Source organism: Pipra filicauda, unplaced genomic scaffold (genome assembly GCF_003945595.2).
Source record: "Pipra filicauda isolate LSUMZ 115617 unplaced genomic scaffold, ASM394559v2 scaffold435_size564288_pilon, whole genome shotgun sequence".
Taxonomy (NCBI): Eukaryota; Metazoa; Chordata; class Aves; order Passeriformes; family Pipridae; genus Pipra; species Pipra filicauda.
This window is the reverse complement of record NW_024104571.1, coordinates 76,115-319,907: the sequence shown is the minus strand read 5'-3', so window position 1 is coordinate 319,907 and position 243,793 is coordinate 76,115. Positions and strand designations below refer to the sequence as shown.

General features: G+C 47.4%; 4 protein-coding genes across 9 annotated transcripts; 2 read left to right on the top strand and 2 right to left on the bottom strand.

Moving 5' to 3' along the window:
* Nucleotides 1–322: 322 nt before the first annotated feature.
* On the bottom strand, nucleotides 323–10,627 carry CRNKL1 (crooked neck pre-mRNA splicing factor 1). The gene is made up of 14 exons (XM_027724213.2): nucleotides 10,236–10,627; nucleotides 9,871–10,023; nucleotides 9,205–9,296; nucleotides 8,936–9,094; nucleotides 8,411–8,577; nucleotides 7,776–7,954; nucleotides 6,978–7,148; nucleotides 6,115–6,306; nucleotides 5,297–5,356; nucleotides 4,115–4,195; nucleotides 2,318–2,557; nucleotides 1,874–1,975; nucleotides 723–971; nucleotides 323–578 (listed from the first exon to the last, which is right to left on the bottom strand). The coding sequence occupies exons 1-14, from the start codon at nucleotides 10,281–10,283 to the stop codon at nucleotides 411–413; spliced, it is 2,061 nt and encodes a 686-aa protein (XP_027580014.1). The 5' UTR covers nucleotides 10,284–10,627; the 3' UTR covers nucleotides 323–410.
* Nucleotides 10,628–10,779: 152 nt separating this feature from the next.
* CFAP61 (cilia and flagella associated protein 61) lies at nucleotides 10,780–116,907 on the top strand. The gene is made up of 28 exons (XM_039385790.1): nucleotides 10,780–10,933; nucleotides 12,493–12,643; nucleotides 13,729–13,879; nucleotides 15,964–16,040; nucleotides 16,928–16,995; nucleotides 18,013–18,139; nucleotides 23,252–23,384; nucleotides 25,340–25,493; nucleotides 30,887–30,978; nucleotides 31,299–31,486; nucleotides 34,567–34,606; nucleotides 36,078–36,217; nucleotides 39,694–39,820; nucleotides 40,120–40,197; nucleotides 41,222–41,428; nucleotides 43,281–43,415; nucleotides 54,918–55,045; nucleotides 66,558–66,656; nucleotides 69,180–69,348; nucleotides 71,241–71,412; nucleotides 75,307–75,599; nucleotides 79,400–79,727; nucleotides 79,932–80,023; nucleotides 82,535–82,740; nucleotides 95,616–95,706; nucleotides 98,114–98,264; nucleotides 105,802–111,019; nucleotides 111,226–116,907. The coding sequence occupies exons 2-27, from the start codon at nucleotides 12,501–12,503 to the stop codon at nucleotides 105,912–105,914; spliced, it is 3,702 nt and encodes a 1,233-aa protein (XP_039241724.1). The 5' UTR covers nucleotides 10,780–10,933; nucleotides 12,493–12,500; the 3' UTR covers nucleotides 105,915–111,019; nucleotides 111,226–116,907.
* On the top strand, nucleotides 99,859–101,440 carry INSM1 (INSM transcriptional repressor 1). The gene is given in 2 exon segments (XM_027724220.2): nucleotides 99,859–99,913; nucleotides 99,916–101,440. Coding segments are annotated over 2 exon segments (1,443 nt in total). The 3' UTR covers nucleotides 101,304–101,440.
* RALGAPA2 (Ral GTPase activating protein catalytic subunit alpha 2) lies at nucleotides 109,115–206,414 on the bottom strand. Of its 6 annotated transcripts, XM_039385784.1 has the most exons (42): nucleotides 206,208–206,414; nucleotides 199,767–199,877; nucleotides 199,216–199,265; nucleotides 190,398–190,455; nucleotides 188,940–188,983; nucleotides 188,327–188,501; nucleotides 187,749–187,864; nucleotides 187,584–187,664; nucleotides 185,726–185,864; nucleotides 184,287–184,486; nucleotides 183,340–183,561; nucleotides 182,634–182,807; nucleotides 181,618–181,755; nucleotides 181,084–181,232; nucleotides 180,572–180,683; nucleotides 180,134–180,371; nucleotides 179,433–179,597; nucleotides 178,143–178,283; nucleotides 177,056–177,193; nucleotides 176,446–176,540; nucleotides 175,543–175,633; nucleotides 175,218–175,400; nucleotides 174,582–174,775; nucleotides 173,976–174,074; nucleotides 173,583–173,738; nucleotides 165,387–165,515; nucleotides 164,384–164,512; nucleotides 163,473–163,531; nucleotides 163,063–163,171; nucleotides 162,591–162,701; nucleotides 162,183–162,251; nucleotides 161,879–162,016; nucleotides 161,201–161,384; nucleotides 160,198–160,969; nucleotides 159,909–159,980; nucleotides 158,805–158,928; nucleotides 157,858–158,013; nucleotides 151,744–151,902; nucleotides 147,616–147,743; nucleotides 121,406–121,527; nucleotides 113,606–113,640; nucleotides 110,703–110,786 (listed from the first exon to the last, which is right to left on the bottom strand). In XM_039385784.1, the coding sequence occupies exons 1-41, from the start codon at nucleotides 206,311–206,313 to the stop codon at nucleotides 113,636–113,638; spliced, it is 5,841 nt and encodes a 1,946-aa protein (XP_039241718.1). In that variant the 5' UTR covers nucleotides 206,314–206,414; the 3' UTR covers nucleotides 110,703–110,786; nucleotides 113,606–113,635. The 6 variants fall into 6 exon arrangements, with proteins under 6 accessions (XP_039241715.1, XP_039241716.1, XP_027580000.1 ...); XM_039385781.1 differs by lacking the exon at nucleotides 113,606–113,640 and having other exon boundaries at nucleotides 109,115–110,786; XM_039385783.1 differs by having other exon boundaries at nucleotides 110,699–113,640.
* Between the last annotated feature and the right edge of the window lie 37,379 nt (nucleotides 206,415–243,793).

Sequence of the window (243,793 nt, the reverse complement as noted above, 5' to 3'; positions counted from 1 at the left end):
CCACCAGCAGTGCAGTTTTTAATGGCCAGCCCAGTTCTCAGGATGAATAAACCTGGGACAGACCCAGGCAGGGAGGACTCACCGGCTGGAGCAGAGCCTTGCACAGATGTGGCTGATCCTGGCACCCCAGACACACTGGGGACAGGGGGCCTTGTGCTCCAAGTGAGAACTGCCACCCAGTTCTCAGGTCACTGGTGAGGGCTGCAGACCCCTGCACTGGTCCCAGGACCTCTCCTTTAACTGCTGGAAACCAACAAGTGTATTAAAGGGAATCGGCTCCAATACAACGTTTGTTTTCCACACAAAACCCATCTCAAGTCAGTAACAGTAAAAGTCTCTAAATACATTTATTTATCACCAATGAAAATACTGTACAATGCCCCAGGGAAGGGGTGGGGACAGGCAAGGTGTTAAGTCTGGCTTTCATCGATGTCCTTGTCAGGATCCACAGCTGCAGCTTCGCTCTCCTGTTGCTGCTTCTTCCAGAGCTTTGCCATCGCCAAGAGTTTGAGGTTAGGCTGATTGGCAGTATCTTCTGGGAAAATATAGTCATAGTATTCCTCCCAGCCAGCATCAGACTAGGGAAAAAAATACCACAAAGCAAAGTTTAATTCGCATGTTAACGCTGGCTTTAGGAGGCACTTCTAATAAGAAAGAGAAATAAGAGAAAACGACTCCACAAAGGCACCAAGGACCCACAGCTGGCATCGCTTTTTCCTTACCCCATCCTCAGCCTGCAGTTTTCTCCTCTTCTTTATTTTCTCAGGCATGAGTTTATCTATCCTCTCCTTGGTGCTGTCAGAGCCGAACTCCTCCTCGAAGCTCCTCCAGGACTCCAGCAGCATGACCCTCTCCTCCTTCTCCTCGCAGCTGCGCATGGCCTTGTTGGCCTCCTCGTAGACCTGCCGGCAGCGCTGCAGCCGCTCCTCCCTGCCCGCCGACAGCTCGAACTGCGCGAAGCTGATCCACACCTGGGGGCACAGCACAGACACCCCACCTGAAACACCCACCCAAAGCTGATCCACACCTGGGGGCACAGCACGGACACCCCGCTGAAACACCCACCCAAAGCTGATCCACACCTGGGGGCACAGCACAGACACCCCGCTGAAACACCCACCCAAAGCTGATCCACACCTGGGGGCACAGCACGGACACCCCGCTGAAACACCCACCCAAAGCTGATCCACACCTGGGGGCACAGCATGGACACCCCGCTGAAACACCCACCCAAAGCTGATCCACACCTGGGGGCACAGCACGGACACCCCGCTGAAACACCCACCCAAAGCTGATCCACACCTGACACCCCGCTGAAACACCCACCCAAAGCTGATCCACACCTGGGGGCACAGCATGGACACCCCACCTGAAACAACCCTAAAAAATAACAAAGCAGCCCAAAAAAACCCCAACCCAACACCAAGGCAAGTCTAAAGCACTTTTTTCCCCACCAGCCTAGAAAATCCCTGCTTGTTTCACACACGTGAGATGCGCCTTGTTTCAGCAAGACAGAATGTGCACGTGAGCCACGTGCATACATTTCTTGGGGCTGTTTCAGGCCATGAGAAATCCGTGTGAATTTAGTCAGTGAGAGCACCGAGCAACACCAGAAAAATCACAGCTATTTTTTCCTTCCAAAGATTTTTCAACTAAAATCCCAAGGTGGTTCAGCAGGAAGAGGGCTGCTTGGAAAAGCTGCTTTCACCTGAGATACACCTGCTGCTGTACGGAATTCAGAAACTTCTTTCCCCCCTTCCCAGCACAGGCACGGGACTGAACTTGGGTTGATTTGAACCCAGGCAGCCCAGGCTTCCTCTGCCCCGTGGGCCACGTTCAGGACCAGCTCTGTGTCCTGGGTGCCCACACACACCTTGACGTGTTGTGTCCGCTGAAGCAACCGGCGGTAGAGGTTCCTGGTCTTCTCATACTCCTCTTGCTCAATCTCAAAGTCAATGTAGGATTTCCAAAGAACCTGCAACAGAGAAGCCTTTCATCACGTTCATTCAGAGCACACCGAGATAACGAGGGAGCAGGGGGAAGAGCACGGATAAAGGTGAAATTTCCCTGAGAAAAGTTTGAGATCAGAGCATTAACTGAGAGCACAGGCTGGGATCAGGGCTGAGCAGCACGACACCCTGTGCACACAACCCATTTAGCTTTGTCGGGGGGTTTATGGCCCTGCCAAGAAACAGATGCTGAATTAACGAGTGCCAGGCCGTGGTTGTGTCTGAGCTGGTGGGTCATTTACATGTTCATCAGCCACTCTGCAGCAAACACTTCACACCTGGCCCGGGTGCTGAGCCCTCCCCCTCACCTCGGGCATGTCCAGCCGGGGCTGCCCGATGGCCAGCTCGTAGATGGCCCGGGCCCGGTCGATGTCCCCCAGGATGGTCTCCAGCTCAGCAAACTTAATCCACGAGGTGCAGTTCTCCGGGGCGAACTCCAGGAATTTTTCATACAGCTTCCGGCAGCGGTCGAATTCTCGCAGCTGCAGCTCCAGCTCGATGTAACCTTTGAACAGTTTGTTTTTTGGGCATTTACCTATGGACGTCCCCTGTTAAGGAAAAAGACCCTTAATGATATTGCAGGCAAATAAACCCCACTGTATTTTCTAAATGCTTCTTTACTTTTCAATATTAGAACTACAACTCGTTTTTTGCACAGCCTGTTTCCTCAGACTCCGTTCAGGGCCAGCAGGAAATCCAACCAGCGTTTGCTGAACGAATGTGCATCCACAGACACCAAGAACTCAGGAAGTAGATAATGTCCTCAGTTGTTACACTTTCACAGAACATGGATCCCCCATGGAGTGTGAGTTGGAACTTATCCTGGCTCAGCTGAGCACTTCATCCTGCACCAACAGCTGAAGGAAGCACAGTACCAGTCTGTACCAGTCTGTACCAGTCTGTCAGGTAAACTGTTCCCAAGTATCTTACAAAACAAATGATACCAAACCAAACTGTCTCCTGGCCCCACACTGCTCCCCCTCACACAGAGAACGGTTCCCCCTCCCTGCCTGCTGGCTGATAGCAATGGACAGGTAGAAAATAATGTCTTTAAAACATTTAACAGTTTTCCTTCTGATACGCCTCAGACTCTGGAGAAAACTGTCTGTCCTAAGGCAAGCTGTGAGAAAGGAGTTTCTGGTTCTTAGTTTGGGAATCTTTTAAAACAAGAGTTAAGAACAGGCACACCTGAGACAAGCTGTAGCAAACTTCACCTTGGAGCCACTTGCAGGCATTATTTATTAAGCAGCATAGCCTCTGTTCCCTCAGGCCAACGTGAGTGAAGCAACTGGAGATCAAACTCTCCTACTACAGCTCTCCTATACAATGTTCCTACACATTTATTACCTTGGAACTTATTAAAAACAGAGGGATCCACCACTTGGGAGTATCACTTCGGTCCCTGTTATGGCCCTCCAGCTCTGCAAATGCCATTGCTGTTTCAAAATATGCCCAGTTCTTCTCCATGTACCCTCCATCACTGTTTCGGTTGAAACCCCATTAGTCTGCTCTTTAAAGTCAAATCACCTCGACTGTTATCAACGATGGCTTTCTCCCCAAATCCCTGAGTTTAAGAATATCTGAGCTGAAATGAAAGGAAGTTTATTTCAAAAGGTCTTGGTGCCAAAACACACCCCGCAGTCCCCTGACTTGCTGACATTCACACAGTGAACCTGCTCAGCAGCTCCTGAGCCTGCCCAAAATCCCTGTGACTGCTTCTCTCAGCAGCCTGAGACTCACACACTCTGTTCGACAGGTCCTAATTTCTAAGAGTCAAACCTTTTCTTTATCTAAAAAGCTTTTTAGAATGTATCACTGTACCGAATCGGCAGCAGTTAGCAACTTGTAATGGCACTAAGCTGATGGGGGTGCTCTGCATTCAGAGGAGTGCTTTGTCATTTCTGCCCGCGGCTAATTCATCATAGCAAGCTGCCTTTCTTTTTAAATCATACACGACAGTAAATGCTGGTCCCTGCAGACTCCTCGGATGCTTTATTTAAGTGGATTAAACCAGCAATTTATAAAGGACAATTTAAGATCTCCTAATGCTATTCCTGTGTCACTGTTAGTTAGCAAAGTCAATTAGGGCACTAACAAAAGCTTACCAAAGCCCTTCTGGCAAGGGGGAGGTTCTTCTGGCGTATTTCAAACTGTGCATAAAGCAGCCACATTTTGGCAAATGTAAACTGGAAGAAAAAGAAGAATGTAATATTTAGGCTAGAAGTTCAGTAAAACATACTGCATATACCCTTTAAAAAACCCCAAACACTCCATCTATACAAAAATGTTATTATTACTACATTTAGTCTCGTTTGAGCTCAGTGTTTTTCTGCTAAAATGTTGAGAGTCCATTACCCAAAACAACCTCTCTAGGACAGGGCAACATCCTCCATCCCTGCTGAAAGCAAAAATAGCAAGGGGGAAGTCTTTATAAAGAGAGAAAAGAGTTCGTTAACCAATCATCAACTGGTAACATATCAGCCATCAACGAATCACTTAACAGCTGTTAATGATTACAGATTAATCCTAATCTACACACCTGACACTCAGGTGACACAAATAATGACAAACTGGAAAAGAAAGAACACGAACTAAGATTTTCTGGTGTTCCAAGGCAATGCAGATCGATAGTTGTAAGGGTTTGGCCCCGTGGATATTTTAGTTAAAGCTCACTAGCAAAGAAAACCCCACAAAACCCCTCGAAAATCAGCTCTGCAGGCCAATTGTAACGGGGAGGACACACCTGAAAGATGTTTTACCAAATGCAGCTCCTCGGGTGGGACCGTGCAGGCCGTTAGGTGCAGCTGCTATAAAAGGTGGTAACCCCAGCAAAGCAGAGCACCCAGTATTCTGTAGAGGCTGCAAGTGACTCAGCTTGGAGCAGCCTGAGGAGGAAGCCACGTAAGTAAAGACCAACTAAGTGGTTTTCTCTGTCTTTTGACTGTGTGCAATTTTAGCTTCTTAGAAACTATTTAATAATAATTTTAAAATAGTGTAGAAGCCCCTTTGTTTCATCTGTATGGGGGAATCTGACATTGTGCTTGTGCTGCTGTTTCCCACTGTGATACAAGTTAACAGTTATCTTAGATCTTAGCTTGAAAAAAACCCTATTCGCTTTGGAAACTGGAAGGGGTACTTAAAGCTCTGAGTGAAGCCTTAGTGAATGTGTTAGCAGATATTTGGAGCTGTTTACACACTTGAATCTAGGGGCAGGGAAAGAGAACTAAAAAATATTATCTGGGAAACTTTAACCCAAAACTGACCCCGAAGTGCTGGAGGAGCCATACCTTTTTGTGGGGAAGGAGCTCGAGGCAAGCCTGGTACACCTGTCTGGTTCGCTCTGCATCCTGTAAGAACAGGCACCATTAAATGCTTTGTTTACTGCTAGGATTACACAGTATTTTGAATCCTACAATGATTGTAAAACTGCAGAACAGTATTTTTTAAGTCAAACTGGTTAGAATCATGAATACTTAAGATATAAATATACTTTTCTACTTGGTATGCACAATGCAAAGGTAATAATCAGCAAGACTCGCCTTCTGAAAGCAAGATTCACTGCTAAGAAGCAGACAACAAAACCAGGAGTGTCCCCATTCTAAGAGGGAAAACAATTAGTCTCTTTTCCTTTAATAGACACCAAATAGTGTTCTCCACTTAAAGTAGCTCTAATGCTGCATGATCGGCAACAGAAGAAATATTTGCATAGCCTGGAAGGCCGCTATAGCAGCACTGTGGGTGCTTCACAAATGTTTTGCTAAATATAGAACTATTTCACAAGTTCGGGTAACAGTGCAGTTCAGATGGGGCTAGAAATACCCACTTCTGCATTTATTATCAGCATCCTCCTGGATGAATTGGGGTGAAACAAGTTTGGGTTTGTTTTTTCTTTTATCCCCTATGCATAAGAGGGAAAACTGAAAGGGGAAAAATCCCATATACTTAAATAGTAAATCATGTAGCTTACTGCACAAAAGTAGTGAAACACAGCATATTTAATTCTCAGCTTTCCTATTAAAATATCAGTAGCTGTTTAATATACGGAAAATACTCGTGAAAGAAAGAAAAAAAACAAAACAACAAAACCTGAGTTCTTACTACTTGCCTTTGCCTCCAGCTCTTCGTACAAGGCGTAGTTGATCCAGAGGTAGATGTACCTCTTCCAGTGCCTCTTCTCCTGGATGGGGGGCACGTTGGCGATGGCTCTCTCGTACACCTCCCGCACGGTCTCGGCGTCCGCGTCGCTCTCCACCAGCCTCAGGTAGTCGAACCACGCGTCGTAATTGTGGGGGTTTGCCTTCCAGGAGGGTGGGAGCAGGGAAACAGGGAAGAAGCTTCAGTCACCACAAATAACAGACCCCGCTCCTTTGCTTAAGTTTTACTCGGAATTTCTGCTTTAAAATAGGTCATTGGAGCATTAATGAACCGCTGTCAGTCTTGGGGATGCCCACATTAGAGCTTTTGGGTTAAAGTGAGTTTTGTTTTTATTGTGCCTACAAATATTTTCTAAATGAAGTGTGAGAAGGGATGAGGGTGTGGTGAAATGTGCAGTGTTCAGTGAACAGCAGACAGGAGTGGTATAGCTGTTTCCTCCCAAAAAGCAACCTGGACACAGGTGAGGTGTCCTGGAATGGTTACCCCATAACTGGAGTAGTAAGTTACAAGCTAAACTGCATTATGCCCTCAGGTCGCTTCAAAGGGTACCAAGCTCTGAGTTCAATCAGAAACTTTGCCTGCACAGTCTAGATTAGAAAGCAGAAACAAAAAAGCAGTGAGTGCAAATATCATTCTCTTCTCCACAGATAGAATTCTGCCTCCAAAATGAACATTGTCTTGGTATTCTCTTGGTGGTTTTTTTTACTATCAAGGATAATGTAAAACTCATCAGCCTTCACATCACAAGACACTGCTGTACCTGAAGCAGCAGCTGGATGCACAATGAGCCTGAGGGGTACCTGTAACACATACCTTCACCTCCTCTTCATACTGGAATCTCCTCTTGCTGACAATGATGTCTTCAATTCCCCTCCTGTCTCCAAACTTCTTCTCAAAAATGGTGTAATTCTTGAAGAGATTCTGGGCATCCTGCTTTGGAATTCTATCCAGGGCATACTTGTAGATCACCCGTACTCTTTCAAACTGAAAACATTAAATATCATTTGAATAATATTTACAAGGCACTTTCAGTCCTACCCCACAGTATCTTAACAAGCTTTTGGCAATATTTAATAGACTACAGAATCATGGAACATCTCTATGTAAGTGACTATTTTAGAACAGGACTAATGCAGATCTCCCTAAAGAGTAAACTTTGAGGGGGAGGGAAAGCTGTAAATGTCAGCCCCCACCATCTCTTTTTCATTTACAGGTTTAGAATATTTAAACCATATTTAAGAGGTGTGGGTTTGGGGTTCACAGAACCTTTTCAATTCCTTACTGGCCTGGGAACTTAACAGAGGCTGTCAGTGGAAAAACATTCAGGCCAGTTCAGTTTTTTATCATGCAGGCTACAACCTCTCAGAACCTCACAGATCTGAGGATACATGCTTGGTCTGACGCTGCTGCTCTCAGGCTTGGCAGATTTGATGCCCACCTTGCTTAGAACACACCTTCCTGATGTCACCAAAAGGCAACTAGAGGCAGGCAAAAAACTCAGACTAACAGTTTATCATAAGGTGATGAAAAACTGTGGTGAAATGGCTTTGGGGTTTGACATTCAAGGAAAAGCCTTGTCATTAGTCTGATGTGTTACCAAGAAGACCTTACTTCTTTCTGGTTCTCCTCGAACTTGGCGAAAGCCACGTAGAGGTGCTCGTCCATGTGCTCCTCCCCGAAGAACTCGACGGCCCTCTCGTACACCTTCCTGGCGTGGGCGAAGTAGCTGTGCTTCTCCTCGAAGCGCGCGTACTTGATCCAGTTCTTCACGTCGGGGTGCACGATCACGAGTGCCGCTCGGTTAAGGAAACGCTGCTGCCTGAACGGGGCCCCTCCAGCTGTGTTCCCCCCGCTGACTACGGGCTCAAGGGCTGCACCAAACCGCTCCCAAGGTGGGGTTATGCAAGGACATGCCTTACTGAGAACTTGAAAAGGGATAAAAACCGGATAAAGGGCAGGGAGAAGTTTGAGGAGAAGTCTGAAACAAATGACTGCGAAAAAGCTGGGTGCATGAGCAAAATTAAATATAGATGTTGTGGCAGGGCCTACAGCCACTTCACTGAATTCGATGGCTTTCCCTAAACACTTACAAGAGCCACCTACTGCTGGCTCTTGGTGTGGTGGCTTGTTCTCAGCACCCCACAGTGAAGAGGAGCACAGAGATATTGCCAGAGATGGAATAATTAAGGAAAGGAAGAATGCAGGTCTGAACTTGAGTGGGTGTTCCAAGGCACAGAAAAGGATATATCTCTCATAAATGCTTCGTGCCCTGTCCACCTCCTTGTATCTCAGCTCGAAGTTGATGTAGGAATGCCAGGCTTGCTCCTCTGGCTGCCACTCCATCCAACGTTCGAACACCTGACGTGACCCAGCAACATTGCCCAGCATCTCCTCCATGTAAGTGTACTTGTACCTTGGGAAAGAAGATTGAGTTTCTACAATTGTATAGTGAACACAGCAACTCAAGGAGTTTTGGAGTGCTTTGCAACAGCATCCCTGAGGTTTCTTCTTCTATCCCCCTCCACCCCAGAAATGCCTGTAGACACAGTTGTGACTGGCAGCATGCAAGCACACAAACATCCTTCTCTCCCAATGCTCTGGCCACTTAAAAAAATACAAAACCACTCCAAAACTTTCGCCTTCCTCTGTTTTCAGACTAGCCTGAGGACTTGAAGAAACAGGAAACAAGGCACTCTGGCACGATCCCAGAGCAGACAAATGACGTGCAGTCTCTGGGGGCAGAAGAGCTGCTCTGGGCTCTGCCAACGTACCAGAACTGGTTGACCCTGGGCAGGGTGGTGATGGCCCGGTCCCAGATGTTGCGGGCGTGGTTCACCTGGCGGTTCTTCATCTCCATCTCGGCGTACTTGAGCCATAGCGTGACGTTCCTGTAGTCCACGTCCAGGGCGCGCTCGTAGATGGACCGGGCTCTGCAAAACACAAGTATGCTGCAGGTATAACGTGCCTCCAGGACCCTGATGTTTGGCAACGTGTGCCTCAAAAGGTTTATAGGAGCTGCCTGCAGCTGCATCCTGGTTACCTCTGGATCTCCTTCAGGCTCTCCTCCCATTGCGCGTACTTGATCCAGTTACTGATAACAGTCCTGTTCTTTCTTATGTTGTCTTCAAAAGTCTGGGGAGAGAATTATATCAGTGAGTAAGAAATCCTTCTGCAGACCAGTACTATAAATGCCTTATGGGGTATTATTATTACAGGAATGAATGCCCAATGTCTTACACCTATGCAGAAGTGGTAACGAATCATACTTAAAACAGCACGGTAAAAACTGTTGGGCAAAGCAGCTAGAAGTGTAGAATAGTCCTACAGGACTAAACTTGAGTTCCTGCAACCCGATACCTGAAATATCTTACTCAAGCAACAAACTGAACCATGATTGTCTTATGCTGCCTGGCCAGATGCTGGTGGTAATGCAGGAAGTGCCTGTAACCCATAGATGTAACAACCGTTTAAGTGTTCCAAACATGGGCACGGGGGAGATGTCTGCTACCGAATTCCACGTTAAACAACACAGGTTTAACTTGCAGGTTTTGCACAAAAGTAGCATGAAGCAGTTACGGTTTCTAAAGAATGGGTGCTTGCCTGGAAAGTCCACAAGGAATATAAACTACATCTTGTCTAAGTTGAAAATAGTAGAGTTTTAGTGCTTTACCTAAGGGTCGAGATTAGCTTTGTTATTTTACTGTACCTTTCTTTTCCTGAGTTTATAGTCATTTAGCTCTTCAACATCTGTGATCTTCTGCTGCGGAGGCGGCGGGAGAAGCTCGAGTTCCCTCTCCTTGGCCTCTCTCAGAAGCTGCTCCGCTGTGATCTGAACCTCGGCGGGTGCTTTATTTTTCACCTGCAAGGTAAGCGGAAGGGGCGCTCGGTTCACATTTCCCTACGCGAACCCGCCAAGCTCCCCGCTGCCGGTTTCCTCCGGTGCCTCGCCAGGCGCGGTGTTCGCCGAATGCGGCGCCGGGGACCCCGTGACCCGCATGGCCCGGTCCCGGGCGGCTCCGTGCCGGGGTCCGCGGGCCCCGGGGGGCTGCGGGGGTGCCGCCGCCCACCCACCTTCGCCACTTTGGGGATGCGCTGCTTCCCGGCCGCCGTAGACGCCATCTTGCCGCCGCGCCGCGGGCCGGCCCCGCCCCGCCACCCCTGACCTCACGCAGCACCGCCCGAGCGTCGTTGCCGCGGCAACCGGCGGCGCGTCCCGGGGCGGCGGTGGGCGGTCCCCGGGTCCGTCCGTGGGTGCGTCTGTTCCAGGGCTCGGTCGGTCCGTCCCTCGCGCCAGTCCGCGTGTCCGCCCGTGGCCGCTCCGCTCCGGGCACGGGGCAGGTGAGTGCACGGGGGTGAAGGTGTCGCGCGTGGTGTCCGTGCCCCGCGGGGCGCCCCCTGGCGGCTCGGCAGGCGCTGGGGGGAGACACGCGCCCGGGGAGCGGAGCGCTCGCGCCCGGGGGGTCTCGCGCGCCTGAGGGGGAGCGCTCGCGCCTGAGGGGTCTCGCGCCTGAGGGGTCTGGCTCCTGAGGGGGCTGCCTGGTCCCTCCCGCCCGGGTCCCCGGAACGGCGCCGTGCCGGTGTCCGTCCAGCGCCCGCGGTACCGCCCGGGTGCTCGCCCCGCCCGCTGCTGGGCGTGTGCCGGGGGGCGGGCCCGCTCCGCCCCGGAGGCGGGGCCGGGCGCCCCATCCCGCCCTAAGGCCGCCGGGTGTCCCGCAGGAGCCGCCGCAGGTCCTGTGTCCCGCAGGAGCATCCCTGCTCGCCCAGCCGAGGTACGTGCGCGTTCCGTGCGTTTTGAGCCAGAAGGAGCAGGAACGGGGCGCGGGGATGTCCCCGGTGCTCGGGCGGTGTCTGAGCGGGGCGGGCGGGCGGTTCTTCGCCGCCGGGTCTCTCTGAGGTGCCGCTCGGGGGGGGCAATGCAGGAGCTGCTGTAGGAACAGCGCGTTTCCTCGTGAAAATGGTACGGTTTTTACTGTGTAAATGCTGCTTTCCCTCACTCAGGGCTTGCGTGAGTGTTCGGGGGAGCTCGCGTTGAAGCGCGTGGTGTTTTTTTCAATGCATTGAGTTCAACGACTTCATCTGCGAACGCGGCGAACTGTTTTCCTGAGTTGAGATGATCTTAGTGCTATATTTCAATGACAGTTAAAAAAACCCCTCCTGTGTGTTTTTATATATGGAATTGGCACCATATCTGCAGAGGATATCTTGCTTCAGGTTGGTCCCAGGACCTCTTTGCAAATGCATATTGGTGTGGCTGAGACCTGTGCTGGCACCTAAATGTCTTGTTTGTCTGTGGAAGATGTAGCAGTGCATGTGACTTTCTCTGTACTTAAAAAGTATGAAATTCGGGGTTTCTTTTGTTCCTCCGTTTCGGTTGGGATCTGTGGTGCCTAAAAATTGGGCATCATGCCTGGGTTTGGAGCCACTGTTAGAAGTGGCTCTTGTGTTTGGCAGGTTGGTGAAAATGCTCTGCTGGTCTTGGTGCGTTGCTCATTTAAACTTTTTTTTGAGTTAGTGATGCTATATTTTACGTGTATATTTTAGAAACTGCAGTAAGCTATTGTTTGATCACTTTATTTCACGTGCCTAATTATTAATTGTATCGCAGTGGGCTGCAGTATTGAGCAGTCCCAGCTGAAAGGTGTTAGAACTGAGGGGATGCTCACACGTGGTTTGAGTATCTGCTTTGAGTATCTGCTACCCGCTCACAGGTGGTTTGAGTATCTGCTGCCCAATTACAAGTTGCTTGAGTATCTGCTGCCCCTGTGTGTTCTGAAGTTGCCGGGCAGATCAATAAATCTCTTACACCTGGCACCTGTGAACGTGGAACCACAAACGGTTTTCTTCTGGGCAGAAAGGTCATAGAGCTTTCAATTCCTTTTGAAATTTAAGCACTGGTGTTGACTTTAAAAGAAATTTGAGGTGCACTTTTGGACAATTAAGTCACCTGAAGCTGTTTAATTGTTACCCTGATTGTCCCCAGCTGATTGTCCCAGCCTGCAGGCTGAAGGCACTGTTCTGATGGCTACCCTGCAAATGCCCATAAGTGATAAATGTAAAAGCAACTGTAACCTACTAAAGCCGTTTATTTCCTGTGTAGGATCCAGGCAGTAGGGATGATTGCCTGCTGCATTTCCATGTGTGCAGTGCCTGCATGCTGTGTGTATGTGCAGGCAGTATATATCTGTGTGCTGTACAGGAACCAGGCACCTAAATCCATAGGAATTGCACCACTTAGGAGTTCTTAGAGGAATCCATCTGAAGTGACTCTGGTCAGTGGATTGCAGCGGGATCCCCAGAGCAGCAATGTTGGTGTTTGCTCTTGTTGCAGCCTGTAAGATGGATACAATAACTTCCTCAAGGAGAAACACGGGAGGGGTCAGTGTCCGAAGAACAGAATCACACGATATTCTGGACATCATCAGCCTCTTCAGCACTGGTACAGAAGGTGTCTTTGGAAGGGTTGATGTCATGTTCCTTTTGTAAGTAATGGTATTCTAGGACATTACCTTTCTTGCAGGATACTTCAGGCAATTAAGTCACATTTAAAATGGCAAGAAAACATTCTGAACCTATGTTGGGTGGTATCATGATTTTTTTTTTTTTTCTGCTGTTCCTGGAAAGTGAAAGAAAATCTACTTCCATCTGTCACACACATGACTGGGCAAACCTGGGTCACTGCTGTCAGTGTGCTGGACATGATTTATCTGTACTAATCTCTTATAAAAATTCAGAGGAAATACTGTTGGCTAACTCCTGGTGAAACCCTCAGATTCCAGTGTCTGCTGCCTGCTCCATCTCCCAGAATGCTTTTGCCTGTTGGGGATGAACAGAAGTGGAGGAGTTTTAATTGCTACGAGGCCATAACTCTTCTAATTTCTGTTCCTGTGTATGTCAATCACTTTTCCTTCTCTTCCATTTTCCCGTTAGCCAAGGGAGTGGGTTATCTTTTGCCCCTCTGTATTCTGCTGTGGGAGGCAGCATCTGCCTGCTGTAAAATGTTTGTGTGCCACCTCTTTTTGTGTCCCTGATACCCAGTGTTCTGGGAGGTTTGGTCTCTGTCTCCTGGCTGCTTGCACAGCAATGTCCTCAGAGGAGATGGGGATTGTAGTCGTATTCTCTTACCCCACCTCCATCCCTGGAGCTCGTGATGAACCTTGTGTGCTTCCTCTTTCTGTGCAGGGATGAACAGCAGAGAGTCTGTGGGAAATGCTTATGGGTCACTTGAGGTTTTTCCTACTTAATGGCAAAAATCTTGGGTAACAGCTATTTGGGGAACAAGTCAATGTTTGAGAAAACATAGAGAAGAGGGAGCATTTAAGTCTTGCATCTCAAATTCATGATGATTGAGGATCTGAAAAATCACGTCAAGTGTTATGTCGAAACATTCTGTCTGGAACTGAAGCAATAATGTCAAGTTAAGATGTGGGTGATGAGGTTTTGAGGCCTGATTCTGGGAACCCTTTTGAACATGGCATAATTTTACTGTTCTAGCAGGCTGAATTCTGTCAGATGCTTTTCTATGTGGAGTTTCTTCAACTTCTGCACAATTCAATTGTTTTCATAGAGAAAAATCAAATCTTGCTTTGACCCTCTGCAATGAGAAGAATGAGGTTATAGCCCATGCTGCCTTTCTGGACTATCCAAATTGGAATATCACTGATCAGGCTAACTGGGAACCATTCCTGCATAAAAACTACACTAACCATAAGTGCACTGTAAGTAAATTGTGTGACTTATAGTTTTCATTTAAGGCTTAGGTATGAAAAATATACATGGGCATTTAAGATGTGTTTTTGGTAGACCTGACACCTTTAGGCTGCAAGAAGTGATGATCTGATTCCATAAGAAACTCTCGTGCTGATGTAGGCATCTTGGTGCTGGTTTGGAGACTGCTGCTCTCTGCTCTGTGATGGCAGCTTTCACACAGGCTCCTCGGGCAAGTGGATGAATTTCTCTTAACACTTATGGGCTGGAAACAGGCCCTTAGAAGTTTAGGATTCAAATGCTGCCCATCGTTCAGTCTAGCTGGGAACTAGATCCTGAGAAAATATGGAAAATGTTAACCCCAAGCACTTAAAAGGTAGGCAGCACATGGCATAACAAGGTGTTAGCAGTACTGCAGTAATGTCTAGGACACTCATCAGTTCTCCAGTGTGTTGATGTTAAGCAATGGCTTGCAGATAAAGTGACAGATACAGCAGTTGTATTTGAAAATGCTGTCTGCTCTTAAAAGAAACAGTCATTGCAGCCCAGGGGAGTGTAGCAAAAAGATGTCAAATTTCCTTGTAGTGGGCTTTCTTTGTCTCTTGAGCAGCACTTTGTGCCCAGGCAAGGTGCAGGCGCAGCCACTTCACTGAGGTGCAGCTGTGCCGGGGTTCTGTGCTGCCGGCTCTGCCTCAGGCAGCCTGTTCCACACGGTCTGAGGCAGCAGAGCCGCAGCTGACTGCTAGTGCAGGGGCAAACAGAGAAAAGACAGGAAAATAAATTGATACTCCTAAGTAAATAGGAGCAAAAGGTTCTTTGAAACACTGACAGGGAGCAGGGATCTTACTTTGCTAGAATGGAGATTGTTTTCCAAAACAGGTACAGAAGATTCAGTCTGTTTTTTATGCTTCTGCACTGGCAGAACAACTGAACCTTTTCTAGGGTATAACTTGGTGAGATTGTCGGTTTAACTGCAGGTTAAATCCTTGCAGGTGTGCTTTACAAAACTGAGGTCATCTGAACATAAGATTTCTGCAAAGTCTAGGTGGCAAGTCTTTTTCCTCAAGCACAGAAATAAGATAGATCAAAGGTCTAATCTGGGAACTGACTTGTGCAGAATTGGATTAGTGGAGATGCTTTACAGGACTGTCTGGTTACCAGTGCTCTTCAGAAACAGTGACAGTCCAAGCCTGGCTTCCTGGGCCTCCTCTTAGACCTCAACAACAAAATATTTTTTCTTCCTTTTGCTTTTGAGAAACAAACAAAAAACCTGATGTTTAGAGATGGCTTTAGGTGTTTGTTACAATAGCCTGTTGTCTTTGTGCTGGTCTGTGTACTGCAGCTTCTGTTGATATCTTTCTTGCTCTGAAGTTGCTGAAGTTGATTGGTGACTCTAGCCATGACATTTTAGTTGAATAGTAAACTATTCAGAAGACCTCAGGTTTTCCCACTTAAAATATTCTTTGCAGAAATATTTTTTCTGCAGGTGGACCTTCACTGACCCAGCACACTAGTATGCAGGAGAACAGCTGAATTAATAGCCCTTGCCACTCCAGCACAGGGGTTTTCCAGGTTAACTGGAGGCATATAGGATAAAAGTGTCTGCTAGTCTGCCCTGTTTCTGCCTGAGTATTTAAATGTGTCTAATGATATAGTCTTAAAATCTGTAATTTTTCTTACTACCTTAAAAAATATTTTAGAATTATGGGAAGTGAGCTTTGTGTTTGTTTTTTTTTTAAACCTAAAAAGAATGTCTTTATCAGCCAAATGTTAAATGTTAAGACTTAATTGCTAATTATTGTGGTTAAATGTTTTCAGTCTATAATTAATACTGCTTATTATGAAATGTCCAGTGTATATTGCAGTCCAACAATAGCAAACTGAGTGTAAAGTAAAAATGTTGCAGAATCACAAAATTATTAAAAGTATTTTCAATATCACATAAATTTATCCACACATGCTTTGAAGTTATTTCATGAAGCTGCTCACTTTGAGTGCAGATCATATACACTGGAAATAAAAATGTGTATTAATGCTTGGGTTGATGTACTGACTGTTAGCTGCATGGTGTAGACTTCCATTCCTTGTCTTGTAGCCCTTGAACACACTGTTCATGCATCTCTTTGTGGCCAAGGAAGGACACGCAGCTGGCTGTTCCCGGGAAACTGTGAGGTGAGTTCCCGGGTAACTGGTGAAGCAGGTGCACTCCTGCCATCGCTTGGAGAGGCTGTGGGATTTACCAGTGCCTTCAGGTTTGCAGTGCATCAGAACGGAACGTCTCTGAAGGCTCGGAAGCTGTAACACATCACCTTGTGTTACTCAGTGCACAGTGGCTCAGGAACCAAGCTGTGGCAGTTCCGAGCACACTTCTCACGCCCTGGGCAGGTTTAGCTGTAGCTTTGCTGTCATCTCCCACAGAAATAGTACTGCACTTGCAAGGCAGAGTGATTTTTCTTTTTCCTACGTTTCCACTAGTAGAAACCAAAGCATGGGAGTGAGCAGGAAACTTAGAAAGTCATAGATGTTCATGGGATACACCTGTTCCCAGGTAACTTATGGATAGTTTGTTAGCCACAGATTACATGGTAAGGCTGCAGACTACAGTACAGGCAGCACAATGTGTTGCTGTGTTTGCTCAGGTTATTTGGTGTAGCCCAGAGTTTGCTGCATAAACAGGGAGCTGCACTTGGTGCTGCTGTTGAATTGACAGTTTGTCACATCAAGTCATCTCATCCAGATGCCAGGTCAGATCTGCCAGCAGAGGTCTGGCATCTTTAATAGTTCACCATTGGGGAACTGATATAAAAAGGAAGATATTTGAAATCTAAGGATTAGGAAATTAGAGAGAAATAAGGTAGGAAAAAACAGTAAAAAATGCCCAGATGAATTTTATTTGATCTAATTTGTCAGAAATGTTTTAATTTTTGAGCCACATGGACTCATGGAGGAAGATTAGAGACACTGGAGAGAAAAAAAGATGTATATTAAAAGACTAGCTGCTGTCTGTCATTGATGGGTGCAATGATGAAAGATTGAATAAATTTGTGTCATTTGTCCAGGAGAGCTTTCATCTTACTACCAGAACTGCAGTTTATACTTCTCTTCATACCAGCTGAGGAAAATTTAGGTAGGAATTTAATACAATTTCAATCTCATTAATAGGCACTGTGAGTTTTATGGTGGGTTTTTTAATATTGAGAACATTTATCAGTTTCTAACCATGTGGAAAACACAATCTGAAAGTATCCTCCTGTGAGGATCCCTTGTGCAGGAGGTGTCTGTGGTTCTGTGCTCACTCCAGCAGCCATTCAGCAGTGTGTCCATTTCCTGCAGTCTTTAAATTTGCCAGAAACGGGACATCAAACAGGATTAAGATCAATTCCGGCAAGTTTTGTGAAGATTTCTGGTTGAACAGAGCCAAGAGATTGAAATTGGGCACTTTGTCTTGCTTAGCCAAGCAAGTACAGATGGGGAGAGGACACTAGTGAGGCTCAGAGGGGCTGTTGGAGGCATGGAAGGAAACTCAGATTATTTCTTTTAAAACAGAGGTGCAAAGATAAAAGCACATCTTAATCAAAGAACAGCACCTGGCTTGGAGTTTCAGTCCTGAATTCAGACTAATAAACCAAGCATGCACTTAATGACTGATTTCTTGCTTGGACTTCTCCAGAAGTGAGCTGGAACCTTTTCTGATATGCCAGTTTCTAGGCATGTAGTTCCAAGTCATGCTAAAAGACTCTGCAGTGGTACCTCAACTATGGAAAACAGGAGCTGAATGAAGGGCTTTGTCAAGCCCAACCAGCAACAAATATCAGCTTCCCTTCAGCGTCACAAGTCCTGACAGATTCTCCAGTGGCATAGAGAATTGGCTGCAGTATTTTCATAGGGATTTAATTCTACCAATTTCTGATTGCTCTGAAGGTTATTCAGGTTTGGAATGCTGGATTAATTAGATGACTCCATTGACAATTCTCTCATGTTTATAGTGCTATCATTTTAGCTCCATTGCTTGGCTTAAACCACAGATGGCAAAGTGCTCCCGATCTCAAGTTTGAAACTGTTTTCCTCAAACAGTTCTGCTGATCACTGTTAAAGCTTGCATAATGAATTTTCCCTGTCTCTGATGGGTTTTTGTCCTTCACAGAGCCAGGCCTGAGGGGTGTCTTTGCAGTGATGCCGCCTGCTGTAGGATCAGCCGTGGGTAAGAAGTTCACCCTGCTCGTGTGCCCCCGGCACCGGTGTCACCCCCGGCTGCACGTGCGCCAGGCCAGGTACTGCGGCTTCTGCTGCTGGGGGCACGGCCTGGGGGAGTGGCAGGAGTGTTCTCTTCTGCTTTGCAGCACCCATACCCTAGTTCTACTGCTATAACCTAAGTAGTTCTAGGATTATGCTGGTTTCGTTCTACTTCATGGCAAGATCAATTGTATTTCTTGTAAAACTAGTTTGCTGTGTAGAAAGAACACTTTCGTTGGTGATGTTTATTCTGTGATCTGCTGGAGATGTAGTGTGTGCAGTTTCCAGGTTTCTTGAAGCCTCTTCCAACTTATTTTTAATTTTAATTTTCTCTTATGTCATATGCTGAACAATTGAGCAAAGCCTGATAGGAAGGCCTGTTATCTGAAGGAGTTAAATAAGAGCTGAAAATCCCTAGTTCCAGTAGTCATTCAGACATGAAGAGTGATTCTCTTCCATGTTTTTTTTCTGTGGAAGTGCTCCAAACCTTTGTCTGGGTATGTTTCAGGGGAGCAGCCTCCTCAGCCTTGCTGAGGGAGCTTAAGAAAATCGTGGGGTAACACTTTTCTCCCTCCATTACATCATCTGTTTTGATGGCCACAGACTGGAGCAGAGACTTGTTATGCCCGCGCAGTGTGCCTTTAACAGCTCCTTGCTCCTGAGGTGGGATCCCAGTCATAAATACCATTACAGCAGTGAGACTGGGTTACTTTCTCCTTTCCTCTCAGCCTGCAGCTCACCAAGCAGAGACATGCCTTTCCCAGCAGCCTTGCCTGTTATCTCTACCTGTGTATTGACCGTTGCCAGGCTTGGTTTTTCCTGCCATGTGAATCCTGCTGTCTGTGCTGAAACACTGCTCTGCCTGTGCCAGCCTTGTGTCCGGGACGTGGGAAATGCTGGGTTTCTGGCCCAGGGGCTTGGGGGTTCTCTGTGTGGGTACTGTGGGAATGCTTCCCTGTGGTGTGGTTGAAATAGAACCTGTATCTATCACATTGAGTCACTTGTTTTTCTCTTCACAGTGAGGAGAGTGCAGCTAGGGTAATGTATTATGGAGCAATGATTTTATTTGATTGATTTATTCTGGAGTTGCTTTTTCGTGTTCTGAATGTAAGTGTTGCTTTGTGGCTATGTAGCAGAGTTGTGATTAAATTAGCATTTCTGGTACCTGTAGTGGAAAATGAAGCTTAGGGATATGTGCATTCCTGGAGCACTATCACACATGGGTGGGGGGGGCTCTGTACTGGTAATTCCACACTGGGCATAGCTCATATCTCTGCCTGGTAAAGCCACACCTTTTTGTTTATGGGCTGGTTCATGCTGCCAGCTCAGGCTGGATTCTGACAAACACGTCAGATGTTTTATTGCACATATTTAACTCTACAAAATGGTTCTGAGGAAACCTGCAGCTTGTGCTCCTCTAGTTTATATATGCCATAGCTGTAGTCTATGCTCATGGTATCCTGTTACTTGAGTTCTGAGCAGTTTAAGAAAAAAGCCTGAGGCCTGACCTTTGACACTTCACACCATTCTGCTGTAGCTCTGGACATTTCAGTGTTACAAAGCTTTTCATGCTATCTCAATGGTTAATTAATTCCAAGGTGTTTAAAATCTTTCTGTATGTCTTGATTCCAACTATATTTGTTTAAATTGTATTTTCTTTTGGTGGCCATTGGATATTGTCAATGGAATGTGACTTTTATGTGACTGGAGCTGTTACTTAGGCTATACCAGTATTCCTGATAAGAGATACCATCTTTTCTGGGATTTCCGTGGTTTGGTACAAATACTGAACTACTTTAGTTCTTTTATTATTAGAAAACTATCTAGAAAACTGTTTTTCCTCTTAAATTACACAGTACCTGGTGATATTCATACTTGAGTGTTGTCCATCAGTAGATTCTGGGTCAGCTAATTTCTGTTTGCAGAATATGCTTTGCCTTTCCCTCTGCGTTCACCTCTGTGCCTGGCTGGCATCCATAGTAACGGCCAGTGGAGCCCTTAGAGACTCATCTGTGAGAGTTGTCCCCAGCCACCTGCCTAGCAACATGTTCTGGGGGAGGGAGAGGAGATTAGGGTAATCTCTATTCCCTCTTCTCTTGCTTATAGAGGGGGGGAAAGCAGCTGTCAACTGATACTTTGCTTAACCATCAGTTTTGGAGTTCCTCTCTCCATCTGGCTTTTAGAATGTGAGATGTATCGGTTGTGTGCACCAGAACTCAGCGCACTAAGCTTTGATATTTAGGGGCCTTGCTGATAACTTGTCTAGATCTGTCATTCTTGGGTTTGTAGCATGTGCGAGTCACAGATTTGCAGCTCATTGCGTGTGCTTGCAGTAGGGGAGTTTTTCTGTGTTTTATGTTGGTAAGCTACTGGTTTTCGGAGGGTTTCTTTAGCTTTTTTAAGACTATGGTACTGGTGAAAGATATTAAAAAATAGAAAAAAAAATGAAAAGAGTTGTGTTCCTACAGTTAATGTGCAGGGAGATGAGTGGGTTTATGTGGAGCCCCACTGACTGTCATGGGGTCAGTCTGTAGGAATTGCCATCTGCACCTTGGAGCGTAGCCTCGTGCTGTGTCCCCCGTGGAGCAGAATGCCATGTGGGGACTTGGAGCACTCGGCGCAGTGTTCCCTTTACAGGAGGTGTGTGTCCATTATCCACCCCACAAATAGAATACAGTCACATTCTGTTACCCCTTTGTTAGTTTAGTTTTTTTGAGGTTTGATAGCTCAGTAGCAGATTTGCTCTACTAGTTAATTGTGTTGCAGTAGTGAAGTTCTGATAATAGAAAACCCCACCCCAGCTTTTCCCTTGGGATACTGCTTGTGAAGGAAGAGGAAGATTGTAAACTACTCAAGTTTTTACAGGGTTTTATTGCTCTTGGAATTTCATTTTAGTTGCATGTTTTGAGTTAATTCTATAGGTAAGTAATTGATGGTGTGCTATATTTTCTGTACTTTGGAGAGCCTTGGCTGGCCAGGTGCTTGTGGTGCTGCCCAGCCTGGGTTGTGCAGCAGTTCTGTCACTGTCCATCCCATCCCAGCCCCCCCCAGACCTGCCTCGGGCGTCCCAGGCCTTGCCCAGCAGTGGGGACAAGAGTTATAGGATTGTTTAGGCTGGAGCAGACTCTAAAGATCAAGTGTAACTGGAGTAAAAAGAGAGCCTTGACAGATGGCCTGAGGAGGAGAAGGGAGGAACAAGGTCAAAATCCAAGAGGTCCCTGGCCCCAGGTAGAAAGGTGATCTTATTCAGAGGTCACTTCCATTCTGGTGCGTAGGAGCAGCAAAACCATCTGGAGATCACGTGGATTATCCTTGTATCCTGCACTGGAGCCAGTGCCTGGGAATTCAGACCATGTTTGATACAGTGAGAAATAGAATCTTTTTTGCCCATTTATGTGAACTTTAAGGCTCCTTCCAAATCCATAAATGTATAAAGAGTGGCAGTGAGAATCTGTTTATTCTGCGTTTCTGGATTCCTGTGTGGAACGATGATCTCCAAGTTACAGGTGTTTGGATACAGGCACTTCCTTACGTGGGCGCTGGGAGCCCGGAGCAAAACACGAGTTCCCTGGTCCTCCCTGCAGGAGGAGGTCTGTGCTCCCCTCGCAGCCGAGGGAAGCGCCGGTAGCCGTTCCCGGCGGTCCCTGCAGGCGGTGTGCGCACCCCAGCCCCGTTCCCGAGTGCCGGCCGAGGGAAGCGCCGGTAGCCGTTCCCGGCGGTCCCTGCAGGCGGTGTGCGCATCCCAGCCCCGTTCCCGAGTGCCGGCCGGGGCCGCGCGGGGGCGGCAGAGACCGCGCGGGGCCGCGGAGCGGGGACGGGCCGTGCGGAGGGTCCGGCGGGAGCGCTCCCGCTGCGCTCCCGGGACGGGTTTCCCCGGCGCCTGCGGCTCCGGCTGGTCCCGAGCGGGACGGCAGCGCTGCTGGGTCTCTTCCAGTAAACATAAACGTGTTCCCGGGCCTGAAGTGACTCTTCCTGATGCAATTCCTTTGTCCCTGGGCCCGCCTGTCTCCAGCTGTGTTGGTGTCATAGCCGAGGTACCCTCCTGCTCCCTGCTCGGAGCTGGGATGGTTTCCTGGCACTGCAGTTTGTTCCTTCTGGCAGCCCAGAACAGCCCTGCTTTCTCTCTGCTGCTTTTGGTGCAGAACTGTTGGTTTCACCACTCAATTCCAGCGTTTTTCTGAGAGGTAAATACAAGTGGCTTCATGTCATTGACAGCAGTTCTGTGTTGGAGCTGATTTGCCATCAGCCTTCAAGCCATGGTCCCAGGGTGTGTGACGGATGAATTGCCACTGCTTTGGTAAAAGCACTGGGACTTCTTCAGACTTATACTGCTCTTAGCTAGGAACAGCAGTTTAGTGGGAAAGAGTCTGACTGTTTAAATAAAAATCCATGCCGTTTGGGGGTCTGTGTGAGGGCACCACCACCCCTTGTAGCAGCCAGATGCTGTCAGGGAGAGCAGGGTGGAGCAGCAGAACAGATAAAGCCTGGCTGGCAGGTGCCCACCTCTTCAGAGCCTTTCCTGAGGCAGAGGGATGTGGGAATGGCACCTTCTATCTCTTTTAGTGGTGGAGCTTTAACTTGACTTTACAAAGCACAATGGCTCTGTGTGCTGGGTGACTTGGCACTGCTGTGGGTAATAAGTCACGAAGCCAGTGCTCAGCACTGTGTTCCTGTACAGCAAGGCACTGTGTTCTTCCTTAGTGTTTTTGAGAATTGATTTTCTAAATTGCACTGATGTAGCTTTTGGAGATTTCTGCCAACTCTAACCACCTGATGATTGGGCTCAGTGAATATAATTATTTTAAATGAGGCCTAAAGCCCTGGGCCACCTGGCCTGAGATGCCTTAGACAGGAGAACTTGGAACTGAGCTTCCCTTGTATTTTGTTAGGGAAAGAAAAGTATGTGCATTGGGCAATCCAAGTCTTGGTTGGGTTGTGCTGCCTCTTGAGAGTGGTTCTGTTTCTCCTCTGGTGCTGAAACTCTCACTGTAGTGTGCTCTGGGGATGTGTTCTAGGTGAAATTACTTGTGGGTGCAGACTTTGGAACAGATATTTGTAATATTTCTCCATATGCTAATGGAGTAGAAGAGAAGCATCAGAACCTCTTAATGGCAGAGCTGTAGGACATTACCTAATCTCTTTTTTTGTAGGCTGGAAGATTATGATGATCTCATGCCAATCTGGACACCCCAAAGTAAGACTCTGAGAAAAACCTTTGGTGAACATCTCCTTGTTGATCTCATGGAACATCAAGATGAAGAAAATAAGGCAGCTGTTTGTGAGGTCAGTCTGCCACGAGCTCTGGTTTTCTCTGATGTTGGTGATGTCCTGAGTGGCAGCTCACTCTAGCTCAGGGAATGAAATGAGCAGCTCACCTGTGAAAGGGTAGAGCTCATGATCTGCACCCACTTGGTGCCCTTCACAGTGTGGTTTGTGTCTGTCTTTAGAAGTGATACCTCCAGTTCAGAAATGAAGTAGCAATTCCTTGTTCTTATGTGGATTCTTTTAAAGCAGTTGGGACCACTTCACCATCGTGAAGAAACCATGTTGCCACATGGGTGGCGTGCATCATAGGTGACCTGTTTTCATTCCCAGAGAAAATGAGTAGCCAGTAATCCTTTCACAGTTTAAAATGCTGTAGATTTTTTCCATCTCCTGGCTCAGACAGTCAGATTTTTTGCTGAATTGGAGACAGAAACCCAGGAATTAATTTAAATAAGACAGAGGTGGTAATAATTATCCTACTGAAAATTCCTGTTAAGATTTTCCAGTGTTAGTAATTGTGCATGGTATTGCAAGGTGATAGGCAACATAACCTCTTTAATTCCTGAAGTCTGTTTTCTGTGGCAAATGGTTTTATAAAGCTGCAACATGTAATCACTGCCATTGGGAGCCAAATGGGAAACAATACACCATTAGTGTAATGGCACATTGCAGAGGGCTGTTGCTATAAATAATACATTTCAGTTGCATGTTCAGAGCTCCATGTGAGACCAGCAAAAGGTGTTTCAGGCCCTCAGAGTTTGTCCTCGCTGCTGCCACGGATCGGGAAGGCGCCTCCACGCAAACCACGATGGATGCCAATTTTCCCTGCGGAGAATGAAGCTGGCAGCCTCTTTTTGCACATATGGTAGATGGATTGGTTAATCAGCCTCTGCTGAGCCTTGGGCCTGAAATTACATAGCAGCCAGGCAACTGTGGTGCCCCAGCTTTGTCGGTTACACAAACAAGGCAAACAAACAATCACTTGTTTGAGGGCAGAAAAATTAAAGTCATACTTTTTGGGGTCTTTATTGGAGCGCTGATGGCCTGATAAAACAGCTGTACAAAAGCAGCCTTTGAGTTTTCATTAGGTTTATAAAGGCTTTCATTATGTGCATTAAGGTGGAAAGAAAATACATTTTGATTATGTGTGTTTCACCAGATAGTTGTGTACAGTACTAAAATTGAAGAACTTCCTTCTAGACTCGTGTTAACTTAGACCCAGAAACCCTCCAGCAGGCCAGTTCTCCGTGCTCAGAGGGCCTTGCTGAGGACTGCAGCCTGCTGGGAGCTCCAGCAGCAGTCAGACACCCGGGGCACTGTGGGTTTCAGCATTGCAGGGGTGCTGCCCCTTTCACATTTTGCCAGAGCAGTTTGTTTTGAAGACCAGCTCTTGGAGTTCTTCAGAACTCAAAAGTATTTAGCACTTGTAATTGCTGCAAATAATACTCACCAAGTACTGTGTTAGGTACCATGTATATAATATAGAATTGCTTTCTTGAGTGAATAATCTTAAAGGATAATAAAATGCACTTTTTAGTTTGTGCACAATTTTAGCTAGAAAGCAGTGTCCAAAAATGAGTCAACAATTACAGCTAGCTGCATCCAGGTTTTAGTTCAGCTGTGCTGTAACTTAAAGCCAAATGATGCCTTTTTGGAGGTATATTTTTTATTTACTGTAACAAATGTTTTACTAAAATAGTAGGTCACTATTTGGTCCATATATATAAACTTAATGCCCTTGCAAGTCATAGCTAACAGGAGACTTAGAAATCCTCAGAGGTCCTAATACACACATTACAAGGAAAAAAATAAAAAAGCTTCTTTAGGTTTTGCCGAAATAGTTCCTTTTTACTGTTCCATTATGCACAGTCAGAGATGGAATGCTAGCTTTTGTTTCAGAAGTTTTTTGTTCATTTTTTTTTGTCCTGACCTAAAATCATGGGCTCTTCTGTGACGAGGCTTTTACATTTCAGGTTGATGGCACTGCAGTAGGATTCATGAGCTTATGTTCTCAAGTGAATGTTTCCTTGTTTCAAGAGTGTTTTGACTTAGGACCTTTCCATGGACTCTGTAAACAACATGCTGAAGATGTTCTCCGAGTGCCACGGAAGCCAAGTGTTCAAGAAGGTATCCATATTCTAAAGTGCTAGATAGATTCAAGGTGTGTTAGTGTCTAGCTTCTGAGTAGGCTGTACAGAAGGTTAGAAAAGGATATAGGTTTACTAGCAAGAAAACACAAATTCACCTATCTGTCTTGCAGCAGGTTGCCTGGGGTTTTTTAATTCAGGAGGGGAATTTTGATAACTGATCTTGGACTCAGAAGCCACTGTTGTTTGTGTGGAGCTAGCCTGTGCCAGCTGTGGGATAAACATGGGCTTCAAGTTTGAGAAAGCTGGAGCATGGGGTGTATTTTCTGTCAGTTAGATACAGTTGTGCTGTTCAGTGAAGATCCAATTTTGAAGTCTGCTGGTGTGTTGTCTGTCAGTAGCCGAGCAGCTGGTTACCCATGTCTGGTGTGTTGTCCTCTTGACTCACGTTGTCTTATTGCCTTGCGGTTCAGCTTCTGCTGTCTGTGCTTATTGTTTGCAGTCTCCTGGGTTACAAGATTTTGGGAGATCAGGGACTGTCTCTTGATTCTACTCTTGTCCTGGGCATGATACAGCAACACGTCTACAGCCACCTTACCACAAGTGATAAAACCCATGAGTATGGCACCTGTTTGTACAACAGAAGTGTCACGTAAATGATTTACAGTTGTCGTCTTTATTTTTCAGTGTCAAAGGGCTTTTTGTGCAGAAGGGCAACATTTTGCTGTCTACTAATTATCAGTAATGGAATAAAAAACCCCCACCATTAGGTTACGTGTCTGCTTGTCTGAACACAAAGCAGCAGGCAAAAAAGGCAACCAGGGAGCTGCAGGGCCATTGCCAGCTGATGTCTCAGAGCTGGCAGTCATGGAACAGAAAAGGGAGAGGAGAAGGTCTTGGAGCTGCTTCTGTGGACTTCCCCTCCCCTGCAAAGAAGCATCTTGCACACAGAGGATGGAGGAAGCTGCCTGTCTCCTGTACTATCCTGCAGCTCCTGCAGTATCAGCTCAGAAGAGGTGACAGACATAGGTAGGAACAGAAATGAGACTGAGGAGGAACAGAGATCACTCATGAGCTGGGGCCCCATCCTGGGCCGTCTGCTCTGGGTGACCCTGCTCGAGCAGGGGGCTTGGGCAAGGTGACCTCCAGGGCTCTCTCCCAGCCTTACCCATCCTGTGGCTGTTCCTGGTGTCTGCTTTCCTTCTCCAGGGACTGCAAGCTGTAGGCTGTGTTCTGCAGCAAATTCTGTGCTGCTGAGCTTTTCCCTGAGTATGTGGTTACCAGTTCAACAATACAGCTGTTACACACTTTTTACTTAGGGAATCTATGAGACATGTTCTAACTGCAAAAACTTAGCACGAGCAGTTGTTGTGTTCAGGTTCTTGTGAATCTGGCATCTGAGTGATTTTTCAGGAATTTCTTAAGCAGCATGCTTAGCATCCTGTGTGTTTATCTCTTTTCCCCTCTCCATTTAAAAACTATGTTAGTTTTGATGGTTGATGCTAGTTTACAATGCTGTGGGTCGCCTTCAGGTGAGACCCCTTATTTGGAATGACAAGAGCAGCTGTGGGGAAAAAGAACTATTTGTAGACTTTCAAGTAGCTTGAGTTCAAATCGTTAATGATCTGACACCTGGGAAAAAACTTGAATATCATAAGCTGAGAACCTGGCTCTGGTGCTATTTCTGGAGAGAGAGCAACTAGAAATTTAATGGTAAAATTTGCTGTATACGGCTCAGGAACATTAACTGTTATCACTGAATAGTAATAGTAATAGTATTATTATTGTAGCTTTGCACACTTCAGAATATAAACAATTATAAGATGAATATGTGTTGGTGTCCTGTAACAGTGTAAGTTGCTGTTTATACCTGCCAAACAGTGTGGCCAAAAAGGAGAGATGAAACTAAAGGCTGTGGTAGTGGAATTTCAGAGAAAGGAAAGAGGAGACAAATCAAATATGCACTACCATTACTTGGATTTCTGATACCTGTTCAATAAGGCAGGAGCTTGTCACAAGAAATCTCTTAGGGCTTATTGAGAATATATGCTTTATAGGATGGCTATTTGATAAGCAGCTTTTGTTTTTGCTGCTTGTTACCTATTTGACTTATGGCCCTAAACTAAGTCTGCATTTTTCAAGCAGTTTGAATGAAAAGCTCTTTGCCTCTGATTTGGGTTTCATTACTACATGACCTGTGACTTAAAATTCACTTCAGTATTCATTCATGAAAACTTTCTGGAAAAATGGTAATGTTTCATTTTTTTTTTTCTTTTAAATTAAGAAGAGAAAGAAAAAAGCCCACTATTTTAAGAACTAAGTTTACTGTAAAAAAAATTACTGACCAACTAATAAGCACCATTCCCTTCCTCTGACTTCTTAATTCTCTTTTCAAATTACATCTTCAATAAAATTGTCTTGTTTGGAGTGGGTTGGGTTTTTCTGTAAATGTAGGGAATTGCATCCCAGTAGTTCATTGTCAAGCCTTTCCAACATAAGGGCTGGCTTGTATCTTTGAAATCTATTCTGGTGTCAGTTCTGTCCAGGCTGTTGTTGCAAACCCATGGCTGATCACACGAAGCTGTTTTGGTGAGTGCAGGATTTCTGCAGGCCCCTGCATTGGACACTTGCCAGATTGTCCCCTGCTGTGAAGGCAGTGGAGGTTCACTGACCTGACATCTGTAGAGGATCTGGACTTTACTTTATTGAATCCAAAGGCTGGGAATTTAAAATGCAAGCTGCATTCCTTTGTACAGTAATTTTTATGTTTCCACATTTAAAAAGGATGCTTTCTCAAGCTCTTTAGCTTTTAAGTAGAGACCGCGGGTTGGTATTATTTTTCCTTTCAAAATGTAATACTGAATAATAATGGAAGAGTATACAACAGTCTGTACTGATATGCCACTTGGGTTTCAGGGTAATTACAGTAATTTGGTCGTTACTCTATATGGCATCACGAATTAGTTGCTAGAAAACATGATGCAGTGGGAATGATTCAAGGGCTTTTCATCAGGCCTCATGGTGAACTGACTTCTTGATCCTGCTGACTGTACCTCAGCTAACAGCCCAGCAATCACAGAATTATTTTAATTTTCTCTTTGTTTGTGGTCCTTACTTGATTTAGTGTGACAGTATTGCTGCTCTTCCCAGTCACTCGTGTGCAGCGTGTGTGCAAACAGCGATGCAGCCGTGTCTGACAGGAGTGGATGGGGGAGCCATTAAAGATTTGCATTTTACTATAAAGTCAGAAACAACATATCAATATTTACATGACAACAAGAGACTTGTATTAATTAACTTCTGACACCTGCAAGGCTGTTTGTAATGAGAAATGGAGCTGGTTAATCAAGATGACATTTGATAATTTCTGTGAAGGCTCACATCTGTGGTACCCCAGAGAATCCAGGGCTTCTACCCCCCAGTGTTTCTCCTTGCCTTGCATGTCGTGTCTGCACTCCTTTTATTGACAGAGAAACAGATTTTCAGATAAAAGATGGGGTTTTTTCTAAATACTTTTCGCTAAATTATTTTAAACCTTTGAGGTACTTATAAAAAAAAAAAGATGCCCGTTACTGTATGAAGAAATGCTTCTGTCTGTGAATGTAGCCCAGGGGGGTGTCCCAAGGCAAGGTTCAGAGAGAGGAGGGAAGAATTCTGTGTTCTGAAGACTTTGTTTTTTGTTCTTCCCGGAGCACAGAAACCGACTTCCTTGTGTTCTTGGAGCTTTCAAATGCAAGGATGTCCTTGCCTGGTGTGTTTTCTGCAGCAGTGATACCTACACCTCAAGAGCTTATTAGTTAAAATTTATTAACAGGCTTTAGCTTTAAATATAAAACCAAACTGTGAATGTATCAGCAAAACTAGTGAGGTGGCACTTAAGGAATGGCAGAACTGCTACCTGTAGGTTCAGGGGCTAAAAAGACAACAGCTGACTCTTGGCTTTGGTAACTTTGGTGGGTATTTGGAGCAATATGTAGGGTTCCCTTCTATTTCAATATTTCTTTTCCAAGTTGATGATTAAAATAATTTTGGTCCATAACATTAAATGTGGCCTTTGCATTATCAGATGATTTTTTGTTCTGAATACTGTCCTCTCACATTTACTTTAGAGGCATAATCCTTCACCACATGGACTTGGGAACTGCCTTCTCTGGAGTGTGTAACATTTGCTGGAATGGCAGTTCCTGCTGTCTAGCAAGCAAGACATTTTTATTAGGGTTTCTTAATATTTTAAATACTCACTCTAGATTTAGCCTTGACCAGGGGAGTGAATAGCAAACCCCAGTGTATAGTGATATTTACATAATATCCCTAAGATGTGCTTGTGTTGATTGGCTTAAGCACTTGCCCAGGAATGCTGTATGAATGCTGTGTATGTGTGTATATATATCTGTAGCATTGTGTATGTGTGTCTCAGCAGTTGTGTTTAAATATTGAGTCATGACAACTACGGCTAACTTCATCCTTTCACCTTAGTTGTCTGTTTGCCCACAAAAACATCCTTGCTCAGGTGGGAGTGACTTAGCCTGCAATGTTACTGCAGTGTTACTGAGGATGGTGGGAAGGTTTGTCAGCAGATTTCAACCTGGTTTCCATTGCTTTGGTTGTCAAGTGCCTTGTGGATTGCTTTTATTCCTTTTCACAGTGCTGGTGTCTAAAAGCTTACCAAAGCCTGGGGTCACTACTGCTGTGGGAGTTCCTCATGTGTCTCAAGCAAGTGTCTGTTTTTGGCCCAAAAATCATACCCGTACACAAAGTTGCAATGGCTGACCAAGTGCTTTCAAGCAGTTCCTTCAGCATGGAAGGAGAGTGGCACAGGAGAGAAGTTCTGAGAGGAAAAGGAGGAAATAGACAAAGAGCAGCAACTTCTACACAAAGTAAAACAGCATTCAAAGGACTGACTAGGTTTAGCAATTGAGAAGCAAGTTTAAGTCCCTGTATCTTGTCCCTCTTTGCACCAGTAAGAGTTCTGACTCAACTAGGGAGTTGATCTTAATCTCAATTTCAGTTCTTTTAGAAGAACTAATCTGAGAATGAAGAGCCTTTGCTTGTCCTTGTGATCACGAGAAAATGAGTTAGTGACAGGTGTGGGGTTTAAGAACCAATCAATACGCTGACTCCTGTTTTTTCAGCTCAGATGGGGTAAAAATTTGACATATAATACATGATTTAAGAATTACTTCCAAACTGTCTTGTTCAGGTTTTATTTTACAACTAATTCCTGGGGGTATTTTTGCTTAGAAATTGAATGGTCTAATGAAGTTCTAGACAAGCAGCTATAGGAGGGTCTATATTAACTGTGGTTATTAAAAATATATCTCTTGATAGAGGTAGCCTTGCCTGTTCTAACTATTGCTGTGGTTCTGAAGGTTAAACTCACTTTATTAAGCCTTATGCACTTAGTCTCTCTTTTTTTTTTTTTTTTTTACTCAGGTGAAGATGAAAGCAACCAAACAAATCAAAAACCAGCACCTGTTTCACGTGGGGACTTGGAACGTGTTCCTGGTCCAGATGCAGCTGTGCAGGTAATGCTGCCGTGCCCAGCAGTGCTAATCCCTCCAGGAGCTGCCAAGGAGCAAGGCTGGCAGAGATGAGGACAGGCAGTACTGCTGATTTCCTGTCCCCTGCACGGGCCCACATGTGCCTGCTGTGGTGCACGGATCAGAACCTGCTCTGGCTGGGGTCTGGAGGGAGGTGGGCACAGTTAGTGCTTGGGTGAACTTGCCCATCCAGTTCCTCTTGGGCAACCAGGCACCACAGGGAATAGAGGGTCCCTGAGAGGAGAGACCTTAAATAATGAAAATACCTTCTGAAAAGTTGTAATTCTGCTTTGCTCCTGTTGCAGGAAGACGAGGCTACCACTGTTTCCCAGACTGAGCTGCCATTGGATGATGGCAGCACCAGAGATTTGAAAGCCTCAGAGACACGTCCCTTTGAAACTGAGGAGGAAGGAGCTTTTTGTCCAGTGTACAGAGGAGCTTCCAATGCCTTCTGTATCCGTCTGTTATGTATTGATGAGGCCTATGAAACCAGGTGAGCATGAACAGCCTGTTATCCTGCTGATGACCACTTGCCAGGTTCCATCTTTAGAGCAAACCAGAAAGCGACAGCACCTGCTGCAGTTGGGTGGGAGTTCTGACCGCTGTTTCAGTCTGGGTCTTTCACCTTCAGTAAGAACTTCTCAGCCTCCAGCTGCAGCTTCTCGTCTCTGATAGGCCTGTGGGGACAAAAAGTGAGGGCATGCATTTTTTGTTGGAAAAAAATGTTTGTTGAAGTTATGGAAGAAGGCGTCTCCCTCCCTGAAGAAACACTAATCCAAAGCTGACTAGCTGGGAGAGGAGCCAAATGTCACAGTACTAGACATCTCCCTGGATGGGACAATAAAGCTGGTTTTTGCTCTGCAAGTCATTCTAAACACTCAGTCTCCCATCACTGAGAGGAATTGATTCCATATTCTAGGATCTGCTACAGTGGGGAACAAAGGGTTTTTCCTTTAAGGTCATTGATGCTGACCTTGGACTCTTAGATCCTGGTGGATTAGAACAAGGCTGCAAATGGGGTATAGACACTTATTTCCCAAATTTCTCTGTACACTTGGAAAGCAAACCTATATTCAATCACATCAGCAGAAGCTTCTTCAGGAACTTTGTCCCTTTCTGATCATAAACGAGCCCTGCTCTTTTTAGAGATCATATAAAGGCAGATAAAACATACTTACAAAAAGTAGACAAAAGAGTTGAGCACACCCAGGATCTTCCATGCTTTCAGATCCATGTCATGTCTGCAGACACCAGGTATCAGGAGTATCAGGTGTAAAGATTTCATAGAAGATGAGTTGGGCATCTCTAGTGCTGTCTGAAAAACTTCTTTCTGCTTATAGTAGTAGTCATTGGTGACTGACAACTTCTGAACTTCTCTGGCTTAAAGCAAGTTTAGGAGTAAACTTGTTTAAGAATAAAAAGGAGAATTCCTTGAAAACTAATTCTATTTATTAAGCTCTTTTTTTACTAAGGAGGGGACCTACCCAAGGGGATTGAACTCTGAGTCTGCTGCAAATGCAAACATCTGAAGTTACCAAAGCAAACACATGGCCTTGGTGTAATATAGCTTGAGTTGATTAGGAACTAGTTTAGAGAGAAATGCAGTACTTAAAAAAACACTGATCAATGAATGTGCAATAGAACAATTACACTGCAGAAAGGCTGTTCCAGAACAGTTAATTTATGGACAATCTAGTGTAAAATAAAATTCAAGCAGGATAATTATTGAAAAATAAAATAGCTATATTCTAATATAATACACTGAGGTGAGGTATTTGCTCTGGAATGGCTCCATTATACTGAAATAGCAGTTCAAAGCTGTGATGGAGACCTGTGTCAGGACATAATCTCTGTAGACTTCTCAAGTTCTCTGCCCATAGTATCCTGCTTAGGATAAGGATCTGTCCCTTTTTTTTGCTCCCTTCTGGCACTCTGTACTTTGTGTCTACCATTGTTTCTGTTCAAGACCTTTCTCGCTGCATTTATCATTCAATGCTGTGATCCCAGTCTCTTTTCCCTGGAGACATCTCTGGAACAGTGTGGATTCCAAGATGGGTATCTAGAGAAGATAACATTCCTGTCTGAGCACTTCTCCTAAGATTAAGTCAGGCACGATCCTCTCCTCACAGCTGAGGAATCTGTAGATCTGTTTTCAGATGTTTTGCTTGTATGCTTCCCTGGCTTGCCTTTGCTTGGTCCACCTGTTTGTACAAGAAGCATTAGCAAAGCAAGTATGTGTAAAGGAGGGCAGGAAGTCATCCTGACTGCAACTTGGAATCTTGTCCCAAGGGAGCTCCTGCTGGCCCTGCAGAGCACGGGCCCAGAAATAGCAGTTGAGTTGAAGTGTAGGTGTGATTGCATCTTAGCCCTGAGGGAAGTTTGCTCCTGGGGAATTGTTACCCAGCAAAGCTGCTGAGTGTTTCCATCTCCTAAATGCAGAGCTGTTATGTGGTTTGTTAGTGCACTGACAGTGAAATGTGAAGGAACTGAACTGCTGGTTTATCTGCAGATATTTAATACCTTTCTAAGCCCCCTGAAAAGTCTTACACCTCCATTCTTGTGGTCCTTGCTCCCAAGAAGGTACTGGGTACCAGAGAGAGAAAACTACATTGCAGTGGCATTTTTCCTTTCCCCTGCTTAGCTATTCTATTAACTAGTTTTAAAGATGTATTATATGGGTGAATATAGAATACCCCCATCCTGATCTGTCCTTACAGCTTTGTTTTAAGTTTTCATTCAAACATATATATTGTAATTAGAAATTTTCTCTTTTCAGTTAGATTATTGAGGTAATTAAAGGGAACTTAGAGGTCTTGGGGAAGGGATTTACCAGTGGTTTTAGGTAATGTATCTATAGTGAACTTTTTCAAAAGATAGATTTTTACAATGGAAAACTGTTTTATAAAGCTTCATCTTAACTTTGGGCTTAGAGCTGTTTGATATCCTTATACATGGGAGAAACAGGAAGGATTTGCTAGTTTCTCACTCTCATGTAGTTTTAAACTGAAATGTCACAATTTGCTGTTACCATGGAGAAGAGAGTGGGATTACTCTAAGTCAGTAGGTGAGAAGTGGAAAGAAGTGTTCAAAAACAATTCAAAGTATTGATGTTCCTGTTAGTCTGCTAAAGCACATCTGACAGGTTTTCCTGAGTGGAAAGTCACAGAGCTCTTGCTACTCTGACTATTATGGAATAGAACAGCTACTGTTGTAACCTCGGTGTTTGCTATATACCAGTGCTGCTGTGACAGTCCAGGAATGGCTTCTGAAAAGCTTGGAGTCAACAGGATGAGAGCCAGTGTTTGCTTTTTTTTTTCCCCTTTCAGTGAAGAGCCTCTTGTTTTGGTATGATGTCAGACCTTGTGGTTATTCTCGTTAATAGTGGTGCTTTAAGTACTAGAAGTCACAAATTGCTGTGCAGCATGCACGTCAGTAGTTGCTTATTGATGATCACTCAGGACTCTCTGATTAGCTGTGAATAAATGTTCCTGCACTTACAGGGCGGTAAATATCACAATGTATAGGCTCTGACTGATCTGTGCTTTATTGACCAATGTCTGCTCTTGGTTGCAGGTCACTGGATTTTTTGCATTATGCTTTTGAGGTTTTCCCAGTGAGTATAATCGAGGTTCTAAGGCTTGTGTGCGTGGGTGGTGGGACAGCAGTGCAGTTGGCAGCCAGAGGGTTTGGGAGTCAGTGCCTGTGGGAGTGTGCTGTGCCTGGTTACCCTGGGCTGAGTTACTCCTCTCCTTGGCTACTTCTGGACTCTATGGATTGCATACCAAAGTCCTTTGTCTATCACAGAATCCCAAAACGGTTTGGTTTGCAAAGGACTTTAAAGACCATCTCTTTCCACACCCCTGCCATGGGCAGGGACACCTTCTGCTATCCCAGGTTGCTCCAAGCCCTGTCCAATGTGGCCTTGGACTCTTCCAGGGATGGGGCAGCCACAGCTTCTCTGGGCAGCCTGTGCCAGGGCCTCCACACCCTCACAGCTGAGAATTTTTTCTTAATATCTGATTTAAACCTACTCTTGTCTGTTTGAAGCCATTCACCCTTGTTCTGTCTCTCCATGTCCTTGTAAATAGTTTTTCTAGTTTGTTCTGTAGGACCTCTCAGAGATGCCAGTTTAGAAAAGAAATGCTTCAAACTCCTTTAAAAACATGTATAGATCCAGACTGTACCTAAATTAAAAATAAAGTCAGGGAAAATTATATTAGGTGGAGTTAAAGCCTATAAAAGCAGTATTAGGGAGCTCCATAGTATTTGCCTGTGGACTGAACAGCATTGCTGTGAATTCAGACACTGGTGGAAGGGAGCACTTGAACAGTAATGGACAGTTATTTGTGGCAGGCAGATTTATCTCCTGAGGATACTTTTCTTCCTCAGAGAGCATTTGATGGAGACTCCTGCATTGGTTTGCACCTCTGCAGCCTTTACAGCACAGCTCTCTGGACAATTGCATGGACTGCCAATGCAGTGTCTGTATGGACACCAGCAGTGACAGCTTTGGGACAGGCTGGCCGTGGCTGTGCCCATACGGACTGGTGTTCCTAGTCTGCTCTGCCTGCAGTGCAAACCAAGCTGTGCCTGCACACTGGCTGTGCAGGACTGTGGCATGTGCTGCACTTGTGCACCAAGGGATCCCAGGCAGACACATTGTCCTGAGGTTGTGCTGCAGAGGGAAAGTAAGGTAGAAAAAAGGATCTTTTAAGAGAAAAGATAGATGTGGGCAGGGAGATAATGTTCCTGCTAGGCAGTTGGACCAGAGGGTCATTGTAAGTCCCTTGCAGCTGAAATACTCTACTGAGGAAGAAAAGAGTGGGGGAAGGAGGGGAAATGGAAAAAGGGGACTGCTAGGGAATATCAGAATATCAGTTAATGAGTCTTTACTATAGGGGCTAAAAGACCCACTTCTGTGAGGCCGTCAGTTCCTTTGTGCTGTCCAGGCAGAGCAGTGCTGGGGGAGTGTGCAGTGTAAGCCCCATGGTCAGTGTTGTCCGTCTGCTCTAGTCAGGGGGGTTTGTGCAAAGCTTACGCAGATCACCAAGAGCCTTTCTTTACTGCCTGCAAATCTTTTTCAGGACAGAGACTTCTGTGTCATCCTGGTGCCACATCACGTGCTGGAGTTCCCCCTGCTGCAGAGTTTTGCTCGAGCTGTCCCTTTCTGTACGTCCAGCCTGGGCCGTGAGCTGTACGTGTTGCACCGGGCGGGATTGCTCACGTGAGTGTGTGCCTGGGGACAGCACTGCTGGGCTCTGAATGCTGGGGGATAGACTTGCACCAGGCAGCCTGACACCACAGGGGTGTGCCTTTGCTATCCCAGCCCAACCTGGTGGTTCTGCAAGGTATGACAGAACATCTTGTAAAAATGGAAGCTTCTTGAATGGCACAGAACTGTGCCTGAAGCAATGGGGAGCAGAGCTAAATACCTCAGTCTGCAGTAGCAGTACTGCAGCTGTCTTTGCTGCCTGTCCTGGGGTGCATGCCAGGCCCAGTCAGCTGCATGTCCACAGCACTATATGAGATAGCACATGAACATATTATATTTGTTTGTAGTGAAATGAAGTAGTAACTGACGTGACTTTTTTAATGAAACAAAACTGAGGGAATTACAAGTGTGAAAACAATCAGTCTTCTGATGCCAGCACTGTATATAGTTTCCTTTAAGTAAAACCAAAGTTCAGCAAGAGGATTCCTTTAAAATTTGTATGTACAGTGCTCAGGTCAGTAAGAGGAATGCTGTTGCAGACCAGCAGCTCCTTGGAGTTCCTGTGTTGTGGGCCAAGGCCAGTAGAGGAACACAGTGTTTGGCCTCTGGGATATGGGTCAGGCTGTGTGGCATTGATACCTGATAGCCTGGCATAGATTTAATTCTTGGAAACATGCTATGGCTCTTAAGGGAACTGCAGTGCATGTTTCTGGAACATGCAGAACACAGCAGTAACCTCATTGAGTACCTGTTTTATAACACTTCTCTCTTATTTTTAGTGTTGCATCGCTTATTTCATGCCTTCAGTGTCTGTGACTCTCTGAATGCTTCTGTAGGCAGAGATACTGGTGAACTGGGGCAGCAAACCTTTCTTGCTGTGACTTCTGTTATGTGGAGTGAGTTTTCCAAAGCTTTGTTTGTATATCACAGGTATCCTGGCCCAAACACCAAGCTTAAATTGTGGCACAGTTGGAGACTTTCTCTTTCTTTGTGCCTTAATGTAGCTAAATACTGTGTGGTTTCAGAGAAATACTCCTGGTTTAATTGCATACTTGATCATCTTCGGTGGTACACAAATAGCTCATGCAGGACCTGGCCAGCTACTCTTGGACCCGTGCAGAAGCTTTTTACCCTGGGATGAAATTGGGCTTCTGGGTCCTGTGTAAGAATCCAGCTGGCTGGAGAGAAAGCCACTGGAGTAATTCCTGGTAGTCTCAGGCACAGCTGCTCAGTAATACACCAGTAGGGTTGGGAGTCATATGTCCTCCTGTGATTTTGATCAAAATTAAACTGGTTATGGAGGTTTTTCCAAAAACCCTCACAATTCCGATTAAACTGTGCATATTCCAAATGACACCAACCCTTCCATGAAAACAAAATAGGATCATTAGTAGCATTTTCCAAATCCCCCTGCGGCTGTGCAGGATAGTAAGGAAAAATAACTGTTCATTGAGGTTCAGGATCAGAAGAGCTTTGGAAGAGCCCAGAATGATGCTTTTGGAAAGTTTCTGGAGAACAAAACCCACAGGGTTCAGCAGCACATACTCTCTTGGAAATAAGTGAAATCTGAGAAAGTAAAAGATGAATATATTGTACTTGCACCAATGGCTTTCAAAAGCATGTGAGTGAAAAGAAAGTCCCAGAAAATGGATTAAAAGAAAAACAGGGGTAAGAAGATGGGAATATGAAGACCTGAAAGGGCAAAGTCACAAGAGGCACAGACACAAAATGAGCTCCTGATTAGTACAGATTGTAAAAGGAATAAAAAAAAGTGTTAAGTACACAAAAAGCAAGAGTGGAGCAAATGGAAGTGTGAGTCTGCTACTTAACAGTGAAGGAGAAAAAAATAACAGATGACAAGGTATAGGCTGAGATGCCTAATGGATACTTTCCCTCAATTTTCACTAAAAAGCATAATAGTGCCCTGGTCTCTGAGCAGTCAAAGGACTTGGGCATGTAGAATGAGTTAATTCATTGCTGGGAGAGAAATGAGTACAGATCTTGGGTAGCCCTTCCTCCTGTTTCGTGCTCACAGTGGAGCAGTGTTTATTTAAAAAGAAAGAAAGAATGGTTTCACCTTTTTGCATGTTTTTGTCACTTTAAAGATATGTAGTTCCTTATTGGCACAACTGCCTTCCCTGGGCATGGGTGGGGAGCAAAGCTTGTGGGCTGGGCTGGGGAGGGGCCTGCTCAGGGGCTGCAGGGTGAGCTGTGGTGCTGGTCCTGCTGCCCATCATCCTCCTCACGTGTTTGGGCTTGCAGTTAATGGTGGGCATGCGTTAGAAACTGGGGAAGCTAAGCTGATGCTTGCTTAGTTCAGGATTAGTTTGCAATTTAGTAATCAAGCGTATGTTTTTGAGCACTCAGAAATGGTCAATGGATTGAGCTGTGAAACTTCCCATAACACACCAGATACTTGGTAGGTTTGGGTTTTTTGAAGTACCAGTGCTGTTCATTAAACCCATTCCAGAGGATCCATCTCCATGTGCGTGGGACTGAGGCTGAAGAATGGCACACCTGCTTTTAATTGGAGGCAGAGAGAACGGGAATGAAAATTATACTGCGTGAATTTCAAGTTTTTAACTGTTGGTGAAAGAACTTCAGTTTTGGAAGTGAAGCTGTAGTTCAGCCCCTTGAACAGCACTCTACAAGTGTTTATTACATAAGCTCTGTGTAACCAGGAAGGGTCACTGCCTTTAACAGGCAGTGGGAGAGTTTCTCAACTGCTGTGGACTGCCACTGTGAAGGGAATTTCGCTGCTCATTAGTGGGTGGGAAGATGTTTCCTCACAGTGTATAAAGGAGCTAAGTGCCAGGCCATTGCTGTCTGTGGCTAACGTGCACACATTGCATAGGCATTCTGATACTGTGTCACTGCTCTGTGATTACTAATTGGCACTCTGTGCTTCTCAGAGGCGTTCCAGTCATGGAAATTTATCCTTGTGCTACTGTTTGGAGAACCAGGGCCGAACACAAATGTTAGTAATTTGTTCTTGGGGAAATTCATGTTCCTGCCTTGTGTACCATTTCCAAGGATGACAGCTGACTGTTTTATCTTTCTCTTCCCTTTTTTCTTTTACTTGCCTTTCTCTGTTGTTCTCCTTTCCCCATGTGCAGCAGTGTGTAGTTACAGATTCCACATTGACTTTAAGGTTCTCTGCCTCCCTTTTCTGCCAACTCTTACTCACATGAAGGCAGGTGATACCTGTGGTTATAGGTCATCATTTGCCATGTGACATAGGGCTGTAGGTGCATGAAAACTGAGTGTTTAGTAGCAGATAAAGCAGGATTCTGGAGCTGTCTCAAGCAGATGCTCTGTGATATCTTCTCTTACCATGCAATAGGTTAATGTCTGCATTTGGAACAACAGTCATTTAGCAAGCAGTTTCAACCTCTGCAAGATGTGGGAGGTTCTTGTGGAGGGCATGTTGTCTTAAGCCTGGCAATTGTCTTTACTTTGTCATAGTGAACCTTAATTCTCCTTTTTAGGTCATTTAATGTAAGAAGGGCAACAACCAATGACCTACTTGGTGTCAAAACACTTGTTGAAACCCTTAGCTTGAGTGAAAGGATATGGAATGACTGCAAGATATTCACTCAGGCTCGCAGGGATCCTGTGAGTATTTGTTGCAAACGTGGGTACAAATCTTTCCTAAGATGAGGACCGAACCCAGACTGTAGTGGCTGAGTTCGTAGCACTCCTGTAGCAGTTAGGTCCAAACTGAAACTTCAGTGTGGGAAAGGTCTGTGTGTCCAGAGTCCAGCCATATACACTGCTCAAACAGTGCCCTTTGCTGGGAGCACACTGGTTTAACTGGGGTGGTGCACTGGGAGGAGGGTGGTTTCAACTGTGACTGCTACCGTCCAAAGGCTTCTGCTGAAATCACACATGTACCTGTTGCTTTTGCCTTGCAGGATGGGATGCCAGTACAGGCTTTTGTAGCAGAAGTTTTGGATCAAATTGTCGGTGTTTCTGTCATTAGGGATGAAATGGTAAATTCTGTTTGTGTTCCATGAGCGCTGTCACTTGGCCCTCACACTAAAGGCTGAGTTTTGTGCTTCCCACTATGTGTGCCTAACAGTGTCTGTAAAAATACTGTTTCTAGAATCTCCCTGTCTCTCTGTCCTGACTATGTACAGTGTATTGCTCCCCTTCTCTCACATGACTGGCACACAGATATAGAAATCATCCTGTTATTTGCAAGAAGTTGCTGATGTGTTGTGGAAGTTTGCCTCCTGCACTTTTTTGGTGCTCTAGTGCAAAGCCATTCTGCCTCTAAATACGTTTAATCACTTATTTCTCCCCTAATTTCCAACTCAATAAGCCACACGTGCTGTAAAAAGCAGTAGTTCTTCTAGAGTTACTTCTGTAACTTTTTTTTCCAACAGTAGATTGAATGATTGTGAATCACACACTATAAAACAAAGGACAGCATATGCTCTAATGGAGTACAAAAAAGCATGTTGCACATTATTATTGAAAAGTAAACATTCTCTAAGGCTTACCTGTGTGGCATTCTGCTAGGACTGAAAAGGTGACTTTAGATTGTTCAGCAGCTCTAATGCTCAGTTTTCAAAATAGAGTAGTCAGTCATTTTCCAAAATAGCTCTTAGTTTAATTGAGAGCATTGAGATAAGAGGATATATTGAGTGTCTAAACTTGCAAAAATCAGCTTATCAGTTCAACAGGGAAGACTTGTTGGAGGGTATTTCTTACACAGCTCCCTCTAGAGTTCCCTTTTTCAGCTGGAATTTGGTGAGAGAACAGTCTGGGCTTCTCTCTTGAACTCAGCAAAATCTGTGTCAGACCTTGGTGGGAAGGGGTCAGGTCTGCATCCCTTGCAAATGAGGGCAGACAAGCTGCAAGAATAGGTTTTGATACAATGAAATTTAATTGAGAACAAAGGCATTTGATGTCAGTGTTCAAATGTTCCTTAATTGAAAGGACCGGCCCTTGCTAAAATCCTGCCAAGGTAGCTGCTGATCCCTGCTGATTCCCAACTGTTTCGCTTTCCAGGATATCGAGTATGTTCGATCACGTTACAACATTGAAGATTTTATTCATTTTAATTGCCACCAGCAAGAAGAACATGGACATCTTTGCCACTTTGTCTTAAATCCTGTATTTCATCGCTATACAAGACACTTTCTAAAGGAGATTCTTCGCTTGGCACACAAATCTGCTCTTTACTATCCCATTTATCCACAGTATGTGGAAGGCAAGGTAAGGAGAAAATAATTTGTTTCTTGTGTTAAATATTGCTGCCTTTGATCACTTTATTTTTTTCTTTGCTTCTGTGAATGACTGCAAACAGGAGTTTTTGTGGCAACCTGCAGCAAACTGCTTTGTTCTTCTTGCCTGACATAATCTGCGCTTGTGGGCACAGCTGTCACCTAGTGGGGCTGGTCTGTGACATGTGAGTCCAGACTCACCAGTGTCTTGAGCAAGCTTCTGGGGGAACAGAGACTGGAAGTGTCCTTGGCTTTGGCTCTTTGCCTAGCATGAGGATAATGTACCCTGAGTAAATGCAAAGGATAATCTTAAACACATACTGGTGGCTTAAAAACTCTTCAAAAGCGATTAGGCGCTTTAGACTCTTTGACCAAAAGTCAGTGGGACTCAGGCACCTCACTGGCTTTGAAAATGGGACTTGTGTTTCTGCAAGTGTCACAGGAGAATCATAAGAACTGGATCTCTCCTAACAGAGAAAATCCATTTCTGAGGAGAATGGAATATTGGAAGCAAACCCAAAGATTCTTTCAGAAATACTCACATATGCTGTGTCATTGGTCTCAAAGAAGGGAACACAAGGTAAAACTTACAAGCCTGTGTAGCCATCTAGAGTTCCCATCTGGCCCAGGCTGGTCAGCCGGGCTCCTGCCAGCACTGCTGGAAACACAGGGTGTGTCCCGAGGGCAGTTCATCCCCCGGTCATCCCTGCCTGTCTCAGGACAGACAGAACTGCCCCTGCAGCTCGGGGGCTCTGCATGGCTGGCTGCTCTGAGCACCTGGCCTTTAGATGGTAACTGAGATGGATTCTGTCCTTGGGGACTTGGGTGCTTTTGAAATCACCACCGGTTCTCCTGTAGGAATTTTGCCAGGTTAGACCTGGGTACATTTGCAGAAGGATGTGTTTTCCTGTGCACCTCTGGAGTTGTGTTAAGTTGTGTCCCCTGTGGAACCTATGTCCCCATGTAGCATTAGGTTCTGAGGTTCTGAAGAGGCACTTACAGAAATACAGTTCAATGGCAGTGGGTGGATGAAAAAAGTTAAGCCTTACTAATGATTGCAGTTTGGCCTATTTCCTGGCTAGAGCTCCTCTAAATTACTTTAGCTTGTCATTGCTCTAATAAGTGGTAAATGGGATGTTTTACTCAGTTTTCAACATAGTAACATCAAGGTTTTTTTAATATTTGTGGATTGAATGGCACTTGAGTGTAACTTAGTTTGCATTAATGTTCATTCTGTATTTCTTGTAATTCTCTTATTTCCTTTTGCCTTTCATGTTGTAAATTATGCCAGAGCTAGTCATGCTGTAATAGACAGATACAGCTATTTCTAATGATCCAGGCTGCTCACATGAGCATTAGGGTTTTGTTCACTGCAAATTTCTGCTGGTTTATTAACATTTATCACTTGGATGAACTAGACGTTTCAGTCAGTACAGAATTTCTATATAAATTCATCACTGTTCTTTGCCAAGCAGGCAAAGGTTAGTAGTGAGCAGATAACATGGCTTAATGAGGTCAAATCAAGCTGATTCATGATCACTATGGAGAAAAATATCCTCCTGGGGAAAATACTTGTGCTGAAAAATCCCATAAACCAAACCACTTGTTTATCTGTCATTCCCACAGAGATAGTAATGTAATTACTCTCATAATTATCTTCATTAGTGTCAGGAATTATCTGCAATTCATTCCTCTGCTCTGAGTATGTTTGTTTATTTGCTGATTTTTGTCTCAGATTTAGCCAACAGAGCTAAGAATTGTGTGCTTGCAGAGCCATGCCGCAGACATCTGTGCTGCCCTGTTCTGACATCCTCTCTGCTGAAATATGGATCGCTGTCTTTCAGCTCCAGAGCCCCTGTGCCCATTCCCTGACATCTGCCCTTCATTACATGGCTCCCGTGCGGCCCAGACGACAGATTGTCTATCCTCTGCAAGAGCTTGGCATGAACGCTCCGTCGGAGCAGCTCTCCAAGGATCAGGTGGGTGACAGAAGCAGCAGCAGGCAGGGGGCACGGTGCCAGCTCGTGCAGGGTTTGGCAGATGGGATGGCATTACCGGCCGAGTGCTGATGGGCTGCTCCTTAATTACACGGCCGGGGTGTCCGGACCCTCCCAGTCCTCCCAGTCCCCGCTCTGCCGCTGGGCTGGGCTGGCACACCCGGCACTCTGCGGCCACTGGGCAGGACTCTGCTGCACTCTGGGCTTGCACTGGAGCAGCACCTTGTCACGAGGGTACAGTCAAACTCCCAGCACGTGGGAGATGCTCTGCCTTGCTGTTCAGCCCTTCTTCCTGCTGAGTTTATTTTGGGGTTGTGCTCAGCAAATGGAAGAAAGACAGTGTCGTGCTTCTGACTCTGTCTGCAGAAATTGCTTAACTCAACTTCTGTTTTTCAGTGCTGAAGTCAGGTTTCTTCCATGCACGAGACCAACCCTCAAAGAACACTTCAAAACACAAAGTTGATTTAACAGCAAAGGAAAATGATTTTGCTACCAAAAATTCTTATTTCTGTAGAACTGTTGCAGTCTGGAGGTTCTAAATGAAAAGTCTCTTAAAGTTTCATCTGTTAAATCACTTAGACCTGATTCTCTTACATTTTTAAGTAACTAAAATTTGCTGTGTAGATGATTCCTCAAAAGAATAACCAGTGAAGCTAAAATGTTAGGGAAAACACCATTAGTGATAGATACTCTCTGTAGGTAGCTGTAATTTCATGGAGAAACATAATTAGGGAGCTTTATGTCTGTACTAACTTCCAGTTGGCTGAGATGGGTTCCCATATAATATTTTTAGTGCTGTCCTTTTCTCAGTTAGTCAGTAGGTTTTGGCACCCAAAACTTAATTAGGCAGCAGTTGGCAAAGTAAAATCCAAAAGATGGCTGAGGCTGTTGAGTTTGGCTTTGAACAGTCTTCCCTCCACATGCACATCCCTGCCTTTCTCTTCTCTGCAGAATGAACTGTCTGATGCTTTTCTTTAAACTACTTTTTATTTTATCTTTAAAGTGAGCTGTTGCTCTCTTACTAAAAGAGCTCATCTTAGCATTTTCATTGAAGCTGGAAAATCTCAGACTTCCTGTGTCTGAAAGATTTGCAAATATGTTGGTTTCTCTGTTCCCAGGTTCTTCCTGAGGTTTTCTGCGAGTTGTAGGTAGTGACATAATTGTTTAAAATCTCAGAAGTTGAATTTCTATTTAATAATGTGAGATTTTCATTAAAACCTTTTCTGACAAAAATCCCTACCTAAAGGCTGTCACTGTGTAAGTATCCATGCATCTGGCCCAGCATGAATTATGGATTTCTGACAGACTGTGCTCTATCAGAATGGACATCTGGGGCTGAGTGCTGGGTGGTAACTTGAGGATAAAGCTCATCTGCTGCTGCTGCTGACTTTTCTGAAATACCGAGAATCTGAAACCACATGAAGTTAAATTGACTCTTGTGTCGAGTGACTGAAGTGACCTTTGGCCACTGTGTGTTGGGAAGCTTTGTGGCATAAGGAATAGCCTGCCCCAGCCCAGGGGGTACTCGCAGCAGGAAGGAGCTGGTCTGTAGCTCAGGGAGCAGCCAGGCATAAGGCACCTGCCCTCTCTCTGCTCAGAGCCTTGTCAAGGAAGAGTGATCCCCATCAATAACCTTGCACTGCCCTACCAAATCCTGCAGTGAAGTTACAAATGAACCGAGGTGTATTTTGTAAATTAATATAATCAGATTTCAATAGGCATGAAGTTACTATCTTTCTGCCTTTTTGTAATGATTCAAAAGGCCCTCTGTAAACAGCAAGGTGCAATCTGTGTGACAAAGAGCAACGTGTCCCACTGAGGAAATAAATGTGATAGCTCTGCAGATTGGAAAGGCTGGGAATTGTCACCTTAAAAAGTACTGTGAGACTAGGTCAAATGTATTTTGGTTGTAGAACATGCTAACAGGCTAGCAAGTGAGGGAAAAGGGACATGGGAAAGCAATACTTTAAGGGAAACTTAGAGAAGAGAGGAAGAAAGGTGGAAGGCAAAGAGTCTGGAGTAGGAATTGGTGGGAAGATGTCTGAAGCCAGCACCTGCATAGCAGTAAGGATACACTTTCTCCTATCATCTTTGTTTTGGTGGTTTTAAACAAGATCGGGGCAGGATCTTTCAGGATGTTGAGATCTGGGCACACAGAGATTCCTGGCGGTGGAGACTGTTCCTCATTTCTTTATCACACACTGATGCCAGCTCATCAAGCTGGTTTGAGCTGAGGGGGCTTTGCCCTCTCCTATTTGAAAGCACCTCTTCCAGATGTGAAGCAGTGCCCGTTTTGCTCCTGAGAGCTGGAGGACAGGTTATTGCTGTAATTGCTGCTTCGGAGAGCTCTGCAATGGTGGCAGCCTTTGTCATGTGAACTACAAGATAAAGATTGTAAATACAGAGCAGTTCAGAAATGTAAAATTTTCATTGACTGCCTGCCCTAATTGATTGCTTGAGTATCTGTTGCTTGTAATGGAGATAATTGTAGTGATATTCTTGCTTTGATACCCACAAGATGCCCCTTGATATTGAGCCATCAACATCTGCCTCTCATCTACTGCTTTTTCAGCTGCCTTCCTCTTGTTCCAGCCGTTTTTGAGCTCTTGCTCTCCTGTTCTAGCTGCAAAGTGTGTTTTTCCCCAGTAACAGCTTGTGGCTGAGCAGCTCAGCCATGTGGTGTCCGAGCACAGCTCCTGGTCTGTGTGTGGGTCTCTGTGGGCCACTGGTGGCTCAGGATCTCCGTGAGTGTGCAGAGGGAGCCCTGGGCATTACACTTGCTGTCTCCCACTGCACTCCTCTGGAATAGCACAGATGCTGCCCATGGAATTCGCATCCGGTCCTGGAAGTGCCTGGACTTGGGGATACCTGCTGAGCAGCAGGTGTAGCAGAGGTGCCACGTCTTAGCTCAGAATTTCATTTGCCACATTCTGGGGTTCAGGGCACAGACCTGACACAGCTCCTGCCTGCTCATTAGATCAAACACTTCATACAGCTGTTCCAAAGCAAAAGGAAATCTCTGATTTTTGTGTTCGGAATCAGCAACCAGTGCTGAAGCGCCAATTGGCAGAAGATCCAAAGATTCAAGCTCTTAATTCCCCCAGTGTTAAAACAGATTAGATTATTATTGTGGTTTGCACATCTGTCAGTCATTTCAGTCATGTTACATTAAAAACCAGTTGGTTACAACAGAATCGTGAATACCTTATAAAGTGCTGCTGGCCTTTACAGTGCATGTCATTATTGATGGAGTAGAAAACTATAGATAATTAAATAATTTTTAATGATTTCTTCATAAATAAACAATTTGTAAACTTGTTTGCTTTCTCACCATCTGGGAGCATTCTGTTCTCCATCTGCTTCATGTAATTATCAATGTTAAGGGAAGAATAGGTGATATAATTAACAAGAATAACTGATCCGCAATGAAGAACAAAAATGTCACACATCTGTTGAATTATTTCCTTGTTTTTGCCCTTTCATTATTATTCATGCTATTGGGTCTATTATATTTTTATTTCATGGCTGCATTCAGGCTGTTGGGTTTTATTGTGCAGTTTAGAATTGGTTGTTCTGCTCTAGCTCATAAAAAGATGGAACAGTTGCAGAAGCCCATGAAGTGTAGTATAAATTTGTTTTGGAAAAAAACCCTCCCAAACCCAATGAAAAATACCAACCCTTTCTCAGTTAATTTCATACATTTCGAGTGGTATTCCAGGGGCACTACAGGAAATGTTCATATCAGAAGAAGAAGTGGTGAATGCAGGAGGGTCAGGCAAAGAGCTGGAGTTGAGTGCTCAGCCCAGCTTGGAGCGCTCTGAGCCTGTCCCCTGAAACTTGTTCAGGATTTGGGTATTGCTGGGGGACAGGGTAGATGTTCATCTCTTAGGGAGAGTATCTGCACAGCAGGGAGTTCTCCTGTTTGTCTGGGAAAAATTGAAGCTTAACCTCAGAAGCAATGGTAGATGTTAGTGTGAGGTTCAAGAAGGAACTGGAATACAGGGCACTGTGAACCCAACAGTTTTCAGTGCAGTGTGCAGGTATTTGTGTGTTTGTGTGATTCCATGCTCATGCTTATGCCAAGTGCTATGAATAGATGGCCTGAGAGAATTTAAAATATTAATTAAAACAATAAAATGAGAGAAAATGCTTATAGGATGTTTTTGAGCAGTGTGTCGTTGCTTTTAGATTCACTTTAGAACTTGTTCCATTGTAGTGTATGTTCACGTGTACGTGCTCAAATGAGTTATGAGTGTAAGAATCATCCTGACTCATTCTCTATCCTGGGAGCTTTTTATGTCTGTTATAAAGTTGCAGGACTTTAATAAAACAGAATATGTTTACCATGTTTTCTAAAAATAGAAATTAACTATCAGGTAAAACAGGGAAGAAAATCTAAAACATTCTCAGGCTTGACAAAATTTTTGCCTTTTGGGGCAGCTTGTTTTAAAAGGAAAATACAAATGCTCATATAGATCCATTTTATAGAAAACTGGTGTCTCCCCCAACAAACACTTGGGGTGCTTCAATCTCTGTGGCTTCTACTTTCTGGTGTCTAGGCCAGCTTCTTAGCAGTTGCCTGAACTCTTTGCTTGTTGGTCTCTCTGTAGTTGGGACGTACCTGACTGCAGCTGCCCTAATGCTGCTTTCTGAAATAATGGAGCATCACCAGTCCAGATTGAGCACAAGCCACTACCCTGACCTGTGCAGGCAGAGGAGTAGAAAGGACTCAGAACTGATGGACTGACAGTTAACACCACCTCACTGTCAAATCCCAGCTAGTCCAGAATATGCACCTTGAAAATTATAGCTCACTTGCAATTCAGAGGTAATAAAAACAGGGAGTTGAAGTATGGGGATTTTAAAGTGTGGGGGGTGGCTGTGCACCACAGAACAGTCTGTTCTGAACAAGCAAAGCTCTTGTTGAGAGTGGAACAAGGGTCTGTCTCCTTATGTGTCTGAAGAGGCGTGTCAGGAAGGTAGTCAGGGACAGACATGAGCACCATGCAGCTCCAGAGCATCTGCTTTGGGGTGTGCATCTGCCCACCCAGAGTGCCCACCCTGGGCACTGTCCATTCCCCACCCTGCTCTGCCCCCATGGCCACAGCAACTGCCAGCCTTGCTGCTGGAGGTGCCTTCTCCCCAGCTGCCCTCTGGAACAGCAGTGCCCAGCATAGCTCAGAGGGCTCAGGGAGAGCAGTCAGTGCAGTCTGACCCTCTCCCTGTCTGCTCTAAAGCAAAGCGTGTCCTGGCCTGGGAGAACAGCTGTCGCAATAAGGGGGTTTATTTTGGCAGGTTCAGTTCTGTGTATATGCAGTTTGAGGCACTGGAATGTACTGAACGTGCCTAAAATATAAAAGGTTTTTGAGGGTTTGGTTTCTTTGTTATCTTAGTAGAGGCCTATTGTTGAAAAAGAATAAATACAGCAGAGAGCCTGGGATGATGAACAAGAGAATTCCCTGTGTTTTAAATATCGAGGCTCATGTATCAAAGTTAAAACAGCAGAGTTCCTACACGTTACAATTTGTGTGTGGATGTATTGGGATCACAAACAAAGGCTGGGTGGGGATAGTTTTCACTTAACCAGGAGAGGAATATTAATTTTTAAAGCAGTAACTGTTGCTTAAGATGCTCTTGTGCCTGAGTAATGAATTTTTAATGCTTTTGTGGTACATACATGGATAAAAATCCATTATTTATTGTTCTTCCCCTTGGCTGGTGAAGGTGATGATTTTATAGCACCAGTAGGCACACAAACAGGCGTTCTGAACTGAGGCTGATAACAAATTTCCTTACTGTAAATGTCAGTGGGGTTTGTGTGGTGCTGCCATTACATCTTGTTTGGAAGGCAGAGTATCACACTGCTATGGGAGGCACCAGATGGCATCATTAACAGGAATGTTTACCACTTATGTGCATGTGTGAAATTAAAAGTAAGATGACCTATCTTTGTTTTGAAAGCGTGGTGTCAGTGCTGTACAGGTGTTAATGATATTTGCTGCAAACTGAAATAGGCATTTTTGCTTAAAAACAGGTCAGACTTGGTTTAAAGCTTTTTCAAAGCATTTTGTTAGATTGACTTTGATAATTCCAGCTTGTAGGGAGGGCACAGATATTTTTTTCACAGAAAGGTAATGTTTGCTATTATAAAATGGAGAACCACAGCTGCTGTCATGCAAACAGGACTCTGTAGTAACCCACAAATCAACCTCCCTTCATATCCCTGTACCATTATTTACCTGGTGTTCATTATTTTCAGTATGAAATATTATGATTTTTTTACATTTTATTTTTTTAAGCTTTTAATTTTACACATATCTTAAATTTTTCAGTGAATAGTCCAGTATATTGAGAATTGCTGCCTGTGTTGCCATGAGTGTGTGTGCAGAAGGTGGAGTGGGCAGAGGTGCTGCTGCCCTCTCCCTGGCAGCTCCGGTGCTGGTGAGCAGGGTGTGTGTCGGGGTAGGTGCCTCTGCAGGCAGGCTCAGTGTCCCCTCTCTGTTCTTCTCTTACCTGGACAGAAGGGGAAGAACTGAGCCCACTGGCAGTGGCACCGTTCAGAGTTCATTTCTCTGGCCTTTGAAGCAGGGCAGCAAGCAATTGTGGGATTTTTGTGAGTGGGAACTGCCCAGCCCTCTCTGGGCTGAGGATCCAAATGTCAGTGCTCAAAGGGAATGCTCTACCATGGTAACAGTGGTTCTGCAAGGAAAAGAAATAGCTGTGTCTGTGCTCTGCTCTCCTTTGCTGCTAGTTGGAGTTACAGGGGAAATCCCTGGTTTTGTAGGGACTCATGGAGATGGACATAGGATTGCCTGTATAGATACTGTTCTTCTAGAAGCTGAAGATCAGCATTTACTTGTATGAGATTGGTGTAATAATATTGACTTCATTTTATAAAGGTCTTGGAGGTCTGTAGATGAAAAATATTCTGTGAAGGTGAGGTGTTACCTGCCTATGCCACAGTTCCCAAAGAAGGATTCTTTGGCAAAGATGACAAAATAATTAAGGCTACACTCTTCATCACTGTTGCTCTTTCTGTTCTCTTTTCCTTCTGTTTCTGGTGTTTGTGGCAGTCTGTAAATGCTTGGAAACAGCTTTTGAAAACATGTTTGCAGACATTTCTAATGAGGCTTTTTGGAATGTAGCTAGTATTTAGAAAACAATTCCTAATGCAGGTTGAAAAAGCATGCATTTTCCAATGAGTTGTTCATATCTCCTTGGTAAACATTGATTTTTCTTTTTTTAACTTGTGGTTCAAATGGAGCTTGAAATTAAAATAGCTCTGTTTGCTCACCTTCTTGTTTGCCAGTCACTGTTGCTGAGCTCAGCACTGCTCTAGGAACAGGTTTGCTAATTGTTTTCACTCCTTCTGATGGTTTTTACAGTAACAGTTCAAATCACATCAATCCTCTACAGCAGTAACTATCACTCAGGTTTCTCAGTAACAAATGCTGAATTAAAACAAAAGCATTGTCGGCAGACACAGAATCCTGCAGGATAGGGCAGGGAGGGCCCCTCCCAGTGGTTCCTTGTTACTCCCTGTGGTAGTGAGGGATCTGTGAAGATGCTGAGTACATAACAGATGAGCCAGCCCTGTGTTTGCCATGTAGTACCCTGAGCAGTCCTGAATTTGGGCCACTTCAGCACACTAAACCTGTAGCCAACTCTTCTGTGTGTTTGGCTGGGCAAGGCACGAGTCCTCACGGTGTCATTAAGTCAAGTCTAAGTTTAACAGTTGGACTCGATGATATAAGGGGTGTTTTCCAGCCTGACTGATTTTGTGACTCTGCAGTGTTATGGAGCCTTTGCATGAGGAGTCCCAGCAAGCAGTGTGCCAGCTCTCTGACACAGCAGTTATGTGTTACTGGGGTACATTTATCAATGCCCAGTTCAGAACACAGCACTGCTCTCTTGTGTCACAGCTGAAATCCTTTGTCTAACTTGTTTTTACAGTTTTGGGTGCTCAGTTTCCATTTTTTTCTGTTAGAATGAAGGTAATATTTGCTATAAACCCTGACCTGTTGTAGAAAAATTATAATAAATATATTTAGAAAACCTACAAATAGCTCAGGGTCCAATGTTTTAAAAACAGAACTAAAAGAGGAGCTACAAAATATTCTGGATGTGAGTTTGTACCACCACACAATGTTGTTGAGTAAATGTACCCTGAATCTGTTCCCAGGGCATGTACAAACTGGATAGGAGAGCTGGGCATGAAGCTGTGCATGGTTGGAAAGGGCAAAGGAAATAATGCATGCAAGCGAGTCTGCTGAAACCTGAGCAGTACTTTGTCTCTTTTTTCCATTGGTTACTTGGAGTAGAAGGATGTGTGAGTTTGGGATGCCATAAGTTGACCCTGCTCTGGCACATGTTGTGCTGTGAGACCACCAGTGAGAGCCGTCAGGCAGTGCAGGGTGTGGTTGTCAGTGGAGTGCTCTGGGAAGTGCAGCAGTGTTTTAATGAGGGGTGGTTCGAAGGCCCCTGAGTGATGGCACTGGCTGGCTGTGTGCAGGAATATCCCTGTGGTTTGGTGCCTAAGGGCCACCACTGCCAGCTCCACTGTCCCTCTGCCTCAGCAGTGGGGGGGGGGCAGGGGTGCCAGGCACCCTAAATAATCTCTTTGAGAACCAAAGAAAATTCTCTTTTCTGAGCTACATAGGCCTCTTCTACCAATGGCAATTAGTGCTTTTTGCTGTGCATTAGTTAATGATTGCTGGTTTATTTAATAGATTGGATACAAAATAAACAAGTTGGTTTGCTATTGACCTATCAGTTATGATGTCTGATTACCCCTCTGGGGAACATATGTAGCCATTTGTCCTGACACTTTGTTAAAATAGGTGGTATTATGGGACCAATCCACCTAATTCCTCGCTCCCTGGGGCCGTTTAGTGTACTTAGCTGTGGAAAGGTGATTTCTGGAGCATGACAGCTGTTGGTGCTGGGGCCATTGTGTGGGGAGCACCACGGGTTATATTCTGCTCAAACGCTGCCTTTGTGTCATTGATACAGAAACCATTTCATAAATTAGATACAACTCTTCCCAGGGAAATTGTATTCCTGCTCTGTGTTTGGTTGCTGGAATACATTAACGTGAGCCACCAGCACAGAGCAGCAGTAGATGATGTTTGACCTTGGCACTGCCACGAGGCCTGTTGGGTTTGTCCTGTCAGCTGCTGGCATCCCTACCTACTTTTGGTGATTAGGTGTGTTACAAGTAGTTTCTGATTGTGGTTTTTTTACCACTTATTAATTTATTAAAAGTCACATTTCAACAGAAACATCACTAATTGTTTTCCTCCCAGAAGACCATGCTTTCCTACGAAGTTGCGACCCTGTGTGTGCAGCAGAGCCCAGCCTGTCAGAGTTCCTGTCTGCTGACCCAGGGAATGGGAATGGCAGGAGTAGAGCCTGAAGCACCGTGTCTTCCACACCTGTTTGTGGGACCAGGAGGGCTCCACGTGTCAGCATTGGCAGGGCTACATCACATGTAGTTGGGGCATGACCATTTAGTTTGTTACAAAGAACATGGCTTTATTTTAAGCAGTGGGGGATGCCTGTAATACTTGGCACGAGTTCTTATTTCCTAAAGCTTCTCCCAGCAATTTTCAGTGGACTATGAAAGGCTTTTTCATTTTCTGAAATGTGGAACTATTATAGGTATATTCTAACTTGTGACCCAAATCCTTTTAGTGGCAGATCCTGCTGTAGGGAGTGTTTAACCATGTACAAAAGCACTGGCTGTGGATGGAACTGTTTGGCTTCTCTGTGCACTTGCTGCTGTCCCGTGTAACTCAGATAAGAGCACGAGGGTGGTTCTGTGCTTCTCCCTGGCAAGCCCAGGCATTCTTCACTGCAGTGTGTGCTGGCTGGCACACAGCTGACCTCTGCTAAGCAGCCACCATGGGCTGGTATACTTTTTAAGATATCTTCTGGAATTTTCCTAGGGCAGTACAGTCCCTGAGATGAATGTGGCTCACCACTGGATGTCCTCGTTGCACTATGGTGAACTGCAACTTGAAGAACATTTATCTGGCAGTAAAAAATAATGTTGCCTGACCAAAGGCAACATTTAGTTTTGCCACATTCTAAATGGCTTGCTATGCAGTGATGCCAGTTGGCAAGGCATTGGTCCATAATCTTTCCTTAAGGACAACACTAGTCATTCTCCAGACAGTTTTCCTCCTTCTGTGCTGAAACCTCAGCTGTGGGGCTCCACCAGTGCAGAGACATGGCATAAAAGATCTCCTGGGGATCTCAGTGTGCCACGTACTTCTTGAGAAGGCACATGTAATTACCATAGCTTTAAAATAAAACACTCTCCATCTATTGAATTACTGTCAACTAATATATAGAGAATATATTTCTACTGTAATTTCATAGGAGGAATTCAGAGGGCTTAATATCATTAACCCTCTGCCTCCTATTTGTAGTAGAGGAAAACCTGTTAGAAGCCTTGGATTGCTTCCTGCCTAAGTGCCACAGCAGTAATTTATAGGAGAAGTGTCTGACAAACATCAGAAGTGGCTCCATTTTGCATTTGCCTTCCCAGTGCATTTATGACTCTGCACTTATGCATTCTATGAAATGGGAATGTAGGCAACCCAAAGCAATCAGAAAAATGCAGTGTGTTGTACTGTGAGATGGGAAGTATTTCCCTGCCTTCCATCAGAAATTCAAAAGCTTAATATAGTTCAGGGCAGAAAAAAAATTGTCAAATGCAATGTTACCTCTTGGCTCTTTCTTGCATATTGATTTTGAGAATCTCTGTTAGGTAGAGAGACTTAGAGACACATGGAGGGAAAAAAAACCACATGGAGTCTATTGCCTGTATAGCCAGGGTGTGCCTTAAGTAGTATGGAAACTGAGATTAGTAATTACAAATGCTATAGTAAGATTTTGTGACTGGAGTATTGATCCCGGTGGCATTGAGGTACTTGCTTGTGCATGTGACAGCCTGGCTTTCTGGGTGGCTGCTCTGTATTTCAAGAAGAGAGAAGGATAATTTTGGGAGTTTTCAATTCAACACACACAGACACTCAAAATATAAGTTTCTAGTTCATCTGAGTGAAACCATTTCCATAAATAAACCAGCATGAGTGAAAACTGCTCTAGAAGACATAAAAATGGCCTTAGCAGTATAGAAATGCATGTTCTCCAGGTGTTTGCTAAATGCAGTGAGTGATAGCATAGGTGGTGTTTTGTCCTCTCCTATGAGGGCTCCAGAGTATCTTGCTCAGGAGAAACCAGATCATTCAGCTCTGCTAATTTTCTGTGACCTATTAAACATGCATGTATTTCAGCATTTCTGTATAGCTTATCTGGTGCTGTGCACAGAAAAATCATGCTATTAGTCATGTCAGTGAGCCATAAAAAGTTTGGTGTGAATGCAAGGTAACACATCACTGTGAGTTTAATGCTTCTTAGCAGGCTTTGGCTGCTTTTTTAATGCATTTCTGTGTCATGTTCCATATGTTTTTACAGTTGAGTTTTTCTTTGAACCTCACAAATCGAAAGCTGGTGCTGGAATCTAAAGTGTCTATCAACACTAGAATTGTGGTGGTTGGTGCATCCGATGTTGGAATCTCTTTTTTGGAAACACTGGTTTTTTGGTAAGTTTTTAATTTTGTTTCCTTTACTGAGAAGAATGTGTTCCTTTTTGTATGAAGGAACTTGTGTCCCTTCTATATGAAGGGGCTTGTTTCTTCCATGTGAAGTGTGCCTTGAGTCTGTCTCAGAGCATTTGCTGAGACAAGTTACAGGTCTGAGCACCCGTAGCTGCAGAGGTGTGTGCTGGCACCCTGGCTTCCTCTGGGGCTCCCAGGCTGCCAAGCTACTCCGGGTCAGCCGGAGATCCTCAGGGTGGAGGCACACTGACAGTGAGAATTGGAAGCACTTAAAGTCTCCTTGGATGTTGTTCTTACACCAGATTGTTAGGGGTGGAAGTCAGTAGCCCTTCATGTGTGCTCCAAAGCAGTGTTGACCTTTAAAGCCAGTTGTGCCCGGTGGGATCCCAAACTGCTGCTTGGGTCCCTCCTTCCCTTCCCTTGTGATGATGCCATGTTTTCAGAGCTGTGCAGAAATGTGCCACGTGAGCTTGTTGAGTTGTCTCGCTGTGATGTTTTGATTCTCATGACACCTTTTGATTCCTTTGATTCTGATGAGGTTTGTGATGTTTGGGATTGCTCAGGAATCACAGTTGTAATTTCTGGCACTTCTGCCGGTTTGCTGCAGACCTGGGTGTGGGTGTGGGAAAGGTCTGGCAGAGGACACCACTCTGTCAGTGACCCCACCTGGAGCATGTGCTGGCAGCATTCACTAAAGCGTTTTTTCAGCAGTAAAACTGCAAATAGAATTGCTGTGGTTATCTGGAATTATCCAAATTGGAGTAAATAACTGTATAAACTTGTGGGGAAGGGGAGTATGCAGCTGTTTTTATACTTTTCCCTGTCTAAGGCAGGGAAAGCTGGTGGGTGAGGTCTGCTGTTTCACAGCCTTCGCAAAGTGAGGACAGGGTGCCCTCTCTGATGTTTCACTGTTGCAGCTCCTGTGCCAGTACCTCCTCCACAGCAGTTTCGGGGGCTTATTGGGAAGTCAGACTGTGGAAATGCAGTTTCTTTGATGCAGTCAGTGTTTTCTGCAGTTTATTCACACATACTAGAGATGTCTTGAAACACTTGCAGAAATGGATATGAAATTCAAATCCTGAACATGATTTTTATGACAAAATGCTACAGGAGCTGGGGGAGTCTGGTGCTTTAATGGGGGGGCAGAGAATGAAAAATTCTGCCTTTTTTTCAGTTAAGCCAGGAATTTGTATTTCTACAACAACCACTGATAACATCACAAACGAAAATGAAATCAGTATGTCAAGAGAAGAATAAGTTGAAGTGCTTTATAGATGTTGTACTGATGGAGCAGTGCAGAAAAAATTCCTGCTCCTTGCTCTTTATTATGTTCCTGACTTTTCCTGTAAAGCATCCTATCTTGGGGTAAATCACTTCCTCTCATCCTCCTGTTATTAGCACCTTTTAGGCTTTCAGTTCCACCCTGAATTCAGTTAAAGATGCACTTCAGAGCTTTTAACCTCTTTCTTACTACTCACCCTGTGCTGTTTATTGCTGTGCTTTCAAACACTGTGAGGGAAACCAAAGTGTGTTTGTGCTCCAGGTGTGTCAGCCAGCAGCTGAGTCTGTAGTGAACAGGTCTTTACAGGTGTTGCCCTCAGAATGTCTCAGCCAAGGCCTTCCAGGCAGGAGTTTAGTGTGATCCCAACTCTAGCAGAGTTCCTGCAGGACACGTCCCCCTTGTGTGTAGCAGAGAGCTTGTCTGCAGTGCTGCACAGCTGAGCTCCTGCCTGAGCCATGGGGTGCTGCTCCAGGAGCGACTGAGCGCACTGAGTTTATATTAATAGAGGTATAAATTTAGGAAAGATTCTTTTTTAATTTTCACATCAGCAGCAAATAGCCTTCTGATCAATGTGAAGGCCTTTTAAAGCAGTTTAGTTTAATTTGCTCATAATTTTCTAATATTCCCTGCGAAGGTTACGTGCACTAAAAATAGCTGGATTGAATCAATTTGTGAGCCCTAATCCTTAAAAAGAGGAAGTTATTTTCTCGTTGTTATTCTTCATACTTAATTATTTTACATTATCAGTCACCATGGAAACACACAAATGTAATTCACTTACCGACATGGCAGTTATTAGAACTTGATCTTGCAAATGTTTTCAACTTCTTTGAGACTGAGGAAATATGTTTTTTTATTAAGCAGAGAAATAACCCTAAGAGTGAGCTCTGCTCCCCTGTGTTGGGATGGCTCCTGCTCCTACTGTGCTGTGGGCAGCACATCCCAGGGCACAGCACTCCTGGGGCAGTGCCATGGAGCAGCTGTGGCACTGTGCACACCCACCTGGACCCCAGATGAGCTTTGGAATCCTCTGTGCTGCTCAGGGCAATGTGTGCTGGCAGCTGGACCTCCCAAACCTCTGCCCTGCTCTCTGGCTCTGTGCTGGTTCCTGCTGCTGGAGCCTTGGGAAGCAGTCCCAGAGGACAGAACACTGGGGCACCCACTGGAGTCCTTCACTTCACAGGGCCCTGCAGAAATGCTGCAAACAGGTGTGTGGAGTAGCTTGTGAGTGCAGGGAGCTTCCTCCTAATCCTGGGGTGCTCTGAGCCCTGGGGAATCGCTTCCGTGTTCTCCATCCAGTGCTGGGGCATTGCAGGTGATACCACTTTTCAGGTTTCACCATTCAAATAAGTATTTCCTGATTTTTTAATTTTTTTTCTTGGATTGTAGTCATATGCAGACATGTTTTTAGCTGTACTGCTGCTTTTCTTGGCAGTGCACATGGATTTTATTGGAGAGCCAGGTGACTGGTGGAGTCAGCAGGGAGAGCAGAGCCTGGCCTCTCTCGTGCTGACCAGCCAGTGTTTGGGAGGTACAGGTGTGACAGTGGGAGGTTTCCTTGTTTGGTTTTTTTTTCCTTTGCTAGTTTGAGTGATGGGCATGGCAGCAGCATTAGGCCAGAAGAACACAGGATTGCAAACCCCAGCGTTTCCAGGTTGTTCCAGGGGCTGGTTCCTGGAGCAGCCTGTGAACCCATGTGCCCCAGCTGCCAGGGTGGAAGTTGGGCTGCAGGAATGCAGAGCTTGCTCCCAGCAGTATCTTGTCACTGGTTCCAGTGCAGGGAACCAATTGGCTTTTATCCACCTCTTTGCATATAGCTGTGGAAAGCGCTATTGTGTTCTGATTATAGGGAAAACCCTTCTTAATCCATGATTTTGAAAACCTCCTTAATCCAACCCCTGGTGTAAACAATGACTTACTCTCTGCAGATGCTGGAATATACATAGCATGCTACATAAAATAGCCATAAATGAATGGTGGCTCAGATCACAATATTTCATATGAAGTTGTTGTGAAACTCATTTCCCTCTCCATACGGGTGCATTAAAATAACTACCGTGTTTAAAAACCAGATGGATTAAAGTAACTTTTGTCAAAGCCCTGAACTTTATGCTTAGGGTAGAATCAGAGTCCAGCACAGTAAATCTGAGTTTTTCTCTGCAGGATGAGTTCAGGGTACCCAGGATCAGCTCTGAAAGGGCAGGGTCTGAACAGGGTTCCCAACAGAGCAGCTACCGCTGCCATATCTGGCAGCACCGGGGTGCACAGTATCCTGCACATCTGGCCTGTTTGGCAGTAGTTAGCATAATGCTTGCTGGTTAATTAGGCTTTTTATCTTTGCATTTGTCTGGGAACATCTGAAGCCTTCCATGTTGCCTGTCACTAATTAGTTGACTAATTAAATAGTTAGTGCTTACTTGCTGATCACAGAGCTAACATGTAATGAATGGGTTAGTGATCCCCATTGTTTTGTACTATTTGTCTTTGCCACGTGAACTGATACACGTGTGCTTCCCTCTGCCTTTTCTTCCTACCAAGGCAAAGCCAGGCCATGTGCTCAGTGTTGCCGGGCCTGCATCCCTCAGACACTGTTGCCTTCCATCATTGCTGGTGAACAGAGCTCAAGCTGTGACAGAGATAAATCAGATGGGTCATAGCTGGCCTTGTTGCGCAGTCGGGATCACAATGAACAATGGCAGTGACTGATACCAGACGTAAATGAGGGGAGAGGATGTGGGTCAGGATCAGCCTTCCAACAGCCTCTGCCAGAAAGCGAGGCTCAATTAGCATCAATGTGGGCTTATTTTATAGTTACAGTCTGGCTTTCCAGGCTGTCTGAAGTTTTAAACGAGATGATTTCCACTTGAAGTACGTGCCCTTTAAACATATGCAAACATTTCTCGGAGCTCAAACTTTCCTTTCACACTTGAAATTTTTAAGTATTTGTAAATTTTTTCTTGTTACTATTTATATTTGAACAGCGATAACTTCTTGTTGCCTGTTAAAGCTGATCTTGGCAATAGTAGTTTTCTCATACAAAGCCTGCTCAAATTTGGAGTGAGTCACAAGGGGTTTATAGAATGCTGGTTTGGATCTGTCATCCCCTCCTGGTGACTCAGTGGGACATGAGCACCATGAGCTTTGTAACCTGGTACCTCTGATCAATGCGGTTCAGAGCAAATACAGAAGCATTCCAAGTGCAAACACTGCATTTAGGTTCTCCAGCTCTCTCCTCAAGTGACAGAGGGGGTGTAACCCCTCAGCTCCCCAGAGCAGTCTGTAGGCTGCCTGTGGGTTGGTTTGGAAGCACAGCAGGCTGTTCAGGCTGCTGCAGTGGAGAAAAAAAATGAATTGCCTGATTAAGATGTGATCCTTCCCGCTAGTGATTAGTGTGGATTTGGTTCCTGTTTGTGTGTGCATGTTTGTGTACTGTGATGAGCAGTGGTGACGAATGGAGGTCACTAATTGAAGGGACCAGCTTGGTTTTCTGAATGCTTATTGAGTGGAAGTGTTGAGGGTCTTTTTCTGGATCGCTGTCCCAGGAAGGATCTGTAGGTCTGCAGGGCATCCCAGTGCCCTGCTGAGGAGCTGGGCACCCCGTGACTGGAGCTGTGGCTGGTGGAGCTGCCCAGTGAGCGAGCCAGCTGTGCCCGCTGAGCTGCCAGTGCTGGGTGCTGTGAGCCCTGCACTGCACCTGCCACGGGCACATGGTTGGGGTTGGGAATTTTGGCCCAGCTGTGTCCCTGTCCTTCCTGGGCTGCCAGCTCTCTGGCATGAGGACCTGGCACCATGGTGGTGCCTCAGAATATACAATATGTGTGCTCCTGCTTGGAGGAGGAGCACGTGGGGTCCTTGGGCATCAGCTGGGACTAACCTCAAGCCCTTCAGGTTCAAGGACAGTCTGTCTGATGTCAGGAGGTGTTTCTGGGGTGCATGCTCTGTTATCTCTGTTAAGGTAGTGTTGGCCAGATCTGCATCAGGCAACATCACGGAGTCAAAATACTCCTCTCCTCTGCAGTAATCTGGAAAACTGGACTCTGGTAAGTAGGCAGCCATAGCACTCCTGCCACCATAGTTTTAACGTGGGGGATTGGCCAATAATGTTAAAAGTGTCCAATGAACAAGCTGGAATTTGCACTGTTATTCACTGAAGCACTCGCCCAGCAGTAGGCAAACCAGCAAAATTTCAACCACGCTGTAGTTTTACTGCCCAATTTATGGTACCTTTATTTGTGGAAAATGGAGATGATGCCTCTGAACTGTGATTTGGACTCTGCCAGGCAATTAAACAGTGAGAGACTGTAACTACCAAGGCCATCATCAGATAACCCTCATTTTCTGTCTAGAAAAATAATTGCCCTTTTTGAACAGGATGAAATGCTGGAACACTTGTGGAATGAAAATTGAAATTTTAGGAAGGAAGCGCTCTCACTGAAGCAGTGGTTGGATGGTACTTTGATTTGGGCAGACTCAAAGCGACCTTAGGTTTGGGATGGTAGGGCTGCCCTTGTGAACTCCGTAGCTGTGAATGACCCCGTGCGAGGATATGGGTGGGTCTGATTAGCCATGTATTTTGCATGGGCCAAGGAAAGAGCTCTTTACATTTCCCTGTTCTGAGCAATTCATACTGTAAGGACTTGGCCACATTGATTTTAATAAGCTAGATCCCAGAAATGCCACAGATTTTGACAGGATCCTCTAAGTTTTTGGAAGAGCCTCCTAAAAAATGTGTAGCTCTGTCAGATGAGTCCTCACGTGGTCTGTAGTGTGCTACAAAAGTTGACTGTGTGCTCACAGTACTGCTCAGTGCAGAGTGGTAAGGCAGTTCATGTTTGAGCCTGAAGTGATGTTGGACTAAGGAAAGAAATAAGCAAATATGTGAATAAACAGGTAGTTGGCCCTTGGTTGTGTGGTGTTAAAAGTCTGCTGGTAAGTGCTGCATTTGAGTGGGATCAGCACACTCAAAGCCTGGTGGCACCTTGTCAGAGGCTTGGGAGAAAATGTAACAAGGTGGGTAAGGGAGGGAGAAGAGCTTAGTGGTAAAATTGCCAAGGTCAGTATGGGTTGAGAAGAAAAGTGCAGAAAAGGATTAGTCTAACAAAGGAAAAAAGGCTCAACTGAATTACACTGTAGAGCTACAATCCGTGGAAGAAGAACGTTGCAAAAAAGGATAGGAAAAGATAACAGAGGTGAGGAAAGCAAAACCAGTTGCTGGGCAGTGAAAGGTGGCTGGAAGGACAGAAGCAGTGACTGCCACAGAGGAGGCTGAGATGTTTCAGAGAAATGAGTTGTGAGATGGATAGAAGTTTGAAAGAAGAAACTGGAAAGACATGTTGGGTAACAGGGAGAAATCAAGATTGTGGGGTGCTATAAAGCTGCCTAAAAAAGGAGGGATTAATAAAAGAATTGGAAGGTGTCAGAGTTGCTGATGTGTTTAGCTATATTCTCTAGGAAAAGGGTCAGTGCAGAGGATGAGAGAGACAAGCAGCAAAATAACCCCATGGAAGGGAATTCAGGACTGATCCCTTAAAGGGGGAAGAGGGAGAGGATAAATGGATATAATTTAGCAGGAGAAGACAAATTTAACTGGAGAGGAACAGCTTTGACACAGTATTGCCCTGGTTTTGGCTGGGAAGAGAGTTAATTTTCTTTCAAGTGACTGGTACAGGGCTGTGTTTGGGTTTAGTGGAATAATAATATTGAGGAGGTGGGTTGGAGAGAAGCACTCCCAGCATCCTTGAAGGGTGTTAGTCAAAGGGTGAAGGAAATATTCTTTAGCTTTTTTAATGGATTTTTACTAGGATGTCAAAAGTGGTGACAGTGGTGGCTTTCGTGGCCTGGGCTTATAGGCTCCTCTTCCTTGGATGACAGCATCTGGTAAAATTCATCACCAAGAAACCTGGTGGGAAGTGCCTGGAAAAAACAACACTGAAAAGTGCTGTTCCATCAAACATGTAACTTTTTGAAGGAAGCATGTTGTTTTGATACCAGGAGGAAGTAATGGGACATGATGAAATATTGTGCTGAGGTGTCATTTTAAAAAGTGACTCTTGTTTTTAAATAAATTGCATCTGGAATTTTTTAAAAATCAAAATCAGACACAAACATTTTTCTTTTAATCTCTCTGTTCTGAAGGATTTAGAGTGTTTTCTGAAATGAAAGAGGGTGGTGAATTTCCCAGTGCTGTGACCTGTCTTGGAATGGAAATATTTGGTGTTCTGAGAAGGAGAAGGTGTGACTTCTCCCACTGAAGTAAGCAGTGGCTTCCCCGTGCCCTGGGCTCGGGAGTGGCAATCCCACGCTCTCTTTGGTTCAGTTGGTGTGTTCTCTGAGTCGCTGAGCATGGGAGGGACAGTCGTGGACACAGGTTGGAAAACACAGGGATGTGTGGAAAGCCCCTCCTTGACCCTTTCAGGGACAAGTGTCCTGGTGTAAATACTTCGTTGTTGTCCTTTCTTTCATGATGCAAATTCATTCACAATCTTAACACTTTTTTCCTAAGAACTGGATAATCTTTATTTACTTGTAATTAAAGAGGGATAACTTGTAGCTGGACATCTGTTGGTCAGCAGTGAAGCTGGAATGCTGCTTGGGGGCTGCAGTTGATGCACTCGGAGGAGGTTCTGGAGCACGGGCACTTTTGGTAGGTGTTGGTACAAACAGCAAACCCTTGGGCTGCTGCTGTGGCCGACTGAAGGCTCCAGCAAAGCAAAGTGAGCGTGCAGGCAGCATGGAAACACCGCCTGCAAAGGGTGCTCAGAGCAACCCTGGAGTGCTGAGTAACGTGTTTATCCTGGAGCAGGAACAGCAATGAGTGGGGTTTCTGTCTGGTTATTAGTATGAGCAACCTTTAAGCTGGGCATTTTTACTCGGAGTTTTGTGTGGAGCTGGAAAAGCTGTTGGAATATCTTTTCCTTTTGGTGAAGTCTGTTCTCCAAGTCAAATCCCAATTGCTGAGTTCTTGAAATGTTTCCTCAAAAAGGGGTCCTACTTTGGATAAATGGTTATGTTTTGGGAGAAAAGGGATACTGCTGCCTATATCTGCCTTGTTCAATGGGACTGACACCTGGGCACGCTGAGTTTCTGTGCCTTCAACACCAGGGTATTGCTTGCTGGGACTTTATCATCATCTCTCGTTCTGGGCTCCTTCCTCCCCACAAAAATCTCAAGGCTCCTTTTTCTGTTTCAGGACAGGTCTTTGATTTTGAAGTTTTGTCAATGCAAGGCTTTCACATTGCAGCTTTCAGCATTTAGTGCTGAAATTACACTATGTTTTACCATTTTCAGAACTATCTCAAGATGTGATTTTTACAGGAACTGTGTTACAGGGAAGCTAAGGATCCAAGTGGCATTAGGAGTTTACTTTTGGATAGGTTATAATTCCAGATATTATCTTTTAAAGATTATGTGTAGAGGAGATTACAGTGGACATAGTTTACAATTTTGGGAGCCAGATAAAGCATTATCTTCTGTCTCCCTTTTTTATTTTAGATTTTAAAAATTACCGGAAAAATAATTTCAAAAAATGCATGATTTCAAATAAATTGATATGTTTAGGTTCATGGGGACTACTTTACTGCACTTTATTTTTTTGTAACAAAAGTGATGTGAGTTATTGTGATAATGAGGGGCTTAATGAAAGCAATTGATTAAATTATTTGTTCAGGCAGTTTCCACCATCTAAGCCTCCATGGTTATTTTGCACACAGAAGGGAAAAAAAAAAGTAGCAAGACATCAGGCAAAAATCCAGAAAAACAAGCAAGGAATATTCTAACAGATTCACAAACAACAGGATATATGTAAATACTGTACTAAAACTTTTCTGTTTGTCCCTTTGATTATGCTCACAGTAAATTGACAACCCTGTATTATTCTGAGGACAAGAGTGTTCTGACTCTTTTTTTTTTTTTTGTAGCCTGTCTCTAGAGCTGTGCACTGAAACCCAACACCTTTTACTTATTTCCCTAGATACTCTAATCCCTCCCTGCTTTACCAGTATCTTTGAGCTGTTCTTCCCTCTGTATCCACAGCAACGTGAATCCCTGCTGGAATTATTTGCTTCTAAAATGCAGGTGCACTTGTTTGATGTTGCACTGGTTCAGTCTCTTAACTTGAAGACTTTTTCACCAAATGGGAACCTCTGCTTTGCCCTGTTTCCTGTCAGGCATTGTTATATTTATTAGCAGTGTGTAAGTCATTCCCTCCCCTGACACCCACTACCTGTTTCCAGAGCCTTGGTTGTTTTTCAGTTATTAAGAGCTTTTAGGCAGCAGTAAGGAATCAAAAGCTGCAGTAAATAAACCATCCTTCTGTTAGCCTAGAAATAACAAAGCTCTGTGGAGGAAAGGGGAGGATGGTGCAGAGTGAGCTGGTCCCAGTCCCCCAGCCTGTCACCCTGTGGTGACTGTGCCTGTGCCCAGCAGGAGCCGTGGCTGAGCACTCAGCTCCCCTCTAGTGAACACTGTGGATATGTGAATGTGTTGTAAATCCTGGGGTTGGGCATTGCAGCTACAGTTACTTATTGAAAGATTCTGATAATTTTCCCAAGTACCAGCCTGTGCTTAAAGACTGAACAAATGTGACAGTCAGCAGCAGACGCAGTTTACTCTGTTTGAAGCCAGGACTGCTGTTTGCACCGAGCTGTGCCCGTAGCTGTGCAGCACTGGGAGCACGGGCAGGGCACCAGCCCCAGGGGCTCTGCATCCTGCCCCCAGCACCAGCACGGCTCGGGGTAGCTCATCCAGGGGGCTTTGTGCCTGGGTTGTTCTCAGTGTGAAGTGGGAATCAAAGATATGACTCATTTCATCCCAGTATGCTAAGGAGATGCTAATCAACATTTTGATGCCTTCGAGATGAATGAATGGGAAACATGAATTAATGTTTGGGGCATATGGGGATGCCATGGGAGCGCTGAGGTAGAAGTAAATCATTAGTTAGTAAATCGTACTGAGTGAAAGCTCTGAATTGAAGCCTCTCGCTCAATGGGGAAGCAGGGAACAAATACCATATGACTGGGGAAATCCTGGAGGAGTGTGTGTGGACTCAATAGAGGTAGAGCATCTGCAGAGGAAAATGGTATGTGACCAGATCAATAAAGTGCATCATAGTGCAGTCATGCAAAAGAGGCACATTTATGTTGCCTTGGACCTTTGTTCTGTCATGTTCCTGATGCTTGCTTGCTTGCAATGTTTTCATCCTAAATATTGTTAATGTAATTGAAACCTAATGTTATTGTAGCACCTGGGTTTGGAGACCTGTTGGCAAGAGGCCATGCAGTGTGTACAGAGATGACTTGGGCTCCACGCTGAAAGGAAACCTCCTTGCTGTGAGGGCAGGAGGATGTCTGGGGTGTTTGTGTAATTAATCCCAGGTACACTAATTGCCCAGGAGCCCTGCTGTGTAGGTGTGTGGGGTTCCTGTCGAGGCTCTGTGAGTGCCCCGCCGCAGCAGTCCCTGTGTGCAGATGGCATCACTCCACATTCAGCTTCGGGGATCAGCCTCGCTCTCATTTACATGAAGACCATTTTGTATCACTCAGCCAGCATAATGTGGCCGTAAATGAAGAGCAAATTCTATTTACACCCACCTCTGCAGAGTGACCTTAATTTAAATGAGAATCAGGCCCATAATCTGTATAAATATATGCACTTTGTTACATTAAGGTTATTTATTACTTTGTGCTCGGCCTGAGTATGCATGGAGATTTACCACAGATAATCCATAATCCAGAATTAAACTATTAATATGCATTTTGAGAGGGGCTGCCATAACCTTGAAATTCCTTGGTTTAAGTATGACCTTTAACTTTGTTTGAATATATTTTTTAAATGTATGAATAACAAATTAACATTGGTTGATAAAAAACATTCTGATTCCTTTGTACCATTTGCATCAGTCCATCCTTAACTTACAGAAAGCCTTGAAGATTAGAAGGCTTAATCACTTGTAATATTTATTTGTTTTTAAATGTCAGATCACATTTAGTTCAACATACTGTTAGTCTTGTCCCCCCCCCCAGTGTTACTGAAACTGCAGTGGAAATTGTTCTTCTTGTATCCAGAGACACCTGTATCTGAGCACAATGACCAAACACTTTGTGCTTGTGCAAAGGAATTGCTTTCTGTATCCTCCTGAACAAGGAGTTCTGTACTGTTCCTTTGATGTGCCCTCTGAATTTCTGGTCCACATGGGGCTGTTTGTTTTTCTTTCCACAGGCCTCGTCTGAAGTTCAACAACCTGACCTTGATTTCAGTTCATGGCCTTCCAGGAAAAGATCCACCAGGCTCCAAGCGTAGAAGATTTTTAATTAACAGGTTTGACTTCACATCTAAACACTTTTGTAGCTCCAGCAGAAAACATAACACCTTGTAATTCTTGTGAACCTGTCCTAAATTTTAGCTAGATCCATAGACAGCCCCAAAATGCTCCAGTCTGTCCATCCAGCATGCACTCATCTGGAGGAACTGGGTAGAACTATGAGGAGGGAAATAGTGCCAAAGCAGTAACTTCTGGACAGCAATCCACTGGTCTCTATCTTCCAAGGCTTTTTAGGTTGTTTAGATCCCAGGTTAAATGACAGAAGACATCTGCTCGCTTTTTAAATCTTACTTGGGTTTTAACTTTCATGGATTTTGTTCCAAATAATGCTGAAGCAAAGAATGTACAGGAATTAATATTAGTAAAATGATCAGTGACTGACTCAGAGCAGCACGTGGTGAGATGCAGAGCCCACTGATGGTAGAGGGGGAAATTTTAGGATTGTTGCTGTGGATCGGTTTGGCAGAACTGTGTTGCATCAGTTCTGCTCACGGGCTGTGTGTGCCAGTCCCTGGGCTGTGACAGTCTGTCCCCAGTCCCAGCCACAGCGTGGTCCCAGAGCTGGGGCTGCTGTACAGCAGCTGAAGGGAAGATGGTGAGAGCCCTGACTGTGTCTGGGGACTGTCAAACACTGTAAGATATCTTCCATTTCATAGGATAAAATGTTACCTTATTAAAATTTGCAGAACATAATTCTCACTTAAATACACCAATTTTGTTTTGATGGCTTTATTTTTTATTTTGGAATAGTGACTAGAAGTCCTCCCTGTAGACAGGAACATGACTGTTCTGGGCTTTGAGAAGCATGGAATTAAAATGGATCATTTATTCTGAATAGTTGGGGAATGAACTTAGTGTAAGTTATTTAGATTTGTTATGTGACTCTTTGGAGCCTGCACATCGTATTTTACCAAATCTTGTCGTCAGTGAGCAGCAGTGCACTACAGGGCTGGCTCTTTAAATGACAAAACAACTCCATGTCTGCTTGCTGAACCTTACAAATGAAATCTCTACAAAGATGTGAAAATGATGTGATGGGAACCTGTGTAAAACCACCTGATCTCATTTGGTATTTTGCCCTGCCAAGAAGTTTTTTATAAGTAGTTACCTGAATTAATTTTTTTACTGTAGAAAGAGGTGTGTTCAAGTACAAGTCTAGCAAATGAAGGGGTTATATGCTCACATAAATTCATGTACTCTTTTTCCTAAGTGCACTGTAAAAAACAGTTGTACTAACAAAGCAGCCTGCCTGACGGAAAGTTATGGTTCAGAACTGCCTCACTAGATTTAGCTGTTAAAATCTGAAAGCAGATTAAGAGTGAAAATTAAACTCTGCAGGGTATGATTTCTGAAAGCATCCCTGTGATTTTGGAGTGTCAGTCTCCTGGGAGCTGTGCACCTCAATTATGAAGGTGCTTTTGAAAACCCTCCCCTGTCCTTGATGTCCACCTTATTTATAGATTTCTTCATGATTACAGTTTAGAATTGTCAGTGATTCTCATTTATTTGCCTCTGGTATCTGTGAGTGCAGAGGATGCAGAGCACCTCAGAAAGCCTGGTAATCCAGGTCATGAAAGCAACTGTGTTTGTTCCTGTGGCATCCTGAATGCCAGCTTTGGGAAGTGGGTAACAAGCTGCTCTGTGTTAGGATGTGCACCCTGGCACTGATGGCAAGGCCACAGCTTGGAGTGCTGCTCTCTGCCCACACTCTCTGCTGTGACCACCAGTGCCACAGAAGGGCATCAAACGCTCGAGCACGGGCCCAGCCCCTTGGATTAATCACATTTGGGCTTGTGGGAGAAAGTGGTGCTTGTAGTGTGTGCTCTATGCACACCCTGACCGTCGCAGAGGAATTCAGTTGCATCTTAGAGGCTTTTGGAAGTTTGGGGTAGAGGAACAGTTTAGTATGTTCTCAGAATTTGTTATTCTTGCATTGTGGAGAAGTTCATTTGTAAAAGGGTCACCAACAGGAGTTTTGAGACCTCTGCCTTTTCCTTTTAGCTCTCACAACAATTTTCATAGCTTTCTATTAATTTTTAAACTTTTTGGACTAATACTTTGGAACACAGATGCTAAAATGCTAGTGGTGCCTTCCCTGCATTTGTCTCACCACAGCCATGACCGGTGAAGCTGAATAGCAAAGGCAGCAAAAAAGCTGAATGAGAGAGACTTGTCTTGGAGAAAAAATTGGACCGTTAAAGTATTTTCTTTGCAGGTGCAAAAGCCTCCTCTCATCAGCCTGCAAAGGAAAAGCAGAGTAAAGCATGTATTTCTGACTTTGTTCTTAAATTACGTGGTTGTATGGCCCAGTGCTGGGAGGGATTGTTTGGTTTCAGCAGAAAGTTGACAATTTGTAACTGAGTACTTGATAATGACTGGTCTTTTGCCATAGACTGTGGCAAACTCACAGTGAGGGAGCAGGCGGAACCACTGAGGGCCGCGGCCGAGCTCACCAGATGTCTAATTAATGCCTGCTGTCAGCTGCTGAAATGTCACTTACAGATATTCTTTCTTCACAGCCACTGTTTTAATGATGAAGATTATGCACAGATGTCACTTTGTTCCTGGGTTAACGTTGTAGTTGGTAAAATGACTGGCATAAATCGTGCTGCCAAATACGTAGTTGTTTCCGAGGAGAAGAAAGTGCCATACGACTACCTAGTGCTGTGCACGGGGCAGAACTACCAGGTGAGGTGGTGTGCAGAGTGCAAACCAACCCAGCATTCCCAGTGCCTCCAGTGAACAGTGTTCTGGGATCAGCAGAGCAGGCCTTAGCAAGGGTAGCTCCAGGCAGTTTGAGCCCTGCAGTGCAGCGCGTTGGGCTGTGTCGGTGCCGCAGCCAAGCTCAGGGGACAGGAGGGGTTGGACACAACTCCCCACCAGCAGTGGCACTGCTCAGGACTGGGGACGAAGCAAAGCTGCTGGTGTTTTTGCCACTGTGACCATGAAACCTGCTGAGAGTAGGCCCAGTTGACATGTGGCCCCAGCCACAGGAGACTTAACTCCAGCTGGTCTAATGCCATTTGACCTAGTTTTGGCAGTGGAGAGAATTCCTTATCAAATTAATGGCTTGTCTCACGTGATGACCATGCCTAGGCATGTCTGTGATGCTGCTTGGTATTGTAGCACACAAGTTGAGTTTGCACTGAGACTGAAGCAGACCCTTAGCTGCATGTAAGATGTGGAATCAAGCTGAGCTCCAGCTCCACAGGCTCAGCTTCCGCTCGGACCCCACGGGCAGGGCTGGTTCTGGCTCATGTGTCCCCACGGGGCCATCAGGCTGTGTAACCAAACAGGCAGCTTGGCACAGCCCTCTTGCTGCAGGACTTTGCTTTGCTGAGTGGTTTGGGATAGGAGTTGTGAGCAAGGCGTTTTGCCCTTAAAATCAGGAGATGAATCTCAGCATGTGTCTGCAGGTTGTACAGTGCTGTGCCATGTCCCACACATGAACATGAGGGTGTTCAGCCCACAGCAGGGTCTGTCTGCATGTGTACAGCAGGCTGGGGGGTTTGTGATCACCTCTCAGGGCAGAACCACACTTAAACAGCAGCCTGTGGTCACTGTTCAGTGGGGATGAAACAAAAGCTGAAGTGTGGGCTGAAAAAGTGCTCCTAGGAAAAGATGTTTGGAGGTAACTCTAACTTGCAAAATAATTTATGGACAGTAACTGCAGGGGAGGAGAAAGAAAGATAAAGAAAGCAAGTGAAAAGAAATCCCATCATCTATTCTCACTTCTAAGCTCTACAGAAGGACAGGAAGGAATTAGTTTTGTTGTCTGGCTTCTGTTTTATTACACAGAGCTCCAGTCCATCCTTTTTATAAGTTGTCCCTTATTTGGTTAGCAGTCAAATCAATGCCTACTAAAACATTTGTTATGATTTAGAGGATTCTCTTGTTGAGTAAGGTCTTTTGATGTCATGCCTGGTTTTATGTGACCCAACCTGATTTCAGTTGATGTGGTTGGCTGTGAGAACACTGCTCAGGATGTGGATCACTGGTGCTGCACAAGTCCTGTATGAGACTCCCTTTTTGCTTTGTGTAATTCAGGTGGAGTTTGTTACTGTAAAGCAGCATTATACAGTGAACATGGTACTGAATCCTGGCATTTGAACCATAAAGCAGGTTTTTGCCCCTTTCTCTGGGACAAAATCTCTTATTTTAGAAAGTTAATTTTGCTGAGAAAAAGTGGAGGCAGTCTGAGCTAACAAAGAATCTCCTTTTCAAGTTGTCTGTTAGTCAGAGAACTGCAGAGATCCCTCAGCTGTGTGTTGGGGTATTTCTGCTGTTTGCTGTGCAGTCTGTGGTGTTTGCCATGTGCTTCCACTCGTACTGGCACTGTTGTTTGGAATGGTCACCCACAAGCCATAGAAAACAGGGAATACATGCACAGTGTGTGAACTCAGACCAGTAGGAATCCATGTTCTGTGGCCACGGGTGTGTTTGCTGCTGCTGAGTGTGAAGGAGGGTTGGGGTGTGCATGGACAGCAGCCTGAGGCATTCAAAGTGAGTGTGTCATTGTCTTTTAATGTCTCCAAGGTATGTGCCAGATAACCACTTGCTCACCAATTCATCCCTTCCAGGCCCTGGCTCCCACTGGAGCAGATATCAAACTCCCAACTGACAGCCAAGTCATGAGTGAGTGGCCACAGAGATACACGGGGAAAATCCCTTCCAATCACTTCACTCTCAATGATGACCAGGATTGCTTGTGGGCAGCACACTGGCTGCAGGAAAACCTGGTCAGCTCCAGAGGTAAGGGGGCTTTAATGTGTGCACACTTACAGAAATGTTTCCTAGGCTTAGTGGTTCCTTAATTCCATGGTGTAATTGGTGCCTGATTAATTCTAACAAAGTCTTTCATCTGCTGTGCTTTGTTTTCCAGATTAATTTACAATTTGTTGTCATTTTTGATACCCAGCATATTTAGCTAGGAAAGAAAGGCTTGAGATAGATTAATTATCTGCAGTTATTATTATATAAAACAAAATGAGTCCTAAATGCAAATCTGGCTGGAGTCATTAATTAGCCAATTAAATAATAATTTAATTAGTGGATGTGTTTTTCTGTTATATAGATGTGATGTAACACAAAGAAAACAGGTCTAAATTAGGAAGTCTCTGTCAGCACTGTATTTAGTTGCACTAGTTACAGATTTTCACAGAGAACTGCAATCTCCTGGTATTCTCTTTGTAACCCTTAAAATCAGACATTTGTTTAGATGTCCCCCATCCCTGTACTTCCTCAGCCTTGGTGCATGTACTCTGCTCATGTATTCGTTAGTTCATCCACTGTGTTTGCTGTTGAAAATACCTGGGATCATCCAGGCTTCCCAGTCAGCTTTGAACTACAGAAACAGGGGCAGGCAGTCAGTGAGTTCATGTTGTGTCAGCTCCTGCCAGCTCTGAGTTAGGACAGTTCAGAGCAGGAAAGCTGTCTGGGGGGAGTTCCTGTCCCAGGGACTGTCCTGAAGACGTGTTTTCTCTCTCCTGAGTGTAATGAGATAGTTTCTCTCTCTCCTGAGCATAATGAGAACTGGCAGTGGTGTGGTGCCAGGCTCACCCCCCGGTGGCATTCCTTTAGGGAAGTGCTGTGGCCAGCCCTGGAGCAGGGCGAGCCCTGGCCCCGTGGCTGCTCCTGCGGCTTTGCTGTGAAACCCAGCTGCTGCATGGAACCTGGGACAGCTGGAGTGGGGACTACCTGAAATCCATCTCCCGTTAGCTCTGCACTTGCCACGAACATAAAAAGTGGGATGGAAGTAAAGGAAGGAACAAAACTGCTTTAATGGCCCAAAATGGAGCAATTATTTTCTCTCTATACCCAAGCATAGTTTACTGCCTTATTAAAAGCGTGTTTGTAGGAATACTCTCGCATTAAAATTCCAGTGCATGAACCACCTACCGAAGCCACTGATGCTTTGGCTCATACTGGGTTTCTCCTTTAGCTTTTGCAAACTGCAAAGGTTCAGGTCATGCTGGGGTCACCGAAATCTTGTGCTTCCACTTGTGGAAAATGAATGAGTCTTCTCTGCAGCAGGATGCTGACACTCGGGTAATAAATGATAAAACTACTGTAATGATCTTTATTTATGGCTGCTTTTTCCATGAAAGATTATTATGTTTACTCAGATGCATTTTCATGTAGTTAAATAATAAAAGCATCCTGAGCAACTGCTCTCTGTCCAGTGGACATAATTTCAGTCCATAATGAATATCTGTAGTTCTTAGACTACTAGCACTGTCATCTAAAAAGCCACTAATATTGTAATAAGCAGAAGCAGTAAATTGTTGATTTACAAGAGGTCAGTAAAGGAGCACTGCTTTCCCTGATCTAATGCAGTTGTATTTAATATTACCATATAAAACAGAATTTTAATTTTCCATGACAAATGTGGGGCTTGAATCTGATCTTGTATTTCCCTAAATGCCAGTGTCTAATGCAGAAACTGAGCTTCCTCCTGAGGGAACTGGTGCTGCCAAATGGCAAAGGTGTCTCAGCCCAGCCTTGCCCCAGAGTCAGAATGGAGCTTTGCTGGGCCATGCCTCTGGGAAGCCCTCCTCATCCTCCTTTTCCAGCCACCGTAGCCTCTTCAGCTCCTGGTGTTTCATTCCTCACAAATCTAAAGTGTGTAAACATAGCATGAGGCTGTCAGCACCTGCACACCACCTTCTTGCCTGCACTCTCAGCGTGTTGAGTTACTGAAAATGAGTGTAGCAAATCTGGTCTTTCACCCCAAGTTCTGCTTCGTTGCTTCTTGCATTGTACCTTGCTGCAGCAGGGAAAAAATGATCAGTTTTATGTCTGTCTTCTCTTTTGGACCTTTCCTGAGGCCAGGACTGCCTGCAGACAGGTGTCCTGGCAGGCACGAGCCACAGAATGGGTTCTGGCTTGGAAAGTCAGCTCAGTGATGAACATATTGGACAGAATTCCCTTGTTCTGTATGATATTTATGGAATTAGTAAGATCTTTCTTCTTATGATTTCAAAGTGATGCATTTGCAGGTAAAATTGTTCTGTTCCCCTGGTCATTGCTGTGAACAGTAAAAACATGTTTTCCATAATTTCTGAGCAGTGTACTCATGGGGTGGTTCTGTTCTCTGGCAGCTATGAAGAGAGATGTTTATTTGGCAGCTACAAATAGCTAAACTGATAGGGACAAATAAAATAACCTTGTAATCAAAGGGGAATGGTAGAACATCTGTTAACATTTTTATCATTAATATTCCTGGGAGCTTGGGCTGTGTGCATGTTCAGTTTAGTATTGCCCTGTGTCTCATGCAGTAAAACATGGTCCCAGTGAAATCAGCTTAGCCTGTAAATAATACAATTTATGTATAGGGGGTGCTGTCACTCGTGGCAAGACATAAATGCCAGTGCTGAGATGAATGTGCAGGTTAGTTGCAGCACTGCCCAGGTATGGGACATTAAAGCATGAGGACTGTGCTTTTGATGCATCCTCGTGCTGGCAGGTCAGATCCTTGTCCTGAGACAGCCAGCATGCAGGAGCTGATGTGGATATTGGCAGGCAGGTAGAGCTGTTCCTGCCCCGAGGCTGGAGCTTGGGGCTGGGGCAGGCCTGGCTCAGCTCTCCTGTGCTTGGAATGGGCAGGAGAGGAGTGTGTTTCAGTCCCTGCTCAGAGGAATGTTTGTGTGTTTTATATTAGACCATCCTGAGATAAAACATGCAGCTGCTCCGATGCATCCCAACTCTGCCTCCCTTATCACCAGGAGGGCTTTAGCTGTTAGGCTGGAGAGTCCTGCTGTGCTCACACAGAACAGGACTCTCCCATCCCCGTGTATTCCTGCTCAGCTCTGACTGTGCCCTTTGAAGTGGCACCAGTTCAGGACAGGAACGTGCAAGGCCCTGCCCTGTGGCTCTGCAGTGGCAGGTGGGAGGTGTGTGTTGGGTTGGGTGCCCAGGGTGGGAAGATGGAGCTGGTTTCAGGAGCAGTTCCTGCAGAAGGAGCAGCAGGACCCACACACTGCTGTCCCAGCAGCTGATCATGTCTGTATCCAGCTTGCTGACTTCCAGCATGAGGAGGGATGGAGCCTGGCTGGCTCAGAGCTTGTGTGATGTGAGGGAGGGAGGCACCTCGAGAGAGCGGTGCAGAGCTCTGCCTGCCATGGTGGTGGGACAGGGTGCGTCTGCAGGGCTGGCCCCATTCTCTGGAGATCAGGCTTTGGCAGAAAGAAGCTGCAGCACTGATGACCATGTGGCACAAAGGCTTGTTTTCTATAACTTGACCTTTCCACAGTTTGTGGGGTTTTTCTGCATCATGTATTTAATTTGCTCCTGTCTGCTCCCTCCATCAGTCCTTTGAACGAGCAAAATTGAGGAGAGAGAACAAAAAAATGGTGATTTTTTTTTTTTCCCCCCCTAGAGGCTTTTCAATCAAAATAATTTCAAATTATGGGGTCAGGATGAATGTCATACTTCTGTGTTAAGTACTTGCCTACTTTGTGGGATGTTTTGTGCAGATTCTTTACTAAATTATCTTAGCTGCTGTTGCTAGGTAACATTGTTTGCTTCATAGCATCAGAGAAATAAGAGGGTCAAAGAGAGCAATTTCACGTTATTATCATCTGAGTTATCCTAATAAGGTTTTCATTGTATGTCTTAGAAATTTTCCCCTCTTTTTTTTCCTCTTAGGGAACGTCATTGTCTATGGGAATACAATTGACATGTACACCACAGTAGAAACCCTCTTATCTCTTGGAATTGATGGTTCTCGCATCCACCTCGTGCAGCCCCCGCTCAGCTCGGATGTTCCCTGTCTCCCCAACGCCGAGGTGGAGGGCGCTGTCCGGGAGGCCCTGGCACAGGCTGGCGTGGCCCTGCACGGGGACAGTGTCCTGGCACAGTGGGGCGAGGGCAGCGACCCGGAGCTGATCACCTGGGCTGCCTTCACCACTGCCACAACCCCGCTGAAGCTGCAGTGCTCAGTAAGTGTGTGCTTTCAGTGCATCCCCTTCAGACAAAGGCCATCACATTTAGGTAGTCCCTCACTGATTTATCTGTTTCTCATTGTCTCTAGGAGACTGAACATTCACTTGTTAGTCTCAAGGATTGGCTTTCTAAAAATCAAAATAAACCCATTGTTAATGCCCTGACTGATTTGGATTAAAATGTATTTAAGTCACCTGATACACAAGTAGTAGTTTGCTGCTGAGTGACAAATACTCTTAATTCATTTTCGAAGTAATTCCAGAAAACCTTTCCTTATTTAAATGTGTGCAATTACTCCTGTCTATAGTTATGTGCACTTGATTAAGTCACAGTAGAAACCAAAAACATTAGGATAGAGAGGCCTACTATGTAACTTAATGAAAATGTATTTTAGCAGATTTCTCTCCCTTTACATCAATGGCTGCAGTTCTGTTCAGCTCCAGTACTAATATCTTAGGTGTAGGTACACTCACAGGTGTGGCTCTGCTCTGAGGCTGGGAACAAGTTTTAGCTGTTCCTAAAGGTCAGGATTGTTCTGTTTTCCTTTACTGGGCTAATCCACAGGAGCGAGCACTTCTGATAGTCACTTCAGAACCTCCCTCCATGGGATGCTGCCGTTCTGCCCCGCACACCCCGCTGTGTGCCTGCTCCTTTGTGCAGGAGCGGCTGTCACTGTGGGAAGGACAAGCTGTGTGCTTGTCCTTGTGCTTCCCAGAGAGCTCCCCAGGTGTTGGGGTCCCTACTGGCTCCCCTGCACTGCAGCCCTTCTCTTTTTAGCATAGGGATAGTTGAACCCTTCCTCAGGGGGGTGAAGACCGCGCACAGCACTTTTACCCATAGTGGTCTCTGGACTTTGGTCTCTGTGTCAGTAGTGACATTTCTCCCACTCTTCTCATATGCAGCTCTTCAAGATCTCTCTTCTTTCCCTGAAACTCCTCCTTTTTTATCATTCTTCCACAGGTATCTTGATGTGGTTCTCATTCTTGCAACTTGGTATTCACTCACCACCTCCCCATCAGCCCCCCCTCTTTTCCCCACCACCTGGCCCATGTGGCTGTTCCCTTAAACCTCCCCTGCCTTGGGGTTTGCTTCTCTTGCCCATTTGTGTCCCTGCTCGTTCTTCTTCCAGCCATGGTCCTTCCCTCTCAAGATCTCTCTTTTCCAACCTCTAAGATGGGAGATGTTTAATTACTTGTGATGTCAGGGGCTTTATATTCTCCAAGACCAGTTCAGCTGCCTTGCAAGGCTCGAGCTGCCTGGGAGGCCGGGCTCAGGGGATGCCAGGCTCAGGAGAGCAGCCTCTGCCAGGAGGGCAGCTGTGCTCACCAGAGACCAGGCTGTGCAGGAATCGGTGCTGCAGCAGCCCTGTGCCTTTTGGGATTTGAGCCAGTATCAGCTGTTGATTGGCAGTTCTTGGGGACTTAATTTGTTGAGTCCTGCAGGATAAAAACAACAGGAGAAAATCTCCTCTTTCCCTAAAGCAGCAGCCTCCCTCCCTCCTGCCTGGGCTGACAGATGGCTCCCAGCCTGGAGGTTGCAGCCCTCCCCTCCCCTCCGGTGACACCGTCCTGCCTGTCAGCCAGCAGGACATGGGGCTGTGTGGTCCCCTTGCCCTCATGGGCAGAGCTTCCCTGATTTTGCTCTCCTAGATGGTCAGAATTCCCTTAGCTGTGCATACTTCATCACTTGGTTTATCTACAAACAAGCCCAGGGGCTCTGGCTCCTCTGCTGCTGCATCTCTGCTGTGCCAGTGTTGCTAAAATTTCCAACTCCCTTTGCTTCCCTCTCCTGTGCCTTCTCTTCCAGCTGGCTCATCCAGCCGGCTGTGAGCATGTGACACTTTACTTAGTCCCCAGGAAAGCTCTTTGGGGGTACAACTGGGTAACACCTTTACCAAGGTCACAGCTGTGTCCTCCCTAAGATGGCACTAAGGGAAGGACAGATTATGGATGCTGCTTTGTCCTGACACAGTTATGTCTTGGGCTATTGAGGATGAAAGCAGCAAGGGAATGCATACTTCCACCCTTTCCTCAGCCTGTACAGGAATATTTCTTGATGGGGGACAGCAACCTGTGACTTGTCATCTAATGATTTTAAAAGCTGAGAGCACTAATGAGGAAAGCTCTGTGTGAGGGCTCTGGAGCTTCACAAACTCTGTTGTAGTGATGATCAGTCTTCGTCCGTGCCCTTTGTAGAGCACGGTCTTGTTCAAAACATCTCTCAGCCTTGTTGTTCTTGTTCCTTTTAACCCTCCATGTCCAGTGTGCGCCCTTGTTTTACACTTGCTTGGGGCCCATGTTTTGCTAGCCTGGCACGAGGCAGCTTTGAGGACACTGCTCGTAGTTGTAGCTTCTCCCACATCTGCTCTCGCGGCGCTCTGGCAGAGGTGAGGGTGGTGCTGGGTTTCAAAGCTGCTCCTCAGGCACCATCCCTGTCCGGGGCTGTGCTGCCTGTGCATCTGTTCCACTCCAGGGCTGCTCCAGCACCACCTGCTCTGCACTGCTGGTCACGGGGCTCCTCTCTGGGGGAGGTGGGGTCTGTCTGATCTGCTTCCTGGTGTCCCAGGAGAGCCACTGTGCAGGTGCCACAAGAAGACAAAAGGAGGGAATTATCACTAGCTTTTTTTCTTTGAGACTCAAAAGAGAGATTTAAGGTGATTTTCTTTAAATGTCCTTGAAATATTCCTGTGGGGAAGATGAGCTTGTGACTTCAGTAGCTGCTGGTCCCGAGATAATTCCCTACCTCAGGGCCAGGACTGTAAGGTTGCCTAAGACAGTACAGGCCATCTTTTCAAAGAGTGGAAGTCCCACCTTTTTCAGTCTCACAAAACAAAACATACCAAATAGGTATCTGCTGTGCTCATTACCAGCCTCAGCAGCTGATGCCAAATGTCCCAGACAGTTTCCCTGCAGACACAGCCTCCTCTGGGCTGGCCTGGGTGATCTGGGTGGATCTGATGGACAGCCAGCCCAGTGCCTGGCCTTAGAGAGTACAGCAGTCCCATGCTTTAGGGAGGTACAGGTCAGCCTGCCTCCTAAAGCAAGGATGATCCAGGTCTGGAGTAGTTAGAGAGGTGTTTCAGTCCTGACAAAATTTGGATATGCTTTCCAAAATCTATAACACTGTCAAATATAACAAACCTGGAAGCTTTCCTGTTCCTGAGAATGTTCAGTCCTCTTGCACTGCTCACAACCTCCTTGGTCTCTGCAGCTTCCACTGGCTGAAATTATGCTGCTGTAGTTGGAATGAGGATGACATTTCTAATTTCTGATCTTTCCATTTCATTGACTGTCCCTGTGCTGGCAGCCAGAGTAACTCAGTTTGTTGGTAAACAGGCTCAACAGTTGGGAAAACATTTGTAATACACAGTTATCCTGCTGAAGGCAAAGTACACTGTGCTTTTCTATTCCTTGGGGTTTCAGGTTGGCTTGAGCATTTGAAAGAAGCAAACCAACTTCATAGAGGGTTCAGGTCTTCTATGTCCTGTGCTTGTACTAACAGAAAATACACATGGCCACTCATAGTAGTTTCACATATGGTGAACAGTGGAGCTTTTAAAATAAAACTCATCTAATAACCAGAAGCAGATGAGTCTAGTTTGGTAATTCTCCTTTCTAATATCTTTGTTTTCATTTTGGTAGCAGAAGGATCTATCTGTGTATATAAAATCATACTATATTTTCTATTCTTTTTTTTTAAATAAATAACATTCAGAACAAAGTGTGGGTTTTGATTTATGAAATTAGCCAGTAAATAATATATAATATAATCTACAATTATTTATATCTCTTTTTAGGCATTTTTTAGCTTTGCCTACAGGGCAGTGGATTATGAAACCTTTAAGGCAGTCAATGATGCTTGCCTTGTTTTTGATGGAAAGCTTGTGATTGATGCCAAATTCTGCACCAATGATGTCAGCATCAGGGCTGCAGGTCCTCTAACAAAGTTCTCCAGGAGATACTGTAAAGATGAATGGACACACAGCAACTTCAACTCCAGAGAGATTGGCTTTGAGCTTGCTGCCTCCATGCTGAGTCTCCTTGATCCAACCCTTCAGCCCCGTTCTGAGCCACCAGAAGGCCCAGACAGACTCATCCCCATGTACAAAGGATGTAAAGTTAAAGGTATGTCCCACTGGATTTGTCCCACTTTCCTCCCCTGTTCTGTAATACAGGCAGGTCCATCTCACCTCAGGTGCCATCTCATGGCAGAACAGCCCTCAAAGCTCCTTATGTAGTGGAAAAAGATGACAGCAGAAGGAGGGCAAACAAGTACTTTATTTTCTTCATTGCTTATGACTTAATAAACCTCATTTTCATTTATGGCAGGAGGTGTTCTTCCTGGAGGTTATAACTACTTACACGTTTCCAAACCAGCAGTTCCCACCCGCTCGGACACAGAACTTGCCCAGTGTGACCACGTAAGTTAAGTAACGGAACTTCTTTGGTTCGCCCTCTCTTTGGAAGGAGGTTCCTGGTTAGGGTAGTGCAGTACCTGCCCGAGTACCCTGAATTGTAACCAAGTACCCTGAGAAGTGTGGGTTGATGTGTCTGTGGCAGTTCCCAGCACAAAGGGAACGTGTGGCACGTGGGGGGGTGCTGTGTTTGCCATCAGGTGGGGTTAGAAGTGGTCCAGTCAGCTGAGCCTGCATGTTCTGCATACACCAGGTACAGCTGCTGAACCAGGGGAGTGACAGACCTCTCTGAACCTCTCAGGGCTTTGTTTCCACGCTTCCTGACACTTGGCTTTCTTCAATGATGCCCAATTTCTATGCACAGGACATAGGACAGTATTAGCTGGATTTGGTGCTTTCAGCCTTAGTGCTGAACCTCTTTCCTCCCTGCAATATGGTGCTGGAAATGCACACAGATGATAAAACTTGGCAGTTTATCAGGGAAATTCAGTTGGTTTCTAGAATAGTAGGAATTATTCTGGAAGAGGTGCTCTGTGCTTCACTGCTAGGAAATAGTGAGTCCTGCAGCCATGAGGGTTCTCTTGGAACAGGGAAGGGGGAACCACTTCACACACTGGGCTACATGGGAGGCTGTCCCAGGATACAGACATGGGGACACTTCTCTTACTGGAGAACTGACTTGTGAGACAAGAAAAGGACTAGATTAATGTCTTTTAAAGCCAGAGAGGACCATCCAGCTAGGCAAGCTCCTGTTTCACATAGATTGTACCTTTTACCTCAGGGATTTCTGTATCAAGCCCATTCTTGCAGTTGATTTAAAGAGCAGCTTTTAAAAGGCTACTTCAGTGTTCGCTTTAAAACTTGGACAGTGGTGGTCCATAGAAAGAAGTTGGATTTTAAAAAGAAATCCATGGTTTTGGGGAGGAATCAAAGCCTGGTTCACCTTGTTTTCCAGATCCAGGATGAGCTATCCAAAGCAGGATGTGCTAGAAAGCTGAAAGGACCATCAGAGAGAGAAATTGGTTTTGTTACTCCAAATTGCTAGAACACGATTAGAATTCTTTTGCTGCTGCTTTGATTACCTGCTGATTACCTGAAAAGGGACCATCTTTAAAGCCACTCTAGAAACTTCATGTACATCCTAAAAGAATATTCTAAGGAAGAAGTAAGAGAAGCTAGTGAAAGGTATTAGCTGAGATGTGGAAGTACCAAAGGTTCCTGTAGCCTAGCAACAGGTTGTAGAAATGTATAAAACTGGAACAGGAATACAGCCTGAAAAAACAGCTTCAAGCTATGTGATCATCCCACTGCAATGGCAGGTTTGAAGCAAATTTTTACATTTTTGTCTTCAAAGTGATTGATTTAAGTGGCTGAAGCTAAATGCTACAGTTTGAGCATCAACATTCAACAGTGTTACTTTATTGACAGTAGAGTTGGTGTTGGCAACACATGGCAACCCCAGTTCAAATTAGCAAGAGTTGGGTGTGAGCAATTTAAATCCTATATAGATGTGTGTGTTTGTGTGTATAAACACACATATACATATGTAAGTAAGTACATGCATATATGTTCTTTGATATTCACTATTTAATGGTCTAGAACACGGCCTGAAGGAAACATCCTAAGAGCAGTGCAGCCTCCTGTAGATGCAGCCCCACCTGTACATAGGGCTGTTTATGTAGTGTATAGGGTTGTTCTGGGACTGAGCAGGAGCCTTCTGGGTATTTCTCTCCTTGCTGGAAAGCTGTTCCAGCACATCTCACCCATGACTACTGGGAAATGTGTTACACAAAGCCAGAAATGCTTCATTGGTATGTGATAAATCTGGGTTGCAGCATTGGAGTTCACCTGGACCTGGTTAATGTGGCAGTGTCAGCCTCTGCCTGCAGTCATGCAGCTTTTACCACATGCCATGAATTTGGACTCTGCACTTACACTGTTTGCATATACACATACTTACATGTATAAAAATACAGATGGGGAGTTATAAATCTGGAGAGAGAGTAAAAGCCTGCTGGTGTGTTCTTCATTCCTCAGGATGGGATCCTCAGTAAAGCAGGATGTGCCATGTGTGTGCTCTGTCGTAACTGAGGCTGAACAGAGTTCAATTGAGTTGCCCCAACAGAGGCATGCAGTGTTGTTTGGGCTGCCCCACGGCATCCCTCCTGACTCCAGCTGCTGCTCCAGGAGGTCACAGGTCCCTGTGGATCTGGTGTCACTGCCAGTGTAGCCGGAGGGCCCAGATGCCCTCAGGTGTCTGCAGTGGCACTCAGCCCATGCTGCACAGTTGGGTGGGCAGTTAATCAAGGTCTAAACCACACAGGAAAACCTATGTCCAAGCCACAGCAAAGTACCTTATAACACACAGTGCAAAGAATGGTCCCTTGATTTAACAAAAAGGGCTGTGTGTTTTAGGAAGTGGTAACTGTGGGCTGGGAACCCCTCGCTGACCCTGTACATGTGCCAGGTCAGGTGTTCCTTTCACCTCTACAGCTCTCCTGGTGTTCTCTCTTGCAGGGGACGGAGATAATAACTGGAGAGGCAGGACAGGGGAACTACTTCAGGATGCACTTCAGCAAGTACAAGATGGTGGATGGCATCACCTGCTTTTCCAAGGAACCCTTCCCTGTCTCCAACTACCTGTGCTTGTATGGACAGCACGAGCGGCTGCTGAACGACCTGTTCTACCGCTGGAGGGCCGGGCAGATCACAGACCTGTACAGGTGAGGGACACTCTGCCTCGTGCAGGAAACCTTAGTATGATTTGTCTTCTGGATGTTTTCCCGTGGAACAAGAGGTAGATGAAGAGATTTAAAAATGTTTTCCATTATTTATCAAAATTATCAGTAGTAGTGCAAGTCCTGAAGACCTTCCTGGAAAGAGCTGTGTGCCTGATTTATTGAGAGGAGGAGCAATGGTTTACTTGACCATCTTTCATCTGAAAGAGCATTTTGGTGTCTTTACCACTGTTGTTTAGAATATTTGGCAGGCTTAATCATTCAGCTGAACCTGAACAGTCCTTTATTACTGTAGATTCATGTTCAGAAGTCACTTTTTAAAAGTATTTTTGTCACGTTAAATCAAATTTTTAAGCCAGAGATTTCCAGGGAGATTTTAAATTGCTCCTGGTGATAGCCACACTCAATAACTTGACTGCTTTTATCTGGTGATAAACCCTAAAGTTTATCCTTTAGACCTTGTGCTCTGTGGAAGGGAGTTACTGTAACTTTATGTTAGAGCTGGAGGCTGTGTCAGGACTCTTTTTGGTGGCAGCACTGCAGCAGTGAGACAGCTCTGGCAGAGTTTGAGGTGCCTTAGCAAGCACAGGGCAGTGCCTGTGCCTGGAGGCAGGTATTCCCAGGCAGGTCTCCCAAGGGAGACTGAAGAGCCTGGCTAGTTCTAGCCAAGGGCTGTGTGCTGTCTCCTCCAGAGAGGAGAATTTTTCATTGCTTTGATTTTTGTTTTAAGAAATCCTTCACAAATGGTGCTTGGGAATGTAAACTGTCACACACGGAGAAGTGAAGTACTGCCTTACATCAGCTGGGTAGGGACAGAAAGCCAAGCTCAGGAACCAAATGGCCAGGTTTTATCATGATACAAAGCTGATAGTGGTGCCTCAAAAGTCTGCAGATCTGATTTTGTTATATTTATAACTGGAAGAAAGGCACAAATGGTAGCAAAATTTTCAGATTCAACATTGTTATTTAGGTAAAAGTTTGCTGTAAAGGATGTGCTGTGGTCCTGGTGAGGCTTGGGAATTATTGCTGGTATAGGGCTTGATTTTGATTTATAACAAATGTTGGGTTTGTTTTACAAAAGAGGAATGGGACACAGCAAACATGAAGTTCCCCTGAACGGCATATGGCCAGTAGGAGGACCTGAAGGAGGGTGACACAAGTGTGTGAGATATGGGCTAAGACAACATATTTTCTTTCCTTGTCACGGCTGATGCTGATCAGCTCATACATTTGGAGCATTGGAAGGAACTCGTTCAGGTTGTGGCAAGGTACCAGTAGTCCTTTTTCTGGCATTGCAATGTGCATGTGCAGCTGTGAGCTCATCTGTTGTGTGAACCAGACACTGAGGCCGTGGTTGTTTGCCCAGATGTGGTTACAGTGTCTGTTGTTAGATGTACCAGCAAGTTTCACACCAGTAGCAACATCTGGAAGAATAAATCATCTTGCTTTGGGATTTCTGCCTGCAGCACAGGTAGCAGTATTTTCCTAACCTTGACCAAACTAGCATATTTTCCCTTTCTCTCCCTTGTTGCACGTTGGGCACATAGCCCAGCCTGAGGACCTCAGTGCAGCTCACTCACCTGCTTCCCTGACAGCTGCACTCAGGTTTGGAAGAGAGGAGATGTGAACTTTCTGAACACACAACTTATTTCTTCTTCAGAGAAATAAGAATGGGTTAGCCTTCCTTGTGCTCGTGATCCTGATGGGATCACACACAGGGCACAAGCTGATGATCAGGGGATTACAAAGTAAGGTCAAGTTCTAAACATCCACAGAGACTGTAAAAATCTCAGGAGAGGTGAAGATCCCAGTGATGATCTGTTAATAGGATGTTGGGCCAGGCAGCACTTTAAGAGTGAGAGGAGCAGCTTTACCTGATAGCAGCACATACACTCACTGGAGAGTCACTTGCTCCTGTAAGACTGGGGGTGTCTTCCCTGCTCTGTGCTCACCAAGCCCTGAGCTGTGCATGGCTGGGGTCCTCTCACACCCCCTGCCACAGGCCCCGGGACCTGCGAGGCCGGTGCTCCGCCCGGGGTCACTGGTGTGCTGCACAGAGGGACACCACGTAGCAGGACCTCATCACATCTCTTGAGTTCTCCCTAATTAGTCATGATGAACTAATTTTGGACTTGTCTTTTACAGCCTTTAGACAGGGATGTTGTTTGGGACCTTTTGCCTCTTTATTTTATCTCACCTCTTATTAGCCTGTGGCAAAATTCCTGAATTACAGTTGCCAGGTTTTTCTTATCTGGTTATTTTATTGCCTCCCGTGGTTTTTAGTCTTCTTTATACCTTATCTTTAGATAGGTTTGTTCCTTCTCTTCTTGCTCTTTGGTCATGTGTATGAAATCCCATATGTTGCTCCTCAGCAATGAACATATGCTGCTCTTTAATCACCTCGCTCATGTGGTTCTTGTGGTGCTCTCACACACGTGTTCCTGCTCATCCCAGGCTTGGTGTTCCTGTTGCACATGTCCATCCTGTGAGGAGGGTACATTCTCCAGCAGGTGTAGCAGGTGGGAGACCGAAAAGCAAAGGGAACCCTTTGCAGGCAGCCAAGGCAGAGGGCAGGGACAGATGAGAAAAGGGAGAGGAGGAAGCAAATTGCTCCTGAAAGCAGCAAATTCCTGCTCTCAGGAGGGGGTAGAGCAGCAGCAGAAGACTGGCAATATAATGTACTCTCATAATATATCACATCTACAATACATATACATCTGCACATTGCAGTGCACCATACAATGTACATATATATGTGTGCAGTGTACAGTAGACAGTGTTAGAACTGAGCCAGGACAAGACTGGTTATTAGAAAACTGATACACTGAAAAACAGTTTAGCAGCTCTTGTGAGATGAAGATTGTCTTGACTCTTATGTGGATAAAAAGTGGTGCCTGGTTGACTTTTGGTGAGGAGCAGGAAAATGCATTTACTGGTTTCTATTTGTGTGATCAAAAACAACCCAGCTGTTTTGGGCATCGTTCACATGGTCTGTGAGGACCCTGCATGAGCACAAACCTGAGGTTAGGACTGAATTTCTTTTTGGCTTTGAAAAAAATGCTTTTAAACTAGTACATGTTACATCTTCTAGCAAGATGTGAAGGGCCCTTAGTGAAAAGAATGTAGACTGTGAAAATGTTGTGATTTGTTAGTTAAGCTTGTAAACTTGATGGTTTGAAGCATCCGTTCTTTATGCCTCCCTTCTTTATGCCTCAGTTTTGTGGAGGGCCTTCCTGTGAGGCAAGAAAGTGCAGTGTTTTAATCTTTTGGTCTGTATTTAGATTTCCCTGCATGGCATCTCATTCCAGAAATGGACACAGAGGAACAGCTGTCACCTGGGAGCTAATTTATTTCTGTGTAGCATGCAAATTATCTTTTAAATAATTAGAGACTGCACCTAGCAGTGAATTTCCTCACTGATTTGTGTTCGGTATAAGAGCTGAAAGTTAACCCCCTGGTACTGGATTTCCTGACCAGACTGTGCCAGTGCCATTCTCAAATTAGCATTAACAACAGGCCCTGGAGACCCAGCAAACCTGACAAAGTCTCCCCTTCTGGCTGTGTGCCTGGAGCTGGGGCTAACGGCAATAATGAGAGAAATAACATTTCCTTTGGTCTGCAGAAAAGTTCTGTTGATTTTGGTATGCCTTTAATGGGAATAAAAGCTGCAGGACTTGACCCACAACCAGAGGAAAGATTGGTCACTGCTCTGCCTCCTCCCCTCAGTCCTGGGCTCTGGAGGAGGTGAAGCAGGGCAGTGGACACACAGCACCCAGGGCTCCACTGGTCCTGCTACCCCAGCCCAGTTTCACGGGGGGAAAGGAAACCATAGCCCCTGGATATGCCAGATGTGCCCCCAGTCACACTGTGACTGATGTGTGTGTTCCACCTGCTGCCCTTTCAGACTTTAGGTTCATGCATGTCTCAGCCTCACAAGCAGGATCAGGAAAAGCTAGCACGGAATCAGCTGTCCCTGGGCTGCACAGTGCACCAACACATGGGCCAGTGTAAGCTTTTGTGGGTCAGACACTCCCACTCTGTTACACTGTGTTCACAGCTCATCAAAAGCCTCAAACGCTTTGGAATTGATTTATTTTTTTTTTTCATGGAAACAATGCTTCCAGCTCTCATAGTTAAACCAGCCAACACTGTATCTCATGGGTCGAAATAGTTTTAAATTTTCTTTTCCTTTCTCCTCCTTCAGCACAGGCACTGTGGACGTTTTTAAAGGAGGTCTTGGTGCAGCTCTCAACTGCACAGTTGATATAACTGCTCCTCAGAAGGCCTTAGCTGTGATCCCAGTGGTACAGACATTAATTAATATAGTAACAACAGGTATTGGTCTCTCTCAAAAATAACTGCCTGTGGCTGAGCTTCTGCAGCTGTATTTGGGCCTGATTCTCACAGGTGTCAGGTGTTCCAGCATCATTCAGAGGCACCTGGGGGTGGCTCAGTTCAGCACTTGGCTAGACCTGGGTTTAAGGGGCCACGCTTTTGTTTCTACCTGTGCAAACAAGAGCTGAGGAAATGGGCTGTGGAGCCAGAAGATGACCACGTGTGGTCAGACAGCTGTCTCTTCCAACTGCCCCACAGTGGGATGCACTGCATCCCTCTGGATGTTTTACAGGATGCCAAGGTCTGCTGGGCAGGTTGCAGGGCCTTGGACAGGCAGTATTTACTGACCAGAAAAGTCTCATCTTCATGTGTCCTTGGGCTACAAGAAAAAGGCCCCATTGTCCTAGTGATGGTCTCCCTTCCATGTGCCTCGTGCCAGGCAGTGGGTGTTCTCCCTCCACCTGGGCTTGCAGCCAGTATGGTCCTGAGCAGAGAGGCCTTACAGTGCAGTTATGCCATGCCAGGGCAGGAAAAACCATAGGAACCAAAGGCACAGTATCCAAAACCTGAGGATTTTTGTATACAAACCTTTTGTCACCTGTGAGATGAGCAGCATTACTCCCTTGATTTGGAATCCACTTCAGGAAGGAGTTTCTGTAATTTTTATTTATTTCCCATCAGCCTGTATCTCAAAAAGGCTGAACTGGAATTTGAGGCCCCAAGAACAAGGCTGTTTCTCACAGGGAAGACTTCTCCTGAAGGAAGAAGAAAGCAAATTCCAGTAGTTTAATCTGAAGTATAGCACTGCATGCCATGATCCTTCCCTCCCTCACTGACTGGAAAGCCTTTGGATTGTTTCCATTGCCCTAGCAGCAGATAAAAGAGGCGTGAGAAGTCTGAAACATTTTTTTTTCTTTTTAAGCTTGCAGATTTGTTACTGGTCATCAGTCCTCCACACTGCTTCTCAGAGGAGGAGGTAACCAGCCAGTGACCCCCTTTTGTGTTCTCCCGAGGCAAAGGCAGCTGCAAGGCAGTTGCCAAGTTATGGAACGTGTCCACAGAGCAGTGGAATCTCCCTCTGCTGCATCTTAAGTACAAAACAGATAATTAGAGGGGTCTCATGATACTTGGCAACCAAATGGATGCTCACTGGCATCATGCCTTTAATATGAGGTAGAAGTGTTTCATGTAGGCTTCATTTGGCATTAACAAAAAGCAAATCTTACGGAATGCATAAAAATCTGACCCACTAGTTTCTAAAATACTTAAGGAGCTTATTTCACAAATGAGGTGTGAGTGGCTTTTACTTAGGAGTTTGTAATGCTGTATTAATGAGCTTGTTGTCAGCTATGACCTACAGAAGATGATGGTTACATCTCAGCCATGTGGCAGTGACAGTGATGCTGAGGTGAGGGTGGCACAGGAGGGAAGGTGTGAAGAAGGGTCCTGTCAGAGGTGCCATCGTGCCAGTCGCTTTCTGAAAGGTGCCCTCTGAAAGGCTGTGTTGCTGAGCCCTCCCCTTCTCCTGTTTCCTGCCATACCTGTGCACCGAGCTTGCTCTCCGGGTGATGCTGTTGGCTGGTCAGCAGCATCCTGCTGGGATTTAACCCTGGGTGAAGCAGCTGCTGGACTGAGAGTGCTGAGTGACCCAGGCGGTGTGAGCAACACCTGAAACAGGGTTCTGAGGGCTCTGCTTGTTCTGCTTGTCCCGTGTGTAGGTTTAGTTCTTAAGAGACATGTGCTTTTAGTCCCTGCACTTACCTCCCTTTGCATCCTGGGGCCTGGATAACAGCACTGGATGTTTCCTTGGCTGCTCTCCTCAAACCCTGACTCTTACTCTTGTGTTGTGTTTTGCATATTGGCTGTACAAGCTAAATGCTCAAAAACATTTTGAGCTTCATGAACGGTATTCACTTATTTTGAAGTAACCATTTAGCTTTTTCCACTGAAGTTCAATTCTCACATCCTGATGCTGCTTACATTAGGCTGAAGGTGATTTATTAAGCAGTGTCATTCAATGAGACTGTAAGCAGAAACTCCACACTGGACTGACTGTTTATTGACCCAATGCTAATAAATCTCACAGTATAACAAATAAATCAAGAAAAAGAACATAATTTGATGTTTTTGGCATTATTGTTAAAAGGACTAGATAAAGAGATAAATCTGTTACTTGTAGGCTGGATACTCAGTGATTATTTAAACATGAAATGCATGCTACATAGAAAAGCTGGTTTTAACCCAGACTTTCCAAAATGAGGAGTGCTTGTTCATTAAGAGAAACATTAGAATGCCCTGCTGCTGTCTGGAGTCTGCTGGATCCCACACCATTAGCACACTGGGCTTACATTTAAGGCATTCCACCTTAGGCTTCTGTTCATGGTGCAGACGGTGAGATGTTTTTCTGCAGGGATGAAAAAGACTGAAAGGAACTGTGGCAGGTAGTGAGCATGGCTGAGAGAGACTAGTGCTGCTCTGTACACTCTGCAGCCTAATTAGAGGGGAATGCATGTGCTTTTTAGGAAGAGAGAGACAGGACTGGAAAGAAGAACATGTGAAGGGATATCAAAGCACCGCCGGCTTTCTCGCTCCCGAATTAACCACTAACCCCACGGTGCCCTGGTACAGCTGTACTCACAGACCCAATCAATACCAATGGCTGGAGACAGATATTAATGGAGTTCTAAAGGAGCAGCTAACTTGCTGATGAAAGGCCATGTTACTAAGAAACCCCACGGCCAAATTAGTAAGTGAAAGCTCATCAACTGAACACTACCACATTAATTTGCAGTCAAACCTTGCTGATTCATCCTAGCAATTATGCAAACCATTATGAATGATTAAACTCTGAATCCATAAACAGTTGCAGAAAAGCAATCATACTGCTGCACACAGCCTATCTGATGATTCTGTACGTCAGGTTTAATTTCCTTTTAATTGTTTTCCATAATGCATTACACGTGGAATAGTACTATGTGAGAAAGTGCAGTAAGCCTGATGTCAGGGTCAGTCACAAAGTGCTCAGGGAGAGTGCAGACAGCAATGCTTCTGTGTCAGCTTTAAAGAGCACAGAGTTTAGAAAGTTTAAAGGGCAGTTCAGTGGGAATCACCTACACCATAACTGCTATGATCTGGTGAATAACCTAAACTTTACCAAAGGCTGGTGCTGAAATAACGGAGAGTCTCTCCTGAGGACACTTAGAACAGGAAAGGGCTGCAGCATCTCAGTGCCAGGATCTGCCTCTGGGTGCTCTAATGTAACATTCCCAGGATATTAAAAAGGCAGCAAACAGCACTGGTTTATCAGTCAGGATGGATCACCAGCGCTGGTGAAGGGAAGGTGCTGGCAAGTGATGCAGCGTCACCCCCTGACGTCAGCAGGTCCCTGCAGCAGCCCCAGGTTGCTCAGGGGCTGTGCCAGGGGAGCAGGATCGTCCTCAGCAAGGTCTGGATTCCATGGCCATTTTTCTGGAGCAAGAATTGCGAGAGCAGTTGCCTGCCCTGCACTCTGGTTTGCCATTGCAGCTCCAGAAAAGAGGGGGTTGTGAATCACAGCTTCTAACCCAGTCATCTTCCAAAGAGAAGATGCTGTGGGTTCTGTGCAAAGTGGTAAAGAAGCACAGGCTTCCTTTCCAGGATTTCCTTCGAGCCTGTGAATTCCTGGGCAGATTCACTTTGTGAAACTGCCCAGTGGAGTCAGTCACAGATTTGTTGTCCATAAGACTGTTTACCAGGAGTGAGTAAAGCACCTGGGCAAACAGGTGTTCAGGGAGCAGAACTGCAGAGCAAAGAGCTGAAGGTCCTTCTTGCTACAACCAGGGCTCTTGGTTCAACACCTGCTTGGCTGTTCAGCAGTTGTAGGCAAACATTAGGAAGTTGCAGGCCAGGGGACATGTTATGCCCTTTGTGCTGAAGAACAATACTCTGAGGTGGTGCTCTAGGGGATTTTACACAAATTGGTCCTGCTTTTTACCTATGTAAACCTACATAAAGCTGTCTTTCAAAATTATTGGTCAGATGATATTGGCAGGAAATGCTCAATGGTTTTATTTATATTTTCCTTAAACTAATACTTGATGATTCCTGGTCTGGCTATCCAAAATATATCTGGAAATATTCTGTACCTTTTACTGGAATCACCGTATCTTTGTAATTAAGAGTCTCAAAAACATCCATATGTTGTCTCCAAAACAATGCATCTTAGGTGCTTGTGTTGGAGAAAAGACTTTTGCTGATCTGCAAGCTGTGGTTGGGAAGTATTGTCAATATGACCTGGAAATTAAAATAGTGCTGCATCCCATCCCTCTACTCTCCCTGCTCCTGGGAAGTGGAATTCCCTGCTCTGTGTAGGCACTCCTGGCATAATTGTGTTCCACTTGAGCCTGTGTCAGGCGAACAGCTTCCATTCCCTCTGTGCTTGTCCCCCTGGGTTGGTTCCTGGGGTCTGTGTAGCAGCAGCTTCTCTGCCTGACTGGGCCCTGCACCGGGGAGCTTTTGCCATCGTGTGCCAAAGGCACCACTGAGAGACTGCTTCCATAATCCACCAAAGCCATTCAAGATTAAGGGACCCAAATGTGCTAGGGAATAACTTTGTGTGTCCTGAGGTCTGAGGATTTGAAAATGGACAGTATCTTCCAGATGTAACTGGTACAGCCTGGAGAACTCTGCATTTTGAGCATTACATTTTCTCTCAAAAAAAGAAATTTAAACCCAAGAAAATGGACATCTAGCTTGAAAATTCCCCATGTTGTACAAAGTGTTGGAAGCTCCAGAGAGGAAAGGAGACTCTCCACTCCTTACAGATTAACAGGAGCTTAAATTGATCAATGACTCTGCTTATATTGGCTACTAAAAAGCCATGTGTGCTGAGGGCACTGCACTGACCAGAGAGACACTGGGCTTAAGGGCATGGAGGGCAGGGCACCGGTGCCTCATGGACAGCTTTGGGAGGAAACAAATGGGATTTCAAGAGATCTGCATTAAGGATTGTTTAGAGACATTAAATGAGGGTTGCAAACAGATCCAACCCACTTCATGGGCTGTCTGAGTCTCTGAACTTGCCCTGAGTGTATGTGTGTTGGAAGAGTGGGGGTAGCAGGGATGTGAGGAGTTGAATTTGGGTTTGTTGTTTCCATAAAAGCTCTGAGTAGCAGAAGAACAGCCAGAGGCACAGCATCCTCCACATATGTAATCAAGGACACACCAGTCTGCAGAGGGATTTTTCAAAGGCACCATCACAAGGTGCCACCTGCCCTTTGAGTCTTGGAAAATGCCACCTCATCCTGGTCTCACTGCAGGGAGAAGCAGCAGCGTGTGCCCCTGCTCAGGGGTCAGTGTCAGCCCAGAGCTGAGTAGCTCTCTAACAGAGCTGGTCCTCTTCCTCTGCCAGGCCTTCCCTGTCACAGGGTTGTAAATTATTTTAAAATAACTGCAATTACTGATCTTCTTTTTGTACTTTATACCTTGCTTTTTGTTTTGTTCCTGTACAAACCAAGAGTGTTATTCTGAAGGTTTTTCCTTCAGTTTTTGAGACTTTCTGGCTTTGCATCTTGCTGCTGGTGGTATATCCTGTGCCAGCAAACCTGACAGTCAGCGGGGCAGTGTCAGGTCCTCGCTGCCAGGACGTAGAACCAGCTTCCACAGGAGTGACTTCTTCTACAAATGTGGTGTGTTCCTACAAATGACAGGGAGAGTAACTATAGGCAGCTCTTGGATGGACAGCCACATGCACACACACTCCATTTTTGCTTGCCAGCAGTGCCCAGCTCTGTCTACTTTATTTATATCTTTTGCAAGGGGAAGGATTCTATGCCTTTTTTACAGGACACCACAAAATATTTCCTTCCTCCTTGCCTCTCATCTAATGTAGGCTACACCTCACCAGTGAGGCAGACCGGACTTTAAATATTGTTTGTCAATGAGAGGCAAGACCAGCTCCTTAGCAACGAGAAGGATGTCGCTCGTTGTCTTCTGGAGGACCCAGTTCCATCCCTCTCTGTCAGAGACGCCTTCCTGCCATCGCTGCCGTCGCTGGCAAGGCTTCCAGCAGGGCTCCCTGCTCGGAGGGGACCATGTTTGCACACCCGTTATGCCCCTGGCACCATTGTCATCTTGTACACGTTTAGCCTGATCGCTCTGGCAGGTTATGAAAGACTGAAGGGTGCAAACACATGTGGCAGATGCCGTTCTCATGCAGCGGAGGAGCCTCTGAGCCCCTGTTGGGAGCCTGCCAGCTCCATCTCGCACACTGAAGAGCATTATACTTCAGAGCCTTCCCCAGCTCGCCCTGAGGGACTGCTGCTGAAGTGGTAATAAAATTCAGAATGAAAGTCAACTTGTTGGTTTGGATTCAAATGGGTGTTTTCATTATTAAACTTCCTTTTAGCAGCCATATGTGGAGCTGCTCTCTCAAAAACACCATGTGCCCCCTGAGAAAGGTGATTCGAACTGAAAAGATAAATAGATGAAAGCGCAGAGCCGGCAAAGAAAGCAAACTGTTTCTGTGAGGTGAATCTCCAAATTGCTCTTGGAGGGTACAGTTCTTCAGGTTAAGGGAAATGAAGGGAGATGGGAGTAAATGTTGGGTACTGGGAGCTCCTTCTGGCAGCCTGTCTAGAAAACATGGACAAGGCATTCTCTGTTCCCTAAAAAAGAGCATTTTATTTGCATTAAATATTCCAAACTGAGCAATGAATTTCAGGTTTTGAGCTCCAAATCTGTGAATATTGACAGGAACAGTTAAACTCATGGTTATGAATGGAACTGGTAATGGTAGCAGGAATACACAGCACGCCTGAAACATTAATAAAAAGCATTTAATGCAACACCTCAGTGAGACAGGTGAGCACCTTAACTGAGGTAAGGCAGTTGGAAGATATGCCTCAGTTGAAAGAGGAAATCACCTCCTCAGAGTTACAATTAAAATTAAGATACCAGCTTGAAGACAAAACATTTGGCTAGTGGAATGTGGCTTTTAGCAGGGCATATCAGTAAAAATAGTGTGTTTAATTACCTTAATGTATTCTTGTATAATACTCCCCTTTCTCCTTGCTATCTGATATCAACAGTAAGTTAAAGGTTTGTGTTGGGTGGGGGTTTTCTTCTGAAATTAAAGGGGGTTTAAATATTTGAGGGATATTGCATTCTTGTCTAGGTCTCTGCACACATTTCAGGTGTGCAGTTACTGAAATAAAGATCTGTAAAGCTGAGCTCATCCTTTCTAACCTGCATATCCGAATGAGCCAGTGGTAACTCCTGGGCTGGGCAGCACTTGTGTTTGGAATAGTGTCCGTAAATATTTATAGTGAAAATGCCTATGGGAGAGAGCCCTGCTGTAGATTCCGAGGGGCAGCCCCGGCCAGCCTGGCACACAGAGAGGAACAGGGTGCAGGGACAGAGAGGGGCCGAGCACGTGAAAACCCAGCCAAGCTGTGCCAGACACACAGAGCCTTGTTAATGGCACAGGAGAGCTGAGGTGTAGTTCAGAGCAGGAGGGGAAAATCCTGCCCCTGGATGGGGAGGAAATAAAATCCGCAGAGAGGGAACTGCACGTTAGTTCTCTGTAGATAGAATTATTGAACTCGTGTAGCACCGTTTAAGTTGCCTTATCCAGATGTTCTTTTAGAGACCACACAGCTGGACCAGACAAGAGCATTTGTGTGCTCCTGGGGCAGTGCCAGGGCCCTGCTGCCATTCCAGAGGCACAAGTGTTGGGCACAGGGTTGCCAATGTCCTCTCCCAACTTCCTGGGTGACCCTGGTGACATCTGTTTGGTCATTACAGGGATGAGTGCGGGGCACCTCCTGACTGCAGCGAGCATTAACAAGAATTACACACGCGTAAAAATTATCTTTCGTTATAAAGGGAAATAAATCACAGCTTTGTAATCTGGCTGCCTCTGGTTATATTTACAGCCATGCGGTTCTGCATGGAGCCATGTCCTCTCCATCCTTTTCCTCCTTTTTCATGGAAGAATGCTCTCGTAAATGCTGTCACTGAAAGAAAAAGTTACAAGAGCTTCCTCCTAGAATCCGTTCAATTTAGCTTCATCACAGTAGCGCAAAGAACATATTGCAGCGCTGTGGTGGCCTGTTTTTCTGGCTTTTATTAATCCAGAAACCTTAATGATGAACAACATTTGTGTCATTGTCTACACAAATTTAATTTGTTTATGCAGCAGTTCAGTTAATCCTGCAATCTGCTTTTCTCAAATGAGGACAGATAATGGAGACACCGTTCTTTACAGGTCTTCAGGCTTTTAAATTCTGATAAAATCAGGATTCTTCACTGGGTCTTGCCACAGCTCTGAATTAAGCCACTTTAAATGTAATTACTGAAGCTGGCTGTACATCAGGAACATCCATTAAAAGAATTGATTGACCATGCTGTTACAGGAGGCGTTTTATGAACAAACGATCATGATGGGTCCAGAACTGTAATTTATAAAGGCAAAAAAGCAGGTAAATACTTTATTAGTGGTTAATGAGAGGTTCACAAGATAACTAAATTTCTTCTTTTTTCCCCAGCTACTTCAGGGAACCTTGGTCCATGGCCATCTATCACGATCGGTTTATTGATCTCCAGAAGGAGCTGCGCCAAATCCTGATGTCGGAACAGGTAAGAAAAACGACCGCCGAGTGCATTTTATTATTTAGGCAATTTGTTAGTGTTGTTCACTTCGGTTTCTTCTCCCATCTTTCTCCTGAAGCTTTATGCTTCTGTTTAGCTCTCTCCTCTGGGAAGCCTGAGCAGACCGTGTACCTCACGGAGGGGGGTCACCAAGTACAGCACATGGTTCAGTTTTGTTGTTTGGGCATATTCTCAAATCTGCCAGTAGAACTTGAAGTCGCTTTGTTTTCCTTCACAGCATTTTTGCATTATACCTGCAATTTAGTACAACTACACAGCAGAATGTGGAGGCTGGCTTGTCTAGCTGTCCCCTTGGGTTTAGTAGTGTTCCCTAACAGGAACTCACTACAGCCCATCCCACACCCGCTTCAGCTGAGCCCGTGGGTAGGTTTTTCGTTGTAACCCAGAGTGAAAGCAACTGGCTTTTTCAGTAGTGTGTGGATGTCCTGAATACGGGTGCAATTGAAACGTTTGCTAATGCTGTTCATAGCTTTGGCATTAGCACCATAGACAGAGGCACAAAGCCTCAGCAGCCTGTAACTTTGCCTGCCCAAACTGCAAAGCCACTGCACTCTGTGGCTGTTAATGGCAGGTGTCCAACAGCCCCCGGAGCTGCCTCCCCCACCCCCTCAGGAACTTTCTGGCTGATCCCAAACAGAATTTGAGTTCTCATCTCTATGCCTCCACCTCACTACCTGGGACCAGCCTACCCTCCCCTGCTCGAGCTGCCTTTGCCTTTGTTTAACCCCGCACGGTTCCGGGTGGCAGCCGTGGGGTTTAAGTACGTGCTCACAATTTTTAACTGTGCAGAAAAGGAACAGAACCGAGTGTTGATGGAGGCAGAGTGGCAGGAGGAAGGCAGGTTGTGGGGCCCGTGGCTCACCCAAACCGCCGTGCCCCTGCTGCTGTGTCCCAGCTGCAGCCACACGCAAGCTTGGCTCTGCCTCCTCCCACAACGGCTCCAGGCAATTTGCTTCCTGTTGTCCTGACCCAGAAAGTGCCTTGGTGCGGTTTAATTTAGATTCTCTTGAAAGACATCTATAAAAGAAAACAAAATGAGGTTGTGTGCAGAATGGGGGGCCTGATGTGAAGTGGGGTTTTTTGCCATCATTCAGTTGCATTTCGCATGCTCTAAGTGTGAACAACTTCAGAGAGAGGGGAATTGGTGCCCTACAAATTAAGGATTCACTCGCCTTACCATGTCCTTGTGGTAGCAGTCCTGACACACACAGTCCCCCTGCACAGACTGGAAGCAGCTCTGAGTCAGGATTGCTCACATGGATGTAAGGTGATGGTATCTGCATCTGAATGCAAATTAGGGGGGTTGGATTTTTATTTGGATTTTTTATGGTAATTTTAACTATATTTACTAGATATCACATATATGTGTTTTCATTGGGTGTTCCTTCTGGGCACGTTGCCAGATACAGATTAGGTACCCTGTGCTTATGGAATCTCTTTTAAATGCCTTAGGACTGGCTGTATTTCTATATGGAGTAAGAGACTGTCTTTGCTTCCTGTTGCTCATATTCCAGTTCACTTTAGCACACAGAAAAATTACTGATGAAATGTAAAAATGAGGGAAAAACACCCCTTTGAAAGAGATGTTTAAGAACTGTGAACTTAAGTGCACAGGACTCAAGACATTTCTGGTTACAGTTTCCAGAGAAACTGGAAATCAGTGTCATGCAATAGCGGTAACATTTACAGAAACGTTTGCTGGTAGAAGCAATAACTGCACAGAAAAGCCAGTTGCGGCGGGGCCGGGGACTGTGCGTTCAGCCTGTGCCGACACCGTCACCAAGGCCGCCCTCGCTGCGCGGGGCTCTCGCGGGGCCTCTGGCGCAGGGCGTGTTTACCCCTCGGGGAGCACAGCCATGTGTTTGTGCCGCCGTGCGCGGCTCCGGCGATGCAAACAGGCAGATGGCAGGGCCGGGGTCTGCACCTCCATCAGCTGTCGGATGCTGCCGCACGCCGAGGGCACACGTGCCGCGCCAGACCTTCCGGAACAGGCGCTTGTCCTCCGTCAGGAATAACGTCCAGCTTCTCCGGCCGCAGCTGAGGCTGCAGACTGGGTTAAAAGCCACAGTAAATTGGGCACGGGGTAGGGAATTCCTTTGGCTAAACCCGTCGGACAGTCTATGTCCGGGACAGCCGGGGGCTCCGCGCAGTTCGGTTCCACACAACCCTTACATCTGCATCGTGTCACTTGGGAGGGAGGGATGAACAAACAGCCGAGCACCACCGGCCCCAGGGTGCACTCGGTGCCACCAGTGCGAGCCCCACTCCGTGCTCAGTGCCCACTGCGTCCCGGCCCCGACACGTTTTTGGTCCCCGCCGCATCACCGGTGTGTGCCCCGAGTCCGGTTCGGCCTCTGACGCCTCTGTGTTGCAGGTGCCCGTGCAGTCCCCCGCCGCCGAGCACAGCCCCGGCCCGCCCGCCCTGCGGGAGCCCATCCTGCGCTTCCTGCGCCGCCACCGCGCCCACCTGCCCATGTACGCCCCGACCGACACCTACGGACCCCTGCGGACCCGGCCCGCGGCAGGTGAGAGACGGCGGGGGAACGGGGGTCGGTGTGCGGGGCACGGCGCTCGGTGTGCAGCCCCAGCGGTGACGGGGCTCTCGGTGTGCAGCCCCAGTGGTGACGGGGCTCTCGGTGTGCAGCCCCGCCGGGCAAGGGGCTCTCGGTGTGCAGCCCCGCCGGGGAAGGGGCTCTCGGTGTGCAGCCCCAGTGGTGACGGGGCTCTCGGTGTGCAGCCCCGCCGGGGAAGGGGCTCTCGGTGTGCCGCCCCGCGGGAATTGGCTCTCGGTGTGCAGCCCCGCCGGGCAAGGGGCTCTCGGTGTGCAGCCCCGCCGGGGAAGGGGCTCTCGGTGTGCAGCCCCAGTGGTGACGGGGCTCTCGGTGTGCAGCCCCGCCGGGGAAGGGGCTCTCGGTGTGCCGGCGCGGCGGGGGGGCGGCGGCGCGTGCCCGCGGGCCCGCAGCTGTATGCTAATGCTCCGCGGGCCGCCCGCCCCGCCCCGCCGCACGCCTGTCCCACCGGGCGGGCGGGGCGGCCCCACGACCCCCCCGCCGCCTGGCCAGGCCCGCAGGGGGGGGTGTCCGGGGGAGCGGCGGACCCGGCGCCCCCCGCCCCCTCCCTTTGTGCGGGAGGGTCGCGCAGCTTTATGCTAATGCCGCGCACAAAGGCGCGCGCGGGGGGGCCCCGCTCGCTCGCGTGCCGCCCGCGTGCCCCGCGCCCCCCACAAAGGGCCCCGCGGGGGGGGCGCCGCCCGCACGCGCCCCCGGCCCCGCCGCGGCTCCGCGGCCCCGCCACCTGCGGGACAGCGCCGGGCCCCCCGCGCGTACCCCGCGCGGCCGCGGACAAAGGGCCACGGCAGCGGGGCCGCGGCCCGGGGGTCGCCCCGCGGCGGCTGCACCTGCCGCGGCCGGGCCGGCGGCACCGGCACCTCGCGGCGCCGGGCGCATCCTCGGGGGCTCCGGGTGTGTTTGCTTCGACACCGACGGTGGCGTGCGGGAGCGCGGGGACCCGCCGCACGTCCCCCGCCGCGCTTCGTACCCAAAGCGCGGCGGGGACCGCGGGCCTCGCGTAACAGGTTCGGGTACCGCCGGTCGGGGCTGCGGCGTTCCCGCCCCGGCCCCGCAGCAGCGCGGGCTCGTTCCGCTCTCGCAGCTGCCGGGCTCGGCCGGGCGCCGACGGCCCGTTCGTGATTCCTCCCGCTCGCTTAGACCCGTCGTTGGGCACCTGCTGCCGCCGATAGGCAGCACCCCAGATGGGCAGCACCCCCGGCGGGCAGCTCCGCTCCCCCTTGTGCCGCCGCCGCCACAAGCGCCGCTTTCGCCGCCCCCTGCGCCGAGCTCCCCGCGCAGGTCCGCCCGCCGGGAGCGGCCGGCGCTCAGTGCCGGGGGCGGGCGGTGCAGCGCGGTGCCGTTCCCAGCTGGCAGGCGGGCGGGAGCGCCCCCGGTGCCGCTCCCGGTGGCGGTGCGGGCGCGGGGGGCGGCACACAAAGGCCGCGCGTGCCGGGCGGGCGGCGCGGGGCGGGCGGGGGCGGGGCCGGGCGTGTGCCGGGCCGGGCTCAGGTGCGGCCGCGCCGCCGCCGCCGCCGCTGATTGGCCGGTGCCGCCGCCGCCGGCCCGAACAATGGCCCCGACCCGCTTAAAGGCGGCGGCGGCCGCGCCGCGGGCAGAGCGAGGAGCTTTCGCCGCGGCCGCCGCCGGCCCGGAGCCGGCGCCAAGATGCCCCGGGGCTTCCTGGTGAAGCGCAGCCGGCGGCCCACCCCCGTGTCCTACCGGGTGCGCTGCTGCCGCGAGGCCGCCGCCGGCCCGCCGCTCCCCGCCGGCGCCGCCCCGCCGCCCGCCTGCCCCGCCGCGCCGCCGCCCCCGCCGCGGGACTCGCCGCCGCCCGTGCCCTTCGGGACGCCCGATGCCGCCGTGCAGGCGCTGTACAGCCCCACGCGGCCCGTCAGCAGGGACAAGTACCTGGAGCGCGGCTTCAGCCTGGGCTCACCCGTCTCGGCCGAGTCCTTCCCCGCCCCGGCCGTGCCCGGCACCATGGACCCGCTCCTCTTCGCCCCGGCCGAGCTCAAGCTCTGGGCCGCCGCCGGCCACGTCGAGCCGCCCGCCGCCCACCCCGGCCCCGGCGGAGCCCCCGCGCCGCCCGCCCCGGCCGCGCCGCCCGCCTCGGGCCGCCCGCCGCCCAACAAGCGCCCGCCGGGCGCGGCCGAGCCCGGGCGGCACAAGGGCCCGTCGGGCAAGAAGACGAAGGCGATCCGCAAGCTGACCTTCGAGGACGAGGTGACCACCTCGCCCGTGCTGGGGCTGCGCATCAAGGAGGGCCCGGTGGAGGCGCCGGCCAAGGCGCGGGGCGGCTGCGCCCGCCCGCTGGGCGAGTTCATCTGCCAGCTCTGCAAGGAGGAGTACGGGGACCCCTTCGCGCTGGCGCAGCACCGCTGCTCCCGCATCGTCCGGGTGGAGTACCGCTGCCCCGAGTGCGACAAGGTCTTCTCCTGCCCCGCCAACCTCGCCTCCCACCGCCGCTGGCACAAGCCGCGCCCGCCCGCCGCCAAGGGCGGCCCCGAGGCGGGCCGGGCACCGGCCGCGGCCCCGGGCCCGGCGGAGGAGCCGCCGAAGGAGGCGAGCGGCGGCAGCGGCAGCGAGCGGGACACGCCGAGCCCTGGCGGAGCCTCGGAAGCGGGCTCCGAGGAGGGGCTCTTCGAGTGCCCCCGCTGCTCCAAGCGGTTCCGCCGGCAAGCCTACCTGCGCAAGCACCTGCTGGGGCACACCGCCCCGGCCCCCGCATCCGCACCGGCACCCGCACCGGCACCCGCGCCCGCCCCGGAGCCCGCTGCCGAGGAGCCGCCCGCCGCCGAGTGCCGCCTCTGCCCCGTCTGCGGGGAGACCTTCCCCAGCAAGAGCAGCCAGGAGCGGCACCTGCGCCTCCTCCACGCCGCCCAGGTCTTCCCCTGCAAGTACTGCCCGGCCACCTTCTACAGCTCGCCCGGCCTCACCCGGCACATCAACAAGTGCCACCCCTCGGAGAACCGGCAGGTCATCCTGCTCCAGGTGCCGCTGCGTCCCGCCTGCTGAGCCGCCCGTGCCTTCCCCGCCGGCCCCGCGCCGCTCCCCCGGGGCCGCCACACGATTAGCTTTAATACGGCTTGCGACCTGCTGGAATCTGGCTTTACACTTACCTTCCCGGGGTCTCTTTTTTTTTTTTTTTTTTTTTCCCTTTTTTTTTTTTTTCCCTTTTTTTTTTCTTTTTAATTATTTTTTTTTTAATTTTGTTCCTTCACTCCGGTTTTTATCGATGTGAACAGATCAAACTGCTCGAGAGAATCGAGCCTTTCCTTTAGTGTAGCCACAAATGCCTTGACTCTGCTGTTGATGGTCTCCAGAAAATGCTGTAGAAACTGCCTTAACTGTGACATGCCAACTTTCTGTTTCTGTTTGTTTTGCCCTTACTAAGGTAGCTCATGAGTTGACTATCTGTATATGTTGGTTTGAGTAATTATGTTATTTATTCGTTATTTATTTATATTAATTATGAAGATTGATATTATTTGATTGCAGATATTCTAATGTGCTTTTTTTGTCTCCCCGCCTGCCATTTCACTGTGCGTTTTAGAAGATCTTTTTTTCTAAAGGGATCTGCTAAAAAGGTTTTAACTTTTATACCTAGAATAACACATGATCTTAACCATTTTATCCCGTGCAACCAACAGCTCTTACTTTTAGATGCAATCTCTTTTTCTACACACATTATTTTCTTAACTGTTAGCTATTTATAGAGTGCTTCGATAGAACTGTTTCAACTGTATAATTATTTACTATTCAAATAAAATATTTTCAAATTCAAGCGTGCCCCCACCCCTCCTGCTTCTCCCTGCCGGGCTGGCCCTGAGGGCTCGGGGGGCTGGGACCCAGCCCCGCAGTGCAGCTGGCAGGGAGCCTCCGTCAGGGAGCCTCCGTCGCACCAGCCTGCTCCGCACCGTTTGATGAGATTAATTAAAAAGGAATTACCGGGAGGAGGAGAGCAGGGTGCGGTGTGGCCGCCCTGGGAAGGCTGCCCTGCTGAGCAAGGGGTGCCCTGGCTGTGGGCTGCAGCCCCAGCCCTGCCCCTGTCACAACTGGCACCGGGCACAGCCAGCCCCGTGCTCTGCTGCTGGGGACAGCCAGGGAGGAGCTGCCAGGGACCTCCTCTGGAAGGTGTTGCAGGGAGAACTCGAGGAAGGGCAGCACTTATGAGTGGAGAACTTGGAGATATCCTTGCCTGGGAGAGCCGTGCTGTGTGCTGGGTGGCTGCCCCATGTGCTCAGCACCGCGGTGTGGGGTTCAGGGGCTCGGTGGAGCAGTGGCATCCTGCTTTGGCTGTGGGCTGTGAAACCTGGCACATGGAATGCCAGGCGTCTGCGTGCCTCCTGGCAGGGCTGGAGTCTGCTCCTGCCTGTCCCTCGGCCCTGCTGTGGGATTTCTGCAGCATCCTTCAACAAGCGTATATATATAGGTAGCTCTTCAGGGCTTGTGTCTGTATGTGGGAATCGCAGGGGTTTGGTCAAAATGTAGTTCCGTAAGTTTGTTAGTGAAAAGTGTTGTAGTACCTGTGTAAGTGGGGAAGGTGTGTGCTGGGTCTGTGACACCCCTCTCCCAGGCAGCCGTTGCAGTGCACCTGTACAATCTCCCCCTTTGCCAGCAGGAGAAGCCATGGAGCCAACTCCATGGTGTGTGGTTCTGCTTGGTGTGTGGTTCTGCTTGGCAGCCCCAGCAAATCCCTGCTCCCAGACTGGTGTGTGAAGGGCTGAGCAGCTGCAGGGGCTCAGCATGGGCCTTGGGGCTGCTCCGTCTCTGGGATGGCAACACCTTTGAGGCTTTGGCTCACAGGAAGAGGTTTCCAACCTGTTCCTGCCATCTTCTCTCACCTAAAGGCTCCTGCCTGAGACTCGGCTGATTCACTGTGGGAAAGGAGCTTCCTGTAGGGAAATTTCCCAGGAATCGTCTGGGTATTTTTTGATATGGCAAAGCTTGTAGAGAAAGAAAGTCTTTCTAGAGAAAGATTTTTTTTTTTTCTTGTTCAGTCAGGCTAAACAGCACCAGTGCAGGTACACTCCTGCTGTCTTGATTCCTAGGAAACCAACTTGGTTATGCCAGGGCTGACTTCAGGCCTCGGCATAGCTATGGTTTTAGCTGTAGATTGATATACTAGAAAAGACCATGGCCCGAGAAACACAGGCAGCAAAACATGCCTGGCAAGAGGTGTGGTTTTGCTTTTCCTGGCTTCCCTGGCCTCAGAAAGCCCCAGATCCTGGGCTGTCGCAGACGGTGTCGCAGCTGTCCGTGGGCTGGGCTCTCTGCTCCCCAAGGGGACTTTGCCAGCACACGTGACTGTCCTCTTGGGCCACTGGACACTTTCTAGAGCAATGCCCAGTGCATCCTCACCCCAGAGCTCCATCCACGCCATCACAGCACTGTTCCTGATGAAATCCATGCTCGAAGCCTGTGGCACCAGCAGGCCACAAAACAACAGCTTCATACCGATGTCCATTTCCTAATCCAAGTAATCCATGTCTGTCCCCGTAGGAATCAGTTAAAATTTGTTGGGGCCAGAAGAATTTCCCAGGTTTGTAGAACTGTCTTGGTAACCATTGGCACCAATGATGTGTTATAGCTTCTGCTGAGGATTGCAGTGGAAAGCGTGATCAGTGGAGATTCTGTGTTGGGGAGGCGTAAGGGGAGGTGACAGTGGAGTACTTTGGAAATGGCTCCGTTCACAGTCATCCTGTAAAAAGGGTGGAATGTGCTTTTGGCGTCACTGGGCTGCAGCAGCCTGGGCAGAGCTACTGAGCCTTTATGTCTGCAGCCCTTCTCCCCTGCCTGCACTGCCGGGTCCTTGTGAGGGTGAGCACCGACTGCCCGGGGGGTTTTTGGAGAGGGTCCTTGTGAGGGTGAGCACCGACTGCCCGGGGGGTTTTTGGAGAGGGTCCTTGTGAGGGTGAGCACCGACTGCCCGGGGGGTTTTACAGGGAGCCATCGGCATCACCATTTTGTGTCTCTTGCCCCTCTGATAGTGAAGGGCATCGCGCCACCACGACAGGTCACAAAGCCACCTGCTCACACAAGCCTCCCTTGGGCAGTATTTTGGGGAGGGGTCTGTCCCTACCCCTCACCAGCTCCTCCCTTGTGCCATCCCCACTGCCCAGGCCCGCAGCACTGGACCTCTAGTGGGCTCAGCTCTGCCTCCTCCTCTGTGCCCATGAGACCCCTAAGCCCACCTGTAGCTCGGTGGCTACACTGGGAGCCCAGTGCCGTGGCAGGACCCGGAGCTCACCCAGCGCTGCTCACGGCAGCTCCTGGGAATGCAGGTGTGGCCTGGTGGGTGCCATATCCTTGCCATCCAGCAGCACGGGCAGCCACTGCTGTGCAAACAAAGCCTCCTGCTGTCAGCTAACAGATCAATTGCTGATGGCTCTCCATGCCTCCAACAGGAACAGGTTTGGGCACCACGGAAAACACTGATCTTGCCCCAGATGTGTCGTGGTGGAGGCAGCTGGTGCGTGGGTTGCTCACTCTGTGCAAACGGACAGAGGGCTCTGCCCGGTGCACACACCACCGGAGCCTTCCTCCTCTCCGAGCACACTGGAGCCAAATGCTGGTCTGGAATGGATTGTGAGCACACGGAAAGGAGCCAGGGAGGTTATTACAGGAACCTGCAGGGTCCTGAGAAATGCAGCATGGACTCTGTCCTGCCCCATGGGCATGGAGCTGGTGAGGAGCTGGGGCGAGCTGCTCCCCCCTGCAGGGGAGGAGCCTCCGCAGCCTGCTTGTCCACTGTAGGTTTTTAGCAATTTTTAGTACCAACGCCCCAGTCCCTCACAGCCATCAGCGCAGTGGGGCATCCGTCAGCTGCATTGCTGGAAGGACTCCCTGGGAAACATAGTTGGGCACGACCCAAGGTTTTGAGGGGTCCTGCCCTGCACCTCCCTGTCTGTTTCTTGGGTGGGCGGTTGGGAGGTGTCCGGGCTTTGAGGCGAGCCCAGAAACAGGACCGGGTTGGGCTTTTGCCTTGGGCTTCAAACCTCTTTCTCACACAAAATGTTTAAAAACATGTGTCGCCATTAATGAGCTGGGAAATGGCTCATGGAGTCACAGGTGTTTCTGCCCATTCGCTGCAGGGCATGTGGTGCCATCAGGTGCCATGGGGTGCTTTGGGGGTGTTGGTGCTTTGGGCTGGATGGGACAGGAGCTTCCTGAGGTACCCTGGCGAGCTCCCCTTGGGTGAAAGACCCGGGCATGTGGGTGCGTCCTGCATATTGCATTTAAACACCTCAGATCCTTCCATGCAGATAAAAAGCCTCATCAGGGCTTTAAATGGTCTTAATTAAATTTAGTTTACAATCCACATAACAAAGGTCTGCCTCTGGCAACATTTGGTACCTTAATCAGAGAGATGGACATGCCAGGCTGTCCTGTGATACCGGCTCCGGGCACCTGCGGGCTTGGTCCTTACAAACCGTTCCTGAATCCAAGTGCTGGGCTGCAGGGCCAGGGCACAGCCAGCGCTGCTCTGACTGTGCCCTTCTCCCCCGTGCAGGCAGCGAGGCAGCGAGGCTGGGCAGAGCTGGGCTGGGCAGAGCTGGGCACTTCAGCATCGGCGGCGTTGGGAGCTGCGACCCTTCCTCGGAGCACGCCCTCCCAACACGGTAACGGGGACGTTATTCCCAACAGCCAGGGCTGGTTAAATCCCCTGTTCCTCTTGGAAAAGAATGTCTCTTTTCAAGCACTAATAAAGCCCCTTTGCAGCTCTGAAGGTGAGGGTGCGTACAGCCCGGCCCATTCCCACGCCCGACTGAGGCTTGCCAGCCTTTTTTAGGGCCCAGGGAAGGTGACTGACAGGGAGGATTTAAAGCAGAGCAGAGGCTCTGCCGGTGCTGCAGGGGGTGCTGGGCCAGGGCCAGGGGAGAGAAGGGACATGGCTTGGCTGAAGATCAGAACAGGTTCTGCTTCCTCAGGGTACGGGACCACGGTGTTGTTTTATTATCTCATTTTACAGTTTTTCTTACTAAATTGCCTGTATTGCAACACCAGTGCAAAGACAAATGTGAGGAAAATGCTGTACAACTGGGGGGCTGAGCTAGGAGGTTTTTGTTTAGTTATATGCACACAGAAGAAATTCAGAATTTATTACATACAATACATTATATTTTACATTTGCCCCATCCATGGAAATATTCTGGGCCAGGTTGGATGGGGCTTGGAGCAACCAGGTCTAGCAGAAGGTGTCCCTGCCCATGGCAAGGGAGTGGAACAAGATGGGCTTTAAGGTCCCTTCAGAATCAGAGATTCTGTGATAAAGTAAATATAAATAATATATTCCTTTTATAGCAGTATATCCTATAATCTGTAAAGGTATACTTCAGAATATGTAGTCCAGTGTATATTACACACATTATATCAATGCATATTATATTATACAACATATACTGATATATAATGTCTGGTTTATGTTGTCTATCAGACAATGCATATTAGAAAACATTATGTCCAGTACATAATATCACATATGCATTACAGATAATTAGTGGTACGTTGCCAGTATTGCTGTAGTGAAACACCACTGTCTCACAGAATGCTTTCTGAGCTCTGCAGCCACGGGCTGTGTGCTGTGGAGGACAGAGTGCACTGCACAGTGCACGGGGGGTGTGCAGGTGCATACATGTGCACAGCTGGCATATGCACCATACCTGCATGTCAGACATGACCTAAAATAGTATTATTTATTGTATGTACATAGTGCATTGAATATTCCGTGATGCACATTATATGTGTGCAAAATATTGTATCGTGTATTATATTACACGTTCTTTATGGAGTGTTATATAGGATTCACATGTTGCTGATGTGATTTACACAATTTTCTTATGCAGTATGCTGTTATTTAGAATGTACATATATATGCACACAATATTACGGTTCGTATAGTAATGTTGTAGTTTATGTAGTGCTATGTACATAGAGCTACGTTATATGCCAGGGATGTGTGCATATATAGATATATGCATATATAATGTATATGTAATATGTTGTATGTACGTAACCTGAACCCCCTAGTTTGATAAAATTGTTAAATTTATATTGAATATCAATATTCTAAAACAAGTCTTAATAAGATAAAATATACAGTGCATATATGGTATAATACATTGTATGTTATATAATGCATATCACATTACATAACTTGTATTATACGAAGGTTATAGATTGCACGTATTATGCTTAATGTAATAACATATACACATTGTATCTGTGTGTATTTGCTAGCTATAATATATACACTATCCAGTTTAAACATATAGACATACACAATGTAAAATGTTAGATATATAATTAAACATACTATAGCACATAACAGATCATGAGATACATAACATGTTATATATAGAGAGAGCACATTAACAGATGTAGAAATAAGATAATACACATGAACATGGTAGGCATCCTCCTAAGGCTGGAAAAGAGTGGATTTAGATGGGATATTGTGAGGAAATTCTTGGCTGCGAGGATGGGGAGGTGTCCTGGCACAGGTTGCCCAGAGAAGCTGTGGCTGCCCCATCCCTACAAGTGTCCAAGGTCAGGTTGAAGCAACCTGGTGGAAGGTGTCCCTGCCCATGGCAGGGAGTGGAATGGAATGGGCTTTAAGGTCCCTTCCCGCCCAAACCATTCTGCGATCCCACAGTAAGTATAAACCAGTTATATAGTATTTTATTTTTTATTTTCATAATTATTATTGTCATTTTTGTGCCTGCTGCCGCAGCTGGTGGGGCTGGGGGTGCCTTGGCCCCGTGTTCCTGCCCCGTGCTGTGCTGGGCTGGCTCCGTGCCCACCCTGTGCCCACCTGCTGACAGGGGATGGGTCCCCACGGCTGTGCCAGCCCCCATCCTGGGGTGCACAGGCACCGCCCGGCCCAGGGATGCCAGTGCAGTGAGTGAGCACTGTGACCCCGTGTCCGGCTCCCGCCTCCTCTCCAGTTCCACAGGAGGGTGGCAGGTGCTGGGCCTGGGACAGGGATCCTCCTCAGCAAAGGTGGGTGGAAGCCGTGTTCCCAAGGACAGTTATTTCTGCAATCTGCCTCATCTGGAGCCAGCTGCAGTGACTCTACATTTCTGACGAGAGCACCTGAAAGCAATTGAGGAGAGAACTTTGTTGTCTCTCTTCAGCAAAGGAACAGAGAGTTCCAAGTGTCTTTTCTGACACTGCATGTGCAGCCCCCTGCATTTCCTTAAGGAATATCTCAATAGAATAGAAAATCACCATTAGAAACATCTTGTTTTTAATGCTGATGCACGTGGCTGGGCCACAGGGGATTGCAGGGAAACAGGTTATGGACAGTGGCCTCTGAGGGTCCCCGAGGGTCGATCATTGTGCTCAGCAACCACTGAGCCCCCTCAGCGCCGTGGGAAGGGCCAGGCTGGCAGGAGGTGCCCACCCTGCAGGGGTGGCAAGTGGCACTGCTGCTGGTGCAAACGGCACCCTGTGGGGTGAGCGGGGGTGTGACCGTGTCCAGTGCCTGTGTCAGTCACGGTGTGACACGAACACCCCACGAGCACTCGAGCCTGGAAACGCCGTTGCTGGTTCCACACCGGGCAGCCAGTCCTGCAGCCGCGGCCTCAGTGCTGAGGGACGGCAGAGTTTGTGCCGGTGCCGCCGTCACCGCGCCGTGTCCCGCAGTGACCCTTCCTGCTCCGTGTGAGCCAGCCCTGCACACCCACGGGCCCAGGCAGCTCCACTCAGCAGCAGCAGGGTCGAGAGCCACCACCCCCTCCCCAGAGGCAGAGCTGAGCGCCAGACCGGACCCAACACCTCCCACCCACCACCCAGGTAAGCCCTTCTATTGCTCTGTGGGGACATTTATTGTGAGCAAAGATTTATTAAGTTTGTGAGGGGCAACAGAGCGGCTTTGTCATCCACATCAGGGTGCAAAACCACAGCTGAGTTTATACAAATTAATAGGCTTTTGACATCAGGAAAACACTATTTCATCAGTGTTTTAATTTCTCCCTGAATTAGAGATGCATATTGCTCTAACAAGAAATGGCTCCTTACTCAGAAGGATGCCTTTGAAATTGTTTCAGACCAGCTATTGGATAACTAAGGGTCAGACAGCCCTGCCTGTCCAGCCCTGAAAGTAAAATAAATTAAAATACACCTTTTATTTTCTAAGTTCCTTCAACAACACAAAAACAGTAGAAAGCAAAACCCAAATGTGAGGCAGAAAATCAAACCAGCCATCCAAGCCCTGAGTGACGGAGGCTCCTTCCCGCAGCTGTGTTGGGTGGGTTCCTGTCAGCTCCACTGGTTCTGGCTCCTGCTCCCGGGGCACTGGGGCCTGGGCACAGATCCCACAGCGGAGCATGGAGCCACCTGGGCACCACTGGCTGTGGCTGGAACAGCGTCCTGCGTGCACAGCGTGGTCCCGGGCTGGCAGACGGACAGACAGACGTAACACCAGGTACAAGTGCAAAAACAAATGCCCAGTGGGGCATTTCCCAAAAATGCAATCCCTTCACTTAAAGCAACTCCCATTTCATTGGGAGGTGTGCGTGGGAGTATCCAGGAGCGACCGAACACCAGCAGGACATGGATCTGTGGCTGTGAGATCTCAGATTTTTGTTGTTTTTATAACACTGGGGATTTACCTACAAAAATTGTCACCCCTAGAAACCTACCACACGTGGAGACCGAAACACATCACCTACTGACAACATGAGCTCTGCTCACTACACCAGGTGCCAGGAGGACACTGCACGTCCTCAAAAGCCTTCAGATGTGCTGTCCTCTGGCTAGAGGTGGGTCACAGCCTGCTGCCCTGCTGGGACACAGTGAAGGGGTTACCCAGTTCTTCACTCTGTGCTGGGGAGGGTCGTGGCAGGAGTGTGGCTTTTGTGTTCTAGGGAGTGGTTCAGTGTGCAGCCGTCACATGCCATGGAGGGGCCACAGTGCTCCTGCAGTGGGACAGCACAGGGAGAGCAGGGACAGCACAGACTGGAGAGCTGCTCCCTCTTCCACCTGTGCTCCCAAGGGGAACATGTGCTACCTGGCTAGTCACAGGAAAACCTCTATTTAGACAGAATTCCCTAATGCACAGGTAAGTGCTGCATGGAATGACTAAAGCGATGCTCTAAGGGTACACTGGATAACTGGCTTCAGTGCTGGTTCATGACCCGTAGCTGTGGTGCCAGTGCCTGTGCCCAGGGGCTTGGGGCCCTTGCTCAGCCAGTGACAGCACCTGATCACCAGCTACCTCTGTCCCGGTCAGGGAACAGCAGTTTTACAGAGCAAAGCCCTCGTCCATCCCCTTCCAGACGAGCTCCCCCCAAAGTGCCCGTTCCGTCGCTCCCCTGGCCGGAGCTCTGTGTCCCGGAGCTCAGCTGGAAGCCTTGCTGAGAGCGCTGGCGGAGCGGCGGAGCTTCCCGGAGACTCTGCTCCTGGAGGCACGTGGCAGCGTGGGCGAGGGCGGCTCCGCCAGCTCGATGCCGATGGTGACAGTGAGGTCAGCGCTTGCACTTGTGGTGAGGCAGCCTGGAACACAGAGCGGGCAGGGAAAAACCAGGTCAGGACAAAAGAGCCTGTGTGCCTTGGAATAACCGCATGGCACAGCCCCTCCCCTCTTCCCAGTTCCTCCTCGGCATCACTCAGGTGAACCTGACATTTACAGGAGGAATTTGGCCAGGCACCTGAGGAACTGCTATATACTGCACTTCCTGGAGAAATCAGTGAGGAGCAGCCAGGCTGTGACAGGCCTCAGTGCCCAGGTGAGCGCTGAGGCCCCCGGCACCAGCCCCTTTGGGTCTGCACAGCCCCCAATGGCTCCCAGTGCTGCAGCAGCCCCATGGGACGGGGGGAGGATACTCCCATCCTGCTCACTTGAAGCTCCAGCAAACCCACATACAATAGTTCTGTGTGGATGATATAAAATTGTTTTTTGCTGTGTGTCACTAAGCAGCTCTTGTGTATTCAGTCTGTTACAGGGAGCTGGAAACGAGCTTCCCCAGCATGAGGACTCGCACAAAACTCCTGGAAGATGTCTGGTGTCTCTGATAAAAAAGCCCTAAAGAATCACAATTTCTTCCAATTTCACTCCGTGACAGGACACCAGGTACCCTCATTACTGGTGGCTCACCCTAGAAGGGTCTCTGGGAGCCTGGGGGCTACGGGGTGTCACCTGGGGTTACACTTTGTTGTTCTACAGTCTGGAGTTCCACCTCATTTATTCCCCATAGGCCAGTACAACCAGAGGCTCGGGCTGGCTGAGTGGGAGCAGGTGAACACAGGGCCTTTAACTGAGACACAAATGACCAAAGCCAGGTGCAGCTGCTCCCAGGGACACACCCTGCCTGCTCCTGCTGCTGGGGGTCTGACCTGTCCCAAGGTGCTTCCCAGAGGAACACCATTTCATCAGCTCCCTTGGGGAACAGTATTTTTAAACCGTGTTGCAATTCTCTCCCGAAGTGTAAACACAAGTTTTTTCCTACAGGTGGGAGGGAAGAACAGCCTTGCAGCCAGGTGAGGAGGGTGAAGGGAGGCTCTAAGCCCACACCAAAGGCCAGTGCCGGTGCCACTCCCTCTGAACTCCAGGGGGATGGTTGTGTTTGGCAGCACAGACCTATTTCCAGTTCAACACCTGGCTCCGTTCTCTGCCTGTGCCTTTATTTGCTGTTAGTTCCTGTGCCTGGCCAGTCCAGGGCTCTTTAATCCTCCCCTCACCTTTCCTAGCCCGGGTGACTCCCAGACATGCACAAAACACCCCAAAGCCTGGGCAGGGCCTTGGCTGAGCTGCCCCTCGGGCACAGGTGAGCAGGGCAAGCCTTGCCCTCCTGGACAGGTGGGGATGAGGCCGCGGGTCAGTGCGGTGGCAGGATGAGCCCTGCCCCTGTCCCAGGACAAAGACCCACGGGGGCTCTGCTGCGCTTTCAACACGAGGGGTGACCTGTTCTGCTTCAGCAGCTCTGGGTTATTTGAGCGACTCAAAGCAGGAGTGCAACAGCAGCAGCCAAACCCAAAGTGTGAGCCCCCTCAGCCAGCCTACAGCCCCCGTCTGCATCTCAAAGACAGCCATTACTTACCAGATTGGTACTTCCACACAACTGACTGAGGGGAAATAGCACATTTTAAAAAGGTGGAAAATGTGACTTAGCCTGTAAAGGCATTTTCTGTGAAAAATTCGGAGCTGTCAGTTTTGGATTAAAAACAAAACCTGTGGTGCTGCTGGCTGGGGAGAAAAGTGTGGGGGAGGGAAGGGCTGCGAGGGAGGTGTCGTACTTGACATTCCTGCAGTGTGGCAGAATGGCAGATGGTCAAAATAGTGCTGTTTTCCCCAAATGGACGAGCTGAAGCAACGCTCATGTGAGGGCTGAACAATGGCTGATGCCTGTGACAAGGGGGCAGGTGGGGCTGTGGCCAGGCACACCTAGGCCAGGAGCACCCGCAGCACATCCGCCTTGGAGCCGGAGCATTCCGACAGTCCCAGCTTCCTTCTGGCACGTCCCGAGCTCTGCAGCCCACCTTGCAGCTCCCTGAAAGCGCCGTGACTGATGGGGAGGTGGCAGCTGCGCAGTGAGCAAGTGACAACCGCCTGGAGAAAGGCTCCCATACCCAGTGTTCCCATTCCCCTCGTAGGCAGGCTGGCACAGGCTCTAATGACTTGGCCGCCTTGCCAGGGGAGCTGCGGAGTCGGAGAGGGGGCTCTGCGTGCTCGGCTGCGCCCATGGTCGGTGGTGGCTTGGGGTTGGGATGCTCCTGTGCTATGGAGGAGGGTGTTTGCTCCCTCACTGTTGTTTGTTTGGGAGTGTGCCTGGGCAATGTGAAATTACCAGCAGTGAAAACCAAACAGCAGCTTGTAAATACAAAATAGTAAATGATAAGGAAACCACAAACACCAGTTTCTGACTCTCATGGACCAGTGGAGCCCTTAAAATTCAGAACTCATCCAAACAAGTGGAATTTACACAGAGAGAAAAAAGCTGCCCGGCAGCTGCTCCCTGCCTGTCGCACGGGTGAACATGGTGGCAGGGGCAGCCCCACACAGCTCTGTGGGCACTGGGGACAGTGGCCAGCGTGGCTCCTGGCTCAGTGCCCGTGGCTGTCCCATCCCTGGTCACACACACCACCAGGCCCTTCCCTCAGTGCCCGTGTCCCTGTGCCCGGCAGCGGGGCCCACGCGGGGCTCGGGGCGCGCAGAGCCAGAGCGGGCAGGGACAGCCAGAGACAGAGCCAGAGGGGCCCAGAGCCACCCCGGCCGCACGCTGAGCAGAGGAGGAAGAGGAGGAGGAGGAGGAGAGCTGTCAGAGGTGAAGCACAGCGGCAGCAGCAGAGGGGCCTGCGGGAAGCGTCGCTCTTACCTGCGGCCATTAACGAGAGCGTTACACACTCTAATCTAAAGGGAGAGAACACAAAACCGTGTCAGTGCAGGAGCAGCACACCCGGGACCCGCTGCGCCAACGGCAGCCTGGCACGGCACACACCGGCACACGCTGGGCACCGGCAGAAGGGCAGCTCAGGAAGGAGAGTTCCCCTCAGCCCTCGGGGACCTGGAGAAACGGGGACCCACACGCTTCCTTCTCGGGTCTGTGGATTGAAACAGTCAAGGGAGGGAATGCTGGCAAAAATGGGAATGAATAACCATTGCACTTCAGCTTTTGCCAAACGAGCTGCCATGGGACGGTGGGTGCAGCTGCCTCGGCTCCACCTCCAGCACCGTTGCTGGTCACACCATTTCAAACTGTGTAAGATTTGAGGCTTCACAGAGACCTAAACCACTGGGACACTGCAGGCAGGTTAAAAACCCAGGAAATGAGCAGTGTAGGGTCTCTTACAGGTGAGGCCTGGTGAGGGAGGCTTAAGATTTTAAAATAAGTTCTTTGCAGGAGGGGATTAGAAATAGAGTTAGGAATATAGATAAAAACACACTTTAAATGAAATTGTTTTGTGGGAAACTAGAGAGAAATGGCTTATTGCATCTCAAATCCACCAGAGAGAACAAACCTCATTTCTCATGCCCTGCCTTGCCAGGGTAGGTGCTCTAGGAATGACCTTTCAGCCATTTCTCTCCTCCTGAAGTAGCTGAACACCTCTGAAAGCAAGGGTGGGTCTCCATGACCTGTAAGGATCCCGAAGCCTTGTATTTGAGAAGACCCATGAAGTTGTCACATGGGCTGTGACCTGTTCCAGCCCCCCATTAACCTGTCAGCCAGGACAGGGCTCTGGAAATCTTTGTTTTCCTTCCTAGTAAATGTGAAGGTCAGAAAATTCCAGAGAGAATCACTGTAGTAAATCTGCCCAGTGTTCCTGCTTCCCACTTCCAAGGACAGGCTCAAAGTACACTGTAAGCAGCATCCTGAGCCTGCGTGGAAGAAGTCATCGATAACTGAAGCAGTGGCTGTGCTAATCAAACACGTCCTGCAGTGCCTTGGAAAGCTCTAAGTGAAGCAGTAAGAGAATCTCAAACTACAGGTTAATCAGGGGCAGAATCACCCCTAAAATAGCATTCACAGTTTCCAGGAGGGAGTGCCTGGCACTGTCACAGGCCCAGCCTTGACGGTTTGAGGGATTTGGAAATAAACCCTAAATGTACACATCGAAGTTCAATTAGTCAGGACTTGGAGCAGCCGCTAATTAGTTCTGCACGGATTGGCCTCAACTTCAGCCAGGGGGAGCGTTGGGGGTTTTGGGGGTGTCACAGGTGGGGCAGCCCAAGCCCCTGGCCCACGGCCACAGGACAGCTCTGCTCCAGCTCTGCTCCAGCTCTGCTCTGGCTCTCCATGGCCACCAAGCCAGTGCCTCAGTGCAGAGGGAAAATGCAAAGGGGCCACATTGCCCGGAGCCTTCTCTGAGCTGACAGCTCGAGCAGCTGGAGCTGTCACCCAGCAGGAGAGATGGGCCTGTCAAGCTCATATTTTCTCCCATCCCAGCACTGATTGCTTGGAGAAACCCTCTCTCTCTGCCTCCTCTCCCGGAGATCGTAGCTGGGGGAGCTCCCTCTGAGCCAATCAATTACATGGAAAAGGCAGGGGCCCAGGCTGAGAGCCCTAATGTGCCCCTTCCCTGCTGGAGATCCCGAGGGAACGCCAGGCTTGAGGGAGAAGCAGCCCCAGCACCTGCCCTGCCTCGGGGACAGGTCGGCACAGGGAAAATGACCCCTGTGCCCAGAGCAGGCGGCCGCTGCTTTGCAGGGAGCTGCAAAGGAAGGATGCAACTTCCCTAGGGCTCTGCAGGGATCCAGACCCTCCAGAGCCAGGCCTGTTCAGCCACAGGAGCTACGGGGGGACAGAGCTGCTGCCCCAACAATTCGTGGTAACTTGTGACACTGCTCTGTTTAATGCCAGACCATTCCTGCCCCTCACAGGGACACTAAGGTGGCAGCTCTGTGGATGAGGGCAGGAAAGCCACAGAGGGAACGCTGGTAACAGAGAGCACAGGGGCAAGGAGCAGCTCCCGAATCTGCCCCCGAGGGCAGCCCAGCAGCGGCTGGGACAGAGGCTCCAGTCTGCTCAGGATGTGGAGCTACCTGGATTAAACAGAGAGGGAAAGCCAGACAGGTCCCTGCACCTCCTCCTGAATACTCACAGGGAAGGAGGAGAAGAGAAAGCCAAATCCTGCCTCCTGTGGTAACTCTTCTGGCTCCCCTGCTCCACCTCCCTCAGCTTTTCCTCTTTGTTCACTGCCTGGACAACCTCCACCACGGCAGCACCTGAGTTCCATCTCACCTGCTGAGCACGGGCTCCGTGCTAACGACTCAATTCCCTGTCCTTCCTCCCACATCCGAGGGACCCGTCCCAGACCAGGGAGGGCTGGGCACGGAGGATGGAGCCCACAGCTGCCCCTGGCAGACAGTGCCAGCGCTGCCTCCTCTCCTGGCGGCAGTAGCTGAGCCGTGGCTCCGAGCAGCCAGGACAGTCGGGAATTTCCTGAGTCCCAGGTACTAGAAATTAATTGTTCCGTTTCAGGCAACACTGACACATGGATCAAATCTGACCTTGGCACATGCCGCACGTGCTGTGCTATCGTGGCACAGCTACTCGCTTTCAGATGTGTGGTTTTTTACTATTCCCCAAAACAGGCAGAAATATTATATATGCAGAACCCAGAGAGACTTTTGTTCCACCTGTACACAGATCTGACAAAACACCCTACAAGGAAAACACCTTTTTTCAAGGAAAAAGATAAAAGCACAAAAAACCCAAAGAAGTAAAAAACAAAACCAGAAAAACCACACCAAAGCAAAAGGAATCCTGGCTCATCGTTACAAAGGACCATCAGTCTGGTTAATGCAATAGTTACTCTGGGTTTGGTTTTGTTTCTGTCAAAAATACATTTTAAATCTAGATGTCAAATTGAAATATTCCTTTCGCTTTAAAGTGGGAAAGATAAAGCTCAGCACTGACCAAAAAGTGGTTTAAAATAAACCAGATCTGGTTCCTTGTACTACAGGAACTTTATGCATGTAAAAGTCTTGGAGACAAAAGAAAAGCATGTGTCACCTTTACAACAAAAAGCCTGCAAAATCTCGGTTTTATGTAAATCAGCAGGCAGGCTCCCGAGGCTTTAAAACCAGGGAATGCTGAAAACCTCTATAGTTCCTCAACTCAAGTGTTGCTCCTGGGCAATGCCATAATATTCATTAAAGAATCCATTTATCAACAGATACCACATGTCTGAGTTTTCCAGCACAGTTTTCCTGACACTCCACTGAAAAGGATGCTTTAAAAACATTAAGCTGGAACACAAGAATCCGGGATGCTTTGCTTGCCCATTCCACAATATCCATTAGCAACTAAAAAAGCCAAGATTTACACTATATCCTCCCTGATAACGTTGAGCATTGTGCTTTATTTTCCAAGTCATTAGCATGCACAAGAATGACCTCATGGTGAACAGATGCACTTGGATATGGCAGTGATTAGATCAGTCCTCTCAGCAGTCAAGTGTGCCCGTTCCCATTAACCCCTGGAGTGCCAACGGCAGCGCTGCAGCTCCGGGGCTCCCTTCAAACAGAAACCTGCCCTGCGAGCACAAACCCCTCGCACAGAATCCTCCCATGGTGGGCAAGCTATGATTAGGCAGTTCCCCTGGAATACCTGGCCACTTCCACTTCCTAAGGGATAACACAACGCTTCTGGCTGCTGATCTTACACCAAAAAACCCCCAAGCCCAAGGCAGCCCTTTGAGCCACAGAGGCAAAGTTGGGGCGCTGCTCTATCTGTGTGTGCCCGCTTCAGCTTCACCATTTTTTTAAAGGACACACAAGTGTTTTGTTGAATAACTGTTTCTGGTTTTGGCTGAGGGAGCAAGAACAGCAGCTTAAAGCCCATCCTCTAAAAGGAGAGAAATCTGCAGAGGGAAAGGATGAGAATAATTCAGTAGTGTTGGATTATGGAGGATTTCCTGGGCTGCCTCTCAGACCCAGCCTAATTAAAATACAGCATGTAATGCACCAGTTTAACAACAAAGGGCCGTATTCCCAGCTTTTGTTCCTAATCTGCACATCCCCTAAATGAGTTCAGGGATGGCCATTCTGCCTACCCGGCTGCTTTCAGCGCTGAAGATAGCCAGGGCTATCTGTGATCCCGCAATAACCAGGGCTATCTGTGATCCTGCAATAGCCAGGGCTATCTGTGATCCCGCAATAACCAGGGCTATCTGTGATCCCGCAATAGCCAGGGCTATCTGTGATCCTGCAATAGCCAGGGCTATCTGTGATCCCGCAATAACCAGGGCTATCTGTGATCCCGCAATAGCCAGGGCTATCTGTGATCCCGCCCAGGGCTATCTGTGATCCCGCAATAGCCAGGGCTATCTGTGATCCCGCAATAGCCAGGGCTATCTGTGATCCCGCAATAGCCAGGGCTATCTGTGATCCCGCAATAGCCAGGGCTATCTGTGATCCTGCAATAGCCAGGGCTATCTGTGATCCTGCAATAGCCAGGGCTATCTGTGATCCTGCAATAGCCAGGGCTATCTGTGATCCTGCAATAGCCAGGGCTATCTGTGATCCTGCAATAGCCAGGGCTGTCTGTGATCCTGCAATAGCCAGGGCTATCTGTGATCCTGCAATAGCCAGGGCTATCTGTGATCCCGCAATAACCAGGGCTATCTGTGATCCTGCAATAACCAGGGCTATCTGTGATCCTGCAATAGCCAGGGCTATCTGTGATCCCGCAATAGCCAGGGCTATCTGTGAGCCGCGCGGGGAGTTTAAGGCTCCGCGCCTGGAAACAGCAAAGGAGATCAACTGGATGATTTTCCTGCAGAAAATGCAGCACCTGCCAGACTGTTGGTGACAGGGAGACTAATCCAGGGCAGGAAACCCACATCCGACCTGAGTCTGGGGGATGCATCCCCCGGGGCAGCATCAGAAAATGCAAAAACATGCAGTTCAAATCATTAGATCATGGTTAGCAACACCCCAGTGATGTGTGTCAGCGAGAGCTACGTGTTCAATTCATTTAATGGTCCTGATTTCTTCTTATGACTACTGAGAACAAGCTTCATTTTAATAAAAAGCACACTTACTCCTTGACCTTTCTGCTGCACACGTGTATTCGCAGCGCTGACAGGACCACACTTGAGTGGCATTAAGAATCAGATCAGATGAGAATTAATCTTAAATTTACCTGAGGAGTTTACACTCGGCAGGGTTAGCAGCACCAGCTGGCTTGTCACCTGTGCCAGCTCCATGAATCCCACAGAAACATCAAGGCTGGGAGAGATCTTCAAGATCATCAAATCCAGCTACCAACCCAGCACCACCATCATCACCCCTAAACCACGTCCCCAAGTGCCACATTCAGACACCTTCTGAACACCTTTAGAGGCAGTGACTCCAGCACCTTCCTGGGCAGCCTGTGCCAGTGCCTGACTACCTTCTCAGGGAAATTTTTTTTTTCATTTATTGCTCCCTGATTTCAGAATAGAAATTCCCTTTTTACATGGAGAAAAATGCCATCCGTGTTCCTAAGCAGCACACAGGTGATTCCTGCAGGTGTTAGACAGGCGGGTCTATGCCTGGAGCAGGACTGCCTGCCTGTGGCACAGGCTGCGTGCTGGGAAACAGCTCCCGAGCTGCCAGGGCTGCATCCAGCCTCCCTTCCAACTGCCAGGGAGCATCTGATGGAAAACACATCCCGATGGCCATGGCTGACACTGCCCTTGCTCATCACTGACTAAATATGCAGGTGAATCAGTAGGTAACGTGAGGAGACTCTCTGAAGCAGAGATTCTGACACCAGAAGTCATGGCCAGCCTCCAGTTCGTGAGCGAGAAATTAATTCCGAGGTTCAGAAGTCCAAAAACTGGGACCTGACTGGGGCAGGTTTTACAATTAAAAGCAATTAAAATAATGAAATTATAAAACCACATCCAGGCTACTCATGATTTAACAGTGCTCTGAAAACCTCAGCTACTGGGAAACACTTTAACCAGGTCTGGCACACACACAGCATATCCCAGCCTTCAGAGAGTGGCACTGCCGAGGGATCTGCCCCGTCAGACCACATTTGTACACAACCAGAGCACTGCGTGCTCTAAAAAACATGAAAATGAGACACAGTTATGCACAGAGCAAAACATTTAAAATAGATCAATATATCTACGTTTCTATTTGCTGATATGTCAACAGATAAACGATTCAAGTGCTAACAACCAACCCTGGGCACGCGCTGCGCTCCTATTGAAACGGGCCATTTTTTTGTCTCAGACTTTTGGCAGAGTGTATAAAAGAATTTAATGCACAGCTGTTCTACTTTTTAATGTAGGAAACATTAATCAAAGCTTTAAGTTATAAGCTTTCCTAGCGTTGTTTAGTATTCCAGTTCAGCAGAGATCAATAGATCCATCCCGTGTTCCCTGACGCCTCTCCAGGACGCAGAGGCGCGATTATGTAAATGGCCCCGGCTCCCTCCCCTCCTGCCAGCGCTTATCTCCAAAGCCTTCTGCCTGCTGCTCCTGGCCACCACTGCCCGGCCCGCACAGCCCTCTTATCTCCTCACAAAGCTCCGAGCGCGCCAGGACCGGAGCCAGGAACGCTAGACAATGCTGCACGGCTGGTTTTATTCCTAAGTGATTTATTCTAGCAAATTTAATTTCTTCCTTCAATGTTTCGTTTAGATGGAAGATATCTGCTAACAAGTCGGGCTAAAGAGAAATAGAGCAGATGTCCCGCAACGTTTGTACAAGTTGGAAATAATCTATTCAGCAATCCAAAAGAGAAGCAGGGAATGATTAGAAAGTGCCTGTGTCACCCTATGAGTGTCAACAATGGATTAAGGAATCTTTGTTAGAGAGTCCAGCACACGGTGACGAGATACTTTCTGGAGGCTGGAAAAAACACATCTTGAGGGCACTAGAAATCTGCATTTCAGAGCAAAAGATCCCTTTCAGAAGAGGTTCACTTAAACTCAATGAACCAGCCAGGCAGCGATTCGTACCTCACTGACCACACACTAACCTAAATCTCCACAGGGCACACGAGGAATAAATGCCCGGAGTTTGGCACTGCGTTGTCACCTCTCAGGAGGGATGATGAATGATGAGCACTGATGTGTGTGTATACACCCCCCCACACACACATATATCCACACATCCATTAAAGCCCCCAAAGAGGCTCCAGGCCAGGTGCTGGAGGGCAGCCTGCAGTGTGCTTGTCTGCATTGAAGGGACGCGCCCGCATCCCGCCCGCCGCTGTGATTCCCTAACAGCACCCCGTTCCTGCGTTTCTTGTGCATTAATCCCTGACCCTGGTAGCTCAGCAGCATAATCCCCATTTAGCATTAGCAGCAGCTTCCCCTGCGAGGAACTATTTTTGATAAGTGAGCCCCAATTCAGACCTCGCTTTTGAACAACATATTCCCAGCTCAGCAAGAACCCGGAGTCCTGAATGAGCTGGAGCCCATCACTGCAAGAAAGTTCATTAACCTCGCCGGAGTCGGGGGTTAACAGGATAGCTGAAGAAAGGAGCAGACTGAATAGCTCTGATGCAAAACAAATTAAAATGAATGTCATCATTCCTTTTGATATTCATTAGTTGATTCAGGGGAAGAATGGTCTTCTTAAATTTGCAAGCATTTATCTACAAAAAACAGGTGTACATCTGCTGCTCAAGTGCTTCTTGGGGCTACAGAGAAGAATAACGTGCAGAGACTCACCAGTTCCACCGAGGGAGTAGCTGGGAGAGGGAGAAAAGACCTGAGCGGCAAAATCCTCAAACGTCATCACCTCTTTGTGGTTCTGGATGATGGCTTCGAGGTACAGAGCTCTCTCCTCGTAGCTGCGGTGGCCCCGTTAAGGAAACGTGTGTGCAGAGCCGAAGGCTGTCCCACGGCGTCCCTGAGCACCAGCCCCTCAGCCCCACATCCACGCTGACCAGGCTGCAATGGGTAGGGAACGGGGGGACCAGAACTGCCCAGCAGTTCTGAACGGGAGCAGTGAGGAGAGGACACCCTTCAGGGCTGGAAATTCAGGGTAACACCTCTGAGCTTCATGACTCAGAAACAGCGACTCGGGAGCTGCCGAGGGCAGGAGCAAACCCCCAGACCGCAGCTTTCCAAACCAGAACCCACCGTCACAGACGGGCTGTGGCACTATGGGAAGCCCTGGCACACAATATTCCTGTTCCAATGACTAGAAAAGTGACTAGATTGGAGAAACAAGCTATGGGACAGAGGGGATCAACCCCCCACATTCATTTGATCACTGGACTTCTCAAAAGAAATTAACCACAATAAACACAATTCTGAAAGCATGACAATTGTATTTAGGGCAGGTGCTGGAAGGTGCAACCCTATGTATCCCAAAGAAACGATGGACACTGGACAAACCCAGCCCACAACTTGCATGCATTATGGCCTGCATAATGCAGACAACAAAGCGAGCTAACATGGAGACTATTGCCTTTTAATTAAAACTCGGCAACCTGGAACACACAGCATTCAAATGTGTAATCAAAAACCAGTCACCAATAAAACTTACAAGCGTAACAAGCTGAAGCAACTTTCCAGCTGTCTTAATAGGACCCCTGCTTGCGGCAGCCTTTCACAGCGGAGAAAGCAAATCTTCCCCTTTTGTGTGCAGCTTCTGTCTGCTCAGAAGGTGAATCATACACTTCCAATAACAGGATAACGCTTGGGACAAATCTACAATGGGCTGGAGAGCCTCACGTATGACTTTATGAATTAGGGCTCGCAGGAGCCAGGATGACATCTCATTCTCCGTTTCCTCAGTGAAAACAAAAGTTTTCAGTGCCTCATTGTGCTTCTGTTACGGGGAAATGCACTCGAGCTCTGCAAGGCTGTTCAGTGGGAGCAAAGGCCAAGCTGAATTTAGAAATTAGGAGCAGGAGAATAACACCAGTGACAACAGAATGCAGGTGAGGGTATTTAGAATTGAAAAGCATTACTAATTAATATTGAAGTGCCATTTGTAACTTGCAGTACATTAACAAAACCACTCTGAAACAGTATTAAAAAAAAAAATCAGAGTAAAGCAGTGCTTAGAGCCAGGAGACGATGGTCTAGTGTCGACCTTGAGGGGAATAAGCAAAGCACGTCTTCATTGCATGCAAGTTCCTGCAGGCGTGGTGGCAACAAAAGAAAGAGAAAGAAAAGAAGAATTTTGCTTTTAACGCTTGCAGAGGACGATTGATATGTGATAAATCTTCTTACAAACTTCCCGTGGAAGCCTGGAGAAAGAAAATCAATAGCCAGCATTTCAGCGTTTGCACCTGCTGACAGCGTTATTTGCTCAGTTTTCCTCCCTTCCCCGAAGCCCGGGAGAACACATTCCTGACAGCGCCAGCGCCAGCCCGCGGCGTGCGGGGCTGCCTCCCCATTATGGGCTGAACTCCTGATGACTCTTGTTAATGAATAGGCTGCCAAACTTGCTCGGAGAGGAGGCACACGCCTGGGCCCTATTCTAAAGGGACTGACGGATGCCATTCACTTCTCATTATGGAGATGCTGATTCCTCGGCGCTCGGCTGTTGCCAGGGCCGTGCGGAGCGGGCCGGGCGAGCGCCGGCCGGGAACAGCGGGACGCGGGGGCTGCGCGGCCGTCTGGCCCACAGCCCCTCCGACACGGAGCTGGCACGTGCTGGCGCAGCGGGAGCAGACCCAGGCGTGACAAATTGCTGAAAGGGCTCGGCGACACCGGGGGCTGACGACCACCTGAGCCTGCGGGCCGGCCGGCAGCTCTCGATTCACGGCCGGGGCTGCGCGTGGGCCGCTGCAAACCAGGCGGGGGGACGGCAAAGGCTTTTCATGCTCTGCCTGACAATGCCCTGCTGGGTAATGAACGGCCGCGCACATCGCACACATCAGCACACGCGGCCACCGCGGGCACACCGCAGGCTGTGCCGCCTCGGTAAGTGCTACACGGAAAAACACAGCGAGGACACGCCGACCGGCTTTGCTCTGCACCCTGAAAATGCCTATTGATGAGCTGGACGGTGCCCCTCGCCACACAAAAGACTGGGAAAAACCCCTGGGCCAAACAGCTGGGCAGCTCCAGGAGAGGCAGCTGAGGAACAACACACTGTGTGCCATGCTGATGCCAAGGTCCGGAGAGCCCTGCAGATCCACAGCGGCTCTAGAGGCACGCGAGGAGGATCCCAATTCAGCGCCCCCCTTGCAGATTAAAAAGCCAAAAGCAGGGGGTCCTGGGGAGGCCGAGTGCTGCACACACTAGCTCCACTCCCCAGCCCTGCCTCGGCTCTGTGCTCCCTGTATCCCTGGCCGGCTCCCTGGAGCAGGAGGCAGCACGGCAGCTCCCACCATGAGGGCAGTGAGCAAGATGCCCGTGCTCATTTTTACTTACAGCTTAATCAAAAAAGAATTGAGTGACTGCAGGAAAATGAAACTAAACTCCCTGCCATCTCTGTTTCAGTACATTCACAGACTGGGGAGAAAAGCTGGGATTCACTAAAATAAAAAGCCAACTAAAATTTTACTGAAGTTTAAGAATGTACATGAACGAGCTGTAAAGAACCCTCTGAAAAACACCTCCATCCTGTTAAAAAAAACCTCAAGAAGTTTCCTGTTTGTCCCTCAGCAGGAACGTGTCCATCCCAATAATCCCTGGAGCCATACTTCTGTCAGAGCTGCACCACATAAACGTGCTGTGCGCCTCCAGCCTACGAGCTGGCCCCGAAATGTCCCTGACTTACACACCTTACAACTGACTCTCCCTAACCTGGACTTTGTGTCCCGGCTCCTGCGAGCTTTGGGCAGGTGCCCTGAACACTAAGCTGCATTTAGATGGAGTGCCACACAAACTGCTGGTTTAAAAATGCAACCCACAGACCTGCAAACCCCCATCCCAGCTCAGGGCAGTGCTCTGGGCTCAGCAGGACCATGAGGGAGGCCCAAGTGCACCTTTCCTAGAGAAGCCTCAGGGCTCGAGGGCTGCAGGGACACAAATCCGCTGCTGGGGCTGCAGAGGATGGGCTGTGATCTTGAACCCTACCCTGGCGAAAAGCTGGACAGCTGGCAGCCCTGATTAACTAAGCCCCCAGTTATCTGGAGGTTTGGAGCGTCCCCTGAGATCTTCAGATAAATGGAGTCATACCAGCCCCTTGAAGGAGCTGATCAAAAGCTCCATTTTAATATGTACGGCAATTTGACCCACCCCTCCACGGCTGCATTATTTTACATTTTGCTTCTGCCAAGGCAAAACTCCAGGGCAAAATGTTTAAAACAGGCACAAACAAGGTTTTTTCATTTCATATGAAATAATAACATTGAGAGCTATGACAAGGTGGGACTTATTGATCATGAACATATATAAAACTGTGGAGAGCAGGAATTTACCTCCTATTTGAATAGAGCAATGAAATCTCAGCATTTGAATATTATGAGCTTTTAGAAGTATTTTATCAGTATATCAATTATTTTAACATTTCAACCACGCAATGAAAGCTGTTTGGAAAAAAACTCCAACACATTAAAATGTGAACATTACCTATTTTCAATAAACCACAACACCTCATTGCAGCAGCAGGATGACCTGCAAAGTTCTGTGGTGAAACACACAGGACCTTCCAGATGGAGAATGCAAAAGGAGGCAAAAGGCAGAAATTTGTAAATTCACTGGAGAGGCAGGTACCAGCCAGCACTCGGCTCTCACCTACCAGCATCACCCCTACACATTTAACCTCTACAGCACAGAGCCAGTTTCAGACACACGGTTTAAATTGTAAAGACTTTGAAAACCCTTCAAAGTTCTTGTCATCTGGGTCCTGCGGGTGATCTGAACCATCCTGGGGTCAGGATTTGGCCAACGTTTCCTTCTCTGCACACACAGGACATTAAACCACAACTAACTGCCTGTTTACAAACAGGGAATAGAGAAAGTGATTATTTGTCAATAGCAGATCCTGAAAATGTAAAACTTTTACTTATGAACCATAACTCTGTGCTGACCTCAAGTAAAACTCTCAGGGCCCCATCCCTGCCGATGGCAATGGCCAGCAAGTCCTTCTCCATTTTCATCTTACTTGAAAATAAAAACATTTTGGCAGCATTCATATACTCTCACCAACATATAGAAACAACGGTGCATTCTGCTGATGCAGAAATAAAAGAGGAAAGTGTTTGTGGGCTTGTGGACAGGCAAGGGGAGAACTGACTGGCTGCTCTCCACGGCCTGTGGTTCGTGCCAACGCCACGGGGCACCAGTCCCAGGACTGGCACCCACTCGTTGGGGTGCACAGAGAGCACACGCTCCAACGCCTGTTCCTCCGGCTCCTGAGGGACTGCTGAGGCTGTTAATGCGGACTGCTGGCATGGACCTACTGCAACTCCCATCTGTGATGTGCATCCCACCCGGAGAAGGGCTTTCAGGGCATCTGGCCAGTGGAGAAGCTGAAAGTATAGAGGTAGACAGCTCTTTCCAGCCCATCAGACATCAAGGCTGTCTACATGTCCACATGCCAAATCCTTCTTCCATCCAACTAGAGAGACTTGTAGAAAATCTTTGAACTTACTGTTCAGTCAAGAAACACCTATTTCAGTTTCCTCCTGACTTGTATCACAGGGACCAAAGATGGTTCCACAAAAAGGGGTTTGCTGCTGACACTGTGACAGCAGTGCGGAAAACAAACGAGAACATAAATGTTTGGGACTTACCAAAGCAGAATAAAGCCGGGACCATAAAACTGAGGTTAACAGAGATGTGTTGGCAGATGACCTTTCTGCACCTAATTGTCCTCCCCAGCTCTGCATAGGATGGAGTTACTGTGCTTTTAAAATGTGGTGCAAGGCAACTTCAGTACGAAACTCAATCTGCTTGATTGGGCTCACCATCGTTTACGGTCTAGTGACCGTCACTGCCGCATGAATTTCACTGAGAACTTTTGGGGGAATTTTAGTAACATGTATCCTTCATTGAACAGGTGCAATTAAATTTTACCTGTCAGCAACCGCAGACTTATGTGCTTTTTATAAACCAAGGCATCTGAGATGCAAACTTTGCAGTGATGCATATCTTAAAAGGGCCCATGTAACACGTGAGACACGCGTGAGCCGAGGCTGTGCCACCGGCGGGTCTGTGGGCGCCGGGCCCCCTCTGCAGCCCCCGCCACGGCCATCTGTCCGTGCTGCAGCCGGCGGAGCCAGGGCTCCACGCGCTCCCTCAGCGGAGCAGGGCCGGCCTGTGCCAGGGCTGCTGTTCCTCCTCCTTATCCAAAACACGCAGATGATCCTCTCCTGCCAAAACCAAGAGCTCATCCTCTCCATGGCAGAATTTTCTGCTGTTCTGCCACCTCTCCAAGCAGAATCACACAGACAGGCAGCCCTCTGTGCTGGGGGGCTTGAGGGGGATGGCTGGAGCCCAGGACACTCTGGTGTGCAAGAGACACAGCTCTCCCTGAAAACGACAGGTACGGGTTCCTCGTTTGTGGCGCAGCACCGTGCCTGGAGCTCTGCCACCTCCCTCCCCGCAGCAGGGCCTGGGTCTCTGCACAGCATTACAAAAGAACCTCAGTGTTGACTGATGGAGATGGGCTGCAGATCCCACAAAGCACACGGGCGCAGCGCACTGGTCCCCTCGCAGACAGTCGCCATTAATTGCTTTAAAGAGGAAAGTGCGACACAACAACAACAGAAACACGTTTCACACGGTTTCAAAGCATCTCTGTGGAAATCAAGCAGTGTAAGAGCAAAGCCATACAGAAGGTGCCCTGAGGCAAAAGGCTCCAGCTCACGCTGTCTGTGTGGAGCCCCGCACCGGCGCCGGCTCTTGGCTCCCGACGCCGTTCGGCAGCACGTGGCCCAAGGTGTGCTGCGAGCACCCGTCTGGCAGAAGCACTCGCCTGCCGCTCTGGGATATCAAGAATATGTGGCACATTAGTCATGCCAAGTGCTTCAGGGGAGAGTTTTGCATTTATTATGAATAAGGCAGAAAACAAGCTTTCATCTTAATTTCCTCGTGCTCCTGCTGGCGGGAAGCCCCCGGGAGCAGACACACGTACCGTTACAGAGCAACCGTTCCGCAGCAGGGGCGAGGGGACAGCGTCACCTCCCTGCTCCCACACAGCTCTGTACCCTAATGGCACTCGGGCTCAGCCCTGCCCAGAGCTTCCTTACTGTACCACTGAGTACCTGCCATGCTCTCCTCCCGGGCAGTCCTGTTTGTACAGAGAATAAAAAAGCTGGAACTGCCCCTCCTGCCCTCTATTAACTTTGTTCTTGTTCAGCGTGTTCCTTGTGCACTGCAGTGGTGACAAACGGCCACACAGAGCTGTGCCTAAAACATGGCACCGTATGTTTTGCATGGCACAACTCTGCCCATCCAAGGTCCAATCAGCCACTGCACTCCGTGCTTATCACTGCACTGATAAGGCTTTGATGAAAATATTTCAACTGATTACCATGATGACATAATAGCCTGTTACCAGTTAGAGCAGCAGGAGCCCTGACTACTAACTCCACGGGGCACATAAAGATCTAACCACTGAGAAGCTACTTCCGAAACAGTTCTGCACTGCAAGAGCTGTTGTGCCATCAGTGGCACAAGCTTTTGGCCAGCAAATCAGCAGGGCATGATTCCCCCCATATATGTTTCCTCTAGAAGTATCCATGCAGTTCCCTACTCAGTCTTGAGATAAAAGGACAGGAGTTGCCCAGGTCTAATTGAAAGTCACCTTCCCAGTGCCCCACAGCAGAGAGATAAGATACAGAGAGATACTGAGGAGGAGGTCCTCTGTTCTGAGGGTACTGGGGTGAGTTATCCTCCCTCTGTCTCCTCCAGCAAAGTACTTTTTCACCCAGGGAAATAACCTGGAGACAGAAAAACTGAAGACGGGTGGGAGAGGCGCAGAGAGCAGAGGGTTGAGAAGATGTGCTGCAGGCAGGGATGGCCCTTCCCAAGACCCTCATCAGGAGCAGAGCCTGGGCACATCCTGCCTTTGCCTGTGAAAGGGAGCTGCTGTCCTGCAGGGCCCTGGCTGTGCAGGGCTCACAGGAGAGACAAATCCCTGGGTCCCATTTGCAGGGATCATTCCAGCACCGTGCTGTCCCGTGTTATCAGTGTCTGTACAGCTGCTGAGCTCGTGTTCTGCAATTATCTGCCTTGTTCACAAACGGGGTGAGCATCAGAGGATAAATAACTGTAGGAAAGGTCATGTGTTACCGAGCAATGCTTCCCTTGCCTTGTCCCAGTCTTAATTTTATTCAAACACTCACAAAATGCACCTATTTCAGTAATTCCACTAATGAGCTGTTACTTCTGGACATCTTAGAAAAAGGGCAAGGTAGCAAGGTTCAATTATTTGTCATTTCCTTATGCCTGCCAGTTCCTTGAAATAGGCTGCTTGTACACCCAGGGATAATGTAGTGTCCTTGGGTTACTGTCGTTAACACATACCAGCAATTTTACTTTTATTCTCTTTTGTTCCAGCCTGTGTGTTACAAGGAAGGGGCTTCTTTTGAAAGCTTGAGCATTTTTCCATCAGAACTGTATTCTAGCAAGTTTCTGTTTGTGAGCAGCAGCAGAGGGATTTTCAGCATCATTAAATGTCACCCTCAGCACCCTTCGGGAGGGAGAGTGAAATTACTGACAGCCTTTACCAGGCATACCTGGAAAAGTTTTGAAAACCTGGACCCTGCACTAGCAGCAGTGAAGACCAGTGAATACAGAGCCGGGTGCAGGACTGAGAATCGATGCCCCTCCCCAGCACAGTCACTCCCAAGGCACTGCACAGGGGCCTTTCATGGAGAGAGATGCTGTACTGCACTGACAGCCTCCCAAAAACTCTGTGGAGAAACAGCCAGGCCTGCTTGCACAGGGCAGTCGGTGCTTGTAATTCTCATTCTTCAGAGAAAAGAGTGATTGAGTGGCTGAACCCCTGTTAACTCACTCACTTTTGCAGCATGTGTTTACCCTTCTCAGTACAGTCAACGTTCCTACACTTATCGCCAACCCATTTCCCCAACACACAGACATTCACCTAAAGTCAGAACTGTCACCAAAAAAATTCCCATGCCACCCGAGCTCTGCTCCTCAGCCCAGTGCTACACAGGGCACCTTGAGACCAGGAACAGGGCGAGCTCCAGCACAGCAGCATCCAGGCGGATGCTCAGCTGGGAATCTCCCATACCCATGCTCCAAACCTTTCAGAAATTGAAGGTGCCAGCCTATGTAATTCTCAGCTTCGGAAATTAAACACCCAGAGGCAGGGAAAGGTCACGACATACTCATAATTCAATGGAGAACGACAGAACGGGTCATGACAATGTTGCCTCAAAAATCTGTGCTGAACAGGGCAGAGTCACCCTTAGGTGCACACCTGCACCCAGGACTTTCGGGGTGGGGAGGACGGGCTGGCAGCTGCAGACTCACAAACCAGCTCACATTTTGGTCTCTACAGACACGCTGGGAAAAGCCCCTGTTCTCAGTTTCTGAGCGCCATGCTACAAGTGGGGCACAGATGCCAAGGAGGAGTCAGGAGACTGTTGTCATCCACACAAACACGGACAAAAGGAACTGCCTTTCCTGATTTTAAATAAAATCAAAGAAAAACTGTAATTTGGTTAGTTTTGAATCGATCTCTGCCCACAATGAGCAGCAATGTGTCTGCTGAACCGACTTACACACGCTGTTAGAGGAAGGAGTAAAAGAACCATGGGAGGTAAGAAATGCTCTCCTCCACCACTTACAGAACATCACACTCGTGTATTGCTCACACAAAGAGGTTTGCATTTCTTGATATTCGACAATGATGCTCCCAGGTCTTCAAAATTAAATGCTTTCCAAATGTAAATCCCTGGAAAGCTTAATTGCTCTGAAACTACAATTTTTACGAAGTTTATAATCTCTGAAGCAGTTTGAAGTGTTTACAAATATTGACTGGCCGCATGGAACTGCACATGGACACAGGAATTCCTGGAATTATATGGAATATAAATGCACATGCTGAATGGATTTGTTCCCCCCAAAAAAGAGCTCAATTCATTTAGTTCTAATCCAATCACAGCCAGTGACACCTCAGAAAGGGGCACCTCTGTGCTTTGGGTATAACCGATGGACTTCTTCAAACTCTCACTCTCTAGTTAACAGAAAAATCATATTTTTTCACCTACTAAATGTTATCAAACCTTCCCTGTCAGTTTGATAAGAGTACGATGATCTGGCAGCTACAAGCAGAACAAAATATAATTACATGAAATAATTTTGCCCCTTCTTGTTTATGACAGATATTTTCATTATTTCTGGGTCTAACACTAAATGGTTCAGTTTCAGGTCTATTATACTTGGTAATTTACATTTATTACAATCAAGGACAGGTAACTGGGGCTTATTATCACATCCATTATGAATGACACCATTTGCAAGATGCTTAACACTAAATGTACTTGTTGCTGTAGCAAGACAGGCTAGGAAGAACAAATCAGAAAAAACCCAGCAAGATATCAACAGGGAAGTCCCACCTTTAAATTAAAATCAAAATAAAGAGGAGGGTGTTTTAAAATTTTTATCTGACATATTTGTAACCGCTGAGAATATTCCAAAGCAGGGACTCAGCATGGGGCTCTGGGTGACAGACACCACACATGGACTAAGAGCTCCCCAGGACTGACTGAGCCCTGGAGGCAGCAGGAGCTTGGCGGGGGCTCCATTTCCACCACCCCTTTCCATGCCCTACCTGTGCCCTGCTGGATTCCCCGGTGCTGTCCCTGCCTGGGTGCCCATGAGCCAGCACAGCACAGCACAGCACAGCACAGCACAGCACAGCACAGCACAGCACAGCAACACCTGGCACTGCTCGGCCCGGCCCTGCCGGCAGCTGACGGGAGCTCCCTGCCAGGTGGCTGCGCTTCAATTACACTGGCTCGGCATTGTAGGGTTAACAAGGATCCAGGGGAAATCTTTTATTCATATAACACAGAATGCCTTTTGTTGATCTCTGAATAATGTTGCCTAAAATCCCTTAAATGAGAATGCTCTGTGCAGCAGGCAGCCCGCACAGGTACAGCGGCGCACCCACCGGCCGGGACGCGGCCGCGCCGGGACGGTCTGAGCCCCAGCAGCAGATGATTAAGTCAGCATTTAAAATAACATTTTTTTTCCCTGGAAGTGACCTCCCAGTAGGGGAACCAGATTCCATTTTCCTGGCACAGCTCAGCCAGTGCCCATGATGTGATGGTGCCCTGTTTCCCCAAAGGAGTAAATTAAAATTCTGGTGCATGATTTATGAAATCTGTTTTTTTTAACTTATCAACTGGGGGGGGGCAAAACTAAAAATGTGACTCCTTCACAAAAAGGCAAGTTAATGCAATGATTCCAGTACCGTTCTAAATGTTCTGCTGTTTCTGAAAATATTTCCCCATAGGCTTCAAGTAACTCAAGGTGGCCATGGAGTCTTATCACCACATTTAGTTATAAGGCGAAAGGGGAGTTCCTGCCTGAGCTGTACGATACACTATTAAATAATCGAGTTCTAAATCTGAGCACAGGAGAAATGATGGTGGAGATGGAGAGAGTACGAGGGAGGATGCTCAGCTGGCTGCACCCCCGAGCTGACAGCCAGCTCTAACACCCAGGACCAGCCAGGTTCAAGCCAGCTTAAAAAGGAGTGAGAATGAGACCCAATCACATACCAGGCTATTGCATACAGGTAATAATGCAGGGAATGGGACCAGAAGTGCTGAAAATGCCCCAAGATAGCACAAAAGGAAAACTCCTGCCCATAGGAAGAAATGTCATAGAAATAATGTGAAGGGCTTTGACAAGCCACTAAGGTGATTCCAAAGAACAGGTGAGGTGCCACTGGAGTCCTTTCCAGCTCAGGACATTTGGTCTGTGTTGGCAGATTAAAAGCCACTGAAGTGCTCTGCAGGAGCAGAAACAGGCTGGGGCTGGGCCCTGCAAGCTGCACGTCACGGGGCAGGAGGTGCAATGACCTGTGCCTGTGGCGAGATCCCCCAGGTGTGCTCAGAGGATTGGGGTCACACAGATACACTGGTGAAGAGTGCCAGGGAGCAGTTCTGCTGTGCCAGCCAGGGGGCACAGCAAAGGCTCTGCACTGCTGCCCATCACCCAGGTGTGTGGGTTATGGAGCACACGCCTCCACCGCCAGGAGATCACCTCGTTCAAACGGACAATTAATCTGACTGGAGAAGGCAAACCAGTGAGCCGGTGCTGCTGCAGAGACAGCTGTGATGGGGGTGGAAATCATGCAGCAGAGCCACCCACCCCTGCGAGCCAGAGCAGGCAGGAGAGGTGGATGGCAACTGGTGACAACTGTGCCGCTCCGGTCCCTTTCTCCAAGGCTATCAAAAACCTGCCTGGGAGCCCCCAGCGACAGCCCAGCGCCACTCTGCTCTGCACAGCCCTTTCCATCTGCTTCCTGCCAGGCCCTTCTGACACATCTCATTCTCCAGCCAGCACAGAGACGCTCCTTTGTCACAGTGACCACAAATCACCGCACGGGCCGACCCTTCCCCGGCACGTGCCTCGCAGCACCCGCTCTACAGATCACAGAAGGGACCCTAACGAGGCGTGTGTGCCACGAGCTCAGTCCCTGGGGCCTGGGGGTCCGGCTGCTCAGGGCACATGGCCAGTGCCCAGGTGGCACAGCCGCCTCACAGACCCTCCCTGAGCACAGACCCGGGAAGCTGCCGCCTTGTTCTCGGGTCCTGCTGAAACACATCCTTTCCTTATTGTTCACACTGCTGCTTTAAGCTTAACTTCTGAAGTTCTTTGACATCTTTACTGCTGAGTCATTTCAGATACATATGGAGATGATGGGGATCCCAAAGAGAAAGGGGGGGAGCAGAAGATGAATTTTTAATGAAGCATTAAAGCTGGTGGAAGCAGAGAAGAACATGCAGGGACAGCAACCCCGGGAAGAAGCTACACAGCAGGGAGGCTGTGTGTTGTCAGGCTGCTGTCAGGTTTTCTTGTATTCAAGTTTTCTTCCAGGTTAAGTCTAAGTTTAACTTTCTCAAAAATCACCTGCCAAATTTCACCCAAATTTAAAATTTCAACTATTCTGTCTTCTGCAGAACAGAACCAGCACTGCAGTCGCTCCTGTCCAGTTACACACTGACACTTCCCACATTTACCTTCCCGAGGAACTCAGGAAACTGTTTCCTCCCAGTCAATAACAAAAGGAGAACATGTGTCTTTGGCATAAGTACAAGCAGTTGTAAACTGTGTCATGACCCACATCAGGTTTCTGCTATGTGAGCTTGAGTCAGTCCTGTGAGCAGCCTGCAAAATTTTATCATTAGCTGGAAAACGCCTGCTGCAACACAAGATGAGCCCATCCAAATAATTTCACTTGCTAATTAACACTGGAAATACATGACAGCCTTGTTTTTGGGAGTGATTTCAGAGCCTACAGCACCTCTTGCACTGCCAAGCGTTCTGGTTTGGACCCACGTGTGACTCGGTGTAACAGCAGGAACACCGGCACGTGCAAGGGGGTATCTGGAATGAAATATTTGGCTTTTTTGCAACATCTCTTTGCAGTAACTGCCCTGGCTCTGCCGTGGGGGCTCCCTGCTCAGGCACACTGCTCTCGATTCCCCTCTGTAACGCCATTAATAGCACTGCACACGCTGCTACCTCGTGCAAGGTTGGGCTCCTGGCTGTTTGAATCTGCCTCTCTGAAGCAGATACTGTTCTGCAGCTCCAAACAATGCCCAGCACTTCGGAATGAAAAGAGAGAAAGTGAACATTAGCACATCAAAGGCCCCTTTCTGAAAGAAGAAAAATAGCACGATGCACACTTTAATCTTTCTGACAATCTATGCATGGCCTGAGCTGAATTCTATTTTTCACACAAATGGGAATGCTCCATATGAGGATGTCTGTACCAACAGCAACAAGAACAGAGGAGCAGGAGCTAGCACAGACTTTGAACTTTTAAAATATGGATTAACATGCAATAATATTTAAAAACTGACAGAACAACATCCTTCTTATCTCTCCTAATAAACCCAAATAACATCAAACACATTTTACAGGCAACATACAGAAAAACTGCTAAAAATATTTTAATCTAAAAATAAAAAGAAGTTAGTATTAAACAAAATACAGGCAACATTAAAATCTTAATGTAAATGTCTATTCTTTAAAATCAGTTACCTATCAGAGAACAGCCTTAAGTGTAATTCACTTAATTAGTACTTCCATTTAGCTAACTAAGGGTGGAATGGGACCCACACTTGGAGCATTAAAAGAAAATATTCCTAAAATATGTATACAGCATCTATTACCCTAAATTCAACTACTATTCTAAAGTGCTCATTCTGCTGCAGAAAGGCAGAGATTTCTGCCTGTAAATCTCCTGGCACTGGGGAAGACTCACATCCATCAGCCTGGAGAAGCTGGGGACAGCTCTCTGCTCAGCACAGCAGGGAGAAGCACCTCCAGAAAACCAGAGCAAGGCCAACAGCACAATCCCACCAAAGGAGAGGGGCAGGAGATCCCTCTGCTCATTCCTCACCAGAACGCCCTGTTTGCTGCTCAAATCTCCCCAGGACTGTCTGCATGTTTTTTCTGCTGACAACATGTCAAACTGTTGAGTCCAAATGCTTGTGGAGAGCAGGAGAGGGACTGCCCAGGAATGACATCCCGGTTTTCTTCATGTAAACAGAATTGCATCTCCCTAACTATCAGCTTTAACGGAATGGCATGATGTTATAAACAAGCTTTTAGTAAATGCACACGCTGAATGGATCTGTTCCTAAAAAAAAGTCCAATTCCTTTGGTTATAACTCAATCCCAGCCAGGGGAACGACATCTCGGAAAACTTCAGAGATCCCAGGCTTGGACTTGCAGAACATCAGCAGTGGAGGAGCGGAGGCACCACAGCTGAGCCTCACACACCTGACACTGTGCACAAACCACCATGGTCCCAACAGAACATGCTTATTCCCAGGAAGACTGAGAAAAATCCCATTTTTCTCGCAGATGTCAGTGACCTGAAAGTTAAAGCACTTCAGTCTCAAGAAGGAGCAGCAAGAGCACATGTGGATTTTCCAAATGGACTGTTTGAAGTGTGGGATCAGTGGTGAGAGGACAGGTTGGCATATGGAAATACTGGAAAAAGAATTAAAGATAGCTGTTTTGGAAATCTTGCCATAGGGAAATTTGCCTGTGCCTTGGACACCCACCCTGCTACAGCCCAGCACGCTGAAGGTACCACAAAACCAGGGGCTCCCTACACTCATTTCACAAACACCGCCTGCAGTTTAGAGGGTTGTGTTGCTAAACACAGCCCCAGGCCCAGGACTTTTATTTCTCTTTATATTTTGCTTTTCCAGGATACAGCCTTGCTCAAAGCACTGGCTAAAATGCTTACTGGGGGAGGAAAGAATGGCTGGACCGGACAGATGGTCGGCCTTTGGATGCTGAAAGGGATTTTGAGGGAGTTGAGTAGTATGACTTAATTCTTGTCCTGAATATTGAAGGTAAACACAGATCAATCCAAATGAGGCAAAGCACAGCCACAGCCCTACACCACTGTGCTGTCTGAAAAAACAGCAGCAGATCACAAATGCAGCAAAGCAAAAAAAAACCAAAAAGACTTTTTCTTAAAACTCCCAGCACTGGAAATATTGCCTCTCCCCTCTGCTCAGGGAACAGAAATTGGCTGTCATTTTAAAAAATGCAACGATTTATTCACTGTACATAAATCACTGACTCAGCATGTTACTGCACAGCCAGAACACAGAGAGGTGAAGCAGAGAAGCACTGAGTACCTGCTATTTTCTGGGCCGTGCTGTTTTCTCCCAATTCTGGACCATTCCTACAATAGTCTCTCTGACATCTCCAGCAGCACCAGGATTCCACTCCATCCTAAACTCTCCTTATAGTGAACACTATAAAAAACTAACAAAGCTGCCTCAGGCCTGGTGCTCAAAATGTAACAAAAGGATGAAATACAAGGGGAGGGAAACGTGTGTCTGCAGGTATCATGTTTCTCACGGTTTTTTTCTAGCGAGTGCTAACATGAAAAATGAAACATTTTGTTTACCAGTCTCTGTATATTTTCTTTAGTGCTACAAGGGAAGATCCAAACCTGTTGTTTAGGGCACTAAAGAACACTGAAGTCCATGTGAGCCGTTTGTTTGCAAACCCCAGTTTTACAGATACTGTAACTGATGTGCGAAGTGGGAACAGAAAGTAAAATCTCTCCACTTTGCTCTCTGAGATCCCAGGACTTTGTGTGTTGACTTTTGGGATTCCAAACTGCACGTTGCTGTGGCATTTAAAACAAACGGAAATGCTGGCATGCAAATCCTATTCAGCAACTTGAGAATACCGAGGGCTTTTACAAGGCAAAGAACACGTTAAAAGTTCATTAATTAACCAGTGCTTGGGAACAGATGGAATGGCTATCTGGGCTCTAATTACTGTAAGTTGGGACAGAGGTTCGCAGACCTTAATGAGGTTCAATAAAATGAATGATTAGACATCAATCACAATTAGAGAAACCTGTAAGATGAGCTAAATTATCATGGCAACAAGTCATAAAACACAGGAGCACAAAACCCAACAGGCTCTGCAAAAGCCTAGAAAGAAAAGGTTTCTGAGTTAAAACAGTTCTTCTGGATTGGAAGAATCCCTCTCTCCTGACAACGCAGGCAGTTAACGAGGAGGGCTGCACTGTTCCCCAGACAGCCCAGGGCTGGGTCACCCCTCCCAGGGTGTAGAGCACAGTTACTCAGACTGGTATGTGTGGGTGTAACTGCTACTCCTACAACTCCAAAAACTTCCAATAACATGGTGTTTTATTTAAAAATTGAGGACAAAAAAATAATTCCAGCCACTTCTATTTCTTACCACTGGAGCTGCCTGTGAGAAACGGTGCTTTCAGACCCCGAATCTCCCAGCTGCAATGGAGGCTGGCAGCGGGCAAAGGAAGGTGCTGAGATGGAGACAGAAATTCCTAGTACAGGGCCCTGTTCTCTTATCATATGTGGAGTCTCTGAGCATCAGCCTCAGGGCTCGTTCCCCACAGTAACAGCCCTGTGCTCCTGTCACCCTCCCCACATGGCCACACTTGTGTGGCCTCAACAGTGTCACTCTGACAGGCACAGCCCTTAGAAGTCCCCTTTCAATACCAGAAAGGTAATCACAGGGTCACAGGGACAGCACAAGTTCAGGTAAGAGCTTTCAGGAACACGTGAAAAGCAAAGGGCCTCTGAGCTTGAGCTTAAGTTGTAATGAATTCACTTTCATGACACATTTTTGGTGTCAAGACTTCGCAGCACTGAGAAGCTGAGCTAACCCCGAGCTTGTCACACAGCTATCACTAAGATTTAAGTTGAATAACTGCTGCCTGAACAACACTGCCCTGCCCAGCCGAGAGGTGGGCAGGGGAAAGCCTGTTTTATTTAAGGAAGCCAACAAACTGCAGGCCAGCAAGGTGTTAGATCATCCACCTGTCACACAGGTGAAAATGAGCAAGGTGGATGAGCCCAAAGAGGGGCCATAAAGCCAGATGTTCAGCAGAAGTTACAGTTTTTCAAAGAAACCTGGGCCAGGCCAATTCAGAGAAGTATTAAAACTCAGCAAATTACCTGGGATTTTGTCAAACAGAAAATAATGTACACGCACTAGATTGTTACTAAGCGTTAGATTTAAGAAATCATTAAAAGCCATCTGCTCCTGTTTATACACCAGAACCCTGCAGTTAATCGTACTGGGAAATACACACAGAAGTATGATGCTGAGGAAAGAAAAAACACAAATTCAACATGCCAGCCAGTAAACCTGCTACAAAAAGTAGCTTTCACCTGTTCCTCTCTCATGCTGTCATCATGTTTATATCCCCAATAACAGGATGGCTTTCAAAGTTTTCAAGCGCAGGCAGAGGGGAAGCCTTTCCTCTCTAAAGAACGATGTAAGGTTATGGTGTTGCCCATCAAACTAGGTTTTATATAATAGGCACAAAAAACCCTGGGCCTCCTTTTCTTAGTATCAGCTGCACAGAACGTGTCAGGCTGGAGGGGACTCAGGTGGTGTTCTGGGTCACCTCCTCAAAGCATGGCCAACACCCAGTTCAGCTGCTCATTTTCAAAAAGAGAGAAACTAAGTCACTGAGAAAATTCAAAGCTAAATCTAAAAACATTTTTCCTGTTTAAAAAGCTACTCCTTAACTTTTAATCACACAATTGCAACACGTGTGGCTCATGGACACCATACACTCAAGTCAGGGTTTCTTCAAAAGAGAAGAGAAGTTGGACAGTGGTGGAAACCTGTACTGGCGATTGCTCGTTTGTACTAGTGCCGGTCCCGGAGCACTGGGGATGTGCCCGTGGAAATGCCCACGTGGGCATCTGCTCTCTGCACCCCTCGCACCTTCCCACCACCACAGAGAGGCAAACACGTGGTTCTGGGGACACAGGAATGGCCTTGCTGGATGGAAACCGCCGTTTCCAAGGTCAGCACCCTGGTGAGCACATGGCGCATCCCACCAGACCCACTGGGAACTCCACCGCAGGCTGGTGTGGAATCACCATCCCCACAGGAGCCCTCAAACCACCCCCTAGGAAAGACCTTCCAAAGCCAGGCCTTCTTAAATCCCTCCCTGCAGGAGCCTTCACCTGCTGCAGCACTGCCCGTGGGGGACCCGTAACAAGTGGCTCCCGGGGAGACCGAGCGCCGAGCTCGGCCACCTCCATCCTCGCCCGCAGGTCCCTTTGTTCCTTTGTTGCGCCGGAGGGAGCGGGAGATCCCGCCGCGCGCCCGCTCCTGCCCTGTGCTCCTGCCTCCCTTCTGCTTTTTGTCTCGGAACAGCGGTGCGCGAGCCGCGGCTTTTCACTCCCTCCTAACGAGCCTTTTCATGACCTATATAATTCCACATTCATGCCGAGCCCCCGTGTGCCACGCAGCCAGGATGTGCTTTAGTTTTCCCTGAATTTCGCAGTTTAATTTGATGATTACACTGTAAGAATTAAGACGCATCCTTTTAATCTAAATTACTCAGGGTAATTTAACTTAATTTTATTAAAACGTCGAAACGATCGCCGTACGTTCTGCACAAAGGAATTAGACTGGAAGGTTAAGAATCAGTATTAGGGATACCAGTAGCTCCCTCTAGTTGAAAAGTGCATTATTATTCTCCCCAAAGAGCCAGTAAATAGCAAAGACCCCCAAATATTACAAGCTGCTTACACCAAGCGGCTTGGGAACTTGTGCTGGAATATATAATCCTTGAAGATTCACCAGCTACAATGTTGGATTCTCTCTTAGATGAAAACAACTTTTCACTATCTATGGCGACTTCTGACTATTTTTTTAATATGTTGATTATCAAAAAATTTAAAATTCCCAGCATTTGACAATGAATCCACTGTGGAACAAAAAAAACTACTGCATGTTAGGGCAGCGATTTGCAAACTGGCTTTCACTGAAATTTAAAATAAGCGTTAGAGCGTGCATATGCTTTAAATAAATATAGGGTTTCAGATATTGATCCAGAAGCCACCTCCTTACATTTCCAAGGCTTTGAAACTAAAGAAGAGGCTTTTTAGCCTGAGGGGTTAAAAGTGTGGGTGTGGAAGTGGGCTTTTGTTGGAAAAATTAGCAATGCTATGAGTCATTGTGCATTAGCGGCAGAATAGTTTTGCATCTTGTATGAATCCAGACACCATATGCCATGCGAGGGCCGGCTCCGCTCGCGGTGCCGCTGCTGCCGGGCGGCCACGTGGGCATCCCCAGTGGAAAGGCTGTCTGCGCGCGGCGGCGGGGCAGGAGCGCGCCCATCCCGGCACGCCGGACATTGTCGGGAGCAGCAGGAACAGCTGGTAAGCCAGCGGAGCACGGCTCGCCCGGCCAGCATGCTAATGAGGCGGCCGGGCCGCACAAAGCCCCGCGCCGAGGGGAGCGACCCCGGGGCCCGCCCGGCCCTGCGAGGGCTCGGCCCGCGCCCCCGCCGCTCCCCGGCCCCGCACCGCCGGTACAACCGGCACCTCGGGCCGGCGACAGCCCTCCGACAGCACGGCCTCGCTCACGGCCCGCGCAGGGAAACCGCAGCTCGCTGGTGCTTTTAGCGACCTGCTCGTGACAGAACAAACAAACAAAAGTAACCCCAGGAAGTCCTGGGAGTTCAGACTCAGGTTTCCGAAAGAAAAATCCCTTCAAAGTTAACAGGGGTGGAACAGCAAAATCACCAAAACTTACTTTGAAAATACATAGAATACGAACCCCTTTGACTCTCCTGGTGTATAAGTGAAAAAAAAATAATCAGCAAACCACCAAAAACCACAACAAGATGGAAAGAAGTACTTGGTAGTAACCCAAATTTTGCTTCTGTCAAAGAACCAAAGAACAAGAGCCTCCCGTGAAACACAAGTTGGAGGTTCTTTGTCTAACCCGAGACAAATCATTAAGCACCAAGGGACAGGTGTTTGCACCTCTGTGTACCTCACTTGAAGAGAGGGGAGCTTGAGTTCACACCTCCCTGTGAAAGGAATGCTTACTATGGACAAACAAAGCCCTGTCCCACGCTGACTCACCGTGTGCCCCACAGGCTAACTGGGAGGCAGAGCCTCCTTCCAGCCCAGCCTGCCGGGAAGCGCTTTGGCAGAGCAGGATTACACCGACCAAACCGCACTGTCAGGAGGGGCAGCAGGCAGTGCCGGCTACAACTCTGCGACAAAATCAGCCCGGGACTTTCTCAACGACCTTCTGCGATTTTCACAGCTTCCAGCCATGGGGAAGAATAGCGATGGCCTCATGTTAGAGCAGGAAAATAAACTGCACTGTTAACATGCAAACCTCCCCCTGCTGCCTTCCTGCCACTCCAGCAGTGTGGGAACAAGCCCTGTGTCTAACAAGGGACCGTGAGCAGGGACAGGGATGGACATGAAATAGAAAACAGAGAAATTTGATCCCATTGTGCCCACACACCACAGCAGCATGTGGAGCTCAGACCTGCAGAAGCATTTTATACTCTTTAGATATGCACCGGCGGGATGCAAGTAGATTCTCTGCGAGTCCATGAAGAGCTCTGTGAATGAGAGCTGAGGAGCCGCCTCCACAATCCCATGTAATGCCACCTAAAAGCTTTGCCTCGCATGACTTATTACAGGCTGGAGCAGATTAGAGGCATCGATCGCTGCCTGGAGAAGGTTCTGGCTGCGAGGAGGGAGGCGGCGGCGCAGACAGGCAGCCCGGCCATCGATCGGCTCCGGCGGGAGCTCGGCACTGCCCACGCAGCCCCTGCCGCGCTCCTCGGCCTCCCTCGGCTCCGGCCGGAGCGGGACCCTCCCCACGGGCACCGAGGGACCTGCTGCTCTGCGCAGCCACGCTGGCACAGGGCTGACCGCGGACAGACACTCCTGGGAGCCAGAGCCGAGCACTCGGCAGAAACTGTCAGATGCCATGTCACATAAATTGTCACAGCTCCCGTGACACGTGCTTTAGAATTTCATAGCAATTTCTAACAGCATCGATACAGCTGGAGGGCATAACTTCTCGGGATGAAATAAGGGAACAAATTGTGAACCCTCTCTAAAAGGAGTAACGGGGTTTCCATCTCATTTTCCTGGTGCAAACACCCCCTTGTACCCACAGCAGAATTCTGAAGGCCAGCGCCACAAAACACACTTTGAAAGGGACGCAAAATGTATCTGACACCACATGCAACTCCAGAACATTTGACAGGCATTCACACAATTAAGTCCATCATAGCAAACTCCTTTCTTTTCCAGATAAAGCAGGTAAGCAGATCAGGCACTCTATATGAGGTTAATCAGAAATTGGCTTAAACCAAGAAAAGGATTTAATTAAGAATTTGAAACTGATGTTCTTTGCTTAATCTTCTCAATTCCAGGTATTAACACATCTACTACATATTAGTATGTCAGTATCTGGATGCACTGAAATGAATTAATGTTATGAATATCTTTTTGTGTTCCATGTTTAGATGGAGTTTTGGCTTTGCCCACTGAGCTGCTAGCTGGCACAGGCCAGCAGGCACACCACGGTCACTACAGTGGAAAAAACGGTAAGTTACTCATGTATCAAATTACTTCTCCAGTGTAAGGGCCATGTTTTCCTCTGGCCCACAAGCAGGATTGCAAACTGTGAGCAGGGAAATGGTGACATCCAGTGCTCAGATATTCCGTAAAGTGTTCTCATCCCCACTGCTCGTTTGTGCTTGTTCCAGTGCACAGACAGCTCCAGTGCTGGACACACAGATGTGTTATGTCACAGCAAAGTGCTCTAAACATGAGAAACTGAAAAAGAAATTCAAACTTTACCTTCAGGCTTTCTCTTTGAATGAACAACATGTAATGTGAACAACTCCAGAAACCAGGCCACAAACTGCCACGGTGGTTTTCGGTCAGCCCCTCTATAATTCTATTTATATTAATTGAAAAGGCAGAAGTGGCACAGCTGATGTCACAGATCTGTGAGGATTTTATTGCCAGGAACACCTGCACAGCACCTGAAGTGGACAGTTTCAACAGCAGGGGCTGTGGCTGACAGCCACAGGTCTCCATGCCTACCCCATCAGCTACTTCTTCCTCCCCTGGAGGGGGGAGCACTGTGCTCTAGTCAAGGTGTTGGAGAAGAGTACAAAAAACATGCAGAAATCAACAGGCAGAATGAGATCAAACCCCTTTTCTATCCATAAGACCAAAGCAATTTATCCTAAAAGTGGAATTGTTTACAGAAATAATTTTATACTCAGTGTGTTAATAAACTCCAACAGGAACTAACTCCCTATTTACTCATTCACAGGAAGACATATGTAGCTTTAATTGCAAAGGAAATAGTTCAAAGACCACCAGGAATCCCCAAAGAATGCAGGGAAGAAGCCCACTGGTGCTGGCACATGGGACATGTTCCACCCTCCCCGAGGCAGCATACAAAGAGCTGGTCAAGGCTGAGGTAACACTTCAGACAGGTTGGGATTTGTTCCTAATTCCCTTCAAATTCAGTTACTGAGACCAGGCAGGACTGGGAGTACAAGAGTTATCTGCACTGGTGGAGGAAAAAAACCCAGAGCGGTAAGATAATAGAAATAACACCCTGGGCATTATTCTAAGGGAGCTTTTTGCTCAGACATCACTATCTCCAAATCCCACAGTCTTTTTGGATACAAGCATTAAATTATGGGCCAACCAAAGTGCCTGACACCTGCCAAACTAGTTGCACTTTTGTATTTGAAGGTTTACCAGCTCCTGAGCTCAGAAACTGTCAGCTCAGACAGCAGCTGTCCATCAGACCCACTATACTTCAATCCAAACCCTGACTCCCCCCAGTATTTATCTGTACAGACAAGCTCAGCTCCCAGAGACATGTTCTTCTGCAGCTTAGGGCAATGCACTCCAGATCACACAAGCGTTCGAAGCCCCTGTCCAGCACACAGCTCATTCCATACAAGCTGCAAGAGAGCTTGGAGATGCAGCCTTACAGCACCACTCCAACCAGTTTGTGAAATATTCAGCATTTCTGGATCCTGAACAGACCCTCGCTTAGTTTTGATATATAATTTTTTGTTTGTGAGTAGTTGTTCCTTCCTTTCCCCAGTACATAAAAAGGAAGCTCGAATGCTCTCAAAACCCTGCAGAGATATCTACCTTTTTATACAGCAATTTTAGTATTACTATTTCGTGTTCTTATAAAATTTAAGTCACCTTATTGCTCATGATTTCCGTAAATCACAGGCGTATTTAAAGTCACAGTTCCTGCCTAGAAAAGCAGCCTGGAGAGGCTGCTGGAGCACACACTGCCTCACGCTCAGCAGTTACTCAAGGATGGCAAGAGCCACAATTAGCAGGGGCTGCAGCCGCTCAGCCTCAGTGCTCCACGGCACCAAGGAGGAATAACACGGGAATTTTGAACGTACACTGATGGACACTCATCCATGGCAGCACTGCAGCAGCTACAGACACAGGGGGCTTTCACTGTTCCAAAGACAACTGAGCTGTGCCTGCACCACCCTGGGCTGGCTCCCGCGCAGGGCCATCACGTGCCATTTGATGGACACAAAGAACCTGCAGCCAGAACGGCTTTAAACTGAAGTTTAAATACAGTTAATTATTTTTGAATGAATATTTCTCTTGCCCTAATGAATTCCTTAAAACAGAAACAGCTACATAAACATAAAAAATAGATCAGAAAAAGTCTGATGTGGTCTGCCATAGTTACCTTCTTCATTTTCAAAGAGATTTCCAACAGAAAACTGTATTTGGGTAGGACAGTGGAATTTGTGTCATCATGACCAAGCGATTGTGGCGCAGCGAGATGCTCCCGCGGCTCTGCGGTCCTGGTCCCCATGGAAACCGGACTCGGATATTGTCCTCCGCTCACTGGAGCACCGAGTCGGGAGCCTTTTGTGCCTGATGAGATTTCTTCCACAACCTTCCAGCAACAGACCCTGTGCTTCCTCCTGACTCTTTCCTAATTGAGATGCAAATTAATCTCTGTGGCTGATTACACTTCCCTTACAGCCCCTGACAAGTGCAGCTGTAGCTGGAGTTTACAGACTTTCCAACAAGTGACTTCAGCTGCCACTGCTGGCAGGGCGCTGCCCCAGCTCCCCAGCACACAACCCCGTGCCGGCAGCACGTCCTGTCGCCCTGTGGCCACCACACGAGCCCGGTGTCCCTGTGGCCACCACCATTGTCCCTGTCCCCCCATGGCCACCTTCACCGCACAGGGCAGGAGTGAGGATGAGAGGGCTCTGCTCCACGTGGAGCAGAGTCCCAGCAGATACTTCACACCCTGCCCCTGCTCCAGCATGAGCACCAGGGACTCAGCACCGTATTGCCGTTGAACCCTTGGCACCAGGGTTTGATCCATTTCTATCCGCACTTGAATCAAAACACCTTTAGCTACTGACCCTTAGCGTGGGTGGTGCCTTTACACAGAACCCAGGTGCCAAGGAGAAGTGGCAAATCATCCTCAGCTCTGCCTCATTCCGGCCTTCAGTGCTCACCCCAACTGCACGGTTACAACTGGTGTGTACCAAACACCCCTTACTTTGCCAGGATCATTTTGCTTTTTATTTCTCCTTCCCATTGACATTTTTGAGTTATCTCCATCTCCAGTCTGATAAAAGCACTTTCATTTACTGTTTGCATTGCTGTGTTCGTTTCCCTCCTGTTCTCCTCAGAGCAGCTGGCAAAACAAACACTGGAGTGGAGTCACTCACCCTTCAGAAGCTGTGGAGCAATGTGGCTCCACTGGGCTCAGACATCACCTTTACACATCTACACGCTCACATTCCAATTGCTGAATCTTTATGAATTTTAGTACATCTTAAAGTGCACCATTATCTGTAGGATGAGTTATGGATATCTTTCTCTCCTGCTCCAGTGTCATTGTGATGGGATCTGCCCACCACATTCCCTTTGTCCCTATTTCAGGAGTTTCTCAATCCACTTCCATTTATCAGACAGACAAGTGGCAGTTGATTCACTACAGACATCACTGGTGCACAAGCAGCCACAAAAAAAGGCGGAAAAGAATGCAGGGACAGATGCTGCTCCCAACCTGTGCGGAGCAGTGCCCTGTGCTGCTGTGCCTGTGCTGCTCGTGTCGCCCTGGGGACACGCAGGGACCCCGAGGGAGACCCCCTTGGAAAGCAGGAGCATGGCCAGCTGGTGAGCTCTGCCTGCTCACAAAGTGCTGAAAAGCCCAGAGCTGAGCGGGGTCAGAACCAGAGGACTCCAGCCGGGAGCGAGGGGCTGGAATTGCTCTGTTACCGTAACTGCTGCTACCTGTGTTAGTTTTGCTACCCTGTATTCCAGTACGATCCACTGACTGAGAAGCACACAGAATTCTGCACAGAACAGTTTTAGGAATTTGTTACATTTCTCTCATGAAACAGAAGCGGAAAAGCCAGCAACTCCTGACTCACCTGTCAGGCACTGCCACGGTTTGTACAACTGCCACCAACTGCCTTTGCTTTACCATGAGCACACAATTCAGTTAATAAAATACAAATCTATTTAACCACAGGGCTACTTTTAATTTATGATGACTTTTGCAAAGTATACTCGTTAAAATTTAGTCTTTAAAAAAAAAACCAGCTAGTACTTTGAGGATATCCTGTGTTTTAAAAATGTGCATCTCAAACTAATTCATTAATGTTCTTTCAAAGATCAAAACATTTCACTGACAAACACTTTCTCAAAGTCACGTGGTTAGAAAAATACTCAAATCAAAAGCTCCCCAGAGAAAGTAAAGTGCAGTGAGTGTTGGTCCTGAGATAAGTGATGTGATTAGCAAAACAAGCTATAAAATGTCTGATGGCGTTATGAGAAAATCCTAGAATGAGTGAAAACCAATGCTCATGCTGTGGGTCTGTGCAGCACCCAAGAATAAAAGCCTGTGTCACAACTCCTGTCCCAGAGAGCATATCCCTTGGTTACCTTCCAGTCACTGCTGGAAAACAGGTTCTGAAAATGCCCAAATACAGGCGTGGTTGGAATGAAACCGCAATTTGGAAACTGAAACATCTGTATCCTGTCTTACTAATGTAATGAATCCAGGTGAAGTCAACTGGACTAGAACTTTGAACAGGGTAAGAACACGGCGGAGCTGTGCATCAGCCTGACATACACAGTCGGTAACGTCCATCAGCGTGAAGGAAAACTGATAACAATCATTACTCACAGCTCAAAGCACCAGTGCTAAGTCCAGTCTGCCAGCAGTGAGATGGAAGCTGCTGGTTAGAGCACTCCTGGGATGTTACCATTTTATTTTTAAAACACTGGGCAACTGGGTGTGAACCACTGAAAACATCAAGCCGGATGCGAGGAAAGCATTGACCCTTGCCAATAAAATCACAGAGGAAGAACTTTCATCCAAGCCTACCTCTCTGCCGAAGGATGCTCTGAAGAAAGAACCCTGCCAAGGGGAGCCTTGCCCCCTGGGAGAAAGGATACAAGCTCTGGTAGAGCGGGATGAGTGACTTGACGGCTCTGCTGGCGTTGATGCACGTGGCACAGATCAGGCTCGGCAGCAGCTTCGCGGTCACGATCGCTCCATCGAAGAGAGGACCGAAAAACGGCACCTGGGGACCCAAAACAGAGAAACAGGCCTCAGAACCACCACAGGAGACAGGTACAGCACTTTGCCATAAACCACTCTGAGCACATTGTTCCACACACTGAAACTTCCAGTGTGACATTCATCCCCCAGGTCTGGAAGTTTCAAATCCTCCATCACTGCCCTCAGCATGCTGTACATGGATATCCATCTCTCAGAACATTCAGCTGGGTAACATGAGCTTGTTTCACACGGGAACCAAGTCCCTCTATGAATTTGCAAGCGATATGCCATGGGGAGCAGATACTAAGAACTGTTTCCTGTCTGGGATCCCAACACAACACCCTGATTCACTGGCTGAATCCAACGTTGGCAGGAGGTTTTGCAAAGACGTATTTGCTTCAGATAATCCTCTATAAACTCCTTCTATGGACTTTGTGGAAAAGGAAAAAAACCTCAGGCTGGACCAAGATAAGGAGGTGTGTGGAAGGCAGAGGAGATGGCAGAGAAGGGCCCCCTCGGAGGGGCAGGACACACAGCTGGGACAGGCACAAACAGGCCCAGCCCAGCACATCAAGGTGCTCCAACACTGCCCTGTCAAGGTCACCTCCAGAGGAACTCTCGTTAGGATGCCCCAAGGGGACCCAGGGCTCTGCAGAGAAAGGCCACACCAAGTACCAGAGATGCTCTCTGAAAGTCAACCATGTCTGCAATTGCAGACACATAACAGACCTGGCCAGCCAAACCCAGAAAATGTTGATGTTTAAATACATAACCAATTTTAGGACTTACAAGTATTCAAACTCATTTCCCTTTCACAAACTCAAAATGAAAAAAACCAACCCCCAACCAAAGCCCTAAACAGAAGCCAGCAGAAATTATCAATATTTAAGCTATGGATTTTTTCCATCTGTACAGAGGCTTATCACATAAATAAATACCCTCTATTATTCTTCTGCAACTGCTTGTGGGTGACTGTGACAGTCATTCAATAAATGGACAAAGGGAATAGTATAAATCCCCTGCATCTAGGGAATTCCTCTAATTAGAAGTGGCAATGAATTACAGAAGAAATTTGGGGTTAATATAACATCTGCAAATGACAGCTGTCTCTTCACACACTTATTCTGTCATTCCTTTACTTAAAATAATTACCCACCCCCAAAAATAGATTAGTGTAAAATGTTTCCATAGTGGTTTTGCCTTTGATTTTTATTTACTGCTGGCATTACTGTCCAGGCAGTTGAAAAGAAAGGAGACAGAGGAAATTATAATGTTCTGGAACATCAAGTTTCTAAGTGAAATTTTTACCCCATGCTCTGTTTAGAAGTATTGACAACAGGAGAAAAGTATGTAAAACTATATTCTTAAGCACAAATAAGGAGGTTAAGTACATACTAGTATTAAAATTATACCACCACCCAAATACCAGATATGTAAAGTCAGAGCAGCAGATGCTACCGGCATAGGGGAATTCCCTGTCAGGCTTTTTGGACAGGCTGACAGGACTTGGTGCCTGTTTCAGACCCACCTGGAGTTGGGGAGCGGGGCAGAGTTTCTTACCACAGCACTACCGAATTTATAGATAGAAACTGTGGATGAGGTGTGTCCATGTTACACACACACTCCCCTGCACATGCTCCCCACACGCAGAGAGGAGCTGAGGGTTCCGCAGACCCGCTGCGATGCGAGCGCGGCACAGCCGGACCACGCGGACACAAAGCTGGGAATTATTCATTCCCGAGCAGATCCAGCGGCCTCGCCGAGGGTCATTAAAGTCAATGGAGCTGCATCTCGTCAGCTCCCATCTGTACAGGGGCTCTGCCCTAGCCAGGGCTCTGGGGGGAGGCCAGTGGAACGCACGGGGCACGTTCCCCGCTGGGCACAGCTCCGTGCCCCGGCATTAAACACCATCCGAGGAAAGCGGGGCTGGGATGGTTATAACAAACAGGCTGCTTTGACAGGAATCAATTAAAAACAAGGGGAGAGGCAAAGATCCTCTCCTGTGAGTACTCCAAATGTCACCGCGAGTTACCCACGAAGCAAAAATTAATATTCAGCCCACTGCAAACACCTGCTTCGTTCCAATTTCCAACAGAAAAATCATTATTTCTGTTGCCTGCAGTAAAAGTAGGCAAGGTTAAATAAACCTTCCGAGCACAAAGACTTCCCCTCTACGGCGAGCAGCACTAGTTAAAAGAGAGGGGAATGGGTAAATTATTGTACCAAATGGCTGAGAATTAATCTCTGATGACGAGCTGCAATCTAACGAGGCATCTGTGTCCCAGGGAACCCGCAGCATGTCCCTGGCGGTATGTGCAGTGCGGAGCCTGCCTGGCATGCTTTGTCCCCTCTCGCAGGCAGCTTTTCCTCTCATTGTTCCCAATATCCTCGTGCATCTGTGACGCGTGGAATGCATTCACACTAACAGACTTACTATTGTCTTCCCCCCGAAGCTTTGTCGGGCAAAGACTGCAGCACGGTTCCTGATAATTATATTGCTTAATTAATCAAGACAAAAAAAATTTGCAAATCATTGCCCGGTTGCCAAGCAGGGAGATCAAAAATGAAAACAATACAAGCTGAAGCAACATAACAAAAGTAACAGCTATCTGATCAGAAATTCTTCTATAATGAAGCTATTAATGCTAAAGCGGTTAATGTTAACATTGCTCCAGGTGTCTCTACTTGGCTGCAAACAAAAAGGCTAACATTATGGATATAAAAGGCCAAATGTTGCCATGGATTCTGTAACCTGATAGAGAGGACAGCCTTTTCATTCGATTAGGGAATGCAATTTAAATACCAGGGACTGAAGCCAAACAACAGACATTTCTCTCTGCAAGCCTCTTTCATTCACCCTGGGGTCAGTAGCTGGTGAACAAAAGGTCAGCCACACTTGCCCTGGAAATGTCTGGATTAATTTTATTACATTGTAATGGTTTGTACTTTAAATGTAGGGATAACACTAAATTTCCAGTTAGCTCTTATTCTGGCTGCCCGTCGGGTGCTTTTGACTAATATGTAAGATGACACAGCTTTTCTCCGTTGCTCCAGAGAAGTCTCGAGCGTGTTCCTCACACTAAATTCTTAGCTCCTAATGTTCTGCTGGGAAAATAAAATGCCCAAAAAGTAAATTGCAGAGCTCAACGGCAAATGTAAGGAAAAATCCCCCACTCTCAGAAAATTTTCAAGTTTGAAACATCTACTGACAAACCACTGGTTGTCAATATCTAACAACTCCATCATTCATAACTCAAAAAATACTGTCTACAGCTGGTAAATACGTCACCTGATGAAGGCATTTGCCACAGCTGGTTACTCTCTTGGAGAAATACTGTCCATCATATAAGGGAAACGGTATTTATCACACTGATTACTGTCACAAAGTATATTTTATATACATTTTTGTGTCCATAATGTACCAGACAAGCATTTACTGCAGCAGCTTTTTCATACCTATGCACAGATGTACATACACACACCCCTGCTATGTTGAAAAAGATGCCTTCCCCCCCCCCAAACATCTCAAATGTGGTTGCAAATGATGATTTAACCATGAAATAGTGAACCTTCAACATTTTGTTTGCTGTCAGGATACCCAGTGCCTGCATCACCCTGCCGGTGCACGCACAGCACCACCTGTGGGACGGTGACCCCACACACGGGGTGACCCCACAGCACACGAGTGTTTTGCTTTCACTGCCTCAGGCTGCAAATGCACAGTGGTTTTAAATACTGCACTTTGCACGGTGATTTCTACGGGTTGAGAATTCTGACACGTTTCTGTGAGCGCTAATTGTGACCATAAAATGAATGAGCAGGCACTTGGATCACCATTAGTAATTCTAGTTTTAAAGTACGAGCTCAATGCTCAGCTCTGTGCCTGAGATGGACAGACTGTATTTTATACTTGCAGGGAAAAAATGACCCCCGAACTTGAAAGCACTGAGCTTTATTTAAGCAGCAGAACTGCTGGTCACTGCACAACACATGACAAGCCCAGCAAAGCAGCCCAAACGTACCTCTGGTTTCTTCATGATCTCTATGAAAAACATGTGATTCTTCATGGGGTAGATGACAATGAGAACATCCCCGAAGTCCGTGGGTATGATGCCCCTGCGGTAGTTGCGGGTGTGCTCAGACCAGACGATGTGAACCTCATCATTTCCCAAGTGACGAAGCTGCAACAGCAAATTGGCTCTTTATTAATCCGAGTGATAACCACGGTTTAGGAGGGGTCATGGCTCACAAATTGAATTACAATGCTCAATAGTAGGAATATTTCATTACAGAAAAAGTTAAAATATTGTTTTTCTCCAGTTGCTCATGAAAGCATCAGCTCAATAATTTGCTTCATTCACAACACATTGTTGTCTGATGGCTTAATTAAGTCATTATCAAACTAGCCATTAGCATGATATGTAAATGTACATTACCTACAGTGATTTAAGATGGAAAACTGAATTACTAGAACAAAACATTACCCAACAGAACATCATATTCCAGCTAAAATGAGGCAGCTGTCACAGAAATATGAAATGCCTTGACTCAGGATGTCAAGAAACTGTCTATCGTGAACCACTATAACTGAATTTATTATCCACAAACATCTCCTCACTGTGTCTGGAGGGGCTTCTGCTTGAAACGTCAGCAAAATATCTGGGCAATGTGAGTGAGAGAAGAATGGAAAATACCGTGGGAGTTACCTTTTTATTTGGAGCAGAGTTGCACAAAATATGGCTAAAATTTACATGTGACACATACAAAATGCATCTGAGAGCCTGTGTGTGTTTGCTCTGCTACTGGAGGAGCTGGAGGTGATCTAACAGATGGCAAAAACTATTTGGCAATCACGTACAAGCCTCACACAATGGTTTCAACTGTAAGCTTTAAAGTTAAAATGTAATCCACATGCAGAATGCCAGCCCAACGCATAAAAAGAATTTAAGTCCCACTTAAAGCTTAAAAGACACCCCCACCCCCACAATTTGGTGCTACCCCTGGAACAATGTGCACAATAGACCGAACAAAGAAGCCAAAACGAAGCTCTGCTACTTCACTCTGTGTGGGGGGAAAGAAGAAAGGGATAAGAAAGTGGTGATTTTCATTGGTAAATAACAACTGAGCTACCCCAACATGCCTTGGATCAGCCCATGCACCAACGAAGCTTCCCTCTTCAGAATCAGGCAGTGCCTTTAGAAGGAAAAACTTTCACTCCTACATATCGGTGGCAAAAGGGACCCCAGTCACGACAGAAATGTGGCAAAACCAACACATTATGAGAATGAAAAAGTCACAACTGTGAACTTGGCTTACAGTTCATACTCCAGTAAAGTAAAGCTCAGCTCACAGGACGACTGAGATTCTCAGAGTTTATTTTAAATTAAACTGAAGATAAAGAACTGTGTTTTATTTACACCTATGAATAATAGATAATTTTAGTTCTGTTTGAAGAAAACATGAACTCTTCGTGTTTTGTAAAAACCACCAATTAACAGTACTATTACTAGAGCTTCTTACATGTAAAAAATCAGTAGAAACTGCTGATTTCTGTACCAAAGTGATTAGAAGCAAGATGTCAAATTTAGTGTTAAAAACCCCCAAAATCCTTCTAGTGACCAGACTTTGTGCACAGTGGGTTCCAGATGCTGGGGATGTGGGTGCCTGGCCAGGCTGTCCCACTCCACGCCTAGAGAAGAGAATTCAGTGAAGAGGGAGAAGCACCAGCTGAACTGGTGCTTGCTGTGCTTGTGTGGGACAGGGAGTGACGGCTGTGAGCTCAAACCCTTGCAAATGTCCTGTGATGATGAATCCCACCTCTGCTAGGATCCCCACTGTGTGCATGCAGCTCATCGTAGAGCTTGAGTTACTGCCCTTGAAGTCACACATCCTTAGGAGTCGCAGCAACAAGGTATAAGGTTACAAAGGAAAAACTAGTACTAAACAAAAATGTTTGTTATTGAAAGATAATTTCACTGATAAAAAGTCATTATAAATAATCTTATCTGTGACAATAAGCCAGCTATTTTCCTGTGTTGTTTATTCAAAACAGCAGCTGTGGGGCAGTCAGTGCCATGAATGACTTGTGCTGAAAGGTCTAAAGCCCCACAGCCAGCACACGTGGAGCCAGAGCTCCAGGCTGTGCTCTCCATGCGGTTTAGGAGTGGGGGGGGGCAGGAAAAGAATACATTAAAAAAACCACCAAATCAGCCAGGAAATCAGAGAGATATTAAAAAGCAGAGCCCAAGAATGGAGCAGCTCGGAGCTGTTCGGTTCAGTGCTGACTGGAGCGATCACAGCTCTGGAAATGGCAGCTGTGTCTCCTCTCGGGCGCACGGGCAGAGCGCGCATTTTCCACCTGCCCAGGGAGGCGGTTTGGCCGACACGGGTGTGATGGACACGCTCTGGGCTGCAGGTGCTTGGACACGCTGTGGGGTCAGTCCCCCGCCGTGGGGTCAGTCCCCCGCCGTGGGGTCAGTCCCCCGCCGACCCCCGCCGTCCCCGCGCTCGGGCCGTGCCGGGCACGGGCAGTGCTCCCGGCTCCGCACGCCCGGTGCCCAGGGCGCCGACGCTGGTCACGGTGCACACCTCGGCCTGACCTCCTTTCCCTGCTAATTGCATTACACAGCCAGCTGGCTCCAGAGAGGAGTCGTCTGTTTGACTGAAGAATTCCTGCTTTTGGGGAGGCATGGCTGCTACTTTTGCTAAGTAACAGTGGGGCCTGACATCCCCATTGTCTGCCTGACAGTGTGCCCATCCTAAAATCTAAGTTTTATTTGTAAATTAACCGAGAAACTTCCTGCCAGAGCAGGGCTGCCTGGAGACTGATAATGTGTGCCTTTCATTCCCTTTCACTCTCACTGTATCACTGCCAATTTGTTTTTCTGCTGCTCGCCAGCCCGAGGCCATAAAAGCCTTGTAAGACATAAGTGCAATTATAGTCCTGGAGTCAAATGAATTGGACAAATCCAATAGCACAGCTCTGTCCCCACTCTGCAAAGCCCTACAGCAGTCAGATTAGCTGCTAAAAATCTAATCTAGCCCCAGCTAACAAATTTCTGCAGCGAAGGAGCAAGAGTTCACTATGGGGTTGCAACCAGATTTCTGAATTGAAAAAGTTCTGCTTTGACAATGGAGAAGATGGAATAAATCACCGAGAAATTCTGCAGCACATCTTTAAACCGTTAAGTGCAATTTGGGCAGAACAAGACAGGGACAGTAGAATGCCATTCCTGGGATTGATTTTCACTCTTGCCACACGACAGCCAGATAAAGTTTGGAACCAATGATGTTGAACCCTGCAGCAGCAAAAGTGATCAGCTGAATTTTGTTTACTCCACTAGAAAAGGTTTCTGTCAGGGCCAAGACTTATTTAGAGAGGGTTTCTTTCTTTCATTTTTTTTTTCTTTCTCCCTGAATTAGCAATATAATATGTCAGCATATACCTCAAATAAAGAAATACAAACTACAAATCAGAACTCTGCTGCACAAAAATAAGGGGTCAAGTTCATCCTCAGAGAACGTGGACTTATTCTTGGGAATTTATACCAGAAATTACTTTATCCCTGTGTTCAGTAAAAACAAAAACCACAATAACATATTTAAGTAAAATTACTGCATCTGCTTAATTCCCCAGCCCCCAGAATTTATGGGCTGCTGCAGGGCTCCCCAGGCCAGCAGGTGGTCAGTCCTTCTGTTCAGCCCGGAGTGCACGAGCCAAGCACGCTGACAGGATTGGAGCCTTTCGGTGGGTCTGAGGCAAAACAAGCAAAGAACCCCAGAAATCACACAGATTTCAGAGATAAGGGGCACCTGAGACCCCAGACAGCATCTGATGGAAGGAAGGGGAGGGCAAGAAAAAAGTTGTGCCCCCATTGCATCCTGACTGGCAACCAGATAAAACTTCCTCCTCCCAATAACACTGTCCTGTATCCCCAGGATATGACAATGTCTTCATTCCAAGACATTAATGCTTTCTGGGTGAAAAGAGCTCCTGCAGAATCACAGAATCATGGAGTGGTTTGGCTTCCGTTTGGATAGTCAGCCATGCTCAAATGCAGGCTAGTCCATCCATCAGCATTCCAAAGCATGAGAGAACTGTTCATCTTCCAGAAACTTTGCAGTGCTTCTGAAATGCACCTTCTGTCCCCTTAGAGCTGCAGTTCTGTAAGATCTGCTAACAGCCTATGCTCATTTGCACAGAACCACGTTTGCTCACGACAGACCTGTGACAAACTGAACCCGTTGTGTGCAGAAGATAGATCCATGTTAAAAAGCCCTCTGGAAGTCATCTGGTCCAAGCCCGTGCCTGCAGCTCCTGATATCCATGAGATTGTTCAGAGCTTTGTCCTGTACAGGAATACACAGTTTTTGATCCCTGCAGGATCCTATAGCGGATTTCAGGTTTCTTTAAAAAAGACTTAGAGCAATTCCTTTGTGGTATTTTCTGTGGATAGTATGTGCTGGAGCTGGCCTGGTTTTCTGGCAGTGCAAGACTTGGAGACTGGTAGCTACTAAATGCTTTTGCTTTTTGTTTCTCACAAAGAAGGAATTCTCTTAGAGCAAACACAGGCAAGACAATTAAATAGAATAACCAGACTCTCAGTGTCTGTGATAACCCCTAACACGGGTGGGAACCAGGAGAACTAGTAAATAGACTGTTTGCAGTTAAACCCCATCTCTCCCCATGTGGTAGCTCCATCACTATGCTCTCTGCTCTCCCAGATGATGTATTACTTGACAGCCAGATCATATCCCAGTGTCTTTGCTAGGCTTCCACAAAACCCAGGAGGCCAGGACTTACAAGGGAAGATCAGACTAAACAGACACAATTTCTGTAGGACAAGTAAGTCTGGGAAAGACATGGCAGCAATTCTCAGACATGCATAAGTCTGCAGCAAAACAGCCTGCCCTCCATATCCATGTGGAATAGGGGAGAATCAATGAGCTTAAATTGAAGCAAAGTAGATGGTGCAAGAGACTGTGTCACAGTACAAGAAGTGGAGCGTAGGAATATGTTGCCTAGGGAAACTAAATCATTCATCACTGGAGTTTTGAGCAAGCAGCTGGACAAATACTGGTCAGGAACAATAAAAATACACAAAGTCCTACCCCGGTAAAGTCACAGACTCTACAGCCCCCCACTATGTCCCACTGCCCTACCTCTCCATCCTCAAGAACTCAGATTACATTTTTCCCATAGCCATGTAAATCCACTGATATGAAGATAATGAGTTGCATACAAAAAGAGAAACGTAATTTTACTGACTTTTTTTTAAAATGACAGATATCCCAGTAAAAAAGAAAAGATCTGGCTTTACTATGAAATGCTGGGCAATTTTTTCAGGACCAGTAAGCAAAAATTTCACCTTTATATTTAAAGGAAAAGCCCATGTGATTCTGAAACCAACTGGACACTAAATAGTCACTCAGTGACATTTGTAGACAATGTTCAGAGCACAGCAGTATCCCCTGGTGCACTGGATAGCCTCAGCAGCATTACTGATGCACGTTAACAACCTCTGCAGAACAAGTTGCCAATCCTAATTAAAAAGGCAGAGATTTGGTATGTCCCTAAAATCTTCTTTGACTCTAAGCAGCAGCTGGCAAGCACCAAAATCTCAAATCACTCCTTGTTAGGAAAGACAAAGATTAAGTACAGACACCAACAAAGTTTTGGGCTGGGTTCTGGCTGCCTTTGAAGCAGAGGCTGCTTGTCAGAATTGTGCTTAAGTGGCTACTGGCTTTAGCTATCAGCTGTGACTGCCTTGGGTCCAGAGCTTGTCACCTCCCTTTTGCTTTGCTGTTCCACGCAGGATGATTGGTCTGGAAGGTTTTATTATGCTGCATTTGGTTGTTTTGTTCTACCAACCTGCAACAGCTTTGGCAGGCAGACAACATACAAATGAAATTATTGCTAATATTATTACTCATGGTGGTATTTGAGGCTACCATGGAAATGTTAATTGTGTTTCAGAACCCAGAATTTAGATGCCATTTAATTCAGATAATCCAGCTGCAGAGCACCATGTGGCACAGCAAAGATGGGATGCCAGGGCCAGTTAGCACAAGCTGCTTTCAGTTCAAACTTCCATTTAAGCACTTGCAGAGTGTGCAGTACACCGCACATTCTTTACCTTTTTGGTCAGCGAATCGTCCGAATCCGAGGGCATCCTGGTGGACACGTGGAAGATGATCTCCACGGTGGAGGTAGCGTAGTAGGGAGCAGTTTGTCCTGTGCTGCCATTGCGCTGCAGGCCGCCCATGAAACCCCCGTGCGTGGAGAGATCCACCTGAGGGATTGAAAGGCAGGATTAGAGAAAATTTGAAAAGACTGATGAATTATCAGTATTTATTTCTATATCAAGACTTCATGAATTTACCATTCTAGGACTCTGCAGCCATCCTAGAGAAATCTTCCCTTAAAGCTTTGTGATCCTCCTGTTAGATCTGTCTTTCCCCTTCCTGTATTGGACACTCACTAAAAGCAAATGTCTCTTAACCAGGTCTTGAGCCAGTATCCATCTGGTGATTCTACCTTCCTACAGCAAAAAGCAGCAAGGAAGCAACACGTGCTGCTCCTCCAAGGGCTCAGACCTCCCAGTGCCAGGAGCCTCCCAAAGGGCAGAGAAAGAACCAGAAAAACTGCAGAAGAAACTTAAGACTTGTACAGAAAGAAAAACCTTAAGAAGAAATTATTCCAGAAGCTTATTCAGAAGAAATGCCTCTCTGAAGTCCAGCTTGAGTCCAAAGGATTGTTTGTTTTCCCAGTGGCACCAGCCTCAGGATGGTGCCTCTCCCTGTGAGCCTTGTGAAACTTCGATCCTTAACATGCAGCTACTCTGTATTTCCCAAACCCATAACTTTTCGTGGCACTTAGACTATGACACACCATTCTGACAAGGCAAATAATACCCAAAAGCTTCATGAAGAAGCTCCTGTGGTGAGAGTGTGCTCTGACCACATCAAGAGCTAAAAGCAGCTAAATATCAGTGTGTAGTGAATTTATCTTCTTTTAATGAGAATTAAAAACTATGCAGTGACATTAGCAACGTGTTAGTTTGCCTACATTTATGGCTATTACCTCCCAGCCCAGTCCTGCTACAAAATCCTCATATGCCTGGCTTCCCCTGGCGTTGGCCAGGATGGAGCACTTGTCCTCCTGTCCCTCGGCGATGTAGAACACGGCGATCTTGTGAGTCTCACGGCTGCAAAGGGACACAAAAAGAAGTCAAATTAAAGAAGTTTCAGCTCAAAATTATTTTTTAGATCCCTTGCACTCCAGAGCTATGAGCAGGTGCCCACATTTAAGTCCATGCATCCATTTCTTTTTTGCACACAAGTCCATTGCTCTCTTTCAGCCGCAGAAATTGATTTCTGCCCATTTCCCCTCCTCCCGCTGCAGAGACCCCCCAGTTCTGAGAGAGGAGCCAAGGCTGGTCCTTCTGTGCATCAGCCACAGTCCTGGTGACCAAGTTCCAATTACAGGGTTAATGACTCAGAGCTGTGCAGCTTTGCCACAGACGGAGGTGGCACAGGTGTTAATGGGAGCATAATTTGACCTACAGAATTTTAATTACAGGGTGATGACATACAAGGAGAAAGAAACATTATTGACTCTTAGATCCTGGGCTGAGTTTTACAAGGCTGACAGAGACAGTTGGCTTCTTTGAAAAACAGCAAAGTGGATTTGATATGGAAACTGTTGGGATGCAGTGCTGCAGAGGCTTTTCAAATAGCTCTATGTCCAGTAATGAAAAATAAAACATAACATTCAGAACTCCATTCTGCCACTTCCTGGCTGGGGAGCAGTTCTGGGGAGATCACCCCTTAAAGTACTGCTCTTGACATGGACCATCCTGTGAGAAATGGTCCTTTGTGTCAGCTGAACTAAGGTCACAAACTATTTGGGAGCTTCTTCCCTCCCTTCTCAGCTAAGCAAACTGGAAATAGGTTACTCTGTCTTATTATCTGCTACTGATTTGGAATTGGCTGTACACAGTGCCAGTGCAGACAGCTTCTCCATTCGGGCTGCAGAACTCTGGAGAAACAAACAATCCATCTTACATACTAATATTTGTATTGCTGGCACAGGCAATGGCAGGAGAGCTTTCGTTTTGGTGACTCACTCATTCTGCCTTGGGAAACACAAACCTTATCAATGTTGTGTCCAGAACACATCACCTACCATTGGCGGGAATCCAGATTTTTCAGTTCTCGCAGCAATTTTGAATTTTTCTTAAGCAAGTGAAAGCTTTTTCTAAAAAAAAAAAAATAAAAAAATAAAAAAAGGTTTGAAGGCAAATGCAACACCATACAGACACAGTATTTTGTCATCCAAATACCTAAGTGAAGTGAATCAAATTAACATGACGTGATTTTTAAAAATCTTGTTTTCTTAAGTGTGTACACATTTGGGGGTAAGAAGTGAGAAGACTAAGAGTACTGTAAATGTGTTCTGAATCCCCTCTCCCTACCTTCTATCCCAGGAGTTCATTCCCAAGTCGTTCAGCAACAGCCGACAGAAATAAAAGGAGGCCTGAGGCTCAGCAGGGCGTGGTGGTTCCTGGCGGGCCACCTTCATGCTGCAGTCCGAGCTGCATTTCAGGATGAACTCCCTTTCCTGGGCACTCTGCCTCATCAGGGCCTCCATGATGGCCCGCTCCTGCTCGGAGCTCATCCCGCAGGGCGGCGGCGCCGGCTCGTTCAGCTTGCGCTGGGGGTGCAGAAGGCACTCGGGGCTGGTGGCACCGATCTTCTCCAGCAACTGGTCGAGAGCATCTTCTCCTTCCTCTGCCTGGGAAATGTCGTTCTGGGAAGCGAAGTGGTGCTCGGGGTTGCTGGAGATCACAAAGGTGTTGGTGGTGCTCCGCTGAGGAAGGCAGCCCTCCAAAGGGCCGTACAGTATCCGGCCATCCCAAGAGTACTTCCCTGAGATATCCCTGACGATCACCCTGACGTCCGAGGGGGCTGCTGCCGGCTCAGCACCCGCCCTCTTCTCTGCAGGGATTTGGAGGTAAGATATGAGAGTGCTGTCATTGAACACAAAGAGCTGCAGGTTGGGACTCCGGAAGACTTCCGAGGACAGCTCAGAGGACTCCACATAGGAGTTGTCATGGTTCTCACTGAGGAGGCTGTGGAGAATGGCAGGGCCTCCGCTGAGCGGGTAGTGGCTCAGGTGATTCACCAGGTGAGTCATCACCATCCGCGCTGTCAGAGGTATCAATTCTAAATTCCTCCTCCTTTTCTCTGAAACCATCAATGAAAAGATAATGGATCAGTAAGAGCAGCAAGAGACAATTCAAAAAGAGCAACTGTGGATTTCTGTCACACTGCAGCTGCTTGCTTTAGTTGTCTTCCCAAGCCTTCCTGTTCAAGGAACTATTTACAACAGCTTTCCAAGGAATTCTACCTGTCCTGCACTTTTGTTTTATTTTACCGCATCCCCACAGCCGGTCCACGCTCTGTGAGCTCTCTTACCCTCAGCAACAGTGAGCAGGTTGCCCAAATCTGTGGAGGAGTGGCACTGGGCTGGCTCCGAGCTCCTGACGTTCCCCAGTGGCAAAAAGGGGTCGTAGTCATAGGAGGAGAGGTCGGCCAGGCTCAGCACGTAGTGGCTTTGCTGCGTGTACGTGCTGGAGCCGTTCACACAGCAGTGCAGGACCTGCCAGGGGACAGTGGGACACTGCAGCAGAAATAAACCCCACAGGACAGGCCCCAACACACCCTGGGAGCAGTGCCCCTTCCTAATTCTGACTTTGTAAACCAGGACATGCTACAAAAACCATCTGTGGCCAAGTACAGCATTTTTAAATTAGCACTCACCATCTGCACTGATTCTATACTTTAACAGCTCACTTCAGGACTTGTTTTGTATTTCAACAACCCACTTCAAATATTTCTGCAAAGATTATCTTCCCCGACTTGTTGTTTTAAGCATTTTATCTTTCTCTTCACCACCCTCTGTCTGTTCTACATCTCTAATCTTATCTTCTTAACATTTTGCATCCGTACTTCTCACCTGTACGACTTCTGTCCGCATTGCAAGAACTCGCGATTTTCTAGAGCTTGCCAAAACTGCTTCTGTGCCTACCAGGGTGTGTGAAAGGCATCTCTAAACATCCAGACACAGTAAATCACTTTCCTTTCCATACTCACTCTGTAAATGTAGTCCAGTAAAGGAGCTCTGGATGCGTGATGATCTTCCACAGCACCAGCAGACACAGGCTCCAGCAGCATTTTCATGGGCAGTGCCATGCACCAATCCAGCAGGCACAGCAGCAGGGAAACAATGAACTGAACAAGGACATGGAACACGGTATTTAGGTACATTCCATTGAATTCACCCAAACTTCAAGGGAGGGGTTGGAAAGTTTACAGCTCTGGTTCAAAGTGACTTCATTTAAAAAGCACCTCTAACAGCACAAAGAAGGAATGGAGGCAGCTCTTGTCAGTGACGCACCTTCTTATCCGCCTCCACGGAGGAGTACTCGGCACTCGGCAAAAGGAAGGCAATGGTGGCCACGAGGATCTACAGCCAAACAAACAGATGTCAGAAAGGCACTTAACTTCTTTCACTATAAAGACAGAGTTGGACTTCATGTGCACAGGGTATGGAAAAGGTTCAGTTCCCTTAGGAGCATCCAAGTGCCTGTGTCAATCAATGTCCAAGTGAAACAATGATTTACTGAGCATTTTGAAAACAAGTCCCTGCAAACATGGGACATACACTGGTCCTGGCACTGCAGCAATTACATCCCTAACAATATCTGCAGAAGAAGGGAGTTCACAAATCATAGCAACTCAAGGAAGGAATTAAAACAACTTTGCACACGATTTCCCTACAAACATTTTAAAGAGTCTGACGTACTTCAGTGATTTTCCGGCACAGGGAGGATTCGTACTCCTGAAGCTTTTGCCAGTAAGACACCAGCAGCTGAAGAACATCACAGGCTACCTGAGCTACCAGCTTATTGGAAAACTGGAAAAAAAAAGGTGATTAAAAGCCAAATAAAATATCCACGTACAATACAACACATTCAGTTTTTCTACATTTTAAATTATTTTGCATCTACACAAACAATAAAAAACGTTAATGCTGTGAAATCATCTTGTCAGCATTAGGAACCAGCAGGTTTGATATTGTCTGTGTGATTTTAACTCAGTTTGCTGGGGAAAGGGTCTTTAGGTACACAAGCACATGCTATTTTTGCAAATATTCTGCAGATTTGTATAGGACACCAGACCTGCAGACTGTGCTCCAGATCATCATCAGCTCTTTAAAAGGTGAAAATGCCTGTTTTTACACAATGCTGATTGATTGGGGCCCGCCAGAGCAATACCTTCAGTGTCACACCTATGACATTGATGGCCTTCTTCACGTGGGGATGGTTTGTGCACTGCGTGAGCTCCTCACAGATCCACACTCCCAGGCCACAGATGGCTATGCACCTTTGGTAAAAGGAAGAGTGGTTTTGTCACAAGTTTTAGAAGAACATTTAGAGGGGGAAAAAAAAGTAATAAAAAGAAAAAAAATGCACAAAGATCTTTCTTTTCCCTCTCACACAACAGGCCTGCACCTTTATGGTGCAGAGTGGAGCTCAGCTTCATAGGACCAAACCACAAGGCAGTAGCAACACCTCAGCTGGACAAGCACCAAAACCAAGTAGCAAGAAAGACTTTCCAACTCAAGGACTTGATAATCTTAAAGATCTTTTCCAACCCAAACAATTCCATGATTTTCCCAATTTACCTTGCAGCTTCACTTGGCTCCTCTGTAGCATTCTTCAATAAAATATTTATGAGGCAACACTAAAACAACAAAGTAAATTAGAATAAGCATCTTTTCCATACCTCTGTTTTAAAGTTAATTTTTACATAGTTACAAGTGAAGTCACTTTAATCCTCAATCTGTTCTTAAAGCATCTTTACCACATGCCAGTTGTATTTTGTCAAGGCAGAAATACCAATTACAACTCAAATACACAGGCCCTTGTGGACAAATTGAATCGACCTACAACTCATGAACTCACGTACAGGCAGCAAGACAGAAATCAATTCATTTTCAGTGGAAGGGTGTTTACAAACTATGAGTGGAGGTCACTTCATACAAACTGTAGTGTTTCTGTTTTAAGTACAGAAAAGCCAATTCTAAAATTGAGACAGTTTTAACACGCCTCCAGTGACTCTCCAAGGCCTGATGAAGAAAGCAAGAATGGGTGCCCAGTGTGCAAAGGGGTTCCTGCACTCCTCTGGTTACTGAAATAGCAATAAGGCAAAAAATCTCTACCCTTACACACCCCACACATCTCTTACAGGATGAGCTAATGGACACAGGTACAATGAATGGACACTTTAAATACCACCTACACTATTTAATGAATTGGCCTGGACGGCATCTGGCTGGAAAAACATGGCATCTGATCACAGCCAGCTCGCTCTCCTTGAAAATCCAACTGGAATTTGCAGTATCTAAGTTTTGTTAATGTTATGGCACATGTCAGGCAAAGCACTGCTCAGCAAAGCACATGTAATGTGCAGCTGTGGGGTTCGAGGAGAAGGAAGGGATCCTTTTTTAACAAAAAACTCACAGTAAGAATTAAGTAACTGAATAATAAAAATAGGATAGGTTACCTAAGGATTTACAATGAAATGGGGCTTTACCTTCACATCTGCAGTTCCTGTGCTGATCTCACTGGCTTCTGAAATGGGCCCCAACCGTGGGATTTCTTGGTAGGTATTTGGAAAGCACACGAGAGCACCAAGGATGGTGTGAGCTTCAGAACGGGGAGCCTAATGAGGGCAAGTAAAGAGAAATATTAATTAGAAAAACCTTCACACATGTAGATGCCATCAGCTCTGAGGTCAGGATGCACTGCCATACTCAGAGTGCTGGATTCACAGTGCAGCACTGAAGTGTCCCAGGACCTTTTCTTTTACAGCCCCAGCAACAGCTGTATGAAAGCAGTGACTAATACACACCTTCCTGCCCGTGCTTTTTGCTGCTGTGCTGCCCTGCTCTCTTTGTGAGGCTGAGCTGCTCCTCCAGCAGGCATCTGGCCCTGCTCCTAAGCACATTCTACATTTTTAACACTTCCTCTGTCATTACCCAACACAACAATCAGCCATTTGGTATTAACTGGAAGTACAGAACCACCTAAGAAAAGCTGAGTGAGAGGCTGAAGCACTAATCCAGCACTGCTATTCGTGATGCTGTGACACAAAGTGCACAGTGCACTCATCCTGACTGCACAGATGATACCAATGTGCAGAGAGAGCCCTACTTCGGTAAAACCATTGAAAGCACCATGGCATGAGGTAGAAACACATTAACTACTATGCAATATTGAAAATACAAGGAACACCCAGTTTTACGCTCGTAGGAGAAATGGAAGGTGATGTTTTGGTTTGTTTTTTTCCATGGAAAGTTGAGTATTCATTTCTTATTAGCACTTTAAACTTTGGATCAACCACCAGGTTGATCAGACTCTGAGGGCTGAGGGAAAAAGCACTGCTGCAACAGCAGCCAGGAGAGGGTTCCTCACACCTTGGCCTTTTGATGAAACACCTTTGCAATAGCAGGGGGGCAGCCTGTGCCACCATGTCCCACACCAGCTGCCGTGCCATGGCCCCAGGAGCCCGCCTGTGGCAGCGATGAGCGCGTTACCTCCAGCGTGTCCGCGCGCAGCACCCTCGCCGCCGCCGCCACGAAGTCCCCGATCAGCATCGTGAACCCAGGCAGGCCCAGGAAGAAAAACCAGGGTGGGCAGTGCTTTATGACGGTGTTCAGGATATCCTGCAAGAGAAGTTACCTGTGTGAGAAGAAATAAGCCAAAACAAAAATAACCCACAGAAGGAGCCCAAAAGCAAAAGGGAGAGTTTGAGAAGATTTAACTTTGAGGTTCACCAGTCCCACGCTAGTCAAGGTGCAAACTCACAGAGCCCCACGGTTCTTTGTGCAAACTGACTGTCATGTAACTATCACCAGATGCATGGAGTAGCAAAAGTGCACTGGGTGTTTTGGTTAAGGTTTCTACTCTTAAATTCCTGTTAAAAACCCAACCCACACACCCATGTCTCTCTGTGTGCCTAAGCACAACCATTCTGCTAAGTAAGTCTTTGGATTCAAAACATCCAAACCTTTAATGGATTTAAGATGAGGTATTGCAGCACTCCAAAGGAGTGAGTTCCTAAATTGCTTCACTCAAAATTCTGTGCCACAAGAACACAAGCGGACGCCAACACATGCTGCCTGTGCCCTGAAGGAACAGACCAGCACCCCCAGCTCTGCTCATCCCTGTGACACAGAGCATGGGCGAGGATAAGCACTTCAATCTCAATCCTTCCACGTTTCAAGACTTCGTAGTCTCTCCAAATCAGGGCAAAGTTCCTGCATTTGAGTTAAGATTTTCTTGCCGCAAGCTTTCAGCAGGTTTAAAATTAGGCATAAAATCTATATAATCCTTACCTGCAACACTGTATTTGCTGAAGAGTTAGATCAAGCTATTTCTATGCTGAGTAGAAAATTATTTTTCACTCACTAAAATTTTGAAGGAAGGTTACAAAGGAATTTTTCCACGTCCACCCTTATGGTTTTATGATGTGCTAAAGAAGGCCTGAACTTGGAGTCCCAGAATGTGTCCATGTGCTCAATTTCTACAGCAGAAGCTAAAGCTGATAAACCCAATTTTCTCTACATGAAGAGATGCTTTAAGATCACCACTATTTTATCAAAGCCCCGCTAAACATCTGCACATCCCCTATTTAGTGTTCCACTAAGTGTTTTTAACACCAACATCTGATGAAATAACTGCTATATATTTTAAATAAATAGTATTAGTTTTAAACATAGTAGCAGATAATGCTTTCACTTTCCTGAATAAGCTAAAATGCTACCCGAGTTAATGTTTAAACTAGTTTTAATCACTTCCTTTGATACTTTTTAAGTCAATATGGGTCAATGCAAACACAGAGAATGCAGAGCAGATGGATGCAGCAGCTCATAAAGCGGGTGGTAAACTCACAGTCGGAGCAGAACAAAGGACCCACCTTTTTCTAATTAAGGGCCTGATTAGCACACGGGGCTGGTCGGCACAGCCACACCTGCCCAGCAGGGCCAGGTACGGCTCAGGCTGGTCCTAATCTCGGGCAGCAGATGGGAGCACACGTCTGTTGACATGTGCCACGATAAAGCAGCCCGGGATAACCTGGCCAGGAAGCACCGGGACCTGCTCCCAACAACTGCATTAACTCCTGTCCTCAGCCCATCGCTCCCATCTGTCACACACAGCAACGGGCAGAGCCCCTGCACCCCGGGCCCTGCACGGAACACTTCCAAAATGAGCAGAAAGATGGAATCACGCAACTGCTACCTTAATATATGAATGCTGAGACTACACACACATTCCTAAATGCTGGAGGAATGGGCCTGTAGGGATCTACTTGCTGGTTATGGGATACACTACTACTAGGGGGGAAAAAAAAAATCATTTTCTACAGTAAGAAACCTTTGAAAATTTTACTTTGAAAAGCTACTGAACCAATCCTTAGTTTCCCTTTGAATTCCCAGCATGGGCTGCATGCTGTGATATGCACACAGGGCCTGGACCGACCCACTCTGCCGGGCTGTTCCCACTGCTATGGTTCATCTCAGGCATTCCAGTGTGCACTCAGATGGTCTGAGTGACTTCACTTAAGCTAAGACAAGGCAGAATATATCCTGGCTATGGAACTGGCCTTCTGCTGGATGTGACTGCACAGCAAATGGACAGAACCACGCCAGGACGGACCTCACAGGCAATCCCGCCAGGTTTTCCCCCCTTTCCCAATCTGCACACTTCCCTGCACGACCCAGCTCACAATAAAACAGGATTTCAGGCAGTAATTCAGTAGCTTTGGGAGCTTATCAGCAGAGTGAGGCTTGTGAGAAGGCGAGGGAGCGAGAACATCTGTGCTATCAGTGATACTGCAAAATCAGGTAATCCAAACAGAGCCCAGGCGCTTCCTTCCCTCCCGAGCGCGGGTCTGGAAATGTAAACTCTGGGCAGCAGCTCCAGCCTAGTCAATGAATCACTTTAATTGAATGCTATGTACACAGCAACTGGAAAACACAAGCCATAAGAAAAACATATGGTGATGGCCATGGAAATTGGTTTACTCATTCTGCACAGTGTTGTTTCTTTACTTCTTTCATAATTGACCTTTAGAACGATAAATGTGTAAAATCATTTTGGTTTATTATGGCTCCGAACCTTTCAGCAATTACACAAAATGAAAATTTAAAAGGAAGTATTCATTCTGGAAGCATTTCCATTGTTTACATAATTGCACAGCTATAATTTAGTGTTCATGTTGTTAAAGAAAAGTGAAAAAAAGGACCATTATGGACTATTTCAATTCAAAATGATGCTCTGTAGTGTTAAAGCTGGGGAGAGGGGGAGAGGAAGGGGCAATCACATGCATATCCTCCTCAAATGCATTAACCCTATAAATGGCATCATATTTCAGTATAGGTTAATCTAGTAATCCAAATTATAAGGTCATAAACATCCACTGAGTAAGCAAAATAAATTTATGCAAGTTCACTGAAAGGTCAATTGCAGAAATATTCTTCACCTAATTTTTGTTCAAGCTTTTGCAGATTACAGGTGTAACCAAATAGCCTGCCAGCTGCCTTCCTCACGTTTCCAATTGTCTCTCAACAGGAACAACATGGATTTTGCACTGAAAGTTCACTCTGTTCCTCACTGAGAGACACCTCATTAGCGGCTGAGATTTACAGCACGGGAAAGATTATTAATTTACAAAAGACTTAAGTGGTAAGTCCTCCCTTTTCCTTTCTTACTTTAAAGGAACAAATACTTCCATTTACTTACTCCAAGTTTTCCTACCTACCGTTACATTTTAGGCAAGAGTTAACTCGTCAAAAATTAAGTTCCAATAAAAATTTAACAAGTAAATTTGACAACCTCAGGAAACCCAGGATGAGCTCATCAGAAAACTCCATTCCAAGGTGTCAGTTAACACCTGACCTCCAGACAAGCTGCACTTGCTACAACTGAGGCAACCATTAAGGACTGAAAGCAATATTTTGGTTCTTGCCCACTAAGAGAGCAATTCCTGAGCGCTCCCTGGAGACAGGGACAGAGGTGTGGGTGCCAAGGCCAGGGCACCGCCTGCAACGTGGAGATGACTTTGCGTCCCCACACGGATCTCTCCCAAATGCCTGTGGCAGGACTGCTCCAAACTGTCCCACAGACAGAACACTGACTACAAAACAGGAATTCGAGTGGGATGGAAGCAATTTAGAAAGGGCAAATGTATTAAAGCAAAATAAACAGAAACTACCAAAATCATTCTGGAGCACACAGCTCCCACAATTGCCATGACCTGGCTCCTCCCTGCTTTCAGTCAATCTTCCAGCTATTTTCTCCAGCACGTCCCACTTCCCCTGCTCTGGGTGAGCAGAGGGGGATGTGAGAGTTCCTGTGAGATCCTGGCATTTGGACTTTTGTTTGTCCCTACTGGAAACATGCTGTCTGTTAACACTTTTTCAAAGCACTCAAAGCACATAATGGGGGCACACTGGCAAATTTTCTACAGAAAATGAGGTAAGGGGAGATTAAAAGAGGGAGAAAATCATGGTAGCCATTGGAAAGAAGTCTCAAGAAGCTAAAATAGGGGAATCTAAGCCTTAATAGACTATATTAAGATTATTTCCTTTTAAATGGCAGCCTGGGAAAGAACCTAAACAGCTTTATGGTTTCTGTACAACTAAGGGTCCTTGTGTGCAACACCATAAGGCAGAAACCCGGGCAAGAAGTACCCATTCCGTGGGGGACAAAAGCAAAGGTACTTATTTATTGTACCTTTAGAAGGCTATTACAGGTCCCAGTGACAGCCTACAGGCTGTACACTGCTCCTGACTGCCGAGTAACAACTGTACAGAAAGCCCACAAATACTTCTTTATTAAAAGTCAGATCAATGTTAATACAAACAATAATTAATATAGCTTCTCCACTAGCAGCTCTACTGAAAAATGCTTCCTATTATAAATTAGCCATTTCCCACACCAACAGCTCCAGTCAGTGTTTCTACATGAGCTTATACAGAGCTGCTGCAGCTTCCTTTCCATAATTACCAACAGGGCATTTTAAACAAATAAAGAGGCTTATAGACACATAACGTCCACTAGCACATCACCATCTCTATTGACAGAGCATTTCATCCACGTCATCCTTTCACTACTAAAAGGAATGGAGCTACAAACAAAGCTGTTAAGTGCCCTGGCTGCAGCCAGGCTGGGCTCTGAGCAGGCCTGCTGCATGTGCTGACATTTAATCACCCAGGACATCTGCCAGCTCCGTTGGGCTGGGTTTCTCTGCTTCCATATTTAAAGTTTGTTCTGCCCTTCACATCACTGAACTGAAAAAGCCACCGCAGTGTCTCCTTCCCTGGCTGTTTGTTGTCCTCGCCACAGAGAATCTCTGAACTCTCTACATTTTATTATGTTCCTTAAACACGTAAGCATCCTATTCCAAAGATGCTCTGGCAAGTAAGTGTGACTGTACATTTATTAAAGTCACTTGTTAAAACTCACTTCCGAAGTCAGGGTGACAACTGACCCGTTTACTCACCTTGCAGGTCACCTCTGAGCACTGGGAGACCCCTCGGTGCTGGTGACAGGGGACACCAGGCACAGTAAGTGATGCTCACCCTCACAGTAGGGTGGCACTAAAGAAATGACACTGAACAGCTGAGGGTCTGAAAGCTGAAAAGGCATTGCAAACCTGCTGCCTCTTTTGCAGAGGTAGCACCTCCCCTGCACTGCGCTCTCCTCTCAGACTGAGAGTGGAAACTTGGACAGAAACAAGGTGGCATCACAAAAACCCACAGGATTCCAAGGAGAAAACCCCCAGCAACCTCAGAGGATGATTTAAGTGCTAGAAGGACCAGACCTGAGGAATCACAATTATCTCAACAGCTGCTTTTCTGAGAAGGGGGCTGAGTAGTGCTCGTAGCTTTCTGGGATTGTGTTTTGGTCCTTTGGTTCTTCAGCAAAAAGGAGGAAGCTATGGAGCAAGGAGATGCTAAGGGACTTTTTCAGGTAAATGAAGCAAAAACTACTGCTACAGTAAGCAGCCAGTAGCAATAATAAAAGAGCAATAATAAAATACATTTCCTTTTCCAGTTCAGGTATTTGTGAAATTTGTGCATTGCAGTGTTAGATTTTGGGTTAATCTAAAAAGCCGTACCTACTGTCCGAATCAAAAGACACGGATAGCAGTCCCCGAAATGGGAATTTTCCAGCCATCAGGCTCACCTGGCAGCAGAAGGCAGCTACGCCTACCCAAACTGCAACAGGTTATCCCTTGGTATCCCTAAAAACCACATCCCAGAAATATTTCCTGATTTTCAGTAATCCTGAGGAACTGAAACAGCTGTAGGTAAACAACTGCCACTAACCCCAAATGTGGCAGTGAACATCCAAACTGTTTCCTTCGTGCTGGAGGTCAGGGAAGGGAGGTTGTGAACCTCAGTGAGCTTCATTCATCAAAACCCAGGAAAAGCCCGTGGCTCCCTCCAGCAGCAGAGCAGTGCCTGTGTGGAGCAGGGCAGGAGGGAAGCACCACCCGCAGATGGTCCCTTGCCCCCTGACCTTGGGCCCCTCCCTGGCTGGAGGCAATCCCAGCTCCAGACTGGGGTTCAAAATGATGCAATGGCTTCTCCCACCTGGAAAGGTGATGCAATTCTTGCAAGGAATTGTTCACTTCTCCAGAGGTGTTTGTTGTTAGACGCTTCCACATGGACAAATTAGCTGCAGCTCATTACCCCACCGTCTCCTCTGCTGAGCTAATTGCTATGTCCTGAACTCAGAGTGCCACGGGAGCCTCCTCTAAAATACACCCTCACACTGCTCTTTTCTGCACCCCATGAGACCAGGCTGCAAAGTTAGGCTGCACTTGCTGGGAAAAACATTGCATTCATTTATAACACACTCAAAAATGCATTATTTTGTTTTTCTCTCAACACCAAAAGCTACACAATACAGCAGAAATCTCCTACATTTATGTCTTTAAGCGAGGAGTGAAAAGAGAAATATATTTTAAAAGCCACTTCTGATGCAAACCAAAATACTGAAAATCGTATTCAGGTCAAAGAGGTTTCTGACTGTAATATTTTTAATTATGTAGCCACCTAAGAAGCTGTTCTGAAGTAGTCAAGGTGACTTCCTGGAGCTGGGCTGTCGGCGGTTTCCCCCATAAATGCTAAAAGTCGCACCAGTGATCCACACAGAAGGGAAATTCCTCCATGAGACGCCTCCTCCCCTTCCTTCTGTGCATATTGCTTGAAAGTGAGAAATTCATGTCTGTGCTTAGCAAACAAAAACAATCTGTGCTAAAAAAATCTGCACCAAAGTTTATTTTGGTTTGCACTAACTGGAATCCTGGAAACCATACTGGGATCCATATTCCAGCAATCCTGTGCCCTCTGTTAAATCAGGGTCCCACTAGTCCCAGCACCCAGCAAGCACCTCGGTGCCAATCCTCCTGGAAATACAGGAGCAGGTGTGAGGGTCCTGCTTCCTACCAACAGGCTGCTCCAACGCTCTGCGAGTTAACTCCTCGCCCAGCTCCATAGCTCAGGAAAACAAAACGGGAAGGACAGTCACACACGAGCAAACCTTGGTCAAGTGTGCCACCAAGAGGCGACACAGCAAACCCCAGCGAGGAGGGAGAACAAAGAGCAGCAGCAAAACATCCAGGAAAGCCTGGAGCAACGTGCAGAGTCGGGGCTGCCTCTGCTGCTGCCCCTTCTCTGGCTTGGGCTGTGCCTCTGCACAGTGTGCTGGGGCTGGTGGGAGAGCATTTATTGCTGGGGGGGTTCCAGGTCAGGGCTCAGACCCCAGCGGGTGGTACCAGCCTCTTGTAGGGACTGAGGGGACTCTGCTGGATCTGACCGGAGTGAGACGGAAGCGGAATGAGCTGTTGGTCCCTCTCAGGTGACACACAGAGTGCCAAAAAGGGGAGTTCCCACTACACCTCCATTTTTCCCTGTTTGTGCTTTAGAAATGGCAGATACTGGTGTTTTTTTCCTAAGTTGCAGCAGCAGCTGGGGCTCCTGGGATTTTCCAGAAGAAAAACCTTTCCTTTCAGTTCTTATCTATTTAAAAGGAAGATTTTCCAAACACACTAACACTTTAGGAGGGCAACTGAAGGGTAAGAGTCTGGTAACAATTCATTCTTTCTCTCTTCCATCTCAGAAATAACCAAACCTGTCTGGTTTCCTAAAGGCACCAGCAATAATTCACAGGCTTTCCCAAGGGTCCCTGTGCCCTCTGCTGCCACTTCCAGCACAGCTTCAGCCCTTGCTCTCACTCCTACAGCAATAAAACCATGGCAATGTTTGTAGATACTTTCTATTTTATCTAAAGAGTATTTCTTGCAGTTTTTATGAGCATTGAGCTGTTTCTGTGGCCCAACAGTCACCTGACAGCTCAATGGATTAAGTATTTTCCTCACCTCATACTGAATACTTTATTCTAACTAGTTTAGGCTAACCCAGGACACAGGAACCTGAAACAACATTTATCCACAGAATTAGAATGTTTCAGGAGCACCTCTTGGTTACAGTGGTACAATAACCTTCTGTCTCAGTTCTCCCTTCAGCCCCCTTGGCACCAGCTCGGGAGAGCTGGGATGACCCTTCTAAATACTCCCCGAAGGAGTCACCTTGAAGAGGGAAAGTCTGGAGGGGACAGCATTAATTCCGGTTCTGTTTTTGTTCTGGGGATGTCCTTGCAAGCCATGGCACAGGGCATTCCAAAGGGCATGCTGAGAGCGATAACACTAAGTTTTTTACCTGGTCCTCGCTGGTCAAGCCGAGGTGCATCACGAAGTAGAAGTGGACGAGGAAGTCGGAGTTGGGCAGCACGTCCTGGCGCCGGGTCATCATGGCACAGAGCAGCCGGAACGCCTGCAGCTTGCCCTCCTTGTACTCGCTGGGCAGCGTGGCTGCCTGCAGACACACACACCTGGGGTTAACCCTGGCCCCTCGGGAGCCAGCTAACACAGAGCTGCCCCTCCCGCGGCTCTTCCAGAAAGCAAGTCTGCTCCGTGTGTTTATGAACAGACACTCAGGTCCAGAGAGCCTCTGGAGGACGTTTGTTGTCTTAGCCGGCAGTGACTGTAAACATCGAAAATAACGCAACTGAACACACACAGAAAACGTGTGAGAATATTAGAACTAACTTACCTTGAACAGCCACGATGCAAATATCCTGAGAGGAGGGATTAGGATGGGAGGAGAGGGAGTCGACTGATTGTCCACACTGATAGCGAGGTTGTCCCTTATCTGAGGGTTTTAAAGGAAGAGTGTTAAGAAAACTGACAGCTTACTTTTTAATGTTCTCTATATCATACTATTACATTTAAATCTTATTATATTTATGTTCAGGCACTATGCCCTGCACTATACAGAGTTCCTACTTCAGCCAAAGTTGGAAACCTTTTTTATGGTGCTGCTCCCCAGCCAAAGGAAATGTTACCAGTTTGGGTCACACTGTGGGCCTTTACACAAATACCAACACCTGTGGTATTCTGTTCTATACTTCTAATTTCTTTGCTACTCTTTCCTCACCCCATTTAAGTGAACCATTTAAATTCTCTTGTCGCTGGACAGGATCATGCTCTATTAGGTACAGGGACTAGAAACCAAACAAGAGTAGTTTCTTTTATGACAGAACCCTCCCATGCCATGCTCATGCTCCAGATGCTAACACTGAATCGTATTTAATAATATTTATTAATAATTTTTACAATATAAGAGAAGTCACTAGCCTTACCTGTAAGCATCACATACCTTTGCAAGTTTATACCACAGCTCGTAAAGGTATCCAAAAACTTTTGCATGGATTTTAGGTGACTGTATCTTGTTCACATCTCCAAGAATTCCCAAGATCCTCCTCCATAACACAGCAGCAGAATCAGGATGCCAACCAATAAGGCTTCCACCAGCAATTATACTGCAGTCATCAGCAAGGAATTCACTACTGTCTGCAAATGTAAAATGTTCCATTTCCACAAATTAGAAATGCAGTGTAAGCATAAATTGGTCAATAAAACAGGAACTTCAGTCCTTCTAACCATCTTCCATCTCAAAACAATTCTCTCCCTCAAGTCTCTTTTTCATTGCTTGAGCTGCACCTGATTCAAAGAAAAACATGGCAGAAAAGGGAGGCAGAGGGGCTCCATATCACAGTGCCACAGAGCAGGGCAGTTCCAGATCAGACCGTCCACATTCCAGGGGATTTTCAAGCAGGGAGGCAAAATGCAGTTCCATGGCACATTCATGTGCCCTGAGAGATGTATTCAGTCAAAACCCGGCTTTTATTTCTATTTCTCAATATATATAACTCAGTTATTGTAAGCCAGCCGGGCCATATAAACCCCTCCCGACGCAGAGCCAGGCTGGCACCGAGCCCGGTGGGTGCAGTACCTGTGAGGTTGGCAGGCTCCGAGGGGCTGAGCTGCAGCCAGCGCGGGGCAGTGGGATCCACACACAGCTCTGCGGCCGCGGCGGGGTCGGGGTCGGGGTCGTCCTCGGCCGCCTGCCAGGGCAGCAGCGCGATGTCCACGTCGGCCCCGCAGCCCAGGGACGCGTCGCTGCTCACGCTCTCACCTGCACAGCACAGGGCACAGCGTGGGCCAGGGGCCACAGCAGCACCATGACAACAGTGGCTGCTGCCTCTGCCACAACCACAGTTGGCACGTTGAGTTCAACTGCTACACTTGACAGAAATACTGCGTTTCTCGGAACTCACTTTTTTCTCTGTCTCTGTAATTCCCCTGCGGTGGCTGAAAGTCTGCTTTCAGATCTAATTCAGCTGTACTACTGCTCCTTCGTATTAGCACCTGCCGAGAAAAACAGTCATCTCAGCCTGTTACAGTTTCGAGAACTACATCACATTTTAGCAAATCTGACACACAGAGAGTTATTAGGAATTAATTACAACTCAGTCAAGATATTCTCATGGATATTCAGACTACTCGACTGTCTGTAAGTGTCTCTGGGAAAACACACTTTCCATGTCAGTCTTCATCCTCCCTTTCTTAACCTCAGTTTACACACCAACAACCAGGACCTTTTACTTATGTTTTTCAACACACCTGAAATAATTCAAAACTTTATAAAGCATCCAAAAATCTTTCAGCTTTCATATTTCAAAGAGGAACAGCCTGAGTCATTTATGGTTTTGGCTGCTCATTCAAGAGTTGCCATTAAAAATGTAAGAAGTTTGCCTGTCCTAATGTCAATTCACACAAACATCTGCCATGCATGGCTGGTGATAAACCTGCACTGAAGAGAAGCATTTTCCCCAGTACTTTAAACCATCAAACATTTATTCCAGTGTACTGTAGCTCTATAATAGCCATGAATTATTTATATCTTAAAAGTTATGAACTTCTTGTTGACGTTTAATATTTTAAAAGAGCACAGAAGTCTTGCAGAAAACTCGAACTACATAAACCTGCAGAAGCAGCTGACGAGATCAGGAGACACAAAGTGCCCACACCGAGCAGTGTAATTAGCAGTTACAGCTCAGTTCCAGACTCTGTGCCAGAAATGTGATTAATGATTTTTCACACTTTCACTTCCAAGAGTTTCTAAATGCTAAAAGGTATCTGATCTGGAAAAACAATAATCGCTTTCTGTTTTGCCTTACTTGCTCAGCTTCATCCTCCTTCTTTGCATGTCCCTTGTTTTCCTGAACTGATTTGGAGTCTGAAGTTGAATTATGAGAACTTCCAGCCTTTTTACCTAGAAATTGTAGAAAGCAAACAGGAATTATACACATCTGTGGTACCAAACTACATAGCAATCATATGAAGATTTCAGTGACATGTCTCATATTTAGAGCTAAGGGAGGCAATACAACATTCATATGGGATACAAGATGTTTTGAAAAATTCTTTAGAAGCATAACAGACTTACACAAGAGGAACAGAACTCGACTTGCAGCTTAAATACACTAAATTTAAATGCAAGTCAGGTGAAAAAAAGTTGAAGAGTTATATACAAAAATGCATACATTCAGGTTTCATTTTTATCCTCCCTGCTTTATAAAAGGTCATGCCTGCAGTCCTGGTCTTGAACTTATTAAAAACAGTTCTTTCAATAAGATACCAACAACATATTTACTAAGAAAATAAGATGAAAACCATTTTAGAGGAGAGCTGGAAACCAAAATAAATAAGAGTAGCATTTATGAGACTGAACAAGTCTCAACACTTTCTCTTCAGAAGTGCACTATTGCTGCATTTTACCAAAATTACCTTGGAAAAAATCAGATGGAATCTGATCTGCAATATCTGAAGTGCTGCTACTTCGAGTCAGCTGCTGCTCTTGGTCTGCAAACGGGCCCACAGCTTCTGTTCCTTCTGAATTTTCCAGCTGTTGAGATTCTTCAACTTCTGTTGATTTAATTAAAACACAAAATATTTGCAGGAGCTCAGGATTATACACATGTCTACATGTGTGACCTCCCTGCCTAAGAAAGCTCTATGAAACAGTCACCCTTGCAAATATTTAAAATTCCTAAGTTTTACAAGTTATAATTTAAGTTTTTTAAAATATCCTTAGGGAAGTTTCAAAGTTTAGAGGCAGATGCACAAGAGAGGCATGAAAATTTCAATGAGAAAATAATCTGACATGCTGGGGAAGGAGCAACAGGAACTCTTAGGATTAGGGAGTAACACAGTGCTTTCAGAAATGCATTTCTGTTGGTATTAGGGGGAAAAAAAAAAACAAACAAAAATCAAACAAAGAAACCAGTAACACTCGGCATCAAATGTGTTCCCATCCAGCAGTGTGCAAGTTTAAATACTGCTTTACTACTTAATAAACGTTGCAAGTGTTTCAGAAAGTTATCTCACAGAGACACAGGCACAAAAGCTAATGCTTCTGGTATTTACTGACCTTAGAGTATCACTGTTGACTTGAAATTACTTACAGAAACAAATAAAGCAATCAACCTAATTCACTAACTGGAACAATTTCAGTGTTCCCCTCCAAGACAACTTGAGAGGAAAACACAGCAAACAGAGCAGGAATCCCTACAGAGCCATAAAGCACCACACACAAAACTGTCCTTCTCTTGCTACTGCAGCTAATGCCCCGGGTAGGACTCAGGAGTCAGAAATCCCTCCCAGGAAGAGAAATTTGGGAAATTTTACTTTAGTTACTAGGCAATATAAATCTAATTGCAATTGATGGTAATCTTTAATATTAAAATGAACAAAAGCTGTATTGCCTGCAGTGCTACAGACTGAGAAGAATCAACTGGACAGAAAGGGAACAGACAGACAGCAGTTTAAAAATATAAAGAACATTGATATAAAAGATGACTTTAAAGTACAGTACCTGACAGTCTGTGAGAGCAAGAAGTGTAAGAGAGACCAGGGAAGAGAGAGCTCACAGTGTGAAGCAGAAGAGGTACACTTTTAGTAGCTGGCAAAGCCTCATAAAGATGGACACAGTTGCTGATAGACTGGCTTCGCTTAGCTTCCAGGAAAAAATAAAGCAATAATTATGTCAGACAAAGGAATGAAATATTTGGGTTCTAAATGTCAAACACAATGCTTTGGGATAAAAAAAAAACAATCCAGCAGCTTTCCCCACAAGATGTAAGTTAATAAAGTGCGACTGCATCTCTCACATTGAAATGGCAATAACCAGGGATTTCTGAATCACAGCAAGTGTGGAAGTACTTTTAATTTGAACACACACAACTAAGAAAAGTCCTGGATCAACGCTTCCCTACTGCTCTGGTGGGACATCAAGGGGAGAAATGCAGCAGCAGAGCAGAGAATCCTCCCCTGGAGCACACACTGGGATCTGCTGAGTTTGAAAATAAAACAGACTTAGAGAAGGAACTGACTCTGTTGCTGAAGTGTCCTGTGATCCCAGCTGAAGGCTCCGGCTCAGTTACGGAGCCCGGAGCCACAAACCACACTGAATGTCCTTCCAGTTCTCCTGGTAAGGACCACAACCAGCTGGGAACCAGGGAGGGAGCTGTGCAGCCAGGCAGCTCCAGCTCCTGAGCATTTCTGTGGAGAGCTGGGATGCACAGGCCAGTGAACTGGCACACAGGAGGATGCTACCATGAAACAAAGAGAGGCCAGGTTCAGGCTGCTGAAATGCCTGAACAAACAGGGACCTGGTCCATCTCTGGGGTCTCCAATCTTCCCCCAGCATGCCTTACCCCAGTCTCCCTTCTCCTGCTTTCCTTTTTCCTTTTGAGAGAAAAACCTCATCATGGTAAGAAAAAGAGAGAAAATAAAGCAACTATGAAAGGATAAAATTGTTTATTAAATACCTGCATTACTATGTGTTATCTGTTACGTGACTGATGGTAATATATGCTTTCTTATGAATTGATAAAAATAGCAATGTACTTCTTTACAGAAACCCCTAACATGCACAAGTCTAACTTGCAATTCAATGTCCTGTAGCTAAAAGCTTACATTTCGAATTCCCAAAATATTTTGACTCCATGTCTCCCACTGGTCAAGACATCCAGATGCAGGCACACAACACCTGTTTGTGCAGGTAATTATTAAGTTGCTTTTGGCAGCAGCCACACCTCAAAGGCAGCTATAAAACTTGTGTTCCTGAGTGTAGGGCTACAAAAGCACTTAGCTATGGTCTAACCTGTCGCTCTCTGACGAACAATATTTCGGGCTTTCTCGACTCCAGGGGCCCCAGAGGTTGTAGCGCTTCTGAATCTCATCGGCTCCACGACTTCAGGATGACTCTTCCAGCTTAATGAAAAAGATCTTCCCACTACTGCTGTCTTCTGAGGCTCTAAAATGCCACCTTAGGACAAAGAACACAACATTCTCTGGCACCGGATGCTCTGGCACGTATTTTTGCTGATGGACGAATGGACTCAGGCATGACAAATATTAATACTTTAAACAACACAGATGAATTTTTACTATTAATAAAAACCAATGGGTACTTCAACTCTGTGCCTCAATTTCAAGGTGGCATGCAAGTGCAGCTAAAAAACTGTAAATAATAAAGTTTATTAATAACACACAGAAAGGAATTTTTACAGAGATGCCTGTGACATTCTGTAGCACAGGAAACCACCTTTCAATTCTGCTACATAGAAAGCACTGACTGTAAGCACATACTCAAACCTGCCAAACAGCTACCTATCTACTCTTGACCCCAACTACCTCTCCTCCTCAATGAAGGATGACAATACAGAAATCCAAAGTGCTTCACACTTGATTAAACAGGTTCTTACGCTAGATTAGGTAGCATTTAATGTTAAATTAATTTTAAAAATTAAACTGAAATATTTAAGTTGTTTGATACAAAAAGCACCGAGCACACAGACTGACCTTTCCCCCTCTGCTTTTTCTCCTTCTGCTCACTGAGCTTGTCCAAGGGGAGGTTGGTCATTTCCACGCCGTACACGGTCCTGGCCAGCACTGCTGTCAGGGAGTCCATGATGTTGGCCCACTCGTTGATGAGCTCCTCCCAGTCCGTCAGGGAGGACAGGACGCTGAGCAGCTCATCCCACAGCTCCCGCGAGATGTAAACGCTCAGGTTCGCTCTGATCCAAGCCACAATGAGGGTCTGAGGGAAAACACAAGTGGCCCTTCAGGCAGGTCCGACAAATGAATTCAGCACAGTTTACAAAAGAATTACTTGTAAAACAGGAAAAAAATCCTCCTTCCCAGTAATACGAGCAGGTTTCACAGCACTGTGCAACAGCACTTAGCTAAAAGCTAATTTGCTGATGAGGAAACACAAACCAAGCAGCCCCACTCACTCACTCGGAACAGCAACCCAGCCATGCTCTGGGCAAATGTGTCCTTTGGCTGGTTTTCTTTCGGCTTCTGCATCACAGCTTCTGTTATTCTGAGGAGTATCTGCAGCATCTGTTCCCTGGTTCCAAAACAAAATTGCACGTTTGTTCACATGTTCTACTAATTGTACTTGTTCATTAATTCTCCAGCAAGCCTCATTTATTGAGAATACGGTCACACTTTGGACTTCACAGATCATCTGCAAAATAACCCTAGCCATTGGCTGTGGACTGTAAAAAGCTCATTTTTCAGGTGAAGTTAGGAATGGAAATACCAGCCAGAACCTTGAAGTGAAGCAGTACAAGGATGCAGGCTCAGCAGGTTCTGCAATCTCTCAAATCAACTCAGAGGCAAGTCTCAAACATAACTTAGGTAGCAAGGTCTGCCCCTGAGAAAGCCAGTCTGTTCCCTACCAAAAACTGTCCCAGAAAGTTTAAATGTTGATAACTTTCTCTTAAATGATGCCACGTAAAGTTTACCATGTCTTCTTATTCATTGACAGCTCCATTATCATGCGCCTGAAGATACTGAGAACAGCTTTGCAAGCATCCACTTGCTCCTTCAGCAGCACCGGGACCTCAGTGCACGGCTCCAACAGGAAAACATTCGCCGAGTTTGTCAGGAACACCTGCAACACAGGCATCGACACTCCATTGACACAGTGTCAGCAAGGAAAACAGTCAAGACTTACAATAAAATACTTGTCCTCCTCTAGTTAAACCTTTCCCTTTCCTTAGGGAAGTTCCATGTTTTACCCATCACTTTGTTTTTCTACATCATTCCAGCGAGCAGCCACGTGACATCACAGACCCCCCAAGGCAGACAGGGCTCAGTATGGGGCTTGTGGATGTCTCTTCTGTTTGGGCAGGCAAGAGGACATTCCTCCAGCCACTCATTTCCTGCCATTCTATGCTTGGACACCTCTTTTCCTTTGTCTCAGAGACTCTAAGGTGATTTGCAGTGCAAGTTACACGAGCAGGGAAGTTACAGCGTCCCCTTCCCACACAGCACACCTGTAATGCAGCCTGGGCTCCAGCTTTCACATCTCTGTCCTCATCTTCCAGCACACATCCCCTGCTCACAGCGCTGGTGAAGGAGTACGTCCTGCCCCAGCTGGAGGAGCGCTTGTGCCCGGAGTGCTCCGAGGAAAGCTGCCACAAACACAGCCCAGTCAGGGACAGAGAAGAAAGGAACGTGTCCACATGGATCAAAACCATTTAAAAGGTCAACAGCAAAAAAGGAGGAACTGTCATGACCTACATTCATTTCCTCGAGGAATTACTATCTATTATTTTTTAATTTCTGAACAAACAGGCTGTATATGGAATTTAAAGGCTCATAAAAGTTTCAGAAGGCACGTTATTTACTATATTTTACATCATGTTTTGTAGTCACTGATTGTAGTAACACTTAAAGTCTGGCAAAACTCTAAATCCTCTACAAAAATAAGCTGCTGAAACCTTGTAATCCTCACTAGGATTTACAACTCAAACTTCTTCCTCAGTATAACAAAACATCCCTTTAAACAGCATCAGTAGCATCAAAGAACTTTTATTGACGCTTCAAAACAGTGTATTAAAAAGATGATGCACAGAAATAGCAGCTACACTTTAATTTCCTAGACTAAGGTGTTCAATTGCACATATTTCATCCAGTAAATATAAGTTAGTACCCACTGTCAAAGTCTCCAGTAACTACCACCAGAAGGCAATAGTCCTCCCTGCCCAGGCAGCAGACAGGTCATTTCAGCACTGCAGAACCTGGCAGGGTTAGTGTCTCCCTGTCATGTTTGTACACACAGGGAATAACCACAAATGGTGTTTCCCAAACCAGCTGCAATCCTGCCCTGCACTCCCTAAGTGCTACTGAACACTCTGTAACTATTTAAATTGTGAGTACTTAAACAAAAGCATTTTTTAACCTTTATTCCCCACACATTTTTAACTGTTACTCCTTTACAAAGCGAGGTGAAAACTTAAGCCCTGCATTGCAGGTGGACAGAACAAAGTAAGGAACAGGGATACCATACATGTTTACCGTCTGTTTGCACTGAGGAGTCTTCCAGGTGGACAACAGCATCCTGGCTGTCCTCCTTTTTGTCTGGCTCCTCCATGAACACGGGCTTCTCTTGCAGTATCCACTTCTGATACACCTTCACCACTTTCCGTGTTGCGGATACATCAGAAGGTGGCAACAAAAAAGCCTAAAATGAAAAGTTCACTGATTTTACTCCATGTAGGACATGGATGTGATGCACATAAACACCCCCCCCATACTGCTCATCTTTGTTCACTGCAATTTTGGAAATCAAGACAATGAGTTTATTTGCAACACGCTACTCAAGATGTGTATCTGGGAATCATTCTGGGAAGATGTTCTCTCTGAAGGCTTACACAGCCCAGGCTGGCTGCTACCCCATACCTCTGCAGGTCTTAGGAGACCAAAAAAAGTATAATAGTGACAAAAGACCTTTGCACTGCAGGGAAATCAATGTCTGAAAATGTCATCTGGTACCAAAAAAAGCATATTTTGCCAATTAAAAAAACGATATTGATGTGCATTATGTAAGTACTGAAATAGATGTAAATACACTTTTCATACTAAAAAACAGTCCCTTTGAATTATGAGTAGATTACCACTCTCCCTGACCAACAGGATCCAACTCTACAGCATTTCCTATTCCCAGTTTAGCTGCAAACCCATTCCATCCCACAGCGAGCAGCCCGGGCAGTGACCTGTCGGAAGACCTCGTTGACGAAGTTGACGTAGCCGCGGGTGGAGAGCAGGATCCTCTGCACCATGTCGTAGACGCCGCGGTGCTGCTCGTCCACGCTGCACAGGCTGGCGTTGCTGAGCCTCCTGTCGGACAGGGTGCTGCTGTTGGAGTGGCTCCCGTCCTGCTCCTGCGCCGCGCCGCCCTCCAGCTCCGCCGCCTTGTCCTGGCTCACCCCCACCGTCTGCACGGAGCAAACACACCCCATGGAACGGCTGGAACAGCACCCACCAAAGCTCTGGGATGCTCAGGCAGAGCTCGGGATACCAGTGTACTGCCTGGCACAACCGCTGGGATCCAGCAGTCAGGCAGAGCTGTTCTCTGGTCTTGTCCTCCACAAGCTGCACACTTCCTATGGGCCAGAGCAGCTGACTGACTTGTCCACTTCAAAGAGCAGAGGTGCAGTGGTGGGAGTGGAGGAAGGCACAGACAGGACACTGGAGAGTCTCTTAAGAGAAAAAGCAGCTGTTTCTCTAAAATTCAGTGGGAAGTCTCTAATCCTAGAGAAGTCTCAACCAGCAGTTTGCAAGCGAAATACTTCTCTAATATCTCTTTGTAAACAGCTGCTATAACCAAGATGAAAACAAAACAGCTTTTGAAGTCACTGGGAGATGGTCCATGGCACAACTAAGTATGACAGTTTACAGAGTAAATTCCAGAAGTCTAAATATAATACTGCTGAAGCTGGTAATACAACAAGCTATGAGGAAAATAAACTCCTAGTGAATTACTGAAGGGCTTTGCTTGGAGATTCCCTCCTCCGTCAAAGGAAAAGAAAATCAAATAAGTACCTACATCATTTATTCACTATGGGGTAGCATTTCTTTGTGCTTCAGCTGTCAGTGCAGTGAGATCATCCTGCAAGGTTAGCATGTACATAAGAAAAGAGAGGCAAACTCCAAAGCTCACCTGAATAATTTTAGGGAGCACTTCTCCTCCATTTTTTGTGTTCTGGACAGCAGTTAAGTATTTCTTTTCAAGGAAGAAGGTAACAAGCCACTTAATAAAAACAACTCGAGCTGCCATATACGGGATTTTTGTGCTATAGACACTTTCATTGTTTCGTGTTGCAGTGACATACACCGGCCTTGGCCTGATATCAGGAATATCTGGTAAGAGAAAAAGGACACATAGAAAGAAAATGTAATCTTAAAAACTGTAACAGCTTCCAAACTCTGGTTAAACGTATTGAACACGTCACCAGCATTTTCTCCCTGTGAAATAACAGATGCAATGACTGACTGCTTTTATTGTATTAATGCTTATATTCTATCATAACTTTTCACTCCTAAAGAACACAGAGAACATAACAGCACAGATTTCCCCAGAGGTTATCACTTGTATCACACAAAACAAAGCAAAGGGAAAGAAAAGGGTTGCAAAAAGAAGGGCAAAATCTGAACTAGATAACTCCTCCTGCTACAATGTAAGTTCATTTTGTCACTTTCACAGAGTGTCTTTAATAAAGTGCAGACAGAAAGAGAAGATGGCTGTGGAAAACTCAATAGTGCAAAGATGAAGAAGAAAAGGACTCTTAGTGAATCAGACAGAGAAGTTCACACACTGAAATAAGAGACGGAAAACACATGGGAAGAAGTGGAAGATTGCCGAAGGGAGACAGGTTGGGTCACAATTCCTTCAGGTGCTCAGATTTAAGGAAAAATCACTTGCACACAGCTGGAAAACATGAAAGGCCTGGGCTCTAGGTGTAAACAACAAAGCCGAGGTGGCACTGAGGTGATTTTGGACACTAAATATTAAACTATAAAAACAGAAGGTAAAAGTCAAAGGGAGGAGAAGGATGATGAAGAAAAGGCTGCACTACATCAGGTGAGGACTAACACCACTGCTCCTATTGACTGTACTACATAATTTAGTAGAAAATTAGGAAAACCTTGTTTCTGAAATAACATGCTTTTAATCCTACAACTGCAGAGGTACATCTCAATTTTCTTTCAACTGGCCCTTCATGTTCATTTTCTCTCCAATGAAAAAGGTAGCAAAATAAGAGTAACTAAGTCAGCTACTCCCCCACACCTGGACAGCTCACTGGTTCTCTAAAAACCCATCAGAGAGCACATTCTGTCTCCATTCACTAATATCACAGAGCCATGCTCGCTCCATATAAATGTTATGCCAGTGGAATTGGCCAGGCCTTACACAGCCAGGAGCAGCAGCACCTTCCTCCACTATCACAGCAGGTCAAAAGTTGTGCTCAAAGAAAACACGAAATCAGGAGAAAGAATCCTCATCCAACAGAGCTGTGCTGACAAGCCCACAGGTAACAGAGATGCTGCCAAGAGCAGTCACCTGCTTTTCCAACTTTGAAGACAAACCCCACAACTTACCAAGCACAGGTTTGTAGAGGTTGGTTAGCTTTGTAAAAGATGGAAACAAGTGAGGAAGATAGTATTTTCTAAACAAGGTAAAGAGAAACTTAAACCCAGTGTCTTGGTTCTCCTTGTTTTTCCACTCCAAGCTTGCAGCCTGTGTCATGGAGTTAGAGAGAAACAAACAAAAAACCTCAGGTTAATGTGTTATACTGACAATCGTCCTGCATCGAACACAGAAAACATGCAACTACACTTTAACAAGAGCTAAAAAACTAGCACAGTCCTGAAACACCCTTTACAAACCACACCAAGAATATAAAGTAAGAATAACCCGAGAGGGCTTTGGCATCCCCAAGACAGTGAGTTCAGCAGAAGCCAGTGTGTTTGTGCTGTCAGACCATGCTTTTACCAAATTTGCTTCTCACATGTAAATTCCGAAAAAGTTACTCTGGGCTACGCTTCTGTCAGAAATATTTATATATTACATTTATATATAATATAAACATATATGATATTTATCTAGAATGACAAATTTTGACAGTGAATTACTCTTTTCATTTTAAGACACCTTCAGTTTGAGATGACTGCACGTGACTGACGCAGTTCACGTGTCAGAGGCCGGATCAGGCTCTGCTCGGGACAGCAACGGGACGAGAGGAACAGGCAGGAACTGATGCCCAGGAAGTTCCACCTGGACATGAGGAAGAACTTTCCTGTGCAGTGACCGAGCACTGGACAGACTGCCCAGAGAGGGTGTGGAGTCTCCTCACTGGAGATATTCCAGACCTGTTTGCACACACTCCTGTGCCATGTGCTCCAGCATGACCCTGCTGGAACAGGGAGGGAGGTGGGACCAGAGGAGCCACTGGGGTCCCTTCCAGCCCGACCCACGCTGGGATTCTGTGGGAAACTTGCACTGCCCTGCTTTCGTAAAATACAAGACTGCTGAGGTTTTGTATCGTGTTATTTGCGATGTAAATAAACATCACAAGTGTGATGTAAATAAAATGATACATTACATTCTCCTCAGGTATAAACTTTGTCAAAGATGCAGATGTGATCTGCGTTCTGGCTCCAAGGGATCACTCTGCACTTCTATCAGATGACTTGATCTCAGCTCATCTGCAGCAAGGGTAGTGCCCAGCTCTGCTCCCCACTAACGAGCAACACAAATAAACGTGGATGAACCACTGTGCAACTGGATTTACAGTGTAGTCAGGTTTGTTTAGATCCCAAACATGGAAAAAGTGTAAAAAAGGAAGACTGAAATTTTATTTTTAACTGGAGTTGTGAGATTCTGATATGTAAAACAAAGGGTGCTGTGGAGGAAGCTGATAATTTCTTACAGTCACTTTTCAAAATAAAGTATGTATTCAAGATGACAAAATCCCTTCCAAATATCGCTTTGGTCTTGCCTTTTGATATTAAAAAGTGTATGTCAAAGTATTTAATTATAATCTATTTTTTTAAACTGAGCTCTTTAATGTTCATTGTCTATATAGTTTCTGCTTTATTTCAAATATTGCTTTATTTGTACTTTTTAAATATATACATTATCTTAATTTCTTTCCTGTACAGATTCATCTGATCTACTTCTAATTAAACTTATGTACATGATAGTTGCATCCTTTAAAAAAAGAAATTTTAGAAGCCATCTCTTTTTATCTCTTCCTCCAGTGGTCGTTTACATTTCTTTTCATCTAGGTATGTGTCCAAAGAGAACAAATCTCATCTTTACCCCATATCAATTTTCTAAATGAAACCACAAGCACATAAAATAGTCAGTTTCCTGCAAGTTTGGATAACATTCATTCATTCTTATCACAAATGTGACAAACTTCTTATTTTAACCAAAGATGGCACAAGGAAGTACCTTTGGGATGATTTTCCTTTCAAAACCAAGCCTAATAAAGTGCAGGAGCCAGTTTCTTCCAGGGGAGGGGCAAAGCCAGCTCTGTACAGATACAGTGTAGAATTCATATTCTGTGACCAGTACATCCCCCAGATATTACTGGTTACAAACACACATCTTCCTCACCTGGATTACCATATATTTTAACAGGAGCTGAAGAAAATAGCAGGTTTGGTCTTCAGCAATTTTCTCTCCAGAGACAGCTGGCAAAAGCGGGGTTATTTCCTCCGGAAAAATCTTAGCTAAAACAAAATATTTTAAACGTAAACATGAAAACATGAAAATACTGAAATAAAAGAATTTTCTATGAAAAGATAAATTTAAAATACCCGTTAATGCACTACTAAGCTGTAGAAAACCCAAGTCCAGTAGCTACTGGGCATTTCCCCAAGTCCTGCCACATCCCATGGAGGGTGGTACCGGCATCTGACTCCCCGTGGTTTCGAAGGACTGACAGCAGCAGCCACTGCAGGTGAACCAACGAGCTGGAAACCAGCACACCTGCTTACTTTGCAGTGACATGTTCCTACTGCTGCCTCTCAATGAAAAAATCCCCAAACCAACGGGCAAACAACCAACCCCGACCGCTCTGGCTGACAGTCAGGTGGCTCTGCAGCTGCACCAAGCAGAGCAGCCTGACAAATGGCATCCCCCCTGGAATGCCACGTTCCCAGTGCCCGGGTGGGAGCAGTGTCCCCACTCACCGTCGGGCGGGCAGGGAGGGCTGAGGAGGCTCTCCAGGGTGCAGGGGCCCCGTGAGGACACCAGCGGGGGGAAGCCGGGCACGAGGCAGGCGAACAGCAGGATCTGCTCCTCCCCACAGTTCGTCTGCAGGGCTTGGAGCCAGAGCAGGAACAGCCGGATTCCTTCACATCTTATCTGCGAGGGGATGGATTTGTGGGAAAAGACAGTAAACTAAGTGCAGTAACGTGGTTAAACGGTTCAGAACACGCAGAACGAGAGCTTTCACCCCAGCCAGGTGCTAGGAAGTCTTTCCACCACACCAGGGTGTTCACATTATTATTTTAATCCTAGGTTTAATACAGTATACTTAATGCTAAAGAGAACTGAAAAAATGAAGCATTAAGCAGTATCTATTTATGTCTTCTCTAGATAACTTTACAAAGGTCATTAAAGGAGCAAAATAACAGAAGACGAATGTTAAAATAATCTGGGATCACAATAATAAGATTTACAATTAAAAGGTAAGTAAAATTACAAAGCCTAACAATCTGAAAACCACGGATATTGAAAAGCTGCAAAGTGATATGCTTCATAAGAATGAAAGTGAAAAGGAATATGAAAACAAAGAAATACCTTGAGAGAATTTCCAGTGTGCAAAAGTTTCTTCAGAATTGACCCTGGATTAGGAAAGTTAAATAGGCACTATCAGACACAAAGAACGGGCCCTCCCACCACAATGGTTTTTAAAAAATACTCCAGAAAAGGCTAGTTTAATGCCATTTACTCTGTGGCCACTGCACTGGGTTTTAAGACAACTGAGGGGGAAAAAATCCAAAGTAAATCTGGTTACAATCACCGTCATCATCAGTGGAGTAAGATTTACTATGGTGTGTCTTTCCAGTATGGTACTTTGGGTTTAGTCAGATGACAATGTCTCAAACTATTTTCATAAATACTAAGATTGAATTATGTACAGCCCTTAAACAGGTTCCTTCCCTCCAGATCTCTCCACTTCACAATACTAAATACAAATTAACATGTATAGAAAACACGCGTTAATGCACGTGAACATTAAGCAAAAAGGAAATCCCAAGGTAGAGCTGTAAAAAATTGCTCAGTCAAAAAATTATCCCAATATGGCCACCCAAGAGAAGTATAAAGAATATATCAGCTACAAAACAACTGACTGAAACCAATTTGTTCTGGACTAGCTCAGCTGAACCAGTATGAAGTGGTCAGGCAGATGTCTCCTCTTATTTTTGTCACTGCTGAGTGGAAATGTGACAAGAGCCCTTTCCTTGACCTTTAACTTCCACTCATTGTTCTTCTGCAACAGCAATTCCTTGTTCTGATGACAAACAAGGCAGCTGGAGAGACAGTGCTGGAAACCAAACCCAACCACAACAAAAAAGTCCTACTCAGAAGGAACAGAACCCCTCCATAAAATTTACTTTAATAAGCAGCACAACAAAATGTTGGGACCGCTTTGGCAGCAGTTGGAAGCAGAACTTTCTGCTGCCTATTCAGTGCCCAAGTTTTACAGGATGAATTTCCAGGAGGCAGAGAGGATCAAGTTCCACACAGGATCTATCCCTGGTGGGATGGATTGGAACAGGCATTTCTTGTGCAATCACTTGCAAAGACATCCTACTGCAAATCTGCAAGTCACATACAGATCCACAGCACTCCTGAATCCCAGTGTTTGGAGTTGGTCTGTGAATCCAAAGGGAGACCTAAGCAGGAAAAGGTGTGTTGGTTTAAATTACCCTCATCCTGATAGCTACCATCACATGGAAGAGAAGAAAGGGAAGAGGGCCAGGTAAATCCAAGAAGATAAAACTGAAATAACATTCATGCAAAATAAAAGCGAAGCAGGCAATCCAAGCCACCCCAAGCAAGGGACACAGGTCTGTTGCAGCAGGCAAAAACATTCTTCCATGTGCTTTGGGAATGCTGAGCTGCAAGTCTCCTGTGTGAGTACTATTTCTGTGGGCAGTGCTGAGGGATTCAGGGCTTGTGGAACCAGGGAAGTGACTAGAGAAAACATTGATTTTATTTGCACTAGAATGTTTTTAAACCATTTCTTCTTACCTATACTGCGAAAATGCCATCGATAAAAAATCCTCTCAGGCAGTAGCTGCAATATTTTCTGCAGGAAACAAAACTAAATAGTCAAATTTTCCATAATAAACTGGGTCATCAGAGGATACAGAGAAACGAAGACACACGACACAAATGAAATGGCAATACATATAAACAGAATACCACAGAAAGAAATGCCTATCACAACAAGGACTCCTGCCCACGACTTTGCTCTCTGGTTGTGGAGAAAGACACTGGGAATGGTTCTGAATAAATACCACGACCCAGCGATGAAGCACTTTCCCTTCCCCTGTGTTTCAGCCCTCCAGCATTGCCCGTGAAGAGCCCAGACATCGTGAGCAGCCCTCCTGGGCTGACTCTGCGGAGCCTGTCACGGCTCTGGTTCCGGCCCCGGCTCCGGGCTGTGTTTCCATCAGCTAATGGGCCCCGACCCCCGGCTGAGGCACCGGGAACAGCGGGGCAGTTACTGCTCCTGAGAGCTCATTTACCTGTGCTTTCAGCCGCTCAGGGAAACCGAGCCAAATTACACAAAGCCAGGCTAATTGAATTCCCAGCACAGGCAGTTAATAAAGCACTTAGGGAATAATCCGTGGTGGCCTGTCTCTGGAGTTGAGGACTGATCCTCCCGAAGGCAGATCAAACACAACGAGAGGCTGTGGTCAAACCCATTCCCGCAGTTTGGTTGCGCTACAGGGCACCCGCAAAGCAATTTAAGCACACGCTTAAGTGCTTTCCTGAATGGAGTCTTATCATCTTAGCTGCAAAGAACACTTGGGGCTTCCAAATGCTTTCTTTGTCAGTTCAGTGGATGGTAATGCTGTTAAATAAACTGGATAAATCAAAACTATTTAGGGGTCTTACTTGAGTAAATATGGCTTTAAAAGGACTTTAAGAGGCTCCAAGACACCTTTTTTAAACTACTGGTAGTAAGGACTAGGGCTTGGCAGGCAGGTGAGGCAGTCACACAGGACAGCTCACCCACCGCTGCTCCACCTGGCAAAGGAGAGACATAGACAGGGCTCCACACAGGTTCCACAGAAAAACATGTCTGCATCTTACAGGTTTTCACCCATTGAAATATAGAACATAGGAAGATATATTTAAATGGGGAAACTACTTTTCAACATCTACTTTTGGAAATCAAATTAAATCAAACAATGTTATAAATGACTGAGACAGAGTTCTTGTCATTATCAAACAAAAATCACTGGCACAAACTTCTGCACAACAAACCATCATTAAGTTTTCAGAAATACCACATGCAGGATGCAAAAATGAATGGCAAGTCACTTGAGCAATGGTGAGCCATTTTTTGGTGTTTTGCACACAAAAGCTCACAAGAGGAAACATCGCAGCCAAGAAAGCAGGAACTGGCACTGTGGGCAACCCTTGGGAGCTGGCTGGCACGGGTCAGCACTGCTGCTGACGGCAGTGTGCCTGAGACATGGACAGACTTTTTTATTTTTGACAACCAAGTGCTTCAGAAATTTTATACAACACTCAGAATAGTCTTCTTGGAAACGGACCATTCCTTTCTCCATGGCAGAAGATGGAAGTCATGACAAGTTCACATGCTTAGGGAGCTAGAGCTCAGGTCAGAGGGGCTGCTCCTCCTCCACACCCTTACCAGAGCACGTCCTCCCCAGAGAGTACTGGGCATTTCTAGAAGTTTATTCAGAGTAAACTTGCAAACCAGGCACGTCTCTTCTATGTTCCCAGTGTATTTTGTTTTGGTGTTCCTGCCCCAGCTCCCTGCCCAGGACACCGTGGCAGCAGGGACTGCAGGAGCAGGGGGCTGGTGGCCAGAGGTCTGGCTCCCCCCCCTCCGTGGGCAGGAGGAACAGGCTTGGGATGAAGGATCTGACTGGCTAAAAATGAGGCCATGACTCACGCTGGGGCTTTTTACTTGTTAGTTAAGGACCAGGTTTCTGCCAATCATATTGCAGGATCCATGGCCAAAGAGTTATCACTATCCATCTAAACATTAAACACTAGCAGCCCACCACTCCTCAGGACACTTTCTGACATTAACCTTCACTTAACTTGGCACAGGGCAAGAGGAGCTTTAACCTAACCCAGGAGCGCTCCAAGTGCCCCCTGGAGCAGTGCCACTCCCTGTGGGAGCTGTGTCTGTGCCAGGCCCATCACACACCAAAAGCTCCAGGAAACAAACACTTGGACAAACCAGCAACAAAAACCGGGCTGGATTCAGGTGTCACAATACACTGCAGGGATGAACCTTCACACATTGGCACATTTATCATGGAAAACCAGACAAGAATCGCACGTATTTTGTTTCCATTGTTTAAGTCTGTTACACAGTTTCACCTAAATTTGAACACGAAGTTCACTTCCAGAAAGTCAGCTATGACAAGGTGTGAGCTGATAAGGTAAAAGCTGCATAATAAAGACCCGTTTGAAAAAGAACTTAAATTCACTGACACTCAGATGTGGAAGTTAAGGTTGTGCCCAGAGAAAGCCTGGAACACTGGCTGTTGCAGAGGACAACAACAAAAGCAAGCTTAAACTCTAAACTGCACGAAGCTGGGAGGGTTGGGGCAGAAAACAACACCCTTACTGTTCTTTTTGCTTTACAAAACACAGAATCCAACACCCCTGTCAGGTGACTGAATCAAAACAATTCCGGGGTTGAAATAAATAGTACAGAAGCTCCCATGTGATGAAAGCTTCCATATCCCAAAACCTTTCCATATGGCAAAACTTGAGACGTTTATTTCCCAGCATCTCAAAACCAGGAAAACTATAAATGCATGTGTTTTGAAAAAAATGCAAAGATGTGATTAATCACCTGAAAAAGCACCCCAGACTGCTGGTGTCCCAGCTCCCTGCTGCAGACAGCACAGCTCTGCTGCAGAGCACAGTCAGTATAAATACATAAAAACTCAGAGTCCACATTTGTTCCTGCAATGCCAAAACATGTTACCATGGTTAAAATCCACACCTTCAAACACAAGTGACTGCAGGTTATGAGTTAACCCCCAGTCCCAGGCAGCACAACATCTAACTGGTGATTTTCACCTGAGAGACTGGGGTCCCCACACTGAGGTGGGGTTGGAGTGCATCACGAGACAGCACAGATCCCAAACAAGCTCCAGTTGTTCCCACTGCAACTTCCCATTTCCAACGGTATTTTCTACACCCTCCCCACCCTGGTGTTCTAAAAATCACATATTGCTATTCCTGTAAAACAAATGATGGTTTCTTCCCCTCCAGCCCAGGCTGCCATCCACACCGCTGCGAATCCGAGCTGGCTATTGACATCTTGTTCCTAGTTTCACAGTACACTAATAAGAAATGTTTTAAGAAACCCCACAGTGCGAAATAATATTGCTTTTTCAGAAAACACATAGATCTATTTAATGCTTAGTGCTTTGCTGCATCTATATGGTAATCCATTATAGCACACTTGAAATAGAAATTAGGTATTACTACTGATCAACACATCAGGGTATCTGTCAGTTCTTTTAACTGATTATCCATAGTTCTTTTTCGTTTGGACTTCCTGCATGACTAGGAATAATGTTAAGTTTAAATCTTAGTTTACACAGGATGCTGCTTTTTGAAAGCTGGATCTCTCTCTTTTATCACAGTAGAATAAGAACCACCAAGGCTGTATTTCAACAGACTTGCTCTGACTTCACCAATACTGCAATTTCTTTTAAAAAGCCTTTTATTTCTGCCCCCGTTGTTGAATGACACCATGACTGGCAGCTTTGTGCCTATCACTGAGTGCTGCCCCAACGCAGGGACAGCTGGGACCAAACCTTACACCCGAGATCCCCCAGCCAGGATGTTTCCCAGCTCCACTAACAGAGTGAGACAACAGGCACGGCTGTCCTGCTGCCAGAGCTGCTCCCAACCCGGGCTCAGGAACAAAGCCCCACCAAAGGTGCCCCGGCTGACTGAACGCTCCTGGAGGCACTGACAACAGCAGGGACAACGTGTTTAACTACCGAAACCTGCAGCAATTTAGACATTTTCCAGCTCCTATTCACCGGCTCAGATAAGCCAAGAGCCCAGTGGAGTCAGTGTGCCTGCAGCAGTTCAGTTGAAATGATGGAACCCTCCATTTATTGCGTTAATAAATTATTCACAGTCATTTGCTGAGGGAAAATGTCTGCCCAAAGCACACAGGGCACTTACTACTGCCCCAGGTATAACAAGATCTCTGAAGTCAAACATAGGAAACTTAGAATTTACCACAGAATGCTGTAAGAATAACAAGAATGTTTATTAAGAGTAATAATAAATGAAAGCAGAACAATGGCAGAATGAACTGCAAATGGTTAAAAAAGTAGTTTTCCATGTGTAGAAAAGAAGAGCTCTAAGCACTTTTATTGTTATTAACAAAAAAGCCCTTTTTTTACTCTAGTGAGCTTGAGTCAGCCAGCCAAGTCTGTGTGACACACTGGAGGCTGAACAGTGCAACTGGGAATCCCACTGGGATTCCACAGGAACCCACTGCAAGGCTGAAAAGGAACCTAGGACCTGAATTTAAGGCTGTAACTCTGCATTTTAAGCTCTGACTCTTAATGGTAACTTGATTTCAAGTGTCTGATAACCTACAGGTGGGGAAATTAAGATACTGAGCTGTACAGACATGAGGGAAATGCAAACAGCAACAAGTAAGTTAAATAAAAGGGGCAACCACAAGAAATGAGAAATCAGGACCTGTGGCAACAGGAACTCAACAACAACTTCATTATTCCCTGTAAAGAATTTTATAAGTACTTTCTTTTACCATTGTTTGGTTTCAATACACAGTTTAATTCCTCAGAATTCAACTATACTCACTTTTGTTCAAAAGGTAGCAAGTAATTAGGAACAACATCCTAAGACAAGCAAACCACCCTAAGGTAATGCTAGAAATATAAAAGAGTGTCCTTTTGCACATTCATAAAAACCACCAATGCAGCACCTAACTTTTAAAAGAGTTAGGAATCCAAAAGTACTCCAATTTCACTGATGCAGGTTTTCATGAAATCGAAAATGACCTGCTGAAAGTGAACACTGGTTTGGAGATTTGTTTTAAGCTGCTTCACCAATACTGCTAATTCATAGAGCAGTCTCTATAAAGGACACCTGTAAGGTGCTGGGAGAATTCGGTGTTTAAAATATCCACAGCAGTCTTACTCCAGAGTGAACCAAAGTTATATATTCTAACAGCTCTAGTTATGAGCATTACTAGGAGGACTAAAAAAGCAGTGTCTGTGCCCAAGGGGTGTCGGTGCAGTGTGAAACATGAGGGCTCTTTATGTTATGTTACTGTGCACTGGCAGAAAATAAACAAGCAGAAAAATCCAAGCTGAGAAGCTTCCAGCAAACACATCCCCTGTGGGAGGTGGGAGCACCCACCCCATCACCTCAGCTGTCCCCAGACCTACAGTGACACCTGAACTACGTTGACAGGACCTGAAACACCTTCAGCAACAGCAGCACTTCCACAAGTGGCTTTGGGAAGCTTTTCTACGGTAGAAAGATTATCTGAAAAATTCTGAGAATAAAGCACTTCATCCAGTGAACGTGTTAAGTCCGTGGGGTGAATTTGATGACCCCATCAGCACAACAGAAATGATGTGGCTGTTCTTCACTAATAAAGCAAAATTACAGAGAATGGGAAGAAATTGAGCTAGGTATGATATCAAAGCCATCAGTCTGCTTTTACTTCATTAGAGATAAAACAAATGCAGTGTCAGAGGAATCAGTACCTGATGCTGCAAGAAAAAAATACATTACTATAAAAAAAAAATCCAAGCTTTCACAACCAGATGATGACATAACACTGTAATGGGACCCAGATAATGGATATAAGTGTAGTGCACCTTCTGTGAGGTCTGTGACACACCGGGCTCAGAGCTGCCCTCAAACCTGAGAACAGGGACACGAGGAACAATAGGAACCTGTTCTGCAAATACACTGCAAATCTGGAGACAGCCAAACCTCAGCAGAGAACAAGCAAGTTTGTTGTTCACACATTTTTGGGCTTCTAGCTGAAACAGGAGAAAATAACACAGTACAGCTGCTGTGTCATTTCACAGATACCTATCTGGAAAAAGACAAGGCCAGAGCACCTTAGAGAATATAGAGTTAGAACCAAGAATTTTGTGATATTAATTGCAAAAAAGCACTTTCCAAAATGAACAGTTAAACCTTCACATTCCTCCATTCTGATTAACATTTCTTCTTTAAATAACACATTGTTTGATGTTGTTGCTGAGTGGCCAAGCTCTGCAGCTAATGGGTAAAATTAAAAAATCCACAAATTATAGCCCAGTTAAAGCAGTTTCCAGAGGATTTGTGGGAAAGACCTCTGTTGCCCAATACACACACTAGGTGTCACTCCACAACAGCAGCACGAGCCCACCAAACCGCTGGGAAAGGCAAAGTCAATTCCCTCATAAATATTTTTATTGATTTTTAAGCTGTTAACACTCAGCGCCTGGACTCTGGATTTGTTAATCCTAAGTAATTACCTATTTAGCTAATTAGGAGAGAATGCAGCACCCCCCCAGCTCACACTGACATCAGATCAAATATGGAAAGCTTAACAATCAATTGGTTTCGTTTCCTCTGGCTCAGTGTGAAGGTTTCATCACTCGGCATTCCCTTTTGCCTGCCCTGTGCTCACGCTGATGGGTTCCTGGTCGGTGCTCCAAGGCCTCCACTGGGCTGCTCTCCAACGCATACCTTACCCAGTCTCAGTTTACATGGACTGCAAGGTCACTCCAGCAGATCCCCACCATGAAGTGGATCGCCCTGAACCCCACACAAATACCTGAAACAATCTCCTGCTCCCCAGAGCTGCCCGTGACCCGGCTGTAACACAGCTCTCCCCCACTGGGACCCCAAGCAGCCCCAGTTCAGACACAGCTTTGGGTTTTTCCTCCTTCAGACAGCATGTTCTCCTGATGCTTTTGGAGAGTCCTAAGGGGCAGTTCTTAGCCCCAGGAATGCAGTTGTTCTCTCTCACCAGGTGAGCCAGCATTAGCTATTTCCCATTCGGTGACAGGGCCACAGAAATGTCACTCCCAATTAAAGGGTACTAATGAGCTGCCATTAACTGCTCGGTGCAGGTGTGACACCTTCCCCGCTGGGCTGGGGAGGGAGGAGCAGGAAGAGTTCCTCCTGCCCCAAACACTGACCTGGCACATTTCTGAGCTCCTGATCTTTGACACTGCCCTGGGCAAAACCCTAGAGCAGACTCTACTGCTGTAAGGAGCAGGAAGCACAGTTCAGATTTCAGTCTCATGGTTCCAGGGGAGAAGGGAGGGAGAAGAAAAGGGAGATGAACTGGCTGCATCACAGTGAGAATCCGAGACCACAAACCCCAGGATTGCATGTCAGCGTTTTCATGGCCATTTTTCCCATTACAGGCACATTAGGCTAAACAGCATCATTTTTACTAACAACACAAACACCACTCCAACTACAAACTACTCATTAATGCAAAACCATGAAACCACATACTTCTAAGGGGTTTGGGTTGGGGTTTTTTTTAGAGGGAGTGAGAAGAGTTGAGAACAATTAACTTTTGTTTTGACTTCCTTTTCTAGAGTCCCACTGAAAATTTGAGGGCTTTTTTCCTCCCACCCCTACAGAAAAATAACCCAAAATATAAACAAAGATGGCATTTCTATGATGCAACACGCAACTAAAAAGTTGGTAGTTGCAGTAACAAAGAGAAAGAAATAAAGAAAACAAAAATAGAGAGAAATCAACAGAAGATGTGTGTTAAATCTTAAGAAAGAAATCTGGCCAATTATTTTCCTAAATAACTGTTAAAAATTAATATTTAAAAGTGTCACTGCTTTCTGTGTACAGAGATGGGCAGAGCTTATGCTAAGAATTTCAGTGTGCAGTGTAAGAATGTTTCTATATGCTAGGCTTTCATCTGGTCCAGTGATATTTTCTGGATATTTCACATCCAAAATATATTTATTTAATAACTCTAATTAAAGAGGTACCTCAGAAAATTATCTATCCCAGACTATTCTTCTTTTAATTTAAACAATCCTAATTTGATTATGCAGAAGTTAACTAGGTAACATTTCCTCCTCAGACACTGCCCATGCTCTGATGGCCAGTGCTGGGAAGGAGGGAAGGATTTGCTTCTGGAAGTGAAAGATGCTCCACTGAACTAAAAAAGTTTAACAAATTAGTATTTCACATGCTCCGATTAAACTGATGTGCAGTAGCTGACAACTCCTATCCTCTTATTTCCCTTGTGCTGCAAGACCAAACACTGTAACCATAACAGATGCCTTCATGGGAGAGGAGCTGGGCCCAGACTCCTGCTGTGACACATTCCAAATAAACATAACGCTGAACTTCACACTGACACAGCGGAGGGAAACAGTCCTGCTGGTTTGAACTGCCCCTCCACAAAATACAGAAGCAATACCTTCTTTAATTAAAAGAAAAAAGAACAGAAGAAACAGACTATTTTGAAAGCTTTAGCCTAACAGAGGCTACGGAACCACTGACCACATGCTCCCCAAATGATCCTGAGACCCCCAGCTCATTTTCAGCCCCAGCTCCTCAGGACAGATGTGTTACTGCAGGACTTCCAAGCCATTTTGATAAAACATCTCAACTCTGCATATTCATTCCACCAACATTCTCACTGCATAATACAATGGTGGTTGTATCTGAAAGCTGAACACCCTCCCCAGCTCTGTTCTGCCTTTCCCCTGTGACTGACACCTGGTTTCACCCCTCGCTGCAAAGCTCTAAGTAAACACAGAATGACAAAATACAAATTTGCTTCATGGTACGGAAAACTTACTTCAAAAAGAAAGAGGATGGAGTCCAGCTCCTCCCTTTGTGATTTATTCCCTGCAAGACACAAACCAATATTGTCTGCCATAAATACACGGTGTGAGACAGCAAAATCAGGCTGTTGTTGTTCAGCTGAACCAAAGGCGTCACCCACTTTATTTTTCATCTTTATCCAACATCCCAAGTGCAAGACATGTCCAAACTGTGGTGCCTCTCTGTGCTCTGACCATGTCTCACCCCAACAGCCTGAGCTGCAGGACCCCAGAAGAAGGTGAGAGGACACATGAGTAAAAGCACAGGAACTGAGCTCTGTGCTGAAATGACACTTAGCCATGAAAATGAACTCAGAAATCTTATCAGCTGCTGACATTTCAGAGAGCGATTTTCCATGCTCGTCTCTTCTGCTGCCACGAAATTAAAGTGATTAATACTAACACTGTGCTGCATGAAACTATTGATGCAAATATGGATAATCATTGGACAGCCTCTAATGGAATTGCTTTGGACAACACGTGGGGAACCCCGACCAACACCTGCTGGCAAAACTCTACAACTTACCTTTTTGTTTCAAGCTATTTTCCAGTGTTATGAAGTTTTCATAGAATATAAAATAAATTTGAGAATAATTATTATCAAAAAATTGCTTCAGGTCACTTCCATCCACAATATCTGAAAAGAGAACAAACAGTGTTATTACACGAGCAGAATGCTGAAAATTCTTGTTTTCCTCAAATCTAGCATTAGAGAATGAAATAAATGCAATACAAAACTATTTTAGTGACCTCAATGAATATTCAGTACTAAACTGTGATTCCATCCTTGCCAGTAAACCAGGGAAATGTCCATTTTCACTGAATTTATGAAGGTTTGCAGTGGGGCTTTGGCTCATTTGCTTTCCATTAAAAAAAATAAAATAAAAAAAATGAGGCAAGTCTCAACCATGTAACCAATCAGCTTCTGTATCTCTGGAACAAGCAGGCACTGCTGGAGAAAACAAACACCAGCAAAGACTTCTGGATGCAAATCCGGTTCTTAAATTTATGTGGCAAACAGATCAACTCAGAAAACAGCATATTTCTAATTCTTTTTTTTTTAATAATGGCAATCCAGGCATGCATCAGTTTCCGAAGCCTTAACTTACATCAAAAATTTGGACTAAGTTTACTTTTTAAGAAGATAAAAGTCTGATGTTTTCTTAACCTGACACTTGCCAAACACATTAACTTCACCCATTTGCTCTTTATTGCAACTGATTTGGTCCAGAAAAGTTAGGCAATTGCACCCAGAATTAAGAGAAGGACAGTAATTATTAACAACACATCCTCTCACTGAAGCTTCACCTTGTAAGAAACCCATTCAGTAACCAAAATAAAGCTGATGGCAGCAACAAGGCCCAACAATATCCCGCAACTACAGAAGAAAGAATGACTTTAGCCTTTGGACAATTTGATTTTTATTTAAATTAATACCTTTCTGCAGTAAGGCTTTGCTTGGCTGCTTGTACTATGGAAACAATTAGTGCAGGGAAACTCTCCGCCATGATATTTGTTTCCTGCAAACTACTGGTCTTGAATTTGCAAGCTAAGTGCAATTATTCCTCACCATGAATGCGTTCTGTTAAACACAACTCCAGGGGAAAACAAGGCCTTCATTTACAGGCATTTCATATGAAGGAATGAGGTCATTAAAATCTACACAAAAAGGAAACTTTCCCTGTGAATTGTGAAAGGAGGAGAAAGGAACTGCCTTATCAAAAAAGTAAATTCTCCTTTTCTCTAAATGTGGCATCTCAGTGGTGACTCAGGGGCGAGTCTGATGTGAGCTGCATCCCTACAGCCACAGCCTTTTCTTACAGCTATGTTTAACTTGTAGCAGGACACGGCTCGTTCCTGTTTTTCAAACGGAAGACATCAAGGAAAGTTTCCTGGGCCATTTTGAGATAATAAGACAGAGCCCTGACTTTGGGGAAATCCCACTGACTGGATGGGGATTTCTGAGGAAGTGAGGCAGCGAGACTGGGGCTGAGCTACAGGTACTCGGGGTTGCTTTTATGTTTACTCACAAATAGCTCAGGTTACTCCAGCTGCAAACCGGCTCTGAGCGCTCACACCTCGGCAAGCTGGCAGACAGCAGCAGCCACCAGATCCACAGCAGCTTCCCAAACCCTTGGAATTCACCCCCTTCCCAAACAAGGGCAGGTGATCCACAGGCTCACGCTTCCGGTTAACACTCGAATGGAGCTTTGGCAGCGAAATCCAGGAAACAGTCAGACATCCATGAGGGTCACATCCTATTTCTTCCACATAAACATGACATGACTGGCTCATTGGATGCCTCCCAATCACCCTGACTTGCTTTACTTCTTAAATCTAAAATTTAGGGAAACAAACTACTCAAGTACTATTTTAATAAGAGCCCAAGTTTATTGCCAAGCCCTCAATGCTCTTCCTCATATTAAAAAAAAGTCCATGGGGGACAACAAGCCTCTCCTTAGCACACGGGCTTATCTTTTATCTTCCTGTTAACTACAAACATTATCACAGGCACTTGATAGAAATCCTCCCTTGGTTCCTTGAATTTCCAAAGTCACTTGACTTTATACTATTTATACAAAGCTCACTCAATCCTCAAGTACTTGAAAAATTAAAGGAGATGAAGAGAACTTCACAGTCATGCCCTGGTTAATGATAAACTTTTACTACCAGCCTCACCCCAGAAATAACGCACAGTTTTTACTTATCTTCAAAAAAAGCATGTCAGCATGGAAACAGACTGTTACTGAAACACCCCTCCGATTAGAACAATTTCCAAAATAATGTCAACACCTCCAATTTCACATGAGCTCTCTGGAACAACACCAGCGAGAAGCCCAGACACATTTCCCTTTTGAGTGTCTCTAAATGAAAATTTCCACTGAGCTGATATTACTCCAGCTGCACAGAACTGTGAGACCAAACAGTGCCAGACCTGAAACCCCACTACTCTCCCTTATTATCCCATTTTTGATGGACCGAGTTCAATGAAAAACAGGGTTTTTCCTAATTGGTATTTTGTAAAGACAAAGATTCAGGACTGCACTTGGTAACCTCACAAAGTTCATATTGAACCTTAACTGAAGTCTGTGTGCAGCTGTAACAGGTCTCCCATATGTTTGCCCACTGCTCAACAGAGAAAAGGATGAAAGCACTGGACATGGCAGCAGCCCACATCTGTACAGCAGTATTCATCACACCTAAGGATTTCAACTGTGCCTGAGGAGAAAACACTACTGCATAAGATGTTCCAAGAAAAAAGAGAGTATTTTTTACCCAAGAATAGCCACAGAAAAAGTCTTGAAGAGCAGTGATTAATCTTTATACTACAAAAGTCCCACAGAAACCACTCTGGGAAACTGGAGAGGTTTCATTTATGGCCAGTCAGTGGGGACGAGCCAACCCTGTACATCTCCACTGCTGCTTATCAGTCCATTGTTTTTTAGGTCTGCTGTAAAAAAAAAAAAGGCCACACTACTGACACTTCCACAAACTATATTTGGAAAAAAAATTTCTACTGACTTTACAAAAGTTCTGAACATAAATACATCTCTATAGCAATAAAAAAATAAGGGAAATGTTCTGGTCATTTCCCCAACACAAATGAACACCCACTTATTCTGGGTAGTGTTCTGTCCTGCCATGCAGGCAGGGCACCCCACAGATTAGGAATTTGGATCCCAAAGGGCATTTGAGCCCTGAGAGAGGTTATAAGCAACACAAACTTAAAGGGAACCTTTTCTTTCAGTTTGGACACTGCACAAACTTATACAGATGACACTAAGGGACCTGAAGCAATCCAGAGCTCACATGAGCCCTTATTTATGGAAATACACATTCCTTTACCTCATTCCTCCCCTATTATCGTCTTCTCTCTGATCTTTATCCTCCTGCATCAGTGGGATCACAGAAGAGTAACTGTCATTTTGTTTACAATTTAATTCCTGTGATTTAAAACTAACAAAGGAAAAGGAGTTGGCATCTCCTAAGGAAACACAAGACCAGGAGCAGCTATTTGGAGAACATGTGCCCCTATGGCTCCAGGGAAGCAATTGGTGACAGGGAGTGAAACGTCCAGGGTGGGAGGAACAGACACACATTCCTACACTGGCCAGCACAAGAGGAGAAGAAAAAAAAAATCCAACTATTTTTGAACCTTTATCCAAAAGCTTTGTTTTCCTTAAATACCGGAAAGGTCCTTCCCATGTGTTGCTTCATTGTCTGTGCGGGTCAGTACCATAAAAGATACACTTGCAACAATATCCATGAAGATATCATCTTCAAAAAGCCCCTCCTGTACTATCTCAAACATTTCCATTGCTGTTCCCAAAAGCAGACGTCCCAGGAACATCCCCAGAGCCGCTCAGACACAGCGCCTGCCCTGACCCCCAGCCCCGAGCAGCCAGGCAGCTGCCACACCACGGCCCCCAGCCAGCCCTCTGGCACTGCCAACAACCTGCACTTTAAACCAAAGTTTAATCCAAGGAATCAGGTCGCTACCTCCAAACACAGCAGCCACTTGGAAGGAGAGATGTCACTTCCCGAGAGCGACGCACGTGTTTCCCCCCTTGCCAACTGGGTAATAAGTATCTTGACAGAAAACCACCAGGCAACACCACCTCCTGAACCATCTGCACTGGGACAGAAACTAATTCTGGCACGCTAATGGGCATGGGTTTCCATTTGTTCCCCCTCCAGTCTGTTCCAGGAGCCCGAGAGCCTCCTGGGCACCACAGGGGCACACAAAACCCAGCACTGCCCCGAGACAACCAAGAGCCAGAGCAAGGCCAGTACTGCAGCTTAAACCAGTTGGGTCTTGCTGAGAGGCTGAAAGGGGCACATTAACAAAAAAGCTGCTCTGTTTCTTAGTTCTTCAAGTCTATTTGTTTCATCGAGGCTGGTGGAGAAGGAAGAAATGTACAGTCCCAAGCTCACACTGTGGTCTCAGGTCATGATCTTTTTCAGGACAGTTTCACAAAACACTCTTAAAAAACTCTTAAAGAATTTCCCACAATTATTTTGCAATAAAATGGACATTATTTTAATATAGTTCACACAGCACATGAGCAATTGGACATGCACAGTTAAGAGGCGCATGGTAATGCCACAGCACCTTCTCCTGGCTTTTCAAATTCCTGCCCCCAGGCACTTCCATTCACGGTTCCGTCCAAACAAACGAAACCAAACAAACGAAAACAAACAAGGCATTTCACGCACCTTCCCAAACAAACAAGGCATTTCACGCACCTTCCGAAACTTCCGCGTGTAGCTCCCAGAGGGAAACTAACATGAAACTAATGCCCCGATTCCCAACCACGGACACTCCTTACCCACGGAACAGAGGAGTTTACACCCGGGGCAGTCACTCACCCTCCGCTCACAGCCAAGGTGCAGCGCTGCCCACGGACCCGCCGAGGGCCTGGCACACGGGCCTCTGGTCTCCACCGCCAGGCACGGCCCTCAAAACCGCCCCGCTTGGGAGCGCAAACCACGAGCTCAAACATCCACAGGCCGGGCACGTCGAACTTGCCCTTCCTGCCGCTCAAAGGATGAGCCAGCCCCAGGCCACGAGGCCGGCTTTGCCCGGCACTTTGTCCCCTCACCAAGTGCCCACCACGGGCTGCTGGAAAGCAGCGGATCCCGGGAATTACCGCCCGTGAGTCACTGACTGCTCCCACCTGAGCCCAACCGGCGGCACCTGGGCACGGGCGGGGCCCTTCACGAGCCCAACGGCCACTGCCCCTCACGAGCCCCCAACGGCCACTGCCCCCTCACGAGCCCCCAACGGCCACTGCCCCTCACGAGCCCCCAACGGCCACTGCCCCTCACGAGCCCAACGGCCACTGAGCCCAACGGCCAGACCCAACGGCCACTGCCCCTCACGAGCCCCCAACGGCCACCTGCCCCTGCCCTCTTGCCCCTCACGAGCCCCCAACGGCCACTGCCCCTCACGAGCCCCCAACGGCCACTGCCCCTCACGAGCCCCCAACGGCCACTGCCCCCTCACGAGCCCCCAACGGCCACTGCCCCTCACGGCGATCGCTCCGCGCGCCCCAAGGGCACCGCGAGCACCGCTCTCTGCTGGCTCGGGACCGTCCCCTCGTCCTCACCACAGAGCCTCCTCGCCTTGCCGCAGCACACTTAAAAGCTTCTTTTGTGTGTTTTCTCCTGCCGGCGGGACACCAGACGCGAGGTTTTCGCTCCGAGCCCAGCCCCGGCGAGGTTGCCCAGGGCACGCCCCGGGCTGAGGGAGCACCTGTGCCCCGCACGGCCCCAGCTGTGCCCACCCCAACCCCGTCGAACTACATACACCTCACAGCTGAAGCGCATCAGCTCCCTCCGACAAGCAACAGCTGAAACTCGTCGGCTCCTTTCAACGTGCAGAGCTGTGAGGGGAAAGGCTTCACCTGCAAGGCGACATTAGCGAGGTTCAACCTTGCCACACGCGCAGAAAAGCATCACAAAGCGCCACACCATGGCCTCCTTTAAAGTTAAAAAAAAAAGAAAAAAACAAAAAAAAAACCACCAACCAAAAACCACCACAATAAAAAGCCCCAAATTAACGCTGTTGACAAGAGCAGAAGAGATCTCCCGAAGAACCCCGCGGGAAATACATTCACCTACTATTTACTACCCAAACCACAAGGCTGCACCAGGAGCGCTTGGACACCGGGAAACGCGAATTCCCAAAGGCAGGAGCAGCGAAACACACCCGCAACTTTCTCCCGCGGCTCCCACGCCTCTGGAAAGGACACCCAGCGCTGCCCCTCGGCAGCGACAGCCCGGGGAGCCCACGGGGCTGCACGGGAGCCTGGGGGTCCCCGGGCAGCGAAGGGGGGCTTTTATGCCCCCGTTTCACCGCCGTCCCGGGGGAAAACACTCACCGGGGCAGCGCTGGGAGGGCGAGGAGCGCCCGGAGGAGGAGGAGTGAGGGCGCGGGGGGTCCCCTCGCGGCCGCCGCACTCACCCAGCAGCGCGCGGAGATGCTTCAGCCGGGTCAGCACGTCCCGCTTCGGGTCCAGCGCCTTCTGCGTGGATTTCCTGACGTCGGCGTGGCCCTTCCTGGAGAACATCGCGGCGGGGCCGGCCAGGAGGACGGGGGGCTGCGGGAGACACAGGGGATGGATGCCGGGCGCGCTGCCGCCCGGGCGCTCCCCGCACGCGCCGCTCCCCCCCCGCTCTCCGCCGCGCGGGGCGCTGGGAGCCCCGCGCCGCTGACGTCACCCCGCGTGGCGCTGACGTCACCGCCGCTCCCGCCCGCGATCCCGCAGGGAATGCCCGCTGTGCCTGCGGGACGGAGCCGCCGCACGGACCTGCCGCCTTAGGTACGCTCGGTTTCGTTTATCCTGCAATCCCAGGCTGGCTGGGCTTGGAGGGACCTTAAAGCCCTTCCAGTGCCACGCCCCTTCCACTATCCCAGGTTGCTCCAAGCCCCGTCCAACCTGGCCTGCGACACTTCCAGGGATCCCGGGGCAGCCACAGCTTCCCTGGGCAACCTGTGCCAGGGCCTCCCCACCCTCACAGGAGACGATTTCTTCGCGTTGGATTTCTTCATCCAATCCAGCTCTCCATAGGAAAACCCTCAGCTTTTGAATAACTGCTTGCACTATAAATATGTAAATATTTACTGCCTTTATTCATGTGACACAGAGAGTTCACAGTTATACAACAAAAGCATGATCCACCCCAGAATTAGGAGCCAGCAGTGTTTCACTTAAAGGTCTTTAGATCCTCTCAGTAAAATTCCTGTGTAAAAAAAAAAAAAAAAAAAGTAAATTTCTATAAGCTCCAAGGCAGGTTCTGTGGTCCTAAAAAAGAAAACAGTGTGTGTCGGAGAAATAATTTGCATGTATGCTTCTTAGTCTTTCACAAAATTATTCAAGAATCAGTTTGCACGTCATGTAGAAATTATTTTTCAGCCCTGAATCACTGTAGAATAATAAAATGTCCCAAGAAATACCATTGTTAGGAGCAGAAAATACATCACTGCCACATCTCACTTCCTCTGAGCCCTCTCAGGGACTATTTCTGCTGCAAAGGCCTGGGGCCACCAAAGCAACAGGTCAACAAGCCCTAAACATGTCCACTGGAGAAGGGACAGTCCTAGCAAAGGCTGGCCCTGTCACCAAACCTTGTGGTATTCCCGCTGCTCTGGAGAATTCACTTCCTGCAGTCAGGAAGATGGATAGTGCTAATGCACAGCATTTAAAAAGGAAAATAAAAAATTAATTCTTTTTCATGCACAAAAATTCTTTTTCATGCTTTGGAGTCAGGCACAGAAGATTCACTGCTGCCCCATCGTCCCTTGTCTTGGAGCCCATGCCAGGCTTACAGTAATTCCTATTGCATATTCTTCCCATCACTCCATTACACAACGTCTCATTCTAGAAGAGTCATAAATCTGCTGCAATTGTCTAAAACTTTGGGTCATGTGTTGCAATTTGAGCATCTGCAGCTTCCTGAGAGGAGCGAATTGGGCCGGTCCAGATTTCACCTTCCATTGCCACGAATCAGTTTGTGCAATTGGCTGAGGCAGCACATGGCTAAAATCTTGGCTTCCCCTTGTTTCTTCTTTTTTTTTCCTTCCCTTTTATTTTAATTGACTTACGAAACCGGTGACTTTCAGTTTGTCTCTTCTGGCGGTTTCTGATTGTTCTATGTTTTTGTCTTTTTCTGCTTTGTTAAAAAAGGAACCATTGCAGATAAAGGAATTGTGGTTATACAGCTGCTCGAGTGTCTGATAACTTCTGTGATAAGTAGGGAAGCGTTGTGGTGCTGAGCACCAAACTGTATAGCTTTGGTCACTTGGTGCTTTAAAGGTTGCCAGAAATTCTCCTTGTGGAAAGCTCCACAGAATAAGGATTCCATGGCTGGAATTGTGGTGCTCTAGAAGAGTCCTTGCTCTCCCTGTTAGGTTCTGGGAAATGGGGTCACGTGAGGGAATCAGCATCGTTTAACATTGGCATAAGTGGAGTGGTTGGAGGTTATTGATCTGTGCTTTCACCACGGAGTTAAGGTTATTGATCTCAGTTCTCATGTGCCCATGAGCTGCAAGGTGAGAAAGTGCTGCTGTAGGTGGTGGGAGGTAATTCCCTGTGGGGCAGGATGTTCCCCTCTGGAGCCTCGAGGGCTGGCACTGGGGAGCCAGCGGGTTGTGATATCCAGCTGGAAGTAACCAGTCAGCAGCAAGGTGCAAAGCCATGGAATGCTATCTCCTCAGAGTTTTAAGTAGGCAAATATATCCAAATTAATATGTACCTGTAGGAACTCAGATTTATATGTAACTGGCCTAGAATTTATTAGTTCAAACATATAACTTTTCAAATACAACTTTTCAAATTATTCACTCGGGAGCTGATGTAGCATGACACAAACCAGAAATGCCAGTAAACCTGCATCAGTGATCTAAGCCTGTGCAGGAGAGAACCACTTGTAAAATCCTGTGACTTGTGTTTTCTAACAATATAACATTTGCAATTTCCCAGAAAGTCAGATGATGCATTTCCGAAAGTCAGTGCTTAAGGTGGAATCATTTCTTGAAAGCGATTGGGTCCCTGAGCTCTCAGGATCTGAGGTAAAGGCTATATAAAGCAGTCTCTTAGGAGGACTTGTGGCAGAACTGCATTGTTAAAGGTCACAGCACAGTGGGATGTGCTGAGCGAGCTGACCGTACCGGCACAGGCACGGCAGTGCTTGGATTGGGTATTCCTTGGGAAAATCACTCCCTGTGCAGGAGCCTGCCTGGTGTCTGCTTGGATAACGTGGTGGGCAGCCCCTGCTGCTGCTGGCTGCACTGGGGGAGGCCCAGCATCCCATCAGCCCGGGGCAGGTTTCTGGGCAGTCGTGGCACAGCCAAGACTCCGCTGACAGAAGGGAAACTGCTGACCTTGCAAAGGCTGTTCCTGCAGTGCCTCTGGCACAGCCCTCGTGGCTGGGCTCCCTCTGCTCTTGGAGGAGTTTCTATTTCGGGCACCCATTGCCTTCAGCAGTGCAGGTGAGGGGCAGCACATTCCCGGTCCAAAATAGAATAGCCTGAATTATTAATCCGTGTTTGCACGCTACCCCTGAACTGCATGGCTCAGGCCTTTCCTTCCTCCCTCTGGGAAGCAGCCTGGTCCTTCAGGGAGTAAGGAATGGGGTCATGCTGGCGGGGATGATCCTGTTTCCTTACCTGCCCTCAGTGAGGGCTGGCAGGGGTGGGGAAGTGCCTCTTGCTGCGGAGTTTGTGGAAAGGTGACACCGGCCACACGAATTTCACTGGACCTGATGAACAGGCAGGATTGCTTTTCCCGTGGAGCCTGAAATTTTAATGGCACAGATTAAATTACGGAACTTCTCCGCTTACTTGTGTCAATGTAACACTTTATACTGAGCCCAGGAAAAAGGGCAGGGGAAAAGTAAATACAGGAGACTTGCCTCCTAAATAACCTGCAGGTGAGAGAATGATTTCCTTAGCGTAGGATGCCGGTACTGACTTTTTGTCCTTCAAACCAAATGCTTCAAACTGTACTTAAGAAGGCTTCAAACTGTACTTAGGAAGGCTTCAAACTGTACTTAGGAAGTTGCTTTTTGTGTCCCCTTGCATATCCTTGGTCCAACACGTGCATTAAGGCACACGAACTCCTTACTGCTGCATTGGAATATCAGCTCACTTGATGCTTCCTGGCTTAGTTGCAGGTGCTTGGCAGGGCTTTGGTGCTGTGCCAGCCTAGGGAAATGAGGCTCTGCCCTCTCTGTCCTGATATGACGTGTGGAAAAGACTTTTCCCGCTGGGCTCTGAGTTTTATAGTTTTATTTTCCTATAGGGCACACAGGCATGGATCCCTGCTCCTGCAAAGCGCTGCTTCTGACTCAAAACCGTACAATTAGTACTGAATTCCTGCTATATGCCAGTCTTTTCCTAAGTCTGGATCCTTCAAACTGCTTTCCACGGATCAACTTCTGCAAAGGTTTGGAGTTCTGCTGAGTTTATGGAAGCAGAGGTGCCTCGTCCATTTATCGCTCACTGAGGGTCTCCCCTGGGGACTCCCAGCCAGCACCTGAAGGGTGCTCATGGACTGTGGAGTGTCTCAGCCTTCGGAGGGGCTGTGACCAGTTATCCAGCTTATCCAGGGGTGGAGAAGAGCAGTCCAAAGGGGCACAGTGTCTGCGTGTCTCCTGAAGCCACGTGCTGGCTGTTCGGCTGAGCCCGACAGCTTCCCAGAAACAGTTAATTATTCAGCAGGAGTCACTTACTTAATACTTACTTGTAGGAGTTGAATGTTGACTTCAGGAAAAGCAGATGGGACACAGGTCTCAGGGGACTGCAGGATGGCAGACTGTGGGTGACAGTGCTGAAATAACCCACGCCTGAGGCGTGTGTCCCTAAGCACAGCTGGATTTGGGAGCTGGGCTTCCAGAAGTTCTCACTCTGGCAGTAAAGGGGAATAGATCTTCTGAGTACTGGGCTATTTAGGAAGAACCTGATGGAAAATTTCTAACCATTGCAGCATATAAGGTATTCAGGTATCATTCATGTAGTAAAAATGATAGACACAAGAAATGCACTGTCAAAAAAAGCCCATCAGATTTCCTTCTGCTGGAATCTGAAAATGTGTGTAGAGGGAAAGAGAAGGATTTATGTCTATGGATGGAAAAAAATCCAAAATAGAAAGATCAGGGATTGCATGTCCCATGATACCTTCTGAAAGGAAACGGTATGGAGGATGTGGAAATTTCATGGAGTAAAAATATCAACCCACCAAGGAGAGCTCAGACTGCACTTGCGAAAGGCTGAACTGCGTGAGGAGGTTTATGGCACGTTGTGCAAGCCCGTAACCTGCTGCCCTGGCCAAGATCTTTCCATGAGGAGGTGTTACAGCTCAACTTGAGAGCGGGCTAAGAAAGCAGAGATTGCTTACACCATAAAAGCAGGAAAATCATCCCTCTGCCTCCCTGCTCCGTGTGCCGCAGAACAGAGATAAAGTGCTGCTTGTCTCAACTGCACTAAATCCGAGATAAGTGTTGTTTACTTCACCCCTCTCCAAGAGGAAAGGTCGCTCGTGATCTCGGTGGAGCTGCAGCAATTTCCTCCTGGCAGCGCTCACCTCTGGCCCGGCCTGGTGGAGCTCCAGAGCCTCTGCTCCCCTCCTTGGGGACACGCCTTAACCCTGTCCCTGCCGGCCCTCGCCCCTCTGCCGGCCCTCGAGCTGGCTCTGAACGCACAGGCGGAGCATGCAGGGTCTGAAACAGCAGCGAGATGGTGACAGGCTTACAGAAACACCTCTGGTCCTAAGAAATGGTGCACAGAGGGTGCAGTCCGGGTCATTTGTTCCTGCAAGTTACAGGCGAAGTGTTCTCCCACCTGAAATAAGAGTCTCTGTTCTCCTCCTGTCCTCTCCCGGCTTTCTCGGGTTTATATTGCCATATACTTAACCTAAACTCTCTTTTTTTGACTCAACATTATGTTCATATTTTCGTTTTTCTCTCGCCTTGTCCTTGCTCTTTATCGCTGGAAGGAACACCAGACGAGGAAGGAAGGAGCTGGCTGGGATCGCCCTTAAGCTGGGCTTTGTTAACATCAGGGATGACCACTCGGATTGTCTTAACCCCAGTGCAGTTCATTCTGACAAACCAGGCTGTGATACCTTCAATTCTCCTTCTGAAGAGAAGATCTCAAATGCTTTTGTACATGAGAAGGAGAACAAAAACCCCTTCAAAATGAACCAGGAACACACAAAGCCACCGCTGGCCACTGATGTTACACACATTCTTCCTTCTTTTCTTCCTTTGCAAATGAAGGACTGCAGAAAGCAGTGCAGTAATTACAGCCTGCAGAAATGGCTCGGGTTTTCCTCCATGGACAAGCGTGACAAAAAAATTATAAAAAATAATTTTTACCAACACAGCTGGTGTTCAGATGAAATTATGTGGTTAGCTTTGAAACGATATTAAAAGAGAAATTTTAATTAACCTGTACCACTGAGTCAGAAGATAATATCTGATGCATCTAACAGGCCTACAGACAAAATATGATAAAATAATTATTTGCAATTAGATATATGCATTACAGACAATGTTGTAATTAAAATGTACTTAATGTCACAGGAGGTCCTTTATTATCAAAATAATTTGTAGAAGGACCGTGGAAACAATGTGATGATTATCCATCCCTCTGGAAAAAAGAAATCTCAGAGTTTGCCAAAAGCCTGAAACATTTCTGGGTTTGGAGCAGACACCAGCATGGTCCAACAGCCGAACTCCTCTTTCCCCGTGCCAAGTCCATTTGCCCAGGGTCCGTTTGTCAGGGTGTCTCTCAGCTGTAGAGCAATTGCCAGATTTCAGTGAGGGGAAGCCAAAACACCAGTTCTGAGAGGATGCAGGGATTCCATTCTGCCACTTCCCACTGCCACATTCAAATGCTCACTGTAATGAGCCAGGCCAGTGCTCTGAGGCTTTTCGGAGTTAGTGTTTCTGCACGGAAATAGTTATTTCTTCGTGGAAATATTTATTTCTTCAAATCGTAAATAATAACGGAAATTGCTGTGAAATGAACTAAACCGGAGGAACGGCTGGAGGGGAAAACAACCCTCCAGTATATCATCACCTGGGTCTTTATCTCCCCCAGCTTCTCCACTTCCCCGTTTTCAGGAGAACAAAGAGAATGTGCTAAAGCTGCTTTGGGATTTCAATGAAAAATAATGAGAATTCATTGCTAATTAGCGCTCCGATTAAAAAAACTGATCTTTGCAGTGACACTGTTAATGAACTTGTGAATTGCAGCTGCAGACTCGCATCCCTATAAACATTCCCTGGGTTGGTTCCATGTGTGTGTGCAGGAGTGGTGGACTGGACGGAGGTGCTGGTGCCCAGAGCTGTCCAGGGCACTTGGGAAGTGGGAAATGCCAGGGCTGAGTGTGGGGAGTTGCTGAAGGCGAGGCTGAAGGCTCAGATTGCCATGGCATTTGTCTCACAAAGTATTTGGCTTTGTGAAAAAGAAGAATGGTAATTCAGGCATTGGAATGGGCTGCCCAGAGAGGTGGTGGATTCACCATCCCTGGAGATTTTTAAACGCAGATTGGACGTGGCACTGAGTGCCATGATCTAGTAAATGGACTGGATTTGGACCAAGGGTTGGACTCGATGATCTCGGAGGTCTTTTCCAACCCAATCGATTCTATGATTCTATGATTCTATGATTCACTATGCATTTTTGGTCAGTCTTAATCTAATTAGAAGCCTCTTTATTTCCTTGTGTAGTGCACTGCTGAGAGTGGCAGACAGTCCCAGGTACTCGGGGTGAGCGTGGATGTGTCACTGCCTCTTTGCTGGTGACAGCAAACAGCCAAACGGTGTGGACCTGCACCCTTCTGCCCTCCCAGGGCTTTGACACCAGCATGGATGGCTGCCACCACCTGCCTGCACGGAGCCCGGGCTGTGGGCATGTGCTCCAGCTCCCGGGGCAGGGAAGGAGCCTGTGGAGAATTAAATGAGAATGTAAATGTGCTGGGGGAAAAACTCCCGTTCCTTTTGTCCAGCTGCTGATGCAGGTACAAGCAAAGAGAGGCCCAGCCGGCCCTGCTGGAAGTCCAGCAGCGACAGCAGCCCCCGGGCCTGATCATTCCTCCCTCGCTCCCGGCTCCCCAGCATTTGCAGGAGGCAACATCCCCCAACACTGGTATTTTGTGCCAACACCCTGGTTTTGACCCTTCCCTGGAGAACAGTGTGAAACCATAGGAGGACAATTAGCAGAGGGTCTAAGACACCCTGGAACCTGATCAGAGGTTGGAGATGGCAAAACATGGATAAAATTCATGCTAATTGTACCCATTTTCCTATGAACTAGCAATGAAACAGCAACCCACACAGTGGGTGATGTTGGCAGGTGCCTCTGGAGATCACCTGCTCTGGTCTCTGCTCAGGATGCCCAGAGCAGGGAGCTCAGCAGTGTGCCTGGTTGGCTTTGGAATATGTCCAAGGATGGAGACTGTTTAGCCTCTCCAGACAACCTGGGCCAGCGTCTGACCACCGAAAAAGGGGGTTTGGTGTGCTTAACTGGAATTTTCTGTACTGCAGTTTGGGGGTGTTCCTCTTTGAAGGAGGGCTGAAGAAAAAAGTACAGAGCACTAGGGATGAAGTGCGACATGAACATCGGGGCGAAGGAGGGAAGTGAAACATTTCATCCTTGCTCGGGTATTAGTTTTTTCTGTTTCATCCGAAGGCATAGATTTTATTTTGGGAAGTGTGTCACAGCTGATGAGATCCATAATGGAGCCATTAGGGGCATCTCTGAACATGCACTTTTCCCACATATAAAAATATACCTGAAATTTTGAAAGATGGAATACTCATTTGCCAATTTAAAAAGAAAATGGAGAGAATGAGAGAGAGAGGCTCATGGAGTTGTAAATCTTCACAGAAAACCAGTGGAGAAGCACATGTACATTTAGAATGATGTTGACATTTCTGAAATCAGAGATATGGTGTTTTATCTAAATTACACCAAAGCCCTTCAAGATAATGTGCTGTGTAATGGCTGCAGTTGTAGGCACTATTTCATTTTCAATTTTCTGTACAAAAAGCATGATTCTTATCCACAGTTCCAGCTCAGTGTTTGACAAATTATTAGCATATACTGCCCAGCTGCACCTAGTGTAGGGAGAGCTGTACTTGAGGGGAAGAGGCTACATTTCCCCCCTGCCCTGCACTGGCTTTGCCAGCATTCCATGTTATCCAGAGAGGAGGCAGAGGGGGTGAAGCTCAGGATTGGGGAGTGGTGAGTGCCTCCTCCTCCTCTTGTGTGCACTCCTACTTGAACCTCAGGCTTGGTGCAAGCCCTGTGTCCCTCCTGGTGTGTCCTGGGGCTCAGGGGGACCCCCAGACCTGCCGAGCACTGCAGTGACCCCAGGGATTTGGACACACATCCTGCACGGGCAGGTCCTGCTGCTTTGAAGGGTCCTAAAGCACCGCAGGGCAGCAGATAAGTCTGGACTGGTGGGAGAAGGCCCTCAAGAGCTACTCAAGAGCCTCTGGAAGAGTTGCTTTGGTGTTTAAAAGTGGGTCCTGACACATGCCCCTGTGCCCCCCGTGCCAGCTGCTCCCTCTGTGGCTCTGGCTGCGAGTGCTCCCACGTGAGGCGTGTGCTGGGCTCACCTTACAGGGCTGTTTCCTTCTCTGTGGCAGCTGAAGAGGTATAAATCCTTTTGGCACCCGCTTGGCATCAGTGGTGGTGCCGCTGGCACGGCCTTGTCTTTTCCTGGAAGCAAAGCACCGTGAGCTCTGGAGAGCAGGATACAGGTGAACCTCTCCTGGATCCTCAGGGTGGCAGGAGGTCCCTGTAATTCTGACCAGCTCCTGGTGCCCAGGGGTGTGAGAGGTGAAATAACTACCCGTCTTTGGGGAGCCTCCTCCTTTCTTGTGCGTATCCGAGGGAACCAGCATGTGCTGGAGCAGGATACCCTTGGAGAGACAACGAGACAGTCTGACCCCCCCAAGTCCCTTGGCCCGATGCTCTTGTTTCCAGCACTGCTTGACCAATATTCTAGAAAAGTTTAGCCATGTGGGGAAGTCCTCTCCCAGTTTTGTGTGTCACAGGGCATGTCTGCAGGCGTGCTCCATGCCAGTGGTGCTGAGAACGGGAGCCTGGAGCCCAGAGTCAGGAATTCTGTTTAATCCCCATGCAAAGAGCAAGCTGCCCTGACAGAGCTGGAAAGGGTCTGCAGATGAGTTCGATGGTAGATGCCATGGGCTTATCTAAAAGGCAGGATTCCCACTCCCATCCCTGGCTGTGATGGAATGGAGAGCCTGCTCCCTCTGCAGGGAGCTCCGGCTTCCACTGCATGGATTTGTCCTCAGTGTTAGAGAGGGGAAAACTCCTTTCTCCTCTGAGAAGACTCTTTTGAAATACCAATGGATAAAATCTGGAAAGATGTTATTTTTTGCACACATACTTCCAGGTCAGTGGTCCTCAGCAGAGCCTGGGATGGAGGTGGAGCCCCAGCCACTCCCAGCTGGGATCTGCGGGGCGGGAGCAGGAGATGGCAGCACACCTTGTCCTCAGCTGGGCCAGGAGGGTTTTCATGACACCCAAACAGCACCAAATACAAATGAAACTCTGCTAGGGAATTAAATTCGAGGAAGAGGAATAGTTTCCTTGGCAAGCCTGGAGTAATGCTGGCAGCACTCAGACTGGTTGCTAAGTGAGGGTTGCAAGGAAAGGGGAGCAGTGGCTGTGATTGTTGTTGCTGCCTTAATAAATATATTCATTAAAGGCAATAAACCCATACTTTTAAACTGTGCAGGATGTGTGTTTGGAAACAGAGTAAGGGAACCAAGGTCAGAAGAGCCTTGGGATGCATCTCAGAGGTGATCTGTCTGTGGTTAAAATAAATGTCTTTGTTTCAGCTGGTCACTAGGAATGAATATATATAAGTATCTAAAAATGTGCCAAGGGTTTCTGAGCAAGGTTTGACTGGGTCCCTGTGCCCTGGCAATGGCAGCACGGCATCAGGAGGGGGGAACCGTTGTAAGGAACAGCTCATTGCTGGCTTACAGGCAGTGGAAGGGAAATGCTTTCATTAATTCTTTCCTGATCCAGGTTCCCCAGGATGGAGGCAGAGCTTCCCTTGGACTGCAGCAGGTGCGGGAGTGAGCCCTGCAAATGGCCTGCTGGAGGGGACAGAAGGAAATGGGAATTGCAGTGTTTTGGTCCTAGTTATGAATGATTGATGGTATTTATTTGTCTTCACCAAATGTTCCCCAGCTCACTGGAGTTTGCTCTTTTATACACATCCACCCAATTTTAGGGATAGTCCATGCTCAAACATATCTGTCTGCTCAGTAAGAGGGACTGTGCTTAAATCCAGTGAAGAATCAGATGCCAGATCTTCAGAGAGGAGCTGGGGGTGTTTAAGCTTCATCCATCATTGCAGCATCACAAAAGTAGAAAGTGCAGGGGGAGAATCTCTGGGGAAAAAAATAAACCTGAGGTTTGAGTCTGTCAGGTCCTAGCCTTACACACGGCCTGAGGGTTGGTTTGAAATAGTTTGATTTTGACATGCAGCAAAGAACTTTGTGTTTTGGATTCCTGTAGGACAGTGAGATCACAGTTGGACATAACAGGGTATGTTAATATTCTCATTTGCCTCCTAAAGAAACCAACCTGGACAAAGCCAGACTCTCGTGTCTCAGAGTTCTGGAGGACACTTCTCTGGAGGGTTTGTGCCATTCTGGATAACCAAAATGATTAAGGCACACAGAGAACTTGCAAAGTAAGACCTCTCTGGGTCATTAGGCCAGACACTTGTGCAGCCAGAAGGGCTACGAAAATGGCCTGTGGCGTAAAAGATGATACTCTTAACTCCCTGCTATAGCTGGTACCCCTGTAGAACACTGTAATTTGATTTACTATTTGGTTTTCTGTCCTACAGTTGTTGGCAGCTTCCATACAGATCCCTTGTTTTAATGTTTATTTGCATGTTTAATTACTCTATAATAGCACAATAATTACCATGTAGCTACAGAGGAATTACATGGTTGTCTGTAGTCTGTAAACCAGTGTCAACCTCCTCTGCAAACAAATAATTATGCAGCTAACATACCTGTTTAACTTCCACAGGAATTAGCAGAGGAACAGGGGAAATGTGAAACATGCAGTTGCTGGGTTTGTCATTAAATATTTATAATTGTTTTATAAGTAGTGTGCAAAATTCTTTAGTTCCTTGATTTCTTTTCCTACCATGACGTTAGACAATACGATCTGGAACCAGGGAAAATACTGCTGTGGAATTAAAGCTGCTAAAGCCGGGCTCTGTAACCACAGGCAGTGTTACTTCAGTGTTACATTCGTTCTGCAGCTGCAGGTTGTGGTCAAACAAATGAAAGTGTTTCCGAACAACTTCCCATGTGCTCTGTCTGCAGCTGTGAATCCTGGGAGCTCCCCTGGCAGCAGGAGGGAAGCCACGAGGTGGCAGTGTGCCCCAGGAAATGGAGCGCTGCCACCTGCCCGGCGCCCCAGAGAGCAGCAATTCAGCCCGGAGATCCGGCTGGGGACACTTGGCCTCTTACAGGAGCTGAGGTAGGATTCCAAGCACCTTTTCCCTTTTAAGAGTGTCAGTTTGTTTTTCCAAGGCTGAAGAAAAAGCCGTAGGGGTGAACATCTCCACCTACTGCATTGTTTCATGCCAGTGAATTCCTTCAATGTTTGCTTCAGCTTCAAACGCTCCCTGTGGATTATTTGGAAAACGTGTTGCCTTGTGTTTCCCCTTTCCTCCCAGGGGATCTGCTTCCCCACAGCCGGTTTCTGTACATCCAGTGTTGCTGGTGCTCAAGGTACGAGAGATGGAAGGACCATTCCAGATTCTGACCCAGCAACCCCTCTCCTCCCCTTTGCCTGGCTTGGGGTGGGGAATGTTTCCAGACCATGATCAAGGAAGGACTGTGTTTCTTGGGTACAGCAGGACCTACTGATGTGCTGTCCAAGCAATAATGCACTGGTGATGGAGACAAACTGGTTTTATCCAGTATAAATCAAGTGGCAGGTCTGGATTATCCCCAGGGATGCTGGGAAACAAAATCCTGCACAGTTCTTCCTCCAGAAGGGTGCTGAGTTTGTTTCCAGCTGTGTTGCTTTGGGGAGGGCAAAATGGGCTAATTTCAGGGTAGCTCTGGGTTCTCCTGGCACTGCAGGACTGGTGTGTGCCCGGCTGTGCCTGCTGCTGCACCTGGCACAGGAGAGGGCTGTGCGAGGCAGGGCATCCTGGTGGGATCCTGGGGTGTCAGAGCAGCCTCTGGCCATCCCCTGCATTGGCTGTGGCCTGAGGAACACCACCCACAAACCACTGCTGTCAGGTCTGCCACAGCAGACCTAGTTCATCCTCAGCCTCATTTCTCTGAGGGAAGGAGGATACTTGGCTCCCTGCTTTTTTTATGAAGTCAGCCCATTTATTTGCTCTTCAGAAAGCCTCTTTACAGCCCCTTCAGGACCAGTGGCGTGTGGCTCTGGGATGGGAGGCAGCTCCAGGGCTGAGTGCTGTGCCAGGACAGCTCTCCAGCAGCGGGGATGTCTGCAGTCCGACTCTGCAAATCCCCATCTGGGGGAGACAGCAGCAGAATTCAGAGTTTGACTGTTACCTGTGTCCAGCCCAGCCTAAAGCATTAAGACATGTTGGTGCAGTGCAAGGGGAATGTTAATCTGGCAGAACAAATGCTGTGAGTTATTGTGTGTTTGCTAATCTGGGGGCTGCCGATTCCCCCCAGAACGTCTCCCAGGCTCTTTGGCCAGGAGAAGCCCTGGCTGTACTGCCTCTGGGCACCAGGTGGCATCACGACGGAGCGCTGGGAGCTGGCAGGGAGCACAGGCAGGATGAAGCTTGGCTTCGAGTTTTTCTGGGCATGGTTCCAGGCAATAATATCTTTTCCTACCAGTTGTGAAGGATCTGAACTTTGGTTCGCATGAGAAGCTTAAAAAAGCAACTGTTTAAAAACTCGAGTCCCTCCTCTGTCCTGCCTGGTGCTCGAGGCAGTGCAAGGCTTCCGAGTGGGCACGGGCTGGGCGTGGGAGCCCACCAGCTCCCTGAACCTGCTGGGCCTGCTGTGGGGCTGGGGCTCTCCCAAATGGACCTGGAGCTGGGGTCACTGCCTGCCCACTGACAGCATGAGGCAAGCAGGGCTCTAAGGACATCACGGTCCGTCCTGGCCACAAGGAGAGCAGGAGCAAACACCTCGGAGCAGCACTGAGCACTGTTTGTACCCAGCTCTGGGCAGTGCTGCAGAGCCTCGTGGCACATCTCCCATGGCCACCTCTGGCCACCTTCTGTGGGTGGTTCTGCCCCTCTGACCGTTCTGCCGTGTTTTCCAAAAGGTATTGGTTCTTTTGCTGTTTGAGGATTTGTATGTGCAGTTGCAAAGCTTTGAAATGCACGGTGGTGTCCCTCAGAAAGCATTGAAGTGTGAGGGTTTTTTTCTGTGGAACAAGTCATCCCTTTAATTCTGGCTCTCTAGAAATGACATTAGTGCAAAGCGAGGATGTTCCTGCACAGCCCCTCGGAGGGGCAGGTAGAGAGGAGAAGTTGCACACTGCCAAGGTACCCCTGAGCTTTCAGCCCCTTGATTTGAAACAAATGGTTTTCCTGTGGGTTGATAAGGGCTCGGTTCAGCACAGGAACAAACAGCAAAGCTGATGTTCTCTCACACACAGTTGTGTCCCTCGAGAGGAAAGCAAGCTTCACCAGCCCAGATGATTCCAAAGGAGTCGTGGGGCTGGGCGGGGAAGTCAGAGGCACTTTCCTGAAGAATAGAGCCTGTAGTGTCTGCGCTGCAACACTGCTCCCCTTCTGTCCGTCTGTCTGTAGCTCTTTGTTATGTCAACATCTGTAGCTGTGAGTAAATAGCAGCAGGGCAGAATGCAGCTTGTGCTGCCGCAGCGCCGGCTGGGCGTGGGCCAGGGCCCGGCGGGGACTGTGCCGCCTCTGTCTGCGCCCGGCAAAGGCACCCAGAGGGCTCCCAAACCCCTCGGGTGGGATGAATGGGATTGCTTGGTGCTCCATTGACTGTGCAATCCGGAACAGCCTCTGGCAGTCCTGGGCAGAGGCTGGGTTGCTGCAGCCTCAGCACCTGAGGCTGTGAGTGTGGCAGGGCACGAGTGTGGCAGGGCATGAATGTGGCAGGGCACGAATGCTCATCTAGGTAGTCTGTGAAAAACATCCCTATATTCTCTTGTCAGCTCCCATCAGGAATCTTTTGGGCTCTGCTGATTCTTATTTATAAAAATTGTAAATATTTGTGGTTGTATAAATGCTCGGAACTGTTAGAAGTCATTTTACCAGTAAGGACTGTGCAGTCCTGCTCTGCCTGCCCGGTGCCGCCTGCTCTCAGCCAGCTGTGGGCAGAGGGGCTGCGGAGCTCTGTCGGAGCGAAGGAGAGCTCTGTGGAACCAGGCAGTGAGGGAAGGGGGCTGCCTCCATCTGCAACCTGCTTGTAGCGAGGCAAGAAGCCAAAGGCAGAGGGTCAGGGGCTGTAGGGGGGAGCTGCTGGGAGGGGCTCTCATGGGCCCCAGAGGTGCCGAGTGGGAGATGGACAGCGAGGGGCTCGCTGGCTTGGTGGCTCCCAGGGACCCCCAGTTGTCACCAGCTGCAGGAGGGACACAGTGCAGGAAGATGTCTTCCCTGAGCACTCTGCTGAGCACTGGGAGCAGCCACACAGTGCTGGGTTCCTGGGGCATTTCCCTGCTCAGGGAGCTGCTAATGAGCAGGTGATCAGCTGTGTCAGTGCAACCTCAGAGCTCTTTCCACAGAAATAAGGTCACAGGTACTTGCCAAGGAACTGTGTTGTGAACTATTAGTTAGACTGCAAAAGTAAACTTTGGAAGCTGTGCTTTGTCTCTCTTCTCCATTGGCTACTGTTGTATCTGGAATCAAAAAGCTGTTTTCCCTGGAGCTGTTTCTGGCAGCCCTGGCCTCTTCTGGGCAGGGCTGCTTTCCCTGGTCCTGCTGTGTCAGAGCTGTTCTGCTTTCCAGGCTCGGTGTATCTCCTGTGGAAGTTCACCTTCCAGGTGGGTTTGTGTGCTTGCAGCATCTCGAGGCCGTTGGACAAGCCCACTGTGGCACGAGGTGCTGTGCAGGTGAGTGGTGGGAGCCAGTGGATCCCTGAGTGCTGAGGAATGCGTTGGGCAAAGGGCAGGCAGGATCCCAGGGACCTGTCCGGGGCCAGGCAGCAGTTCTGGGCATGGAAAAGGGCTGGAGCTGGGGTGAAACATGCTCAGATCAAGTTTTGGTTAGACTTGGTGTCAGAATGTATCCTGGAGCTGCCTTTGAACAGAAGCACAGTGCCAGTGGCTGGGAGGCTGCTGAGGTGAGCAGCTTGTGCCACACACCGAAGGGCACGTTTGCACCCCAGCTCACAGAGGCTGGATCAGCTGTGCCACCATGGAGGCACGTGTCTGTGCATCCACACGGCTCTCCTGCCTGGCAGGTGGGAGCTCTGGGGTCCCTCAGTGCTGCTGGAGAGGTGGGTGTCAGCCTGAAGGAGATGTGGCTGGGTAAATATGCTCATGTTCTACTGTTTACAGAACACTTAATTATTTTTGATAGGTAATTAGTGTTCTGTGTTTTGATGTTTTTACATCGATCTGATACGTGCTACCGAAGACTGTACACGTGGAGTAGGGTGTTCTTCACTTGGTCAGGACCTTCACCTGTCTTTGTTCTGGTGGGTTCAGAGATGCTGCGCCAGGCCCACCAACCATTCTCTTGGTTCCAGCTGATTTTTTTCTTCCTTTGGAGTCTTGACAGTAGATTTTGCTTCCATTGAGCAATAAGGGGAAGACTTAAAAGCACAGAGGACTGTAAGGAATCTCATTGCACTGGAAGGCTGGGTGCCTAATTGCCCTTTGTGCCATTAAAAAAAATCTCTCCATATGTGTTTTGTTTTGTTTGTGAGCTTTTCCCTCCCCACATGGGCAAAAATCGATTGATCAATGTTTGTTACAAAGTTATGAACAAACGTCTCCGGGCTCTTTGCTGCATTGATGTCTCGCAGTGTGTTCTCCTTGCTAACAAAATTAGTTGCAAAGTCAGCAGGAGGTTGGGAGAACAGAGCGTGGGGTTTGTTTGCATAGCACACAGCCTGGCTGCTGCTTGAATAACAAACCCTGCCTCGCGCACACATCTGACCACGGCGCCGGGGCTGGGTTCTGTTTTAGGAATTGTTGTTTGAATAAAAGGTCATTTACTGCCGTACTGAGGGGAAAAACAACGGCATAAATGTACAGTGGTGTGCAGCACACTGGGGGTTTTCAGTGGGGCACAAAGGGGGTGGTGTGTGGGAGCTGTAAACAGCCCGCGGGCACAACCACGTGTGAGAGGGGCTGGGGGTGCCAGCTGGGGGAGCGGGGGGCTCACACCTCCGTGGGGCACATGGCAGAGAGCTGGGTGTGTGGGGCTCACACCTCTGTGGGGCACAGTGCCACAGAGGTGGGTGTGTGGGGCTCACACCTCCATGGGGCACATGGCAGAGAGCTGGGTGTGTGGGGCTCACACCTCCATGGGGCACAGTGCCACAGAGGTGGGTGTGTGGGGCTCACACCTCCATGGGGCACATGGCAGAGAGCTGGGTGTGTGGGGCTCACACCTCCGTGGGGCACAGTGCCACAGAGCTGGGTGTGTGGGGCTCACAGCTCCGTGGGGCACAGTGCCACAGAGGTGGGTGTGTGGGGCTCACAGCTCCGTGGGGCACAGTGCCACAGAGGTGGGTGTGTGGGGCTCACACCCCAGTGGGGCACAGTGCCACAGAGGTGGGTGTGTGGGGCTCACACCTCTGTGGGGCCCATTGTCACAGGGATGGAGGGGGGGGCTCACCCCTTCCTCGGACCTCAGTCACACCACACCTGTAAAAGCAGGTGGCTGGACGTGCTCAGCCTGGGCACCACCTCCCTTTTGGCTGCGGGAGGATCCAAAGGTGACTGTCCCTTGCCAGCCTGGGCAGAGGGGCTGTGCTGGAGCAGGGCTGTGTCTGTGCTCTCCCCAGAGCCCCCTCCACGGGCGCTGCCTCTGTCTGCAGTCTGTTTGTAGCAGGGCAAGAAGCCAGAGGGGGTGGGCATGGCTGTGTGGACACTGTGCCCGTACCTGGGCTGAGGGCAGAGCCTGCCCGGGAAGCCCGGCGGTGCCTCCTGGCAGCCCTGCGCCTGCTTTCCCTCCCGGATCAGCCGGGATGAGCCTCTTATCTCCCGTACTCCTACAGCCTTTATCTTTCTCTTCTCCTGCTAAACTTCAGCCTTTAAGACTCGCAGTAGTATTAAGCTGTCTTATGTTTTGCTTCACTCACCTTCAATATTTACATGTTATTTTAAATGTACAGAAACAAACGTGTGCCGGGAACACTGTCACGAAATGCCATTATCGCTTCCTCCCACCTCTTTCTGCAGCGTTTCTTGTGTTTCTGCTGTAACAGCAGGATCCCAAAATGTGCCAAATGAAGAGATATAATTTTAATTTATGGGAGTTCTTAAAAGGCTCCTTTAGGTTCAGATTAAACCCTACTGCAGGTTCAAGGGAAAGTTTAAGAAAATCAATTTTCCCAGGCTAAAAAGAGCAAACCCACTGCAGTGTATATAGTGCCCTTTGTTACTGGAATCAATAGCTCTGTTCCCAGGGCTGAATAATCACTTTTTTATATAATGTTAGTACACACACAGACTTATCTCCTCCAGACTTTGTTGTTGAACCTGCAGTAAAATATTTTTGACTGTTAACAGTTTCTTGCTCTTATCCATGTTTAATTTTTTCCTGTATCTGAGCCTTGCTCTGAGCTTGAAATGGGGTGATTATTCCCTGCTGTGGCACTGGCATGGAGTATAGAAATGTTTCAAATTAATGTTTTTCCAAGAAATCATGAGAAGTGTCAAGCATGCCAGTAGCTAAATGCAGTATGGTTTGGGTCTGGTTTTGGCTGGGAATGTTTTCACTGCCTGTTCCAGAGTGCTGGAGCGAGAGGACACGTGTCCATCGGGGCCAGGAGCCGTGTTCTGGGAGCAAATGCGTGCGAGGAAGAGCTTGTTGCTCCTGTCCTGCCCTGAGCCAGGGGGGCATTGCTCCCAGTGCTGTGTGGGCTGCAGATGCCGTGAGGGGCTCCGTCCCCCTTGCCCTCCACAGAAGGGGGGATGTTCCTCCCAGACATTCCCACCCCTGGCTGGGGATGGGAGCGTTCAGGTTGTGGACCTGTAGCAGGGTGGGTGTGCAGGTACCTGTATGTTAGGGGTGTGACAGGAGGATGCTCTGGCAGGAGGCTTTTCATGTCTCTAATGGTTCTGCCCTCTTAATTAGGATATTGCAAATCGCCTCGCGAGGACACAGTCCCTCGATCCCTCCGAGGGCCAGGCCGGACCCGCCTGGGAAGGGCGGGTGGAACAAAGGGGTTTGCTGGTTTGTCTCCGTAATTCCAACTTATTTCCGCTTTGTGTTTTGAGCATCACCTTTCCCACTTACCCCCAGCTCCATTATTAGGAAGGCATTCTGAGGCGGTGGCAGCGCGGCCGTGCCTGTCACAGATAATGGTTTGACATTTCAGATCACCCACGGCTAATCAGCCGGACGTGGCGGCACATCGCAGCGAGCCATTAGGGAGCTGTGGCTGCCACTCTCCCTCGCTGCCGGGGCACGTGGCAGGAGGAAAAGGGCTTCTGCAGGCTGGGGGTCATCCAGCAGTGTGCCCTGCTCTGGGATGGAGGTGTGGGAAGCACCCAGGCTTCCCTGACCACAAGGGCCTTTCTCCATCTCCTGAAGGACTGCAGTTGTGGAGACCTTCCACCCAAAATGATCTGTGGTTTCCACAGCTGCCTGCCTTTCTGACGTTCAAAGGGGTGTTCAAAGAAGCCACACAGTGTTCCCAGTCTCTCTGAAATCCTCCGGTGTCCAGGCCTGGGAGCCCAAAAAAAAAAGAACAAAAAGGAAGAAGTATCTGTCTTGCTTCTCAGGCCTCTTGAGTGGCAGAGTTGCTCAGGATATTCCTTGAAGTATTTAATCCTGTTGACTGCTGAGGAAACAGGATTTCTGCTCAGGTGCTGGCCAGGCTTGGCATCTGCAGCCAAGTGGGGAAGAGCTGGGTGCCCTTTGGAAGCAATGGGCCTCTGCCCCAGGATGTGGCACGTGCCCTCTGGGCTCTGCTTTTGTCAGGGATGGGGGCAGAACAAGGTGACAGACACTTTGTTCTGCAGACTGCAGGGCTTCTTTGTGGCTTTGCCTTTCAGGAGCTGTGCTGCTGCAGAGCACACCCAAAACATGCTGAATTGGCAGAGAGAGAGGCAGGTGAGGTCTCTGCTAATCTCCACTTAAATCTTCAGATGATTGAAGTATCTAGTCTTAGCGATGGCATGAAGAAGTCAATGTTGAGTGTGGTTCCTCCAGTGCCCACTTAAAGATAATGTGTTTTCATGGACACAGTTCAGCACATAAAAGACAAGTTTACACCTGGTTACAGCACCTTGGAGTAAATGATGAGTGCTAGGACTCTTTTTTTGCTGTGTTTTTTTCCTCTTCAGAAACAGTGAAATGGAAGTTGTTTACTATGGCTGGTGCTCCTGTAAATAAACATTTGCTCAGCACCTGGCTGAGGTCGTTGGAGAGAAGGTGCTGGGTGTTGGCAGAGCTGAGCTAGTGGCAGAGCTGAGCTAGTGCCAGCTTTGTGCCCAAAGCAGCAGCACTGCCTGCAGGTGACGCTGGGACCAGGGGCTGGATCCACCCACGGGACGTTTTCTATAGCACACACCATTTTCCTGCTCTGGACAGGGAGGTGTTGCCATGCTACCTGGGCTTGGGCTTTAGAGATCCATCAAAACTCTCCACTGCACAAAGTCCAGAGGCATCTGGAGCTTGGGCTGGAAGAAGAAAACTGTAGGTAGATGCTGAGGATGTGAGCAGTGAAGGTCTCTAGTGTAGTGGGTGGGAAATGCCCTCTGGGGTGTCCTGGCATGTCCTGTTCCACTGCCAGAAGGATGCCTGGATACCTGGGCTGCTTTTGGCTGTACCTCGTTACTCAGGCCAGGCCAGTTGTCCCTCGTGTGTGCCCAAGGGAAATCACTTGCTGGGGAGCCAAGTGAAATCCCAACTGTGTCACTGTGGGTTTGTACTGCTCCCACACTCCTGTGGTCTGCTGGCACCTCCAGCTGATGGAAACACTTCTCCCTCTGTACTGCCCTTCCTTAACTGCTCAAGTTCTGGGGAAAGAACAAAGAGAAAGCACGAACAAAACATCTTTGTTTTCTGGGATTTCTCCTCATCGGCTTAATTGCAATAACATTTATATCACATAATATAGTGCAGCAGGGTTGTAATTTTCCTATCATCCAAATTGCAGGCTGAAAATGGTGTTACGAAAGGACTGTAGAGACTGAATTGCTGCTTTCAAAATGACTCCTGTTAACTGACAGTGTGACCGGCAAATGGCTCCCCGAGGCAGGGTGGCTGGAGCTGCTCCCGCCCGGCGGGGCTGAGCACGGCTCGGCACACACTGAATAAAACATTGGGACCTGAAAGCAACTGTCTGCCTTCAAACACGCCTGCTCCTTGCAGGAAAACAGGGACACGGTGATGTGCCTGTGTCTGCTCGGTACTGAAGGAAATGCAGTTGAAAGGCACTTTTGGAATTCAGTTCCCACTGTTATTTGTGAATGGTTTTGTGTCCCCCCCGAGCCCCATCAGCTTCACCTGCTCCTTGGCTTTCCCAGGGCTGTGGTTTCCGTGCTGTTCCTGTGGGCTGCCAGGGGCTGCTTCCCAGTCGAATGAGTTAGAGACTCATTTGTGTAATTTAGGTCCTTGATGAAATGCCAGTGCTTCACCTCTGACCTCTGAAATCCCTGTCTGCCTTGGGAAACAGTGAGAGAAGGGCTGGAAACTGCTTGGATCATTGGTGACATGTTCTTCTACCTATATATTTGACTTCAAGTAGGCTGCGGAGCCCCCACGTCCATGCGTGGCCAGTAAATGATGAATGAATTTAACGTGACCGGTGGCTTCGATACATTAGAATAATTCTTACTTATTGTTTTGTAAAACACCAGTGTGGTCACACTCAGAATGAATGCAGGCCGTGAAATTGCCAATTTAATTAGTGGGGTTTGTGAGGGTACAAAAAAGTTGCGGAACTAACTTGATTTCTCACTGAATAGTCCCACCCTGTGTGTGTGAGCACGTGTTATAATCTCCATCTTGCTTCCAGGCTTAGTTTTAGATGTCAGGAAAAAAAATCTGATATTTGAGCCTCTTTTGAATTGTTGTATCCTGTTCCACAGCACCATTAGGGTTTCTTTTTTCTCCTAAAGATCCCAGGCGGGGTAAGTTTAGTATAAGGCATACAGTGGCTCTCACTCATGCTCCGATTGGTCTGTAAATGAGTTCTGTACACATTACTTACAGTGAGTATTAAGCTCCTTTTGCCAGATAAAGTAACTAAATGTTCTGGGAGTGAAGCCTTCTGCATGTATAATTCTGCCACAAAAAGCCCAAAGAGGCTTTTGATTATTTAAACCTTAATTTTTTTTCTTCCTTCCGTGACTTCTCCCTGGGAGAACTTTTTTTTTTTTTGCGCGCCACCAGAGCCGAGGCCTTAAAGTTTTGAAGCACCAGGTGAAGAAAGCAATTTCATGCTTCATGCCACCACTAATGTCCTGTTGTAATCTGCAGCCAGCAAGGCCCTTCCGCTGGAGTTGGGGATAATGAAGGGTTTAACTTTTCGGTGCTGTCAAATTAGTTGGGGGAGCGCGACGAGGCCGCTTCCCGTTTGGGCTGCGGAGATTGCGGGGACAAACAAGTGAGCATTACAGGTGATCCTCTGCCTGCACCGAGGTAGAGAGCTCCCATTTATCGCCATCAAATGCATTAAGCTGGGAGTCAAAGCCCTTCGCTTTCTGCTCCCCGCGAGTCTGGACCAGAAGACAATCAAGCCATAAGGGTCATTTTCTGCATGAGCTAACCTTTTCCTCTCGTAGGGTTTGAAGCCTTTGTTGACAATGAGATGCTCAGTGGGAACATTAAATTAACACTTCATATTCGTGGCTGTAAATTTACTGGCAAGCTGAGGAAAAGTCAGGGAAAACAAACACTCCATCATTTCTGCTTCATTTAGCTGCTGAATGGGGACACTCTCACCTGCAGAGAAAAGAGGTCAGGGCAAACAGGGATAATTTTAATCTGACTCTCAGCCTAGTCTTTAGTGGCGGTGGATTGTGTTGCGTTCTGCGCTGAAAGTAAAGGTGAGAGCGAGGTGAGAGCAAGAAAATGGATAAGTACTATGTGAAATGCTTCGGAGACCTTGTCGCGGGCAGGCAGGGAGGGATGGCGGGCTGGTTACTACGGAAACTAGCGGGCTAAATACTATTAATTTTGCAAACTACAGAATCAGTTTGCTCTCAGATAATGGCTGCACTAAGATTTCCCTGTGCCAGCCAGGAGATAGCACTGACTTCCTCCGCTGAAGGCTTTAAAAATGAGCTTTTTTCACTCCGATAACGATGCTCGATGTGACTCCATCCAAGCCGGGTGTTCCATGTCTCCTGCCTCTTTCCCGGGTCATGGCGATGGCTTTCAGGGCTGATGGGCAAATAATGCTCGTCTGCTGCAGCGCTGACGAGTGTGACAGCGCTGGGCTGTCACCAGCTCTTGGTGTGTGTGACATCGGTGCCCCAGCTCCAGAAACACTCAGCGTGTCTTAAAAATGGCTGTTCGTGGCTTTTGCCTTAATTTGCCGGCAGATGAATTTAATAAGTTCTGCCGAAAGGGAAACCTGAGTTCCGGAAAGGTGTTCGGGAACATAACACGTGTGACCTGCAGCGCTTGCGTCTGCTGGGGCTGCAGAGGCCTCGTGGATCAAAGAACTGTTAGTAAAAGGATACTTGGATTATTTTTGGTGGGTGTTGCTGCTCTGGCAGGAGATGATGATCTTGTTAGGGAGCTGAACGGACCCCCGGCTGCCCAGCAGGGCTCGCCCGGAGCATCCTGCTGGCCCGGCCGAGCATCCCCGGGCGGCGGGAGCTGCGGGAGGGAGGCAGGGAGCAGAGGAGAGGAGGAGATTAAAGCTGAGACAGTGACAAGCCGATAATAGGAAACCCTTTCAGTAGTCGTAATCCTTGGCGTGCAAGGACAAACAGCAATGCTTTTGTTCTCAAATTCAGATTAACTTTCGGTTCAGGAGTAAAACTTGAAGTGTCTCGGAGTGGCCACGTCTCCCACATCTGGAGTTCACAGCCCGACCTCCTGGCAGTGCTCCTGCACAGCCACAGAGGGAAAACAAGGGCATGTAACAGGTGGAGTGTGAAGCACGAGGTGATTCTCAGAGAGCCTTTCCTCCTGTTTGTGTTGGGGTGGCTGTCCCGTGCTGGGGTGGCTCATCCTCTCCTGCAGTGTCCCCAGCCGGTCTGTCCACCCCCAGCACGTCTGTCCACCCCCAGCACAGCTGGAAGCATCATTAATACATTTGTCAGTGCACTAAGGAGAGGTGAAGTTTGTAAGGACACACAGCCCTTCCTGAAGGTCTGAGGCAATGAGGAGAGACTTGGGTGGAGTGGGGACATTTTTATGACAAAGATGTTATGGGGAGTAGCAGTAAAGATCCTTAAAGGAAGTTGGAACGAGGGGGGGTCAATCAACTGAAAAATCTCTCTGAAGGAAGCCAGCAGTTTCTGGGAATATGTTCATGGCTTCTTCCCAGCACCATCCATGGGATGAGCTTGTGCTGCCTGAGCTCGCCTTGGGTGCAGAGCAAGAGTTGCTTTGCCTCTGTGAAAATATTACCACTTATTTTACTGGGCTCTTCAAAGATAAGGCTGAAACACGCAGTCCTGTGGTTGGGAAGAGAAAATAAAGAGGATCAGGCACGACCCCCAAGTACACATGATAATTTCTCGTCTTGGCTTATCTTGTAGGAATTACAAGATACTGAGTAGTAAATAAATCATAATGTCAGGACCAAATGCCATTTCCTTGCGTGGTGTGATTTGCAGCATCCCAGTCAGACCGATAGATTTCGTTCTCTCACGCAGGATTCTCCCCTTTAATTGAATTATGCCCTGGCGAGCGAATGGGATTCGTTCTCTGAGATACAAGGAAATTACCATTTGATGAAACAATGCTTTACTCCTTGCTCACCTGCACAAACATCCTTCAGGAAAGCTATTATGCAGATATCCTTGATTACAGACTATTGTTCCTTCTGTTCTCCATTTGGTGTGTCATAGCCAGGGATGTACCAGCGCCCGGGATTGTACTGGGAGCGCACGGAGTGCCCGAACTGCCCTCGGCAGGGTTTGCTGCCTGTTCCCTCAAAAGGGCCTTCTGGTTCCAGTCCATTAAAATTCTTTCTGCTGCAGGAGGACAATTGACAGGCAGGTACAGCCAGTGCATTGCTGAGTGTGCCACAGCATCTTCAGTCACTCCTCGGGGGTGGGGCATTGCAGGATAATTAATGCTAATGACTGCCAGGACCCCCATTTCCTCCTGCGTCACTAACTGGAGTAATCGGAAGTGATGGAGAGATTTCTTTGCTCACATCTGTGTCCCTGCCACAGGTGATGGAGGGGAGGGTTGCAGTTGCTGCAGTTCCAGATCTGGAGGATTGACTCCTGTCACTGCAGCCACAGGCCTTTGAGGTGCGTTCCTTGGGCTTGGAGTGTTCAGTGATCTTTGTCTGGAATTCAAACTTGCACTTAATTCCTGGTGCTCACAGCTGAGAGGAAATAGAGAGCCTCGAGAAGGCAAGGGGGAGAAGCCAGTCCATATAATCATGAATTTCCAGCTGATGCCATGGTCTGGGAGGGGAAGGGCTGACCCCTGAGCCTCGTGCTCCTGGGGCCAGCAACACTAAGATGTCTCTGCAGGAGACAGCTGACTTGTGGAGGAAATGCATAATGTCCTTAAAATGACAGATTAATTACCTTGAATAAATTGGCCTTGACAAACTGTGAAGGTTTTAAAACCGCTTTCTCCGAGCCCTGAGCGTGTGCCCAGCAATGCAGGTCCCCCTCTCTGGACGGGCTTGCTCGAGTGGGCTTCTAGTGGTGTTTGAAACACGAGCTAGGAACAAAATCTGTCTCAATCTACGAGGTGGAGGGATGGCAACTAATCACATTACAGTGATGCTGTTTCTAATTAATTTATTGGGAGCAGCCACTGCTCTGTGCCGTAATTATCAAGCCTGTGCTGTGCAGGAGCTGCAGTGAATGTACAGAGATCTGTCTGTGTGTGGGCAGGTACTGGGGGCAGAGGCTGGGACCCACCCTGGCTTTGGTGGGATCCCTGGAGCTCAGAGCTGCCTGGGCAGCTGCACCCTGTGGCTGGAGTGGGCTGGGGAGTGGCTTTCCTGGGCCTGGCTGCTGCTATCGACTTAGTGCCTCCACAGTGGTGGGGATCATGGAGTAATTCTGATTTCCCAGGGCAGCAGCCTTGGTGCTCACTTACACATCCCTGTAGCACAGGTTCCTCGGTGGGGTGTTCTGCTGCCTCTACACTAAACTGCTGGTTTGCTGGGATGTGGGTCCGCCCTTACTCCCACCCTGCCAGTAGCTTTCCATGGTGCTTCCAGGTGGAGAGCGAAGCAGGAGATGCCAGCCCAGCTGTGTTCCTGCCCCTCAGGAGCCGTGTGCCGGGCGGGAGATAGCACAGCACTGCTGGGAGGCTTCGAGTGCCACAAGTGCCAGCACACGCCGGGGGCTCCATTTGATTCCCCACAATAAAACCCGTGTTTGGCTCCCAGTCTAGAAACAGCCTTTGGAGAGAGATTGGGCTTTGGCTCGGGCTGAGACATGAATAGCAGCTCCAGCCAGCCTTCCAAGTGAGGAAATTACATTTTGAGGCTGGATAGGATTATAGAACAGCCTCTTTGCAGCCGACGTGTTCACAGAACTGAGCAAACTTTCATTTCTGCCCCTTGCCTTGACCAAAGCTTAAGGGCTCGTCACCGCTCACTCCTCCAGTGCCTGGTGGAGCTGACAGGGACAGAGGGCCCATGTTTTCCTGCTGTGCAGTGGGAATGCAATTTGCAGTGGGTAGCTTGTTTTCATATCTGTGTCTAAGGGATGAAAGAGAATAAATTTTGTCAGGATGCACATGTCCTGCAATTGATCTTTCAGAGTAATCTGAGATTAGTAAGAGCTCAGCTAAAGTTGCCATGATTTTTAACCCCAGAAGGCAGACCTAAACTCTGAAAATGTTTAGGTCCCCGTTCCTGTCAACAAGTGCTGAGTGTGGAGATGTCTCCAAGGGTCATGAGTAGTCGGCAAATGGTTTGGCAGGCGTGTTTCTTGCTGTGTAACAATCTGAGGTTTTTGGTTGAAGCCCTGCCAGAAGCTGGGCTGCCTGTGCCTGTGGTCATGGTTCTGTACCCAGGAGTGTGTGAGGGAAGATAGGCTGGTGTGGCAACCCCATTTCATTGAAGGTGAGGTTTGGGGAAGGCTTTTGGTGGCTGTGGCAGAGGGGAAGGCTCAGCTCAGGCTGCCTGTGGGGTTGGTGTGGATGCAGTTGCTGTCCTGTTTGTGTTTTGCCATGGCTCCCAGGGCTTGGGGTGCTCAGGGTGCTGGATGTCAGCGGGCACAGGCAGCATTCCTAGAGCAGGGGCTGTTCAGCAGGGAGCACGTCCCTGGAGGAATGTGAATTGCTCTGCTGCTGCTGTCTTTCTTGACCATGCAGTAACTTTGTAATTAATGTGTTAGCTGGTTGCCAATTAACACACAAAACCCTTTTGGCTGCTGAATGCTTTTCCACTCCCAGTATATTCCCTTTTCTCTGCTGCCTTTCATCTCTGTAGTCGGTGGGATACCTCTGCTCCAGCCATCTGCCCCTTTGCTCCAGGAATTGCTGTCGTAGCTCCTGGTCCCTTCCTGTGTCAGAGCCAGCCCCCTCTGGGCTTGCCGTACTGCTCCGTGAGTTTTCTTCCTCCCTGCGTCTCTGATCCTGCTTTTCTTCGCTCTTGGCTGCCTGTCCAGCTCTTTGGGATCCTCTCCCTCCACTTCAGACACTAAAATCCTGTTGCTCCATCCCAGACTCTCCCCTCTGGCTCTGCTCTCCTGCTCTGCTACAGCACCAACGATCCCTCGGCGCGTCTCCTCCAGTCCCCTCTTTATTCTCCCTGTCTGTGGGGTGTGTGTCTCTGGCAGGATAGTTATATAAATTCTTATTTGCCAGCCTGATAAAATTCCCGTTCGGAGTGGGCTGGGTGGGGTGACCCAGCTGCACAAGAGGAAATGTTTCATATCTCGAGGAGCGCCGTCTGTGCCCCCCGGCAGCCCCTCCCGCCCGCCTATCACATGTAGGGCTTAATGGGCTTAAGAATTAGAGCAGCTGCTTGGTGCAGAATTTATTGACTGACTGTGCATAACGAGGGGAATTAAAATCCTAATTGGCTGAGCTGCTCCCCGTCACTTGGAGAATTTTTACTTTTCTCAGGGCTTGCTGTTTTTATCCGGGCTCCTGGCCCCTTCCCTCCCTCCTGCCTTGCCCAGGTCCACAGCCTGCCCAGAGGATCAGAGAAGGGCTGTGCCTCTGGCCAGGCACTGCCCCCACCCCCGTGTCCCCTGTCACCTGCCCGGGACAAAGATGGGGCGTTGCCCCACGTTCCTCCAGGCCATCCCTGCAGGGGCTCTGGGGGATGAGCACAGGGTGCAGCTCCTGGGAATTGGAGCCAGGCCTCTGCTCCAGGCTCTGCTGTGGCTTCCAGAGACCATGAGAGGCTTTTCCTCCTGCATCCCTTGCTCTTGGAGAGGCTGAATGGGCACGGAAATGGCCTCACTTAAGGCTATGTCTCATTACTACATTAAGTCAACAACCACTTGAGTATCCAAGGATTTTGATCAAAGCTAGATATTGAAAGGGGGACAAAGAGTGGCAAACTTATTTGACTTCCACTTGTTTCCAGAGCCTGTTGAGCACTCGGCTGTTCTCCTCACCAGCCTGAAGTGTGTTCCTGGGAGAGCAGCCGCCTGCTCCCTGCTCCTCTGTGGTCAGGAGAGAGGCTCCAGGCTGAGGGGAGGGAGGGCAGCCCCATCCCTGCCTGTGCCTCACCTCTGGCACCCAGGAAGGAGAGGTGAGGTGCCCCCCTGTGCTGTCCCTGGGGACAGGGACCCTCCGGAGTGACCGTCCTGCAGGACACCCTGTGAGCATGCATGGGGGACACACGTGTTGGCACAGGCACCACGAGCTGCTGGGAGCTCCAGTGTGGATGGTCCAAAAAAAGGCAAATCCAGATTCCTGGCTGCTGCCTGGGGTTCAGTCAGGTCTCTTTAATTCCCTTTTTCCGGTGTGAGGAACAAGCCAACAGCTGTCTGGCTTCTCCTCGCTGCCTGCAGTTTCCTCTTAAGATGTGAAGAGTAATTTCCAGTGCGAGCCTCAAACTGAGCCCAGTGCAGGCTCATTGAGGGACCTGCCTCGGGTGGGGTTTGCCACCAAAAGAACTTGGAATTTTTGGGTGTTGCCCTTGCTGTGCCCAGTTCCCCTGTCTCTAACACAGCCCCTGTTCTGCCTCCAGCAGCCTGACGAGGCTGTGCTCCTGCAGGATGTCAGTGCAGCTCCGAGCACACCGAGCTGCCAGCACAGCAGCAAATGGTCTTTGGGGCTTTTTACATGGAAATCGATGGGAATTTCGGATTCTGGTGGAGGCAGGACCGAGGGGTTTTACTGTGGCTGAGCATGTCCTGGTCACCCCTGTCTCCTTAGTGCTCTGTGCCTAACGATGCTGCAGTAAAAATAAAAGTAATCTACAGTAAATGTATCCTGGGTCCCTATTTAATGATAAAAGCCCCTCAGTGCAATGAAAATAAAGTGTTAGTGAGTCTCAGCAGTGTCTACAAAGAGGGTACTATCTCTTGGATTAATATTGAGTCCCCTCCAACAATTCTCAGTGTTATTTGCAGAGGGCTGGAAAACAGCAAGAGGAGCAGCAGCTTTCATGTGGTATTTTTTCCTTGCAGGCACGTCTGGGCATCATCACTCTGAGCTGAATTAGACCTGTCTGAGCTTTCACCGTCCTGTCACAGAAGAGGCAAAGGAAGCAACAGGGCTCAGAGGTACTCCTGCTTTGCATTAAACCCCACTTTTGTTACTATGCTGGAAACCCTTTGGAAATATGAAAGCAGCAACCTGTTCTCACTGTGGCTGAAAGGCCACTGAAAGGCAGAGAAACCCTGAGTTTAAGGGGGGACGTCATGGTGAAGGCAGAGTGCAGCATGGGAATCTGCATTCAGGAGGGAGGAAAATGAGGGATTTGGGCAGAGAATAACTGATAGGTGCTGTGAATTCATTAAAAATAGGCTATAAAAGATACACTACAAGGTTCTGGTGACAGACCAACAAAGCTTTTTCTTCCCCTTCATTGTTTCTACTGTCACAGGATCCTCACAATAGCGGATAGTTTAGCCTTGTACTCCACGGTTCATTATCTATTCTTCTATTTATTAATGCATTCTTGGGTCTTAGTGATGTGATAAACCATCCATGCTTTTCTTTTGTGGTTTAATAGGATTCTTCTAAAACCCCCTCCGTGTTTACATAACCTTGCAATTCACAGTTATCTATCATTTATTTCCTACTTTATGCACCCTCGGTGGAGCTGAGGGGCGTTGAGCCCACGGGCTATCTGGGGTTGTGCTCCTCGGAACAAAGGTTTCCACAAAAACCAGGGCTGTCCTTCTGCAAGGGAGAGAGGGAATCCAGGTTTGGTGGCACTGGGAGGACTCCTCCATCCCTCTACAAGCAGGTGGTCGGGGTTCGTGAGGGTCTCAGGACAGAGGACTGGGGGGCTCCCATGGAGGGGCTGAGCTTGGCTCCAGTGGGCAATAACCAAGTGGGTGCTTTCTCTGGGAAAGGCTGGGGCTCCCTTCGAGGAGCTTGGCTGTTGGGATGATTTGCTGGTCAGCAGAGCTGGGGCAGTAACCCCTTTTTGGGCACAGGGGTGGCATCCAGAACTTTCTCCGTTAAACACCCTTTGGAGAAGGGAGCAGCGGCGTCACTGCTGGGCCGCTCTCCATCACGGGCAGAAAACCATCTAAATATGACACCAAACCTTTATTAACCATACCGGGAACTGGATGTGAGACCTCATTTATGATTTCATTCATAATCCCTTCAAAATGAGTTGGTACCAGTATGTGATAAGTGGATTATGTGTTAGGCCCAAGTAAAGCCAGACACAATTAGTGCTTTAATAAACCAGTTGTATGCATTACTAACAACTAAGTCATAAGGGAATTGGTGTATTTACAAACCCTAATTAGTAGTTTGTTACTGTGATACCAAATTTAAACAAATCTGTAGCATCACTGACCATCTGGGTTAGAAATCTCTGTTTTGAATTTAATTAGGAAATAGTTGTGACAGAAAATTGGTCCTTATTAGTTAGCTAACGATCAGCATTGCCCTAATTGAAATGAAGAACTGGCTGGCGGGTTTGTGAGATGTTTATAGATACAAGCAGAGACAATCAAAAAATCTTCTCTCACTTAGGACTTTGTACGCTGTGATGATTGATTAAATAACATCCCCCTGATATTTTAGCAGCTGAAATGCAAATGACCCAGTTATGAGTGTGCATGATAAAAACCTGGCAATTAGGGTTGTGCATTTCTGGGTTTGCTTTAAAAAATGGTTGTGCGGGAGCTGCCCTGGGCTGGGCGGCGCGGATGCTCCCGGGGGCACTGGCTGTGCCTTCACCTTCCTCCCCCGTGCATCCTGAGGAAGGGCATCTCCCATCCCGGAGCAGAGCCGGGCTGCCATCGCTGGTGCTTTCTCAGGAGAGCAGCTTGGCACTGCCACAGCACAGCCCAGCCCAGTTCTGGCAGCCCTGGGTTCTGGTGGGAGTTGGCTGTGTCCAAACCTGCAGGTCTGGCCTGGCCGAGCGGGTTGTGGGTGTTCAGTGGCTGATCCGTGGGGGGGAATGAGACCCAGCTCGTTTCCTGGGAGCACCCCCAGGGCAGAAGTGAGCATCTCAACCTCGTCACCAAAATACAGACAGTCCCTTTAAAACACAGGCTGTGGTTCTTAATGAATTTGCACTTCCTTCTTTTATGGTTCTCCACAGGACTAGGGATGTTAGGATTCCTGGTTTGCTTTCCAGATGAAAGGAAACACACATTGGCAATAACACACAGCCCAGTGCTGCTGTTGGAGCAGCACTGGATACCAAGGAACTCTTTCTGTCTTGGAACAGACAATGAAGTTTCTGTAGGGGCTTTAAATCACTTAATGTTGAAAGGAATTCCCCGACGGCTTCATCAGTCACTGTGTAAGATTGTTAGAGATCTCCACCAGCTAATAAATTTGATTTGGGGGTTGTTTCGCTGGCATTTGCACAAACCCTCCGAGAACTATAGTTACTGTATTCCCATACAGTATCTGAATTCCGAATGGAAATGCCTGTTCCCCTCTCCTCTGGGAGGGGAAATAAACCTTTGCCATAGAATATGAATGTTGGTTGTTTTTCTTCGTAAGCCGGTGCATTATTGTTTGAGGAGATATAGTGTTTGACAAAACCATTTATTTTGCTTCAAATATTTTATTGAGTAATAAAACTCGTTTACACTGCTGCCACATGTGGGGATTTGTGCCTGTTAGGATGTAAGGGAGGTGAGTGAAGGAATGGAAGCCTTACCATGTGTCCCTGGATGCTGCTGGTCCCTGCCCTTCTCTGTGAGGCTGTGCCTGGGGAGCTGTGCAAGGCAGGGAGTGCAGAGGGGCTGTGCTGAGCCCCCAGCCCTCACTGCCTCCCCCACGGAGCATCCTGCAGGCTCAGGCAGAAGTGCTGAAACATAAAGGCCATGTTGTTTCCTGGGCTGAGTGGGTTTTTTCCTACCCGGCACTCACAAGTTTATCATGAATGACCCCTTTTCATGGATGTTCCCATTCTGAATGGGAGAGAAGCAGTGTTTCAGTCTAGAAAAATCCCCTGTAAGCAGAGCCAAGTGCAGCTGAAGGAGGGTGTGAGCCAGGAGCCCTTGTCCATGGGCCGGGGCCGAGGGGGCTCCGATGGCAGGGCCAGACGTGCAGGGCGCGGACGGTCTCTCTGGATGGAAACCCTCTGCTTTCCCTCACTGGGCTCTCAGGAGCTGGGCTGGGGTTCAGCAAGGCTTGCTTCCAGCCCTGTTGTGTTTTGCTCTTTCCTCGGGCTCCCTCTCCTACCTTGGCATCTCTCCTCTGTGAGATGGGGCCAGTGGGAATCCTCTTGCAGCCCAAGGCTGCCCAGGGGACAGGCTTGGGGACATGATGCCCTCGGAGCTGTGTGGAGCATCCCAGGTAGGAAGGGATTTGCCCAAGGGGAAGCCAGCAAACCCTGGCTTTTGATTTTTGCAGTGTTTTGCTGCTTTATGTCTCTGTTTTACATAAAGATGTTCTCTTGAAGGGATCATGGTGAGTAGAAAGGGTTGAGTTCCCTGGTTTTAATGCGATTGGAACTGTCCTCTCCTTGAGTCGCCCGTGGGAAGCCACGAGAGGGTCCATACAGGTGTGCTGCCGGGCCCCTGCACCTCAGGGTCAGGTGCTGCTCCCACAGCTCCTCTCGGGGAGCAGTGACAGCCCCCCCAGCACGGGCTGGCAGCTCCCGGGGCCGGCAGGGCCAGCTCGTCCTTCACCCACCACCGGCTCGGGAGTGACACTGACTGTCTCCAGCGAGGAGCCCTCCTGTCCACCCCCCGCGAGCAGGATGACAGCTGCCATGAAGCTTTTTGAGGGGGGATAGGGTTTAATGCCCTGGAAAATCCGGGCCCCCGTGGAGCATGCAGAGGATTCGCAAATGGGGCGCGTGGCAGGCGCGTGTCATCCGCAGGGTGCGTCAGGAGCGTTGGCTGTGCAGAGCAGCACGTGGGGCTGACATTTCCTCCAGACCTGGGTCTCGTTCCCTGATAATGTGACGTGTCCTTGGCCTGCACAGTGTCCCTCGTGCCGTTTACTTCAGAGAGCTGCCCCCAGGCACTCTGGGTAGTGCAGGTGTTTCTCTGCCGATGCTGAGGCCAAGCCACAAATGTTGCTCACCCAATTTCAGTGTTTGTTGTGTACATTCAGCACCACTTTCAGCTCACCCCGGAACCACTGTTTCTTTCAGCCTGCTTTCAGTCGTTATGGGGCCCGGGGGCTTCCAGGCAGGCATTTCCCATCACTCCAATGCTGGGACGTGCTCCTTCTTTTCTGAAAAGGTACCACAGGTTTTGGGTGCCTGGTGGGAGTTACCTTGAGCATGAGTGGGAGGCCTGTCCCACCTGCATGTTCAGTATTTGCAGGGCTGTTCTTTTTCCTAGACTTTGCTACCAAAACCAGCACATGAGGTTGTTTGTAGGTGGGTTTTGGATATTTATTTTGTGCTTTATTAGCCTGGAGTGAGTATTTGTCTGCAGGCCACATTACCTGTAGGAAACGGTCTAGGATGCACAAATATGAGGAAACAGGGGATGCCACCTGGGCAGCAGTTGTCCTTTTGGGAGGGATTTTGGTCTTGTTTTAAGAAGATTTATCTAAAGGGGAGGTTTGAAATTGCGTCCTTGGTTGGCACCCTGAGCCACGTAGTTCACCTCTGTATCTGTCTGCCTGGCAGGGGTGGCTGGAGACACATCCTGGTGCTTTGAGGGGTCTTGGCCACCACCAAGTTTGTCACCAGCTCTCCTGGGAGATGGATGAAGACACTGCTTTCCCATGGCTTGTCATTAGTCCTCGCTCTGGAAAGGCTTAGCAATTCCTACCTGGTAAATTATGTGCCATTCCTCAAAAAAGTGAATTAAATAAATGGGACTAGAGCATGTCTTTTTTGCCCTGAGCTTTAACGTATTGATTTGGACATATTTCCAGGCCGGGAGTAATCAATTCTCGGGCAGAATAAAATAATTTCAGGCAAACTCTTCGAGCGACTTGTCATTAATTTGCCTTTTGCCGGCGCTCGTTGGGGCCGGGAGGGACGCGCTCGGCATCCTCGGGAGCGGGGCCCTGGGGATCTCCTGGGGCTGCCGGGAGGGAGGGAGGGGGCCGCCGGGGCTAATGAATGCGCCGTGTTTGCTCATCTTTACAGAGTCACTTATTACTGCTAATTGGGAGGGACAGTTCAAACAGGCACAGAGGAGCAGTTGTTGTGGGAGCGTGACTTGGGTTCCAAGGAGCGGCCGGGAAGGACGGCGCTGCCCGGCCCGGCCCCCCGCGCCCGGCCGCATCCTGCCTTTGTCGGGGACCCCCTCTGGAGCCGGCGGGCCCGAGGAATCCGGGCGGGACGAGGCGTCCCGGGGCGCCTCAGGCAGACGTGCAGCTGTCCGGGACGCCGGGGAAGTCACCAGCTGACGGAAGGGGTGGGCTCCCGGCTCCGCACCCGGGGTCAGGGATGTGCTCCGCATTAATGCGCCCTGCAGCGCCCGGGCTGCTGCTCCTGGAGAGCCCCTTGGATCTGGGGGGGTGGCATGCTGCCGTTGGGAGTGTGTCGTGCCTTCTTTTGGGGATGCTGGGAAGGGCAAAACACGCTCCTGCCTGCCTTTCCTGGACAGAGATCTCCCCTCCAAGCATAGACGTATCTCATCTTTCTCAGTTATTTTTGTGTTCAAGTGTTCTCATCCAAGCTCATATTCTTTCATTTATTGCTGCTTTCCCTAATTAAAACCTTTTGGATTATTCCCCTGCACGCCGAGCACTCCTTGCAGCTGGGTACCAATTCCATTTCCATGGCAGGGTTGACCCGTTACACTCATTTTTAAGAGATTTTTTTAATGTTACTTGGGAAAACAGCTAAGCATAAATGTTTTGGAAATAGGAGGAAGATGGGCTTTGTTTCTCAGACACACTTTGGGTTTGTAGTGCTGAGCAGCAAAGGAGAGTGGGCTCGGGGAGGCAGGGCTGTGGCAGTGCTGAGGGGCCATGTGGGAGGGCAGGAGGGCTCTGCCCCTCTGTCCTTCCCAGGGTCAGGTCCAGGGCTGCTGTGTCCCCGCAGGCTCAGCGTGTGCCCAAACGTGTGCTGGAGCAGATGGGGTGCCCCGGGTGGACTCAGGGCTGCTGCTGCTGGGAGGAGGGCCAGGATGGAGCTCCTGCCCTGTTTTGAGAAATAGGGTCTGGTTTGAGCCTGCATTTCCATTTCTGCCTCTCCTTTTCTAATATAAAAAGGAAGGCTGCCAAAGTGAAAACGAAAGGCTTGGTTTCTCTTTGGATGAGTAATTCCTCTCCCTTTTAAAAGAAAAAAACCCAAACCTTCACATCTCCTGTTTGTGATGCAGGAAGATGGAGATTATGTGCATCTGCAGCCTGACTGTAAATATGCTCCAAAGGCGTACTGTGCACACATTGTCCCTGAAGAGGATAAACCTAAGGAAACAATCTTAATCTCAGAAGTTCGCATCCACCCACTAAAGCCCCGGCAGAAAATGCTCCATGTGTGTCTCGAATCCCGAGCGCTGCTCGAGAGGCGTGTGAGCCCCAGCCCTGAGCACGACAGCCAACAAGAGGCATTTTTTTCCTTTTGCGTGTGTGGCGAAGATAAATCGAGTTTGTTTTGCAGCCCATTCTGCTTTAGGTTTCCTGTGTCATAACTGAATGAATTTGTTGTTCATTGATACCTTAATATATAGGTTGTTGGGGAGGTTGGTTTTTTTTTCGAGGAGGAAAACAATGTCCCCTTCACTCGTGGCTGAATGGATTCATTTATCCTCCGTACCCTCCGGAAGTCATTTATTTCTCCCCGCGACAGCTGCAGGGTCTGTTTGTGTAGGAGGGCTGCGGGTGCTTGGCAAGGCCTCGGCCCTTCCTGCTGCCCGTGCCCAGCGCCGGCTGCTCCTTGGAGGTGCCTTGGGAAGGGCTTGGAAAGAACTGTGCTTTGCCCCTCGGGAATGGCTCTGCTCTGCTCTGCTCTCCTCGGGGATGCTCCTGGGCATTCCTGTCAGTCCCTCTCTGTGTACCGTGAGCCACTGGCAAGTCCTAATCAGCAGCAGTTTAATTAACATACATGCCTTCACAGAGGTTGTTCTTCACTGTAACTTAGCAGTAACTAAGGGCTGTGTGGTGGGAACATGGGATATTTTCCCTTCATTAAAGAAGGAAGGGAATTGCTCACTGAGGAGAGGTCAGTGTTGGTCTCCTGCACAGTGAAGGCAGAGACTTCTGGGTATTCCAATGGCCAAAATAAAAATATCCCATGCTTCCCCCAAAACACTTCCAAGCAGCCTAGAGCCATTTCCTGAGAGAAATCCTGTATGTTTGCAGGCTCGGAGGTGCCATGCCCTGTGAGTTATCTTCTGTAAACCTGGAAACAGCTGTTGGAGCTGGTGTAGAAATGGGAGAGGGAGGAACTCGTGCTGCTGTTGTGTCGATGTGGGGACACATCCTCTGGCCTCCTCAGGCATGTCAGAAGTGTCTCTTAGCGTCACTCCTGGGCTTCCACAGCTCGGGGAAGAGAGGCTGAACGAGCATTAAAGGGAGTGAAGGAGTAACCCCTCGATAGAGGTGAGAGACACCAAGCTGTGGGTCCGTTGTCAGCAAAGCTGTAATATCCACTGCCCTGGAGATGCTCCCCCGGGCTCTGCCACTGGAGCAACGTGCCTCGGCACGGGTTTGACTTCCCAGATCCCTGTGGAACAAGTGTGTGCTCAGCATTGAGCTGCATTGAGACTTCATTCCTCCCATGGTAAAAGACTGCAGATCACCCATGGTCCAGCCAGAATCTCCTCCTTTCCCACTGCACCTTGTCCCTTGGCACCTGGAAGAAAACCCGGCTGTGGAGGTTTGGGGTTGTGTTCCCAAATTCAGTCAGTTCACCTCCTGTTATTGTCCCCACCTGTCATGGGTTAGGGTGCAGCACCACCTCCCTCCCCAGGCAGGGCTCTGGGCTCCTGCTGCCCTTGGGGACCAGAGCCAGGACACTCTTCCCTGTGGGCAGAGCGGCTCCATCACAGCTCATCCGGGGGCAGCATCCATCCCCTTGGCTCCTCAGGAGGGTGCACGGTCTGCTCACGGCTGCTGCTCTCCACGGATGCTGGCTCTCCGTGGATGCTGAGTCTCCGTGGATGCTGGCTCTCCACCAGTGCTGCTCTCCGTGGATGCTGGCTCTCCATGGATGCTGGCTCTCCACGGATGCTGGCTCTCCATGGATGCTGGC

Excerpts from the sequence above, each read along its gene's own strand:
- RALGAPA2 (XM_039385781.1), bottom strand. The coding sequence starts at position 206,313 with ATGTTCTCCAGGAAGGGCCACGCCGACGTCAGGAAATCCACGCAGAAG. Across the intron at positions 184,487-185,725 it reads CCTCTACAAACCTGTGCTTG|ATATTCCTGATATCAGGCCA; the intron begins GTAAGTTGTGGG and ends TTCTCTTACCAG. Across the intron at positions 183,562-184,286 it reads TGCTCCCTAAAATTATTCAG|ACGGTGGGGGTGAGCCAGGA; the intron begins GTGAGCTTTGGA and ends TGCTCCGTGCAG.
- CRNKL1 (XM_027724213.2), bottom strand. The coding sequence starts at position 10,283 with ATGGCGTCTACGGCGGCCGGGAAGCAGCGCATCCCCAAAGTGGCGAAG. Across the intron at positions 7,149-7,775 it reads TCGAGGAGAACCAGAAAGAA|TTTGAAAGAGTACGGGTGAT; the intron begins GTAAGGTCTTCT and ends TAATGTTTTCAG. Across the intron at positions 972-1,873 it reads AGCGGACACAACACGTCAAG|GTGTGGATCAGCTTCGCGCA; the intron begins GTGTGTGTGGGC and ends CTGTGCCCCCAG.
- CFAP61 (XM_039385790.1), top strand. The coding sequence starts at position 12,501 with ATGGATACAATAACTTCCTCAAGGAGAAACACGGGAGGGGTCAGTGTC. Across the intron at positions 13,880-15,963 it reads ACACTAACCATAAGTGCACT|CCCTTGAACACACTGTTCAT; the intron begins GTAAGTAAATTG and ends CTTGTCTTGTAG. Across the intron at positions 98,265-105,801 it reads GCGGACCCGGCCCGCGGCAG|GCAGCGAGGCAGCGAGGCTG; the intron begins GTGAGAGACGGC and ends TCCCCCGTGCAG.